The sequence below is a fragment of the Bos mutus genome, chromosome 8, assembly GCF_027580195.1.
Source record: "Bos mutus isolate GX-2022 chromosome 8, NWIPB_WYAK_1.1, whole genome shotgun sequence".
In the NCBI taxonomy this organism is placed as follows: Eukaryota; Metazoa; Chordata; class Mammalia; order Artiodactyla; family Bovidae; genus Bos; species Bos mutus.
Window position 1 is genome coordinate 69,659,570 of NC_091624.1, and position 288,358 is coordinate 69,947,927.

Consider the following 288,358-nt stretch of genomic DNA (forward strand, 5'->3'; position numbering starts at 1 on the left):
AAAAACTTTACTTAGTTTTAAAAATATTCAAGAAGTTTCATCTTGGTGTCAGTTTATCAACTTAGTCTATAATGTCATCAGGGAAACATGGAAAATATCCCAGATCCAATTCTTTGCTTTCAGGTAAATAAGTTATCTGTGAAACCCCTGATATACAAATGTATCTCTTGGCTGTTAATAGCTTTTTGTTTTTGTTTCATTTTTCTTATTGCTCCTGTTGCTGTTTTTGTTGTCGCACAGGCCAGTTAAGCACCACACGTGAGAAGCAGCTTTTGTCTTGTTTTCACTCAGGTTATGTGAGCATGGGATGGTTTATCCCAGGTGTTGATATCAAAAGGATAGCAAAAGGGTTTAAGGCCAGTTCTTTAAAGAAATATGAGGACCCACCTCCCTGTCCCTCTTCCCTCTCTCAGGGCCAGAGTTGAAAACCAGAGGGCGTGTGTTGGCGGGCTACTCCCACCATCACCGACCATCCCCGAGAAAGCAGTGTCAGAAGCACAAAAAGAGCCCACGTACAATGGTTAGTCTTCAAAGGGGCTCATTTGTTATATTGCTCAGAGCCCCACCGAGTTGCTGCAAGCTTATAACCGCCGTTAATTTCAAAGGGAGCTCTGAACTTGCATACGCTCCGCGAGGCACGGCGCGGGATGAGAAACAGCCTGAGTGGCTTGAAGCCATGCTCAGACATTTTTTAATGTTCGTCAATGTCTTTGGCACCATCACTTTCACAGAGAAACCCACTTACCTCCTGCTGCAAAGTGTGAAATAAAGCCATTTTCAAGCCTGGGTATGGGATAGTCTGGAAATTGGGCTAAATCTTAAAACCACATGAAGACTGAAAACAGGATTCACAAGCTGGAGCTCAGCTCCCACTAACCCACTTCCAAGGTCAGGTCACCGTGACACCCTGCTCGGTTAGATACTGTCAGTGCCACCTTTGAAGGGTTAAGGCAGTAAACTGTGGTTGTCTCAGGAGCTACCAAACTAAAGGCCCATCTCCAAGGCATCCCAGGATCACTGGTCCCCAGAATAGGAGAGAAGCATTATTTCAGTTAGTGCTTTGTCAGGACCCAATTGGCACATCCCTGGGGAAATTCAAGTTAGGAACTGGCATTTCTTGCCACAGTGCTCAGCCTCAGGAGGTGCTGTAAGTGTCCCCTTGGTCCAGAATGTTTGTAGGAGACAGATTCAGATCCATCAGAGGTCTTCCCCTGATCACCTGCATAGCGACCAGCTCTTCTCCAGTTGTGTTTCTGGGGCTCCCTAATCACCAAGGCAAGGAGAAAGAGATCCCTTAGGGACTCAGAAATGACCCTGTACACTCCAGGAAACTCTGCGACATGCAATTCTCCAAGGAGCCTCTGGATGAGTCTCCATGAGCAACTTGTTTTGAGAAGGATAAAGGAAAAAAGGTGTCCTTTTTGTTCACTGTTCAATGAATATTCATTAAGTCTTGGACAGTGGATTGGATGCTGTCTTTTAGTAAGAAAGAGAAAGTTATTTATTTGGAAGAAAAGGAGTTAAATAATGAGACATGAGATGTGGTTTTTAGAAATCGGAAGATGCCCTCAATAAGTTTAAAACTGCAACCTCTTCTCTAAAGTTCATAAGAAAGTATTGCTGGGCGTTTATATACTCACATGCTCACTCTTTCATCGCTCCTTTAACCAGTGCTTACTGAGTACCTGCTCCATGTAGGTGCAGTTCCACTTGTTAGGATCAGCAGTGGACAAAGCAGATGAAAGTCCCCTCGGCTTGTGTCCAAGCGGCAAACACATGCTGTTTGTTCAGTCACTAAGTCGTGTCTGGCTCTGCCACCCTATAGACTGCAGCCAACCAGGCTTCCCTAGGATAACAAAATAAGTAAGAAAACTTTTAAGTTCCTGTTCTTCACACAGTGAAAGCTGTTCACTTACACGTAAGATCTGTGGCCTTAAATGAAACCTAAAAGTAATGTTTTTTGACAAAAAAAAAAAAATTCTCTGTGTTTCTGTCTCTCCTCAAGAGGCCTGTGAGTAGATGTAGCCATATATAGACAGATGAGGCACCACGAGTAGTTTCTAGAAATGTATCAAGTCATATCTATCCACAGTGGCATCCCTAAATGTTCCCATCATCAGTGTAAACACCTTTGAGTAATCTGTCTTCACTTACTGCTCTCCTTAAATACTCATGCAATATGCCAGCAGGCTGTCTCCCTTCTTTCTGTTGCATCTTCTTATCACTAAAAGGAGACAGCCACCTCTACCCCTAAAACACAATATACTTGTATATTTTTCCCTCTCATCCTCTTTCCCTTTATCTCTTCTTTTCTTCCTATAGGATCTATGTTGTACCAGACATGGTACATTCCCATAGGCCTCATCTTAACCACACTAAAAAAAAACCACCTAAATTTTAATATGGTTGCTTTTAGAAACACTGAAAAGAACTACATAGAATGGAAAGACGTGAAAGTCAGATTTCTCGTAGAATATATGACTAATGCCACTGCCAGTGGCAACATCTTCCACTTACTGTACCTAAGAGTTTACAAGTCCTTTTTAAAGATATGCCATTGTTGTTGTTCAGTCTCTTAAGTCGTGTCCAGCTCCAACTCTGCAGCCCCATGGACTGTAGCCCGCTAGACTCCTCTGTCCATGGGATTTTCCAATCAAGAATACTGGAGTGGGTTTGCTTTTTCTTCTCCAGGGTATCTCCCCAACCCAGGGATTGAACCCACATCTTCCACTTGACAAGCAGATTCTTTACCACTGAGCCACCTGGGAAGCCCATAACATCATACAGCCCTCTAAACCTTTGCTTCTCAGAGTGTGGTCCCCAGAGCAGGAGCATCAGGATCTCCCAGAAGTGCTAGAAATGTAAAATCCCATGCTCTGCCCCCAATCTACTGTACCAGACTCTGCATTTTACCTAGACCCTCAGAAGCATTTTATACACATGAAAGTTTGAGGATCTCTACTCTAAATAGTCCCTGTGAGGAAATAGAAAATCTCATTGCCTGTTTTACAGGCAAGAAAACAAAACAACGAAAACTAGGGGTTAGAGATGTTTGACTAGTGATTAGGTAACCAAATGTTGCAAGCAAGAGAGTTCCAGAAAAACATCTATTTCTGCTTTATTGACTATGCCAAAGCCTTTGACTGGATCACAATAAACTGTGGAAAATTCTGAAAGAGATGGGAATATCAGACCAACTAACCTTCCTCTTGAGAAACCTGTATGCAATGGAAGCAACAGTTAGAACTGGACATGGAATAACAGACTGGTTCCATATAGGAAAAGGAGTACATCAAGGCTGTATATTATCACCCTGATTCTTTAACTTATATGCAGAGTACATCATGAGAAATGCTGGGCTGGATGAAGCACAGGCTGGAATCAAGACTTCTGGGAGAAATATCAATAACCTCAGATATGCAGATGACACCACCCTTATGGCAGAAAGTGAAAAGGAACTAAAAAGCCTCTTGATGAAAGTGAAAGTTGAGAGTGAAAAAGTTGGCTTAAAGCTCAACATTCAGAAAACGAAGATCATGGCATCCAGTCCCATCACTTCATGGGAAATAGATGGGGAAACAGTGGAAACAGTGTCAGACTTTATTTTTTTGGGCTCCAAAATCACTGCAGATGGTGATTGCAGCCATGAAATTAAAAGACGCTTACTCCTTGGAAGGAAAGTTATGACCAACCTAGAAAGCGTATTAAAAAGCAGAGACATTACTTTGCCAACAAAGGTCCGTCTAGTCAAGGCTATGGTTTTTCCAGTGGTCATGTATGGATGTGAGAGTTGGACTGTGAAGAAAGCTGAGTGCTGAAGAATTGATGCTTTTGAACTGTGGTGTTGGAGAAGACTCTTGGAGTCCCTTGGACTGCAAGGAGATCCAACCAGTCCATCCTAAAGGAGATCAGTCCTGGGTGTTCATTGGAAGGCCTGATGCTGAAGCTGAAACTGCAATACTTTGGCCACCTGATGAGAAGAACTGACTCATTTGAAAAGACCTTGATGCTGGGAAAGATTGAGGGCAGCAGGAGAAGGGGATGACAGAGGATGAAATGGTTGGATGACATCACCAACTCAGTGGACATGAGTTTGGGTGGACTCTGGGAGTTGGTGATGGACAGGGAAGCCTGGCATGCTGCTGTTCATGGGGTTGCAAAGAGTCAGACATGACTGAGCTACTGAACTGAACCAAATGTGGAGTCAAGGACCACTATTCTTTCCATTACACTGCACCCCCTATTCGAAGGATCTGTTGCATACCTCTTTTTGGATCTGCCATCACCCAGCTCAGCATTTCATAGAAGGATCTGCACAATAATTATAGCCTAATATTGTCCCCTGGTGGCAAGTAGGCCAATGCTAATCTGCTTCTTGATGATATATTCCTCATGTAGGATGGTCTTGCTGCTTCTCATCTGAGAATTCTAAGGTTAATGACAAGAAAAAAGTTTCATATTTAGAAATTTCTCCAGTTTTCTCCAGTTCTTCACCAAAGAAGAACATGTTCACTGGGTAACAATTTTTGAGGTTTCTGCTGTGAATTTCCTTTCCCCAGCTGGCTCTTGAGTATTTTATCTGATCATCTTGGAAGAAAGGGGAAAGACAGCCATCACATAGCAAGCACTTCCTGGGTACACAGCTCAGTGCTCTTTATGTGTTATTTCAGAATTATCAGAGAGACCCATGGATTGACTCTGTTGCCCTATTTTACAGAGGCAGAAGGTGAGACTCAAAGGTGACACCCGTGGCAATGCTGGGCATCAAGCCAGATTCTGTCCTACCATGCTGGCCTCTTCCTAGAAGGAAGTCTTGTGTGAATGAGTATGAAAGGCGACCCAAGGTAGGGTCAAGCTCTCATTGTGTGATCAGTCACTCAGTTGTGTCTGACTCTTTGTGACCCCATGCACTGTAGCCCGCCAGGCTCCTCTATCCATGGGATTCTCCAGGCAAGAATACTGGAGTGGGTTGCCATTTCCTTCTCCACAGGCTCTCATTACCTTCTGTCTTTGGTCACCATGGATGAAACAGCAGGTACCCATTTCCTAAACGAGAAAAGTAGTTTCCAAGTTTCCCCTGCTTTTAAGGGTGAAGTTAAGTAACTGGAATGAAATCAAAACAGAGAAGAACCCACTAGAGGGATGCAAGCTAAATATGCAAAACTTCCCCAAAATAACTCAAAAGCCAACACAATAGTGTTGCTGGGGTTGTATACTTGAAAACATCCTTATCATTGGCTAAAATCCAGACATATGATCTAAGCAAGTCCCTCTATATGAGTCAGTTTTAAATTCCTCATGCTTAACAGGGAAGTGGGAAAATGTCACCATATTTTTTAAGAAAAGAATGAATAGATTTCTCAAACTGGTGGGGCTGAAAGGCATCTTCCTGGCTCTCAAACAGACAAATCCCCCCAACAGGAGTCCTCTCTACTCTGTCCCAGCTCAGATACACTAGACTGAAATGTCCTCATCTATTACTTTCTGAGGATCTGCAGACAATCTGCATGGAGGTATCTACTGCTTGGAGGTCTTAAAAAATTCAATCGGATATTCTAACTCCTCGAATTTTAATGTACGCTACAAATGTTTAACTGGCTTGGCATTTAAAGATGTAAACTTTCCAATCTTTTCCTAGAACCATGACACTACAAAAGGGACTGTCATAATTAGGAATAAGACTGTGCAGTGTTCATTAACCAGAAAAGCACTCTATAAACCCAGTGAGGCTCTACTTGTATTCCAAGAAAAGTCAGGAAAATGGTGCCACGAGAGCCCAATAAAGATATGGGGTCAGCTTGTGCTTGCTGGAATTGTCTAGGGTTATGTGAAATGACTTTAAAAAGCAAGGAAGAGCAAATGCTTCTAGCAGAAGAGATCTGAGTAGAGGAAAAATGCTGAAGAATCATGTTAAGCTCAATCTTGTTTAAAGTTTCATCAGATGATTTCAGTCTCGATTGCCTAGATTCATTCAGCATCGCTGCCTTGTGATGGAGCCGCCCTTATTAGCCAAGGATAGTATGGTAACTGGTTGGAGGCTGCTTCTTTCCTGGTTGTAGCATGTGACCAAAAGAAGGCTTTCTGAATTGCAGCTGGGAGTGATACATCCCAGGTGATGCAAAACAGCTAAAGAGTGTGTATAAAACCAGGCACAGGCTAGTCTCAAAGATGATTGCAGGCTTTCCTTTAGTTCTTTAATCTCCACATCCATTTCTGTGCTGTCAGAACCGTCTACTCTGGGGCCTCACTACAGCATCAGTCACAGGAAGAGCCAAGTGTGTTACAAGCCTGTGCGTTTTGATGCCTAAAGAAATGTGGTCACTCACGTCACCAACCAAGCATGTTTTAAGGGTTTCAGCTGTGAGGCAGTCCCATACATGGGAGGAAGACAAGCACATTCTCAAGGAATTTGATTTATTTATGTTTTCTTCATAGATGCTTGTGATGTGTTTTCTTCCTGGAAAATCACCATGGATCGATTGCAGGTTGCAGGCTATCTAGCTGTTATTCTGTCTTTGAGCTGAAATTCTGATCACCCATGTTTCAAAAGCTAATTAAGCTGTGGTGCAGTTGTAACAAAAGGACCCTGGACAGGGTCTGGGCTCCAGTCCGTGCATCTAACCAGCTCTGCTGCTCTAGGCAAATGAGCTCTCCATTGGGATGCTGCTGTTTCGTCCTGCAATAGTAATCACTGTATTTATTAAACACTTTCTCTGAAGTGTTCCCTGGTGGCTCAGACGGTAAAGCATCTGCCTACAATGTGGGAGGCCTGGGTTCAATCCCTGGGTTAGGAAGATCTCCTGGAGAAGGAAATGGCAATCCACTTCAGTATTCTTGCTTGGAATATCCCATGGATGGAGGAGCCTGGTAGGCTACAGTTCAGGGGGTTACAAAGAGTTGGACACAGCTGAGCAACTTCACTTTTCACTTTCTCTGAAGTAGGGGTTATGCCAAGTACTTTAACTGGATGATCTCATTTAAACCTTGCAACCCCCCCAGGAGTAGGCTCTATGGTTACCTCCTTTTTGCAGATGAGGAAACTGAAGCATGGAAAGCTGGATAGCTGGTCCAACGTGACACAAGTGACATATGCAGGTAGCAGGATTTGATCCAGTTTCCTGGGTCTGTGCTCTTAACCCCTCAGCTGCCTAATTTTCTCACGCCTCACTGCCCCAGGCCAGGGAGGTGTTCTAGAAATTCCTGACTCTATTTAGAGATGATTGGCTTAACATATATAGCTCCTGCGTGTTGTTTACTTTTTTACATTTTAAACTGTTTCTTGATTTTTTAATCGAAATCCCCAACCTGAAATGTCTGAATGAGTCTCGGAAAGATCACTTCCTCTAGGATTATGAGTGATTTTCTGCCCTTTATAAATTCCTCTTTTTATAAGTGAAGATAATAATGTCTGGCTTATTAGGTTTTTGTGAGGCTCCAAGCAAAATGGCTAGAGGTGGAAAGCAATGTATGAATAGAATTTGTTCACTAGTATATTTAAATACCAGCTCTTTGGGGAAAGACTTTCCTATATGATATATCTGCTGTGATATGAAACACTGTGCCCTCACAGTTGTGAGATGCTAAAGTGAGGGTCTTGATCATTACTTTGATTGTGGTTTTCAACTAAAAACAGAATTCTTTTTTTTAATTAAAAATTTTTCAACTTTATTTGCATGCTTACTTTTATTTATTTTTTTAATAAATTTATTTATTTTAGTTGGAGGTTAATTACTTTACAATATTGTATTGGTTTTGCCATACATCAACATGAATCCACCACAGGTATACATGTGTTCCCCATCCTGAACCTCCCTCCCTCCTCCCTCCCCGTACCATCCCTCTGGGTCGTCCCAGTGCACCAGCCCCAAGCATGCAGTATCATGCATCGAACCTGGACTGGCGATTTGTTTCATATATGATATTATACATATTTCAATGGCATTCTCCCAAATCGTCCCACGCATGCTTACTTTTAAAACTTTTTTATTCTAATATAGCTGATATACAGTGGTGTCTTAGTTTCGGGTGTAAAGCAAACTGATTCAGTGTTATACATACAGCCTATAAATTTTTTTCAGATTCCTTTCTATTATAAGTTATTATAACATTGAATAAAGTTCCTTGTACTACACAATAGGACCTTCTTGTTTATCTGGTTTTTGTATGGTAGTTTATCTCCGCTGATGTCAAGTTCCTATTTTATCCCTCCGCTGCCTTTCCTCTTTTGGTCACCATAAGTTTTTATGACTGTGTGTCTGATCCTGTTTCTTAATAAGTCCATTTGTTTCAGTTTCTTTAGAGTTCACATGTAAGTGATGTAATATTCATCTTTCTGAACCTGACTTCCTTCACTTTGTGTGGTAATATCTTGGTCCCTCCATGTTGTGCAAATGGCATTATTTTATTCCTTGAAAAAGAAATCTTAAATGCATTCTTATTTACCTTAGCACCATAAATTGATGTAACAGGAAGAACAGTTTAATGGTGATAGTGAAGCAAAGAGAACTAACATCTATTGAGTACCTAAATTTGTTGTAGGCGTTATCTCAGTGAATTTCCATCGAGAAAGATGTGAGAAAACTGAAATACAAAAATGTTAAGTAGCTTCCATAGGACACATGCCTTTTCGTTAAGAACAAGGATTGAAATAGAAATTTAATGTCTCCAGATACCAGGATTTTCACCGTGTCATGTTGAAGGTGAATTCTCTGTAAGCTTTTTGATGCTAAGTCACTCCAGTTGTATCGGACTCTTTGTGGCCCCACAGACTGTAGCCCACCAGGCTCCTTTGTCCATGGGATTTGCCAGGCGAGAATATTGGAGTGGGTTGCCATGCACTCCTCCAGGGGATCTTCGTGACACAGGGATCGTACCCATGTATCTTACGTCTCCTGCATTGGTAGGTGGGTTCTTTACCACTAGTGCCAATAAATTTTTTTTTAATTTATGTATATACTGTTCACTTATCAGTATATTAAAGTACCCATCTTCAGTTCAGTTCAGTTCAGTCGCTCAGTCGTGTCCAACTCTTTGCGACCCCATGAATCGCAGCACGCCAGGCCTCCCTGTCCATCACCAACTCCCGGAGTTCACTCAGACTCACGTCCATCGAGTCAGTGATGCCATCCAGCCATCTCATCCTCTGTCGTCCCTTTCTCCTCTTGCCCCCAATCCCTCCTAGCATCAGGGTCTTTTCCAATGAGTCAACCCTTCGCATGAGGTGGCCAAAGTACTGGAGTTTCAGCTTTAGCACCATTACTTCCAAAGAAATCCCAGGGCTGATCTCCTTCAGAATGGACTGGTTGGATCTCCTTGCAGTCCAAGGGACTCTAAAGAGTCTTCTCCAACACCACAGTTCAAAAGCATCAATTCTTCGGTGCTCAGCTTTCTTCACAGTCCAACTCTCACATCCATACATGACCACTGGAAAAACCATAGCCTCGACTAGATGAACCTTTGTTGGCAAAGTAATGTCTCTGCTTTTCAATATGCTATCTAGGTTGGTCATTACTTTTCTTCCAAGGAGTAAACATCTTTTAATTTCATGGCTGCAATCACCATCTGCAGTGATTTTGGAGCCCAAAAAAATAAAGTCTGACACTGTTTCCACTGTTTCCCCATCTATTTCCCATGAAGTGATGGGACCAGATGCCATGATCTTCGTTTTCTGAATGTTGAGCTTTAAGCCAACTTTTTCACTCTCCTCTTTCACTTTCATCAAGAGGCTTTCTAGTTCCTCTTCACTTTCTGCCATAAGGGTGGTGTCATCTGCATATCTGAGTTTGTTGATATTTCTCCCGGCAATCTTGATTCCAGCTTGTGCTTCTTCCAGCCCAGCGTTTCTCATGATGTACTCTGCATATAAGTTAAATACCCATCTTAGTAGTCAACATTTTCATAATAAATTTCTGCTGATAAACCATTATATCTTAAATCCAATAATCATAAAAGTACACATTGGAAAAGGCCTTAAAATTATGAAGTTCAACTTCTAATCCATTGCTTTTCCAGTGTCTACTTGAATACTTCCTACCACGTGGAACTCACTGTTTCCAATGGCAAACACTTTCATTTTTGAAAGCTTAGGAAGTATTGCCACTAGGCCATCCCCTCAGGCATCTCAAACTGAAGATGTTCACAACTTAATTCATAAAGTAGTTTCATAGTTTTATTTATAGTTATTGGGGATCTGAGCTTACCATAGGAGAGTGGGCCCTAAGGGAGCTTTATCCCATCAATAATTAACTAGAGATTACATTTTAAACATCCATTTACTTTTTCATTACTAAAGCCAAAGAAAAAGGTCAGTAAAAATTGTTACCCTGTCTCCTTGGGATTTTCCAGGATCATCTTGTCAGAGTTTAGTACCTCATTTGGGTAGAAGACAGTTGTATCAGTCAAGGTTTCCAGCAAGAAGCTAGTTGATGATACCTTCAGATGGAACCTGGGACGTGTTAATGAAGGGACCCTTACAAAGGGATGGGCAGGGCTCAGGGGAATCAACAGATTCTGATGAAGCATCCTGGTCAGCAGTAGTAGAGGACCATTAGTACATGTAGACATGAGAGAGTGAGAGGAAGGAGCAGGCCCTTGAACCCAGGAAAGTAGCCATAAAAGATGACCCCTCCCATTACTCACCCCCAAACCAAAACAAAGTGACCTGAGGTGGAGGCAGGCAGGCAATCAGAAACTCAACAGGGAAATAGACACCCTGACCTCACTATCTCTCACCCCCAGAATTCCTGCTGGTATCAATTGGAAGGCAGAAGACAAATGAGCTTACTAATACAGTCTTTGGGGCACAGAGCAAGGCACAGAAGAGTAGAGAGTGGATCTGGAGGCAGATGGAAAAGTCCAGCACAACAATATTCCACGCAACACCGTGTGTTCCCTGAGCCTTGTTTCTCCTTCTTACCTTCATCTTGCCAGCATAGCTTCCCTGATGGCTCAGATGGTAAAGAATCTGCCTGAAACACGAGAGACCTTGGTTCGATCCCTGGGTCGGGAAGATCCCCTGGAGAAGGAAATGGCAACCCACTCCAGTATTCTTGCCTGGAGAATTCAATGGACAGAAGAGCCTGGCGGTCACAGGGGGGGGTCCGCCAGTCTGTGGGGTCACAAAAAGGCAGACACAACTGAGCGACTAACACTTTTTCCTCTTGCCACTTATTGCCACCACGTTCTCTCATTTCCATCTACTAAATCAGCAACAGGATGGACAACTAGTTTCAAAGTAGTCTAAGATCATGGAGGGAAATAATAATGCTATAACTCTACTAGATTTTACCATGAGAAAAGATTAGAGTTTCTCTCTTAGATGGCACCAATTAATTCTAAAAGAAATTGTGTGACCTTTCTTCTATATTTTTGTGTCATAATTAGAAGACCAAACCTGCTAAAAATACATATAAATACATACACATACACACATACTCAGAGGCTATTTAATCTTCACATATCAAATGAACTTTTTTTCCTCTGATTTCCTTCTAAGATTTTAATTGTTCTTTGTTAAAGCCTTTATTAAGCTTTAAACACTGGTAACGCAAGGCCTAAGCTCTGAATTACTAGTCTAATTGCTTTCTCCCTAACTCCAATATGTTCAAAGCTCTGCCTTTTGGGACTTACATCTTAACTAAAGTTTTCTGAGACTAAAGTTTTCTTAGCAAAAAGGTCTCAGAACCAGATCTTCCAATGGGATCTGCTTATATCCTTGAAGATAAGAGGTCTGGTGAATTGAATTCATTTCAGATAAGCCAAAACCACTGGGGAAACAAATGGAAATCCTTTCCTTTGTTGCAAAACTCTCATGATGGAGTTGACACACTTTGAACAACAAATTCAAGGAAATTTTTGCACCCCTATCACTTGGATGATGGTGTGATAATCTCTTTTCAGGTGTGTTGAGCCTGAGATGGGTTTTTTTGCAGACTTATATAAATCACATAGTAAGTAGTCTACCTCGCCATGCGCATACAACACCTTTGGCAATGGAGCACCAATCGAGACCAGTACACCTCGGTGACAAGGATGACAGATTCTTATGCAGCATGAGCAGAATAAGGACAACATTTTGTCTTAAAAGGCAGCTATCAGGTCCCATAATTCCTTAATGTGTGTATATTTTTCCTCTTAATGTTAGTTGTGTGGCTGGTGTGCTAAGAAACACACCTTTTTAATTTATGTATTCAAGTATTTATTCAGTCTCCTCTTTGCAGCAAGTATAGCAATAAGGACATGAGACAGCAAATAAGACATGATCCCTCTTCTTAAAGAACCTGTGGTTTAGTTGGGTGACAATGTCACATCAAAATGAGGGTAGGTTTTGAAAGCAAAATGTTGCCAGAGACTTGGTTCTAATGACATCTTTTCATTTGTTTCATTCTACAGCTCTTACATTGGCAAGGATCCAGGGGACCGTGTGGGAGAAGATATTGGGGTTGTGTATGGGCCACAGGTCATGACTATTGTAATTATCAACTGATCCAGTCTCAGAAATAGACTCATACCCCTGTCATCCCCCAGTCTCATGACACCATGTCTTAAGATTTTGTGTCTGTGTGTGTGTGTGTTAGTCACTCAGTCATGTCTGACTCTTTGCGACCCCATAGTCTGTCCAGAGATTAGCTCTCATTAACTCTTATGTTGAACTGTGACAGTCTCCTAATTCATTGCCTTGTTTATACTCAAAAGTATCTTCCTTTCATTCTCCCTGGATCCATTCTCTAGCTTCCCTGTAATGCTCTTTGTAAAACATGAATCTGGTAGTCCCATTCCCCCTCTTAAATGCCTCACAGTTTCCTGTGTCCACCATGATAAGGCTCATCAGGAGTGCCGTGTGATCTGATTCCTTCAGACTCCAGCAGCTTCCCATGGCTCCTGCACCTATACCTTTCCATGGATTCCACCAGAGTGACTCCTCTGGGATGCTGCATCCATCTTCTGCTTCACACTTCAGTGCCTCATCCCTTTGCACATGGTGTCACTGGGCCTAGGACTTCCCCTTCCTAACTCCACCCCTGTTCTGTAGATCTAGCTCCACTTTTCTCCATCTCTGTCTCCACCTCGCAAGCACCATCATCTACTCCCTGGACAAGTATTGTCCTTTAGTTGCTAAGTGGTGTCTGACTCTTTGTGACCCCATGGACTGTAGCCCTCCAGGCTCTGTCCATGGGATTCTCCAGGCAAGCTTACTGGAGTGGGTTGCCATTTCCTTTTCCAGAGCATCTTCCCAACCCAGGGATCGAACCCGTGCCTCCTACCTTACAGACAGGTTCTTTACCGCTGAGCCACTGGGGACGCCCCCTGGACAAGTATAGTAGCTTCCTAAGTCGTCTCCACTCCATGTCTATTCTTGCCTTCCCCCAGTCCATTCTTGACCTCCGGGATGGAGGTGGCCATCCCTCATCCCCTGTCTGCCCCCTTCCTGTCATCCTTAGGATAAAGAGCAGAATCTTTATCAGAGCCTGTATTTGTTCTTCAGTTTCTCAGTCTTGTCTGACTCTTTGCAACCCCATGGACTGCAGCACAGCAGGCCTCCCTGTCCTTCACCATCTCCTGGAGCTTGCTCAAACTCATGTCCATTGAATCTTGGAGGCCATCCAACCATCTCATCCTCTGTCATCCCCTTCTCCTCTTGCCTTCAATCTTTTCCAGCATCAGGGGCTTTTCCAGTGAGTCAGCTCTTCTCATCAGGTATTGGAGCTTCAGCATTAGTCCTTCCAATGAATATTCAGGACTGATTTCCTTTAGGATTGACTGGTTTGATCTCCTAGCAGTCCAAGAGACTCTCAAGAGTCTTCTCCAACACTGCAGTTCAAAAATATCAGTCCTTCGGCACTCAGCCTTCTTTATGGTCCAGCTGTCACATCCATACATGACTACTGGAAAAGCCATAGCTTTGACTAGATGGACCTTTGTTGGCAAAGTAATGTCTCTGCTTTTTAATATGCTGTCTAGGTTGGTCATAACTTTTCTTCCAAGGAGTAAGCATCTTTTAATTTCACGGCTGCAATCACCATCTGCAGTGATTTTGGAGCCCAAGAAAATAAAGTCTGTCACTGTTTCCACTGTTTCCCCATCTATTTCCCATGAAGTGATGTGACCAGATGCCATGATCTTTGTTTTTTGAATGTTGAGTTTTAAGCCAACATAAATCTGTATAGGGGGCTCTATCAGGCCCCACTTGTCTTTCCAGCTTCGTGACCCACTTAGCAGCTTGCTCCAACTGCAGCACCCTTCTTTCATGCCCTTGAAAGTCCTGTTTCCTTCTGCTATAGGTTTTGCTGATGCTAGGCTCTCTCAGTCTCTTTTTTTGGCTGCACTCCATGGCTCATGGGATCTTAATTCCCCAACCAGGGATTGAACCCGGGCCATAGCAGTAAAGCACTGAGTCCTAACCCAACTCTCCATGCTAGTCTCTCTTGCCTCCTATTTGTTCCACAGATCTCAGCTTAAGGATTACTCTCAGAAGGAGGTCTTCCCTCATTCTGGTCTAGGTCAAGTCTCTTTATTCTGAACTTTCATAGACTGTTCCTTTTCTACCTCAGTTTGCAGGGGGTTGTAAGGAATATCTGCCTGTGCCCCAAGTGGAAGTTCCAGGAAGGATGGATGGTCTCTGCTGTTGCTCATTATTGAACACCCAGCTCAGTACAGTAGCAGCACAAAGAGGCACTCACAGACTTGTAACCAATTAGTCCAAGACTCTGGCTTCATTTGGAAAGTCCTTGTATCACTATCGTCTCTCGGTCCCCTAGCAGCCTTTGTATGTGTTTAGAGCCCACATCTTTGCTCTGTATTATTTTACTTGTCAGTCCCTGGAGGACCTCAGAGTCTAGAAAGAGAAGCAATAGCTTAATTAGCCCTACATCTACTACACTGACACATGGATAGTGAACAATACATTCATCAATAAGTTCTTCTTAATTGAGGTAATATTCATATAACATGGGCTTCCCTGGTGGCTTAGATGATAAAGAATCTGCCTGCAATGCAGGAGACCTGGGTCCAATCCCTGGGTAGGGAAGATCCCCTGGAGAAGGAAATGGCAACCCACTCCAGTATTCTTGCCTGGAGAACTCCATGAACAGAGGAGCCTGGTGGGCTACAGTCCATGGCATTGCAAAGAGCTGGATGTGACTGATCAACTAACACTTTCACTTTTCTTTCACACAACACAGAATGCACCATTTTAACCATTTTTAACTGTATAATGCAGGGATATTTATTACATTCACAGCGCTGTGCGGGCATCATCACTCCCTTGTTTCAGAACATTTTTATCACCTCCAAAAGAAACCTTATACTCATTTAGTAGTCACTTCCTACTCTCCCCTGTCCCCCAGCCCTGGAAACCAAGAATCTGCTTTCTGTAGAGTCTCCTATCTTGGAAAGTTCAAATAAATAGAATGACACAGTATATGGCCTCTTGTGTTTGGCCCCTTTAACTTAGCATATGTTTTCAAGGTTTATCCATGTGATAACATGTATCAGCACTTCATCATTATGGTTAAATAATATCCCATTGTGTGGATATATTGCATTTTCTTTATCCATTCATCTGTTGATAGACATTTGAATTGCTTCTACCTTTTGACTGTTCTGAATAGTGTTACTATAAACTTTCATGTACTAGTTTCTGTTTGAATACCTGCTTTCAGTTCTTTTGGCTATTTGCTTAGGGATGTAATTGCTGGATGAAGTATCTATGATATGATATGATAACTGTATGTTCAGCTGATTGAAGAGCAACCAAAGTGTTTTCCACAGAGGTTGTACCATTTTACATTCCCACTAGCAATGTATGAGGGCTCCAATTATTTTTCCACACCCTCATTTTCTGTTTTGGTTGTTGCATTTTTATTATTTTCTGTTATTTACAATTTTTTAACTATTATCATAGCCATCCTGGTTGGTGTGAAGTGGTATCTTCTTGTGACTTTGATTTTCATTTCCCTAATGGCTAATGATAACATCTTTTCCTGTTCTTCTTGGTCAGTTATATATCTTCTTTGGAGAAACATGTATTCAATTCCTTTGCCTACTTTTTGATTGGGTTGTTTGTCTTTTTGTTGTTGAGTTGTAAGAGTTCTTTATTTATTCAGGATACTAGACCCTTATCAGATATATGATTTGCAAGTATTTTCTCTTGTTCTTCAACTGTCTTTTTACTTTCTTGAGGTGCCTTTGAAGTACAAAGTTTTAAGTTTTGACAAGTTTTAGTTTGTCTCTTTCTTGGTTTTGTTTCTTGTGCTTTTCATATCATTTCTAAAAACCACTGCCAAGTTCAAAGTCATAAGAAATTTAGCCCTATATTATTTTTCCATACAGTTCTTTTGCATTCTGAAATTCTATAATTCCAAATATTATTGACCACCTACTAGATGCAAAGAACCCTTGGAATTTCAGGGGAAACTAGATATTACAGGCCCAAATATCAGAACGGACTTTACTTAAAGACATTATTTCAGTGTTAGGATTGGGTCCTAAAATTTAAGCTTTGGAAGTGCCAAGATGGAATTCAGTTGTAAGTAGACTAACTTATTTAGAATAAAAGCCTTTAAATACATATTCAAAAGAAACTTAAATGACCTCTAATTAAAATACTTAAAGTGAAATTGCAAATGCATAAAGGCTGTTAATATGCTTTTAGAAAAGCTGTGGGGAAAATATGACGAATGCCAAGCAGTACCTGGATTAAAGAACATGCCATTGTTTGTGCAGGGAAAATGTTAACAAGTGCTACCTACAGTTGTGAATGGAGCACAGGGAAAGCCATGCTAGATAAGAGGAAAGGGAAAACTTAATTTTAGTTGAATCCAAAGGAATATAAGCTGAAGACTTGCCCTATACATAGTAAATGCTCAGTAAAGAATTTGTTGGATGTGAAATGAAGTTTCTAGAACAAATGAATACCCTGCCCAGAGTAAGTACCCAATAATATGTTTGTGGAATTCAAAATCAAACTCCAGGGGGGGTGGGGGTGGGGGAAGTGAATTTGATGTGACCTATATGATTGTTACTTCATTAAGAAATGGAATTTCAACATAGATTATTGATAAGGAAGAAGTAACGACATTTCAGAGAGGAGCATTTCTGAAAAGAAACAAAAAGAAGAGGGAAGGAAACTTACAAGCCTACAGGCGCAGTATAGGGGCAAAAAGTATTCAGTAAAAACTGGTTTTTCACATCACAGAGATATAGCAATGTACTATAGGTAAAGGAAAACCCAGCAATTATGTGCCAATAGTCTAGTATTAAGGGCTTCCATGGTGGTTCAGACAGTAAAGAATCTGCCTACAATGCAGGAGACACAGGTTTGATCCCTGGGTCGGGAAGAAGATCCCCAGGAGAAGGGAATGGCTACCCACTCCAGTATTCTTGCCTAGAGAATTCCACGGACAAAGGAGACTGGCAGGCTGAAGTCCATGGGACACAATTGAATGACACCCACACAAACTTATTTAAATAAGTCAGCTTAGAGTAAACATACCTTTTCTCTCTTGTCCTCTTCTTCCCTCCTCTCTGTAAAGCTTTTCTATCTCCCTTTTGTATTCTAAAGAATCTTTTAACAATAGTAAGAAAGTCAAGAAGACAAAGATTGTAAGCAAGGATACCGATGGACTTTGGAGTGGTATTGTTCATTACTAATAGAGCTGATGGTAGTTCTTACACACTTCGTTTTTCTATTTGTTTAATTAAGGCAGAGAGGTCAAACAGAAGCCCTTAAAAATGTTCTCTATCATGACTGTCACGGTGGGTTCAATACTATAGAGGTTTGTCAAAACTCACTGAGTTTTACACTTAAGTGTAAGTTACATCTTCATGAAGCTGACAAGAAGGAAATGTAAATGTCAGCCATAAGTAGGTTAATTGTAGTTCAGGGATAAGTGGGCTACTGACTTCAAGCTGGAGAGAGAGATTTACCAAGCTTGGAGGTCCTGCAAGATAGCTTTCACTGTGAAAAACGAGGGGAGAGAGAGATCTATTAACAAGGATGTTGTGGAGTCTAAGTAGATTGTGCAGTCTCATCCTGGAAACAAAGTCCTATGTTTTAGAGCAAAAATGAGCTTAATAGCAACAACCAGAATGCAAGGGATTTTGAAAATTATGAACGTGGGATCAACATGGTTTATGACAGAAATTATTCTTAGCTTTTAATGACAATAGGATGGCTGCTATCAAAACATTAAAACCCCAGAAACTAACAAGTGCTGGTAAAGATGTGGAGAAGTTGGAAAACTTGTGTACTGCTGGTGGGAATGTAAAATGGTGTCCAAAGAAAAGCAGACTCTTATGGAAAACGGTATTGTGGTTCCTAAAAAAATATTTGTCAATAGAATCACCATATGATCCAGCAATTTCACTGCTAGGTATATATCCACAAGAATTGAAAGCAGGAACTAAAACAGATATTTGCAGACTCATGTTCATAGAATTGTTTGGAAGCCTAAGAGCAGAAGCAACCTGAGTATCAATCTGTGGATGAACAAATAAACAGCATGTGGTATGCACATATGATGGACTATTATCCAGCTTTGAAAGAGAAGGTAATCCTGTTGAATACTTCAACGTGGATGATTCTTGAGGACGCCATGATAAGTGAAATATGCTCTTCACAAAAAGACAAATACTGTGTGTGTGATTCCACCTAAGAAGAGTAGTCCAATTCTTAAGGACCAAAAGTAGAAGGGTGGTTGGCCGGGCCCAGGGGTCAGGGGTGCAGTGGGGTGGCAGTGGGGAAGGGGAGAACCGAACCTGGAGGCAAAAAGTTGGGAGAGACTTCCATGTTCTCAAAGTAGGGAGGATTCAAGCAGATGCTCGCATGGAATTGTAGCCTCGATGTTTCACTGTCTCCTGTGTTGCTCCAATAGCAAAACGAGGGTCTGCATAATCTGAAGCCCCCCTGACAGTTGGAGATGATGTTCAGTGTGGCATTTAGGAGAGAAGGAACAAAATAATGGCAACAGGAGGAAAGAGACGACAGAGAAAATGACTGAGAAGGGAATCAAATTTGCAAAAGTAAAATTAGAAACCATTTCCTGAGTGGGAGAAGGAAATGAGAATTCAGAATTTGTAAAAAGAGAAGGGTGACAAAACAGCTGAGCAAGAAAGGAAGACATTCTAGAGAAAAGTGCTGGGGCCTAGGGGCTCCGGCTAAGCAACTGAGCTGTTGGCTGGTTGATTTTTGGTTCAAAGATCAAAAAACACCTTTTTTTATATAGGTTGCAAATATTTATTGCCTGAGTGGTAGTTGTGATGAAACACCTTGAAAATTACAATATTTGTATGCAGATATTTTGTAAGTAGAAGTCTTCTGATAGAAATAAAAAAGCAGAAAGTCACTATTCGGTCATGTATTCAGGGATACTTTTTAATAAAAAATTCTTACTTATTTTGTGTCAAGAAGAACACCAGGGAATAAAATTATTTTGAAAAGAAGCTACAATTCATACCCATCCCCGCCAAGTGGGCAATAACTAATTGTATATGAATAAACTTTCATATCTAGTTGTTTGAGTAAGTACTTAAGCCTTTCTTAAAATGATTATTCAGGGGAAATTATTCAGTTGGGATTATCCTTACTTTTTATAACATTTTTCTTTCCTGGTATGTGGCTTTTAGCCAGTCCTCTGATTCTTAGAATGCTCCAAAAAAAGATGAATTAAGGAAAAGGAAAGAAATTCAAATAAGTCAATGGGGCTGCTTGGCAGTAGTGAACATGAAACATGTGATTATAAAGAGGATGAAATGAACTAAAATCACGGCGACTGCTTTTTCCCAATAGTACTTGCTATTTCTATACTCCATTTCCATGGAAGAAGGAAAACTGAAATAGTGCAATAAAAATAGCTAATATTCATCAAACTAAGCATATGATGTCCCAGGGCCAGTTCTAAGTGCTTTTATATATTAACTCATCATCTTCACAACAACCCTGTAAGGAAGGTACCCTGTAAGAGTCCACTGTTCAATTTTCAGGAATCTTGTGAGCCTGTTAACAGCTCGAAATCAGCCGAATTATTTCTACCTTAGAAATTGACATGTATTACAAATCAGAGCTTTAGAGGGGAGGGTGAGTATTTAAACATTTTCTAGAATGCCATTACCATTGTCTCTCTTTCACAGCTAGGAAAACTGGGTCCAAAAAAGTTAGGTAAATTTTCTGGTGATGCAACTAGTAGTTGGTAGAGTTAAAAATGCATGCCAGGTAGCACCACTTGGGAGCCCAGGCTTTTAACCATCATACCAAAGTGCTTATGATGGGACTAAAATGTACCAGCTAGATTTACAAAACCTAGGACTCGAATTAGGGATCTTCTATGATCCTCTGTTTAACCATCTGAGTCTCAAGACATTTTCTAATAGAGATGTTACAATCTAAGAATGTTTCACATTTATCTTGGCTATATCCTAAAGGAAGTAGATTATGTGAAAATGCAAAATGTCCGTTGATTAGCCCTTTCCTTTCTTCCTTCCTCCTTCCTTCCCTTCTTTCCTCCTTCCAAAGTTTGTGTCTTTGCAGTTGGGGTGGATTGTTTGCTGACCTCTCAGGACTTCTGGCAGCACTTGAGGAAGAGCACAGCGAATTTTCCCACTACTGGTTCTGCACTGCTTTCCTCATTATCATAGAAAGCAGAGCAGCTGTGCTGACAGTGGGTATCATCAGCAGCATTAATAAATATTTATTGAGCATGCCCTTTGTGCTGAGCTCTGAGGATACAGAGAGGTAGAAGATATGGTCCTTGAGCTTGTCCAACAAGTGGCTCAAGTCACAGGTAGAAATTATTAAAAAGAAAGAAGAGAGTAGCCACAATAGGTGGGTCACGTGGAGAAGCCTTTTGGCTAGAGGGTGGGGAAGGCAGGTGAGAGGGAGGCGGTGGGGGGCGGGTACTGAATGGGCTAGCACGTGGTCTAAAGGAGGCATTAAAGGGAACGTGGGTATTACAAGCAGGGAGAGTGGTTTGAAGGAAGGCACTGGGAAAATTACATGTGTGTGTGGAAGAATAAGTGGTACCTTTTGGCCTAAGGGACAGTTCTATAATAGAAGATGAGGCTGGAAAGGATGGATTTCTGTTTAAGGAAGGGCCTTTGAGGTTGACAGAGGAGCCCAGCCTTCACTTTTTGAACCAAGGTTCTTGAGATGGCTAAAGTGGTGCCATGAATAAGATTAAAGTTAGCCAGGTGTGAAGGAGGGACTGGTGGAGAAAATTACTAGAAACAGATAATAGTAAAACAAAAATCTGTTACGAAAGATTTTCCAACAAGGAAGATTTTTATGGAATAATTAGAATTGTAAGCAAGATACAATTAGAATTACAGATGATGATTTGTTGCTGTTCAGTCACTAAGTCATGTCCGATTCTTTGTGACCCCATGGACTACAGCACGCCAGACTCCTCTGTCCTCTGCTATCTCCAGGAGTTTACTCAAATTCATGTCCATTGAATCAATGATGCTATCTAACCATCTCATCCTCTGCCAACCTCCTTCTTTTGCCCTCAATCTTTCCCAGCATCAGGGTCTTTTCCAATGAGTCAGCTCTTCACATCAGGTGGCCAAAGTATTGGAGCTTCAGCATCAGTCCTTCCAATGAATATTCAGGGTTCATATCCTTTAGGATTGACTGTTTTGATTGCCTTGCAGTTCAAGGGACTCTCAAGAGTCTTCTCCAGCACCACAATTTGAAAACATCAATTCTTCGGTGCTCAGCCTTCTTTATAATCCAATTCTCATATCCCTAGATGACTACAATCATAGCTTTGACTATATGGACCTTTGCCAGAAAAGTGATGTCTCTGCTTTTTAATACGCTGTCTAGGTTTGTCATAGCTTTCCTTCAATAAGAAAGACTAGGAAGAATGATAACTAAATTCTAAGAAATTGGATCTAGCCAGTGGAATTAAGGCTGTTTTCTTTAATCAAATTTTTTTTAATGTGGACATAGTTTAACATTACAGAAAAAATGCACTAAATTTTAAAACATTGAAAGAAAAAGAGGTGCTGAGGTGGGTATTAATTTTAGATAAAATGATGACTTATACTTTACACTTCTAGTAAGAGAAAGGAAAACAGAGCCTGTGGTTTCGGGGTAGCTGGGGATATGGGGTTGAGGTTTGGGGAGCAGTCAGCACTTGACACTCTATTTTGTGAGCCATAGATGCTTCTGGCTGCTTGTGTAGCAGCAGCTGCATTTCCACCGTGACTCCAGCTGAGAACCATGGTTTCAGGTTTTACAAGAACACCCTGGTTTCTGAGCTCTGTTTATTCTGCCTCATCCCTTGGCTCACCCAGTTTACGGGAAAGGGTGACTTCTTACCATTGCTACTCTCAGTCCCTCATTTGACTTCTCAGCTCTTCTGTTACCTGTGTACCAATTTTCCTGAATTAAATTCCTCTGCTTTCCTAGTTGGACCCTGACTGATACAATTCACTTGTGTACCTAAGCATGTGTATATTGGGTCATGATATATAATACATTTCATACTGAGAGTAGTTGTTAAAACAGTTGGAAAGCCACAGTCTAGGAAAATAAATTTGAAAGCATGCCGTGGATAGTGCTGGGCTTATTTCTTCTGTTGGGTTTTGATGGCTATTACTGACCTGAAGAACATGAACTTGGGGACTTTTTTTTTCTTTTAAAAAGAGAAACAGTCTTGTATAGTAGAAGGCATCCTGACTGGGAGTGAGGCGACCAAGAGTCTAATCTCTGTAGGTGTCCATGAGCAGGCCATTCAATCATTGGGTCTAGTATATTGTGCTGACTTTGTGCATGGAACCAGAGGTTCTGAGATTGGCGTGTATTTTTTAAACCAGGGACTACTGTAAGAGGTTTCAGTGTTAGCATGTCGACACCAAACGGTGGTATATAGTTTGTGACAGTTCATGTGACTAGTGATGTTAGCATGTGAAGGCTGTCTGAAGTCGCTTAGTCATATCTGACTCTTTGCAACCCCTGTGGACTATACAGTCCATGGAATGCTCCAGGCCAGAATACTGGAGTGGGTAGCCTTTCCCTTCTTCAGAGGATCTTCCCAACCCAGGGATTGAACCCAGGTCTCCCACATTGCAGGTGGATTCATTACCAGCTGAGCCAGAAGGGAAGCCCAAGAATTCTGGAGTGGGTAGCCTATCCCTTCTCCAGTGAATCTTCCTGACCCAGGAATTGAACTGGGGTCTCCTGTATTGCAGGTGGATTCTTTGCCAACTGAGCTATCAGGGAAGCCCACTTTCAATATACTAACATTAAAAGAAATGAGAAACAGAAAGAGCAGAGAATACATCACCAAATTGGGTGTTTGACGAACATTCAGACTTATACAGCGCTGGGAAGTCCCATGTCACAGCACATCTGGAGTCCCCATTGGGAAAAGGTCCCAAGCAGCATGTCTGCTCTGTGGTTGAGACTTCGTTTGAAAGAATAGTCATTATTTATTAAATGATTAATGTTAATATTTAATTAATTAGTTAATATTAAATGATAATTACTAATGATTATCTAGACTATTAAATTATGTTTTCACTATCTACTTTCCTCAATTGATGAGTAATTATTATGTTAGCATTAGAAATAATAGCTCAGCATTTTAAGCTCTCAGGAAAACAATCAACATTGATAGGGGCCATAGACCTGCAGAATATCAGGTAATGGTGGTTACAGTTATTAATGTCGGTAAATAAAGCACAGCATAAAATGAAGTATCACTTAAAGACAAAAGTCCCCAATAGGTGGATATATTTTTCAAGCAATTTGACAAAATATAGGTAGAGTGTGAAATGTCACTGTCTTTAAGAGTCAGACACATCCCCAAACCCTAAGTATTAAACAAACAAAAAAATGTTATATATTATGATGTTCCTTTTATCAGCAAATCCCTTATTTTCTCCCCTATTTATTTAAGGAAATAAAGAAGTGTATTTAAGGATAGTCTATTATCAAAAGGCCACTAATAGTCAGCAAAATAGTAAAATGCCAGCAGACATCACAATGTCCCTGATAAGATAAACAATTGAATATGCACAATCCCAGACCAAATGTGAGCATTGCCTTTATACCCAGCACTCACTGAAGTCATTGACTGTTCAGTTGACTTTATCTGAAGGGAAGATAAAAGCTTCCTGCCCAGCATTAAACCTTGCCCCATGTAGAATCCAGATGTTCACAACCCCTTCCCCAAACTTTTTATACTTGTTTTATATATTCATCACTTTCAAGCTGATAAAACCATTGAAAACTAAAATAAAACCATATTGTTATGGGATCTATTTTATCCCTACATGTGGAGAGACCAACTTTTTTTCTTTCTCCCCCAAAGCAGATTATTTATCTCAAGTTCTTTAAAGAGTCATCTAAGGTAATTTTAGTGGTGATTTCTGTTTTTATATGTTCCTGGCTTATTTTCTACTCTTCTCTTGAATTTATATAGAACTTCAAGTATAGAAAAGTGACTGAAATAAGACAACAGCAGATTGTGCTTTTGTGTACTGAACTTGAAGTAAGAATCTGGTGGGTGACGTAATTCAAGTCAAGCAGGAAAACGGTTGCACACAAATAAAAAGGCAGTCAATGGTAACTGAAAGGATAAGTCCTGTAGCAGCTGAAGGTGGTCTAAGAGTAAAAGACCGTAATGAACTCTAATAAAACAGTATATGAGGTGGATACAGCATATTCTCCTACCACAGCACTTGGTGGCGGGGCTAGGAGATGAGATACAGTGTCACCTTGGTACAGAAGCACATTATCACTCAGAGAAACACAGTACCCATCAAAGGGCACTGAGGGCAGAGGCCTGCCAAGTGAAAGTTAAAATCTTTGAACAATTTGTGACAATGACAAAATTTCAGATCCTGAATCTATGTTCTGATTCTTAATGTACAACTGTGCAATGTGTCAGATGTGTCAGAGCCTCAAAAACATGTTGAGGATGACATTTGTAAAATCCTGTCTTGTCTAGTCAATATTATAAGATGGAGTATTATTGAGATGATCCTTCAGGATGAAATTATCCTGCCTTTGAACTTTCTAGAGAAATTTTTTGAGTTCTATTAAGTTTTTGTTTGTTTTTTTTTTAAGGGTAGACATGTTTGGACATATGAAACGTGCACACCTATTTTATAAAAGTTATGAAAAAAGATTAATTTATCCAATAAGTATTCTAGATCATTGATACTGCTGGTACCTGTGTATCAGTAATCCTTACCCACTTTGGGAAAGATCCTTTTGAGGAGCTGATGAAATGTATGGACTCCTTCCACAGAAAATACACATTAACATGAACATGGAATTTTGAACACAGCTTCAAGGGATTCTCAAATGTTCTGAAGATCATTTAGATTCCACCTTTCCCCTACCCCATAATGGGTTAGAGACCTGTATTGATGACAAATTACTGGGCAATTTTTACATGAACAGTGCAGATCAGTCTGGGTCTGGAGTTTTACCAAGCTGGCTTAAAAATTCTGACTTCATTCTTTAGTCATCTCCAAGTTGTCTGATCACATTCCTCTTGCTGTTAAAAAAAGGGGTGGGGGGAAGAATAGATAGAGCATGATTTATGTATATGTATTCATAATACATGTATTCAGTATTAATGTCTCAAGTGCATTATAAAACACTAAACAGAAGCTATAACAGCATGAGATTGAGATAATAAAAAAAATTTTTTTAAGTGAAAGTCGCTCAGTCGTGTCCGACTCTTTGCGACCCCATGGACTTCACAGTCCATGGAATTCTCCAGGCCAGAATACTGGAGTGGGTAGCCTTTCCCTTCTCCAGGGGATCTTCCTAGCCCAGGGATCAAATCCAGGCCTCCCACTTTGCGGGTGGGTTCTTTACCAGCTGAACCATAAGGGAAGCCCAGCTTGCTAATCATGAGTCTACCATTGAATTGGTTGTAATATCTCAAGGCAAAATATATGCTTGGGTCAGAATTCATCATTATTGATGGTTTAAAAAAAAAGTGATGGCTAACCTATATTTAAATTTCAAGTAGTCTTGGATAACTGTGAACGCTTTAACCTATTTCTTACCAGATCTAACTGGATTGCGTTGTTCTCACTTCCCAGTGTGGCTGGCGAAGAACCCTCAGAGGTTAAAGTGGCAGATTTGATCTTAACTTTCACCTGTCTTTGCATTATCAGATTTATCTCACTCTTCAATTTCTTTGAAGGGATCTTTTCTTTTAAAAAAATATTTATTTTTAGCTGTACTGTGTCTCTGTTGCTGCACAAGCTTTTCTCTAGTTACCACGGGTGGGGGTACTCTTCGTGGTGGTGCGCAGGCTTCTCACTGCGGTGGCTTCTCTCCTTACAAAGGAAGGGTTCTAGGGCTTGCTGGCGTCAGCAGTTGCAGCTCACGGACCCTGGAGTGCAAGCTCAGTAGTTGTGGCATGTGGACTTAGTTGTTCCGAGGTACGTGGAATCTTCCTGGACCAGGGATACAGGCATTGACAGGTGACTCCCAACCACTGGACCACCAGGGAAGACCTGAAGGAATCTTTTAAAGCCACTTGTTTTTCAAACTGATTGGTTAAAACCAGATAACATAATCTGTGCCTGCGTGCGTGCTAAATTGCTTCAGTTGTGTCTGACTCTGTGACCCTATGGACTACAGCCTGCCAGGCTCCTTTGTACATGGGGATCCTCCAGGCAAGAAAACTGGAGTGCGTTGCCATGCCTTCCTCCAGGGGATCTTCCTAACCCAGGGATTGAACCCGGATCTCTTATGTATCCTGTATTGGCAGCTGAGTGCTTTGCCACTAGCGCCAGCCACCAACATAATCTGTGGAAACTAACTTCAGGCAATGTCAAGTTCTCAAAAGTGAAAGGACCAGACGGAGCACCGCTCTTACCCTCTGCCTTGTGGGCCCTGCTCTTCTGTTAAGTAGTCTTCAGATACATTATTTGACTGGTATGTGGCTGGTTTACTTGGAACCGTGTTAAGTTGCCATGGTAAATGAGTATAATCTTTACAAAGCTCTTTTTTCTTTTTCTCTTTTGGTCTTTACATTTTTTTAATCATTAGAGGAAAAAGGAATAACATTTCTAATGTTCTTCCCAGATTGCTCACTCCACTTTGGAGAAGACTATCTTAGGCAAATTACTTATTGCCTCTCAGTTTCTTTATCTGTAAAATGGGGATAATATCACATATCTCATAGGGTTAAATGGATTAAACGGCATACATAAAGGTCTCTGCACAGACACCAGCAAATGTTTTAAAGGAGAAATAAAAGGGAGCTGCTATTACGATGATTACTACTCTATTACACAACTGCCATGTATGTACTCATGTTATTCCTAGCCTAATTTTAAAACGAAACAAAACCTCCTCTCAATGCTGTTTATATGATAGCAAAAGCCATAGCTTCTCCTCACCTCCCACCTACTCCCACCACCCAAAGCAAAACAAACTCTAAAACACATCAGCCTTTTCAGCTTGGAAAAATAACATATTCTGAACACTTAATAATCTTGTTCACTAACTGAGACCTGCTGAATTCTCTATGTCAGATAATTTTAATATATATCTCTCATCCTTTCATTCAACAGAAAATGTTTAAACAACCTACGATGTCCTAGGCATCCAGCTAATTGTAGCAGTTTCAAAGATGAATGGAACTTGCTCTACACCCTCCAGGCACTAACCATCTACTGGAGGATACCAAACAAATAATTGCATCAAAGTGATAAGTGCTATCATGGTACAGACCGGTTGCTATGGGAGCAGAGGAGGACAAGCGGTTTCCTTTGCCTGGGGAGGGCAGAGAGGGCAAGGAGGGCCCTTGGAAGGTATCTGGGCTGTAACTGAGCTTTGGAGGATGTGCTTGGGGAACCTGCATTTCATTGAGAGTGAACTAATATATCCAGTCTGGCCCCTTAGTTGCCAGGAGGTCAACCAGGCTTCCTGAGCTCACATATTTTCAGGAGGTCAAGAAAGCTAGTAGAGATCTGTCCTTGCACAGCTGTGGCTGACATGCTAAGAGGTCTGAAATTCATCACAGAATGGATTGGGAATAGACAGAGGCTTTTAAACTAGAGGATGGTATGATCACAAAGAGAAGTGGGGTGGTATTTTGGAGGACTGGCTGTGGAGAATCTAAATTTATTGACTGTTGATTAGAAAAAAGGAGAGAAGTGTTTATTTCCGTAGTAAATCCACTTGCTAATTCTGAACTCTTCACTAAATTAAATGTCGTCTGATTCACTTTGTCAAAGTTTAGTTTCCATTACTGTAGATGAAGTCCTCATTCCCTAAATGGTCTTACTTGCTCCTGTTTGAAGCTAGACTACATTTCACCCAGCATGAATAGTTTGCTGGATGAAACTTGAAGCTTCCTGACTTTGTGCATATATATATATAGAGAGAGGGTGTTGTAGCTAGATGTCAATTTTCAAACCCAGTGTCTACTCTATGCAGGATGTCAACCATGGCCGACTTACATAACAAGTGAAAGTAGCCATACAGACAAGAAAAAAATGACATCTCTTCCTTGATGTCAAACTAGAAAGAGAAAAGCAAGTTCAGAGAAGACATTATGACTCATCAAAGTCCAAAAGGAAAAGCTTTGTGTGAACCTAGCATCCTGTACAGCCTCCTGGAGTCCTTCTAGCCACCAACCCTATTTGCTTTTATGTGATTTTCTGCAAAACAAAATAATCCCATCATTTTCCTCCTTAATATCAGTTGTTAAATTTTGCCTTCCTTTGGAGATGAAATTCACGCTATATGTTCTACAATCTTCTTTTCATGCTGAGTGAAAGGTGCTGCCTTTTCATTTCTCCTGAGTGTAGGCCTTATTTTATAAAATTCCTACTTGCTGCAGTGCAAGCTACAAACAAGACAATTCTTCAGAGTAAAGACTTGAAGGGAGAAGGTGGGGCTTTCTTAACAATGTGAAGGGAAAGGGAGATGCAATATCTATATTTAATCTCTGCTCCCAGTGACAGATTATATTTTTCCATCCCCATCATTGTGCATATAATGCATAGATACCAATCCCTCCAAGTACAGCATCAAAATTTTACATGAACTGAAGAATATACACATGTAACAAAAGGAGTGTTGTTTTCTTCTTTACTTTCCATCTGATAAAACACCAGAAGGAATGAATGACCAGTCTCTTCCGCTAGTATCTCACTAAGATGACTGTTCTCTCTTTGAAATTTGGGAGAGCAGGTGAAAATTCTTAAAAGGGATAAAGGGCACTTACTCACAAGGGAATTAAGATGAGGTCATCAATTTCTAAAAATTGGCATATAAGGTTGGCATGCCAGGGAAATGGATCACCGCCCTTGCTTCCAGCCCAAATTACAACCTTATATTACCTAATGTATTAAGCATTACCATTGGGTTAAAGCCCTTTTATAGACAACTAGGTTATCTGGCTATATTATTAGCTGAAATTTATTAGGCAATTGGAAGTTCTACTTTTATTACATTGCTAGTTTTGTTTAAGATTTCTCACCTAGTTAATAGTTATACTGGCATAACCTCAGGCAGAAAAACAAGTTCTTACAATAGATTCTTCAGGGCATAATATATTCTACTTCTTTTATATGTGTTATCTTTTGTTGTCTTGAGTTTCACTTTGGGATAGATAGAAAATTATGAAGCTCAGGTTAACAAGCAAGTAGCAAAGCCTTAGAAAACTACAGGGTACGTGATCCTTGACACTCCCAGCCACCTGAAAATGGTGCCCTTGAGGATTCTTCCTCCACCAGCAATGGATCAGCAGCATAAACAATTCTTGCCATTTAATGATCCCATGCAGCAGGCTGCAGCAGTGTCTGTTCCACAGCTTCATGCCTTCAACTTATCCACTGCACAATTTTAAGCGCCCTAGAACTGTATTTCAGACCCAGTTGCCCAAATAGAGCCAATTTTGCAACAGTAAAATGGTGTTAAAATAGGATTTTACTCTAGGGGGGAGAAATCTTGAACCAAATAGTCACAGCGCACTTTGCATGACTAAACCGTTACATTACAAAATAAGGGCTATGTCATACTTTTAATAACACTACCATATAGGAACAGTTTTAATGTTGAGTCAAGCACCTACATTCATCCGAGTCTAAAATAATAGGCCCCTGATTTAAAATCTCCTAACATTCTTTCACACTTCATAAAACAAAATAAAATTCTCTCAGCAAACGCTGACCTATTCATCCAGCCAAAGTACTGTATTTCAAGGAAAATGGGAAGGAGAGGTCTCAAACCCACCAAGCGCCAGCAGTTTGCTGTCTGCAACCGTAACTGGTCTTAAATGTGGGCTGGGGGCGAAGACTACGAAGATTTATTATCTATCTTAAATCAAAAGCAGATCCCATGCTTTAACTACCCCCTATCTCCCGCCCACCCCCACGAGGTTGTTTTCTCTCTCTTTTTTTTTTTTAGGTATATATCTTACGGGAAGACGATAGGTGAGGGAAGGTTAAAGTGCTGTGTCTGGTCCATAGAGTCAACACAGGGGTTAGGGCGGGTTTGTTTATTTATAAAGCGTTCAGCCTCTCAGCTGTTTTTCCCTCATTGGCATTTGGAAGCTTGCAGTCCTTTAGAAGAGAGACAGATTTGGCAGGAATGTTCTTTGTGCCCTCCTTCCTTTTTACGGGGGAGAAAAGAAACAGATTTATAATTACAGCCTTGGGTGGGGGGCGGGGTGGGGGAGAAAAAGTTTCGGGCAGCACGTCGATGCCTGTTTTTTCTTTTTTTTTTCATGGTCAACACTGTGCTACAAACAGCTTGGGTGCCACTTGGAGGCTTCCCCCCGTCCCCTCCCTTTACCTCCGCAGGCTCGCTCTGGCAGGCAGAGGCACAGTGAAATTCCAGCACCTTCTTCCCATACCCCTAAACTACTACGCGCTATTACTACGGCTGCCCTCCCTTTCACTTAGCCTCCTCCGCTTCCCAGCCTCCCGTGAGGAGGCCGGCAGGGGCCCCGGAAGACTGCCGGGGAAGGATAACGGGCGCCCAACTCCCTCCATCAGGGCTTGGGGCTTTCAGCGTCCTGCGCAGTTTTTCTGCTCCAGGCACAAACACGGCCAGGGAGCCGGCGCCTTGCAGACACACACAGATCCACGCATACTGTAGAGCTGTCTCGATCCACATTCTTGCACACCGCCCCCTCCTCCCTCCCAGAGCTCCGGGAGTCGCCGAGCGGGGCGAGTGACAGGCGCTTCCCGCCAACCCGCGCCCGGGCGGGCAGGGAGGAGCGGCTCGCTGGACCAACTGCGGCGCGTCTTCCGGCGCCCGCGGAGGCGGTGAGGGTGGGACGCGGGGCGGAGCCGGAGTTTAGGAAGAGGAGGGGATGGCTGTCATCAATGAAGTCATATTCATAATCTAGTCCTCTCTCCCTCTGTTTCTGTACTCTGGGTGACTCAGAGAGGGAAGAGATTCAGCCAGCACACTCCTCGCGAGCAAGGTAAATATAACTTACAACTCCTTTCTCCTCTTTCCCCTCCCTCCGGCCTCCGGGCTGCAGCCGCCGCACAAACCCCTCCGGCACCGCGCCGTCTTCGCCGGGGATTATTCATTATTAACCTAATTATTATTTATTGTGCATGCACGGAGACCAAAACAAACAGGCGGGCCAACCGCAGCAGCAACAACAACAAAAAAAGCCCGCCTCCTAACCCCGCGGGCCTCAGGTGGAATGCTCTTAACGACAGCTCCTGGGCGGCAGTGGAAGAAACGCGAAAGTTTCATCCGAAGCTTGCTGTTCTAATAATAATAGTAATAATTACTACTTCGAGGAGGCAAGGGGAGGAAAATCCCAACAAACCACAGCCTTGACCCTAGGTAGGCAATCAGTGATGCGCTGCCAACGAAGGTTGCAAACACACACACACACACACACACACACACACACACGCACTCGGCAAGGTTGCAATCCCCTCATTCCCTTAAAAACGGGTTGGGGGGAGGAGGTGGCAGGAGGACCGGGAAGAGTATGGAAACGCTACGGTTCTACTAGAGCAGTCCTCCCTGGAAGAGTTGGAAGGGGAGCGGGAGGAGAGGGCGAGGAGCCCGGGCTGACGGCTGGGCGCCAACGAAAGCGGCTGCCACCAGCTTCCCCAGGACTTGTTTAAAGGGCTCCGGGTGCGGAGACAAGAGCTGGTCGCGGTGGGAGAAGCCGGAGCTGGCTCGCCGAGGCGGTGGCAGCCACCGCCGCGGGGCCGCTGCGTGCGGGATCGGAGGCATCACCTCCACTTTGCGAGCAGGGATGGGTACGCTGACCCGTAGGCAGGCCTTTAGGCAAAGGGGCTGCCGGGGGTCTGCACCCGGGGCACTGCGGACGACCCTGCCCCTGGTACCTGGTGGCCGCGCGGGCTCGGGTGCTGAAGTTCGGGGTGTCCAGCCCCGGCCACACTGCTGGGAGGGAGGAAAGGAGGAGGAGGTCCTGAAGAAGGAGGTCGGAGGTGCTCATTGGGCTGTTATCCTGCCCTCCGCCTTCTCGGGTTTGTTTTCTTTTGCTCTGCATCTTTCCCTAGCTTGGGCTGCCGGAACCTCGGGCGTGGGTCGCCGGCGATCATCCGGATGCTAGGGGAGCACCCGGGCCCGGGAGAGTCACGGTGGCTGCGGGCCGGGGAGGCCATGATCCGGATAATCCTCTCTGCCTGACTGTCACAAACAGGACCCGCGCACACACTGTGCTGTGGCGTTCGCTGTAGAAGGGAAGGGCTGGCGCGGGGTAGGGGGTGGGGGGCGAATGGGGAGGCTGGTGAGGGCAGGAGGCGGGGAGACCGGGAGGGAGCCTGCCCCCAGAGATGACACGCACCGCTTCCTTCTTGTTCCCTGCTTTCGAGTTTGCTTTATTCCCATCCCAACCTGGCTTACTCCCTCCTCTGCTTCCCCCTCCATCTCGCCGTGTTCCCTCCTCCCGGTTGCGTTGCAAAACACGGCCATGCCATCTGCAAAGGTGTCGCGATGCACTTCCCCAAATAACCAGTCCGGCGCGCCAGCCCGTAGTCACCCTCTGTCTGCGGGCGCACACCAAGTGGGGCGCCCTGGGTGCCCTACACCAGGCCTCGCAGCCTGGGCGCAGTTGCACCGCGCGGGGCGGGGCGCAGCAGTGCGGGCTCCAGGGGGACAACCGCTCCTGGGTCCCGACACTTGGACCGGTTTCCGGCACACGCGGGGAAATTGCCTCCCGCCAGTGTCTGCGCACTCGCCTCCGCCTCCACCGCCTGGATTGCATTATTATTTTTATCCTGGTTGCAGTTTGCAGCCGATCCTGGTGAGCCCGGGGCTGGCCGGACTGCTGGTAGGGGGGGTGGTGGGGGTGGCGGGTGGAGGGAAGTTGGACGTGGATCAGGCAGAAAAAAAAAGTTTGGCAGGGAGACTAAGGAAGGAGGGAGGGTGGGAGGGGGCGGCGAGCTCCCGCAGCTCGCGTCTCGGCGCCCTCGGGGCCGGAGCGAGTGTGTCTGCGCGTGAGTGTGAGTGTGTGTTGTGCGCGCTGGGGCCGGTGCGTCGCGAGCAGCGGCGCGGGCAGCTGCTCCTGCTCGTGCCCTGCCCGGGAGCCGCGGGAGGACAAGGCGAGGTTTGGTGGTGGAGGAGTGGTGGGGGTGGCGTGTGCGTGTGGCTGTGAGTGTGCGCGCGCGAGCAGCGGAGAATCAGGAAGTCACAGCAGCGAAGCGCACACAGACATGTTTGATCGCCGTGACATGACGCGCGCGAGGGAGGAAGCGGCAGCGGCTGCGGGGGCCGGGCCGCTGGCTCCAGCGCCGGCCTAGGGCTTGGGCGGGGAGACCCGCTCCGGCCGCCGGCAGGGCCGCCACAGCAGGCTAGGCGAGCCCCGCGCCTCTTTTTGTTCCGTGTCCCCCAGGTAAGGAGCCTGAGCCGCCGCCGCCCGCCGGGTGCGGAGCTTTCCAGTTCTTTCCCTCCCGGCCCCCTCCGGTCTCCCGGTCAGGCTTTCTTGCAAAGTCAGGCGGGCGGGAGAAGCCGGCTCCCGGCCCTCCGATCGATCGCGTGGAAAACTTTCCAGCAGGAGGCACCGCGAGGGGAAGAAGGCCTTGCTGGCTGCTGTCCCTTGTCAGTTCTTTCTCCTTCGGGTCCGGAGAGTGGAGTCGCTCTGCCCTGGGGCTGTTGCACATTCAAACTTCAGGCCTAAACGTGCCTCCAGCTTTCGCCGGATTTACTCCAGAAATTAAATATTCAAAGTCGTCCGCTTGGTCCTGCCAGGCGTTTGGGTTTTTGAAGAGCAGAAGGCAGGCATGGGAGTCGAGGGGGATGGGGGTGTTGTGCAGAATCCATTCCTTCTTTAATGTCTGCAGCGGGTGTTATGTAATTTTAGTAGCACACGGGTGCAAAGCCCATACTGGGCTTCTCCCCTCCTTTGTTTATATAACTTTTGGGAGAGTTTTGCAAGGTCCACCCCCCCGCCTTCCTTTTTCTTCTTTCCGTTCTCAACCTAATGGAGCTTGGTGCATTTGAAAAAGTAAAGCGACCTGGGTCAGTATATTATTAAGAGGTGCTATCCTTAATCTCCTGGTTATTATGCAGACTGTGTTCCTAACTGTGTGTGATGTCAGAGCATAAGGAAGACATCAAGGATACACGTTTGTCTACTGCACTGAGTGGTTATTTTTAACGTCTCTGTAGCATCAGTAGCAGAGTTAAAATTTCAACTTCCATTTCAAAGGACTTTTTAATTTACACCTGGATGTGCCATGCTTGTTGGAAGAGACTGCTTATAGGCACAGAAAGATTGTTGTTTTCATTACTGAATGGAAGAAAAATTCTGTCTAAGCGTGTTAAGTAAGACTCAGAAACCTCTGAGAACTGTACTGAAACAAAAGCCATGCCCAGCGTTGGTTGTGTGTATATACTTGGCACATTCAAATGTTTCAGTATTATTTTATTTGCAAGACCACTGCTCCGGGCTTGTTTGCCTATGATAGATGTGCTAGGCTTCTAGCTTACCTCTAGCTTCCTGGTGAATTGTTAAGAGGTGTGGCAGGTTTGAATCCAAGTTGGTGAATTGTTATGCAAATAAAACACACTTTTCTCTTTTAGGAATCTAATTGTCCTTTTATTCTTCTAGACATTTTTTTTTATTATTAAAGCTCCCTAACAACTTGAATGTTTGCTGGTGGGAAGAGATTTGGAGATACCATTAGGTACATAAGATATTTATGGATGTGACTTGAAGTAGAAAAGCAAACCTGTATACAGCCTCTCCTCTACCTTGTTAGGGGCATTAAAGAGAAAAGTCAGGTGAATAACATTGTAAAATAAATCAGAGGAGTTTGGGGTATCTGAACCCTTAAAAAATTGGCAGAGGTGAGAGGGTGCCTCCTTCCATGAAGCTTTTTTCTCCTGAGTGACATCAGTTACATCCCAATTCAGGGACTAGCTGCTCTGTGGGGTTTCACAGAAAATATTCACCACCAGAGTGTGTTCAAAGCAGCCTTAGATCTTTTCTTTTGTTCGTTTTTTTTAAGTGGTTTTTGAGCATTTCTCGTCAAGTTTCTTAAAAAGTGCTTTGACCAACACCTGAGGCTTGGAACTGACCAAAAAACCCCCCAAAAAACAAAAATGCCTTTGCCTCTGTTATACTGTTAATGTTTGGATTCTGTTTAAAATATTTCTGGCGCTATAACTAGAAAGGAACACTTTGGCAAAGAAATAATCATTTAAAACTTTTTTCTTTGATGGAGTTTAAGATAACATAAAAGCACATCTCATGCTTTTCTCAGAGATCATTGTGGTACCCTTTATATTCCTGTACTATTTTGACATTTCATTTTAAGGGCTTATTATGTGTTGAAACAAGACCATGAAAGGAAAGACTTTCATATATTATAAAAGTGGTGCCATCCTCCAGTGTTTTCATGTTGAGTTTTGTTTTGTTTTTTTTTCCTTTAGAAGTCTTCCTTTGTAAACAAGGCCTTTGTCAAACTCTCCTAGGTCAGCAGCTTTTTGATACTCCAGAGAAATAATAAATCACTGTTTATGACATCTTGACATGGTGCCATGAGAAATGAATTGTCACAAATATATGCTAAGGAGTGTTTCCCTACACTAGCATACTGAGATTGGTCAGACCTGATTTAGTCACCAAAAGTTTTGATTTTCACTGTTTCTGGTCAGGATGATTTTAGAGAAGTCAGGGACAATTTGTTGCTTAACACAAGTGGCCTTAGAAACTTTATATAAATGAGTCACTTTTCTCTTCTGAGTATTTCTGGTGAACAGATGAAAAAATTTCCCTAATGTGAAAAGCCAGCTTTCGGGAGCTGGTTCTGATTTTTTTCCTGTCCATTTTTTTCTATAAAAGAATGATTGCTCCTTTTTCTTAAACATATTCTGTAGGTGGTTTTGAACAATAGAGGATGCTGAATTTTCTGTCATCTTTGGAAGTGTTTGTTTATGGAATTTTAATCTCTAGCCAGTTAATAAAGTCATGGATCATTCTATGAGTAGTGAAAATAGAAAATACAGGTGGTGGTTAAGTTATTTGGTAGAGTATTTAGAAAGGCCTGGGGTATTTACTTTTTCTACATAGGAAGTCAGGACTATACCAGTGAATATAGAAGTCTTGAAACTTAGTTCTTCCAGAGCCATTATGAAGCATAGCATATTTATTTGCCTAAAAGATATTTATCACCAAGTTAAGTGGGATCTTGCAACCAGGGTTTGGAAAATTTTACAACTTTATTACTGTTTATTTTTACTTTTCCCCTTCATATTAATATAGCCCTTTTCTTTGAAAATGTTTAGATATATTAGAAATTTTAAAGATACAGTCAAAGATACTTGAATACTTATATTTAGCAAAACATATAGCACAGCTGATGAAATTCAGGAGCTACATAGCTGAATTTTTTGACTGTTGGTTATGAACATTATTTAATTTTAATTATGAGAGAAAAAGTCATTAATTCATTCATTTAGAGTGATGCTTTAGATATGAAATACAGGATTTTTGACTGAAATATTAACATAAGTGGTGGCCTTCTGGACTTCATTATACATTATTATGTAACTGAAGCCTACTGTGAATTGTGATGTTTTATTAGATATGAGACTTTCAGAACATTCAGTTATCATCAGGAAATATGCCTGTAGAATTTTATACCTTTAAAAATAACACAATATTCTATGTAGTGTTAGGTGTGTAAGCATCAGTCTTCCACCTATATATCATTTACCTCTCTGTAAGCACTAATATTTTAAAAATGTTTTAGAAACTGACCTAATTTAAATATGGGGTGACCCTTTTGTAGATCAATTAATGAAGTTGATAGAAGTTGAAATAAATTTGAGGTTTCAAAACTATTTAATAAGTCCCCTCTCCTTTTGTCATTTTGTTTAAACTGAATTCAGAATTGGGGATTAAAATTACTTAAAAATAGAAAAAAAAAGCTCTGACCAGAAAGCATTGGGGTATGTTATTTTACAGGTGAACGGAAGTCCAAGGGAAATTCTATATCAGTTTATGTTAGAATTGTGTTTTCTTCTTTAGGATAACTGTATATTTCTTTATCTACTTGAGATTGTATTGTCCAGTGTTTATCATACTACCAGGAGTTAAGTCATTAAGCTTGAAACTTGAATGTCCATGAGGAAAGCTGGGCAAGTAATAACATTGCAAATATTTGCAGTTGTTTGGCAGTTTTCTGTTGCACTGTATTCCTACATGTACTAAAATGCTATTAAGCGAAGTCTATAATTCCATAAAAAATGAATGATCTGCAATTGAGAATTTATGTCTTTTAAAGAACGTGCCTGAACACGTATGCATAGTGAATTGTAAACCACACTGATCGCGTGATACAGGGAGAGATCTGGGTGAGCTCTCTTGAGTCCACAGGGCAGATATTCTTCGCGATGGGGTAAGATTGTGGCCAGAGCAGGCCAGGGGTGAGGGCCCTGGGAGCTGATCATCTGAGATCGGAAGAAAGTCCTGAGATCACAGGCACCGAGCCTAAAAAAAACTGTGAGAAGACCAGTGTACCAGTTTTGACCTACTTGCCCAGAGCAAGAGGTTCCAGTTAGAAGAATTTTCAAAAGATAAAGTTGGAAAAGGTAGAAAGACTTGCTTTCCAGGGGAAAGCATGAATTTTTTATCCAGTATGTGTTGGAGTCTTCTCTCAGAAGTTTGGAGCATTGGAATTCATGAACAAAAAGTAGAGCTATCTAGCAGATTGTGAATGCAAGTCGAGGTTGGAAATTGAAGCCTTTAGAAGGATCTGCGTGATGATGTACATTTTTCTATGATAGCTCACAAAGTGTCTTCATATGGAATATTTTATTTGCTTCATATCAAAATTGAGGTTGTAGCTGGCTGCTGTTACACCAGTTTTGTAAAAGAGAATTTGAAATTCAGGGGTCAAATAAACTACTCTGTGATTTATTTTTTAATAGCATTAATTATTAACACTGTAAATGACCATTATTCATTTTAACTGCAATGAACTTGAAGGGTTTGTGCTTGAATTTTTGTTGCTGCTATGAAAGTCGGGCATATCAAAGCTAGTCTATCACATAACCGTTTCATTCAGCATATAATGGTCAAGTTTTACTGCTCAGTCAGCATACACCATGTCAACCAGAAGAAGTTTTTAAAATATATACGTGTTTAGTGTATAAATAAAATTATCTTAGCTAACAGAGAAGGAAGTGGCTATCATTGATTCTTATCGGCATCCCAGATTAGGTTGCCTTGCAAAGAGGCCTAACAGAACCTAGGAAGGATGGGTGTGTGTATACACAAATTAGATTTCAGGAGTGTCACGCTTTGCTACTAGCTCATTGGTTTGTCTGTTTGGTTTCTGACCAGCTGCCTAGCAGTTTGGGTTGAGCTAAATTTGAGAAGTGATAGTTATCTGTGATTACCTGTGGACACAAGTTAGGGGGTTAGACAGGTGCTGTCTACCGGAGGGCTTTGTTGTTGAGGGGCTTTTAGTACTTTGAGTTTCCTCGTAAACACCCTGCTTAAAATAATCTTTCCTTTGTGAAAACATTGGCTGCCCTCACCGAAGAGATCATCGAATTGCATCACAGGTAGATGCTTCTGAGAAGGCAGCTCATGGTATGTCCAGGGTGGTAGAGTCAAGAGCCCAGCTCTTGTTGAAGCAGCGCCTGGGGCTCATGGGGCTGTAATTAGCCCTTGAAGTTGGTTGTTCTCTCTTGTCCTGCACGGATCTGCCTCGGGGCCCTTGCCAGGTCTGACTCTGGGCAAGGATGGTCCCAGGGCTTTTTATTCCAAGTAAGGGTGGCAGCTCACATCCTAATTTGTCCCCTTGACTCAACGATGAGGAGTTCACAGAAGCCCAGAAAACGCAGCACACTTTTCACCCAACCACTTTTTAAAACCTCCTCAACTTTGAATGGTAAACTGACATTGAATGCAGAAAGCTGTTTTCCGAGCTTCTTTAGAGTTTCGGGCCAGCCACGTAGAATACTCACTCTAAGCCCAGTGTGGTTTTTATCTGTGGCACAAATCATATCATGCACTGTTTAAAGTTGCACGTCTCAGGCCAAGAAGCACGAGGGCTTTGGGGAAATTTCACCACCTATCCAGACAGCCTTGGCCTCTAAAAACGAAACTTCAGGTTGGTTTATTTCTTTTATCTTCCTCGCTATTTTTACCGACTCTCTGCTCACCCATCAAGAACAGCAGCCCTTGTGTTCCAGCTCCAGGGAAGTTGTTACTTCTTGTGGGGGGATTATCAATTCATTTGTAGAGAAAGCTACAGAGGAAACAAGAAATCCTTCAGGGTCGGGGGAGATGGTCTGAATCAGCAAACAGACATAAAAAGAACTCTTATCTTAACTCTCTCCTGAGCCTTATCATTCTCCGTAACAGCCAAAAAACTTTTAAAAGAGTGATTTTTAAGGTAGTGAACTGGGCCTAACTTTTATTTCTAATATTCCACCTTTGGCCCTTGCCCCTATGTCTTTCTGTAAACACAGCAGTGATAAAGGTCTGCTGGAGAGCCCACGTTCCCCCACGCTTCCTTATTGTGTTTGGCGAACAGTTATTTAAGAAGCATTGTCTAGTCAAGGTGGCTCTGTTTCCCCAAACTTTTTCTGTGACTAGAAGACCACAGTTTCTCGTAAACTCATGTTTATTATCTACTTCAAGCCCTCACTGAAACACCACCTTATCCATGAAGCCTCCCTTAATTCCCTTCTCTTGCCTCTGCCCTCTGAGATGTAAGTCTTCTATTCTGCCCGTGACTGCAATGGACACTCCAGCTCAACCCCTTCTGGTCTTGCAGAAGCTTGCATATTTGTTTGTTTGTTTTTTTCTCAATGCTATATATGGATAAGTCTTGTTTCCCCATCAGAATTGCTGAGCCTTGGGGTAAGCCCTCTGGTCATTCTTTTACATCCTTCATGCCTTGTGCCCAGGGAAAGAGTCAGGACATTTGAGAATAGATCAGTAAAACAGATCTTCTGGTTCTTTGATTAAATATCACCATCCTCTTAAGTTCATAACGTTGTCTCTGCCTCATATTCTCTCAGGGGCTTTTCTTCACTTCTCTGTCCCTTCGTACATTAACATACGATCACAGCCACACCCTAATCCCGTTGCGACACCTCCCATTGTTTCCATCTTTGTTTCTGCACCCTGCGCATTTTGCCCAACCTGAGTGACAGCTCTGCATGCTGGTGGACGGCCTGGCTTGCCTGATGTTGCCCTGACTTGGTAATGGGCCCGGAGTCAAGAGATAAAGTCACCCACAGATGTGACTTTGGGCAAGCTCTGTGGTCCCTTTGTGCTTTCCTCTTTTAAACGGGGACATAACAAGATGTATCCTCAAGTCAAGTCACTAAAATGATTCAGCCCATAGGGCTGTGTTGTTAAGTATTACTGCAGGCATAGGGGTCTTTCAGCTGACTGGAGTAAACCGCAAAGGTAGAAGTTTTGTCTCTGGTTGTCTTGGTTGAACTGGTGACCCTTAAAATTCCATGAAGTTGAACTCCTTTTAATATGCAGATGGGTGTGCCCAGGGGCTTTCGGGCTTTCTGCAAAGGGGAGAGGAAGGAGGTTCGGGCAGAGGGAAGATGTCTGCGGTGGTTGGAGTTGTGGGAAGCACCAACGACTTTTATTTTTAAAAGCACACACTCCACGGTTGTAAAGGCAGGGTCAGGACGAAAAAAGACAGGGTGTACTGCTGAAAAATTCTTGGCTAAGAACACAGCGGCCTGGCCCTCAGGGAGTGCTGGTGTGAGGTAGAGGGAAGCGTTGCAGGGAGGATGGAGGCGGGGGTGGGGCTGGCAATGCCAGTGTTCAGTGTTCGGCCCTGTCTGTTTTACCTCCTCACACACACACATCTTCATTATGTTGGCCACGTAATTGTGGAACAGGTCGTTCTTTTTGGTGACTGTGTAAAACTCACCCCCTGCCCCTCCAACACCAGATAAAAATAGATTTTGAGTGTTAACTTTGTGGAGAGACCAAGAGCTCCTGCCCCATCAAGGTGACCAGAGCTGTAGCCTCTCCCCCATCCATCTGCCCCCAACCCCACCATCACCACCCCATCTACCTCACTTCTTCAGTGCTTGGAAGAAAGAAGAAGAGGCTTTGGATTGCTGGGCAGAGGGGGCAGGAGGACGGGTGAGGGAGAAGATGGCTTGACCAGTCCTGGACTTTCAACCTTAACCACGGGGACTTAGTCATGACCTGCACCTCTGCTCAAGACTCGCCCCTCTTTGTAATCTACACCCCCAAGTTGTTTTACGCTATGAGAAAGTCTGATTAGGTCTTGGAGCTGTACAATGAAGTTGCCATCAGAAACGACGAGGAAGGAAAAGGAGGCCAGGACGGCACCCTCATCTCTGAAAGGTGCTCTTTTTGGATGCATCTTTGGGGGATGGTGAGACAGCACGCATCCCAGGTCCTGCTGGGAGGGTCACTGATGAATGCCCCCACACACAAGATTGGAGGAATCAGGAGATGCTGCAAGTCATGGATTGGCAGATGCAGGGAGCCTTAAGATGCTCCAATTCCAAGCTCCGAGGAAACTGAGAAGCCCCAGAAGAAAGGCGCTTTGCCCGGGACCCTGAGGGTTGGTAGTGGCCCTGAGATTGGCAGACAGGAACCCAAAGTCTCTGGGGTCCCAGTCAGAAGCCAGAGAGTCACAGTCAAGTTGCGCAGTAGTCCAGATCCCTTAGCTGGGCGGCATGAGGCACGTTGCTCATTCGTTAGACTGTGCTGTTCCTCTGAGCTAACTTCTTGTGTGTGTGCTCGTCTATGCTATTTCATGGACACATGCATTAAGGGCATGCTTCTAAAGATTCTCGACTTAAGAAAAAGTTTCCCATGCAACATGTTAACATTCCTCTATATGCCCATACTTTCCTACTTCCCGTCTCCTGTGTTTTCCCCTAAGAAGTTTTTGGTAGTTTCCTATAACAAAAAATGAGGAGCGTTTTTATGGGACTGTATACCATTCATTACAACCTTCTATGAGATTCCCAGGTGAAAATCATTATATATGCAGAAAATCATTAGATATTAAAATATAAAACATGAAAAATGGAACTACCAGGCTGACAGCATTTGTATCTTCATTGTTCAAACTTGTGGTATCTTACCATCATAGCCACTGAAGCCAGTTTCAAGGTAAACCATAACAGGAAGTAAGCAATTTCCTTTTATTCACTAAAAAATAAAGGGGTTTATTAGTTTGCTGATATACATGAAAGAACATTTAAACTTGGAGTACCCCTGAATTGACGTCAGCTTCCTAAATTTAAAATGCTGACTGAACGTGTGTGTGTGTGTACGTGTGTGTGTGTGTATGTGAGGGGGTGGAATGCCAAAAAAAAAAAGGTTACTTCTGCCTGCTTTGTTAATCACAAAGAAAAAATAATAACATTTGGCTCTCTAGTGAATTCAAGGCTATAATTCACCATCCAGGCTTCCCTGTTGTTTTAGAAACCACTTGAACTGGGTTCTCTTAGTCCCCTCTTGTATCAGCAAAACAGTTTGAGTGATCCCTTGCTCGAAATCATTCCAAAGCAGCCTTTCATCGCTTCCTGTTTTAGCCCTAATTCATTTATCAGATTGGCCCAGATCCTTGCCTCCGCTGTTAAGATTTCTTTGTTTGAGCATACCTTGAGCACTGATTGGTCTCCTAATTTTTTATTTTTTAATAATTGACTCTATTAATAGTTTGTCCATGCAGTTTTGTCTACAGTTCATTCAGTTTTGTTTTGTTTTTTGTTTTTTTTACTCCACACTGGTTGAATGTGCTGGGGAAACAGGAGCAAGGAAGAGCAAGTCCTTGCCCTCATGGCCCTCACATTCTAGAGATTCCTCGAGAGGTGACGGTAGTTAGCTAAGAATGGAAGTAATGTGTGTGTGTGTGTGTTAGTTTTCCCTCTAACCTGTCATTTCTCTATGGACAGAGCCCTGCTGTGGGTGACCAAGCCCCTATGGTCTAATTTCAACCCTGCTACTTGTCAGTGGACACACAAATCCATTTAGGATTTTGTGAGTTCGGCATCAGAATTTTGTGCATACAGGTGTGTGCCCCAGGTGACATAATAAGTCATCATGACTGTCCTGGGGTCATTCTGGATCATGGAGACATCAGAATTCAGAAAACAGCTTATTTAGTCATTTTGGCTTATATCCAAGAGTCAGTCATACCCACCCCATGAGGCAGTTCCCCACTGGGGATGCCAGGAAATCTTGGCGCATAGGAGATGGTATATTGCTTTGCTGGAGAACCGAAATTTCCACACCCCATCAACATGTGGAAATCGAGGAGTCGTAGATGACTTCTCTTGTGACTCTTGGACCCCACAGAGGGCTGGGATGAATCTCTGGCCTCAACTGTACATGTGATCTTGTATCCATTAACTGGTGGGAGGACCACATCTTAGCCTGTCCCTCCTGTTCATTTCTGCTGCAGTGGAGGTGGCTGGGGTGGGGAGTAATGCTCAGGAAGAGTAACTGCTTGTTGTGCCAGACGCAGAGCTGTGGTTTTACGTGTACTATTGCATTTTAGTCTCCCTGCGTAATTGTATACGTGGATATTTGAAGCCATATTTGTCCAACTCCCATAACCTCTGCTTTTCCCATGATTGGCAATTCCCTTTCATTCTCAATTTATGGAATTGTACTTTTCCCCCCTTTTGACTATCTAGAATTCTCTGAGAAGTTTGAATGCCCATTGACTTATGCAAGTGGTTCTTGGTTGGGTACGTCTTTAGGAATTTTATATTTTAACGGCTTTGCGGGGGGAGGGGGTGGTGGTTAATGACTTGTAAGGTGCCCAAGTAATGGAGAGCATCTGTTGACTTCAGTAATAAATTTCAAGCTTGTTTATAATTCTGCTTATGTGTTAAATTTTAGTTTCTCCAGTGAGTCTTTTTTTTTTTTTTTTTGCATCTTAGATGATTTATATCTTTCTGGAGAATCATTTAGAGTTGTTTTTTTCTTTTAAACAAGTGGTCTTCATAAAGAGGAGGGCAGATGGATATGGATATGGATATCATGCCCTCTGAAGCATCTGGACCAGACAGGGGAGTTCTGTTTGATGTTTGTTACAGAAATGGCACCACCAAATACTAACAACGGTTTTATTCTGATCTTAATATCATGTTTAAAATATCCCTTTCTCTTTTCTTCTTTCCAACTCAGTATCACTGTACCGACTGGCAGAGACAGGAGAAGTAGATGTCCACACCCACAGACCCTGGCGCGATGCCCCACCCGGGGCCTTCGCCAGGGCCGGGACCCTCTCCTGGACCCATTCTTGGGCCCAGTCCGGGACCCGGACCATCCCCCGGTTCCGTCCACAGTATGATGGGGCCAAGTCCGGGGCCTCCTAGTGTCTCACACCCTATGCCGTCGATGGGGTCTGCTGACTTCCCTCAGGAGGGCATGCATCAGATGCACAAGGTGAGTTCGTTCCCCTTCCCAGTCTTGTCTTCCGAGTCATGGATGGCTAATAATCCCTGATAACCAACACCCCCCCGCCCGCTTTTTTTCTACTGTGGTTAACAAGAGAATCAGCTAGGTTTTTTTCTTATCTTGTTCCTTATTAAAAACATACATTCTTAGGCTCTTTTATGGTTATAGATGTTACACCAGTCAGGAAGATTTGATCTTGGCTTTTAAAAAAGTGTTAGCTATAATATGCAGCTTTGACAGATTCTGTGGATTGGGGGTTGCAAGTGTTTTGACTTGGTGAAGAAGTAGGAGTTAAGTCTTACTTTTTCCCCCCAACTACGTCTGTTAAGTAACTTATACCATCTATGAGTAACGTACTGAAAATTATTCTTCCCTGAAAAGATCCCATAGGTCCCAAGGAGGAAAAGGGAAAGTGAGTCTTTTCCTAAAGAATATTTTCAAAAAAGCCTTGACAGAAATAAAACAGTTTCTAGGGAATCCTTGAAAATGCACTTTGCTGTCTGCCTGTGAAGTGGCTTTCTTCTGGTTTTGGAAGAGGGCTCTGATTTTGTGGAGTCCAGGCCCAGTTGTTATTAAGGTTGTAATAATCTGCCATTTGTGAGATTCAGATTGTTGCTGTGGGGATGATCATAACGGTATGACTTTGGTATTATGGTTTTGTAGGAGAAGTGAAAAGGAGAGAATGGCCTTTTGAGAAAGCGAACAAAATCTTCTGTTGCGATTTGTGTTGAAGGGTAGGAGTAGCCATTGTGTGTTACCTGAAGGTTAGGCCTGATGAGATGCGGCCCTTTTACATCTTTTTTGGATGATATCACAAGTAGATAAGGTAGTGAGGATGCTTCTTGATGTTAAATAGGTGAATCGTGGAAGACACTGGTTTGAAACAGAAAGGTTACTGCAAAAAAGTACAAGTCTTTTCTTTAATTGGTAGAACTGGAGGTCAGTTTTAAAGTAAGGTGTTGCAGCCCGGGAAGGGAAGATCCATTTTTCACAAATGTTTGTTATTTGATGGTTTTCAAATAAAAAAATTAATACATGCTTATTTTGAAAAGTAAAACCATACTGATCTAAATAAGTGGTTCACCCCAGGTAATAGCTTATTGTACATACTTTTTTTCCTTAAATTTTAACTAAGACTGTATGATGTATTTTTAAATTAATTAATTAATTTTAATTGGAAAATAATTACAATATTGTGATGGTTTTTGCCATACATCAACATGAGTCAGCTACGGGTATACGTGTGTATCCCCCCTCTGGAACCCGCCTTCTGCCTCCCTCCCCACCCTAGCCCTCTGGGTTGTCCCAGAGCACTGGTTTTGGGTGTCCTGCTTCATGCACCAAACTTGCACTGGTCATCTATTTTATATATGGTAATGTACACATTTTAATGGTATCCCCTCAAATCATCCCACCCTTGCCTTCTCTCGCTGAGTCCAAATGTCTGTTTTTTACATCTGTGTCTCCGCTCTGCACATAGGATTGTCAGTCCCATCTTTCTAGATTCCATGTGTGTGTGTTAATATACAGTATTTGTCTTTTTCTTTCTGACTTAACTTCACTCTGTATAATAGGCTCCAGGTTCATCCACCTTGTTAGAACTGACTCAAATGCGTTTCTTTTTGTAAAAAATATGGAACACTTTATGAATTTGTGTGCCATGCTAATCTTTGTATCATTCCAATTCTAGTATATGTGCTGCTGAAGTGAGCACTGTATATACGCTTTTTGCGCCTACTTTTCTCCAGCTTCAATAAAAATACCATCTAAGCATAGATTTGCATATTCAGGTGATATATTTAATTTTTTTTTCTTTTACCATAATCGAATCATATCATCATTGTTAATTACTTTGAGACTTCTTTTTCATTTAACTATATCATGGATAGCCCTATAATATCTCCAATATCTCTCCCTGCTTTTTTGATTTCTTTAAATACAGGTTTTTAGCTTGTCAGGTATGTAAATAAATGCTTATTTTCCATATCATATTTATTAGGAGACATATTGAATATATAGACATATCAAAGTCATTACATTGTCTTGTGTTCATATTGTATTAATTGGGGGATTATACTATAGACTGGATCTGTCAATTGCAATCCTTAGTACAGGTAGGTGAAATAATTTTGGGAGGGTTTAGGATGCTTTCACCTTTGAAATGAAAGATAAAATTTGAAGGAAATATTTAGCTCACCTTTATTATTATTTAAGCATTGAAAAGTTAAACATACTCATAAGTGTTAGGTCATTGTTATGTTCTTAATTGTTTTTATTTGTAATTATATCTTCTGATCCCTTCTGTTTTGTTCTCTAGCATCTTTGTCACGTTTTCTCCTCTTTTCTACCCCCATCGATGCTCTTTTTTTGTTTTGTTCTCGTTCTGCAAGTTTTGCATTTTCTCATCCTGCTTTTCTTCGGCCCGCAGACCCTCAGATAATTCCCTGGGTGAGGACATGGTGACGTGCCTGGAGTTCACACCTGCTGACCAGATGCTTCACTTTCTGAAAATCTTTTTATAGGCAGCTTTATTCCTTGTCTTTTCTCCTCCGTCTCCCTCTGAGCTTCAGCTTTTTGCTTTTCAACATTGCTGGAAATAAATAAACAAGTGGCCTAAATACATCTGCTGCTTTGCTTTGATTTCCTCTCTATTATTACTGTTTAACAGACTGAGAGACACTCTTTATACCAAATTCTTCCCATTTTTCTTCTGAACATCCTCTTTATGGTAAATTTCTCCTCTTTTCAAGTGTGTGCTTTTGACTCTGCAGAAATTAACTTTCTTTTCTCCAAAACTGCAAACACTCATACTTTCTTGCTCAAAGTCATTTGGTTTCTATAAACTCCTGGAAATATTCCTTTCAGGCTGTTTTGAAAATTGCTATTCCAGTTTGAGGAGGAATAGACTTTTCCTTTCCCCAGCACGTGCTCCGTTGCCCAATTCTGGATTGGATTAGTGTCCATTCAGTGGCTGTTTCTTGTGGGTCTGTTGTGTACAAGGCCTCAAGCCCCCTTTCTAGCCCCTGTGTTCTTCTTTTCCAAACTCTGCCTTTTGCCCTTTTCCTTTCTTCCTCCGTCTGTAGTCCAGCTTCATCTACTTCAGCCTCTTTCCCTTTCGGTACTTACCCCATTCACTGCTCTACCCTGTCTGTTTTTCTTTTCCCAACTGCCATGGAACTTTCTGGTTTCAACTTTTAAACTTTCCATAGGTTCCTTCCCCTCTGATGAAAAAAAAATTACCCAAAAAATAGATCATCACAGACATTTCAAAGAGTTTTTCTTCCTCCATTCTGACTTTGGACTCACTTCAACATACAGCAGGTTTCAGGACTTACTTAAAAGGGTGTAGAAGAATAGCTTATATTTGTCTGCCTTGTCAACAGGACTTCATCTTTATTTGCAGGTTTTGACATAACCAAAAACCTTTCCACTGTTTAAAGCCTTAACTTTTGACTTAACAGGTAGTTTTGCTGATCCTATTGGTGTAGTCTTTTTTATTTATTTTTTTGTCCCCCATCTATGAAATCTATGTAGTATATAGTAATGTATGTAATATAAATGTAAAATTATATGGCTATCATGTGGTTAATAGATGATTGGGCCACAATTTTGAAGACCTTATAGGATGGGCTCTTAAAGCACCGGATAGAAATATTGTGCCTTAAAGAGGTGCCTAACTGATGTCCTATTAATGTTTCAGCCCATGGATGGTATGCACGACAAGGGGGTTGAAGATATCCATTGTGGATCCATGAAAGGCACTGCTATGCGACCACCTCACCCAGGAATGGGCCCTCCTCAGAGTCCGATGGATCAGCACAGCCAAGGTTTGTGTCTGCTACATACCTGCTCTGGGCTCCATATCATAGTCTTTCATCTTTCCTATTGTTATTTTAATTATGACTTGCAAAGAACAGAACTTGTCTAAGGATGGGGTCTGGCAGGTTTCTTTTCCCTGTAGGAATCTCCCCTTACCCACCACCAACACAACTTTATGTTTGATATGGGCAATTTTCTTTACAAAATCCTAGTAGTTTGACTGGCCACCATGTGTTCAAGCACTCTGCAAAGTACACTGTGTACTTTATGCAGAATCTTTGCCTTGATCTTGTAAGATGCATTATATCACTCCAGTTTTATAGGTGGAGAAGCTAAAGCTCAGAAAATTTACTTTGCTTCTATAAGTTTGCATATCCAGTAAGTGACAAGTCCAAAAGGAGGACCCAGGTCTGCCTCCCAACAGCAGCACGGATGGGTGATAGCAGGATGAGCCACCCGTGTCCCTTGAATTGTACACTCCTCCTTCATAAGGTGACTTTTTCTGGCAGTGGAATAACCTGTCATCACTGGTGAATGGCTATCTTAGTCTCTTAGGGCTACGTAACAAATTGCCACAAGCCAGTTGGCTTAAAACAATAGAAACGTATTCTCTCAACGTTCTAGAGGCCAGAAACGAAATCAGGATATGAGCAGGGCTGTGGTCGCTCTGAAGTCTTTAGGGAAGAATCCTTCTTTGCCTCTTCCTAGCTTGTGGTGATCACCAGCACTATTTTGACATTCCTTGGCTTGTAGATCTGTCATTCCAGGCTCTGTCTTGGTTTCCACATGACATTTAACCTCCATGTTTGTTTGTGTGTCCAGACTTCGCTCTTTCTATATGGACACCAGTCACTGGATCAGAATCTACCCTGACCCAGTATGACCTCATCTTAACTCAATTACATCTGCAAAGATCCTATTTCCAAATAGGGTCACAGTCACAGGCACTAGAGGGTATGTCTTCAATATAGCTTCATAGAGGACAGGGTTCCACCCACAGTTCCACCCACAGTAATGGCCAAATCAATATATGGCAGCTTTCTCTTCTCTTGGGTGCTTTTCCCTCTCATTGTTGAGGGCATATTGAAGATAGTGGAAAGTATATGCAAAGATACAATGTAACCTCTTTTCAGAATCACTATATGGGCATTTTAGCATGTCAGAGGCGTGATTAATCCAACACTAATTAACCTAATGTGTTGATATTCTAATTCAAAGGGTATGCTTTATGTGTTGTTGTATATACATTTTTGTAATTTAATGTATATGAGTTTTTTCCTCCATCCTTGATCAGATGTCCATCCACCTGAGGGAAGATTTTTGACTGTCCAGGTGGAGAGACATGTTCACTTTTTTTTTTTTTTTCCACGTGGACCATTTTTAAAGTCTTTATTGAAGATGTTACAGTATTCTTCTGTTTTATGTTTTTGGTGTTTCGGCCATGAGGCGTATGGGATCTTAGCTCCCTGACGAAAAATCAAAACCCTACAATCAAGGTGAAGTCTTAACCACTGGACTGCCAGAGATCTCCCTGTATTTGCTCTTAAATATTAAATATACACACACATATATATATATATATATATATATAAGCAACTCATGGAGGCATAGGAGTACATCTTCACTAATATTCCAGCAGGTTTTTGAAGATCCTAGACTCTGATCTGAAATTTGATGGTAGGCAGATGTAAGTGTGACAAATGACTCGTAAAATCTTGACCATGTTAGAAAAGCAGACTGAATAACTGGGACTTTTTCAGGTACAGAAGAAAAAAATTGAGCCATTCAGGGGTTAGAATGAATTAAGACAATACTTTCAGGTTTATCGTTTAAATTCTGAAGAGCCAAGTGCCTTCACAGAGCTAATGTAGATCTCATTTTTAATACCTGGGAGGTATAGATGAGTTATATTCAGCGATTCTCAAAGCCAGATGCTGGCTCTGTCTGCTCCTGGCTTTGCAGTACTTCTAATAGTGGGGCCCTGGGACAACGCCAAAGGAAAACACTTGAAATGCATGAATCATAAGTGAGGCTCTTTATTTTTATGTATCTTAAAATTTCTTTCATTGCTTGGTTCCTTTCTTGGACTTCTAGAATGATGATATTTCTTGGGATTTCCAACACTTGGCACAATGTCTAGCACATAACTGGATATTTAGTAAATTTTTTTCAGTTAGAGAAGTGAACTTTATGTATTCAAAAAACACTTTTAAATAGATCTTAATTTTTATATAATTTCAATAAGTTATAATTACTTTGAAATGCAGAAGTCTGCATTAAATTAAATGGAATTGGAATTAGAATGTAATATTTTTCTCTAGAAGAGTAAAGTGCCTTATAAGCTGGGGAATTCGTTATTTAAAATATGCTTTTGAATAAGGTAGTATTGGTATAATGCAGTCTTATTCTATATAATGAGCTAAAAAGAATTTAGACTCCATAATAGCATATATCTTTAAAAACTCCATTGTAGGAAGCCGTTTATAAACACACAGGTCCAGAGAGGTGTGGTATTGATCAGAAAACTGCCAGCTTTAACTACCTAGCAACCTATTAGGTTATTTTAAGGTATTGGTTGAGAAGCAAAACCATTTCCTTCAATAAATACTAAATTGTGTACCTTATGGTCCCGATGATAACATTGTTTATTTTTAGTCCACTGGATAGAGAAAGCCTTCAAAGAAAAGTATAATGTTTTGTGTGTGTGTGTATAAAGAGAAAACTCGTGTAAAATTGGCATTTGAAAACTCAAGTTTATTAAAAGGAGAGTGGCTGATTGCCTCTCTCTCTGCAAAAAGATGAAACTGGGGAGATAATGCCCTTGAAGCTGAGGGAAGGAAAACTGCCATTTTTTGACGACTTTTAAATGAGCAAATTAAACCAGATTTCAAAAAGAGCAGATTCTGCATCAACACTGTCATCCTACAGACAAAGGTATATTTACTCTCAGGCAATTTCTTCACCATTTTCTCAACCAGAGATAATTATGCAAATATGTTATTTTGTTTTATCATTTAGATTTTTTTCTGATTTTTCCTGAAGTTTTATGGAATGCTAGTCATGTCAAAAAATAAAAAGAAATCTCTTTCTCTTTAACTGAAACACGGTCACATTTTTAATGTCATACTGTGATAGAATGATTCTATTAGCATGTCCTGTAAATTCTAGGAAACAATTTTTCCCACCCCCCAGTTTTTTTCTTACCACATTTGAGGGAAGATTTTGTTGTATTGATTAATTCTGGAAGATGATTTTTATTTCACTCTTAGTTTCTTTCTTAACAAATTTGAGGTAAAATGAATTATTGTACTTAGTGCAACTAAGTGTCTCATCTTTATAATTTTGCCATGCCAGGAGTCAGAGTTGAAAAGAGCGATCTGATGAGCAGTGTTATGCAATGACACTTAGATTAGACTGTCTAATGTTTTGGTCAGTTGTATTAGGCATCGTGTGATTTATCACGGGTAAGCTATACTTGGTGCCGACCTTAGGAAAGAGGACAGTCCAGAAGGCAGGAGGCGTGACCCATTTTAACACCTGGTTGTATCCCTTCTCCCATGAAATGTCAGTAGCTATAGTAGGAAGTTTTCCCTCCAGTGATGGATGCAGGGTTGGCAGGAGGGTGGTAGGGAGGTGCTTTCATAATGAACAAACTACCATTTTGCACCAGCATTACAATTTGGAGTTGAATTTTAACCTCATTAAGAAGGAAAAACGTTAATGATGAAGTTAAGTGTATGTTATTGATACTGTTTAAAAACGTTTATTGTTATAAATAACATCCTGGGATTTGAATTTCGGCTCGTCTTGCAGGCTGATTGCAGGGGCATTTTCTTAGGCGAACTTCTATGATCAACCCTAATGCCTGCATGATTTTTGTGCTCGATTATAGAGTAGGGATTTCGGGAATGAGAGTTAGCAGTTTTTCCATTTCTCTTCAGGGCAGGATTACTCTGAATGGAGTTCTACATCTCACCAATTGATAGAACAAAACCTACTCTTGTCTTAGGGGATCAGGCTAAATTTGTTTCCCTCTCCAAATGGCAATTTGAGATAAAAGGAACTGTATCCTTTATTTTCTCTAGTCTTTCAAATGATGATGTTGAGTCCCCAGGCAGCATGGGTCAGATATTCGTGAGCCTCTGTAATTCCACATAGATACAGAGAGCAGCTTCAGCTCAAACTTGATTAAGTGTTGAAACACATGGCAGATGCCTAATAAACACCTATGTGATGACCTTTAAAATAATTGTGATGCAGGTGGATTTATTAATGGCAAAGACCTTTAATTTAATATTACATTGTGTCTTAGAATGCCTTTGAGTTGATGAGTTAGCCCTCAGTTGGACGGAAGACAATGTTTTGGGGTACAGCAAACCACTCTGTCCTCTCCTTCCTCTTGGATCTCCCTTCAGCAATGTGCAGTCCTATATTTTTCTAGGGATTCTTTGGCCAGACTCTACAGTTCATCTCTTGAAATAAGTTTCTTGAAAATTTTGTTGCATTTTGACTTTTCTTTCTTACGTATTTTTAAGTTTTCCATTTAAGTCTCTTTATCACCCAAACAGATTACTCTCATTTTTATATTACATTGTAAATGGTTCTGGGCTTCCCAGGTGGCACTAGTGGTAAAGAACCCATCTGCCAGTGCAGGAGATGTAAGAGACATAGGTTTGATCCCTGGGTTGGGAAGATCCCCTGGAGGTGGACATGGCAACCCACTCCAGTATTCTTGCTGGGAAAATCCCATGGACAGAGGAACCTGGCGGGCCCCAGTCCATGGAGTCACAAAGAGTTGGACACACCTGAAGTGACTTAGCTTGAGCACATAAATGGTTCTAGAAGATTTTGGAAGCTTTCAAGCCTTTAACTTATTTTTATATTAATACAACAAAATTAATATTAGACCATGGAAAGAACATATGCCTTGGAATCAGGTGAATCTTGGTTACCAAGATCTAATTGTGACATGGTGTAACGTGCTTACTCTCCTCATTTTAAAAAATGAGGTGACAGCACATATCTTCTGGGAGTGTTGTGAGGATTGTAGAAAAAAATGTATGCTCCATTCTGCTCACATCCCTCTAACTCTTCGTACCATTTCTGCGCTCCCATCATCCTTATATCTACTGGCCAGACCACCATCTTGCTTTTGGTTTATTGGCATCCACCTTACATACACACACACACACACACACACACACACACACACACGGCAAAGTCCCTGGGAACTAATGATCCCTAGAGTCATAACCAGCGACCAGTGATGGAATATAAATACCCCAGCTCCTTCCCTGGTATAATAGGGAGGCAAGTTACGTACTTTATCCCAGAGCTTTTGTGCATGAGATTAATCTTCAGGCATGCACTACAGCAACTGCCTTAACCATACACTCCTTGTTGGCTTCCATCCCTTCCTCATTTTACCTTTCCACACTCCTGTCAGTGTCCCTGCACCTTTCAGATAAATCAGCTGCACTCAGTCTTTCCATCAGGCTTTGTTTCCAGGGAAAACTCGGCTAAAATAGCATGTACAGTGCCTTGCTTAGTGCCTGCAACCATGGAGGCCCTCAATAGCAAATTATTCATAAAGTACATAATAATAAACCAAATAATATCCCTATAAGAGAGTCCTCATTCTGCACTGCAATACAGCAGACAGCTTCAGGTTCTGGTCTCTAGGTTGGAGCTCCTTTTAATGTCTAATACTGTCCCCTGTGCCCTTCCTCTAGGTGTACAACAGCCCCTATTAGTTCACCATCTAGGACACGTGAAAGTGAAAGTGAAAGTCACTCAGTCGTGTCTGACTCTTTGCGACCCCATGGCCTATACAGTCCATGGAATTCTCCAGGCCAGAATACTGGATTGGGTAGCCTTTCTGTTCTCCAGGGGATCTTCCCAATCCAGGTCTCCCACATTGCAGGCGGATTCTTTACCAGCTGAGCCACAAGGAAGCCCAAGAATACTGGAATGGGTAGCCTATCCCTTCTCCAGCAGATCTTTCTGACCTAGCAATTGAACCGGGGTCTCCTACATTGCAGGCAGATTCAGGGAAGCCTCCCGGACACATTGGGCTATCTACTACTTGAAATGTGACCAGTCCCATTGGAGATGTACAGTAACTTAATATGGAAACAAAAATGTAAAATCTCTAATAATTTTTATTCTTTGAAATGATAATATTAGGGGTATGTTGGTTTAAATTATATGTTATTACAATTTTGTCTGTTTCTTTAAATTATATATATATATTTGATATACATAAATTTTAAATTATATATAATCCCATACTTATTAAGTTACATATGCTTTAAATTTCTATCAGTCAATGCTGTTGTGGAAAATCGTCAGGATCTCCAGGAATGTTTCTCTTTCAGGGTCGTGGGGGGCAGCCTGTGACCTCTGCCCTTGTGTTTTATTCCAGGTTACATGTCGCCGCACCCGTCTCCGCTGGGAGCCCCAGAGCACGTGTCCAGCCCTATATCAGGAGGCGGCCCGACCCCACCACAGATGCCACCGAGCCAGCCAGGACCCCTCATCCCAGGCGACCCTCAGGCGATGAACCAACCCAACAGGGGTCCCTCTCCTTTCAGTCCCGTCCAGCTGCATCAGCTCCGAGCCCAGATTTTAGCTTACAAGATGCTGGCCCGGGGCCAGCCCCTCCCCGAAACACTGCAGCTTGCAGTCCAGGGGAAAAGGACGTTGCCTGGCATGCAGCAACAGCCGCCGCCACAGCCCCAACCCCAGCCTCAGCCGCAGCAGCCACAGCCGCAGCAGCAGGCCCTTGTTAACTACAACAGACCATCTGGTAGGTTAATATGCAACCCAGTGAATAATGCGAGGGTCCAGCTCAGAGAAGGATGGCTAAGCACACAGAAGCGCTGGGCTGCTCTCAGCCCAGGACCACCTTCTGCCGCACCTCGCTGGCTCCCTTGTCTGCTTTGCTTAGTTGGTTAAGATTCTTGGTCTCCTCGGCCGTGGGTCCTAGAGGGGTGCTTCTTAAACCTTTGGAGACTCTGGTGAGAGCTGTGGCTCTAAGCAAAAAGCACAGTCCCCTGTGACTTTGCATTCCCTTTCAAGGGCTTCAAGGTTTGTGGGAAGCCCATCCACCCCACCCCCTGCCAGGTTAGCAACCCCTGCACCTGGTGTGTTCCATTGCCAGCAGGCACGTCTTGAATCTCCTCTCCTTTAGCTATTTTGTGTCTGTTGATTTATTTATTTCTATCCTTTTGGTTGTGAAAATACCTTTGAGGAGGCTTGCAAGAAAGCATACCCATGGTAAAGAAATTATCAAGTAGAAAATTCAGAAACAGAGGGAAGTAGAAATCAAAGTTGGGAGATCAGCCATAGGGGTGGGGAGCCCAGGAGCTCTTGTGAAGGCTGCATCTGTGCTTCCAAGGTGACTGGAGCTGCATGGTGGTCAGGAAAGGGGATAGCGTTAGGTGCCTGGTCCTCGCCACTCAGAAGGAAGTTGCTGACCAGTTTCTCAGAGGACACAGAATCTTTTCTAGCATGAGAGTATAAAGTAACTTTCTCAGGCGGGATTATTTTTTAAATTATTATTATTGTAAGGAATACTGCATGATAGAGGCATTAGTAACATTTATTCATAATAGAGTAACAGAATCTACATGGCCTATTTCCTCTAGACACCAGCATCAGAGCTGAGGCTGACGTTCTGAAAGGAGCTGAGATGCGATAGTCTTTGGTAATGGGCTGGTGGTCTGCTTGATCCCACTGAGAATTCAGAGCTCCAAGAAGCTATAGGATGATCTTCCATAAATGTTATTTTCTCTGGGAAGATTTTTGTTAGCCACTGGATAAGCACAAGGTTTATGGTTCTGTTCTACTAGAGCTTTGAATTCCAGAGAATTTGAATCAGGAAATTTGAATTCCAGAGTGCCTCCTTGTCACTCATGCCCTTTCCTGTGAGTGGATCCCTCTCATTTGGGTCAACCCTGACATCTGATCTTTGCTACTGGTTTGGGATTATTGGTCTTCTTCTTAGGTTTTGGGACTTAGACATTGGGAAAGAGTTCAGATGAATTTTTTTTTTTATTACTAGTGTTCTTCCTTCTGAGTTTGTAGATGTTTCTTTCCTGGTAGAGGAAACCCTGAGTTGCCTACTAAAAGGGTAAACTCATCTTGTTAATTGTAGATGGAGCCTTAGGAATGGTTTTCTAAAGAGTACACAAGTACCGTGTCATTTCCAGACTTCTGTGTGTGGGCTGCAATGCTCTGGTAGGTGGAGGATCCCATGGGACCAAACATTAGTGATTGTAAAGGTTGTACAGGGAACCTGTGCATTAGGTGGTAGTTTGAACACTCATTGTGTCTAGAGGCTTTAAAATTGCAAAAACTCTTGCTCTTAGGAACGCCGCCAGAGAGAATCAAAAGTGTCTGTCTGTGTATATGTGTGGTTTGTACCTCCGGAGGGCCTGCTAGCAAACCTTGTGCTCCACGCCCAGTAATAAGCACGGTGCACGTGGGACACATCTGGAGCATGGAGACTCAGGATTCAATGCCAGGGGCCTCATGTTCTGCCCCGCCCTGGCACCCTCATGACCAGAAGGCTCACAACAAGGGAAAGGCTCTGTCCCAAGGTCTGTGCACCAAGTGCAGGCATTGCACGCCTGTGGGTAGGAAGGAAAAGCATCTCAGCTCCTTACTGAGAGCCTTTCATTCATATTCTAGACACAATGTCAACAACATTGGTGACCCTGATATCCCGCGTCTCAGTATACAAGGAGCGTTATTACCTAAAGGAGTTCCCAGTAGAGGCTTAGTGGTCACAGTCGGATAGTTGGTAGCTCAAGAGGAGGGAGCAAAGTCTATGCCTCCTAAAAGGCCCCTGTGGGACCTTGTCACACAGGCACACTTCCTCGAGTACTGCAACTTGTCCTAGGGTAGTCCCTCATCAGGGACCTCAGTGAGGTTTGTTATTTTTAACAATGACCTAGGCACAGCAGGAAAAGATTCCAGGGTATTGTTTAAGAAGGCAGAAAGCTAAATGATTCATTTCATCTAAAGTCACAAGAATGAGACCAGATGATGAAGTAAAGTTTCGAGGATAGAGTTTCAGTTACCTGGATACTTGTACATAGCAAATCCTCCATGTCCTAACCAACACAATCCTGGGTGAATTTTCTGGATCATTTCCGGAAGAGAAGGCTCCATTTTATTATTATTGTTTTCCTTTACCTGATGCCTACATCTTCCCTCGCCAGGCTCCTGGCATTAGGGGGGAAACTTGTTTTATTACTCACTGTCTGTGTCTTTTGTATTTCCAGCCGTTGGGCTTCATTAGAAATGATACTACTTGGGCCGATATGCCAGAGTAGGCAAAGAGACTGTGGACAAAGGAGAAAAGAAGACACTTTCCTCAAATAGAGCAGACCCCTTCCTGCCACCAGGAGGAGGTTACGTTTCTAATCTTGTCCCCCAAATCTCAGATTTCATAGGGAAATGATTACCTTCCTTGAAAATGGCTTTTTGGAGGTTTTTTTTTTTTTTGGCAATGACATTTTGGACAAGTTCAAGTAAGGCCAAAAGAAGTTTTTCTTTATTTAAGAGAATATTACTTTTATTAATTGTTTATCCCTCTCCTTTTTTTAAAAAAAAATAATAAAGCAGCATAATTGCTTATAAATACCCCTGTCAATATTCCAGGGGAAAAAAAATCAATTTAAGTATGTCTACTTTCCTGGTGGTAGCTATGATTTTTCTTTCGTCCCATTTGCTAGTGTCATTCATGTGCGAAGAGAGCTTTTTTGGCTGGGGTGGTCTGCCTCAAACCCATTCCAAAGTTAGAATTCACCAAAAGCAATACCGCCAGGGCCACCACCCGAAAACTGCAGTTTGACCAGAGGAAGTGTGCACTGAACAGATGAGTGACTCTAGTCCTTGCCTGCTGTGGGCTCCTCTCAAATCGAATCCATCATTTTTCTTTTAATTCTGATTCATTTTTCTTTTTGGAGACCAAAGCAGATTTCAAAACAGGAACTGAAAAGGTTTTGGGTTTTTTTTTTTTTTTGCAGTGGGCAGGGAAGCCTTCATGGTAGAAAGCAAGAGTTTTATTGCTGATTTTTTTTAGGGCTTGTCGCTCTCCTGCTTGCCCCTCTCTTTTTTTTTTTTTTTTTCCTTTTGTCATCTAAAATTTCTTAGTATGCTTTGTTTAAGCCTCATTATTACATTTATCTTTTCAACCTCTGGAATCCACTTAAATCCTTGTCTAATGCACAGATAGTCATTTGCATAAACATCCTTCTGTACCGGAAGGTAAAGTGGGAATTCTGTACAGAAATTCTGTACATGTGAGACTTAGGTAATTTAAGAAGTTTATTTACCTGTTTCTTAGATTCAGACATCTAATAAAGACTCCTTCCCTCCCTTAGCTGCAATGGGACGACACCCCTCAAGAGTGTCAGGGCGAATATCTACCTTGACTACTAACGTGAGGACTGACAGGAAGACACATATTTTGTACCGCAGACAGTTCAGCCTAAATTGTTTATATTGGTGAGAGAGTAGGAGATAAGCTAAAGAACGTAATTTGTTTTCCATCTAAAGATACCAAGATATGAGTTTTTATCATTCTGCAGACCATGAGTGTGCTGGTTGTCAAGAGATGCTTTCTGTTGATACAGAACAAACCCATTCAGGCAGCTCAACGCACCTAAAAGACAAGCAGAACCCCTCATGGTTAGGTAGGTGTGTTCTGGGCGTGTCTAATGGCAGGCAGCTGCCTTCAGTCCCCTCGCCTCTGTGAGGAGAATTTTTTGTATAACGTGTTGGCTGGAGGACAGTAAATGAACTTGCAGTGTTTAGTTAGAAAGGAGTTTGCAGTAAATGAACTTGCAGTGTTTAATTAGAAAGGAGTTTGCCTGTAAGTGACTCTGATGAGGAATTAGCAGGAAGCACAGGGCAGGTCGACTTATCTGAGTATCTGTGCTGAATTGTATTAAACGGTGGAAACATTTTCAAGTTTGCTCTTGAAAAGCGTACTTTCAAAGCTTCTAGCGAATACAGTACCAAATTTCCTTGAAAACCTTTCTTTTGCTGTAGAGTTTTTCTGAAAAGCTGAATGATTATATTAGGCTTCTTTACTTTGGTGTCCTTGGTGGCAATAAAAATGACCAGAGCTGAGGGGTGAGCATGCAGCAGCCGTGCTGTCTCACTGAATCCTCACTTCCCCCTTGCAGGGCGGAGGTGCTGTTATTATCTCCATTCTACCCATGAGGAGACTGAGGCACCAGGGGTTAAGTAACTTGCTTAGGCTCCCACGACTGATTGGTATGACTTACCGGTTCTTTTAGAAAGACACAGGGTGCTTTAGACGTACCTGTTTCAGTTCACAGCAAGCTGGAATACTTTTTAGATTGGAGATCTGAATATTTAAGTCTACATTTGGGTCTCTCTCTACCTATGTTTTAACTTTAAGAGTCCTTCAACCAGATAAGAATGTCTCTGTATTTATGGATTAAAGAAGCCTAGCTGTGTGTGGAGAAGGAAATGGCAACCCACTCCAGTGTTCTTCCCTGGAGAATCCTAGGGACGGGGGAGCCTGGTGGGCTGCCGTCTATGGGGTCGCACAGAGTCGGACACGACTGAAGTGACTTAGCAGCAGCTGTGTATATATCAGATCTAGTTTCAAGTCACAGGCTGAAAATGACTAGATTTGGAACCAGAGATATCAGACATGCTCTGGATACCTCCCTTTGATTGTGTGTTTTTAAAAATAGTGACTTGAATATACCTCGAGGAGTTGGCATGACTCTACACAGGTATTTACAAGCCATCATGCTAAAGAAGAAAGCATCCAGAGTAAGTGAAATATGTACACTCTTGCACTATTATGGCTTTCATTGATAACTTATTCAAATTTTGAAAGGAGGAAAAGCACTCTGAAAACTGAATTTAGGGTAATTAGTATGATGTTATCAATAGGACACAGATTTTCTTTTTATTAAAGGTGGTGGTTTTTTAGAGGGCTTCAATGTATTACATTTTTTATTTCGTGTGCTTATTATACCAAGTCTTCAAATATATTTAACTCTACTAGTTTCTTGAGCTTATTAGGGAAATTCGTAGAATCATGCTATTAAAGTAACTGTTAGAAATCTCTATCTCCTCTCTTTTGGCTCAAGGCAACTCAGATTTTTTAAAAAATCTCCCCTGTTTTAAAGACCCTAAGGGAAAAAAATAATCAAAAGTGTCCCTCCATAACTTATTCCAATGGTTAACAACCCTGAGAGTTAATGTTTATAAACCAGTTTCTTCCATATGAATGGAAGGAACTCTAAATCTGAAATATTGTGAAAAGGTTTGCATTATGTAAAAGCCCTCCCATTCAGAAAAAGAATCAGAATGTGTACTTAGCTGAGAAGGATCTCTTTACTATGATAGTACATCTACAGTGCCTAAAACAAACAAACAAAAAAACAGACAAGAAGTGCATTTTTCCCTCCAGAACTTGTCATCAATCCTAGAACAGGGCTATAGATTACCTCAGGAAGTCTCATCCAGCCCTAAGTCTCTGGGAAAGTTTTACCTAATTTCAGAAGGAGGGGATCGAAAGAACACCACCACTACACACACTCATGCTCACAGGCACACACATACTCACACATACTGTAGTTTCCCAGCAGTTTGTTCTAATTCTTCCCATTCCTCTTGTCAGAATGTTTGCTATCCTTGGGTTGTCATTTAAGCCCACTTCTCCCTGGTGTTTGCTGAAAATTGAAATGTGTCTAAGTTTTCATAATGTATATCTTTGTATGGTACATTAATAAATCACTCTGAAGTATGGAGATGATTATTTTTGTTACCATTTAATAATTTTAATATGTCTCTGAACAGATACAGAAAACACTTGGAAGAATGCCTATTGGAGGTTTTAACATCTGCTTGCAGAGATTTTTTTTTTTTTTTTAATTTACTAAACTCCTCTGGTAGCATCACTAATTTTATTTATAACTTTGAAATAAGTAAAAATTCACCTGGAGGAGAGATGGAAAACTTTTAGTTTAAACTCCTAAAGTTAAATGTGGGAAATTGCTTTAAATTAACTAATCAAGTACATTTTAATAAACTTAATGATTACATAGCCCTTTATTCTGATAAGATGAGAAAAATGCTCTCTTGAATCTTAATCTTTGCTAGGTTTTCTTAGGTGGAATGAGCAGATTCTTTATTTCCCCTGCACTGAATGTTTTTAGAAATATTTTCTAACATGTAGTAAGAAATTTAAGTTCCCTAGATGTATCGATAAAGCCTGAAATATACTTTATAGGTCATTAGGGAAAAATGCATGCTTATTTCAGAAAATGCATGCTTATTTCAGTTCACATCAGAGTACTGGCGGGCTGCTGCCTGTATAATGTAGAGCATAGGTTCTACAGCTGGACCATTCCAGATTGGGCAGGAGGGTGTAGTCCGCAGAATGTGATTTTGGGACCACACCCAGATTGCATCTGACCGCTGAATGACTCCCTTGCTTTTTCAGAACCCCAAATACACCTGTAATTATTTTTAAAAACCCACTGCAGACCTCCATTAAAAACTGGCTCTCTATTCCTTAATCAGTTTATTACCTAAGAGTCATTTTAGGGCCATTTCCCTTTGGGATAGATGCCAAATTCTTTTTTTTCTTTTTCCTTTCCTCCTTTCTCTTCTGGCTTTCCTCATCTTCCTCCCTTCCCTCCTGTTTTCTTCTCTTGAGACCTTCCTTTGTCCCCATCCTCAGACCCTCCCCCGCCCCGGGGAGGGGGGGCGGTGGTTGTCGACAGGCAGGCGGGGTGTGGGCACAGGGCACCTTCCCTCCCCAGCTGCGCATGTCACTCTTGTTTCGCAGGCCCGGGGCCAGAGCTGAGCGGCCCGAGCCCCCCGCAGAAGCTGCCGGTGCCTGCGCCCAGCGGCCGGCCCTCACCCGCGCCTCCCGCCGCAGCGCCACCGCCCGCGGCTGCCGTGCCCGGACCCTCCGTACCGCAGCCGGCCCCGGGGCAGCCCTCGCCCATCCTGCAGCTGCAGCAGAAGCAGAGCCGGATCAGCCCTGTCCAGAAACCGCAAGGCCTGGACCCCGTAGAGATTATGCAGGAGCGGGAGTACAGGTAATGCACCTGCCCCACGGGTAAGATGATGTGTGCTTGCAACTACCACCCAGCCTAGAGGGCCTGGTGTCTCCTAGTGTGATGGTCATTCTTTGTGGGACCAGGGAAAGGCCTAAGGGAAACTGCAGAGGCCAAGACTCAGGCTTGAGAGTGATTTTCCAACAAAGTCTCAGAGAAGAGTTTCTTTGCCACTGGAGCCTGGGGCAGGGACCCTCCGGGGCTTCTGGGCCTGATTTTCACTCTTGCAGTCAGAAAACTTTTATCTACTCCGATGACACGCCAAGATCAAAAGCTCAGCCCAGAGTTCTTAAAGATACAAGAAAGTGGTCAGCCCACACTCAGACTGTGCAGTATTTTGTTCTAGTCTGGCAGTGTGTCCTTGAATGTTGACTGTGAGTGGCTCATATGTTGAGTGTGTCTGCTGGCTTGACATCTCCTGATACTAAAGGCCATCCTTCAGAAGTTGTATATAAGGAAATAATGCATTCTTTGATTCAGTTCATGCACTTGTTGGTCAATGGCTTGGTCTCACTTTTGGGGTAGGCCACATTTAAATGTCTTCATATGTGGTCCTTATTTTAACTCTTACTCCAGAAGCTTCATTTGGCACATTTATCTGAATCAGGGATTGACAAACCTTTTCTCTAAAGGGCCTTAGAGCTTCTGTCAGAACTATTCAACTCTACCATTACGGCGTGAATGCAGCCAGGCAATAATGGGCTGGCTGTGTTCCTGTGAAACTTTATTTATGAGAACAAGCTACAGACAGGGTTTGGCCTGCAGACTGTAGTTCAGTTCACTTCAGTTCAGTCGCTCACTCATGTCCGACTCTTTGCAACCCCATGAATCACAGCACGCCGGGCCTCCCTGTCCATCACCATCTCCCGGAATTCACTCAAACTCATGTCCATCAAGTCAGTGATGCCATCCAGCCATCTCATCCTCTGTTGTCTCCTTCTCCTCCTGCCCTCAATCTTTGCCAGCATCAGAGTCTTTTCCCAATAAGTCCACTCTTTGCATGAGGTGGCCAAAGTATTGGAGTTTCAGCTTCAGCATCAGTCCTTCCAATGAACACCCAGGACTGATCTCCTTTAGAATGGACTGGTTGGATCTCCTTGCAGTCCAAGGGACTCTCAAGAGTCTTCTCCAACACCACACAGTTCAAAAGCATCAATTCTTGGGTGCTCAGCTTTCTTCACAGTCCAACTCTCACATACATACATGACCACAGGATAAACCATAGCCTTGACTAGACGGACCTTTGTTGGCAAAATAATGTCTCTATTTTTGAATATGCTATCTAGGTTGGTCATAACTTTCCTTCCAAGGAGTAAGTGTCTTTTAATTTTATGGCTGCAGTCACCATCTGCAGTGATTTTGGAGCCCAAAAAAATAAAGTCTGACACTGTTTCCACTGTTTCCCCATCTATTTCCCATGAAGTGATGGGACCAGATGCCATGATCCTCGTTTTCTGAATGTTGAGCTTTAAGCCAACTTTTTCACTCTCCTCTTTCACTTTCATCAAGAGGCTTTTGAGTTCCTCTTCACTTTCTGCCATAAGCGTGGTGTCATCTGCATATCTGAGGTTATTGATATTTCTCCTGGCAATCTTGATTCCAGCTTGTGCTTCTTCCAGCCCAGCGTTTCTCATGATGTACTCTGCATATAAGTTAAATAAGCAGGGTGACAATATACAGCCTTGACTTACTCCTTTTCCTATTTGGAACCAGTCTGTTGTTCCATGTCCAGTTCTAACTGTTGCTTCCTGACCTGCATATAGGTTTCTCAAGAGGCAGGTCAGGTGGTCTGGTATTTCCATCTCTTGAAGAATTTTCCACAGTTTATTGTAATCCACACAGTCAAAGGCTTTGGCATAGTCAATAAAGCAGAACTAGATGTTTTTCTGGCATTCTCTTGCTTTTTCCATGATCCAGTAGTTAGTAGATTCTAAATGGTTAATTTCAAAAAAAAAAAAAAAAAAAAAAAGAGTCCAGGAAGAACTGAGTCAAGATAAAATGAAGCTAAGATCATGGATTCGGGTGTATGTGTGTGTGAAAGTCACTCAGTCGTGTCTGGCTCTTTGCGACCCCATGGACTATATAGTTCATGGAGTTCTCCAGGCCAGAATCCTAGAGTAGGTAAGCCTTTCCCTTCTCCAGGGGATCTTCCCAACCCAGGGATCAAACCCAGGTCTTCTGTACTGCAGGCGGATTCTGTACCAGCTGAGCCACCAGGGAAGCCCTGGTTTCGAGAGTTAGCCAAAAAGTGTGCCCTGCCGCTAAGTGTCTGTGTTGCCTTCCTCAAGGTACATCTGTTTTCTGTGACTCAGTTTCCCCTTATGTTAAAAGAAGGTATTATGCAATATTATCTTTTATAGGGAGAAGATAAAATTATACCAAGACTTTCAATACATATTAGCTATTATTATTACTTCCCAAGTGTGATTTAACTTAAGACAATTAGGGGTTAAACATTATAGAGAACGTTAGGAAATAATGTCTGTGCTTTCGTGCTATGTTGCTTTAGTTATGTCTGACTCTTTGCAACCCTATGGACTGTAGTCCGCCAGGGTCTTCTGTCCATGGGAATTCTCCAGGCAAGAATACTGGAGTGGGTTGCCATGCCCGCCCCCAGGGGATCTTCCTGACCCTGGCATCTAACAAGAGTCTCTTATGTCTCCAGCATTGGCAGGCAGATTCTTTACCACTGGTGCCACCTGGAAGCCCAAAATAATGTCTTTTGTTGTTCAGTCACTCAGTTGTGTCCTACTCTTTGAGACCCCATGGACTGCAGCACACCAGGCTTCCCTGTCCTTCAGCATCTCCTGGAGCTGGCTCAAACTCATGTTCACTGAGTCAGTGATGCCATCCAACAATCTTGTGCTCTCCCATCCCCTTCTCCTGCCTTCAGTCTTTCCTAGCATCAGGGTCTTTTCTAATGAGTCGGCTCTTTGAATCAAGTGGCCAAAGTATTGGGAGCTTCAACTTCAGCATCAGTCCTCCTAATGAATATTCAAGATTGACTGGTTTGATCTCCTTGCAGTCCAAGGGACTCTCAAGAGTCTTCTCCAACACCACAGTTCAAAAGCATCAATTCTTTGGCGTTCAGCCTTCTTTATGGTCCAGCTCTCACATCCATACATGACTATTGGCAAAACCATGACTTTGACTAGATGGACCTTTGTTGGCAAAGTAATGTCTCTGCTTTTTAATATGCTGTCTAGATTTGTCATAGCTTTTCTTCCAAGGAGCAAGCGTCTTTTAATTTTGTGGCTGCAGTCACCATCTGCAGTGATTTTGGAGCCCAGGAAAAAAATAATGTCTAGAATCCCTTTAAAAACAGTACCTTACTCTTTGTTGTAAAATACATGACTACTTATCTATTATTATATTAAAATACTAATTTATCAGCTTTGAGAGTTACTCTGAAAGAAATCACAATAACTTGCCATTAAATGTGTATAGCTTTTTGGATGAAGAGTATAACTTTATTCTCACTGCCATTATTAATCCTCAATTAAGAGCTTTTATATTGCTGTTTCCAGCTTTTCGTGTATCCCTAGAGAGCTAGATACTCATCATCAATTGATATTTCAGTACTGATAGGCAGATTCTGTTGGGTGAATAATTTCTGTGTGGTATAAAAGTCAAATATCAGCACTGTATACTCATTTGGGGCAGAAAAAATATTCATATTCAGTCCTTTCTTTATGTTGCTATTGAATAAAAAAGCCAAAAGCCATTTTAAAAGACAATAAATGGGATAGTGGGGTATTGTTTAAAATTCTGACTTCCTAAGTGCTAACATTTTTTCCCTACCTTGACCGTACAGAGCTACCAGTCCCTTTGTTGAATCACATAAACCCCTTATAACACAGACACTGTATCTAGAAATGCATCTGGGATTTTTTCCTTCAGTTTAGTTCAGTTGCTCAGTTGTGTCCAACTCTTTGCGACCCCACGGACTGCAGCATGCCAGGCTTCCCTGTCCATCACCAACTCCTGGAGCTTGCTGAAACTCATGTCCATTGAGTCAGTGATGCCATCCAACCATCTCATCCTCTGTTGTCCCCTTCTCCTCCTGCCTTCAGTTTTTCCCAGTATCAGGGTCTTTTCCAGTGAGTCAGTTCTTCACATCAGGTGGCCAAAGTATTGGAGCTTCAGCTTCTGCATCAGTCCTTCCAATGAATATTCAGGACCGATTTCCTTCAGGATTGACTAATTTGATCTTGCTGTCCAAGGGACTCTCAAGAGTCTTCTCCAACACCACAGTTCAAAAGCATTAATTCTTAATATTTTTTTCCTTCTTCAGCCTATATTATGGGGGGTGTGTGTGTGTGCGCAATTATTGAGTCCTAAATTTTCTTTGTCATTTTTACCAGAACTGTATTTGCAGAGTTTTCTTGTAACGAGCTCATTTTAACACTTTTTTGGGAAATTATCTTAAAGGATGGTCTCCCAAAGTACACGGTATTAATAATTACTGTTTAGCCTATTCTAGTATGTGGAAAGGTTTTTGTCCTCCATACCTGTGTCAAGTTAAAAACATGTGTCCATCAGTATCTTCTGAATTACAAGCATTGCAGAAGGTGGTGGAATGGCTAATTGTCATGTTATTATTATTACTTGATAACATGTCTCCTCTTCTGTTAAGCTGCCTGGCTTTTGAAGTGACCAATCTGGCAACCCTAGGTTCAAAAAGCTGGTGGGTGTTTTGGCCTGAAATCTCCCATGGCTGTCTTGAGAAGCTTAGGTTTATACTGGCAGGGTTTTGCAGGGGTATCTTTTATCTTCTTTAGTTACAGAGCAAGAGCTGACTTCTGCCTATATGAAGATAAATTATCCAGTTGCAGAAATTAGTTAAATATATTCCTTAAAAAGGGTTAGATTAAGTCCCTTAGGCCCTTGTAAAAGACAGCTAAAACCCCCCTTTCTCCCTCTTTGAGAGAATCTTACTTACTACCCTTTAGCACTGATAGGAAGAGTCCGGTGTAACTCTCTCTTCTGATTGAGGATTTGAGAAAGGTCTTTTTTTTTTTTTTTTTAAGTCTCTTTTATAATTTTATAAACTTGGTTTGAGCAGAAATCATTTGTCAGAAATTCTTTAACCAGATGTTCATTCCTTTGTTGTAATATCACTTACCTTGTCTATGAAAAATGAAAGAAAATTGTCAGAATCTTAACTTTTTTTTTTTACTGTTAAGTCACTTGGCTGCTTTTCCTGTTCATCATGAAATCAGAATTTTGACAAAATTAACTTTGCTTTTTCAGTAATAGCACATGTAAGTTTCTGCATGTGAACACTCTGCCTCAGATCTATATAAGCTCTTCAGTTAAAAACGTTTTGTTCTCATTTAAATTGGATCCTTTCTTTTAGACCATCTTTTCTTTGTGATGGAACTTTATTGCTTTTCTCTGTAGTGTCAGTACCTTTCTTTTTTTTGGTGTTTTGGCATGCTTTCTTTGCCCCTGTCAATATATTTCACTTCAGTTCTTCCACTTAGAGTTAGAGGGTTGATCAGAAGTGCTCTAGGAATTATAATGTTAGCATGTAAATTCTACAAATGTCACATGAGAAAGAAATATATTTCACACTGAAAGGGATTTATTTGAGAAAAGTATCTTTGAATGATGTGAGCGCTCTTTGGTATCAAGTCAGAACTTAGTATGAAAACAGCATACTAGTCCCCCAGCTTCGGGAAGCCAGCCTAGTGTTTTTTGTACTGCCCTGGCCTCCATTACAACCCTGAAAATTCCTTCTCAAAAATTACCAAGAACCACTTCATCAGCAGAGTTACCAAAAGTCAGTCTCCCTCTCTCTTTCTTTTAAAAAGTGTCACTCAGCTCCTGGAAGGAACAAAATGTACCAGTGTCATTTTCTGTTCAAATAACTCTCCTACAGGAATCATAAACTTCTCCTCTGGACCTGAACAAATATCTGTCGCCTTTAATGGAACTCTTTTTCTTGCCAGAACAGTAACCCCTCTTGATTTACTGTTCAATCTGTATGAAAAACCTGAGTGACCTAATTCTGCTTCAATTTTCTGTACCCGTGAGGACACTAAATGAGTCTCCTGCAGTTATGCAGTATTACATCTGTTGTTGTTTCGGGAAGTTTAGAATCCTGAATCTCTTTATCGGACTACCTGCTGAATCCCATTGATGGGAAGATGAAATTGTCTGGAGAGGAGCATTATTTAAAATGAAGATTTCTATTAACAGCCACCACCACACAAAGATAAAATTCTCTATGTAAAAGAAGCCCCTCCTATCCCTTTACTACTCCCTCTCCCCATGTGCTGAATTGGATGCATATCATTTTACGGAAAGATCGGAATCTACCTTTCCTCTTTTCCTATAGTTTGCACTCTGTACTTCTTGCCTCCCTTCCATAAAAGAAAGAGTCTTTTGTCCTGGAGAATCTGAGATTCACTGACAAATTACTAGGTCCTTTGGAGAAGCCACCATTTCCGGGGCTTCCCTTCCCAGCTTCCCACCGACTCCCACGTCCAGGTGACCCCATGCTCCACCTACCCAACTCCCCACCTTCTCACCTCCCTGCTTCTCCTCTCCACTCTCCAACGTCCACCTCCTGGTCCAGTGTGATTTAATCTCTACACAGTCAGGCCAGTTGTCCTAAGATCATTTATTTAGCCCCAGTTCCACAGTCGTTTAGACGATTAAGGAAAAAGCACCCATTCCTCTAATGCAGCTCCTGACCCACTTTGTCAAAGAGAGTAAGACACAATGCCAAGAGACAGTTTGAATTCTGGGTTATTCTGATGAAAAAGGACTGCAGTAAATATAGAACCAAAGAAGTAGAATAACCATATCGTTGGCCTTTATCTCACCCCGCAACAGTATTTAAATTTCTCTTAGTATGGCCTTTACTCTACACAGGTAGAATTGTTTCAGTTTCCTTTTTTCCCCTTTAAATTATATGTTTGAAAAAACTGTAATAGATTTTTCTCTTAATATCTTAATTGTTAAGATGCATCACCTGTTGCTGTATTTGGGAATTTTTGGCCATGTGCATGTTTAAGAAATTGAATTGGATAAAGGAAGTATATGTTTGTTTCATACAGATAAAAGTTAAAAACCATGATTAGAATCCCATGAGTATCAATAGTAAAAGGAATGTGGAAGAAGGTTGGGAGAGTTTGAACAATTTGATCGAGAGGAAATTGATGAATGTTTATTGTTATTGTTTGAGCCTAATACATTTTTAGTCTGTTGCATGGTAAAACCATTTATAAGTACTATTGTTTATGTTGGTATGCATTGTTGAAATAACACGATAACAATGATGATACTAGTAGTAACACGTGATGATAATAGATCATTCAGTAAATCATAATAACACATATATACCAAGTAAAAGAGGAATCTATCATAATATTATTTTCATGAAAGTGTTCATTGTTCAGTCATATCAGACTCTTTGTAACCCTGTGGACTGAAGCCCACGAGGCTCCTCTGTCCATGCAGTTCTCCAGGAAGAAATACTGGAGTGAGTAGCCAGTCCCTTCTCCACGGGATCTTCTAGACCCAAGGATCGAACCTGGGTTTGCTGCATTGCAGGCAGATCTTTACTGTATGAGCAACCAAGTGAGGTCAGGAAAAAAATGACACATTTCCCTTATTATTATTTTTAAAGTTTTGAGAAATGTATTTTATTCCTCTGTCAAAGCAAACAGCTCTAATTTTTGTTTAAAAAAAAAGCCCTAATTTTGATACTTGGGCTTCCCTGGTGGCACTAGGGGTAAAGAAGCTACCTTCCAATGCAGGAGATGCAGGTTCCCTCCCAGGGTTGGGAAGATCCCCTGGAGGAGGGCATGACAGCCCACTCCAATATTGTTGCCTGGAGAATCCCCATGGGCAGAGGAGCCTGGTGGGCTACAGTCCATACGGTTGCAAAGAGTTGAATATGACTGAAGCGACTTAGCACACACACACACATGCATGCATTCTGATACTTGGGCTATATGAACTATTAAGATATTTTGCAGTGTGCAAGTCACAGAAGGTTTTCTTTTTCATATCAATATATGGCATCATAAAGGTTAATAAAACCATGAAACTAATTTTAAACAGAATGTTTAGTTATCAACTTTTATAGCTGAGTTCCACGAGAGTTTGCAGTTAGAAAGTGTACTTTGATTATCTGTGGTGGTGTTACAGTGGTGCTGGTTTAAAGCCAGTGAGGAGTCTCATCTTGGCTCTCTCCTTTACTGGCTCTGTGAAGTCCACATGTTTCTTAGTATCTCTGAACTTCAGTTTTCTCAATAACATAGTGCTGTTATAGACTTACCTTGTAGATGTATATGTGTGTGTTGGGGAGAGAGAGAGAAAATTAAGTTGTGCTTTAACTACACCTGCAATGCAGGAGACTCCGGTTTGATTCCTGCGTCAGGAAGATCTGCTGCAGAAGGGATAGGCTACCCAGTCCAGTATTCTTGTGTTTCCCTTGTGGCTCAGCTGGTAAAGAATCTGCCTGCAATGTGGGAGACCTGGGTTGGGAAGATCTCCTGGAGAACAGAAAGGCTACCCAATCCAGTATTCTGGCCTGGAGAATTCCAAGGACTGTATAGTCCATGGGGTCACAAAGAGTGAGACACAACTGAGCGACTTTCATTTTCACTTTAAATGCACCTTAGTGCAGTTAGTTTAGTTTAACTTACTACCATTTACTGTTCTTTCTTTGTCAACATCTATTCCAAGTCAGTTTTGCCCCCAAATTTGAGGGAAGGTGATTCAAGGAGATCCAACCAGTCCATCCTAAAGGAGATCAGTCCTGGGTATTCATTGGAAGGACTGATGCTAAAGCTGAAACTCCAATACTTTGACCACCTCCTGCGAAGAGTTGACTCATTGGAAAAGACCCTGATGCTGGGAGGAATTGGGGGCAGGAGGAGAAGGCAACGACAGAGGATGAGATGGCTGGATGGCATCACCGACTCGATGGACATGAGTTTGAGTGAACTCCGGGAGTTGGTGATGGACAGGGAGGCTTGGCGTGCTGTGATTCATGGGGTTGCAAAGAGTTGGACACGACTGAGCGACTGAACTGAACTGAACTGATTATAAAACTTGATTTAAATGGCAGATCATTATTTGTAAGCATAGGACCCAGGTGAACTCTAAAACCAGTTTCTGTGACTTACAGTAACAGTATCGCAAGTAAATTAAGTGGGATGTCTTTTATTTTCTGTTCTGCCTCTATTATGAGGAAGTACCCACAGTTCTGTTTTGTTTTGTTTTTTTTTTTAATGATGGCCAGACTGAGATTGCCTGGCAGTCCTTTTCTAGAAACTCTTAGTTTTCACATGCTGTTTGCTATTTACTGCCGCCCCAAACCAGATTTTTTTTTTTTTTTTTTTTTGATATCTGATTTGCCTTTTCTTTTCTCAAGCAAGTGTTGCTCACAGAGGAAATGGTTGTGGTTGGCAGGGCTCTTTCTCTCTCTCTGAAAGTTTTGGGTTGGCTGATTTCTGTGGCCTCAGCACCTAAAACTGTTCTCGTTTACTCAGCATTAATGCCTGTCATCATCAGCATCTTGGAAGGAAGGGCCAGTGGCCCCACTGCCTTAGGACAGAACTAGAAGTTAGAAAGAGAACTCTGTTGTCTCAGCTCTGCGCTCTGGCTGGGAGCAAGTCAGATTTTTCCTGGCTGTCACTTTCTCTCTCTCTTCAGAGGGAGCCATGGGACTTTGACTTTGCTCCTCCGTGTACCCCAAGCCTTCCTTCCTGGCTGTTAGAGACAGGTTGTGAAGAAGGCCAAAAGTGTTAAGTAATATAGCACCTGTGGGCATTAGTGCAAAGGGAGCTTTTCTCTGCTTAACATCAGATAATCTGTTTGGGTGTCAGAAATTTGCCATCAGTATCTGCAAGGTGTTCTGCCATGAATGTAAACCTGAGACTATTGTCTCTCAGTTAAGACCAGGCTGTAACATCTATTTTCCCCTCCCCCTCCCCCGTTTTATCATCTCCTTTAGACTTCAGGCTCGCATAGCCCATAGGATACAGGAGCTGGAAAATCTGCCTGGCTCTTTGCCACCAGACTTACGAACCAAAGCAACCGTGGAACTGAAAGCACTTCGGTTACTCAATTTCCAACGTCAGGTAATAACTTTTCCCCAGCACATCTGAGGTACAGGAAATGAAATGAATGTAATTGTTCCAGAGTGTGATCTGTGCGTTTCCTTAAGTCTGTTCAATATTATTAAAAAGATATAAATTTAGTGTATCTTTTCTACCAGCAGCACAGAACTGAAAAGTAATGAAGATGAACCGCTTATTATTCTATTTTTCTCTTCTGTACATCAGAGACATTTTTTTCTCTCCCATATTATGGTTTCCAAAGTCTGACTTATGGCATTTTGTTACTGTAGATGAAACCTTGAGAACAGATGGAGTAGCTCATGTTTGTCTTTATGATTTCAAAGGAAAACAGGAAGGTGATAGATCAGAGCTTCTTTGTAAAGAGAAATCTAAAACCCTTAGCTCTGACTATGCAAATTATTTTAACAAATATGAAAGGCCCTTAACTAGTAGCTCATTGTTTATACAAATACATAAAACTATGTTTTGTAACTGCAGATTATTCATCAACACCTACTTTTGCAGCATCTGATCACGTCAGACCCCAACACTGACTCATCAGTGATTTTGTAGCTACTGTTCTTGCTATGGTCTTAGTAGTCACTGATTAATAAAGGCAAGCATAGCGATCTATTTTACAATTGCTAAATCTGTAGGAGACTAGGGGGATGAAGTAGAGCTAACATTCACTTTGGCGAGTTTTGCCTTGCTGATCCCAAGCTACAGGTCCCCTAATTGTCACACAGCCTCATTTAGCCAAAGGGGAAAAGGAATGCTTCCTGGCCAGTCAGATGGGCTTGTTTGGGGAAGGACTCAGGCATGCAAAATGAATTATTAACAAGCAAAAGTAGTTTGGAAGGATTGAATTGCATGACTTGGTCTATTGGAGGATGTGAATAAAATTCCACGGCCAACCCGCTTGCTGTTATCATGTGAACTTGGAAATACGTTTGCCTTGTTGGTTATAATATCACAAGAGGGCATCATGGTGGCTGGCAGCTACTTGGCTATAGGTATGTGAGTAGATTAGAGCTTAATTAAAAAAACAAAAAACTGTGCATTCCGTTTGTTTGTTTCTTGTGGGTAACTTTATAAGCCATTTAATACAATTTTATTAAATGACTATCAATCAACTATAGTTTCAGGAATAAGATTACATTCAAATTAGCTTTGCCATGCTAGATTCTGATTGGTTTCTGATTTTTGCTTCATTTTATTGAAAAACCTGTTATCTATGAAGTTTTCCAATGATATTAACTATAATGGATGCTGATTTCAGATTCAATCAAATAATTATTTCAATGCATGTTTCCAGCCCTTACTCTCTACCACCATATAACATATGATATGAATGAGGTGTTATATTTATGATAATCTGAAAGAAGTCCATGATATAGTAAAAACAAATAAATAAATACCTTTCAAAGACCATTGTTAGGAGTGAGAGGAAGCCAAAACTAGTATTTCCCATTTTTGTATGAGACAGTGAATTAGCATTGTTTGGTATCTACAGCTACTTCATATGAACAGGAAGTAGTTCTGTTCTTTTTGCCCAGCGTCATCAACGTTAATCTTTAAACACAAAGAGAATATTAGCATGGCACTTAAAATGAAGTAAAAAAAAATGTTTAAAGCTTATTAACTAATTAATATCATTAAAATAATTAGAATGAATCGATTTGTTTAAAAACCAAGACATTCTCTACTTATTTACTGGAGACAGTGCTATACTTGGCTTCTTATCTGAATTTTTTGGAAAGGAAACTTTGAGCATCTCTGAACATACCCGATACCCTTGGCATGATGTAGTTCCTTTGTTTATAGAAGGCCAGCTGTGATGGAGAAACTCGGGGAGTCCCTTTTCGGCTCCACCAAACGGAGGGCAGGGGGACAGGGGTGTGACCTCCGTCAGGGGAGATGTTCTAACCACTCCCCTCTCGACAGCTGCGACAGGAGGTGGTGGCCTGCATGCGACGGGACACGACCCTGGAGACGGCCCTCAACTCCAAAGCGTACAAGCGGAGCAAGCGCCAGACCCTGAGGGAAGCCCGCATGACAGAGAAGCTGGAGAAGCAGCAGAAGATCGAGCAGGAGCGGAAGCGAAGGCAGAAGCACCAGGTACTCGGGCCCCGCCATGTGACTGGGCCGAGTCAGAGCCCCTGAGAGATGGGCCCCTGTGGGTGGTGGGGACATCACAGAGAGGATCCTGGCAGCTTAGGAGGTCCGACCACACCGTCTCATAGATGAGAAAGCTTAGGCCCAGCAGAGAGGTGACCTCCCCAAGGACACAGAACAGTCAGTGCAGGATGAGGGCGGAGGGCACTGCTCTCTGAATTCCAATCAAGTGTCATAGTCATAACCCCATGGGAGGCTGCTGAGGAGGTGGGTGCAGGAAGGTTTCCTAGGACAAAATCCTAGGGGAGAGGGAGCTTGGAAAGAAGAGGGCAAGCAGTTATTTTTATAACAAATATAAATATAGTATCCTGGGCTTTTCAAGGGCCCAGTTGGAGGTTTCACAAGGGCAGATATTTTAAAACATTCCTTTCCAGAGATTTGGAAATATTTTGGTGTAGGATTTGATTCTCGTGTCATAATCCTATAAATTTTGTTTTTCACAGCTTAATTTGGTTTTGTTGCAAAGTGCCTTGATTGGTTTTGTTTTGCAAAGTGTTGGACTTTAGTGTAAATAAGGTTATGCGTTTCCCCTTCTTTATTTAAGAACTGGATACAAATGGTGTGTGGCCATTTTAGCTTCCTATAAAACTCATTTTGGGTGACAATTCTAAGGTATTTAAGTGAGAGCACTACTTTCATAACGTGATTCAACTGTTTGTCCTCTCAGTATAATACCTGTTTCCCTGGGCTTTATTCGAGAGTGATTTGCTTTAAATTTCATCATCACCATCTTGAAGGTACCTCTCAATCTCGGATCTTTCCGTTTTCATGTGGCCACACCCTCAGGACCTGGGAGGCTTCTTTTCTACAGGCTGGCACTGAAACAGACTTGGAGAGGTCACCTCTCCCACCACCCCGTAGCCCACACCTCAGCTGTGGAGACCCACCAGGGCGCCCATCCCAAATAGGTTCTAGTTCCCCCTTGCTCTTCAGTACACACTGCGAGTTTTCTTGGACTGGGTTGAAACTTTAACTGGGAACTGGATGTTCAGCCTTCTCTTCTCCCTGCTGTGGATCCTTTAGGAATACCTGAACAGTATTTTGCAACATGCAAAAGACTTTAAGGAGTATCATCGGTCTGTGGCTGGCAAGATCCAGAAGCTTTCCAAAGCAGTGGCCACCTGGCATGCCAACACTGAAAGGGAGCAGAAGAAAGAGACGGAGCGGATTGAGAAGGAGAGAATGCGGAGGCTGATGGTAAGGACCCTGCCTACGGAAATTCAGGAAAATGCTTTGCTCATAGCCATCTGCACTGAGAAACATGCCATGGTACAAGGAGAAAGTAAAAGGTGTTTATCAAGTATACTAATCCATTCCTTTAAACTTCACAGGGATAAGGTAAAAATACCTTCTTTTCCCTAGACAACGCAATGCCAGTAGTCAAGGGCTACCACTGATGAGTACAGTGTTTCCATGTCCTAGGGTGGCACTGGCACTGCCAGTTCGATGATAGCTTCTCATGTGAAGATAGGTTCTCTAGTTTTTAGGAGTTTTGATGACCAGACCTGGAAGGATGGAAGTGGCAGTTCTTTTTAAAGTAGTGCCTCTTTTCTCTTATTCTCTCCTTTTCTTCCATTGCCAAAAGCAGAAAGTCCAGGATATTTCATTGTGATTTCTGCCAAATCTTTAAGATGATCACCCTACCATACAATCATTCCTTGGCATCCACAGATTGGTCCCAGGACCCCACCAGATACCAAAATCCGTGATGCTCAAGTCTCTTATATGAAATGGTGTAGGACAGTGAGCCTTCCGCATCTATAGATGCGGATGCAGAAACCACAGGTATGGAGGGCCTAAATTAAATTGTTTCATGGAATAGAAAAAGAAGAAAACTCCTAAAGTCATCTTTTAAAGCAAGTATAATATCAATACTAAAGCACTGTGAAAAATTCCAGTGAGAAAAAAAGACTAACATTAATGAAAAAATTTTGAATGATATATTAGCAAAGAAAATGCAGTGTGGTATTTAAAAAGTGGTTTAAAAAATAGTGCTTCTTTGAGACTAATGACAGAAGTTGTTTTGAATGAATATCTCATTAAATTGTGTCTTGGAATCTAGGAAGTTTTTTTTTTTTTTTAAGTCTCTGATACTTATGCTTATCTTTTTTTTTTTTTAAATGGTAGAAATGTTTCTTTTACAGTTTAAAAAGTGATTTTTCAGTTAATTTTGAAATACTTCTTTTTTGTTATAGCTGTATTATTGTGGAATGCTATTCATGGGTCATTCCATTTCTACCGTTACTTTTTAATGGATATATAAACCCAGGAGGAATTGGTTTATGTCATAGGCCTACATATTTGCTTTTATTGGCCACTTATTTTTGGAATCAAATCTCAGAGCACACCATGGATTTTAGAAGTGTGTGTGATGTATATTGATAGGAGACCTGCATATTCTTTGTGGGATGTAATGCCTGAGTATTGGATGAAGATAAAATCATTAGGGTCAACCTGTAATTATGTCCCTGAAAAATTTCAAGTGACACAGTCCTGGCTGGTATTACAGTTTGCATTTTTTGGTCTTTAATTTTTCTTTGGATTTCAGAGAGTAAACAACATATTTTAAAATGCTCTGTGTCCAGGTGCTACTAAATCTTGTCATCTTCTGCCTCCTGCTCCGTTTTTGGATGGGAGGGGACTGTCTCAGAGACTGCTAACTAGCTGGGGAGACCATTTTATAGTCATCTGAGCAGTAAGCAATCAAATTTGTCTGATTCAACTGAAGTGAGACTATATTAGAACTTCAGTAACAGATTGGTTTGACACTAATGATTAGGCATTTGCAAATCATTAATTTTTGCAATTAAATGATGGAATATACAGATAACGGAGAAACTGAAGTTTTTTTTTTATCACTCTTTCTTCAAGTGAGATCAACCATAACCAAAAGCAATTAGAGTTATAATAGCATTCGAGGCTCATGTTCATCCACGGGGCCGACAGCAGCCAGGAAGAGCGATGAAGCCGCTGTCGCTCCGGCAAGTGCTGGAGGGACACCCTTGGACTGAAAAACCCAAGCTCCTCTATAATGCAGCTGCCTCCTAAAGATTTTGCTGTGTGTTCCTTTTATCCTGCATCATGTGAAGAAAATATTTTGGAAATGTCCTTTTATTGGGATGTATAAAGATTTCTCTTGAAACAATCCAGAGTCCATCAGAGTTTTTATTCCATTTAACCTCATAACGTTGCTTAATGGGAAGTACTGTGACTGTTTTATGGCTCAGCACTCTCAGGCTTCAGGTGCTAAATGACTTGTTTCCAGTCGCCTGGGTGCACCATGCAGTGCTGATCTGGGACCAGAATCCCCACAACTTGACCTTTGCTGTCAACCGCAGTGTCTGTCATGCTTTGAAGTATCAGAAATTATTTGTTCAAAACCTATTCAGTTCTTCGCCTCTGGAAGTACTTATGGAAATACTTACGAATGAAAAGCTATTACGGAATTTGCTTCAGGACCATTCAGTTCAGAATTACAGGGCAGAGGTGGGGGAAGGGCAGCAGTGAAACGAGTCATCATGTCATCACGAGTTAATTGTGTTGGTTGCTGTTGGTTATATGAGTGAGTTTACTACTTTCTCTGCTTTTGATTATGTTTGACAATTTCCAAAACAAAGTTAAGGGTAAGCTTCAGATGGTAAATCATCAAATTGTAACACTTTTTGTGCAGTTTAAACAAAGAAGAATGGAAAGTTGGCTCGAAGTGCTTGATCACACCACAGAAATTGTGTAGTTACATGTGTTGATCTGGCCCTGAACCCCCGTTCTTGGGAGGTAGGCATCACACCACCCTGTGTTCCCCAGTCCCCGCCAGGGTTCAAGGACTTGGGCGGCTAGAATCATTCAGTTTGCTGCACACACCGCTAAAGTTCAGACCATCAGGAGAAGGATGTGTGGGAAAAGGTGTTGCCCACAAACTTTTATTATGTTCTCGCCACACTCTTCTTTCCTTAATAGGCTGAAGATGAAGAGGGCTATAGAAAACTGATCGATCAAAAGAAAGACAGGCGTTTAGCATACCTCTTGCAGCAGACTGATGAGTATGTGGCCAACCTGACTAACCTGGTTTGGGAGCACAAGCAAGCCCAGGCGGCCAAAGAGAAGAAGAAGAGGAGGAGGAAGAAGAAGGTGAGTACTCTGATGCCTGTGGCTGAGCTGGGGATGTGTGTTTGGGGACCAGTTTTAGGCCTGTCTTGCCCTGTAATGAGTACTCCTTAACTACCCTCATGGAAGACTTAGATGATTTTACCGTAAACACTGCTGACATAGATGGGTTGATGAGGCATATTAGACAACATATTGGAGATGGACAGAATGTATATTCAATTCCTATTTCCACTGTTTGACACAATATTAAAAAACTAAGTACACATAGTCGATAGGAAAGGGGAAAACATGGCCCAAAGAAGGGTTTGCTCAAGTGCAATGCGTAGGCAGGGGACTGCTGAGTTAAGAAACTGGAATGAAAAATGAAAACCAAAATGCCTTGTTCAGATTGAAAGGAGCCAGAGGAAGATGAAAGAGAGAGCTTTGAGATACTTTTAGTAACATATTTCAGCCTGTTTGGACAGACAGCTATTGCCAAGATTGTTCATTCAGTTCAGCTGTCCTAGTGTTACAGTGAGGAAAATGTGCAGGTCAGAGTTTTAGGTCATTACAGAAAACAATAGTATTATGTAAAATAATCTGAATTATCATGAGAAGTGAGGGTAAGATTTACAATCTCTGTTCTGCAGATCGTATATCTCACTTCAAGGGTAACCTGCTTCCCTGTGTGGACCTGTGGATATATTAGATCCTCTTGGAAGCTTAGGTAGTCTGGTAATATAGTTCTTGGTGGCTATTCCATTTTCATGGTCAGTCCTGATTGGTCTGGGTACAGACATCAGCAGGAAGGCTTTAAATTGTGAAGATTGAGGACTGGTAGCATTTAATCATTTTTTTCTGTGCACGGAATAATGGAACAAAATGTTTTTCAAAAAATAATTAATTTCATGGCTCCTGACTTCTCATACCTGTTTCATAATTAAGGAGGAGGAATAAATGATTGAGAAGGTGCCTTCTGCACCTGATTTCTTTAGTATAAGATAGCTCCCCTTATTGTGAAGGTGAACGAGGGATGAGTCAGGGTTTGCATTTCGACATTTCCTTGGTGAGAAATACCAAATTTTCTTGTCAAGGTCGCATTATAGACTTTGCAAAATTCCAGCTCCCAATTTCTAACTTAAAGTTGACACATGGCAACCAGATACAATTCTGTAATATTCCGTAGGTGCATGCTAAGTCACTTCAGTCATGTTCAACTCCTTGAAACCCTATGGACTGGGACCCACTAGCCTCCTCTGTCCTTGGGATTCTCCAGGCAAAAATACTGGAGTGGGTTGCCCTGCCCTCCTCCAGGGGATCTTCCCAACCCAGGGATGGAAGCAGTGTCTCTTATGTCTCCTGCAATTGGCAGACAGGTTCTTTACCACTAGCATTACCTGGGAAGCCTGTGTTCCATAGGTGGACCCATGAAATAGCAGTTTTAGTTTTTCCTAATCCTGAAGTTTATTCTGTGAGGCTGTAACAAAAAGGTCACTGTTAGTGTTTTTAACATCGCAGTTCATATTCTATGTTTGTTTGTGATTGAAAGCTAATGACTCAAATTTGAGCTTCTGGCTTTTAATGAATGGATTGTTGCCATAGTATTGAGGGCTTCCCAGGTGGCTCAGTTGTAAAGAATCTACCTGCCAATGCAGAAGATGTGGATTCAATTCCTGGGTCGGGAAGATCCCCTGGAGAAGGAAATGGCAACCCACTCAAATATTCTTGCCTGGGAAATCCTATGGACAGAGGAGCCTGGTGGGCTACAGTCCACGGGGTTGCAAAAGAGTTGGACACGACTTAGCGACTAAATAGCAAACAGTCACAGTATTAAATTGCTATATCATCATAGGCAAAGAAAGATACGTAATTGAGTAGTAATGATTATGCTTTTGTTTCTGTGTTAATCTTTACAGAGCAGGAACCTGTTGGTATTTTTCATGGTGCTTGCAACTCTGCATCATCTATAGGTTGACTCTCTACTTCCAAACTCTTGCTTTCAGATTTGCTAATAGCACTTATTTTTCCTATTCCATGCAGTTGCTCAGCAAATATTAACCGAACTCTTACTGTGATCTAGGCAGCGTGCTAGATTCTGAGGGAGAGAGTATAGAGGTGAGGAAGATTTCTCCTGCCCTCCTAATTAAACCAAAGAAGGAGACAGGCAGACATTAATCAAACTATGCACCTGAATATATAAGTATAAACTGTAACAAATGCTGTGAGGGAAGGCAGGGAGCCAGACTACGATCTGATTGCTTGGCAAACGAGTCATAGGCACCCCAGTGACTCCGGTCTACCTGGCGTCTCTTTCCAGGCATCTCCCATTGATGAGCTCACGTGATGAAATATGCAGAATTGTTACTGTATTATCAGCCCTTCCCCTCTTGCCTGGCATGCTGTCAGGATGCCTTGCATCTGAGCACGCCCTGCCCTTAGCAGGACCAAGGAGATCAGGCTCAATTTCCTTCCCAGCCATCTTGTTGGGAGACACTGGATAAAGGACAAGAAGACACTGGGATCCTTTCTAGTCTTTCCTGAAAACTGTGTCACTTAAGACTTAGTTCAAAGTGAGTCACCCAATTTCAGATGTACCTTCATTCAAGTGCAAAGAAAATGGATGCTTTCAAAAGCTGATTATTTGACACTTTGGATTATCTGGAGTTCCTCTCCCCTCCATTAGAGTGAATGATTGAGAGTTGTTTGTTCCAGCTTCTCTGTCAGGGAGGGAGGCTGCGTGGGGACGTTTAATTCTATGCTATCCCTTTCAGCATTTCCCGTAGAAGTAATATCACGCTGCACCTATCTACAGGGTTATTTTCTCCCCCTTATTAAGTAAGGCATCCCTAAATCTTTCTTTTGAAAACAGCTTCTTTACCCAGTGAGCTCATAGCACTGAACTAGTGGCAACACTTGAAGGATAAGATCCAGGTCACTCCAAGACCTCTGCCATCAAAGATGAGTATGACAGACCTTGTGATTTAATTGGAAAGGGGCAACTTTGTTACTTTTTGTCATTTTTTAAGAATTACCCCAGTGTAACAGAGAAGGCCTCTTTCTTTCTTGGGGAGTTGATCCTGGTTACTTGGTATTAATGAATAATAAAGCGGGTTTCCTTTAACCTCACATGACCTTGCTTAATTTTTCTCTTCTCATCAATACAGCCACTTCTATGAAGTATACATTTATAAGTCATTCTGAAACTTCTCTCTCTCAACCTGACTTCCATTAATGCTCTTGAAGTGGAAGAAAAAGAAGTAAACTCTGTGTATCTACTCGAGTGTTAGAGGAGGAATCGTTTTTCAAGTATTGAAATAACTAATTATGTGACACCGGCTCCTGTGGTGTCATGCTCATGACAGCCGGCTCACGTGGGACAGCATGAACACAGTGTTAGTGTGTGCTTACCGTGCCCTTGGAGGTCTACTTCCTCTGCCGTGAGAGTTCTGGCCTATCTACTGGAGGGACCCAAGGTTGAAATGGGGGTGTGTACACATAGGAGTGAACATGCTCACTTATGACTTGGATCACTATCTAAATCACATTAATACACTGTCTTTTAAATTCATAACTGCATCAGAAAGCATAGAATACTAATTGTTCTTGTTCCCTGGTAGGATATTTCATTAAGAGATCTGTAACTCAGCTCTTTAGTCTCTTAATCTGTTAGAAGGTGATAGGAAAAGGACCTACAGCCTGCATTTGTTGTAAGGATTGCAGAGGTTATATGCATGCGTGCGCACTCAATTGTGTCTGACTCTGCGACTCCATAGCCTGCTAGGCTCCTCTGTCCAAGGAATTATCCAGGCAGGAATATTGGAGTGGGTTGCTATTTCCTACTCCAAGGCATCTTCCCGACCCAGGGATGAGACCTGAGTCTCCTGCATCTTTTGCACTGGCTTGCGGATTCTCTACTACTGAGCACCTGGGAAGCCCAAGATTATCTAAAGGACTTTGAATGCTCCCAGGGACATAGTAAGTGCTCAGTAAATATTGGTTATCTTATCAGGAAGTTCTGTGGTATAAATGCAGGATAGTGAGTGTCCAAATATGGTTATAGGTTTCTCTGAAAAGGAAATCTTCTTTTTCCACTTATTGCATATTCTCTGTGATGTTGAGAAAATAAATGGCCATTTTTTTCTAGGTGAAGCTCAGTTAGGCATTACTAAGTCAGGTATCTTTTGGGACTATGACAGGCCCCTTGGCGGTTGTGGCCTGCAGTGGGAAATGAGGATGTCTTATTTTGGGCAGACTCTGCTTCCCTTACCTCCCCAGCTCCTACAAAGAGAATTTTCTAATTATTTGGCCTCTGCTCTCTGATGGTTCCTGGTAATAATGAGGCATTTCTTACATAGATTTAGGCTATGTTTTTCCTTGGGCTGTGTTCAGGAGCCCCATGCCAGCCCCCCGCCCCTGAATCTACTGCTGAGAAGTCTGGTCATTTCAGAGGTTCAGCTTCCCCAGCTATTGACTTCAGGCCCAAATTAAAGTATTTAATTCCCTCTTCCCAGATCTTTCACTGGGATGTACACCAGCACAACTACACCCTTGGTGTTTATTGTGACATTTCTTGGAAACTCATGATACTAATGGGAACATACTCAGAGAATGCATGGGGGAGCACTGTGCCAAGTCTCTTCTTCATTGTGGCCTTTGCTTCTCTTTCTTTCCCTCTCATCAAACAGTATTATATACACTGTTATATGTGAATCTCAGATCTCTGATGTTTTGGAGGGGGAACCTTTCTGACACTAGTGTATTGATCAATATAGAGATGAAAAATGTGTTTTTCTTTTAGGTATCAAATAATTAAAAAAAACATCTTGGTATAATGATGAAAACAGCATCAGATGAAAAGCTATAATCTTATTGAGACATTTTATATTCAATTTATTCTCCAGTCCTTCTCAGTTCTTTTATCTCTTTTCCCCAGAGACTATTAGTTTATTGCAGTTTTCCTCCACAAGGAGATTTTTGTAGGTGAAAGAAATATTCTAAGGCAATTTTGGGCATTTGAGTATAGTGACTATTGTAAAGGTAGGTGAATGCAATGACACAATTAATTAGATTTATTTGATAAGTTTAGTGTCAAAATGGGTGAAACCAGAAGTTTGGATCAAAGTCTTGCTTAACTGGATTGACCAGTTACTTGAGTCAAAATGTTGGAGCTGGTTTTCCCTGCAAGGCACGACCTAAGTCATGTGCAATTGCTTGTTAACTTGATATTCTTGGGTATTTTTTATTACCTGTTCACCTATCTTAATGCTCACAGTTCCTCTTAAGTGACAGTAAAAATAACCAAGTGATTCCTGACAATCTTAGGTTTCCCTCAGAGCAGAATGAGTCTTTAAGATGCCAGCACATTTAAATGATATTTCGGTATATTGTAACAACACCTGCTGGGGGATAAACTGTGTTCATTGTATAATATAGTTTGTAAGATATTTGATATAAAACTGTTTCTTTACAAAGTGAGGCTGTTTGTGGCGTGTGTTTTGGTAATCTGCATAAAATACCCATTGAAGCCCATTTTCTTTTCTTTGAATGTTTATTCACTTATTTAGCCAGGCTGGGGTCTTAGTTGCGGCATGTGGAATCCTTAGTTGCGGCATGTGGGATCTAGTTCCCTGACCAGGGATCAAGCCCATGCCCCCTGCATTGGGCACACCAAGTCTTAGCCACTGGACCATCAGGGAAGCCCAAAGCCCATTTTCTTGGGTTCAGCTTCCTCAGGGTTTTCACGTTTGGGGTTTCCTTTCTGTCCTTGCCTTGTCACTGATTGTGTTACACAGCCTAGGAGGATGGGTACCTGAGTACAAAGCTTTGTTCACAAACATTCCTGAAGAGAGTGTTTGAATTCACATTGGCCTTGGAAATCGGGAAGCCCAATTCTTTCATATTGTGTCACATCTGCCTCCGTAATTACATTCCACCCTCCACCCATGAGGGTAGTTAGTTATCAACTTTTTGCAGGTCGGAAGAAGCCAGTACAAAGTTCCTTTAGCCCTGATTAGTGGCTGAACTGAAGTGGATTTTGTTTTTGTTTTAATCAGTGGAGATAAGCTGAGCAGACTCACTGATACAGAACTTCCTCAGGCAGCCACTGCCACAGGAGCATCAGGTTGTTTCACCAGGGGCTCGGAGTCTGTCCAGAGTTAGCTCCAGTGGTAGCACCAGTCACAGTCTGTTTGGAGTTGACCATAAACAAAAGAAAAAAAGAATTTTTTTTTTTTTTGGAGGGGAGGGGAGTAGAGGGTTCAGCACTAGTTTGATGTGAGAATGTGGATTTATGAAAGTATACCCACCAGACATTGTCCCCAAACTGAAGAAATTCAAAGCATGATGGGAGAACTTGACATCTCCTGCCATAGAGCAGACTGCCATCTGGCTTCCGCCTTGTATAATAGCACAGCCGAACTGGGTGTAGATACAGGGCACACACAGGAAGTATCATAGAGCACCAGTTCAGTGAGAGAACTGTGTGTACATTCTTAGCTTTTTTATGATTTGCAAATATATTGGCACCTAATTACAATGGTGATAATTCATTGAGTGTATGCTAAGTGGAAAGCTTTGTTCTTGCTATTTTCATTCATTCCTTCATTCACTATATTTATTTAGTGTCTTTTGAGTGCCAGGACCCCTTGTAAGGTATGGAAATACATGTGTGAACAAAACAGACAGAAATCCCTGACTTTGTAATGTTAGGAAGCAATTTTCAGACAGTGCTGTGTGTTGTATAGACATAAAAAACCCTCAGACTGTCATTGATTCTTTTACATTGTGAAAAATGACACTCGCAATGTATATTACATGTAACCTTGATTATCCGTATTAACATGGTGATCCGGTCCTGCAGCAGCCCAGTGAGGTGGGAACTGCTACTTTCCCAGAGGAGGGAACCAAGATTCAAGAGATTTGCTCAAGATCAAGTGGCTAAGTATTCGTGCACTTAGTGACAAAGCTGGGATTCAAATGCAGTTCACCTAATTCCAGGACCAAGATTCCTAAGTCAAATATTACATTGCCTCTCGGATTTGATACTAGATGGAAATTTAAAAATTAGTTTAGAGGATTTTAAGTAATAGAAAGTCCTGCTGATGAGGCAGTTTAGATAACACCCTGTCTGGTTGATAGCATATTCATAGAAGAGTGTTCTTCATAATAGTTTTGACTTTGTTCTTTTTGGTCCTGCAGACTTTTTAAATGTGCTATTCATTGAAACGGTGATCCATTTCCACTAGCTAGATACTGGAAATTGGCTTATTCATTGTCTCATTTGATATTCTTTGTTTGCCAAATTTGTAGCTAATTTCTGATTTGTATGGAGAGAATGGTGGGCTTAATTGACTTTCTGCAATTAATTGAAAAAGTCGCCTGAATATAGTGCCTGAGAAATCCAAAAATGGACTTTTCAGGGGAGCTGGTAGCAGGGACGGTTCCTTTTCTGGACTTTCTGCCATTGTTCTCCGAATCCATAGCCCAGATATAGGGCCCAGTGCTTTTCCATCATGGTCATTCCTTTTGAGCTTGGAAATATTTTCACTTTGGGGTTGCAGAAATAGAAAATCAAATTCTTGGGAAATCATAACCAAAGGGAGCATTTCATTTGGTAGAAGTGCTACATTTTTTACGCGTTGTGCTTTGGCATACATGTATACGCGTACGTTTTATAAGAAAATTAGCAAAGAACTTCAGAAAGTTCAGACATTTATGGGAACTGCCCTTCTTCAGTACGGACAAAGACTGGATTTTCAACCCTAGACATTTTCTATAAAAGCTATTTTGTCAAGAGACAATTGAGTTATTTTCACAGGAAGCAAAAAATGTATTACACAATCAATGCCTTAAGTAAACAAAGTGGAGTTAATATTGATTCTGTATCATTATGTATATTTTTAATTAACTAAAGGGCCCAGGGGAGGAAAGCTCATTTTCTTAAATGTCTTGATAAAGGAAATGACTGAAGTTGGTTTTTTTTCTCCTCATCGCACTACACAGAATAACTTTAAAATAAGGATTCCGTGAAGGTGGTGTTAAAGATTTCACTTGTCAAAGAGGTTGTTATAAATGTAAGAAATTTCAGACTATGTTGTGTTTATTGCAGATGAGGCTCTATCAGGTATGTACAAAATGTGACATAATCCTAGCTTTTCATTTAAGCGGTCTTTGAGGCACATAGAGGTTAATGGGCTAAGATACTAGAATATTTAAGAAATGGAGGATGACAGAATTTTCCATGAGACCACAGAATCTGCATCAAATTTCCCCATATACCCACTGAGGAAATGCTATTATGAAAGCCAATTAGGTAGAATGAAAAGCATTCAGAGAATACACAGGATTTTGAATGATTTCGTATTTTTATAACCCAAGAGTGATTCAGAGTTCATTCTTGAGGGGACATTTTTTAGAAAACTTGCTAAGGGAATGAGCAAGTTGAACTGATTCAGGATGTGTCTTCCTAGTGCCAAATACAACCACATTTCAGATTGTGACCTTGGTCTTAATGCTGCCACATCTTAAGCTCTTTGCATCCTAGAAGACACAGTCCACCCCTCTCTAATGGGCCAACCCTGAGTCACATCTAGCTTCAGTCACTCCCTGCAAGTTGCCAATAAAATCTACACTCTGTCTCAGAGAGTGAAGAGATACATACATAAAAGGCATGAATTCTTAAGCTCTGTTGGATGATGACAAGTAGTAATGAAATGCTGTTATGTGCCACTGAGTTGCCATGAGGTCCTTCCTGTACCCACCTTCTGGGTTCATACCTAACATTTGACATTGTTTTGCAGAAGGCTGAAGAGAACGCAGAAGGAGGAGAGTCTGCCCTGGGACCAGATGGAGAGGTAAGGGATTTTGCATCCATTTTTACTGTACTCTGCTGAATGAAACCCTGCTATTCTCTGTGTATACTAATTGTATTTTTCACTCCGCTATTCATTTTTTAAGTAAAAAGAGTAGTCCATTAGCATAGTAGACAATTAAAATAGCATAAAAGGAATACACTAAACAGTAATCTTCCATCTCAGACTGCCAATCAACTGATATTAAGTTTCTTGTATACCATTCCAGAAATTTTCTGTGCACATATAAGCATGTGTTTATGAATATACAGAATGTGGAAAAATCTTAAGTGATTCTATAATTACATTTTCCCTGTCAATGATGCAGAAGCATAAAATATGACCCAGTTTCTTTCATTTACTTTGAAATTTCATAACTCCATAAGCCAAACAATTTATGTATTTGGTAGCCTATTTTTTTTTTTTTTAATTTTCTGTAAGCTTACCCTATAGCTTCTATTAGTAGATTCATCAGTATATTTCTAAATTTTATTTCTGTTATTTCTGATATTCTCCTGCATCACCAGAATACAGTGATTGATTTATTGGATTTTTTTTTTTTTTCTCTGAAAACTCAGAGTTCTGTGCCAGTGATTCACACGAGCATGTGTCCTTCAGAGTGGGATGGGAAGGGCATTTGTTTCAAACTGCCTTCTCCTCTCACAGATTCTGACAAATCTGCCTGGAAGATTGGGGTGGGTGGAGGGTTGCCTCTTTCCTTTCCAGAATCACCGTTCACATGAGTCATATTATGAATGTGAACGGCCCAATGGCAGGTAAAAGGTTGAAACCACTATTTTATGCAGAAACCTCTTGAACAATAAATGTTACTTAACCACTGTAATTCATCACAAGGAAAGAAAAGATTGGGATAAATGTCTAATGTGTGAGAAACACTCAGTGGGCTATTATAGGGGAAGAATATTGTATGTTAGGGCACTTAGGAATCGCTCTAATTTGTGAAAGCCCAGCCTTACCAAAGCATGCCTCACGTGGGTCTGTAATTAACAAGCACATAGGGAGAGATTTTAAGGTGTTAGTGTGGTAGCTCTCTTATATTATCCCCTGGGAAAATTAGCTCATACACTTTTTTCTTTTTTTTAAATCATAGCACATGATATGTTCTGTTTGCTATAGTGGGCAGTCTTCATCTTACCTGGTTTGTTTTGAAATAATGTTCTGATTACACTCTGCTGTGTTCACTCAGTGTTTCTGCCAAAGTTCTAATTTCAGCTGTAGCGATTCTCAGTTTTCTCTGAGGTATGACACAAACAGTAAAACAAGCTGTAGTACAACAGGTCAAGATAATGGAATATGATTCTTCCAAGGGAAATGGTAGCAGTTCCTACGTAAGTAGGAAATGTAGGAAACGCTACTTACGGTAGGTGTCCTACTTATCACATGAACATATAGATGACCTTCTACATTAATGAGGAAGAAGCATTGTCTTGAAATGCAAAGTAACAGTGTTCACAACCATTGCTTCAGCACACATAAAAGGACAGAAACTCTGGAGTAAGCCTTCTCTTTTTATTTTTTCAGGTTATTTTTGTGGATAATTGCTAATATGATGTTTCTTTTTCTGACAGTGCTGTGTTGAGGGAGAAGGGGGAGAGAACCAGTTTTGAGGTGGAGGGGGAACATGGTCATTTCCTATTAGATATAGAAGATAACCTACAGCACACTGTTTTTCCATTTTAACTCCAAATAACAATTTAGAAACAACTTTTCGGAATTAGTGAATTGCCTAAATGTGTGAATTTTATCACTTTAAAGGAAATGGATAACTTGAATTCCTCACAGATCAAGCGTTTCCAAACAGACATGTCGCCTGGGGGCCTGCTCCTAGATGCACAGTCACCCTGTAATCATAGCATTCATTTGCATAGGATTACTCCAGTTTTAGACCTTTTTAAACAGTTTGTTCTCTGAAGTAGGTTAAACACAGCCTCTGCAATTTCACTTATTCTCTTAATTTTCTGAGCAAACTACTTTTCATTGAGAGTCCAGTGACGAATTTCAGCTCAAACCTGGTCGATTTGCCAGATTTCTGATGAGCAGAGCCTTTTGCTTTATTGCAGGTCCCCATGGTTGGGCTAGGTATCTGATGGTTTGGTTTTGGATGAAATGACATTGTTTCTGCAGAAGCCACACTGGCCATTAAGAGATGACACAAGTGACAATCCCTCTTTCTTTTTTCCATGATTCTCTCTGAAACCATGAGTTTGTAGTAGTCTTTATCTGGGGGAAGTATCCTGAATATTCACTGAAAGGACTGAGGCTGAACTGAAGCTCCAATACTTTGGCCACCTGATGCGAAGAGCCACTCACTGGAAGAAACCCTGATGCTGGGATAGACTGAGGGCATGAGGAGAAAGGGGAAACAGAGGATGAGACAGTTCGATGGCATCATCAACATAATAGACATGAGTTTGAACATACTCTGGGAGACAGTGAAGGACAGGGAAGCCTGGCATGCTGCAGTCCATGGGATCCCTAAGAGTCGGACATGACTTAGTGACTGAACAACAGCAAATTAATATGTGGGGGTTTAAGGGTTCTTAGTTGAAAATGGCAAGAATCAGCTCTGCTTGATTTAAGTAAGAAGGCAACATGTCACTAGGATATTGCATGGGTCATCAGATCTCCTGAAGGCAATAATCTGGCTGGGACTACCCTGTTATTTCAGTTATGTGTTACTGTGGTGTACTCTACACCAGGTTAGTGAAGACACAGCTGGCCTTGGGAGTAGGCATGGCCAATACCACTGCACTGGCAATGCTGCCACTGTTGTCTGCTCTCGTGCCAGTGTGCCCATTGGCCCTCGCTTTCTTCTAGGTCCTGATTCAGAGCCTTGGTGAATGTGCCCAGTTGCAGAGCTTAGGTCTTGTGCCAACACCTTAGCTGCAAGGAAGGCCAATGTTTTCCATTTCTTTAGTGAAAAGTGACCTCCCACATCCCACCTGGGAGACATCTCACCAGGAGACAAAATTTCTAATCACAGGAAAGGGTTTCAAATGCTGGATAGCCACAAACTGTAGCACAGAGTTGGGAGAATATCATAACACTAAGCAGTGCCGTGTCTTTTCTTCTGTCTAGCCCATAGATGAGAGCAGCCAGATGAGTGACCTCCCCGTCAAAGTGACTCACACAGAAACTGGCAAGGTCCTGTTTGGCCCAGAAGCACCCAAAGCAAGTCAGCTGGACGCCTGGTTGGAAATGAATCCTGGGTATGGCATGAAAGCAGAATTATTGGTGTTCTTTGGCTTTTTAGATTTTTGTGGTCCTTGTAAAATCTGGGAACTGAAACAACCTGACCATTGCTGAACTGAGGTTATTACTTGCATTTGTCATTTGTACATAGAATGGGCCGTATGTATTTGTGTATACACATACACACACATAATAATTTAAAAAGCTAAACTTGCTCTTCCTCCCTGCTCTTTTTCTCGTAGTTACGAAGTTGCCCCTAGATCGGACAGTGAAGAGAGTGATTCTGATTATGAGGAGGAGGTATGTTTGTGTCTCTGTTTGGAGTTCATTGGCTGGAATGTTCTCAGAAAATACCTGGGTCCTTCTGCCTCTTCGTCCGCCACTGTTAGCCAGCGGGTGACTACTGGCCTGGAGGGTTTGCCGGAGCTTCGCTGGTTCATGCCTAGTTTCACAGTGACTTCTCAGGGGCTCGTTCTGGCCAGTGGGGAAACTTGGTGAATTCTCAATTTATTTGAAACCAAGAAAAGAGAAGCTGGCATTAAATTGGAGGTGGTAGAAAGGTCTCTGGAGGAAAATTGGAGATGGATTACTTTGGGAAAAGCAATTCCATGCTTCTAAGTGGTTTACACTGAGGGTTAAGAGCCTAAAAATGCCTGAAGTCCTTTAGTGCTTAGGCCTGTTTGAAGCTGTAAGTATTGAAATTTGGACAAAAAGGGCAACATGTACTTGGTTTAATGAGTTTATTGAGCCTCTTGGTTTGTTGTTTTTTTTTTTTTTTAATGGGATTCTTGTTTTAATTCTTTGGATATAATTGGTATCCACCTTTCTCAGTCTCTTGGAAGGAATACTTACTGTATCTAGAACCTAAAATGGTATACTTTTAATAGAAATGAAAGAATAATCAAGGTATTTCTAGATCAACTTTAAATTGCTTAACAATTACAAATAGAAGAAATAAATGAAGATTTTTATCTCCTTTATTAGAGCATTGCTAGTGTGTAGTCATAAATCTGATGTTTACCAGTTTAGAGGAATCTTGGTTCAAAGAACACCAGAGCAGAGCAGCCTTACCAGTGACAGCTCACCAGAATTTTAAGACTGTTGTTATTTTCTTCTGTTTTGTGGACCTGTGTTTCCTAAATTAATCTACCATGGATTAAAGATGAAAGATAATAAAAGTTATTATTATTTTTTAAAGCGTACTATTAACAAGCAAATACTTTTGGAGGAATGCAATTTTTTTTTATAGGCCACTCTTTCTCTGAGATATTTGAAACTTACAAAATCAATTTTTTAAATATCTCTTGTTTACTCGGATGAATGGGTCCATAAATGATCCTTTGGAAGAATCTTCTCATTGAGTCTGAGAGCCAGGGAGGGACAGAGACGAGGTAAAGAAGGCTGCTCAACCCAAGGATGCCCTCTAAGAGTGACAACTGCAGACAGCTCCAGACAACTGGGACCAGAGTGAACTCTGAGCTGGGGGTCCAGAGACTGGGTCCTCATCTGTGGCCAGTCATGTCCCCTCTTGGGGTTCACCTGGTCATGAAGGAGCTGTACCCACTCCTCATTTTACCCCTTACAGTTCAATGATCTGTGATCATAGATTTAACGTTCAGCATTACGATCATTGTCAGTCCTCATTGTTTCATTCAAAAGTGATGGAAAAGCATCATTCTCTTTAAGCCTACTTTTAAAGGGGATTCTTCTAGGTTATCTGAAAAGATATAGCCTTCAACACCAAGTGGGTAGTAGTGGATATAATGGATATTTAGTAAAGCTTTCCAACGGGCCAGCAGAACCAAGTAGGTGGGGAGGTGATGAATCCTTTGCCATGTTATTGACAGTGTTTATCTACATATCCAGAAATATGAAGTGGCCCCAGAACACACACCCAGAAGACCACATGCCTACAAGCTCCAGTCCCTCCGCCGTGAAGGCGTGTGAGAACATCCAGGGTCCACTGGCATCATCAGAAAGACAATACTAAGATCTCTTCAACTGGCTTTGGAAGAGAAGGGTTTTAGAAGGTGGCTCAGTTATCAAGAGCAGATGTCTACAGCAGCAGTCCCCAACCTTTTTGGCACCAGGGACCAGTTTCGTGGAAGAGTTTTTCCACAGACCATGGGGATACAGGCAATAGGGAGCAGCTGTAAATAGAGATGAAGCTTCACTCAGTTGCCCGCTGCTCACCTCCTGCTGTGCAGCCCTGTTCCTAACAGGCCATGAACTGGTACCCATCCGTGACCCGAGGGTTAGGGACCCCTGATCTGCAAGACTCTCTGATGACCAAATATTGATACAGATCCATCTTTCTGGCATGGTTTTTACGAATTTACTCCCGGGGAGCAAGGGTTCCAGGATCCCTAGAGGGCTCCTTCTGTTCTTTCATTCAGTGGTTTAAACAGCGATAGAGCGGTGGGAATTGCCTAGTGTAGGTTAGGGTTAAATTTATGTCCCCCCTCGGTTGCGTTCACTTCACTTGACAAGTTGAATACTATTCCCTTTCTTTCCACAAAATGCCAATCCTAGGGATTCCCTCTTTATTTTAAAGTGGAGTCTTTGTTCCTTTTCCAGGATGAGGAGGAAGAGTCCAGCAGGCAGGAAACTGAAGAGAAAATACTTCTGGATCCAAACAGCGAGGAGGTTTCGGAGAAGGACGCCAAGCAGATCATCGAGTATGTATCGCTCAGAGTTTCATCTCTTGTACATGCGTTTCATGAGGGTTATCCCCTATGAATTTTCTTTTAGAGAATTTTGTCTTTAAGGATGGAAGCTGACTTTATGCCCAGACTCCCCTTGAAATGCCACCATCAGAGGTCACCAGCGTGTCTCACCGCTCAGCCCCTTCTTTAGTCCTCTTCTCCTTCCTGACTCCCTCACTCCTGGGTTTCTCATGTCATAAGCACTTCCATCCTAGTTGAAATTTGCCCCTCCAACCGGCAGCCTTTCCCACCTCCCGTAATGGCATCAACACTCCTCCAGAAACCCACAAGGGATGTGCCCTTCCCTTCTCTGTCCTCGCTGCTGCAGGTGGTCAGCCCCCGACTCCCCCAGCCCAGTCTCTGAAACACCCCAGAGTCCTTCCCCTCACCTGAGCACCGAGCTCTTTGCCTCACCACACCCATCCTCTACACCGGTGGGCTATACAGCTCTTTGCCTGTATTGCTCTAGTGTTAAAAGAAAAATTGTGGTGAAACAATCTGCAAAAGAGAACATTTTAAAGTGATGAGATTTAAAAAAAAAAAAAACCAGAAATAGACATTCTGATATTTTCTCCTTTTATTCCAGGGCTCTGTGCCCACTTCAGTAATCTTTCCTTTATCCATCTGCCCCCTTCTTCACTGAATGTTTTAGGAGCCCACCCCCACCCCACCTCCATAGGAGGCTTCCATGGTGGCTAAGTGGTAAAGAATCTGCCTGCAATGCAGGAACCACAGGAGATGTAGGTTCGATCCCTAGGTCAGGAAGATCCCTTGGAGGCGGGGAGCATGGCAACACTCCAGTATTCTTGCCTGGAGAATCCCATGGACGGTCCATAGGGTTGCAAGGAGTCCAACAGGAATGAAGCAACTTAGCATGCACACTCGCACGCCCCCTCTGTGGAGTGACACAGTAGTCGGTTAACCTGGTGCAAAAACAGAACACTACCTCTTCTCTTTCCCGTGTCTTTAATGCCACCTTCTGCCCCCTCTAATCTGTCCAAGCTTTGGGCAGTGTTCTGTGGGTAGGATTTATCTTTGATTTTCAAGGGCCTAGGACACTTCACTGGCAAAGTGTGAACTTGCAGGCATACAGTTCATGCTCACAGCAGTCATCTGAAGTCAGGAAGGCCTGTGTGCAAATCCTGATGCCAGCGTCCTTCATGCGACCTGGGAAAATTCATGAAGTCATGAACTTAGTCTGAAGTTCTCCACAGGTGTAAAGTAGGGAAGGTAATAGTAACGTCTGCCTTGCTTGCTTTTTGTGAGGATTTACAGATATGTTTTACCTGCTGGGCATGAAGTAGGTGTGGGGGCTTCCCAGGTGGCGCTAGTGGTTAAGAATCTGCCTGCCAGTGCAGGAGATGCAAGAGACTCAGGTTTTATCCCTATGTCGGGAAGATCCCCTGGAGGAGGGCATGGCAACTCACTCCAGCATTCTTGCCTGGAGAATCCCATGGACAGAGGAGCTGGGTAGGCTGCAGTCTATAGCGTCCCAAAGAGTTGGATATGACTGAGCGTGCACACGTGAAGGAGGTGATAAATGAAGCTCTACTTACTGCAGCTGTTTTTGGCTCTCCATTCATGCACAACTTCCCTGTGCGTGACTCTCCACTTTCTCTGCCCCAGGACAGCTAAGCAAGATGTGGACGATGAGTACAGCATGCAGTACAGTGCCAGAGGCTCCCAGTCCTACTATACCGTGGCCCACGCCATCTCCGAGAGGGTGGAGAAGCAGTCGGCCCTCCTCATTAATGGAACCCTGAAGCATTATCAGGTAACTGATGTGGTAACTGTGTATTCTTGGTAACACAGGGAACTGTATTCTTGGCAAGTTGCAATCTGTTACCTAATTTTGATTGGATATGTTGTGTGCATGCTAATTGCTCAAGAGAGTTGATGATGGCAGGCGTCTGGGGTTAGATTCTTTCTTTTTTCATTTTTGGCCATACTTCATGGCATGCGGGATCCTAGTTCCCCAGGCCAGGGATCAAACCCATGCCCCTCTGCAGTGAAATTGTGGAGTCTTAACCACTGGCCCACCAGGGAAGTCCTCATATCGCTTCTAGTGTAGCAGTTCTCTCTGCTGTGCCTGTAACTCTTGTTTAGAGCGTTCCATTTTACTTTCTTCACTAAGGCGTTCACCCGTTTTCCCTTTTATGGTTTTGGGATGAATTGTTTTCAGAAATCCTGACTTAACCTTTGCAACTATTTTACCCATGGATCTCTTCAGAAGGGAAAACCCAGCCACTTTCTATGAGTACAGGGAACATCTGTGTCCCTTTTTGAAGTAAATGAAGTATATTTCTTCAAAACTTTCGGTGGTAGCTATAGTTTAACATTATGAATTCAGCCACCTAAGAATTGCTGTCTACAACATTTACATGCTTTTTTTGGGGGGGGGACACAGTAAAGGGGTGAGCATCCATGCTTTGATGAAAACTAGGCTGTAAACATGGAGAAGACAATGGCACCCCACTCCAGTACTCTTGCCTGGAATATCCCATGGACGGAGAAGCCTGGTAGGCTGCAGTCCATGGGGTCGCAAAGAGTCGGACACGACTGAGCGACTTCCCTTTCACTTTTCACTTTCCTGCATTGGAGAAGGAAATGGCAACCCACTCGTGTTCTTGCCTGGAGAATCCCAGGGACGGGGGAGCCTGGTGGGCTGCCGTCTATGGGGTCGCACAGAGTCAGACACGACTGAAGTGACTTAGCAGCAGCAGCAGGCTGTAAATATAACGGATGTTTCTTTTGACCTGTCTGTAATGAGGTCAGCACCTGTCTTTTACTCCTTCCGCTTCATAGTATTTTCCAAAGTGTGTTCCTTGCAACATTTGTCCTGTGAGATAGACCCCAAAAAGAATGGGGAAAATGGGTTCTGTGGTTAAATATTAATAAATATGGGAAATACTATCAACTGTAACTTGGATTACTGTATAATTTACTATTCCAAAGTTGGAGATGTATAAGAATGAACAGAGGCCCTTATAATTGATCAGAGGTGTCACCCAGGACTTTCAGAGCCAGTCAGACGTCTGAGCACCCTGGCAGTGACCCCTCTTGGTAGCCCGTGCTGTGCATCAGCAACTCATGACTCTGCAAAAATAAATGTGTCACGCATCCGTATCAGCATCCTACAGTGAAATGAGTTTAGCTTCATATTGCCCAAATTTCTCTGGCCACCAAACTTTCTTTTCGTATATCATATTCCTCTTCATATCCTATAAAATTAGGGTCCTTTGGAATACACTTTGGGAAGTACTAATGTGGTCAAAACTTTATTCAGGTTTTTCCATAACATCTTATGGATATTATGGAAAACTTAAACAAGCTCTTTGACCAACCCAATATACACCTTTGGCCAATAGCTCTCAAACTTTTGGAACTTGAGTCCAGGCTCCACTGAACTCTTAGAACGCAGCACTGTGTTGGTTGCCATTGTGTGGAGGTGAAGAATACAGCTGCTGCTGCCTCAGTACTGCCGTGATTTGTGTTAAAGCACCAGCAGTTTATACCCACTACTGCTTTTGCGTCATCAATGCAAATGTCAATGCAATATAAAAGACAGGTGATGCCTTAGTGTTAATAAGAAAATAATTTTGATCTTGTGATCTCCTCAGAAGAGTCTGGAGACCCTCGAGAGTCCCTGGAGCACAATTTGAGAACCAGTGCTCTGGCTGCAGTGAGGTCAATGTTCTCTCCAAAGACCATGCTAGTTTCATGAAGTTCAAAGCTGTTGTCATCTGATTTGGCCTACCTGATGTAGATAGGAACTTGGAGTTGGTTCTGATGACCTCCTGTATGTCTGTGTATGGAAAGTGCATTCTTTAGATTATTCATAAATAACTTTTAAAGCCGCATTGATTTCCTTCTGCCATCTGAGAACTTTTTAAGTATTCTTCATCACTGTCTTTTCAAACCTATCTCCTCCTCTATGGCCTTCCTCCTCTGCTGGCTGCTGTAAGATTTCCTGAACATGCTTCACTCTGCCCCTCCTCTGTTTTTTTTTTTTTGCTTCATAAAGTTTCTTATTCCTGGACTCTGACTACCCATGTCCACCTGATGAAATCAATTTCTGCTTCTGTTTTACCTGGGATTAAAACAGATGCAAAATTCAGCCCCTTTGCCAATTTTCATTAACAAATAGAGAAAGAAATCCACTCTCATGGAGTGTCTAAATGTGTCTGGCATTTAGCTGACTCCTAAAGGTCGGGTGGTCTCGGGGTCACATTGCAGGCGTGCAGCTCCTCCCACTGAGCACTCTGGGTTCCCACCATTCCTCCTCTGCCCCTCTCTCTTTTGCGCATCCCCTGAGGGCCTCTTTCTGTTCTTCTCATCTCTTGGTATTACTGCTGTTCTGCAAAAACCTTTAGGATGATTCAGAATCTTGCATGGTACAAGGCACCCCAAGAAGCTTATCCAAATACTTCTTCAAACCATTGTAGTTGCTCATCCCAAGAAAAATTCTGGTCTATACAGTTTTATAAATATGACATTCGCACTGCCAACTGCTTCTTGGTGCATGAATGGCCTATTGGCTTCTCTTTGTAAACTTCAGAAGGGAGGCATGCATCTTACATATGTAGATATCCATGTGCTGTAGCTCCTTGCCTGGTCCTTTCACAGAATCACCACTTAATAAATATTGAAAATGGAAGAATCACTTTTCTTGTTTTTACATGAAAGAAATGAAAATTAACGTTTCCCTAAGCGTAACTTTATTAGCAAGCTAAATTGACTGTAGCAATTACACACACACACAGACACACACAGGTGGTGCAGTGGTAAAGAATTTCATGCCAATGTAAGAGACACAAGAAACGCAGGTTTGATCTCTGTGTCGGGTAGATGCCCTGGAGGAGGAAATGGCACCCCACTCCAGTGTTCTTGCCTGGAGAATCCCAGGGACCGGGGAGCCTGGTGGGCTGCCATCTATGGGGTCGCACAGAGTCGGACACGACTGAAGCGACTTAGCAGCAGCAGCAGCAGCAGGCTGTAAACAGATGTTTCTTTTGACCTGTCTGTAATCAGGTCAGTTTCATGGACAATTCATAGACAGAGGAGCCTGGAGACTATAGTGACATGGGGTTGCAAAAAGCTGGACATGACTGAGCACACATGCATATGTATATATATATAGAGAGAGGCAGAGTTAATCCTCTCATTTAAACTAACATCTGTGATAACGGTGGTGGAAGGGAGTTGGTGGTTGGAGAGGAAAGTTGGACAATTTTGTATTTTCACCCACTCTTTCTTGTGTGTAACGTGGGAATCCAAAGCTGTGTCTCTGGTGCTGTGCTTTTGTACTTAACTGTGCTGAAGGTGGTTCCTGGGGTCAGCTGCCTTTGGGGAGCACCTGCATTGCAGAGTTCCCCTGTGAGGCCTGGGAGCTTTCTCCGCCAGCAGATGCCCCTGGCTCCGTGATCACTCTGCTACCTCACTTGAGGGGACCCCACCCCCGAGGGGCTGACAGGCTCTTTATTACCAGGAAGGCTGTTTCTAATGACCTGTGATCTCCATGCCCAACCTGCCTTCTGGCTTGTTTTTCTTTAATTCTCACATTGGCTTTTTGTTCTTGGAGTGGTTAGAATGGATTTTCATTTGGGTTTTCTTCATCTCTAATAATTCTAGAATGCCATATACTGTGAAATGCTAAGTAGGGATGAATGGTAAAGCTGCTTAAAATCCCCCCGGAGCGCTCCAGCCCATCACTTCTAAATCTGATTAGCACTCAGCACCTGCCAAGCAGTGGGGCGATTACAGGCTCACAGTTGAATTTCGTTTTGTGCTGGTGCTTCCCCCACGTTCCTACTGCGGGAAATCCGACGTACAGCACGGAGGAGTTAAGAAGTCGCAGCCCCACTTGAGTTGTATTAGTATTAATTACCTGTGCAGATCTTGGATAATTGAAGCAATTACTCTTCATTTCAGCTCCAGGGCCTGGAATGGATGGTTTCTCTGTATAATAACAATTTGAACGGAATCTTAGCTGATGAAATGGGGCTGGGAAAGACCATACAGACCATTGCACTCATCACTTATCTGATGGAGCACAAACGACTCAATGGCCCCTATCTCATCATTGTTCCCCTTTCGTAAGTAAAGCCATTTATTCTGCAGTTATCTTTCTTTATGTTAGAGTTTGCCCTATTTGTCATCTGTCATTTAAGGCAGAGTTGTAGCCTATAGTGGGATTATCAAGAGCATATAATCTGGATTTAGATGTTTCATTTCCCACCCTGTCTCCCACCCTGGCCTCTTTGATTGGCTACATAAGCACAAAATGAAGTGATTTTTTTCCAGCCTTTTGTGTTGTTGCAGTCTACACAGCCTGCATACCGCACAGTGGGTCTCATTCTTTATCACACCTGAAGTGGCTCATGAAGCTGAAAGTTTTGATATGGGTATTTCATATCACACAAAGCTCTGCACAGAATTTTTTATCTTTTGAACAGCTGATGTGGCCTTCTATAGACAAACTATGGGCTTCCCTGGTGGTTCAGACAGTAAAGAATCTGCCTGCAATGCAGGAGACCGAGTTTCGATCCCTGGGTCGGGAAGATCCCCTGGAGAAGGAAATGGCAACCTACTCCAGTATTCTTGCCTGGGAAATCCCATGAACAGAGGAGCCTCTCGGGCTACAGTCCATGGGGTCGCAAAGAGTCGGGCATGACTAAGCGACTGACACACACATACGTGTCACTGAAGTACTAAAATTCATGGGTTTTGTTTTATAACATTTTTCAGTTAGCCTAAAAAATACTACACATATAACACAGACACACACACAGTCTCAGTGATCATAAAATGAAAAGTTAAAGTAGCAATGAGATATCACTTCACACACGATAAAAAAAAAAAAAAAAAGATTTCCTATTATTTTCTTATGTTTCTAAAAGGCTACATATATTCAAAAAAATGTATATTCTTAGATCTTCCTTTACTGTCCCCTTTAAAGCAGAGTCTAAATCAAAATGCAGACTCTGAACTATGTATTGAACTGCCCTCAGTACTGTGGTTTATCTGCAGTGGCGATGCCGCTTTGTCAGGACAGGTCTTCATCCTGTCCTTTCCATCACATTTCCAGTGCCTTGTCTACTGCGTGGACCTTGCGGGTTTTGAGTGGACATACCCGCAGGAAGGAATTCCTGTTCAAAACTACCCTCCTTGGATGGGAGTGCATCTGACTGTGGTGTGAGGTTGCACACAAGTGCAGCCTGTTCACTGAGGTCCTCTTCTAGATCTCACTGCTCATTATAGACTTGGACCTTGAGAAAAAGTAAAACTTCTGTTTTAGTGTTTCCTTCAAATTTTGCCTAAATGAGAATTCTTCACAGACCTCTTAAATCCATTTTATTTGAACTCATAGTACTTAGACATCCTTTCCATGTTATCTACATCTTGAACATGTATTTTGCTTTTTATCTATATTTTGCATGTTCTGACTCATAGATTACATTGATGGTTTGGGGGATTTTTTTTTTTTTTAAGACGTTTACTATTTTTCCCCCTGCTCCCTCCTGGCAGATTTATTTAGTATTTTCATGTGCTTTTATCATTTTTTTTTCCTGACTCAAATTTCTCTGAATTTATATGGCTGTTTTTAGAGTCCCCAAATCACTCTGGTAATTGCTGTCTTTCAGTATTAAAAATAAGATGCTTTTTTGTCCTCTGTGTTTATGCATTCTTTAATTTTTTTTCCCTCTCATGAGATTTCTTATGAATCCTCAAACTTGTCACGCCTTGTGGCACTTGTTTCTAACTTATCTCGTATTTCCACACCTTTAAAATGAATGTGTAGTTGAGATATTTTATATTCTCTGTCCTCTTTCAAGGTGAGGCCTGAAAGTGAATGAGAACATCTTTTTAACCACAGACTTTTATACAAACATCTCTCTGTATTTTGTTTTGTTCTACAGGACTCTATCTAACTGGACGTATGAATTTGACAAATGGGCTCCTTCTGTGGTGAAAATTTCTTACAAGGTTTGGAATGCTGTATTTATATATAAATGTGGAAAAGCAAAAAATAGACCCTATTTTCTTCGTTCCTTGTGCACATCTGTGAACTGTATTTGGTTGTAAAGTTTTGTCATGTACATCATGTACTAAACAGTGAGAGTTAATCATCCCAAGAAGATTACTGTAATAAACCATAATTACTTTCAGATAGTGAAATGCAGAAGAAAATTGTTAATTATCATATTGCGAGGTTTCTGATGAGAGTAATACAAATGACAAATATCGCATATCCCGCATGCCAGCACCATGCCCACTGTTCCTGCAAAGTTAGGCAATTACCCAGACAGCCGAGTGCCGGCTGGACGCCCCTGTAGAAATGGAGCCTTTCAGCAGAGCAGCGGGTTCTCTGCTACCTTGGGGTCACCATAATTTCCTTTTCTCTCCCTGCCCTCCCTTGGTCTGCAGTGGGAAAGCCTCTCCACAAGAGTCTGAAAAGTACCCAGACGTGGGCAATTTTCCCAAGTACATTCCTCCTGGATAATGGATCTATATATGATAATTGCGTGTACGTGCAGTCCTTGGTCATGTGTCTGGGCTCCATTAAGCCACGAGTGGTGAGAGACAATGCACATCTCCTTCCCTGGGGTAATATAGATCTGTATTTTCTTCCCATTCAGGGCACCCCTGCCATGCGTCGCTCTCTTGTCCCCCAGCTACGGAGTGGCAAATTCAACGTCCTCCTGACTACTTATGAGTACATCATAAAAGACAAGCACATTCTTGCAAAGGTATGTTTAAAAAAATTCTTTTGTCTCGAATTATGGACCATCGCAACTGGAATGTTAAAATATTCCCCAAATTATACTCACTACTATAATTTGCTCATTAGATGACTGCCCTCTCCCTCTCTCTTTGAGTCAGATATATTTTGGTCATGGGTTTTTAATTTTATGTATGCTGTTTTCTGTTGCATGTCAGTGATCCTGGGACTCTTACCTATCCTGTTGTAGTTAATGAGTTTACATCTCTTAAAAGAATTTACCTGGGTTCCTTCTGCAACTCTTTTTCTCTCCAACAGCTCTGAACATCGTGCTTGTGGAAGAAATAATTGTTTTTGTTGCCCTGGGATATTGTCAGCAGCGGAACTTCATGCCTCTTGTGTCTTTGTCTCTCCAGAGATGAGCAGGCATCTCTCCATATGGTCTTCTCCATATGAACGTTTATCCAAGCTGTAGCTTTTGTGCTCTCCCTGTTTTATGTTGATTTCCAGTGAAATAATGGGCTATTCTTGTTTGGATGACTCTGGGTTGTTTCTATGACTATATATTTGGAGTCGGGAAAGAGTTGTTTTCTACCTGCGACCTACATATCTGCTAATTTATAGGTCCTAAACTGTCCGTTAGCCAAAAAATAGAATCTTTTTTTCCATTTATGTCATCTTGCCTCCAAATATATTCATGTAGAACGATGGGAGTAGTTTCTATCATGGAGCGAGTAGGAGAACTTCATTTTTTTTCCTTTGGTAATTTCTTTTACGCTGTGGTGTTTTGAAAGCATTATAATCTGACACTAAGTTATGGCCAGAACTGAACAGAATCACTATTTCTGGGATCTGTTCAATCTCTGCATTAAACCTTTGCCCTGGGAACAGAGAGTTCCCTTCATGGCGTCCTAGGAAATACATGAAGGAAACGTGCTCCCAGGGGAGGTTTAATAATCGAGACGGCACCAGCAACAATGCTGTGAGTTCGTCTTCTTCACACTCTGAGATGGATTTGGCAGTGTCAAAAATGACATGTTTTCAGTATAACTGTGGGAATGTGTGTGTACATTTGAGACCCTTTTAAGAAAATTTGGATCGTGTGTTCTGCATATGCATTTCAAAATTCGCCGGAGACGCCTGGTAACGGATGTACTGCCTTTGTTTCTGGAGAATGAAAATCTGGAAAGAGGTAGTAGTTTTTTTTGAGTGGAAGACCTAATTAGCAGTAGATCCGATAGCAAAATTATAGACCTTCGATTCCTTATTATTTTATAGGCTAAATTAGGCAGGAAGGTGGATTTAGAATATTGATCAGTACATTTTTATCTTCTGGCCTCTTTTATTGGTAAGTTTGGGACAATTGATTGTACAACTTTAATTATTCTTAAGGAATTTTCTTAGTGGAGGTGGGGGAAGGGGGGGAAAAAACCCCAAAACACCTCTGGTAGTTTCTTTTACCTGGACATCCCTTTCTGAGTGATGTTTTATTCCTTTTCCCCTGATTTTCCTGGTGCTTCTACTGAGGAAGGCGAGACTTCATAGAATTCTTTGCTTTTCCTTCCTAAGAGCTTTGCAGTGGGATCCAGGGACATCTGAATGCCAGATGCTCTTCTTGGCCATTGCCACTGTTTTGTGGGGATTGGATAGGCTTTGTGGGTTATTCCTCATTGTTCTCACTTTGAGAAACGTGACCTTGGAGGGGGCTGAAGGATCAGATGTGAGAGGGGAAGGGGACTGTGTGTAGACTTAGAAAGGGAGATCGTGTCATATGGTCATTCTTTATTTTTGAAGTGACAGTCATGCTGGAGGAATATATTGTGTTTAATTCTGAAGTTTTGGCATAAACAGAACAATGCTATTTTAGTACCGCCCTCTCTGCCAGTGAGTCTGTCCTTTCATCTTAGACGTCTTGAAACCGGGGTCCTGGACCTGGCAGGTATGGACCTGGCAGGTCAGGAATCCGTGTGAAGTAAGAGAGTCCAGGTTGCTAGATCTTCTAATGTTTTAAAAGACGCTGCATGTCCAGATTTTTAGGTGAAATATTCCAACTTTGAAATCTTAGCAACTAAGTTCAAATTAGAAAAAAAAGAATAGGAGCCAAGCCCTGAAGGTAGTAGTCAGCCGAGGTAATAGAAAAAGGGCATGAAGCCAGAGATCTTCTGCTATAGGTACTTGCTGACGTCGTCTTGGAGGAATCAGTCATTAACCTCTGCTTCAAGTGGGGAACTATATTCTGTACTCAATGAGCAGTGGTTATGTAGCCTTTAAATCTGGCAGGCTGTCATGACAGAGCACTGATAGAAGAGGTACCGGATGGGAAGACACAGGAGCTAGTCCTGGCCCGATCGTTTCTTTCTGAGCCCTAGTTGCCTTCTTTGTGAAAAGGTACTTAGGGATCGAATTTTGTTATTTCATCCCATCATTGCATGGTGCGTGACATGACCTGTCACGTATAGGAAATAGACTGCTGAGAATCGTTTATGCTGAGGAGTATCATGCCACAGCCTGGACCAAGCATGAGCTCTTTGGTTTTCCACATCACCACTTGCCTCTCGGGGATACTTGTGTTTCCCTCGCTCACCACGTTGGTCCTTCCTCTTGCATTACAGATCCGGTGGAAATACATGATAGTGGACGAAGGCCACCGCATGAAGAATCACCACTGCAAGCTGACACAGGTCCTCAACACGCACTACGTGGCCCCCAGAAGGATCCTCCTGACCGGGACCCCACTGCAGAATAAGCTCCCGGAACTCTGGGCCCTCCTCAACTTCCTCCTCCCCACCATTTTTAAGAGCTGCAGCACATTCGAGCAGTGGTTTAATGCACCGTTTGCCATGACTGGAGAGAGGGTACTGGCCTAACATTTATTTTCCCCGCTGCATGACAAAGAAATGAAATGACAGGACCTAAGGCTGAGACCACAAGGTGGCTTACGGTGTTGTAAAATATCAGGAAGCCAGTCAGTGGGTGGGTGTGCGTTCACTCCAGGGATATTTTTCCATCCTGAGAGAATGGATCCAGTAATGGGTAAGTGATCCTAGGATCTAGGGTGTCCTAATCCCATTGTCTTTCGCCATTGTGGTAGCTAGGCCAGCAGAGGGTGTTCCTGACCAGTGGAATGCTTAAATGCTGTGGACCACAGGGAGGATAGATACAGAGATACTTGTTCAGTCTGTAACCACAGCTCAACCAACCACGTGTAAACCTTGAAAAAAAATATTTTCTTGTTATAAACTTGGGCTTCCCCTTAAACCATTTCCACGTTAAGAGTTTGTGTGTAAAGCCAAACTAGTGTATAGTTATTTTCTGTATGCATCGTTTTCAGATTTTAGTGTGAATCTCAGTTTTGTGCATATATAAATATTCTGCAAACCTTGGAGTAGCTGTTTTCAAATTTCTTATTATTATTCCTTTCTCTGCCTTCTCTTAAAAACTCGTTTATTAGAAACAGGAACCTGTCCTTTTGATTAGTGATTTCTTAAGTATAGGAATGAAAAAGCACTTAAAATGCTTTATGGATATTTGTGTTGGAACCATTTGCCCTTTAATTTTGAGGTATATTATAGGTACCCTTGCCGTTTGTCAGGAATTCATTGGCTTGCCCATTTGAAGAAGGTAACATCAATCAGCTCTGCCCCCTAGAGGTTAGTGGAGGAAGGTGAAAGAGAACGCAGAGCATTTACAAATAGGACTGAACTTGACACAGTCACAGCAGAGCAGAGCAATCAGGTAGAGGGGCTTAGCAACCCACCAGCATAAACTGTATTTATTCTTGTTCTTTGCATGTTCAAGCTCTGTACCGTTCATATGTTTCTGCATCTGAGACAAAGTTAAGAGCCCAACTTACTGCTTCAATTTTAAGTGCTGTGCTTAATCGCTTAGTCGTGTCCGACTCTTTGAGACCCCATGGACTGTAGCCCGCCAGGCTCCTGTGTCCATGAGGATTCTTCAGGCAAGAGTACTGGAGTGGACTGCCATGCTCTCCTCCAGGGGATCTTCCCAATCCAGGAGCCGCACCCAAGTCTCCTGCATTGCAGGCAGATTCTTTACTAGCTGAGCTACCAGGGAAGCCCTCGATTTTAAGTAAGAACACATTAACTGTTACCCTTTCACTCATGTTCAACCTCAGTCTTCAATCAGCCTTTGTCACAATCATATCCCATCCAATTCTGAGCTGTTAACACTCCCAGTCTGAAACTGGTGGCTCTGAACTCTTTTCCATAGAAGCCAGCATTCAGACAAAGACATCTGTTTATAGGCTGTTCTGTTACAGCCTGGTAGGCAGGTGGGAACAGAATTCTGAGGTGTACATGACGGGTATAAACCTGGCCTTAATGCACATAAAATTTCAGACATATATTGAAACCAATAATAAATATAAAGAGTTATTACATGAAATAACCGTAAAAAAAAGGATCAAATTCATCTAAGGTTCTCTTGCAGGTGGACTTAAATGAAGAAGAAACTATATTGATCATCAGACGTCTGCATAAGGTGTTGAGACCCTTCTTACTGAGGAGACTGAAGAAAGAAGTTGAATCTCAGCTTCCGGAAAAGGTATGTTACAAATTCAAAAGTTGTAATTTATTCCCCCTGCCGTTATATTCAAATTACCTGCCCCTGAAATGGTGTTTCTGAAATAGCAGGCTTGTGTTTTAGTTCCAGGTAACTGGAAAATATCTTAAAGGACTTTTTTGTTGTAGTTGTTAGAGAGAAGCTGGAGGGTTTAGTGTAGAGAGAGAATGGAAATTTGAACATTTCATCTTGGTTTCCAAAAGTTTGGGGACAGATATTTGAAAATTACCAAATCACTGTCATTACATTTTAGCTTTAACTTACATTAACTTAACAGTACGTGAATAGACATTCTATTTTAACTTTAGAAATTTTTTTTTTTTAATTTTACTAACCTTGTTGAGTTCACTCTTACAGGCGCCATAAAAGTGTTCTGCTTTGAGCCACATAAGGCTATGAGTTCGGGGCTTGTATCCTTATCAGAAGGCCTAGTAAATGCTTGCCACATTTCCCAGAAATGTGTTCAATGTTGGATGCTTGGGATGTCACTGTTCTGATAGTAAGTGAAAAATAGGGTTCTTATTATAGATACATCATCTAATTAAGATTCTATGAACATCTTAAGCAAATATTTTTCAGATTCTTTTTTGGACACTGATTTTTCAGGGCTTTAGGATGTCTTTTTGAGCCCTTAGCGCCACATTTTTGGACTGGATTTGGGTATTAGTTTAATATGTTTCTCATCATATTTTGGAACCGCTAGAGTTCTAAACACTGGAATTCTGCGTTTCATTTTCTTACAGATAGATTATTTGGCATTGCGCACCGTTTGCCGCATGAGTTAGTTTGATGTAACTTTTCTCTTTAGAGGAGCCAATTCTGAAATGTGTGTTTTGCATCATTGTGTTTTTCTGTGTAATGACTCTCTTTTTTGGACGGATTGGTTCATCCTATTCATTTTTAAGTGGGAGCTGGCAAGATATTGTACAAAGTTGATTACTTTACTAAGAGAGAATTTTGTCCCCTAATCCCCTATCTTTAGTAGTCAGAGAAAAATTAAATATTAACACTGTTCTTATACCACGCTTATCATAGTGAAAACCCAAATGTTTAAGTATTTTATTTTGCTAGTGAATGCATCTTGGGGATTGAATGCTGTCAATATTTCTTTGACTTCTTATGGTCTTCACATCTTTGGATAACCCTCTTTCTGTTCAAGGTGGACCTTGTTACTGAATAAGCTGGGGAATGGGTACAATGGTCATGTAGCTTCCTTTAGTGTTACTGAGATCCAGAACTTACAGAAATGAAACGTTAAAGATTTTAATTTTCCCCATTCTTCCTTTTGTTTCTTTAGAAGCAACAAATACAATAAAAGATAATTATCCGAACTTACTCATTTATTCATCCCATAAAACTTCTAAATCTTGTTTACTGATTTCCAGGACTGGCTAATATAGATAGATTTAAAAAATATTACAAGTTGAAAGTATGCCCTGTTTTTAAGAAGTCCATTTGATTAAAATATACACTTTTGCAGCATAAGGATCATGGGATGATTGGTTATATCACCAAGGAATTCCTTACTTTACTAAAACATTTATTTCATGGCTCTTTTCACAAGAAAACTTCCTGAGTATTGATAAATTTTTTTTAAAAAATTAGATTTTGAAGAGCGTGATTCCTGCATGAAGTACACTTGTACTCTTTAATACCCAAATTTTTATATTTGAGGTATATTAAATACCCATATATATATATATACCTTGTTTGCATTTTGAAAAATTGCATTTTTTTACAAAATGAAGGTTTGTGGCAACCCTGCCTCAAGCAAATCTATTGGCACCATTTTTTCAACAGTATTTGCTAACTTCATGTCCCTGTGTCACAAATTTTGGTAATTTTTGAAATATTTCAAGCTTTTTCATTATTGTTAAATTTGTTATGGGAATCTGTGGTCCATGATCTTTGATGTTACTATTGCAAAAAGGTTGTGACTCACTGAAGGCTCAGAGGATAGCATTTTCCACAATATGAAGTATTTTGGATTAGGGTATGTACAATGTTTTTTTAGACACAGTGCTATTGCACACTTGATAGACTGTAGTGTGTAAACATAACTTATGTGCACTAGGAAACAAAAACGTTTATATGACTCACTTTATTGCACCCTGTGTGTGTTGGCCTGGAACTGAACCTGTGCTATACCCGAGGTGTGTCTGTTTAATCTATGGATAAGCTACCTCTTCTGGAGGTAACCTGGTGGAGTGGAAATCATGGGCTCTGCCTGTCAGAGTGGACCTGGGTCCCCACTGCATTCTCTGTCTCTTGCTAACTGTGTGCTCTTGGCATGTTACTTAAACCAGTGGGTCTCAGTGTTCCCAGCAGTGAGCTAGGAAATAGATAATACATGCTTTATAGAAGAGGATTAAATGGATGCAGTACTCGTAATGCAATGCCTGGCACGTGTTAAGGCTCAGCTGATGACAGCTGCTGCTCCCAGAGTCCTTACTTTCTCTATTGCACCGCTGTTTCTATTACTGACTTTGGTTCTGCTTTCCTGTTCTCATTAAGTTTCTCGGTGTCCTCTGGTCCTGGCATTTTACCATCACCCTTTTAAGGTGATGAACTAATCCCTTAGCATGTGTATGTAGCTATTGTTAATGTGGTTTGGCCAGTGTCCACTCTTTGATCTTTCTACCTTGCTAGGACTTTGATCTGGGGAAAATCTGCCATCTAAGTGTTATCCTTGGGGGTAAGGAGCTTTCTTCTGCCACCATCTGCTTGTAGCCACAAACATGTATGTCTTTCTCAGGCTGTATAAAGAATCTAGAAAGGCGTTGTGGCGGATGGCCGCAAAAGGCTAAATCTTTTATGGAAGCAACGCTCAAATGTTTCCATGAAAAAGAATCAATTATGGAAGTAGATTTCCATTTTACTTTTTAATTTAAATATAATAAAATACACTGTTCTTTGGTATATAGATCTGAATTTTGACAAATGCAGTTATGTTAAAGTGAAGTCACTTAGTCGTGTCTGACTCTTTGCGACTACATGGACTGTAGCCCACCAGGCTCCTCCATCCATGGGATTTTCCAAGCAAGAGTACTGGAGTGGGTTGCCATTTCCTTCTCCAGGTATTGAACCCAGGTCTCCTAGTTACGTTAACTGCATCACAATCAAAATACAGAACAATTCTGTCTCCCCATACCCCCCACCCCCCCAGAATTCCCTAGTGCTGTCACTTTTTAGGCATGCTCTCGCTTTGCCCTCAGCCTCTTAGCACCGATGGTTCATCCTCCATCCTCATAGCTTTTTGTTTTCCAGAATGTTTTAGGAATAGAATCAGACCATATGTCCCATCAGACCTTCTGCCTGTGGTTTTTCATTCAGCATAATGAATTTGAGAAACGTCCAAGGTGTTGGATGTATCAGTAGTTGGTTCATTTTTATTAGTGGATAGTATTCTATTGCATGGATGCACCAGAGTTTGCTTATCAATTTAATTGTAGGACATTTGGGTGGTTTATAGTTTTTGACAGTTATGCTTGTCTGCTGTGAACATTTGTGTATAGGCTTTTGTGTGAGCATAGGTTTTCATTTCACTTTAGGAAGTATGTAGGAGTGGCTTGGTCATATGGTAGATGTGTACATAACTTTGTAAGAAACTTCCGTGTGGTTTCATGCCATAGATTTCAGAACCCAGGACTTTAATAAATTTAATATTATTGTTTGGAAATCTCAATACACAAAGTGATAATGTATCACACACAGTAGTCTGGGTTTCCTATTCTAATAATGCATCCTTTTGGAAGGGAAATTATACATGAGGAATTGTGTTTAGGGAGAAACTATGAATAAAGGTTGAAAGCTTTTCCCGGGTTATATAGGAGGAGGGTCTGGGCCACTGTAACCACCTGATTTGGCTCCTTGAAGGGACCAGTTTGATCATTTACCAACATAATGAGTCTTAGGAGGTAATTGTCATGTCCATGAGGTTGGCACCCCAGTTTTACATATCCTTTGAAAATAATAGTCCCAGTGGCCGTCATAAGCCTAACCTGGTGGGAGAATCATCCTTATTACAGAGTCATATACAGATTTTATTTCCTTCAGCATCAGCCCATTTTGAGGAACTTTCAGATTCATGCTCTAGTCAGGGGCCGTCAAGGTTTTTGGAGATGACTCAGACCCAGCAGCGTTTGAGATGGTGTGATTCTTACAAAGGCTTCCCTCGCCTCATCACTGTCAGTCTGCCCTTTTCTTGATGCATGGCTCTGACGGCTTGCTCTGTGCACTGCACAGCACTTGGGTGGGGGTGGGAGGTGCAGGAACTTTACCAGAAATTGGAGGCATGGCGTGCAGTGTCGCCGAACGATGGCATGACAATGAAAGGCAGCGTCACCCACCCCATCAGGGTGAGGGATCCAGGCATTCAAGCGCTTTAGGACAGGGGTCTCCAGAGCACACATGGGTGTGTGTATGTGTATGTATGTGTGGGGTGCTTACTACTAGTCCACTGGGGTGTGGAAGGAAGATTTTAGAGCTCCTATTTATATTAATTTTTCTCCTAAAAATTAAAAAAAAATATACGGTTTTTTGATTTAACATGCAGACAGACACTGGTACCCATGTGGTATATATGCCTGTGTCACAGAGTCCATCAGGTAACTGGCCTAGACTGTGTCAGTTATCCCGGGGATGGGGAGCGTGAGGGGGAGCACCCCCACCTGGGACATCGGTCATCCATCCACCCTCACAGTTGGGTTCTTTTGCTTTCTGCCTGTTGTGAGCATTGTGGGTTTCCCATATCCAGATAAAAGAATTTTAGGATGATCTCATTTTAACTAAACTGTAACACCCCTGACCTTCAGGATGGATGACAGACTTTTAAAAGATTCTGCCCAGGATCACAGGTTGAAAACAAGAGAAATAATGTACGGGTAGGTGGACAATGGGAAAAGTGCAGACCTGCCACCTCTCCTGTTCCCAGTGTGAATTTTCACCAGCCCCATTATAGAGTGAACAGGGTACATGCGTGTTAAATCACTTCAGTTGTGTCCGACTCTTTGCTACCCTATGGATTGTGGTCTGCCAGGCTCCTCTGTCCATGGGATTGTTCAGGCAAGACCCCTGGAGTGGGTTGCCATTTCCTCCTCAAGGGCATCTTCCCCACCTAGGGATCGAACCCTCATCTCTTGTGTTTCTTGCATTGGCAGGCGAGTTCTTTTACCACTAACGCCACCTGAGAAGCCCATAAGGAAGAAAGGTCCTTGCCATAGGAGAGTCAGTCAGTGAGAAATCCCAGTGGATCAGGGTATAACTGGCTAAAAAATCAGATGTCATCACCTTGGCCCCTTGAAATGTAGATGTAAAACAAGTGCCTAATATTGACCCGTGTCCTAAAACTAACTCGTGTTTTGAGGCATTAATATTAGTTCATGCATATGACTCATAAATAAATATATGGGCATGTATTCAGAAGAGGTACATTAACATGTATTCTTGGTAAGGGATTGCCATTAAAAAAGCTTAATAAACACTTGTTTGTGAGAAATAAAAAGGAAGATTGACTGATAGGTGTAGTGATCAGGGAAGACCTTACTAAGAGCCCTCAGGAAGAGTTAAGATTTAGAAAGGCAGCCCTAAGACTATAGGAAGATACAAAGACAAAACAGCTTGGACTTGTTGGGGAAGTTACGAGGAGCAAACGTAAAATACAGTTGTGAAACTTGGAATGGTGATTTTGATGATGCGTATCACACCAGCGTCTGTGACCCCCTAGTGGTGTGAGGAAGGAGGGTTGAGTGGAGGTCCCCTTTCTACAGGAGCCGTCAGGTCCTAGGGACGAGCTCACTTCTCTGCTGACTTGGCCCCTGTGGGGTTGTCTGGCCTCCCTGTCTGCATGGCATCATCGTGCATGCCTCGTTCCCACGCTTCCTCCCATCCAGCTCTTGGCAGCAGCTAACTGATGAGAAGGAGGTTGAGGGTCCCAGCCCCTCATTTTGGATCTGCCATCTCCTAGTGCACTTAAAGCTTGCCTCAGCCGTGCTTCCCACTTTCAGGAAGGTGTGCACAGGCTGGTTGGCAGTGAGGCCCAAGTGAAGATGAACATCAGGGCAGAACTAGGGAGCCTGAAAGTCCTCTTGGTTATGTTTAGTGTAGAGCTTAAGAAAGTGCAGGCTGGTTTGATCCTAACTGGATCATTGAATAGCTGCATCATTTCAACCCAGGCACCTAACATTTCTGATGCTCAGGTTCCTTATCTGTAAAATGCAAACACCACCGAATTTAACTCTGCCTTACAGCTCTTATATGGTAAAATGGGAGAAGGCACACCAAGCACCTTTGCATAGGGCCTGGTCCATAGAAAGAGCTCAATAATATTAGCCCTCGGTGTCATTTTTATCATTATGCTTGCGAAGTCTGAAGTTGTTTAATATTTTCTTCACCATGATCAAGTTACATGGAGAGTTAACAGCACTTGAGAAAGTCAAAGTACTTTAAAACATGCCACGATCAAGTCTGTAAAACACAAAAGCCATATTAAGTGTATGCTTATTTATTAAAACTTGGAGATGTTCTTCTTCTCTGGCCAAGAAGGTCATTAAAAACTTTATGGCGGGTAACTTGTTTTTCTTTACTTTTCTGCAAAAGAGCTCATCTTTCTCTAATCTGATTTGCTGCATCAAAACAAGTGGCAAAATGCTATTAATTGTGGTTCCAGCTGGCCTGACAGACCCCTTCTAAAGCAACAGTCAGATGAATATTCAACTTCTCTTCATCTGTGACCTCCTCACTCTGGTCCTCAGAGCTGAAAATAACCTGATCACTTTTAATCAGTTTGTTAAACATTAGGCAGCTTGCTGATTTACTTTTAATCACATTCTGCAGATTTCTAGGCATTAATCTGATGTTTATTATGAAAATTACACATTTGTATTCTGGAGATTTTTTTTTCATAAAGAAAAATAATAATAGGAAATAATCAAGGCAGACTGCGTGTATTAGGAGTGTGTGAGAAGTATTGCAGGTGGGTGCGAAAACACCCACACGTGAATTCTCTCTCACAGTTTAAAACCGGATTTTTCCGTTGTTTCAAGTGGAAGCACACAAGGCCTTGCCTCTAAAAAAGATGGTCATAAAGCTGCGTTTAACTGTGGGCTCACTCCTCTGCTTTGCCTACTGTTCCCACAAGTAGTATCCTCTCACCCTTCAAAAGCAGAGGGTAGTTACCTACAGTCAACCTAGGCGCTTAGGGATCTCCGTTCAGGATCAGAATTGAGGGAAGCCAGCCACACAGGATCATTTAAAAAGATATTTTCCAAAAAAAAAAAATCGGAGGATATTGGCTGGGTACTGTTTTTCCTCAAACTGTTCTGTTTGTATGAAACAGGGTATAGTTGGGAAGCAGAGGAAATGCATATATATGTGAAAGTGAAAGTTAGTCCCTCAGTCGTGTCTGACTCTTTGCAACCCCGTGGACTGCGGCCGGCCAGGCTTGTCTACAGAATTCTCCAGGCAAGAATACAGGAGTGGGTTGCCATTTCCTTCTCCAGGGGATCTTCCCAACCCAGGGATCAAACCCAGGTCTCCCACATTGCAGGCAGTCGGACTCTACCGTCTGAGCCAGCAGGGAAGCCATGTATATATATATATATAGACACACTCTGTATTGAATATCAGAGAAGGCAATGGGACCCCACTCCAGTACTCTTGCCTGGAAAATCCCATGGATGGAGGAGCCTGGTAGGCTGCAGTCCATGGCGTCGCTGAGGGTCGGACACGACTGAGCGACTTCACTTTCACTTTTCACTTTCATGCATTGGAGAAGGAAATGGCAACCCACTCCAGTGTTCTTGCCTGGAGAATCACAGGGCGGGGGAACCTGGTGGGCTGCCGTCTATGGGGTCGCACAGAGTCGGACACGACTGAAGCGACTTAGCAGCAGCAGCAGCAGTATTAAATATATATGAACTTGAACAGTCTGCCAGCCTCTCTCTCTCTCAAATGTGGAACAAGTCAAGAAATTTCAGGAAACATGACCCTGGCCTGAGTGACATATCACCTTTTGCATGTCCCTTCCGTATAATGGTACCTTGAGCAGTGATAACTGTGGGCTCCTCCATCATGCCCCCGCTCCCCCAACCTCCATGAATCCAAGAAGCAGAAAGAGATACCTTCATGATTCCAGGAGAGCCACCAGCAGCCATGTCTCAACTGTCTCCTTAGGACAGGCTCCTTCTCTCTCCTGCTCTTAGCCTATGTACTGTTCTTCTTTCGCCAGGTTGAGTATGTGATCAAGTGTGACATGTCAGCTCTGCAGAAGATTCTGTATCGCCACATGCAAGCCAAAGGGATCCTCCTCACAGATGGTTCAGAGAAAGATAAGAAGGTACGTGGTGGAAGGTGATACAACTCAAGGTGCCGTCATATTTCTTCTTAGGGCTGTGCCACTGGACACTCCCAGCAAATATCCCCATGGCTGCTGATTTGTCAAAGCAAATTACAGGGCCTTTTGGGAGCTATTATTGTTGCTGCCAAAGGAAATCCCTTGGCCTTTTACTTGTATTGGAGCAGTTAGAAATGAACACTGTCTTGGTGTTCATATCACCAAAACAGTTAGCTCTGTATGTGTCAGTCTGCACACAATATATCTGCCTAAGGGTAGGCTAGCATTTTAGAAGGTTTTAAAAGCCAGTTTCATCCCTGGGCATCTGTGCCATGCTTCTGTCTTCCCAGAATCCTACCGGATGGACAGTCATTTCTCAAAGCCATCCACTGGACATAATTCCCTCCTCTCAGATAACTCACATGGAAGATGGTCTATCTAATTCAGAAATGGCTGTGTAATAGTAACAGGAGCTTTGGACAGTAGGAAGTATAGGTTACAGAGATGACCTATGGCTCTTTGCTCTTTCTATAGAAACCTACTTTAGGAAAATGGGAAAAAAAGAAATGGGAAATAGCTGATCAATTAATAACGTATATTTTGACTCTCCTCTGCTTGTCCTTAGGGGAAAGGAGGTGCTAAGACACTAATGAACACCATCATGCAGTTGAGAAAGATCTGCAATCACCCGTATATGTTTCAGCACATTGAGGTAAGCCTGCGTTCTCCGTTGTGACCCTGATCCTAATCGGTCAGTTTCTACTAATACTACATTGAAAAACAAAATTATAATAAAAAAATAAAGCAAAGCTAAAACATGTGGAAGTTGAAACTACACGGTCTGGTAGCTTGATAAGCAGAATTAACAGACATGAGGTTTCTGGTTATGGATTCTCATTGGCATCAGACACTTGGGCATCTGGAATTTTATAGGCAGGAGTTTGAAGTGGTGAGAAAATGCTGTACACCAGGGCTCATTATGTGAGTTCGGGTAAGTACTGTGAATTGCCTCATTATAGTAGGTGCTCTGACATGGAGGATAATGACAGATACATCCAGCTTCCTCAGAAGGATGATGTGGAAAAATATTAAAAGAATGGGTTTATATTCATTGAAGGGAAAGATGTTCCTGAGATACTCGCCCTGTGAAAATCACTGACTTTAGACTGTTTCTTAGATTTGTATTTTTCCTCTCTGGCTTCTTCCATGATGGTGTAAATCCAGGTTTTTTTATTCTGATGCTCTGGTCTCTAGGAAGCTATTTTCAGGGGAGAGGACATTTTCTGCCCTGTTTGCTACATGTGAATGAGTTTCCTAAGTTGACAATTTCACCCCAGTAGGAGCCATTGACTTAAGCAGGAAGGGAAAGGAGTCAGAATTGTAGCCTCCACTTTCCAGGGTTCCCTTGGATGTGTGCGGTCCTGGCAGCAGTCACTGCCAGTCTGCTGCTTACTGTCCACTTCAGAGGAGCAGGAGGCATGGGGCAGCACCCTGCAGGCTCCGGATTTTCACTGGTTTATTAACAAGTAAATAAATAGAAGGCTCTAGGGATTTAACTTTCAGAAGCATATTCCTGGGAATGAGACTGAAATGTTCTTGACTTTGAAGATTCTTTTTCTTTTTTTGTCCTTGTTTTTGGTAATCACGCTTGTTAGGTAAGAGCATGTATTGCACCTCTGTCCATATCCTGGAGTCCTGTCCCAACTGTAGGATAAAATTAGAATTAACTCCTGACACTGCTGTTGCTTTAGGGACAGACCTTTTATAGAGTAAAGAGGCCTTAGTTTAAGTAAAATGACAATGCAATGGCAACAACTGTAGTAAAGAAGGAGGGCAAGGTCCCACCAACAAGCCTGCTTAGACACATAGCAGGAGAGTCCTTGGTGCTGTAATGAGTCCACACCCCAGACCACTTTCACCCCTGTAAAACCCGGTGTAAGTCACTTAGCATCTCCAGGCTATAGTATATTTGACTTGTCATCAGATGGTGATAGATGATAGGGCTGGCAAAAGGATAAATGTTTAAACTAAAGAACATACGAAGTGTCTGGTAAACCAGTAATGTGATAAACAGACCATAAGGTATCAATGTATTAGTGGGGGTGGCTTGTTGGGTTGCATGCATGTGTGCTCAGTCGCTTCAGTCGTGTCTGCCTCTTTGTGACCCTATGGACGGTAGCCCACCAGGCTCCTCTGTCCATGGCGATTCTCTAGGCAAGAATAACTGGAGTGGGTTGCCATGCCCTCCTCCAGGGGATCTTCCCAACCCAGGGACTGAACCCACATCTCCTGTGACTCCTGCATTATAGGTGGATTCTTTACCACTGAGCCACCAGTGAAACCCATATTGGGTTGGGGGAGCTGAAAAAAGGTCTAATGGTGAAAATGATTGGGATCATATCAGGTTTACCTGTCACCCACCATCTTATATTTTCTTAAAAACAATTTTTAGATATTCAGCAAAAATATACAGGGTTTGTTATTGTTCAGTTGCTCAGTCGTGTCTGACTCTTTGAGATCCCATGGACTGCAAACCACCAGGCTTCCCTGTCCTTCCCCATCTCCCAGAGCTTGCTCAAACTCGTCCATTGAGTCTGTGATGCCATCGAACTATCTCATCCTCTGTCGTCCCCTTCTCCTCCTGCCCTCAATTTTTCCCAGCATCAGGGTCTTTCCCAATGAGTCAGTTCTTTGTATCAGGTGGCCAAAGTATTGGAGCTTCAGCTTCACATCAGTCCTTACAATGAATATTCAGGATTGGGTAAGGATTTGAGGACTTGAGACTTATGAAAATTAAATGTCAGTCTTACTTCATTTGTCATACCAAAATGCACCTTTGAAACACTCTGGGTCATGTCAGGAAGGGTTGGGGGGCATGCCTTCTACCCTCAAGCTTCTGTTTGGAACACCTGGGAAGTGGGGAAGGGGATCAGAGAAGCTAAGCTTAAGGAACACATCCTCTTTTCCCGGCTTGTTTGCATTTTAAATAGCAGTCCATAGAAAGACAGACTTAGATTTGCAATTTTTTTAGCATGAAAAACTTTCAGGAGGATATTCCTGGAAACAAGACCCACAGTGACTGGCAAGGGTATCACACTTGTGAATCGTGTGCGTTTTGCTTTTGTCTTTGTTTTGTTTGCTTACACATCCTTTGTTCATAGTACCTGATAGTAGAAACCCAGTCTCCCGACTGGGCTCACTGCCTCCCTGGGGATCTTTAAACCAGAGCTCTGAAAACAGAGTTTTTAAAATGCTGCTGATACCTGACCATATCACCACCCACTGATACATACAGATGGAAACAGATGGAACCTCAAAAATCGAGTCAAGACTGGCCACCTGTAGGGAGGAAAGGCATGATTCCTGGAGCCAGGGTAGGGTTTTGGGCTGTGATCCATCAGCGTTCATTTTGCCAGCGGGGCAGCATCCGGAGAGGCCGGGGCCCACCGTAAATGATGAGCGTGTTTGGGAGTGGAGCCCAGCGGGAAAGATCTGGTCCCCTTGGAGGAAAGCTTTGGTGATCCAGGAGGGAAGGGAGGCAGAGAAGGGAGACAGCTGGTGGTTAACTGAAGGTGTGACGTGCTCTCCTCCCCACAGATGGCCTCCCCTTCCATCAAGTAGGGATACGAAAATCACATGGGGAACAGCTATTTATTTCTTCCACAGAATCAGTGAGGGGGAAATATGTAGTTAAGTTTTGTATTTTAAAAGTGGATGCCAGTTACCTGAGGGGTGGTGTACATTTAGGGCCTTATTTATAATGCAGAAAAGCACAGCGTGGAAGGGATGTTATGACTGCACTAAACTAAGATCTAGATACTTAATACATATGTAATCATCATGACTTTTACTGCTGAACATTTCCACAGTATACTGATGTGTGGATATTAATCCTGGTTTGCTTATATTAAGCTCTTGCTCTTACCAAGACTCTAAGCTCCTTGGGGTGTAGGTACTCCCTTTACTTCCTTTTTTTTCTGGATCCCCAGTACCTGCCTACCACAGCCCTGGGCCAGTGAACATTTAATCACTGTTTGATGAGTGAACTAACCCTGTCATCTCAGTATGAGAGTCTGGAGCCTTGCCAAAACTTACAGGATATATTTCTGGCAAAGCTATAGTCTGAATTCAAAGGCTTTGAGTTCCTGGTTCTTTCCATAATGAGTATTTTTTTACTTATTATTTTGTTTAATTGCATTCTAGAAATAGGATGACCTCACTAATAGAATAATTATTATGTCAATAATTACAGATCTGTTTTTAAAAGTCCTTTTTCTTCTCTCTCTTTTAAAGGAATCCTTTGCTGAACACCTGGGCTATTCAAATGGGGTCATCAATGGGTAAATCCTAATTTTTTTTTTTTTTCTTCCAAAAAATGGTTTGTTGGTCCTACCTAAACTTTTCTCTCTAGTGTTTCCTGTCACACAAATACAGTACTGCCAGCCTCCTCAGCAGCCCCTCTCTTCAGCAGAGGGTGCAGAAGTTGTTAACCAGAACGATATCAGCATTCTCTTTTACTTTCTGGCATAAATACTACATGCCTTGAGCAAGTGGCTATTCAGAGGATATAGATCTCCTTTAATAGACTTAACAATGTCCTAGTGTTCTAAAAACATTGTCAGAGCTTCAGAAGGTTGATACTTATAACCAATAGTGCAGCTTGAGCTCAAAGAGAATTTAACATATGAGATCTCAAGTCAGTATTTAACATTAATGTGCATGAGAGGAAGATGTCTCATCTGCTATAAACATGTACAACTTTACAGTCATTTGCTGGAGCATGGTCTGCATAAGAAATATTTTTCATTTGGACCTTGAAGAGACACATGCCTGCGACAAGAACGAAAAAGTACCTTGCATCAATAGAAAGCCTCTGTTTTGCTTGTTTCGGCACCAGGGAGATTTTCTTATTAAGATAAAGGGGTCATTCTTTGATCCCAAGGGCAGGCTGTGTCAGTGGACCAAGAACCAGGAATTGGAAGCCATGCAGGACCATTGCCACCAGGCTCTCCTTCTCTCCGGATGCTGAGTACACTGCTGCTGCTGTCAGGGTGGCCAGACTGTGTACTGAAAACATGGCCTCTGCGGGTGTTTGAAGGACAGTTCTCAGAGCAGGGAATGGATGTTGAGAAGACCTGCCCTTGAAAAATCTACCTGTTCTCTGTGTCATAAAATCACTGCCAGTGTTACATTTCAATGTTATAGGCTAGAATGCATATACACTGGTGAGTTTTCCCAACAGTATCCCCCTACAACTAAGTTTTAATAATGTAATACACCCCTGTTGATAAAACAGGAGAATGGTTTCTTGGGGAGGGAAAAATCTCTACTTTAGCTCACTAATGTTCTCTATCTGATAGCACTCTGCCATCGTATTTTTTTAATGTGAATTTCTATTTTTTATGTGAATCTCCAGGAGTCTATCTCTTCCCCAATCCATTCTTCACAGTGTACATCTTTTAAAAAGATGTCAGCTCTCGTGGCCCCCCTGTATAAAACCCATCAATGGCTTTCCATTTCACTTAAAACTAAAACTAATAGAGCCCTACAGGATCTGTCTAAACCTGCCCCCCACCCTCTTCATCTCTGCTCTCATCTCCCAGTATCCCCCTCCACTCCTCGACTTATGCATAAGCCACACACACCATTTTTTTTTCCATTTTTTAGACTCTCCAGATTCCTTTACTCCTCAGGGCCTTTGCACATACTCTTTCCATTTCCTGGAATCTCTTCCTCTCCACTCCTGAGTCTCCCTTCTTCACCTGGCTGCCTTTTGCTCTTTATGTCAGGTTTTAGGCTACACTGTTATTTCTTCATTGGGGTCACCCTTGATGCTCTAAACCAGGAGCTGGCAAATTATTTTCTGCCAAGGGCCAGATCTCAAAATTTTCACTTTTGCTGTCCCAAAAGTCTCAGTTGCACCAGCTCAACTTTGTCGTTGTAGCTTGAAAGCAGCCATAGGCAAATATAAATGAGCAAGCCTGGCCGTGTTCCAATAAAACTTTATTTACAAAAACAGGCAGCAGTCCAGGGCTGACATTTGCCACACACTGTTCTTATGCAAAGAAGGTATCTGTTTGTCTTTTTAGTACGTATCCTAAGTCGCTAATTGCCCATTTGGAAAGCAGAGATTCCATTTTGCTTATGCACATGCTCAGTAGTGTGCTTAGCACACTGTAGGTGCTCAGTAAGTATTTCAGGGAATTGCAATGCCCTAAATTAGTTGTTTTATGAATTTAATAAGTAGAGGTTTAAGGAAATGACATAATATACGTGTATGTATGTGTAGGAGGGACAGAGAGAAAGAAAGAGAGTTGAGACAGAGAGTGAAACTATAAAGAACATGAGAAGGTTTCCTTTTCTTTCTAGAATCTGTCATCATACCTACAGTATATAATGTACTCTTTATGGGTTTTCTACAAATTTATTCTATTTTTCCATGAAATACTCTCCACTGCTTTGGAGTGGCTATGTACTCATCCATTCATTCATTCTGTAGTTATTCACTGAATGTTTACTATGCACAAGGCACTGAATGTATGACAAGCAAAGCTCTACTGGATCCTTCAAGAAGACAGCAGTAATACTGTCTTCTTGTTTTGCATTTTTGGGTTCAGGGCTGAGCTGTATCGGGCCTCGGGAAAGTTTGAGCTACTTGATCGTATTCTGCCAAAATTGAGAGCGACTAACCACCGCGTGCTGCTTTTCTGCCAGATGACGTCCCTCATGACCATCATGGAGGATTACTTTGCTTTTCGGAACTTCCTTTACCTGCGCCTTGATGGTGAGTGTGTAAGGAATTAGGCTTCACAGCCATGCTATTCAGAGTACAGGGATACTGGCAACTCAGATCCAACCTCAGTCAAAAGCAGGGGTAAAATTGTTTGAAGAATTAGCAGAGTGAGGTCCAGGTTCTCTAGATAGCAGTTTTTATATCCTCCAGCCTAAAATAAGCTGAAATCTTTGAGCAGATGTTTTTCCTACATTCAAGCCAATGCACGTGACTTAAAATCATTTATAAGTACCACAATTAAACTAAACTAAAATTAAAAAACTCTTCTTGCCTTTGGGCTTGTCTATTCTCTATGCACCCCCCCCATATAGAATATTTTGATAAACCTTTAGGTTTTAATGTGAAGGCATATTTTAAAGGGATAAAAGTTATAATTCCCTTCTTCAGTAACAGTGTAATAGTCCACATAAGATTATATCTATCATTAAAACTTCTCTCATTTTCTAAATAGAAGTATATACATGCTACCTTAAAAGACATGGCTTCATTGTTTGCTGGATTTTGTGAACTATGCAGAATATTTGCCTGATTTTTAGAGTGACACCATGTCTTTAAAAAATTAGTCAAAAAATATGAACGGAAGAAAATATGAATTTAGAGATACTTCCTAAATTGCTGTATGATTTGGATGGCAGCCCTAGCATTTCAGAGATTGGGGATACCAAAATGTTCTTACTATGGCAGGGGGTAACATTTTCCAAGAGTGGTGAATAGGAGCTGGTTTACAGCCAGGATAGCATTGAATTCCTGCATGGTGTTTCTAGTACCAATTTTTATCTAATGTAACATTCAAGTTATTGTCAAGTGGAAAATTTAAAGTTTATGTTCCATTAAAAGATGCTTTATTTTCAATCCAACATTTTCTCACCCTCTTGCTATGAACTGGATACAACTGGATATATACCAACTTCGGACCTGCCATATTTTCTCTTACTTGAATTTTTAAGTGAATTCTCTATATGGTATACATATTAGGGCATTGTTAACTCTTAAATTAATTATACCCTCTGACAAACTTGATTTTTTAAAGAACTTCCCTGGTGGTTCAGATGGTAAAGAATGTACCTGTAAAGCAGCATACCAGGTTTGATCCCTGGGTCAGGAAGATCCCCTAAAGAAGGGAATGGCAATCCACTTCAGTACTCTTGCCTGGAGAATTCAATGGACGGAGGAGTCTGGTGGGGTACAGTCCATGCGGTCACAAACAGCTGGACACGACTGAGCTACTAACACAGTTCCCTCTCCTTGAAGTCACTGAAAACAGATTAATGGTTAAGTAAGCATTGATTCTGAATTCATAACACAGGTCTATCAGCCAGTCTGTCTTTAGGCACATCTGCCTTGAGTCTTGTCCTCAGGCTCAACCTGTTCCTTCCTCCCTCTCTTTGAGGGCTAAGTGCAGGCAGCGTTCTTCCTTTGAAAGGCAAGCCCGCCTTCACTGCTGCTCAGGTGAGAGGCCACCAGCTCTGTTTTCCCTCACGGATGTCCTGCAGAACTATTGTTTACTGCTTTGTATCATTTTGACTGGAATCTCAGCTCCCTGGGGACTGTGGCCTTGGAATATTTGAGTCTGGAAAACTGGCAAGAAGTGACTTCCTTGAAACAAATCTTTCTCATGTGTCCTTGCCAGCTTGAGAGAGTATCTTTGTCTGTTGGTTGCTGCCCTTATTTTTTTCAATCATAATAGTCAGAAAAGCTCATGCTTATAGAATGCCTACTATCAGTACATGTGGGATACCAGGCAAAGCACTTCCTGTGCATTATTTATTTAATTTTTCTTAGCAAACAAGGTATAAACACAATCCCCATTTAACAGATGAGAAAACAGAGATTTAGAGAGATAAGTTAACTTGCCGAAGTTTACACATGAGGCAGATGGTGAAACCAAATTGTAACTTTGATATCTCTGATTGCACATTAGTTTAGAATCAGTTTTGGTAATCCAGCAAGATGAATTCTCATCTCTGTAAATGCAGGTTTTCCTAGAGACAATATTTTTAAGAATGATTTTTAACTTATTCAGCAACTTTTAATTAATTGAAAATGACCAGACCATTTCAAGAGAACGAGCCACTCACTGATCCTGCTAGCAAAGAGTAGGTTGGAGGAAAGAAGCAAGCAAGTTCATTAAGTGTTACAGATGGCATTCAGAAGCCTTCATGGACCTCTAGCTGAAAGAAGCAACAGCCATTTGTTTCAGAGTTAGAATTCATGGGCAAACAATCAGCATACACATGGATAAATTAGTACACCCACTTCCAACTGTACCACCCTCCAACCACATCCCCTTAACCCAATTGTTAAAATGACTTTGGATTTTCATTGTTCAATTTGATGTCCCAGATTTTTGGCCTCAGGAAAAAAAATTTGATGACAGATAAGTAGATTTTTTTTCCTGGCAAAGATTATGGTTGCATGGATAGATTTAACTATGATTCCATCATAGTCTTTGTTTTCACTACAAACGATTTTTGAATGAGAGTAAGCAGTAAAGTTAAGTCCCAGAAGACAACATTTTCCAAAAGCATCTGAAACTAAGTTAAAATGAGTAATCATAAAAGCCTAACAGTGTGTTCCTTCTGGAAAATTTGCAATTTTCAACACAATTGCCTTTATTATTAATTGTATTCTTGGTTATGTTCTGCATCAAAGTCTAAAAGAACTTGGACTTGATACACTTTAAATCCTGTGCCCATATACAAGCAGCATTTCTTAGGCTGGAAATAAACCCTGACATGGTAGTTTGAATCTCCTTGAGCAGTATGCCAAAGATTGCTGATGATCAGCAAGTATCTTGGCTCGGGGAACCTTTGACTAATGGAAATAGTAATCCAGAAAATTCTGAACCTTGTCATAAGAAATGCCATAGCTTTGCATGAGAAGTAACTCAATCACATCTTTTCCTGGCCTTATAATTTGTCAGGTTCCATGCTGTGTATACAGTTGGTCCCTCATTCCTCAGTATCAAGTCAGGGACTGGTTCCAGGACCCCCACAAATACTAGAATCCGCAGATGCTCAAGTCCCTGATATAAACGGGTACAATATTTACATATAACCTATGCACATCCTCCCATATACTTTATGTATTTTTATAACATTAAAAAAATTTTTTTTATTAATTTTATTTATTCTTTGCTGTGCTGGGTCTTCGTTGCTCTGCATAGGCTTTCTCTAGTTGCATTGAGTGGGGGCTTCTCTTGTTGCAGAGCACAGGCTCTAGGGCACACAGGCTGAGAAGTTGCAGCATGCAGATTCAGTAGCTGTGGCTCACGGGCTTAGTTAACCCCAGACATGTGGAATCTTCCCAGACCATGGATCAAACCTGTGTCTCCTGCATTGGCAGGTGGATTCTTAACCCCTGGACCACAGGGAAGTCCTTTCATATAATTTAAATCATCTCTAGATTACTTATTATACCTAATACAATATGAATGCTGTGTAAATCATTGCTGGTGCTCAGCTAATTCAAATTATGCTTTGGGGAACTTTATAGTATTTTTTAAAAATTCCAAATACTTTTGATCCACTCTTAGTTGAATCCCGAATGTGCAACCCGAGACTACAAAGAGCTGACTGTACTGTTATCTCTGGGAATGTCTTATTTCCCCATATTGGAAAGATTTTTATTTGCTTGTTTCTGTGGCTATTTGTGACAGAGGGTGAAATGTGAACCAATAATTTTTTAAAAAATCACTGTATCTGGACAGATGATGTAGCAAAAAGGTTTCATGATAGAACGGAACTTGCCTTCCATTGTCATTGTGAGCACACAGTTCACTGTGATCTCAGAATGCTGGTTCTGAACATAAAAGAAAGGACACCATATAAAAGAAAGAAGGACACCACATTTTTGAAACATTGTTCAACAGAACACATTTTGTGTCCTTCCCTGCAAATCTAAATTTTTGCAGTTCATCACTGAAAGGTTTGACCAGGTTTCTCAACTGGAAATCTGATTTAGAAAGTAAAATGAGCTCTAAAGAACATTTCTCCATTGAATGGGGACACCCAAAGGACCTGGTTTCCAATCCCCGTTTGCTATATTCAGAAACTACATCCCCTCCCCCACCACAGGAGAGTACTATTTTTATTAATGTGAAAGACAGATTCCCCTCATATTTGGGAACTTGAACCTCCACAGTAACTCAGTTCCATCAGCTGCAGTCACTTAAATGTTTTAATCCTCTGAAATAAATTGCGGGTATATTTTCATCCTTAAAAAAAGAACTAATAGAAATAATGTAGAAATAATATTTGTATAGCAGGCAGTTAGTGACTATCAAGTAATATGCATACATATTTCCCAACAGCCTAAAGCCTTTTTCAAAACTCTGCAGCTACATTTTTCTGGTAAAATATATTCAGGTGGAATATCATAGGATTTTTTTTTTTCCTTTTCCCCAATGCAGTTCATGAAATGGCCAGGTGAATACACTACAAACACTTTGTGAGTAAGGGACAGATTTGGAATGCAAATCTGGGGACCTTTGTGATGTTGTTGTTCAGTAACTAAGTTGTGTCCGACTCTTTGAAACCCCGTGGACTGTAGCCCACCAGCCTCCTCTATCCTCACCTGTCTCCTGGAGTTTGCTCAAATTCATGTCCGTTAAGTCAGTGATGCCACCCAACCATCTCATCCTCTGTCGCCCCCTTCCCCTGCCCTTGATCTTTCCCAGCATCATGGTCTTTTCCAAGAGTCGGCTCTGCGCATCAGGTGGCCAAAGTATTGAAGTTTCAGCATTAGTGCTTCAAATGAATATTCAGGGTTGATTTCTTTTAGGATTGACTGGTTTGATCTCCTTGCTATACAGGGACTCTCAAGAGTTTTCTCCAACACCACAATTTGAAAGCATCAATTCTTTGGTGCTTAGCCTTCGTTATGGACCAATTCTCACATCCGTATGTGACTACTGGAAAAACCGTAGCTTTGACTATATGCACCTTTGTTGGCAAAGTGGTGTCTCTGCTTCTTAAGACTCTGTCTACATTTGTCATAGCTTTTCTTCCAGGGAGCAAGCGTCTTTTGTTTTTATGGCTACAGTTACCATCCACAGTGATTTTGGAGCCCAAGAAAATAAAATCTGTCACTGTGTCTACTTTTTCTCCTTTGCCTTGAAGTGATGGGACTGGATGCCATGATCAAGTTTTTTGACTATTGAGTGTCAAGCCAGCTTTTCCACTCTCCTTATTCACCCTCATCAAGAGGGCTTTTTAGTTCCTCTTCACTTTCTGGCATAAGAGGTAGTATCATCTGCATATCTGAGGTTATTGATATTTCTACCAGAAATCTTAATTCCAGCTTGTGATTCATCTAGCCCAGCATTTCACATGATGTACTCTGCATAGAAGTTAAATAAGCAGGGTGACAATATACAGCCTTGTACTCCTTTTCCAATTCTGAACCATTCCATTGTTCAATGTATTGTTCTAACTGTTGTTTCTTGGCCCACATACAAGTTGCTCAGGAAACAGGTAAGGAGGTCTGGTATTCTCAGCTCTTGAAGAATTCTCCATAGTTTGTTGCGATCCATACCAAGGCTTTAGCATAGTCAAAGAAGCAGGAGTAGATGTTTTTCTGAAACTCCCTTACTTTCTCCATGATCCAACGAAGGTTGGCAATTTGATCTCTGGTTCCTCTGCCTTTTATAAACCCAGCTGGTACATATGGAAGTTCCTGGCTCACATACTGCTGATGCCTAGCTTGAAGGATTTTGAGCATAACCTTGCTAGCATGTGAAATGAGTGCAGTTGTATCATAGTTTAAACAGTCTTTGGCATTGCTTTTCTTTGGGATTGGAATGAAAACTGACCTTTTCCAGTCCTGTGGCCACTGCTGACTTCCAAATTTGCTGACACGCTGAGTGCAGCACTTTGAGAGTGTCATCTTGTAGCATTTGAAATACCTCAACTGGAATTCCATCACCTCCACTAGCTTTGCTGGTAGTAATGCTTCCTAAGGCCCACTTGACTTCACACTCCAGAATGTCTGGCTGTAGGTGAGTGACCACACCATCGTGGTTATCCCAGTCGTTAAGACTTTTTTTGTATAGTTCTTCTGTGTATTCTTGTCACCTCTTCTTAATCCCTTCTGCTTCTGTTAAGTTCCTTACCATTTCTGTCCTTTATTGTGCTCATCCTTGCATGAAATGTTGCCTTGGTATCTCTGATTTTATTGAAGAGATCTCTGGTCTTTTCTAGTCTATTGTTTTTCTCTATTTCTTTTCATTGTTCACTTAAGAAGGCCTTCCTATCTCTCCTTGCTATTCTCTGGAACTCTGCATTCAGTTGGGTGACTACTCTCCCTTTCTTCCTTGCCTTTCATGTCTTTTGTTTCCTTAGCTATTTGTAAAGCTTCCTCAATCACTTTGCCTTCTTACATTTGTTTTTCTTGGGTATGGTTTTGGTCACCACCTCCTATACAATGCTATGAACCTCCATCCATAGTTCTTCAGGCACTCTGTCTATCAGATCTAATCCTTTTGAATCTATTTGTCACTTACACTGTATAATCATAAGGGATTTGATTTAGGTCATACCTGGATGGCCTAGTGGTTTTCCCTACTTTCTTCAATTTAAGTCTGAATTTTGTAATAAGGCGCTCATGATCTGAGCCACAGTCAGCTCCAGGTCTTGTTTTTGCTGACTGTATAGAACTTCTCCATCTTCAGCTGCAAAGAACATAATCTGATTTTGGTATTGACCATCTGGTTATGTTCATGTGTAGAGCCATCTCTTATATTGTTGGGAAAACGTGTTTGCTATGACCAGTGTTCTCTTGCTAAAACTCTTGTTAGCTTTTGCCTGCTTCATTTTGTACTCCAAAGCCAAAGTTGGCTGTTATCCTGGGTATCTCTTGACTTCCTACTTTTGCATTCCATTTCCCTATGATGAAAAGGACACCTTTTTTTTTTGTATTAGTTCTAGAAGGTCTTGTAGGTCTTCACAGAACCAGTCAACTTCAGCTTCTTTGGCATCAGTGGTTGGGGTGTAGACATGGATTACTGTGATGTTGAATAGTTTGCCTTGGAAATGAACTGAGATCATTCTATTGATTTTTTTAGATTGCCCCCAAGTACTGCATTTTGGTCTAAATCCAAACAAAGCAGCAGGTAATACACCTGGCCATGGCTCACCCCATGATGTTTGATGAGACTCCAAAATACTAAATAAGCAGAGAGTATGAAACCCCAGAATATGTTCTTCATGCCCAAAAGTGGACTCTGTATTCTGGGGTTGCATACTCCCTGCTTATTCACTATTTTGGAGTCTCATCAGACACCATGGGGTGATCCATTGCCAAGTGTATTACCTGCAGCTTTATTTGTCTTTAGTTTATATCCTTTGAACTGAACAGTTCAGAATGTCAGCATGAGAACTGACCCAGAGATTGCTTTTTTTAAAAAATTATTTTGGTTTCAAGTCTTGCTAAAGAGTATAAAAATATTCCATTCACATTTTATGTTTTTACTAGCCAGATCATGCTCAGTAGCCATCCGAATGGCAAAATATAGTAGAAATCAATTTCCTTTTGTTTCCATTCTCTTGGGCATAAACAAGTCCCCACTCTAAAGTCGACTGGCAAAGTAGCTTTAAGCCATTATAATAATCCTTTTAAACGTGTGTGTGTGTGTATATTTTTTAAGTTATTTGGTGTTTTCAAGCATGAAAATAAATCCGGAAAATGTTTTCACTGAGTTTTAGGTTAACGTAAGAATGTTACAAGATTTGTAAGTTTCACAGATTCCCTATCAGAATATTTAAACTCTTTTCAATATTTTGGAACAATGAGGAGTAGATAGAGCATTCCTTCTTGATTAGAGAAAAGTCTCTTACTATCTCTTTCTTTTTTCTAATTGCAAGATGTTCAGTTTTCCTTTCAAAAGTGCAAAAACCTTAGGGGTTTCCTCACCAGTACTAAGAGGAGTCTGAGTCTGTTTCTCAAGGAAGCAGGCCCTTTTGTCTAGCTCTGTGCCATTTTCAGACAGGAGTTAATTGGCAAATTTATTTTTCTCATCTCCTTAGGTACCACCAAGTCTGAAGATCGTGCTGCTTTGCTAAAGAAATTCAATGAACCTGGGTCCCAGTATTTCATTTTCTTGCTGAGCACAAGAGCTGGAGGCCTGGGCTTGAATCTCCAGGCCGCTGATACTGTGGTCATCTTTGACAGCGACTGGAATCCTCATCAGGTGTGCATCTCTCTGCCTTTGGTGCCCTAGCCTCCCTTCTGGAGAAGACTGGGGAGGCTAGCGGTTCCCTCATATGCATTTATGGGGCAGAGCGCATTCCTAAACAAGTGGACCATGTCTCCAAAGGGAAAACAGTCCAACACATTCTTATGTCTACTTTCTTATATCCCTTGAAACATAGATATTGAGACGTCTTACACATGCCTTTGGTGTGCCTTTGAAGAGTTCAAGTTTGCAGGACAAAAACTCAAGGTTCCCCTTCATTTTAAGCCCCTCCATCCCCCATCTCCTGGGATTGCCACTGAGCAAAGTGTATTTGAAAGTGTTAGTTGCTCAGTTGTGTCCAACTCTTTGCGGACACGTGGACTGTAACCCACCAGGCTCCTCTGTCCTTGGAATTCTCCATGCAAGAATACTCGAGTGGGTAGCCATTCCCTTCTCCAGGGAGTCTTCCTGACCCAGGGCTTGAACCTGGGTCTGCAGTGGCAGGCGGATTTTTTACCATCTGAGTCACCTGGTAAAAATGAGTCCTAGAAAGCTGGAAATAATGTCCCCCAAGGTCAAACAATTTGTATATTAGGTTTTTATTCTGTGTGTTTTATTTAAAATCGTCATCAAAAAATATTCTATTCTGTACACCTAAAACATTTTAAATCAACTATACTTCAATTTTTTAAAATGGGAGAGGGAGAGGGTGGGAAGATTTGGGAGAATGGCAATGAAACATGTAAAATATCATGTAGGAAACGAGTTGCCAGTCCAGGTTCAATGCACGATGCTGGATGCTTGGGGCTGGTGCACTAGGACGGCCCAGAGGGATGGTATGGGGAGGGAGGAGGGAGGAGGGTTCGGGATGGGGAACACATGTATACCTGTGGCGGATTCATTTTGATATTTGGCAAAACTAATACAATTATGTAAAGTTTAAAAATAAAAAAAAAATAAAAATAAAAAAAGAAGAAGAAGAAAAAATAAATAAATAAATAAAATGCATAGAATATTCTGTGAGCAGCTACTAAAAAAACAAATAGAATAGGTCCCTTGTGGCAGTTTCGTCTGGGAGGTAGGTAGTATACCTGCCTATAAGATACTCAGTAGAGCAATATTCAGGCTCCCCGGGTGGTGCTAGTGGTAAAGAACCTGCCTGTCAGTGCGGGACACGTAAGAAATGCAGGTTTGATCCCTGGGTCGGGAAAATTCCCTGAAGGAGGGCATGGACACCTACTCAAGTATTCTTGCCTGGAAAATCCCATAGACAGAGGAGCCTGGTGGGCTACAGTTCATAGAGTTGCAAAGAGTTGAAAATGAATGAAGCGACTTAGCACACATGCAGGGTGATATTTTTGAGGATTAGATTCATATTGGAACAAATATGGATTCACAGTAGTAAAGAGAACTGCAGCTCTCACATAGGAAGGTGAATTCTACATCAGCTTAACCTGGACTCCTTCCTGTACAGGTCTCATGGACTATAAATACGCAGAATCATACCATCTCATAGGTTCTTGTGAAGATTGGGTGGAAAAGGCTTACAGAAGTTGTTTTTGTCAGGAAGTGGAGTTCAGATGCATTAGAATTACGAGGGAGCTTTTTAAAAACAGCCATGCCTGCTTGTCATTCCCTGCACCTCACCCTTAATTTTGTAGGGTCTTCCCACTTGTCTAGACTTCCCTATACACAAGCTTCCGGGAGATTCAGACAGACTTCCTCACACATCTGGGGATCCCTGACTTCAAGAATAAAGCAGTGATTCCAAACCTTTGGGTGGCCACCAGCCTTGACCACTGCATGTGCCCACCAGCCATTCTTTCTCGGTGATGACATTAAAGTCGAGTTCCTTTTGAAATTTTCTCACCCTGAAAAGGGTCACAGGTGACCAGCATATAGTGTATTGGTCTTCGGGAGATAGTCTTATATGCCTTGTATATTTTTATATCCCATATTTCTTTCCAAATCACAGGGAGACCCAGGAGAAACCCACAGTTTTCCTCTTGTCGTGGTAAATGTTCCACAAACATTTTTTGAAGGGCTGTTATGCCATGGGCACTGAGCTAGGCTAAGTATCTAGGGAAGGATGTGTGATTCCCCTCCTCCCAGGACGCTTAGTCTGCCTGGCTGTTTACATCACCCTCGTTGCTGCTGCCTAAATATTCAATGAGATACAGTAACCTGGGTGTAGGTGAATGGAGAGTTCACTAGATTTTATCTTCCAGGATAAACACTTCTGTGGCATCTCAGCTGTTCACCCTCATTGGCACAGTGTTTATGCTAAGAATCCAAGGAAATCTAGTTTCCAGAAATGCTAGTATACCATGAGAAAGGATGCTGGGACATCCATGCGTTTCTGTCTCTACCTCTCTGTCACACACACACACACACACACGTTTATGAACAGTAGCTAAAATGGAACCCCAGAATCAAAGTAAGTTACATGCATACCTAACAGTTCACAATGCATGTGAATTGAAACTTGGGCAACAAAACACAGACCCCCACATTTCCTCTGGTCTAATTTATCCCAAATTCCTCGCACTGAGCCATATATTTCTGCAGATATTTATATATCTGCCATAGGTAGATTCATTTCCACCTGATTTGGTTAACTAGAATGACTAGATTTTTTTTCTTTCATGCCTGTTATTTAAACATGGCCATTAGTTTGGGCAGACTTTTATTTTTTTAATTTTCAGAAATCAGTGATCTTAGAGTGATACAGATGAACACTAATTTTTCATTTAAAAGGCAGGAGAACTAACTTTTACTAAACAACAACTCTCCCAGATACTATGAGGCACTTTGCATACCTCATCTCAGGTAATCCTCGGAGTATTTTATATGTAAAGAAACCCAGGAAGCCAGGATTCGCACCCATGTCTAAGTTAGGGTTTAAATCCTGGCTTTGGGTTCTTTCAACCCTGTACACTTGCATAAATGTTACCTCCCCCTCCAAATAAAAGTTGTAGAGTTCTTTTTCCATCTTGGCTTCAGCATGTATTGAAGAAACACTTTTTTCCTGTAATTATTCTTTATTGCATTGAATCAAAATTAAGGCACATTGGTGAAAGGGGGTTTATTTGACATAGGTTGACAGGTTGAAGATTCTGGCCTTAAAATTGCTAATTGGAGGCCATTGCTAAAGTCAAAGATAGAACATATGAATGTGGAATTATCACTAAAACCTTTTGGAGTCACCAGGACTCTCATTTCCAAACTTCTAAGAGAAACACGGGTATTTACTTTATTTTATTTACTTTAACCCGTGGAGCAGGAGCTGTGTTGTTATTACAGAGAGGTCAACAGCACAGTTACTTTGGAGGTCCTTTTCTCAGGCTGTGTTCTTATCTTCAGATATCATCACACCTAAATCAGTGTGATGGGGTTCCAGATCTCTAAGACCGCAGAAATGGTAAATAATCCATTCAGTGATTGTAATACTTATCTCTTTGTCATAATATTGATATTTCCCCCTATTTTTGGCATGGAAGCCCACAGGCTTACCTTGCATAAACTTCAGCCTAGAAATAGTCATTTTTGCTATTTTCCAAACAGATCATGTTAAACATGCCAAAAAAGACCACCACCACCACCTCCACCACCAGCAAAAACGTAATGGCAACAAGCTCCCAAGGGTTCAAGAACTTGTTCCCGTGTTTGTAGATGGTCCGTGCTCTCCACTTCCTCACCTGTCATAATCTGCTGCAAGCTGGACCTTAGTATTTTATGTTTTATCAGCATCTTCTAGGACAGGCTCAAACTATAACCCAGGGGTAAGTCTGGCCAACCACCTGAGTCTGGACCACAATACAAGCAAAGAATGATTCTCACGTTTTTACATATAAAATGTGCAATTGAAAAAGAAAGAAAAATGAGTATCAGCCTTCGGTAGGAACAGTTGCTCAATGTTTGCTCTTGACCCAGGGAGCCTGGAATATTTGCCACTGGGCCTATTCTGGAATCGGTATTCGACCCCTCTTCTGGGAAATAATCGGGGCGGATGGCACAGAACTTCCCAACTCGGCTGCTGCTCAGCCCTTCTGGTGAAGATGTGTGGAGAGAGAGGACCGAACTCAGGGCTTGGAAAGGAAGTGTAGGGTTTCCTCCCTAGTGACTCTATACCTTCGGCTTTTAATGATCTTCCTCACTTTCTCCTCTTTGGAAACTAATCTAATTTGGATGAGTCCCAGCTGTCTTCATAGTTTAGCTCTCCCATTCAGATATCTTCTGAGAAAAAACTTTTGCTCAATTAGTCATTTAATTGTAAAGGGCCAGCAAAGTCAGGTCTCCTGGGCAGGCTTCAGCTTGTTGTGTCTTACAGCTGCATGAGTGACCAGGAAACTCATCTTGTCAGGATGATGGCCTTATAGCTATGGAGTATCAGCTCTGTGCAAAAAAATTTTTCAAGATGCCAGGGATGCAGGATACGGGACAGACCTTTGCCTTAAAAATGTATGTGGGTTTAATGGAGGACACATGGAAACAACTAATTAACATTGGCCCAGAAGCCATTACCTGGACCGAAATAAAAGTAACATGCCAACAAGTTTTTATGTGGCCTTAAAATTAGGTAACTCTGCCTCATAGCTTTATGAAGGTTTTTATTTAAAGATTTCATTAAAACCTTATTTTTTTATTACGAGAGTAATATATAGTCAAAGCAGAAAAAAAATTGCCAAACCACATGAAAATAAAATGAAGAAAATGTAACAACACCTATAATTTTGCTGCTGCTGCTGCTAAGTCGCTTCAGTTGTGTCCGACTCTGTGCGACCCCAGAGACGGCAGCCCACCAGGCTCCCCCGTCCCTGGGATTCTCCAGGCAAGAACACTGGAGTGGGTTGCCATTTCCTTCTCCAATGCATGTAAATATTATTGGCTTCTTAGTATTTGTCCTTTCTCCCTTTTCTTGGTATAGATAAATATATGCACATAGAGCATAACGTACATACTCATATATAACTTGCAGTTTTCACATATTATAGCTTTGTGTCATTAAGTTTTCTGCAGTATAATTTTAATGTACTATCTTGGCACATATGGTAGAAGACTAATTTATTTCACCAATCTGTTACTGTTGAATGTTTACTTAATTCTGCTTTTTAAAAAATAAATAAATAATATATAATGCTGAAAGGTGCATCCTTATTGTAAATCTTTGTGCATATGCATGATTATTCCCTTAGAATGCATTTTCAGAAGTGGAATTTCTAAGTTAAGGACCACAATCAATTTTAACACTTTTGATACACAGTGCCAAATTTCTATCCCCCAAATGTTGACTTGTTTACCACTCGACTAGCTTTCCCTTTCATTCCCCCAAACTAAAGGTTGAGTCTTTGATTATTTGAATTAGATCCCAGAAAATTTGCTACATGGACAATCATTTTATGAACAATGTGTGATATGTGTATAATGTATGAGTGTATAATTCAGCAGTATCTTAATAATCATCTTTAACACCTTCCTTTAACCCTGCAACCAGCTTCCCTGGTGGCTCAGATGGTAAAGAATCTGCCTGCAATGAGGGAAACCTGGGTTTGATTCCTGGGTCAGGAAGATCCCCCAGAGAAGAGAATGGCAACCCATACCAGTGTTCTTGCTAGAACTCCATGGACAGAGGAGCCTAGCAGGCCACACAGTCCATGGGGTTGCAAAGAGTCAGACAGGGCTGAGCCACAAACACTTTCACTTTCACTTTAACCCTGCAATTTAGGGTTGAAAGTGAAAGTGAAGTCGCTCAGTCGTGTCTGACTCTGCGACCCCATGTAGCCTATGAGGGTCCTCTGTCCATGGGATTCTCCAGGCAAGAATACTGGAGTGGGTTGCCATTTCCTTCTCCAGGGGATCTTCCCAACCCAGGGATCGAACCCAGGTCTCCCGCATTGTGGGCGGACGCTTTACCATCTGAGCCACCAGGGAAGATCTCCGAAACTTAGGATTAGTTGTAGTTAATATCGAAGTCACACTTGTGACATCAAATTTATTTATTTATTTTTTAGTTAGGGACAAATTTGGTGAACCTAGGGACACATTAAAAACAAACAACAAGAACAACAACAAAAAACCATCTTGAGACCTGGATTTCAAAACCTGATGTATTTCAGTTGGCTTGGTTAATTTGAACTCAGGTTCCCTCAGCTAGGAATGACCTTGAATTTTTCGAACGAAGGTAGCTTGTATATTTTATAAATGTAAGCAGAATCTTGCATTAGTAAAGGTGGATTAAGTAACGCCTCCCTGGTTTCCTCTCAGGTGGGCGACGCGCCACTAACCCAAATGCATTGGCCCTCAAGCATGTGGTTCTCTCCAACAGGACTTGCAGGCGCAGGACCGCGCTCACCGCATTGGCCAGCAAAACGAGGTCCGCGTACTGAGACTCTGCACGGTCAACAGCGTAGAGGAGAAGATCCTCGCCGCCGCCAAGTACAAGCTGAATGTGGATCAGAAGGTGATCCAGGCGGGCATGTTTGATCAGAAGTCTTCCAGCCATGAGCGGAGGGCCTTCCTGCAGGCCATACTGGAGCACGAAGAGGAAAATGAGGTATGGCAGAAAGGCGAGTCTAGAAGTCAGTGACCTTGAGTCTTGCGAGGGTTAAGAAGGACCTCTTTGTTCTTTAAAGCATTTCCTGGGCTGGTGTTAATTAAATGAATAAATTAGCCGCTATCTTGCCCCTATAAAAATTTCACAGAAAGCCTGTGAAACTTATCCAGACAAGTGTCTTAAAAGCAGCTGCTAGAGGGACCTGAAGGCTTGGCTAGCGGGTGCTTCCCTGGTTTCCGCCAGAGAGATGCTACTTGCACGCTCGATTGTACTGTGAGTGCTGCCCTCTGTAGGGAGGATGCAGAATTGCAGAAAGGCCTCTTGAAAGAAGCTGCTAGATGAGACTAGACAAAACTGAAGGGCTCCTCCTTGCCTTTTCTCTCTCCATCCTTCAGAGACCTTTTTCTCTCTTGCTTTTTGATCAGGGATCACAGAACTTCAATATGTTTGTAGGAGAAGCCCCTGCAGCTATCTTTAGCTCTTTGAGTCATACTTCTACTGGAAAAAGAATGATCTTAACCTCCACTCCAAATTCTCCTATTAAGAGCTGACCAAAGACTGAGAAAATTACTGACAAAAAGAAATCTCTTTTTATTTGCCAACATTGTTCCAAGAATGCATCGATTTTGTTTCTCTCGGGGAATCTTTGGGTAGCTGTGTTTTTTTAGATTGCTAGTCTTAGTCATTCGTTACTACATTTTCATTCCCAAATGGGTTTGAAAGAGTTAAGAGATAGTACGTAATCTATAAGACAATACAAAATACCAGCATCAGTCCTTATCACAAGATTAACTTGGGATGGACAGATTTGGTTTGGTGTGCCCATGTTTATAAATGGAAAAATGGGTTGGTCTTACATATTCATGTGGAATACTATTTTCATTGCATATATTAGATATACAGTTAACCTTTAAACAACACAGTTTGAACTGTGTGGGTCCACTTACATGCAGATGTTTTCCATACTAAATAATACAGCACTACATGCATCTGTAGTTGGTTGAATCTGGGGATGCAGAGGAATCATGGGTCCAAAGGGTCCCCTATAATATATGCATGGACTAGTCACAGTTGTTCAAGGTCAACTATAGTTTGATTTTGCCTTAAGTAGAATGTTTTTTAAATCTTCTATAAATTATAAGCCAGATTCTTTCAAAAACCTCATTTACTTTTTTTTCTGAAATAAGTTGAAATGTGAAGTAGTTCTTGATATTTAAAAGAATCCTGAAATGAATCTTTTTGCAAATTGAAGAGCACTTTTCTGTTATGCCTCTTCACTTGTCAGTCTTATATATTTGATTAGTTATATGTTAGATTTCACTAAAATGATGAAAATGCATATGTACATACATTCACTCATATTTTTAAAATTTTGATCTTAAGTAATTTGCTACATTTGATTCTAGGAATTGAATGTTTGATACAGATTTGATTCTCAAAATTGAATATTTGATACAGATTTAGAATCAGGTTGTCAGGTGATTTATTTTTTATTTTTTACACAGTTGGAAATTAAAAAAATAAAATAATATGCAGAGTTGATATTCAGCTAGGCGTCTCCATGACATTTTTGCTTGTTTTGTTTTATGTAGGCCTTGTGGAAATAACCCCGACCTGTGTTAGCTGGAATCTAGTGTTGCCTGTAACTTTGCAACCTTCTGAGACCTCAGGGAGATGTTGACCTCTCCTAGTCCTCAGGGCCCTTGCAGGACATTTGGTCCTATCCAAAACATCCGTTAAGACATTTAATCTATAAGACATTTGGTCCACACCAAAAGCTCTTTGATATTTGTCCAGAACCACTTGGCAGGGACCAAATATGCTCATGGATGTTGTGGACAGGACCAAAGGTCTGAGGGCCACCAGGTGGAGTCTTCAGTGGAATCTGATTCCAGTTGCTTCTAACTGAGCAGACTTGCTGGGGCTCCACACCCCTTCCAGGCTGTCTGTGTGTCAGACAAATGTTACCATTTTCTGGATAGCACGTGTCCTGATGTGAAGATGTTTGTGGACCCTGATCGCCTGCAGTCAGGGTCTCTGATCCTGAGTATCTGCAGCAGCTATCACCGTGGTTGATGGATCATGGAGCACTCACTAGGCCATAAGGAAACCAAGCAGATGTATTGCCCACTTGCCAGCCAGTGTGTGCTCTGTGAAAGCCAGGCTTCTTGCCAGTTTACAAGAGCATCTTTTCATCTTGGGCTTGGGAGAAGTCCAACCTGACACTATATAGGCTATGAGGGGATAACATGATCCTAGGAATAGGGTGGACAAAGCCGGACATCTTTTCACCAGAGGATATACTAACCAAATTCTTTGTATCTTGCAGTCACAGCCCACTCTAACTAGTCTATTTCTTTGTCAGATGAAATATAATAATGTATTTAGACAAATTGCCTTCCATCAAGAGATGAACTAGCATAAGTTTTTCACAAGTAATTTTATCTTGAGTCATCAGTTTTTACGTTACTGACCTGCATTCATTTCTGACACAGTGCACCAGGCATTGTCTTGGGACAGAGGCATCTCCTTTAAGCTGCTAGGACACTCATACTCTTTCTGGAACAAGTTGCCTCATTTTGAATGTATCAATATGACTTGGGAAACTGGATGTTTGAAGTTCTGGGCTTCCCTTTCTTCCCTCTGCTAATACACTGAAATTCCCCATTTGATTTTTAACAAGCTCACTCAGCATATAATAAAAAGCATTTTGGATTGTAAGCTTTGTAGTATTTACCTAACCTCTGGAATCTTTTAAGTGTGAAATTTATAGAATAACATTTCTAAAAACTTTTAGAACTGTTGGTTTCTGAGGAATTTTCAGATATGTAATGTGCCTTGGTCTAACATATTATAAAATGAAAATGTGAGGCCTTGGTTAATTGCTTTCTCTACCTCATTTAAATTATTTTCATTAAGAAGAGTTTTGTGGGGGGCTTGTTATTGATACCTTTTGAGTTGTCACAACCACAGCTGTAACAGTTGCATAATAGTGCCCACTGAAATACATTGATTAAACATATTTTAAAGGCTATGTATTTGACACATATATCCATGTGATTTTTGTGGTCTTGCTTTGTGTCTTATCACTAAGTTTCACATACTCGTGTTCTTCATAAAGCTTTGAAGATAAGCATTTATATCGCGCATAAGGTTAATGGAATTAAAAGAATTAATGCTAGACCCATTCTCATGGGGATTTCCTTATTTAAATCCTACATCTACTCTGTGGAGTAAATGTCATGCCCATTTTACAGATGAGGTCATTGAGGCAGGGAGACAGTAAGTAACCTGTTTTAAAAGTAAGGAAATCAAGGGACTTCCCTGGTGGGCCAGTGGTTAAAACTCCATACTCCAAATGCAGGGAGCATGGGTTTGATCCCTGGTCAGGGAACTAAGATCCCGCATCCTGTGCTGTATGGCCAAAAAAATAAAATTAAATTAAGGGAATCAAGGTACACCCCCTCCCACCCTCAAAAGAACTGGTATTTCTTAGAGTGTACTGTTTCCTGCCTAAACAGTTTTTGCTCTGGAAAGATGCTTTGAATTGCTTGCAAAATACTTATGGCAAGTGACCCTTCTGTTTTCTTTCTGGCTTGAAATGGGGTCCCATTGGTCTGGAGAATCACCTCTGGAGATTCACCTTAGTCATTGGTACCTCACCCCAGTTGTCCAACCTCTCTCCTGGAAGCCTGCTAACTCATTCTCTTCTGTTCTGTTCTTAATCCCAGGAAGAAGATGAAGTGCCCGACGACGAGACTCTGAACCAAATGATTGCTCGACGAGAGGAGGAATTTGATCTTTTTATGGTAATGTTACAGAAAAGCATGGAAACAAATGCCTCATTCCCTCCCCGCTGCCTTCTGTTAAATGCACGATGTCTGGGGCCTGTGTGCCCTGGCCAAATTTCATTTGTAAAGCCTGAGCCTTTTCCTTCAGTTCAGAGGCTGCAAACTAGCTGGATTTAGCCTGCAGACATATTTTGTTTGGCTCATGCTGTGTTTTTTAAAAATTTGAAGTCTGTTGCCAACACAAAAAAGAATCCTGATTTCTGGCTTCCCTTGAAAATGAGCATGGGCCGTAATACCAGGCCCACCTCTGATGGAAGCATTTGGCTAGGGCTGAGTAGCAGCTGAACCCTCAGGACAGGCAGTGTGGTCCCCAGCTTACCACAGACACACCCCCGCTTCCAGCTCATTTCTAATGCTGGGAGGCATCCTTCAGGGAACCTGCCCTGCTCCTCCAGGCAGAGTTCACAGCTATTCCCTAGCTGTCTCCTTAGGGCTCCAAACAAATATGTTCCCTGGAGGGGGCAGGGGGACAGTAGGAGGACAGGAACTGAGATGACCTCCTTCCTTTTCTTCCTGTTGAAGAGAGCCTCCCTAAGCAACCTTCTAGGTAAGATTCAAGGTGTGCATGCTAAATTGGTTCAGTCATATCCGACTCTTTGCGACCCTGTGGACCTTAGCCCACCAGGCTCCTCTGTCCATGGATTCTCCAGGCAAGAATACTGGAGTGGAAAAAAAAAAAGAATACTGGAGTGGGTTGCCATGCCCTCCTCCAGGGGATCTGCCTGACCCCAGGATCAAACCCATGTCTCTCATCTCCTGTATTGGCAGGCAGGTTCTGGGAAGCAACCTTCTAGGTCTGCATCAAGGTATAGCTTTCCCTTAAAGATCTAAATTGGTTTCCTTTCACTGGTATAACACAGATGCAAAGAACCTTGACATTTGAAAATTTAATGTCCATGATGTTTCAACATTGACTTTCCAGGATACATAATCATCTGTAATCTTGCCAAAACCTGAATTTGATGTATGTCTGCCACAAGGTCAGTAGGGAAGGAAGCAAGGCTCTTGGCTAGTGAGTGAGGCCCTCAGACATCATATTTGATTGTATTCTTAAGGCATTAACTATAGCTATCTTATTTACCTCTGTATCCCCAGTGCTCAGACCAGTTACTGGCACATAATAGATGCTTAATAAATATTTGCAAAATTTCAGGCCTCATGAGGATGTCAGCATAGGTCAGGACCTAAAAAGGCTCCGCTCAATGTGTTTAATCTTTTGATCTTCCTAACATTTAGCCTGTCTGTGGAGTGAGCGAATAAATGCTGGGGAACCCCCAATCAAAGCCCCCAAATTTGAAGCCCCCAGGTCTCAGACAGAGGGGCATGAGGGAAGCATGTGGACAGGGGTGAGTGGATGGTGGTGAAGGGTGAACAAAGGGAGTTGTTTTGTCTCAGGGAGACAGAGCTGAACGTCCCATGTAGTCAGAAATTCCAGCTTTTCAAGAGAAACTAAAAAGTGAGGTTTTTGTATTCACTCTCTGGATTGCAAGATGTTTGCAACTAAATTAGATTTTTTTTATTATACTTTAACACTTCAAGCCAAGTAAAATATGACCCTGGGCCAAATATGACCCACAGAGTTTGCAATTTCCACCTCTTCAGCCTAGACAGTCTGAGAAGGGAGTCCCAGCTGTGTGAAAGCTTACGTTATTTTTGTGACTTTTGTCTTGGGAACAATGATTGTGCTCACACACCATGATTCAAGATAAAGGACAGTTAATTCTTTCTCAGGAAATTTTTAGGTAGCCACAGGACTAGCTCCTACCCTGGGATGCTCACTCTCCCCCTGCCCTATAAAATGAACGATCCTACCCATAGTAAGGCCACTTTGAAGAAAAATGACAGAAAGAAGACTTTACCAGCATGGTCAACACAGGGTGTTCATAAAACCTAAATTTCTTAACTCAGACTGCCGATCACCACCTTTGTAGAGTATTCTCTGTTTGGGGAGATTAGAGATACACTTAGGAAAATGTAGATGACTGGGGAACACCGAGGCAAGAGGCCTTCAGCTTCCTTGGCTGATCACTGATTGGCAATAATTCAGTACCGCTATAGCCTCAGACACTCTTGAGGCCCTTGGAAAGGATAAGCTATCTGCCATTATTCAAATCAGATTAGGCCCAGAGATGGAGGTTTCCATCAGCAGCCGGGAGATAAGGGAAAAGGAGTACTTCTCTTTTCTGCCTTTCTGGCTGGGTATTTGTAAAAATTGAAAGCCTCGGAAAAAAGAAAAAAGATTGGATGTCTGGCCAAGGCTCAGCCTTCTTTTAACTGGGAACAGGTGAAGCTGGCTATGGAAGGCTTTTCTGTGGGCATTTTCATTTTGTCAACATGTGCTGGTTTCTTAAAGGTTGACTTCTCATTTTTGGATAATACAGATTTTTGGTTTGCTTTGCTTTGGTTTGGTTTGCCTTGTGTTGGTTTTTTAAAGTCTTTTAATCAGCCTGCTGCCTTTGGCCAATTCACTATTCATTAGCACCTCCACCAGGGGGCAGGAAATCAAATTGAATCCTTGCCAGTTCAGATTAAAAACTGCAGTGAGAAACAAGAATGGAATGTGAGCTAGATTTGGAATTCAAAATTTTAAACTCTTGATCCACTATTTTTTTTTTTTAAGTTAGCTCTGCCAGGCTCCTCTGTCCATGGGGATTCTCCAGGCAAGAATACTGGAGTGTGTTGCTATGCCCTCCTCCAGGGGATCTTCCCAACTCAGGGATCAAATCCAGGTCTCCCTCATTGCAGGCGGATTCTTTACTGTCTGAGCCACCAGGGAAGACCATATAGTAATACAGACATATTACTTGATTTTTGTATCCTAGGCACTGTAGTTAAATAATATACTTTATGCAGATAATCTCTTTAAAATAAAACCTTTATTTTGAATATTTTTTCTTGTTGTCTCGTTCCAAAACTGACTTCAGAAAGTTATCTCTTATACTGATTACCTATGAATTTTAACTAAAAGAGATTTTTGACAGGCCAAGATTCATGTCTGAAACGTTGTGCCTACATACTAACATTTTAAAAGCTTTAGGAAGCTTTTAAGCTGCTCTGTTCCCTACAGAGGCATTATTATTTCCCCTTAAAAATAATCATACACATTAGCATAAGGTTATTGGGTGTTAAGACAAAACATATTCATGTAATAGCTAAATGATAAATTAATCTTACTTGCATATGAACTTCAGATTTTGTACTTGTCTTCTGTAAGTAGAAATCTTTGGGAAGAGTTACAGTCATAAGAACTTTAATCTTATTAAAAATTTCATCAAAAAATTTTTTTGCATTCTTTCTACAAGAAAAAAAAAGCAGTGCAATTTATTTTCTTTTATATTAGAAGAGAATTATTTTCTCATTTGTGGACTAGTGCATGGCATAACGGAGAAGGCAATGGCACCCCACTCCAGTACTCTTGCCTGGAAAATCCCATGGATGGAGGAGCCTGGTAGGCTGCAGTCCATGGGGTCGCTGAGGGTCGGACACGACTGAGCGACTTAACTTTCACTTTTCACTTTCATGCACTGGAGAAGGAAATGGCAACCCACTCCAGTGTTCTTGCCTGGAGAATCCCAGGGACAGGGGAACCTGGTGGGCTGCCGTCTATGGGATCGCACAGAGTCGGACACGACTGAAGTGATTCAGCAGCAGCAGCATGGCATAAGTCATTGGTATGGGAAATGCTAATCATATAACCAAAAACTGAAGTGGTGATGTTTTGCTGTCTCCGTACAGTGCCTTAACAAAAAATGATTTTTCTTGAATACTATCTAATAACTATTAGGAAATGACCTTGAGAGGCCCCTGTTTAGATTGCACTGTTAACTAAGCATCCTCTGTGTGCTGATTCCAAAGGTTTGTTGGATCCCGTTTCTGATACCAGAGCATTAAGAGGCAGGATTAAGAGCAACCTCTCCAGCTAACTATAGCAGATGACAGAACAGGACGGCCACATTTATCTACCGATGGGACTCCGCCATGCTCCAAGCCCAGCCCATCTTGGGAAGTTAATGATTTCCAAAAATGCTGAAGCCTAGTTTAAGGAACTCTGAACTTTAAATAGATTCTAGAGATCCCGTTTGGACTTGAACAGAAATTTCTTTTATATCCTGTTACCAGTTTTAGCACTTAAGAAAAAATTAATATTGAATTCTCATTTCAGTACAGTAGAGCTGAAGGAAAAGGGAAAAGGTAAATCATTTAATGGTTAATGGTCTGTTTGTTGTAGAAATGGTCTCGCCAGTGATAGACACACATAACGAATGTATACAGCAATTCAGTGGAGGTTTTGCTTTTTTTAACCATCACATTCTTTAGTTATAGGTTAAAGGCAAATACATGGCACTTTATTTACTAGTGCACTGGATTTTTAAAAAGGAAAATAGGACCTGGGGATATAGGCATTTTGAAGACTGTTGAAAGGAAGCCACTTCACTTACATCAGTTGAGATGAGATTTCCTTTGACATCTGTCACTCTGTGGCATAATATTTTCATAAGAGCTAAACTTTTTGAAACTTGAAGAACTGAGGGACATTCCTCTGCCAGAGCCCAGGGTACACTGAAAATTGAAGACATTCACGACTGACTGACTAATAAACCAGTTATGTGCTCACATGTCCAGGTCCAACTGAGGGTGGCTATTTTATAGTGACACTTGATGACTAACTCTTCCTGGTTGTCTGATTAAAAGCATGAGCCCTGTTGAGGTACAGGAAATTTTCTTAATGAACTTTCTATTTTATATTCCTGAAGAATACTTTTACACCAGTGCAGCAATGAGTTGTATCACCAGGGCTCATATTTTTAACTCATTTTTAAAAAATTGAAATAGTTGATTTATAATAATATTATATCAATTTCTGCTGTTATATTTTTAAAATACACCCCCAATTTGAATTTTCTCAGTGTTACTTAAGGGGGAGCTTTTGCACCCACATAAACTAAGAAAAGGAATTTTTTAAGGAGTATTTTTTTAAGTACTTAAATAAATTTCAAAGATGGGTACAGGGGAAGGGAAGAGATTTTGGCCTTAGGGATGAGCTAGAACAAGTCAGAGCACAGAAGCTCCGTGGGGGATGCCGAAGGGGCCCTGAGCCATAGGAGGTGACTTGCAAAGAGACTTACCTGTTGCTAAGTCTACACTGTACAGAATCCCCTTGCCTTTTGGTGAGACTTCTGTTCATCCTTCCAGCGCATGGACATGGACCGGCGGAGAGAGGATGCCCGGAACCCGAAACGCAAGCCCCGCCTGATGGAGGAAGACGAGCTGCCCTCGTGGATTATTAAAGATGACGCTGAGGTGGAACGGCTGACGTGTGAAGAGGAGGAGGAGAAGATCTTTGGGAGGGGGTCTCGCCAGCGGCGGGATGTGGACTACAGTGATGCCCTCACGGAGAAGCAGTGGCTGAGGGTAGGTGTGACTTTCTCGACTTCCTGCTCTGTGGGGCGTTGTTGGCTCGGTGAAATCAGAGGCCTGTGGCTGGACCCGTTTGAGGTGGACTGGTTGCCCCTATGAAGAGAAGGGGCTCTTGAACACAGAAAAGTCATTTTGCTCTTGCAGCGGAGTCATTCTGCAATTCATTGGAAGATAATGAGGAGTTGTTTTGCGAGAGCAGAATTGGTCACTGGAAACATAGGATTATGAGAGCTATGAGACCCGCTAATGTTTTATGACTTGTGATTGCCTGGTCATGCCTCACTTGGAGTTAGAATCAAAATGTGGAAGTGGGCTTTTGAAGTCTTTTTCGTTGTTCCCCCTCATTTTATGTTCTTTAATCAGAGTTTCACTTTTGCAGGTCTTGCTGAGAGAATTCAGGACAGCAGTCTCTTCTGACTACATTGCGGTTTCCTAGACGCACATAACATTAGCACTGGAAGGTGCCTTTGTACTGTCTTGGTTTTGCTGAGGTCCAGAGAGGTTAGGTGACTCTGCAAGGTCGCACAGCTGGCTAGAAACAACAGAATCAGTGAATGCTGATGCATTGGGAGCTTGGTGTTGGCTTGATCTGATCCGTCCCTTGCAGATGCAGCCTGGGCCTGGGACTTGGGTCACTGACGCTTGGAAATGGTATTCTATAGTTTGGATTGTTTTTTGTTTCCCTGCTTTGGAAAATGTCGATTCCTCGTTTTGACTGAGGTCTGTGATCTCAGACTGTTTGAGCACAGAAATATCAAACTGCTCCTAGGAGCCACGTGTGTGAATGCCCAGGTGAGCATGACTGTTCCCTTTGAAGGTTTAGCCGCACTTTCGTTTTTGGGCACAGACTTAGAACCAAGGCAGACAGAACAGGCTGGGATGTGCATTCCAGGCAGGGCCGGTAAATGCGTGCTGGAAATAGTAAGCATGGTTGGGTGAAAACCAAACAAAATAGAAGCTGTTTTTGTGAGTTGTTCATTTTATCAGAAGGGAATGCGGTTCCCAAGCTTTGTAAAACGTGGATTTTAGGACCCAGGCTGTAAGTAGGTAGGTGGGTGGGAGGGCCATGGAGGAAGAGTTTTGAGATTGGATAACACAGGCAGACAGGTCTCGGCCCCACTTGAGAGGTGATTTACTCAGGCTGTCGTATGATGAGAGAGAATGATCTGAATTTTGAAAAGATTGACGTCTGTGGTATCCTGAGAAGAAAGGGACAAGGAAAGCATGGCTTATCTCTATGGGTGAACTGTGACATGTGAAATGTAACTTTTGTGTGGTGGTTTTACTGTCACATCCAGGCATTCCAGTGGCCTCAGAGTATGGTTTTGTGAGTTTCTTTTGTTTCACTGTTGTGAGGTTGTAGTTGCATAATTAAGATCCATTCGCTAATGGGAAGAGTTTTTGCTTAATACTCATTTCTGAGCTAGGGGAAATTCTTTTCCCATTCTCTTTTATGTGAGCAATAAATTAACTACCTGGATATTATTATAGGAAATGAGACAAGAACCTAGGCCAGCATTTTAAAGTCTGTCTTATAAATGTATAATTTCCAGACACTACAAGCAAAATAATCTTGTTTATTGGGCAAGAAGGTAGCTGAATGTATCCTTTTTTAAATAATCAATGGAAAATGCTCTTCAAGTAAATAGCGTTATGAATCCTAGAAAGTTTTCAAGGTTAGAATACCTCATTTTTTCTCTTCTTCAGTTTATACCACTCGCGATGAGCGCTGTGCTGCCACACGGTAGAAACTCCATGAACGCTTCTGAAGATGAAGTGATAAACTTATAAGAAGAAAGTGGAAAGTTACTAATTTACCAGTCATGTTAGGGTAGTATTGTGTATCTTGTAGACTTCCTTTTTTTTTGGTCTAGTGTTTCTTCACTCGGTTCACATTCTTTTGCCAACCGGTCCATTCTGAAGGAGATCAGCCCTGGGATTTCTTTGGAAGGAATGATGCTAAAGCTGAAACTCCAATACTTTGGCCACCTCATGTGAAGAGTTGACTCATTGGAAAAGACTCTGATGCTGGGAGGGATTGGGGGCAGGAGGAGAAGGGGACAACAGAGGATGAGATGGCTGGATGGCATCACTGACTCGATGGACGTGAGTCTCAGTGAACTCTAGGAGTTGGTGATGGACAGGGAGGCCTGGCGTGCTACGATTCATGGGGTCACAAAGAGTCGGACACGACTGAGTGACTGAACTGAACTGAATGAAAGGAACATGTATGTCTAAAAATGGAAAACTAGTTTGTTTTACGAAACTATGCTATGAAATTGATGTTCATAATTTTCACCTTAAGGTGCCTCGCAAGATACCAAGTCACCCAAGAAGGATAAAACCGTTCTCAGGGCAGCTTTATTGTAATATGCCTTTTTGTAATCCCATCTCTTGGAAACTGTGTCTCCATATTCAGCGTGAGTTGATAACTTGCCATTGACCAGGCCGTGCGATTAACGCGGGATGCTGCATGGCCTCGGCGTTCAAACAGATGCTTACCGTCCATCGTTTGTTTACTTGTTCACCAGCGGCCATCCTGTTTAATATCAGCTTATTAAGCTCTTTCTTGATAATAAAATTTTATGCAAGGGGCTCTCGTGGGCCTAATGTGCAGAGATGTTCTCCACTGGCTGATGATTGAACACACTGGGTGAACCTAAGCAACGCAGCCTTGAAAGGGAACTTGGCAAAGACTGTTCTATAAGAAATGCTGTAACAGGGCTAAAATAATTCTCCCTCCTGGAAATGTTGTGCAAAGCCGGCTTGGCAGAGGCATCGGAGATACATAGAGTCCCTGAGTTGGAAGACAGCTCAGTGGAACAGCTCCCTGTCCTACACTTAAATCACATCCTCCACGGCACCTGTGCCAAGAGGCTGACCATCCGTAGAGGAGACACTCTGCCTTTTGTCTGCACAGCCCTTCCAGTGGTCAGCCCCAACTGTTAGTTCTTCTTCCCTTTGAACAGAATCCTCTTTCCTTATAGCTGCTGCTCGCTGGTCCTGATCCTATTCCCTGCGGGTGAACAGAACAATATTTTTTCTGTTTTTAGCATCACCTCCCACTGGACGAAACATTTGAGGACTCAAATGCCGTTAGAATGAACTTCCCTACATTCCTCTTTCTTTGGCACTTCCCTCATCCTCCAGGGCCCAGCTTAATTGCCACCACACCTTTGATCCCTTCACGAGTAAACACTAATCACATTTCTCCTCATACTCTCACTTTTCTTGGCCTATTCTTCCGTAACAGCTCGAACCCAACTTGCTAGTTTTCTTGGTCATTGTTGACATACCTGCCTTCCCGATTGATTAACATGCTGCATCTTGGTTGGACTTCCGTGTGCAAATAGTAAGGCCCATTGATTTCATTGGTTGCCACATGAAATAGCCCAGGATTGATGTGTGAGAATATTGCCCCAGGTAGTGTTCATCTCTGCAGTAGATGGACCTAAACCTGCCCTATTCAGGGGCCTGTCCAAAAGAGTAAGTAGAATTGTATTTCTCAGGTAAAAATTGAAGGTGGGTGTTTCTGGTTGGTAGAAGCAACCGTTCCACCCTGGGCTGTTCAGGGATCGAGGCTGGAGGGACTCTGTCAAGCCTCAGCATCTCCATCCCCTTGAGCCAATCGGGGAACACCACAGAGAGTGGTATGTGCTGAGTTCTAAGGACTCTAAGTGAATAGGCCTCCGTGACTTCCGCTCACATCCCATTAGCTAGAACGCCATCCTGGGACCACGTTAGCTATAAGGGCGGCTGAGAACTGTGGTCTGGCTGTGAGCCCAGGAAGGTAGGATTTTGGTGACAAGATTGCAGTGTCTGCCTCAGAACACTTAGGTTGAATTGAAGTGCTACGGCCATTTTCTTTGAAAATTTTATTATGGTTTCATCACAAACAAATTTTATTTTATAATCATAGTATGCTAAAAATTCCCACAGTGTCCTTTAGACAATCTGTTGAGTTGGAAGATTTAAAAAATTTTTCTGTATTCATGTTATTTTAAGTGAAGAGGATCACAATTTCAAACAAAGCTCAATTTGACTTTTTTTTTTTTAAGGTTTTTAAAGTTGTTTTGAAATTCCTGTCTCCATTGACGAAGCCTTAATTTCTTTGGTGTTAGGCAGTCTCAAGTGAACTTCGTCTTTAGGGGATAGTCAGGTCAACATCCATGCCTCCCGTGGGATGTTTTTCTCCCCTTGTAGGGGTTCCTGGCCATCTTCCTTCCCAAGATGGCATCTGGATAAAGGTAGATGCTGGGGTTTTATCATGACGCCGGGGCAGGTGCCCTGTCCTGTGCGTCTCTACTGGGCTCAGCACAGGACTCCCAGTCTGTCCTGTCGCTGGAGGTCATGACATGCAGCCAGTCCCATCTTCTGGTGTCTGTGATGACATGTGCTGTTAAAGTCTGGGGTCCTACCCAGTCTCCATTGGTCAGCTTTCCTGAAATCTCATGAAGACGCTCTGCTTCTCTGGTCTCTTAGTGCTCTCAGCTCTTTTGCGCTCTAGTTGGGAATCTGAAAGCTCTTAGTTGCTTTCTTCCCAGTGTGCTGGAGCATCCAGGAGAGTCCAGCCCCATTTTGTAAAAAAAAAAAATCACAGTCTCACCACCAGGGAGTTGTCAAGCCTGAAGCTTCTAGAATTTGATAGTTGGGTGAGTCAGGAAGCTCTTTAAAACAAGTGATACAAAAATGCCTTACTTTTGCAATATCTGTCAAAGTATCTGACTATATGAATGCACTGTGAGGGACCTTCCTGGAGCCTTGGGAGGTGCTGGTAAAGTGAGAATCCTAAAGCCCACACTCCATGGCCTTCATAGTAAATCTACCTCTGGGCATCTTTGCTGCCTCATTCCTCTTGTTCCCTGCACTGCCCCCGCAAAATATACCAGGTTTGGGGCCTGAAGAGTGAATATTCCATTCAGCCCTAGCTAGGTGTATTGCCCTAGCTTAGGTGTATTGAACTACCTGGAGTTAGACCCCACAAGTTAAAGGGCTCAGTCCCCAGTAAGACCGGGCTTACTCTGGTGGCCAGCCGCACTGCGGGGATCCCTGGGCCACCTGCACTACTGACCGACTGACTCTAAATTCAGGGGGTTCTCATGACTCTCTCGGGTTCAGTAATTTGCTACAGTGGATCTAGAAAGTACCTCTGGTGGTTACAGCTTTGTTATGAAGGATACAAATTGGGAGGGCCAACCAAATGAAGTAGCACACAGGATGGTCTCAGGGAGGGTACCCAGCTTCCCTGCCCTCACCCCATGGAACCAGACGGCACCCCTCCTGGCACAGCAGTGTACACACCAACCAGCAAGCTCCACAGAGCTTCCGTGTGCAGAGTCATCATTGGAATCTCCTCCCTATGGAGGGAGCTGGCGCAGCGGCTTATACTACAGGTAACAAAGTCCTCAGGGCTCATGTCTTACCTCTCTTCCTCTTAACCCCCTTTTCCTCCTGGGCAAAAGGCTCCCTATCCTGCCTTCCTGTCACATTGCAACTTCCCATACACACATGGCCTGGCCGTGGTGCTCTTCACTGTGGATTCTAGAGCGGTTCTGGGGATCCCTGTTCAGCAGTCTCCCCTCCTAATTGCAAAGAGCCTTCAGAATTGAAGAAACTCCTCTCCAACAGCCTGGTTTAGACTGCTGTCTGCTGGTAGGACCACAAGTCCTGTTGTGGAAGTCAGTGGTGGTGTTTTGTCTTTTTTTGTCTTTGCATATTAACTTTGCCCTAATCCTACTCAAGGCAATAGGTGGCTCCCCTGAACAAGGAATGATCCCTTGAGAAAGTATGGAAGAGAATATTAATGTGGTTTTAAAAGTATTATGTCAATTACCATTTTATAGCTTTCCCATGGAGTACCCACAGTGGTAACAGTGCTCAACTGTATTGTGTGTGTGTGTTTCCACATAACCAATAATTGGCTCATGTTGATAATTTCTTGGAAAAACATCTTTGAGGGCAGGCATTCATAGACCTAAATTGGCAGACGTCGGATGAGCCCGTTGGGCCAGGTGTTTCTAACATGCACGGGCTGTGCTGTTCCTAGTATCATAATCATGACTGAGGCGGGAGCCCCATAAAACTGGGGTGTCTGTAAAGCTTAACAGTGGGCGGAGGGTGAATGATGGAATGCCTGGCTTTCCTATTCTTCCTGTTCCTTTGGTCCTTCTGCCAACTTCAGAATCCTTCCCTTCCTAAACATTTAGTGACATCCCAGAATTTATTTAATTGCCGAGTGAGTGATTTGTGCCCTGCAGCACTTGAGGATAATTGGAATGCAGTCTAAATGATGTGCTCTGTATAATATTTCATTGCCAGCCTGATAGAGGGAAGGAACTTTGGAGTCTGCTTTTGTTTCACAGTGGATCTGATGCCTCGAAACTGTCATTTGAAAAGGTTCCTTACTTGGTGGGGTCTCTTCTTATGGTGTGGTCCTTACATATGAGTGTAAGGATGTTTCTTTTGGTTTTGTAAGCTCCTGGTGATGATATGAGCTCTGTTCCTACAGTGCCCTGCACTGTCGGGCCCCAGACCATGTTATCTAAATAACGGGGCTAAGACTCACATCCTCGGATCTTTCAGTCTCCCAAGAGAGACAGCTAGTTTTAGAAGCCCTAGGATTTCCAGACCTTAAGGAAAGGCAGCACAGAACATCTTTTTCCCCTCAACCAGTCTGTCACCAGAGAAGAGCTTGAGTTTCCCACAATTTTGGTGCCAGAGTGACATCTCGATAGTTAGGTCTGTATGTGTGTTTAGGTGCTAAGTCCTGTCTGACTGTTTTGCAAACCCACGAGCTGTAGCTCTCCAGGCTCCTTCTGTCCATGGGATTTCCCAGACAAAAATACTAGAGAGGGTTGCCATTTCCTACTTCAGGGGATCTTCCTAACCCAGGGGTTGAACCTGTGTCTCCAGCATTGGCAGGTGGATTCTTTACCGCTGAGCCACCAGGGACTGACCACCAAAGGAATTTTTGGTGGGGTCTCCCCTTCCCACAGTGCGCAGTGGAGATAACAGAGTAAGAGACTCCTGAACCATAAAATAGTAGAGGAGATCAGTGAAGTAAAATGTGACACCTCCTAGTGGAGTCTCCCTGTCTGCCTTGAAAGGCTGTGCTATACCAGGGTGCAAGTAAGGAGGAGGTCTGTTAGTCAGCTTTCCGTTATAAGCAGCCTCTGCCAAACCCTCCGTGGGAAAAAGGCAGAGAAATCCACCGAGAGTTAGCCACGAAGATCTGGAAAAAGTACTGAGAAAGTTTAAAGAAGTTGGGATTTTAAATAAGATATTTGAAACTTTGTTGAAAGATATAATGAGAAATAATAAAAAATATTTCCTGGTTTATATGAAGAGAATTTTTCCTCTCTCTCAGGAAATCGTTGAAACAGAATAATGTCTCCTCTGTTGGGGCTGGATTAAGTATGATGTGATACAGCCTGAAATTAGGAGCTGGGGTCTCCTAGGTATAATCACAGCTGAGAACATCAGAGATTCTGTAAGACGTCCTTTTCTCCCCAAAGACTTTATTCTATACTGGCAAGGTTTGGGAGGGTCCTTCATCTAAGGTATTGCTGTTGTTGCTCAGTTGCCAAGTTGTGTCTGACTCTTTGCGACTCCATGGACTGCAGTACGACAGGCTTCCCTGTCCTTCACTGTCTCCTAGAGTTTGCTCAGACTCATGTCCATTGAATCGGTGATGCCATCCAACCACCGCATCCTCTGTCGTCCCCTTCTCCTCCTGCCTTCAGTCTTTCCTAGCACCTGGGTCTTTTCCAGTCGACTTCACATCAGGTGGCCCAAGTATTGAGCTTCAGCCTCAGCAGCGTCTACAGTATGATGTGCGTAATACCTTTAGTATTTTCCCCCCTCTCTTGTTTTGTCACTTTGTATCACCTTCCCTTGCTTTTTGTTTAAAAGACATAAAATTGTATTTTCTTTTTCTTTTCCCAAGTGGCATTTTTTAGCTTTTCAAATTGAATCGTCAGTTTACTGGGGCAAAATGGCTAGCAAGCTGCATTTCCGTTTTTATACACAAGGGAGAGCTAAGACCCTAGCAAATGGATTTGGGTTTTGCCAAATTCAAGGTCCTTCAGCACTTTAGGAGGAAGTACTGAACTAACTAATGGTGATCAGAGTTGTGAATTGTCTGGGGGAAACATGTGATCGTAGTAAATGAATTTTGATAAATTTATGTACTTTTTATTTTATTCTTAAATCAATGGGCTAGATTGTTTTCACAGCGATTGGATCTGATATGTACCCTTTGGTCAAAACTCAATAGGGTTGGTTTAATGGAAGAAAGTGTCCTCAGAGGATCATCTAAAATACTAAATACTAAAGGCTGAGAAGTGACAGAGACTTGTTTCGATTGGTTCTTAAAACTGTGATGCCTGGAAATTCTAGTCTCAAGTTTTAACCTTTTGATATACAGGTTTAGCTCTGAAATCTAACGCAGACATTGAAAGTAACCATGGGAATTGGACCTGGCATACCGATACTAAGGAGCCCACATCAGTTCACATTATCTTAGAGATAATGCTTAGAGATAGATGTTTTAGAAATATGGCTGCTCTTCTGAATCAAGATTTGGTTCTTGTCCCATTCTTTTTTGTTTTTGTTTTTTAAATCCATAAAGCTACGACAATAAATCTTTTTTAAAAATATGTTTATTTTTGACAAAAGATGTATATCCTTAAGGTGTACCATGTAATGTTTTGGGACAGGTATACACTGTGAAATGACTTCATTCTCCCAGTGAGGGCTGGGGAGGGCACAGCTGTTTTAGGAAGTTAGAGATAGAGCAGGGAACTTTACTGACGCAACTGTATCTTTGATCGCTGCCTCTCAAGGGCATATAGGATCATGGTTAAGAGACTAAACCTTGGAATCTGATGAACCAGGCTTTTTTAAATCCCAGCTCCACCTATTTTGCTCTGTGACCTGGGGTGCCTAGTGTAACCTTCCTGTAGCTTTGTTATAGAAATGGGAAAATCATAGCTCCTTCATATAATTTTCTGAAGTTTGCATATGTGTACCATAGAACCTGGCATTTAATGATTACCAAAAAAAAAAAAAAATTAGCTATTAAGGAAAAAGTATTAAATTATTTCAGAGAATACCTAGATGGTAGGAAAAGAAGAAATAAAATAGTTCTGTTGTGTGTCTTGAATCCTACAGAAGAAAGGTAAAAGGAGTGAAGAGGCCCCCGTCCTTACCATTAATGGAATTAAGGAGGGCAACACGATTCCTTACTGAGTATGTTATGGAGCATGTGCACAGGCATACTCACCTCAAGCCAGCCAACCTGTACTCATGCAGCTATAAACTCTCTGGACTCTGATTTTCTACTTAACCCTCCGTGGCTGCAGGAAGGGCCGGGGGCTGGCAGTCAGGAAGCTGGTCTGCATTCCGGCCCTGCTGCCAGCTCAGTGTGTCACCTTGGTTTCTTGATCTGGGTGGAGCTGGATTCTCTTTGCTGTGCTGGGTCCCCCTCCACCTACCTAAAGACAACCTCGGAAATCACATGAAGCCGCTTTCCTTTTCCTTTTTACTGTGCTTTTAGTAATGAGCATCCCCTGCTTTCTGATCAGTGGGTCCATTGGGGGAGGCTGTTAAAAAGCACGTTCCATTCAACGCCCATTTATTGAACGGTGAGCAGGTTGAGCTCCACACGGTGCAAGCATGGGGAAAGTAGTGTTAATTGTTGAGCTAGTGTTCCTCACCGTGCTGGCCTGCCTTATTAGAGCAATTAAGAGCCAGACTTGAGAGATGCTATTAGAGATAATATTGCACACTTAGCCACCTTAAAGAGCTTGTCAAGAGCAGGTCTCCAAGTGTACACAGATGGGAATTAATAGAGATTAGAACAGATTGTGAGATGTTCTGACTTGTAGGGCTTTTAACTGTTGAGGAAATCAGTAGAGTTTAAGAAATATCCATCCTCCTTCACCCTAGACTTTCAGTGTCACATCTCTGGGGGCATTATTTATGATTTCTCCCCTTCCCCCCATCCTCAGACTCTGGAGGATGGAAGGGCAGCTGCTCTTTGGCACATGGTGTGACCTCCAGACATGGTTGGCAACAGCGTTCATCTCTTGGATGCTTCTGGGAGACCCAAGCCTCCCCAACAGCCACCCCTGTGCTCCTCAAGGGTCTCCCCACCCTGCTTGGCCTCCAGTGGAGGAAAAATACAACACAGTGCGTCCCCCATCCACTTTGACAAAAGGAAGAAGGATTGGATCTTGTAGCGTTAGAGGCCAACATCATGAGCTGAAGGAAGCATGTGACACTTGCAGATTGCCGGTGTTTTAGAGAATAGCTCTCCTCTTTGTTCAGGACAGTTCAGGTGGATCCTCAGAGAAGTTGGAGGGCACTTCCCAAAGCAGATTGCAGCTGTGACCACCCCTACCCCCAGCCCCGCTCCCCACATCACCCCTCCAGCAGCCTCCCACTGCATATATAATTGAATCCAGGCACTTTAACATGGTCTCCAAGGCCATGGCCATCCGGCCTCTGCCTGGCCCTAGAATGTCATCTTCTTCTCTTGTTCTCTGGGTGGCCGCCACACTGGCTTGTCTTCCTGGACACTTCCAGCAAGGCTCCTTCCCTAACTACCATGTGGCCAGCTCCTTGCCCTCATGCTCTCTTTCCAGACAGACCCTCCCCGACTGCCCCAGCTTAAAGAGCCAGGCCCTGCCAGCAGCTGTCGCATAACCTGCGTTAATCTTCTTTGCAGCCCTTGCCACCGTCTAAAGGTTATGTCGTTGGCTTCTTCCACTGGTACCAAGCTCCAGGAAAGCCAGGGTCCTCGCCTGTCTAGTCCACAGCCGTATCCCAGCAGTAGGGCAATGCCTTGTGCACAGTAAGCACTCCATGCTATGCTATGCTAAGTCGCTTCAGTCATGTCCGACTCTGTGCGACCCCATAGATGGCAGCCCACTAGGCTCCCCGTCCCTGGGATTCTCCAGGCAAGAACACTGGAGTGGGTTGCCATTTCCTTCTCCTTTGCATGAAAGTGAAAACTGAAAGTGAAGTCGCTCAGTCGTGTCCGACTCCTAGCGACCCCATGGATTGCAGCCTACCAGGCTCCTCCGTCCATGGGATTTTCCAGGCAAGAGTACTGGAGTGGGGTGCCATTGCCTTCTCCATAGATATTGGTAAATAAGTGAATGTACCAGCCAGAGATGAGGGCTCAGAGAGGGTATTTGCTTACACTTCATGTTTTTTTGGTTAAGGCAGTAGAATCCTGTGTTATTTACAAATATGGATCAAGGTAGAAATAACTGACATTCTTTCCCATTAAGTGCATGGTCTGTGTCTTCATGTAAAGATTTCTTACTTAAAAAATTCTAAAGATACGTGCTTTTGACATAAGTGCTCTTGAGCTTTTCAAGATTTTAAAGGCTCTGTTCTAATTTCAGAACACATTGATGAAGAGTATTTAAATATGCATAAAAGTACAACCATCGCTTCAATCCAGCTATTCCTTGGAAATTCTTATAGATTTTACAACAGCTGTCTTCTAGCGTAAGCCCTTATTTCTTTTTAAGCAAAAACCAAATTGACATATCTAATCTAACCTGCGTTAGATTAGACAAACCTTTCTAACCTGCGTTAGATTAGACAAAACTTTCTATTTTGTCTTTTGAAAAGACAAAATAGAAAGTACTAAATTAATTGGATTTTCATTTCTATTTTTGTACAAGAGAGTGTCCAATGGAAAATGGTGATCTTAAGCATAAGGCCACGTACCTTTTAGATGGATGCCTTTCTTACTTTCTGTTAAAGAGTGTTGAATTGTCACAATCATGAGAAATTGTTGACGGGACCGTGAAACTTTCCTGCAGACAAAGCTTGATTCTTGTTTTGCCACTCTTACTGAAACTAATATTTAAGGTCACTGTGCTCATAGTCCATCGTAAAAAGTATATTCCTAATGCACAATGCTGTTTTTTAAAAATATTTTTCCCTTGGACCTTGAATATAGAACATTTTCCAAAGATTATTTTAAATGATGGGCTTCCCAGGTGGTGCAGTGGTGAAGAATCCACCTGCCACTTGCAGGAGGTGCAAGAGAAATGGATTTGATCCCTAGATTGGGAAGATGCCCTGGAAAAGGAAATGGCAACCCACTCCAGTATTCTTGCCTGAAAAGTCCCATGGACAGAGGAGCCTAGCAGGCAGTTCATAGGGTTGCAAAGAGTCGGACACAACTGAGAAACAGCGTGTACACACACACACACACACACACATTTAAAATGATATCCTCAAAACTTCAGCTTTATCACGGCTTCCAGTGGTTCTGTTCTTCTTGCCCAGCTTGCCTCTCCTATTTTAGTGGGATGACAAGCCTGAGGCATCGGGATGTTGGGGCTCCGGTTCCAGATGTGTTGTTGTTTTGTTGTGTGACATCTTAGATAAGTCACCTCACCTCCCTGGCCTGTTTCCTTATCTGCACATTGGAGTCACGAAGTGAGGGATGGGGGTGAGGATAAGAGCCTGGCCCATCTCACCTGCTTGCCTCCTTCCTCGATTTTTGTCTTTGGCAGCCCTAGAATGGACTGTGTGGGTCTGGCTCCAACTGAGACTTAACCCTCAGGAACTAAAACTCAGAGGGGTCAGGGGTGAGGGATTCTTCTCCTTGTTCTTAGCCAGGCTTTCTCTCAGAAGTGCAGGCTGACGAGGCATGTTAGTGGACTCAGTGCGTGATCAGTGTCCAGGACTGCCTGGGTGTTAGTAACTGTTGGAGAGCTGAGCTGAGTCCTGGGTGCTGATATAATATATATATGATGGCCAGGACACTAGCATGGTGGAGCCAGAAGGGAACACTTACCTGCCAAAGGAAGCTACTTTCTCTACTCAGGGAGTTGGGGGCTTCAGCACCTCCATATAGACCAAGACCAAAGACTTTTCTAGCACACTGTCATCAAAAAGAAATAGCCCATCTCATCATTTTTTAAATCCCTTCTACTAAGCGGAGTACGTAACAGCTGCTGCATGGATTTATTTTGTTCATTGAAACATATCAAGTCTCCTTGCCAAATTATCAAGACCAAATCTGTTTGCATTTACTTTAATTTTAAAAAATGCACTAATGTCATGGGATATTATTGGAAGGTCTGGGAAGGATATCGTGGCGTCTAACAGACTACAGTGTCAACATTCCAGGGGAATCCCTGGCATGAACATTTGTTTTGCAAAAGAATTAAGAAACCCAGTGTAGGGGTTTTATTTTATTATGTTACACAAATCTAATGAATGACTATTTATTAGTAGTTTTATAAATTGTGTCTTTTGCATTTCTGTAGTCAGCACCCAGAGCTAGATTTTTTTAAGAAAAGTAACAGTTAAAATAGGGCTTCACAAGTGGTGCTGGTGGTAAAGAACACTCCTGCTAATGCAAGAGATGTAAGAGACGTGGGTTCAATCCCTGGGTCATGAAGATCCCCCAGAGAAGGAAAAAGCAGCCACTCCAGTATTCTTCGCTGGAGAATCCCATGGACAGGGGAGCCTGATGGGCCATAGTCCATAGGGTCGCACAAAGTCAGACGTGACATAGCATGCATGCACGCAATGTTTAAAATAAAATTTATTTGGAGGGATTCTCTCCATCATAAAAGCATAAGGAGAAATATGGAAGAGGGGTAAGAAAATAGAGTCACCTGTAATCTTGTTGACCTTCACATACCCAGGTTGGAAAAGGAGCCAAGTAAAATCACAGACAGGGATTACTGTGGTGCCGTTGCATTCAGATGTATTTTTAACCTGTTATGAGGGTTGGCTCTCCACAGTTTCAGTAAATCCCAACCCATGATGCCCATCAGGCCCCAGCCTGTTGTCAGCTGTATTTGCATGTCCTTCCAATCAGTCTGAAGAACACCCTGTTTTCCTGGGCACCCACTGCTAAAGGACTTTTTGTTTTTAGAGCCATTAAGACACATGTGGGGGCATGCCTCCCCACACTGGAGTAGCAATTTTTGCTTCTTCTCATAAACAGGGCTTTTATTTCTCCATTTCAGGTTTCACAACCTGTTTCCCCTCACTTTCAACTGTGGCTTTTCAGTTTCACAAAGAAAACTGTTAGAACTCAGTAATGAATGAATTCAGTAAGGTGACAGGTTTATTCAGTCAAATCAATAGCATACAAAAATTAAGTGCATTTCTATGCACTGACAACGAATTATCAGAAAGAGGACTATCCCCTTTACAATTGTATCAAAAATAATAAAATACCTAGGAATAAATTTAACCAAAGAGGCGAAAGACCTATATTCTGAAAACTATGTCACTGATGAAATACACTGAAGAAGACACAAGAAATGGAAATCTATTTGGATTGGAAGAATTAATAATGCCAAATGTCCATATTACTCAAAGCAGTAGACAGATTCAGTGCAATCCTTATCAATTCCAAAGACATTTTTCAGAAATACAACAATACTGAAACTTTTATAGAACCACAAAAGTCCTGAATAGCTAAAGTTATCCTGAGAAAGAAGAGCAAATCTGGAGGCATCACGCTCCCCAATTTTGAACTATATCACAAAGCTATAGTAATAAAAATGTTATTTTTGTTGGTGTAAAATGAGTACAATAGATCAGTGAAACAGAATAAAGAACCCAGAAATAAGCCCATGTCCTGTGCTGTGCTTAGTTGCTCAGTCGTGTCTGACTCTGCGACATGGACTGTAGCCCACCAGGCTCCTCTGTCCGTGGGGATTCTCCAGGCAGGAGTACAGGAGTGGGTTGCCATGCCCTCCTCCGGGGGATCTTCCCAACCCAGAGATCGAACCCAGGTCTCCCACATTGCAGGCGGATGCTTTACTATCTGAGCCGAGTGTAGATAGCCAATCAATTTATGACAGCAGTACAAGAATATACAAGGGGGAAAGAAAGTTCTCTTCAGTAAATGGTATTGGGATGACTGGACAGCAAAAGAATAAAATGAGACCATTATTTTTCACTATACATAAAAATTAACTCCAAATGGATCAAGGACTTAAATGTAAGATCTGAAGCATTAAAACTCCTAGAAAAAAAAAAAGCATAGGCAGTAAGCTATTTGTCACATTGGTGACAAATTTTGTATCTGACTCCAAAAGAAAAGGCAACAAAAATAAACAAAGTAAGAAGTTTCTGCACAGCAAAGGAAACCATCAAGAGAATGAAAGGACAGCCTACTGAATCGGAGAGAATATTTGCAAATTATATATCCATCAAGGGTCAGCATCCAATTGAGCCATCTAAATAGGCATTTGTACAAAAAAGGATATGCAGGTGGCCAACAGACAACAGCATGACTCCACATAAAGCAACTGCAAATCAAAACCACAGGGTCAGTTCTACTTCTTAGAATGGCAGTTGTCAAAAAGACAGGAGCTAACGAGTGTTGGTGAGAATTTGGAAAAGAGGAGATCTTCCTGCTGGTGGGAATCTTAACTGGTACAACCACTATGGAAAACAGTATGGAGGTTCCTCAAGAAACTTAAGATAAAACTATGATATGATCCAGCAATTCCACTTCTGGGTATTTATCCAAAGGAAACAGAATCACTATCTTGAAAAGATATATGCACCCCCATGTTTACTGCAGTGTTACTTACAATAGACAAGATACAGGAACAACCTAAGTGTCCATCAATGGGTGAATGGATAAAGGAAATGTGGTATATATATGCAGTGGAATTATATTCACCTCAAAGAAAACAGAAGTGTTGCCATTTTAAGTAACATGGATGGACCTTGAGGGGCTTACACTGAGTGAAATAAGTCAGAGAAAGACATACTATATGATTTCATGTTTATGTGGAATTTAGAAACAAAGCAAATGAACAAACAAAACCAAAATCATAGAGAATACAGTGATGATTGTCAGAGAAGAGGACGGTTAGGGAGTGGGCAGAAATGGGTGAAGGGATCAAGAGATACAAACTTCCAGTTATAAAATAACTAAGTTGTGGCGATAGAATATACAGCATGGTATATTCAGACTATAGTTAGTAATATCACAGAGCACACTTGAAAGTTACCAAAAGAGTAAATCCTAAAAATTCACTTCGAGCGTGATAGATGGTCATGGGGAGGCTTCCCTGGTGACTCAGTGGTAAAGAATCCGCCTGCCAATGTAAGAGACACAGGTTGGATCCCTGAGTCAGGAAGGTCTCCTAGAGAAGGAAATGGCAACTCAATCCAGTATTCTTGCCTGGGAAATTCCATGGACAGAGGAGCCTAGGGGGCTACAGTCTATTGGGTCACAAAAAGTCGGACACAACTGAGCAACTTTTATTAAGATATTAATTTTTACCCGCACTGGGTCTTCATCGCTTCATCCTCTAGCTGCGGAGAGCAGGGGCTACTCTCTAGTTGGGGTGTGAGGGCTTCTCATTGCAGCGGCTTCTCTCGTTGCAGAGCACAGGCTCTGGGCTCTCAGGCTTCAGTCGTTGTAGCTTGCAGGTTCAGTAGTTGTGGCACACGGGCTTAGCTGCCCCAAGGCATGTGGGGTCTTTCCCAATACCAGGGATAGAACCAGTGTCCCTTGCATTGCAAGGCAGATTCTTAGTCACTGGACCATCAGGGAAGCCCAGCATTTCGTATATATGTATTTTAATATGGAATGTTGAATGTATTGCCTTAAAGATTTTGAAAATGCACATCAGTGCAAGTCTGTGGGAGTGTGGGGTTTGGTAAAAGAAAGATATTAAATAAATCACCTCCCAGTTCACAGCCCCTTTGCTCAGTCAGTGTGCGTCCTCCTGGCCTGTTATTTTGGCTGCTTCTTGAAAAGGTTCAGGAGCTCAGGTCAGATCAGCAACAGATGAATCTCTTAATGACCCTGGGAGAGCTCACTGCTTGCAAATATCAAGAAAGCTTCTGGATGGGATGTAAGACACACCTCATGAACGCCGTTAACCCCACCGCTCCTCCAGAAAGGCCTCCTTTGTGGACTTCCTTCTACCCAGATTCCCTGGTGGCTCAGATGGTTAAGAAGCTGCCTGCAATGCAGGAGGCCCCGGTTCAGTCCCTGGGTCAGGAAGATCCCCTAGAGAAGGGAATGGCTACCTACTCCAGTATTCTTGCCTGGAGAATGCCATGGACAGAGGTACAGTCCATGGGGTCTCAAAAGAATCGGACATGACTGAGTGAGTAACACTTCACTTCCTCCCCAGCAGCAGGCTCTGGGTACTTCCTTTACCCTCCTTGTTGCCTGGTTTCTAGTGGGCCAGGCCCCTCCCTTTTTCCTCCTTACCTGTTCACTTGAGTCATCCACATGGTTCTGCCTCTGAGCTAAGTAGGGGTGATTCATCACTAGTCCGGCTTAGAAGGTCCTTTCTGCCAATGGGGTTGAATATCTTATTTAAACCATTTGACTCCCAAAGCTGGATTGAGACAAAAGATTTTATAATTACCAATTAAAATAGAGGCAGTTTAAAGAGGAGGGCTCGAGCAGGGCAAACAAAACCAAAAATCTTCATTTTGCCCCATTTATCTGGCTTAGTATAATTCACTGTATAATCCTGCAGCCTTTCCTTAAACAGTAATCTTTTAAGCCAGACCTTAGAATGCACTTCCTTGGTAAACCCTGTCATTTTGAGAAAGCAGAAGAGTAAACAATAAAGACTTAATTTTATTTCAGTAAGATTTGGGGGTCCCACTGGTTGAGCAAGGCCTCAATCTAAATGCTTTGGAAGGCTATTTTTATTAAAATGACTTTTTTAAAACTTCCAAAAGCAATTTCAGACTGATAGGAGGTTTAGACTTTTTGTTATTTTTTATTAGAATATAGTTGCTTTACAAGGTTGTGTTTCTTGCTGTAACAGCAAAGTGAAGCAGTCATATGTATACATATATCCCTCTTTTCTAAATTTCCTTCTAAATGGCGCTTCCCTGATAGCTCAGTTGGTAAAGAATCTGCCTGCAATGCAGGAGACTCTGGTTCAATTCCTGGGTTGGGAAGATCCACTGGAGAAGGGATAGGCTACCCACTCCAGTATTCTTGGGCTTCCCTTGAGGCTCAGCTGGTAAAGAATCCACCTGCAATGCGGAAAACCTGGCTTCTATCCCTGGGCTGGGAAGATCCTCTGGAGAAGGGAAAGGCTATCCACTCCAGTAATCTGACCTGGAGAATTCCATAGACTGCATAGTCCATGGGGTTGCAAAGAGTCAGACACGACTGAGCAACTTTCACTTCCCAAGTTAGGTCAGCACAGTCAGTTCTCATTATTACCTGTTTTATACATATAGTGTATATATGCCAATCCCAGTCTCCCAATCCATCCTGCCACTCCCTTCACCCCTTGGTAACTGTAAGTTTGTTCTCTACATCTGTGACTCTCTTTCAGCTTTGCAAATAAGTTCATCTCTACCATTTTCCTAGATTCCATGATGTAAGTGATATTATTCAATACTTGTTTTTCTCTTTCTAACTAAACTTCACTCTGTGTGATACCCTCTGGGTCCATCCACAACTCTGCAAATGATACTGGTTTTTTTTTCTTTTTTTCTGGCCGAGTAATATTCCATTGCGTGTATGTACCATGGCTTCTTTATCCACCTCTGTATCAATGGCCATTTAGGTTGCTTCCATGTCAGACATATTTTAAGACAAAGCCAAAGCTCATACCAAGAAGATTGAAATAAATGGTGACTAAAAGTACCTGTAATATAATATACTATGAAAGAACAGGGGAAAGAGCGGTCAAGCATAGTACTATGAATGAAATGGCAGCTTGGCCATTTCTTAAAAGGCAAGCGTGGTTTGGTAGGAAAGAGGGACCAGGAGAAGCAGGTGCCCATCGAAGGGATGCATGAGGAGTCATGGGCATGTGGCACGTGCTACTCTAACCCTGTGTGTTGGGAGCAGAGTTTTTATAGGAATGGGAGTGGAGAAGAAAAACTGAGATGAGGCTCTGCGGGACCAAAGAATTTGGGCTATATTCCTTATTCTCTCCATAGAAAGAATGGGGAGTCTGAACCTTTCTGAAATCTGAGAATGAGTGATCTGTCCCTCCTTTTAGATCAAGAAAAGATAACTGTTTTCATTATAAAGGATGAATATAAAGGGCCCCAGAGAGAGGATGAGGGACACCCCTAAGGGAGGCCATTATACTTGACCCTGTGAAGAGAAGACCAGAACAAGGGAAGGAAACAACTATCGATGAACTATTTTAGAGGTAAACCGTGGTGGCTGACAGGACATAGATTATAATAAGGACAATCGACAATTTTAAAGGTTTCTCTTCCGGATAATTGGGGATGGGAGTAGGGGATGCTGCTGCCCTTCAATGAAATAGAAGGATTCAGAAGAGAAATATTCACTCTGTCGGAAGAAAATGATTTAATTTGGAACTTTTTGGTAGGATATTGGAAATCTTGATTGGTAAGGCCAGGCTGGAGGGAGAATTTTTGAAACTGAGAGCATTGAGGTCATACTTGAAGCCAGGGCCAATTTGGATCTCCATAGAATATTCTACATTCAAAATAGGGGACTGGACACGTCACAGGTACCGGCCATCAGTAGTTAGGGGCTGCTCAGAAAGCATTCGACACACGGAGGCTTGTGAGTCTGTCCAGGCTGCTCAGCAGAAGGCACCCCACGTAGGAGCCTTCGCGGGTGTGTCTCACAGCCCCTCCAGGAAAGCACTTTGGAAGCGCCCCAGAGGCAAGTCCTCCTAGACTCGCTGAGAGACATCTCGCCTGTGGCTGATGAGGACATCAGACGTATTAGTGATGCCTGCTGTGTACTCAGAAGGGGCCACTGACCACACAGTTACACTGACTGCATAGTTACAGCCAGAACAAAAGAGAAGCAGGCCTAAGAAAAACTGGGAGAATCTGTAGTCACAGGAAGGACAATGTGGAGAAAAAGGTAGGAAGTTCCAAAACCGGAGCGTTGAAGGATGGAAAGATTTTAAGTAAGGAGCAGTGGAAGAGAAAGGAAACAAAACAGGTTTAGAGGTGATGAATAGAAACGGGATATAGGAGGCTTTGGGCAGGTTTGGGAAAATGTCAGTGTTTTGGTTGCTAAAGGAATTTATATGGTCAGGAAGGAGATTCATCAGTATTGATGACTCTAGAAGTGGATGCTAACAGGGAGGTGAGAAGTGGCATGAAGACTAGAGGGCGATGCAGGGAAGATACGAGTTTGACACTAGAGTTGGAAACTTTGTACTTGATTAATACAGAAATATCTAAAACAAATGCACTTGAATTCAGTCGCAGTGTTTGGTAAGCTGGTAGATGACCTAAGAGCAGTTTTCACAGGGAACTCTGTCTAGAAGTTGAGTTTGTGTTCAGTTGTCATTCTGTTCCCTGACTTTTCCCTCCCAATGCTAAGCTAGATTCTGTAGGGAAACAGAAAAATAAGGCAAGGTCTCTGTTAGGAAAAAAAAAGAAAGTCTCACAGCTGGAGGAAAGCAGGACAATCATGGATGTAAGGATTTGTGAAAGACACTCCAGAGGGGACCGTGAGAAATCACCAAGTGGGGAAGAAGCGTAGCGTGCTCTGGGGAGCTCCCAGGCTTCATCCTGTTATTCTCGCTGGGTTCGCATGCCAGGAGATCAGGCAGGTCAGAAGGGGGATGACCAGGTCAGGGGCATCCCAACGCTCCAGGCAAGAGACTTGAATTGATTCACTGAGGAAAACTTAAGAATGCAAATAGGGCAATCCCGTGATGAAAGGGGTATGTAAAATCTGACCAATGGGGTGTGGCCCATAATAACATCAGAAATACTCAGAATGGAGCTATTCCATCTTATTGCAGGGGAGAAGACGACTGGATGACAAAAAAGAACAGGCAAGCTAATAGGCCTTTCTTTGTGACCCCTGTCCCAAAAAGAAAAATACAGCAGAAGCCACCTTAACTGAAATAATCAGACCCAGTAGCCAGTCTGTCAATGAAAATATTAGTTAAGAGTAGAAAATGATACACATCTCACTTGTATGTAGATGAAAGCTTCAAGGAAAAAAATAAGATATGTCTGTTTGTCACAGTTTTGAGGGAAGGCTTGGGTTTCCTCTGAGTCTGCTTGATAGAATACAGTAGTCTATCTTGCATAAGTAACACCCATTATGTATCACATAGGATTTCCAGTATTGCTGTTTTTAGAGTGAGAATCTTTGGGTGGGGGGAGAAAAAAAGCTTTAGCTTTATTCCAGTATAATTAACAAAACTATAAGATATAAAGTATACATTGTGATTATTTGATAGATATATACATCATGAAAGGATTCCTCGGTCTAATTAACTAACCCACCCATTAGGGGGAATCCTGACACTAACAAAGCACAGTGAAGGCAAGAAAGAAAGTTAAGTCGCTCAGTCGTGTCTGACTCTTTGCGATCCCGTGGACTGTAGCCCACCAGGCTCCTCTGTCCATGGGATTCTCCAGGCAAGAATACTGGAGTGGGTTGCCATTTCCTTCTCCAGGAGATCTTCCCAACCCAGGGATCGAACCCAGGTCTCCTGCATTGCAGGCAGACGCTTTATCCTCTGAGCCACCAGGGAGTGAAGGCAGGTCCTTTCCAAATTATAGGAGTCTAGCCTTTGCCAACTTCAACAGTACTTTGTTTTTAAGCAACTCATCTTTTATGGAGTCTTTGGTTACGCTCACTGTTTTGTAGAAGTAAGAATCCTATTTCTTTTCATAGCTGTGTGTTTGTGCTGTCACTTCAGCTGTTTTAGACTGTTTGCGACTCTATGGACTCTAGCCCGCCAGGCTCCTCTGTCCATGGGATTCTCCAGGCAAGACTGCTGGAGTAGGTTGCCATGCTGTCCTCCAGGGGATCTTCCTCAACCCAGGGTTCAAAACACGGGTCTCTTAAGTCTCCTGCATTGGCAGGCAGGTTCTTTACCGCCAGTGCCACCTGGGAAGCCCACATTTATGTAGTTCCAGTAACAAGCATAACTAGCATCAAAATGTTGGGTGACACAGCTGAGTGTTGGTACAGAGTGAGGTGGAGAGAGCAGAAGGCCGGTACCGTGAGCAGAGACTTAGGTGGAGGTCCATTAAGAGACTATGCTGGCTGCCTTCAAGTTTACTCAGAGGTGCATCTCGTAAGATTTTCCCTAGATGCTCTGTTTCTAGGATGCATTTTAGGGATTGTCATCTATAATAGAATGCCACTGCCCATGAAAGCCTGTCCCAATGTTTGTCTGCCCCATGCCAATTGCTGACACTGTCTTGGTTGACGGGATCTCCGATTCTGTGTTAATTTCAGCTGGGGATTCCCAGCAAAACTGCTAGTCCTGGCTTAGGGTGCCACAGAGCTATGGAAACCAAGCAAGACCAGAAAAGTGCTAAGTGTGTTTACTAGTAAAACCTGGTCATAGTTCCCTCGGTCTTGTTTGTTTGTGCTTTAAAAGTAGAGATTCATTGTAAAATTTATTGCATTGCAAATTGCACTTGCAACATATGTATATTGCTTAGCTAATAGGAGCTCAAAATTCTGTTTAGAATTTTTTGCTTTATTGACTTAGGATTAAATAAAGCAGGATAGTCAAATTTGGCAAATAATCTTATATATACTTAGGAGTACCATATAGATACAACTTGAGTAAATCTAAATCTAAAATTATTGTACATTTCCCAATTGGCTTCTCAACTTTAACTGGAACCAGATATTCCTCTCCTGACACTCTTAATGTGTGTGTGTGTGTATGCATGTATATATGTATGTGTGTTCATACACGTCCATCTATGTAGCCTAACCAGATGCTTGTGTGCATGGTGTTTATGGAATTTCAGTCTCCTTGGGACCAGCTATTGTTTCTCCTTTGCACAGTAAACTCTTTGCATCTTATGTTTCCTGTTTGTTCATTGTTAATAGTAATAACATCCCAAGTGCATGTGCTACCTCATGACCTCATTCAGCTTCAACTCTCACACCAGTGTGGGTATGCTCTTTCACATTTGTAGTTCAGATTCCGAAGAGAAGTGAACTACCCCAGCCAGTCAGTCTCACTTGGGCTTATGCAGAGACCCTCAGGCCAGGCCCTGCACAAGCCTGAAGACAGGCAATCCCGAGAACAGGGGCCCATTCTCAGACCCACGGGGTGAGACCAGGGCAGGGAGAAGTTGCCTGATCTGGAACGTAGATCCAGGCAGGATGAACTGAGAGCAGGACAGCTCCCCTTACACTCCAGGCATGAAAGATAAAGACTGCCATCACTTATTCAAAGGAATGTTTTATATACATACAAGCAGGTTTTGCTCTGCCCCATTGCAAAAGTTGGCTTAAAGCTCAACATTCAGAAAACAAAGATCATGGCATCCGGTCCCATCACTTCATGGGAAATAGGTGGATGGGGAAACAGTGGCTGACTTTATTTTTGGGGGCTCGAAAATCACTGCAGATGGTGATTGCAGCCATAAAATTAAAAGACGCTTACTCCTTGGAAGGAAAGTTATGACCAACCTAGATAGCATATTAAAAGGAGAGACATTACTTTGCCAACAAAGGTCTGTCTAGTCAAGGCTATGGTTTTTCCAGTGGTCATGTATGGCTGTGAGAATTAGACTGTGAAGAAAGTTGAGCACCAAAGAATTGATGCTTTTGAACTGTGGTGTTGGAGAAGACTCTTGAGAGTCCCTTGGACTGCAAGGAGATCCAACCAGTCCATCCTAAAGGAGATCAGTCCTGGGTGTTCATTGGAAGGCCTGATGCTAAAGCTGAAACTCCAATACTTTGGCCACCTCATGCAAAGAGTTGACTCATTGGAAAAGACCCTGATGTTGGGAGGGATTGGGGGCAGGAGGAGGAGGGGCCAACAGAGGATGAGATGGTTGGATGGCATCACTGACTCAATGGACATGAGTTTGAGTAAACTCCGGGAGTTGGTGATGGATAGGGAGGCCTGGCGTGCTGCGATTCATGGGGTCACAAAGAGTCAGACACGACTGAGCGACTGAACTGAACTGATTGCATTACTTACAAATGTTCATTATCATGATACAGTTAAAAAAATCAGTCCCTCAAATAAGAGATTCCAGTTATCATCTATATTAGTTTGCCAGGGCTACCAAACGAAATAGCACATACCGAGCGGCTTAAACAACAAAAACTGACTTTGTCATTGTTCTGGAGGCAAGACGTCTGAGATCAAGGTATTGGCAGTGTCCTGTGTCTGTGTCCTAATCCTCTCCTCTTAGGAGGACACCACTCATATTGGATTAGCACCCACCCTAATGACCTCAGGATGGTGTGATCACTGACCTAGAGCCAGACATCCTGGAATGTGAAGTCAAGTGGCCTTAGAAAGCATCATTACAAAAAAAGCTAGTGGAGGTGATGGAATTCCAGTTGAGCTATTTCAAATCCTGAAAGATGATGCTGTGAAAGTGCTACATTCAATATGCCAGCAAATTTGGAAAACTCAGCAGTGGCCACAGGACTGGAAAAGGTCAGTTTTCATTCCAATCCCAAAGAAAGGCAATGCCAAAGAATGCTCAAACTACTGTGCAATTGCACTCATCTCACACGCTAGTAAAGTAATGCTCAAAATTCTCCAAGCCAGGCTTCAGCAATACGTGAACCATGAACTTCCACATGTTCAAGCTGGTTTTAGAAAAGGCAGAGGAACCAGAGATCAAATTGCCAACATCCACTGGATCATGGAAAAAAGCAAGAGAGTTCCAGAAAAGCATCTATTTCTGCTTTATTGACCATGCCAAAGCCTTTGCCTGTGCGGATCACAATAAACTGTGGAAAATTCTTCAAGAGATGGGAATACCAGACCACCTAACCTGCCTCTTGAGAAATCTGTATGCAGGTCAGGAAGCAACAATTAGAACTGGACATGAAACAACAGACTGGTTCCAAATAGGAAAAGGAGTACGTCAAGGCTATATATTGTCACCCTGCTTCTTTAACTTCTATGCAGAGTACATCATAGAAATGCTGGACTGGAAGAAACACAAGGTGGAATCAAGATTGCCAGGAGAAATATCAATAACCTCAGATATGCAGATGACACCACTCTTATGGCAGAAAGTGAAGAGGAACCAAAGAGCCTCTTGATGAAAGTGAAAGAGGAGAGTGAAAAAGTTGGCTTAAAGCTCAACTTTCAGAAACGAAGATCATGGCATCCGGTCCCATCACTTCATGGGAAATAGATGGGGAAACAGTGGAAACAGTTTCAGACTTTATTTTTTTGGGCTCCAAAATCACTGCAGATGGTGACTGCAGCCATGAAATTAAAAGATGCTTACTCCTTGGAAGGAAAGTTACGACCAACCTAGATAGCATATTCAAAAGCAGAGACATTACTTTGCCAACAAAGGTCCGTCTAGTCAAGGCTATGGTTTTTCCTGTGGTCATGTATGGATGTGAGAGTTGGACTGTGAAGAAGGCTGAGGGCTGAAGAATTGACGCTTTTGAACTGTGGTGTTGGAGAAGACTCTTGAGAGTCCCTTGGACTGCAAGGAGATCCAAGCAGTCCATTCTGAAGGAGATCAGCCCTGGGATTTCTTTGGAAGGAATGATGCTAAAGCTGAAACTCCAGTACTTTGGCCACCTCATGCGAAGAGTTGACTCATTGGAAAAGACTGTGATGCTGGGAGGGATTGGGGGCAGGAGGAGAAGGGGACGACAGAGGATGAGATGGCTGGATGGCATCACTGACTCGATAGATGTGAGTCTGAGTGAACTCCAGGAGTTGGTGATGGACAGGGAGGCCTGGCGCGCTGTGATTCATGGGGTCCCAAAGAGTCGGACACGACTTAGCGACTAATCTGAACTGAATGACCTCAGGGAGAAGGCAGTGGCACCCCACTCCAGTACTCTTGCCTGGAAAATCCCATGGATGGAGGAGCCTGGTAGGCTGCAGTCCACGGGGTCGCTAGGAGTCGGACATGACTGAACGACTTCACTTTCACTTTTGACTTTCATGCATTGGAGAAGGAAATGGCAACCCACTCCAGTGTTCTTGCCTGAAGAATCCCAGGGACGGCGCAGCCGGGTGGGCTGCTGTCTCTGGGGTCGCACAGAGTCGGACATGACTGAAGTGACTTAGCAGCAGCAGCAGCAATGACCTCAGTTCAGTTCAGTTCAGTTTCAGTTGCTCAGTCGTATCTGACTCTTTGCAACCCCTAGACAGATCTTTCTTGGAGGACCACCTTATCAGGAGGTCCACCTTCACCTTAAATGAAGAAAGACATAGGCTCACACAGGGGCCTTTGGAGTGGACTCTAGATATTCAGCCAGAGAAACTTAGTAAGGCAAACTTAACGACGTAATGAAGAAAACAGTCGTGATGGAAAGGACAAAGATGTCCCAGAGGAAGTGACAGTACCAAGCAGACCAAAAAAACACATTAAAGGAACGTGAGGGGGATTCACAACATTGAAAGGGCAAAGCATAAAATGCTGAAAGCTGATTCTTGGCAATTTGCCAAGGCTTAGAAAAGGGTCTTGATCTGTATCCTAAGCTATTTGATGAAAATAAGAAGGCAAGTGCTATCCAAATGTTCTGGATAGATTTTTTTTTTACCATTTTAATGCCATATTTCTCATGTTTTAAATTAGGGTACTAAATACTCATTTTACTATGTTTTTAATTCCCCTGTACATGCATAACCCACAATGAGTTAATGCTTTGACATGAATTTGTCAGTGTCGTAAAATGACCATAATTTTCCCGTTGATCATCAGAATGACTTTGTTCAGTCTCAGCTTGTATAGTCATTTTTATGTCCCTCACTTCCATGCAAAGCAAGGACTGTGTACGTGTGTGTGTGTCCATCTGTGTGCCATGTATGTAAGCACACATGTGCGTGCGTGCTTCTGTCTTTGCCGAAGTCTTCCCAAGATGTACCGTGCAATGTTCTTGACTGTATTATTCACCTAAGCCTGAGCATAATTTAGCCTCTTCTTGGTGGCTTATATTTCCCAGATAGCTCAGTTGGTAAAGAATCTGCCTGCAATGCAGGAGACCCGGATTTGATCCCTGGGTTGGGAAGATCCCCCGGAGAAAGGAACAGCTTACCCACTCCAGTATTCTGACCTGGAGAATTCCATGGTCCGTATAGTCCATGGGGTTGCAAAGAGTCAGACATGACTGAGCAACTTTCACTTTCACTTTGGTGGCTCAGAGACATCCTTTGTTCTGTGAAGTAGAGTAAGCTCCCAATGTGGGTAGGGCTTATGCAGTCAGACTTCTAGAGTTTACACCACTCAATTTTTTAATTGAAGTATAGTTGATTTACAATCTTACATTAATTTGGGGTGCACAGCATAGTGATTTAGTATGTTTACAGACTGTAGTCCATTAAAAGTTATTACAAGATAACGGCTGCGGTTCCCTGTGCTCTGCAGTGTGTCCTTGTCGTTCACCTACTTTATAGAGTAGTTTGTATCTCTTCATCCAGTACGGTATGCTTCATCTCTGCATGCCTGAGTTTCCTCACCTATAACATGAGGAGGATAACAGGACCTAAGGGGGTTGTTGTGAGGATGAAATGAGCAAATGTGTATAAAGCATGAAGCACCCAGCAGCACGGTGAGCAGCCTGTGAACCACGGCCCCCGCTGTCCGTGGCAATGGCAGCAGTAGCTGAGAAGGATTCACGATGCCATGCGTCTTCAGGTTTATTGAAATTGATGCTCTTTCCTTCCTCTAAGAGATGGCCTCCAATCACCGTGCTCCTGATTTCTCATGTTGCTTTACCTTTGTGGTCTCCTCGCTTGGAACTTGGCTCTTGGTGGCCTTCTTTGCATCTGCCCTAAGCAGAACAAGTGTCCTGTTCTTACCCTTGCCCCCATTTGAATTCCTTTGAATTTGATGCTTTAATCGTGGTGGGTTTACAGACAGAGAACTGGTCTTGTGCTGGTGGCCTGTAAGCTTCACGGACAGCCTGTCACAGGAAAACCCAGAAAAGTATTGATTATTTGACCCCAGGACCTGCACTTCACCATTTGTCGTCATCTCTCAATGAGGTTACACCCCTAATCATTCAGTCTCAGATGCATTAAATTATTCTTTGTAAGCTTTGAAATTATGCCACAATTCTTTCTGCATGTCTTCTTCTTCTTCCTTTTTAATATCCTGAGAACCTCCAAGTACACAGGTGGTCTAGGCCCCCGGAGGAGCTCTGCTATGGAAAGAAGCAGGTGAAGTTTTGTCTGTTAGGAGTTGATAGTGACTGGTGAATGGTCTTGGGGTAAGAGAGCCGACGTGTATTTCTTTAATTCTCCACTGTTGCTCTAAGCTGCTTTCACAGGCTCCCAAGCTCTCTCTTGGGCTCTGTGGTTGATTCCACCAAGGGAGCTGAAGTGTAACACGTGCCTAACAAAGGTGTTAATGCACTGTGTTTATAATGTGGCAGGAGTGATGGGGCCAGAAGTTTGGGGGACCACCCTCCCCTGCATCCAAGTCATTCTCTGAATAGAGCATTATGTTTACTACTGCCACAAAGGTACATAGTTGATCTTGAAGCTTAAATAACTTTTATGGGGTTTCCCTGGTGGCTCAGATGGTTAAGAATCTGCCTGCAATCAGGGAGATGTGGGTTTGATCCCTGGGTTGGGAAGATCCCCTGGAGAAGGGAATGGTTACCCACGCCAGTATTCTTGCCTGGAGAATCCCATGCTTATAATTTTAATAATCCATGTATTTTTTTCCCTCTTCTAATCTCAAATTTCTTTTACCTGAAATAGGTACTAATTTACTCTGTCTCACTGTATAAAGAGTGGCCCCCTTTCCCCACTCCTCTCCAGGTCTCCTTCTGTGGCTTCCTTATGCTATCAGAGGGAAAGAAAGAGCCTTGGATCATTGTTGCGAATGTGATCTAAAATGATCAAACAAGAAACTGAAAAGCTCTCAGTATCAGAAATTGAGTTAAACTGAGGCTCCATCTGCTTTCCCTGAGTGGCCAACATTGTCCATCTCAGTCCCCAACTTAGGGAGAGCAGGGAACTCAGCTGGCCTCTGATTTGCCTCACAGATGAGTGAATTAAGAAATGGGGGTCTATAAAATTGTCATCAGTTAATTGAACCCCAGAGGAAAAAATTTTGTTTTAAAACTGTGCTAAAATTCTTAGCCTTCAGATTAATTTGTTTCATTTCTTGAGTGTTTGAGGCATTTGGTAACAATGGTACAAAGTTTGTGAACAGGTATGTCTTGTGTACGGGAATTTCCTTACATCATGGATGTTTCCTTAATAACACTGAATGAGTGAGTAATTGAAGATTTCTGAAAAGGCTTCTAGTCATTGGCCAGGACAAGACCAAACGTGCTTCTTGTTGAAATATTGTAAAGTTTGAGTTTGGAAGGAAAACTCGCAAGATTTCACAGCATTATGTGCTGAGGTGCAAGGAACATGTATGAACCTGCAGTTGTTGGGGATTTTTCCTTAATGTTGAATTTGTTTTCTTTTACAGGGACTTTTTTTGTTGGGATAAAAAACACATAGCGTAAAATGTATAATTTTAACCACTCTTAAGTGTATACTTCAGTACATTATTGTGTACCTACCACTGTTCTCTGCTCCAGAAATTTTTCATCATCTCAAACTGAAATTCTGTACTCATTAATCAGTCAGTTCTCACACCCCTATCTGTTTGACCCCTGAGGACCACTGCTATCCTTTTTGATGTACATGGAATTGTACAATATTTGTCTTTTTGTGTCTTGCTTATTTTACCTCTGGAAATTTGATTTTATGCATATTGACCTAACAGATGGCTTGGGGCAGGGGTGGTAATTGTTGACCTCAAAAATAAAAGTTATTTTATCAGCAAAAATGAGTTTGTTCAGGAATAGCATAGAATTGTGTTTCAGGACAACCATGCTGTAACAAAAATCATAGACAAGTCCAACAAACAAAGGAGAGGAGTGTTCTTTAATGGATAAAAAGGAAGAAGTTGGGGAGGGTTGTTTGGAGAAAAGGAAGGGTTTGGAGTGATAATGGTTTCTCACAGGCTGGGTTGCTGGGGTAGTGGTTGTCTTATAGGAGATGCAGTGTACAGTTGAGCCTGGGCAGTGCGGGGGTTAGGAGTGCCAGCCCTCTCTGCGGTCAGAAATCTGTGTGTAACTTAGAGTGGGCCCCCACACCTGCAGGTCCTCTGCACCCAACTTGGGATTAAACCAACTGCAGATCATGTAGTGCTGTAGTAGTTCCTACTGGTAAAAATCGGTGTGCAAGTGGACTCACACAGTTCAAACCTGTGTTGTTCAAAGGTCAACCAAATATCTGTTCCAGTCAGGTCCTGTAACTGGTGAATCTGTCCTGTTGATGATTCTTCTCAGGGTCTGAATCTGACAGTTCTTCCTGTGATTGACATGCAGTGGTGCTTTGTGAGAGCTCCCCCTTTTGGCCTCCTGACTCCATTTTCATGAGGCTTCCCTTTATTAATTTTCATATGATAATCAAAAACAATTGTCCAGTTTCTGCCATGGATCTGAAATTCTGTATCCAAAATTGCTATAGTTGTTATGAAACAGAGTGACTGAAATGATTGTGGCATTTTGAGCAAGAGCTCCATGTTCAATTTTTGTTGTTGTTAAATATTTCTATTATAAAAATGTTTCTTATTCATGAAATCTTGAATTTTCTTTAAAATGCCACTTTTTGGTTGTAGTCGCTGCTCCTATTCCCCTGGTTGTCTGGGGGATCATTACTTGTATTATTTGCTTCTAGGTCTTAGCAGGGCTTGAGGGAGGTCTAGTCTCCCTGAATATTGGAATGAAGTTTAGTGGTCAGCAGGAAGCAGTGGAATTGACATGTAATTGGCACCAATCCTCTGTCTTTACTGCTTAGCCCTCAGTTCTGTAACCCTCACCCCTACCTCCAGCAGCATCTGAGGGCCTTCTGGAATCCAATTAGAGTCCTAAGGGAGAAGGACCCCCAGAGAAACAGGGGGTAAAGAGAAGAAACACACAGAGAGAAACCTTGTCAGGGGGCAGATATTTAAATACCAGATATTTGAATTTAGAATACGGAATTTCCTATTTCATCTCCAAAAAGATCATCCATGCATTGTCTAGAATTGCTTTCGAATTCCTCCATTTAGTTTTTCTGAAGATGGTCTGTTCCACTGTGAGGGCTGTGCCACACAGCTCGGTGTGTTTGGAGATGCTGAGTGGAAAAGACAGCCACAGGGAAACGGTGCGCCCAGAGCTGGCTTGTGGCTTTTGTTTGCTCGTCCCTGTTCACCTATTCATAGTCATGGATCCCTTCTGCTGCTGCCTGGCATCGTGGAGTAACATATAACAGCACCTCGCTGTACCCTGGGGTTGAGAAGAGTCAGGATAATGCGCACTTTCTGGACTGTTCATCTTTCACTAAGACGTAGTGTGTGTCGGGATGACAGAGGGGGGCATGGCTGGACCCACGTGTGGCTTATTCCCGGGTCTGCCATGTGCTCTGTAAGCTGCAAACTGTTTGCTTTAAAACAGCTAATCCTGTACTACCGACCGTCTCCACGGACTGTCTCCTCCTGCATTTTATGTTCAGAACCTACACACACAAACACACATACACACACACACACCCCCCAACCTTCTCCTGCATTTTACGATCAGAACCTACTACACACACACATGGATGCACACACACACACACACACACACACACACACACATACCGACTGTCTCCTGCATTTTATGATCAGAACCTGCATACATACAAACACACACACACACACACACACACACACACACCAACCTTATCCTGCATTTTATGATCAGAACCCACACACACACACACACACACACACACACACTGCTTTCTTAACTGATTGAGGAAAAAGCCACTCTGTATCTTATCCTTGAATATCCTGTGTCATCATCATGTATTCTTTAAAAAAATTTTTTTTAAATTGAAAGAGAAAAAGAAAAAAAGGGGGTGGGGAAGAAGGTTGCCATCCAGTGGAAGAAGGAGTAATTCCCAGCTTCATTCAGGAAAAAAAAACGCAGGCTGAAATAAGCTTAACTATTTTAACTTGGCTGGGGATTTTTTATCACCAGAAGGGTTTTTTTCTTTCTTAGCGACTTCGGGAGCCAAATGGGTGCCGTGTGCCTTTAAGGGAAGAAGCGCCTCAGCAAACTTCGCTATAGTTGTGTCTCACCGTTTGGGTAGGGAAGGAAAGCGTTAATTTCTTATTTGTACACTTTTTTTCCCCCGACTTCCTTCCTATTCACTTCATTAAATCTAGAGGCAGTTCAGCATGGGAGCCGTCTGTATGTTGAATTAGGGCTCGCACTCTTGCGCAACACGTCACCAGTCGGAAACTGGGGGTTTGCTTCTGTGATTTATTTCAATATTGTGCTGGTAAAAGGTTTGGAAGGGAATTCTTTGTGGGGTAGTACTTGAGCATTGTGTAGCAAGTTTTGTGTGTGTGTCACTAGCCCCTAGCCCTGAGTAGTGTCAGTGAAGCCAGTTGAATAAATATTTTTTTTTTTTAAGAGGAGAACAATTTTAAATTTTCCATGAATAATTTTACTTTCAGGCTGGAGTAATCTTACTCCACTCTCTTAAGTGCGAGAAGCACTGGGAAATATTTAGTGAATTGATTTCCATTAGAAAAAGACCCTTAGAAATCCCTGAACATAAAGCACTGCATATGGATGTGTTTGGGGTCTTTGGGGAGGAGGGAAAATGTTTTGTAGTTCTCTGCATTCCTGCATAAAACCTTAATTTAAGGGGAATAATGGTCAGTACTTTGTGTGTTTCCTTGTAATTCCAAACCCTAAATTTAATAAGAATCTGCACGTATTAGCAATTGTAATAAAAATGGTCTCCCTGGTTCTTTTTGCAGTTTAATTTGTTTTCGCTTCTTAGCTACTCCCAGATTTAGAGATTGAGAAGTCCAAATATCACAAGCTTATGCTTTGTTCCATTCTTGCAAAATTAAGGGAGGGGTAAGAGGAGAAATATCCTTTCACAACTTCCCCCCTCTCCATTTATCCCCCAGAAAAGAAAAACAATGAAAAATTTTACAGCATGAAACTGAAAGTGAAGTGTCACAGTTGTTTGGGATTTTCTTTAAAGAGAATAATACATTGTATTAAAATACTTAAACTTGAGAACATGCACATTGCTTTAACTTACATGCATTTAATGAAATAATTCTTTTATCAAAAAAAAAATCATCTTAGACTGCTCCAAAACCACGCAGCCTATTTTCTTAAAGCACTAAAATAAGCTTTAAAATACAAAAAAAAGCATACCTGTTTTTTTTTTTAATAAATTTGAATATTAATTTGTTTTCTTATTGGCTTAATTGTTCAAATGTGAGTAAGAATGAGAAACCACCTGAGCTAAAAATCTCTAATTCTGCTGCCTGGAATAATCAGGGGGAAAAAATATGATAAGTAGTTGTCAATATTAAAACAGGCTGAAGGAGGAAGGCTTCGGGCCTTGTAGTAGGTAGAATGAAACAGCAGATTTGAGTCTCCACAATCCTTTCAGTATTAAATTTTCAGTAAAATAAAATTACTTGTATATGAAAACATAGCCTTTCCCCAGCTCTCTTTTTTTTCCTGATCAGCTGATGAAGAGACTAGCAGCTCGCTGCTTTGCTGGCTTGTTAATTTTATCCCCACTAACTGTGATTTCCGATAGCCGGCCTGCTGATAGTGGTAAGGTAAATATCCTTTTTCGTTGCCGTCTTGAAGATTCAGTAGAACTACATCCCAGGCATGTGTAGGTGTGTAACACATCAAAAGCCGGTGTTCTCCGTATTTCTGTGTGTAACTGGGTGCTTGAGGAGAGCAATACCATTAACTGTTGACAGCCTTGCATGCTGTATTTATTATTAGCATGTTCAGCCTCCAAGATTTGCGGGACAAATTTTCTTTTCTTAATCTTCGCTTTAGCTGCAGTGTGTTTAGCTGTATAGTGGGTGTCCTGCTTTTAGTCAAATGAATATTAATGAAATAACGTGGAGCTTTTTTTTTTTCTTCCTTCTTTTTTCTTTTTCCTCATAACTCATCAGACCTTGCCTCCTTCATAGTGGTTATCTGCACACTGTAGGATCGTGATGGAAATTGTCTTTTGATTATTAAGGCCTGGGCTCAGGCTGTCCCTTTAGGATTCTGTCTGTGTGCATGTTGCTTCTCTGGGTTTGCACATTGGAAGATGCATAGAAAGCCTATTTTTTTCTTTCTGAAATCCCACTGGCATTTTTAACATGCCAGGTTGTTTTGTGTTCTGCACCAGGTTTTCTTCACAAAACCTTTCTTTTTCAGAAGGCATTGTACATAAGTGAAAGAAATTATGTCTGAGCTGTAATCACTCTTTATATTGATTGTTATACTCACATGATCATAAATATTAGCCATGTTTGGTGCTGTGGAGAAATGAAGGTAATTGCCTTATGATTAGAGCTCTTTTCAGCTACGAGAAAGGATTGATTAGCATTTGCATACTGGAGGCAATATTGAGAGGCAGGAGGAACAAATAACAACATCAGTTATTTTGTGTGAGAAACCAATCTTGATATGCAATTTAAAGGTCTTTTTAAAAATTTTCTTTTCCATGGTCAAATTTTCTCTTATCTATTGCTGTTTTTTTCTTTGCAGTTTTTCCTTTCCCTTTATTTTCCTTAAGTTTTGAGATTAACCAGGAGGGGGAAAAAAAGTTTAAACTTCTGGGTCTGTCACATGGATCTCTTAGCCCCTTATGAACAGGCTTCTTCTTATACCTGGTTGTTTTTATAGCTATTTTATTGTCTCTCTGCACTAGTGCTGCTGGCTCTGGTTTAAAGCAAGCGTTTGCAGGTAATTGGAAAAAAGTGTTTTTTGTTTGTGAGTGTGTGTGTTCTTTATCGGATGATTTAAGTGCGTTTACCCAGGAATGTGGCTTTGTACTTCCCGTTTCCTTGTTTACTAATTGCTATGTTAGAAGAAAATCTGGATGGAATTTTGACTTACGTTGTGAATCATGAATAAATTGATGTAAAACCTCAAAGAAGAGAAGGTCAAAGCTTATATGAATGTAAGGATGCAATCTTAGGGAAATTTTTTCCTCATTCACCCCTTGTTTCAGTTTACCTTTGACTCTCTACAGAAATAAGACAGTAAAGGTCTTTTTCCTACATCGAGCTGAAATGTCATTTGGTTTTAGTTATCTTCAAACACTTAAATGTATAAATCTCTTCGTATTTGTCACATTCTTTGCTATTAGTGTTTCGGGCCTTCACATATTTTGATCAGGAAATAAGACTTGGGTTAAAGATACATTTATCCAATATGGTGGTTTTCTATTTTTCTTCTTATTTCACTGATTACTGTTAATTTCTACTTTGTTTCATTTTGTTCTAATTATCTAATTTTTTTTTTTCTTTTTAGTATTCTCTTGTCTTGAATTTTTCTCCTTCATTTCCAATTAACAGGCCATTGAAGACGGCAATTTGGAAGAAATGGAAGAGGAAGTCCGGCTTAAGAAGCGAAAAAGACGAAGAAACGTGGATAAAGATCCTGCAAAAGAAGATGTGGAGAAGGCCAAGAAGAGGAGAGGTCGCCCTCCAGCTGAGAAGCTGTCACCAAATCCCCCTAAACTGACGAAGCAGATGAATGCGATCATTGACACGGTGATAAACTACAAAGACAGGTGAGCACTCAGTCCCTCACCTCCGTCGTCTTCACCAAGACCACACGTGCTGCTGCCTGCAGAGCATGATCCATCGCGGTGCACCCTGGGTTCTAGGGCCCTTTCTTCCTCCTGGTTTATGGTTTTTGCTCCAGAGGTATCAGCAAACTTGGATGCAATTTAGAGAGGCTACACTTGATATTTTGTATGATGTTTTACCAGGTATTATGTAAGATATTTGGAAATAGGAGTTTAGATGACAAAATTAAAAAACAAAACAAAACCCTAAGGGATTTCCGAAATACCATCATTTGTATGGAAGGATTGGAAACAGAGTGAAATTATTCCTTTGGCTTGAATTGTTAGAGGGGAAAAAAAAGTCTTAGCACATTTAAGGTGAATATTCATGTTAAGACTTTGTTTTAAACCAAACCGATGCTTCCATCAAAATACCGGTTCTTCTTTCCTTCCAAGGTATTTTGATGGAAGCATCGGTTTGGTTTAAAACAAAGTCTTAACGTGAATATTCACCTTAACTATGCTAAGACTTTTTTTCCCCCTCTAACAACTCAAGCCAAAGGTATAATTTCACTCTTTTCAATCCTTCCATATAAATTTCTGAGCACTTGTTCAAGCCATCTCCTTCTTCCCAATAACCCTACCTAAAGAGGATGGTTTTCCAGCAACTTTATCTCTTTTTCATGGAGCTTTTGAATGTGAACTTTGAGAAATCTGTACCAGACACTATCTCCAGGCCATTTTTAAACAGTAAACAATTATTTGAAAACCAGAGTAAAGATGTTTTGAGATGTCAAGCAGCTGTATGTAGTTGATAAATTAGGCTACATTTTGGTTAGTTGATTTGGTTTCTATTCAGTAATCATGTGATGCAGTTTTAATAGGAAGGTCACATCTCATTTCAGTTGAAAAAACTGATGAGAAAAAACACACTTTATGTCTCTTGGTTTCCTAGTGGCATGAATCAATTTTTAGTTACCAGAAACCTTTGATATTAACTCTGCTGCTCTGTATACCTGGAATTGTTTGCCACAAATAACTTAAGTTGTGCTTTTAGTCCTTCACTGTAACTTTAGCACATGTTTTTGTAGGAGGAAGAAAACCTCATCATAAAGATTAAGTAGAACAAGCAAGAAATTTTCAACCATAGGGTTTTATTAATAGCTCCTTACAGAAAATATAAAGACTTCTCAGAAAACAGTGAAAGGGGAATAGGCGCAACTGTGTGTGAACAGAGTCTGAAGTTCTCGGGCCTCTTTCCCTCCCGGGTGTCTCGGGTTCCCTCCTGCTTACTGTTCTCACTGTTTTCTTTTCTTTTCTTTTTTTTTAAGTCATTTCCTTTGAGAATTCTAAAGTGGCTACAAAGGGCGGCCCCATTACATCACGTCTGGATAAGATGTTCATTGACATGGGGGAGTGACAGTAATCTAGGAAAGGAAGTTTGGCCGTGAGATCATTCTTTGCCCAGGTGAACACGCAGACTTGTCACCCAAGCATAAGTCGTGCTCTCTGTCAAGTCTCTGTCCCTTCTTGGCTATACTGGTAGGTTGGCTGGAGGCAGAAATCGTTTCCAGGAAGTCAGTTTGGACACTTAGACCTTATTTATTAGCTCCTGGCATAGAGAGAAATAAGTAGAGGGTGTCATTCTGCATATACCTCTAACTTTTTGCCTTTGTCTCTGGAGAGAGACACGTCTGTGGCTTTGACCAGGTGTGCCTTGATGTTTAACAGGCATTGTGTTCATGACCTGCTGAGTGAGCCTAGGTCTGCTGGAACACTGAGAAGAGCCAAGGAAGTCCTTGGAGGTTTAGAAAGTCCTTTTATTCCAGGTGATGTCTATCTCTTCCTTTAATGGTATAAAAGAGGTCACCACCCGGTAAACCACATACTGCCAACAGATTGTTTTGTTTTATATTTCTTTTTTTTTTCTTTCTTTTTTAAAGCAAGCACATAAATCTAGCGAGAATTCCTATAAAGCGTCAGGGTTCCCCCACCCCACCAGCATCACCACCTTTTTTGAAACACCTAAAAGTCTGGCAGCAGCACTGTCCCTAGGCTCCTCTAAGGTACCCGTCGGAGCAGAGAATTGGCCGTTGCCCCCCCTCCCCCGTGGGCTGTCCCTCTCTGGATGACCACTGTCCCCACCGGCCGCTATCATCCCTCCAGTGTGGAGTGTCGGTTGTCATTTATCATTGTATTTTTCATTCCTGGCTCATTTCACTCCTTTAGATCACCTGCCAGCTCCGTAACCTTTTGGGTTTGTGATTTGCTGATGCACAGGGCCATAGGCTGACAACTTTTCCAAAAACCACCCCCAAATACAGAGTCATATGAAGGTCTCTCCCTTAAACCTCAGCTAAGCATAGCACAGTAGTTTAAGCTCTGGTCTTGGCTTAACTACCTGCATTCCAATCCGAACTCTACCATTTACTGCCTGTGGGGCAGCTGGGCAACTGACTTAACCTCCCTGACCCTCAGTTTCCTCGTCCACAAAATGGAGTGATTACAGTACCTGCCTCTAGAGGTGTTAGGAGGATTTGATGAGTTAATATAGCTCTTTGAACAGTTTAATTATTAATAATCAGCCTTTCAGACTATTTATAGCAAATCAGGTGGGTGAGCGGAGCTCTGAGCACCATAAAGAAAATGTCCTTGCTCATACGGTTTTCATACTGTAATTTCTAAAACCAGGAACATGCAGTTTCCCTGGGACTGATGATGGAGCATGCCTTTGGTTGTACTACAGAGCGAGGATATTTAAATATTTCAACATGCAGGCATTGAATCATTTGTTTTTTTCCTCTTTCATTGGTTTTATTTATTTTACTTTTCCTTAAAGTACTTATTCTATTAGCACCCACATTTAGGTATGTTCTGGGAAGTACATTCTGCATGTTTCATATGCATTTCGTGTTAGTCATCCTCTAGAAAAAAAGCTTACTCTATGTTTTTTATGTCTCTTACCAAATTTGGCGCTCAAGTAGGAGTCACTCAAATTAGGAGCGCCTTTAATTAGATACATCATATTTTTGGTTTTAGAAAATGCTGCCGAGAAATGTACTTCTCCATGTGTTGAGATTTTTGCACCAGTAAAGTCAGCGACTAATATAGTAATTCAACCTACCTGTGAAAGAAATACCACCTGGACCAACCTCCTTCCCATCACCTCAGTCAAATGTTAGGGCTCTGACAGTCCTGGAGATTAATAGAATATTAAATAAGAACGGGCATCTATATTTAACATATATAAGAATTAATTAGCTCTTAGGAGACAGTCTTCTTTTTTTCCCCCCCAAAGTTCTTGCATGATTTCGGGACAGATGTAGCTTTATATTTTTAAAAAGAACAAGGATAATTTAAGTATCTACTTATTGCTTTTGTTTTCAGTGCCAGACCTAATTTTTTTAGAGAGGTGCTTTTCAAAAATGTGACACCCTGCCCCCCCAGAAAAAAGCCAATAATCCTATGTGACACAAATATGAAATCTCTCTACAGCCGTCTCTACTAGAGGTAGCACTGGTCTATTATTGCCATTCTCATCATCTTATATCTCCAGTAGAAAACTTGATGTGAGGTAGTGTTGGAAGGCTTTGTTTTGATTTATTAAGCGTGCTTCCATAGAAAGCTTTTAAAATTGTACTGTCAGTTAATATGATATGTAACCTAAGGGTCTTTACTTCTTGGAAAAGGGACTTATCCCAGTCTACATCTGTACCCTCTAAAATCGCCCCTGTGAAGAGATGGAGAATAAGATGGTGAAGAATGGGGTCTGGGGGAGCTATTCCCAGTCTAGAGGCATGGCTTATAGTTCCTGAGATAAGGAGGGAGTTTCCCAGAGGGGATTCTTAGTATTGCAGGGGTTTCGGCTCTGTCTGGTCCAGTTTCCCAGCTGTGTCTCCCTGTGTCACCCCCAGCAGACTATCACCTAACCTCGTGTGGACACGCCCAGCCTCAGCTCACTGTGTCAGGAAGCCATTCACGACACCAAAGGACAGCCCTAAACACGACAGGCATTTCCTATATTAAGACAGACTCAGCCCTCTGACTTCTAGCTATTTGTTCTGCTTGGAACTTCAGAGAGTCAGTCTTCTCATTCTGAGAAATAGCCTTTAAAATATGCATAAACATATCAGCCTCAAGCCATTCTCCTTCAAGTTGAAACGCCTCACTTTGCCGTCTGAGTGAAGCCTGGACTTGGGCCACCCTCGTCCCCCTCCTTAGACACAGTTTGCTTCCTTAGTGCCCCATTAAAAACATGGCACCCGGAACTCCAGAAGGACTCCCTTGGCGGCTAGTTGCAGGATGCTCGGTAGCCTTCTTTTTCTGGACACCAAAATTCTGTTACCATCACTCAGGAATGTGTTAACTTTCTCCACCAACCTTGACTCAGAGTTAACTCCCATTGAAAACATGGCTTGCTGAAAAACTCACTCCCCTGCAGCACATACACACATTTCTTTTCTCACATGAATGCTGCCAAGGTTAGCCTTCAGCTAAACCTTTGACTTTTGTCTTTATCCTGTATCTGCTTATTCTTATTCCTGTCTAGTTTCATCTTACTGATTGTTGTCCCATCGTTCTGGTCCATTGATGTAACACTGAGTTTTATGCCCTCTTTTAAAAAAAGACACGTTGGCTTGTTTTCCCAAGTTGTTGCTGTCATCCAGAGGTTTGCTATAAGCTATTGCCGAGAAACTTCTAGAGGGCAAAGGACACGTCCTCTATAACATGCCCCTGAAAAGTCACTTAAGGTTGACGTGCATTTATTAATCAGTAATCTTTAAAGTTGATGGACCATCTGTGAACTTTACATGGCCATGCTGTCATTGTCACCTACACTCATCTCTCCTTCCTCAAGGTTATCAAAAAAAGTTAAACCCAAGATATACTGTGTTTCTGGCCTCCCCAATCCATCAACCTAGAAACCCTGCTGAAAGAATGAAATGAGGTTAGCTTGCCATGGCTTTCTCTCAGAGACCCCCTACCAGTACTTAATGATGTTATTTATCTTCTCTAAATAGCCCTGTGGCATCTGAATAATTTCTCCGAAATTTTGACCCGAGGTCCACATCAAGCACAGCCCTCTCGAGTTTCCCTTCTCCTTTTGAAAGCGGGACATTTGCTTATCTCTAGTCTCCTGATTCTATTCTCTGTGATTTCTTAAACATCATTAGCAGAAGCAATCTACTTACTCTTTCAGGATGTAATTAGTTTGCAACTGGACACTTGAACTCATTTGAAATGGCTTGATAGGCTCTATCGACTCTCCTATGAGTAGCTTTTGTCCGACATTTCTTATGCCTTGCTTTTCAAATCTGAGCATTGTTCACATTCCTGAAGAATCTGGAAACAGGGCATGAGGAGGTTATCGGCACCTCCTCCCCCTCTAGCAGCTGTTTGAAGACTGGCAGGAGCGTTCCTTGAGGAGGGGCCCTGCTGTCTCCAGAGGGTCTGGACTTCAGGTGCAGCCCTGCAAATGGACTTGGGAGCAGTGGGGAGCTGGGAGACACCTGCCTAACCCTGGCACCCAGCGGGGCATCCGGGGGGTGGCCGAAGGGCTCTTTCCTCCTTGATGCCCTTCAGGCTCTTCTCTCTTCCCCAAGGCTAGTCTGTCTTCTTCTTGACCCTCATTTTAATAAACCCTGATGATATCTTTAGGATTGGTGGAAAGCTTCAGCATGTTCTGAATCTTAGCTCTCCCCACATTGTAGAAAATCATTTATTGATCCTGGAAATATTAATTGCATTCCCCCACCTCCTTTCCAGCCTTGAGTGCCAGAGGGTTAAAAAACTCACAGGACTTGCTTCCACTAGCTTGCCGTGCGGTGGGGGAGATGGTTCTGAACAGGCAAGCAGCCAGGGGATTTCTGGGAAGTAGGGGTCATGTGAGCCCCTTACATAAGACTATGATAACATTATCTGGTGTTTATGGTCCCTTTGGGGGCTTCCCAGGTGGTTCAGTGGTAAAGAATCTGCCTGCAGTGCGGGAGACATGGGTTCATTTGCTAGGTCGGGAAGATCCCCTGGAGGAGGAAATGGCAACCCACCCCAATATCCTTGCCTGGAAAATTCCATGGAGGAAGGAGTCTGGAGGGCTACAATCCATGGGTAGCAAAGAGTTGGACATCACTGAGTGAACATGCACACACATGATTCCTTTTAGGGGAAAAAATACACATCATTATCGCTACATTTACCTGGGACAAGAGAGCCAGCATTTTTACCCTGGTACATTATAGTACCTTTGCAAGGACTTGGGAAACCGCAAACCCAAGGACCAAGAGTACTTGTTTAATTCCTGTACACAGACTCCTTTTTGCAAATGGAGAGTCTCTTGTAGCATTTCCCTAATTTTGAGTGAGGCTGGGCTACTGTTTTAAAGGGCCACATATAGTCAAACCACACTCCAGAAGGGATAGACTCTTCCTTTAAAAAGTTGCCTTTTCTTCTTTAAATATTTTCTTTTCAGAGTGCTCTACCTGGAGTACATTTAGGTATTTACGATGTCAAAGGCTTTCCCTCAGGTATCATCCTGAGGCTTCCATCCAAGATGGACTATTCACACCAGTGTTCATACTGTCTTTTAAGATACATTTGTAGGAACATACATTTTTCCCCTGGAGGAGGAAATGGCAATCTACTCCAGTATTCTTGCCTGGGAAATGCCATGGACAAAGGAGCCTGGTGGGCTACAGTCCATGGGGTTGCAAAGAGTTGGACACAGACTGAGCACAGTGTACATTTTTAAAGCCAAATTCATACCATTATTTAATAAGCTTTTTTGTTTTGCTTGTACTTTTTTCCAGTCAGGTTGCTGACCCACATAGGTCTGTCCTTCCACACTCTAACAGAATCATTTGAAATTATTCTGTTGGAATCTCCTCTGTTCAGAGCTTCCCTTCCCCAATGAGCTGTCATCTCGGTCAGTCCCAGGTCCAGGAACCATGCCCACCCTTCTCCAGGGTATCTGCAGCATGTCTTGTGATGTGTCTACCGTGCTATATGTCATTCCCAGGATGTTCTTCACTCTTACATATTCTGACACCACACAGTCTGTTTCAGCTTCTGTATCCCCTTGGTTAAGACCATCACCAACCCAAGATCCCAAATGTGTCATGAAAAGAGCACTCCCAATGCTGTGCCTTATTCCCAACATCCCCTTACATACAGAGTTTCCTCAGCATTTCTCCCAGGCCCTTCACTGCTTCTGTGTCTTCACCCTCTGTCTGCATCAGGCCCTCACCCTCATCACTGGCCGTGTGTGGATGGCCTGCCTTCTCTCAGAGACATGGAATCCCTCTTGTCAGATTAAGAACTCGCAGTAGCTCCTCATCGCCTCACCGATGGTGACCAAACTTCCTACCGTGGGAAAGACAGTCTTCCGTGATCTGGCCCTAGGACCTTCTTGACTTCATTTTCCACCATGCAGCTTTCCCTTGTATGTCACACATTCCAGCTGACTGACTCTGCTTTTCCAGCATGGTCTTGTACTTTGGCTCCTCTCTCCCGGGTTTATCTCTGCCTTGCCTCCCGCTCTCCTGGGGCAGAGTGGGCAGTGTCCCTGAGGACGGACGTGTACGTGGCTGTACATGGGCTCTGTATGCCAAAGGCACCGTCTATGCCTGGAGAAAGACCTAGAGGGGATGGGGGCGGTTTTCCCAGCTGTGTCACACCTCTCAGCTACTTCTCTGAAAAAAGTTAAAGTGTTAGTCACTCAGTCATGTCTGACTCTGCAATCCCATGGACTGTAGCCCACCAGGCTCCTCTGTCCAGGGAATTCTCCAGGCAAGAATACTGGAGTGGGTAGCCATTCCCTTTCTCCAGAGAATCTTCCTGACCCAGGGATCGAACCTGGGTCTCCTGCATTGCAGGCAGATTCTTTACCATCTGAGCTACCAGGGAAGCCTACTTCTCTGCCACCACACAAAGGGACACCAGAAGGGCAGTTTCAAAATCCTCAACTGAAGAGGCTTTCCCTAGAGGCTAGCGCCCTCTCTTGTGTGGTGGTTGTCATTTCCAGTTGAAGATGAGCTGGAGATTAACTCTGTGATCCGACTACCGAGATGGTGCTCAGAAACCGAGTTAGGGTTCAGGGCCCCCTCTGGGTGCTGACCGCTGTAGCAAAGTACAGCATCCTGTCTCATGGGCACAACAGCTGTCTGAGGTAAGTACTCACCCCATTTTACAAATGAGGAGCTAGACTCGGGTAGGCTAAAGCTGCCTTCCTAAGACCACCCCCACACCCACCAAGCAGATGCTACCTGTCTCCCACTGCTTCTAGCACAACTGATGGGAATGTGTAGAGGGAGATGGGACCAGAGTAGCAGGCATTGACTTGTCTGAAAGAGGCAGGAAAAGTCCCCAGTCATCTTGCCAGCGAACCCCTGAGGTGGGCAAGGTAGGTAGGTGATTATACTGAGGCGTGAAGTGTGACATGAACCGCCAGAGGTCACCAGCCTAGGAGGAAGCAGCCGGGCTGGGATGAGGACCCAGGTCTTCTGACTCAAGTGTTCTTTTTACTCTACCACAGGTGTAACGTGGAGAAGGTGCCCAGTAATTCTCAGTTGGAAATAGAAGGAAACAGGTCAGGATCTGTCTTGTATTCCTGTGTCTCTATATACAGGTATCCCTTGGCCCACCACCCGGCCTTCGAAGCAGATCCCTCCAGTGGCCTCCTGATCATCCCTGCTTGTAGTGGGCGATGGAGGCACAGATGTTGCGGCTTCTGTTCGTGCTGTGTTTTCATTTGGGCGTGTCCATCCTGTAAATGCTCTTCTTACAAAGGCATCAGGAGCCGCGCCACCAGCGGGACCCTCCCACCGGACATGGGTTTCTGTCGCTTCCCCTCCTCTTTAAGCGCGGCTTCCGCCTTCCATCCCGCGGGCCTCTTAGCTCTGCGCTGTCTCGGTTCGAAGCTTAATGGAAAGCGCCGGGTGCTGTGCGCGCGTGCTCCCCGCGCTGTCCGACCCTGTGCGGTCACCTGTGCGGAGAGTCTGTCACTAGCTTGGGTTCAGGGCGCGACTTCCAGGCTTACCCGTCTCCTATGGTCTAAGCAGCCTCAGGCAGCCTGTTTAACCTTCGTGTGCTCTGCTTCTGTCGGGTGGAGGAAATGCTTTTCTCTTGGAGACTTTGTGAGAATGACATGATGTCGGTTGGGAGAGAGGGGTGTGCAGCCATGACAAAGGGTGAGGAGTTGCTATTAGTATAGTGAAATAACTTCTTTCCCCCTTTTGGTCAGCCTGTACTTAAAAATATATATACATCGATACAGTATTTTGCCATCATGTTCCACTTTGTCAGTTGCCTCAGAAATGTCCCTTATGGCATTTTTTCCCCCAGTTTGGGGCTAGAAGGAAAAAGAATCCAAGCAGCGTTGCAGAACAGATACCGTCACCGGCTGTGGCACTCCGTTTGTATAGGGAGGTTAAATATCAGGGTGATTCATACCCCCTATATCTGTATGGAGATGAAGCTGTTGGACGAGATTGTCATTTTTTTGATGTTTCTTAGTTAACAGTGATCAATCCTGGAAGCCAGACACACAAACCATACTGGGTACTAAGAGGTGTCAAGAATGGTGTTCTGGTTTTGCCACTATGAGAAAGAACTCGTTCTGGGTTCAAATTTCAGAAGTGAAACAAGAAACCCTTGACTTCTGGGGGCTTGATATGAACCAACACGGCAAATGTTTCCACCATCAGGATGTAGAAAGGAAGCTTTAGGGTCTAAAATGCATAATGCAGGCTCCATGCCTGGTGCAGTGCACAGGAACAGGCAGAAGCTCCTTCACCCCACTGCCCGGCTTCCATCAGTATAGTCATGTGACCATGAAAAGTGGATTAATAACTTTAAAGGGTATTAAGGGCCCCCAGGGTCATGCCTAGGCTTTCTGAGGAGACGACATGACTGTGTATAGTTAGGACCCAGATAAATCTTTTGAAAATACATTTAAACTGCAGCTTCCAGAGGCATAGAAGGGGGTAACGTTTGCTTCCTCGGGACTCTTCCAAGCCTGTCTGGCCCCTTCCTGTCACGTATGCTGCTTCTCCCCAGAAGCCTGAGTTTAAGACATGTTGTTCAGAGCTTGCATTATGATTAATTTTTAAAAATTCTTAAAAAAAATCCCTCCATGTGTTCAAAAGCACTAAGCATTTTCTACATGTCAGTCTCTGTGTAAGTATTGAGAATGGGGCGGGGGAGGGATGAGTAAAATGAAATGCCTTAAAGCATAGTTGGAAAGACTTATATAAGGGAGTAACACCGATCTATCGTCTGAATCAAGTGTACATGCCAGGTGAGAGGGTAGGCACGGCGGAAGCCAAGTCAGTCGGTGGCTTGTGGGGGGAGTGTAAATCCCCCCAAAGTAGCTAGGGGTGTGGTGGGGGAAGCAAGGTGGGGGGAGCGAGGTGAGGAGGCCCATGTATGTGTAGGCAGCCAGGGAGGAGGTGGAGAAAAGCGGGACCCTTTCTAGAGACCATACATCTCTCAGTGTGAGTGGGTGCAAGGGAAGAGGGACATAGCACTGGACAGGGCGGCGGGTGTGGGAGCAAGAGAACGAGTACTCAGAGGTGTGATCACAGGACTTTGGGGCAGCCCAGATGTGAGGTGCAGGAGAACTTTATAAACTCCTGGTTCTCTGTCCTGAGTGGTAAGTGGATCTGGTGAAATGTATATTTACAGAAATAGGGCTGAAAAAGAAGGTGGCCTGTGGTACCCAGCCCCACATACGCCATCCTAGGAAATCTAAACTCTCTCCATGGTTATTAACAGCCCTTAATGTTGTGATTATGTTGTTAGTATTGACTAGCCCTTAAGGACCAGCCAAGAAGCTCTTTTAGACAATATTTATTTTTAGCAACATTGGCACCAGACATTCAGTATTTCTTTAAATGAGGGAGGGAAGCTGTGACCAGACCTCAGGCTCAAGCAGGACCCTTTTCATTTAATTAGATTACAGAGAAATTGCCATGAAATACAAGCATAACCAAGTGGAGATGCTCAGAGAATTTTAGTTCTGGGTGAAGAAGCTTTCTTCCCTTACTCAGTTTGGGTACTGTGGGCTCACAGACAGGGCTGGCAGTCTGTCTTGTATTTTCCCCTGGAAGAGGGCATGGCAACCCACGCCAGTATTCTTGCCTGGAGAATCCCATAGGCAGAGGAGCCTGGCAGGCTACAGTCCATGGGTCCATGGGGTCACAAAGAATTGGATACAACTGAGCGACTGTGCACTCATGTACTAGCAGCGCGAGTGAGGAAATCAGAGCCTCAGGTGATGTTCCCGGCAGTGCTTTTTCTCAAGAGTATGGTCCTCACTAGAGGTTCTAGTCCTGAGGCTTCTTGGAGAATTCCCAGTGTGGTTAAAGCCCCGGAGGTGTTTTGCTACAAAGTAGCCAGTTGAACTTCCTTTAACTCAGCATTTCCCGCCCCCTGTCCAGGGAACACTGTTAATGATCCATTAAGCTCGTTTTCCATAGGGCACACTTATTGGGAAATGAGGGCTCAGAAGTTGCATTTAGTCCTGAGAGAGTCAGCTCAGGGAAATGTGGATACCAGGACTTAATTTTGCCCTCCTTAAACAGTACTGATACTCTCAGATGTGTACTGGGATATGCCGCTCTTTGCCTCCTGGTGACTTGACACTTATTAATGATGCTCAGCCAATTTTAACCATGTACAGCAGGTGGGCAGCCCACAAATAAACTTGGCCCATCCGCTTTCTGAGGCACAGAAGGCCTCCCCGGGGCTCCAAGCTTCAGCCTAGCCCAGGAGCCCAGGGTCTTTGCCTTTCAAAGCTTCAGGACAAGGCAGGGGAAAAAGCCCCAGCTAGAAACAAGGAAACTGACTTTCTTACAGGGCTGATAAGCTGTCTTCAAAACCACTCTCTGTCTTTTGATTTTAAAATGGATCATTCTGAAAGAGGACAGTTATTAGGCATAAATGTTCTTATACACCCATAGGAAAAATATCTGCCTCGTTTCTTTAGAATCACACCTCACGTGTCTTCCTTAAGAATTTCCTAAAACGGCCATTAGAGGAAAAAGCACGCTTGGGGTGCTCGCTGCAACACACGGGCACACCACTTTAACAGAGTGGCATTTGGGATCTGCAGCTCAGGGAGAGAGCCATTGGATTTTGTTTGCCTGCAAAAGCTTTGTGCTTTTTGAGCTTGATCACAATTCAGCCAAAAGCTTTGAAGCATTTTTTTTTTTAACATTACGAAGTTAGAGACCTGGGGAGAGATCAAAGGACAGAATATTCAGTGGAAGGGAAGGTGAGTTCTTACCTTTGGAAAGTAAGGCTTCCTTCGAGTCACTTCTGAGTCTCCAAGATGAGGTGACAAAAGCTGACCAAGGAAGCAGCGTCTCCTTGAGACAGGTGGACAGTTAGAATTCCGTGCCTCCACCTGCTGTGATGAAGCGTTGTGGGAAAGAAAGAGAAGAGGAAACTAGATGGTCCAAGTCAGTATTTCTAAAAAGCCAAGTGACGGATGATAAATCTTCTCAGTCGTCTCCTCAAAATGCTTGTCCAAATACACAATAAATAAATAATACTCCAAACCTCATGTCCTGGTCATCACCTTTGCTTTGCTGTAAGTTCAGTGAGAACTTACTTCATTGTAAGTTCAATGAGGAAATTCTGAAGGAATAGATAGGAACTTTATACAGTAGATTCTGTTAAAATCTACTTTTTTAAAATAAAAAATTTATGGAATTATTGTTCTATTATTCTGTTTATTTGGCTTTATATGGAAGAGTTAAAAGGTGGCGGTGACGAACTGTGCTGTTTACGGTGACATAAACAATACTTGGTCATATGCTCCTCAGACGACGTTTCTCTGGGAAAAATCAAATTAGATTTTTGACTTATAGCATGCTTTCAAAGAAGGTAACCCGGGAAAGTGTTTGAGGTCTACTTTATTTATGGATGACAGTATGGTTCCAAATCATATTAGATTGTAAATCTTCATTTTGTTGAACAAGAGCACATTATTATTAATGTTTATTTATGCTCTGACATTTCTCCTTCTGGTCCTTAGTTCATGCCATTTAAAAAACGTAGTTGAAATGTGTATTGCATTTACAATTTGATATCCTGTTGGTTTTTTTCCATTGAATGTCATACTGAGCATTTTTCCTGTCTTTTAAGGCACATAATTTAAAACTACATAATTTTAGATTCTAGCATTCCCTCACTTGTTTTTTCCCCTAATTGTTTAGCATATTGGCTGCCTTATTTTAAATAATCCTGTGATGAACATCTTTACATGTACATATGATATACATATGTATATATCTTTATCCATATTTCTGCCTAGAGTAGATTACCAATCACAAAACCATACATCAGAGTATGATTGCATTGAAGACTTGTTAGAGCCTTGGTGCTTTTCTTATTGAGCTGAGCGAGCCCTTTAAGTCTCCTAACTTTGGGGCATGTACCTTGCATAAACCTGGGGTAACCTTATTTTGGTTGATAGGCACATTGTATATCTAGTCCTTAAACAACCCTTGGGGTAATTTTCACAGCTATCCATTCCACTACCAAAAGCTAGTCAGCCCACATCCCATTCTGTTTTGGTATTACCTCCTATATGCTTCAAGAAGCTGGGAAGTCAGATTCTCAGGCTTGTTGGGAGTTATCGGTATTGTCCGTCAGTACTCAGTAAGATTCAGATGAGAGGCCTCAGCAGAGAATGCAGAGTGCAAGTGCTCTGACCCCTGCTGTATGACTGGCTCAGGTTTCTGGGGGCTTCCCGGATAAGCAGAGTGCTACTCAGATCTAAGTGTATTTTTAAATGGTATTTACTAAACCCTATAGGAATCTGACCCTATAAAAAGACACATGCTTTCACCTACTGCCCTCCAATGCTGACCCAGTTTTTATGGTTTTCTTCTCAAATGATTTCCTATGTTTGACTCCTTTAGGACTCTAATAATTTTCTGTGAAACCTTTCCAACTACAAGTGGGTGTTCTAAATCAGGATGAAAGTTTCTTATGGAGGCAAGAAAACCATACATTTTTATATTCATTCATTAAATATAAAAAAATATAAACAAAACCTATTTCAGCTTTAGTTGAGATTACTTTTCCAGAAGTATCCATTAGGAATTCTTGTCAGTAGATCAGCTTTGGCAGGTAAAAACACAAATCATGAAGCAGCCAAAAAAGTGTTTTTAAAAGGACCCTTAACCAATATCATTAAACACATACTAGCCAGCATTTTCGGAGAAGGCGATGGCACCCCACTCCAGTACTCTTGCCTGGAAAATCCCATGGACGGAGGAGCCTGGTAGGCTGCAGTCCATGGAATCGCGAAGAGTTGGACACGACTGAGCGACTTCACTTTCATTTTTCACTTTCATGCATTGGAGAGGGAAATGGCAACCCACTCCAGTGTTCTTGCTTGGAGAATCCCAGGGACAGGGGAGCCTGGTGGGCTGCCGTCTCTGGGGTCGCATAGAGTCGGACACGACTGAAGCGACTTAGCAGCAGCAGCAGCAGCATTTTAAAGGAGTAGGTTTCTAAGCTAGTATTACAGCCTTATGCACTCTTCCAGCTTTACCTAAACTGTAATCAGAGGTAGACCTGGTATTTATGTGACATTTATAATGTCTGTAATCATCATTTTAAAGTCACAGTAGAAGAGATGTGAAATTCTTGCCATTCTGTTTGTGGAGGTAATGGGAGAAAAACTGGCTCCCAGATGAAGCACAGCAAAGCAAATCTCGTGTGTGCGTGTGTGTGTGTGTAAGCATGTAAACTCTACATGCAGGACTTGCAAACCGCCATTAGCATAGTGGCATGTAGGGCTTTTCTATCTCATGTACCATGACAGCATAGCCAGGTGTCTCTTTGACCTCTGGAGAGGAAATGTGTTTGCCCACCAGCACCTGCGAACTCTGTTAAATGCAGTGGGTTCCTTTATGTTTGTATTTTAGGTTATTCTACTTCTCCACCCCCTACATCTTATAGGATCACATTTCTTATTCTGTGATAGACTGTTGTATGAAATACGTGAGAAATCAGACCATTTTGGAGGAGGGGGACGGGTATCACTTTTGCCATGGCAAACAGCACACTTGGAAATTATAATTTCTGCTCAAGCCTTAAATGTATAAAATGACATAATGGAAAATGCCTTGGGGGTAGGATAAGAAATGGAACACCTTCTGCAAATCATTGTACAATTAGTCCATTGTTCTGTACTTTAGGGGAAAAAAACTTCCTGGCAGTGAAGAAAAAAAGTATTTGAGAAGGTATATTGAAAAAGCATTTGTTCAGCTTAAGTTTGAGAAAGAAATGCCAAGAATTTAAAACTCTGTCAGGCTGCCTTCTTTTTTTTTTTTTACCTTTTTAAAAAAACCTTTAATTTAGGGGAAAATAAGTTATCATAACAACATTAGCAAGTGGTCCAGCTACCTCGTGCATTCTATAGGTTATATAAAAGCTGAATGTCCTTCAGGACCACCTGACATTTCCTGCCTGGGGTTGAAATGAGAATTATCCCCTCTGATAAGAGATGGGGGAAGGGTTCTGACTGCACGTAAAGTGTTCCCATGCTCTGTGGAGGAGAGAGAAAACCCAACATACATAGAATTAAGTTCTGAGCAGCAAGGTACCAAGAGTTGTTTAATTGAGGAGAACAGTTTCTTGATCCTGGATGGATCATGGAATATTTGAAGGGAGGAAAGGATAGAGAATGTTCTAGCCATGGAGTGAGAGGTGGGAGACTTGGAATTTGTGATAAAGAGGGGATCGGCTGACGTACTTGGGAGTATGCATAGAGAGGCTGTTCTGACCAGAAGAGTCACATTAGCAGGACAGACACGGGGTTTGCAGAGAAGGAGCTGAGGAGGGCTCTGAAAGCCAGACTGAGGGGTTTGAATGGAGATGGTTCTAGTGAAACCACAAGAAGGTTTCCTTAGATGGTGTCCAGGTCTTCCTTCAGCTCTGGTCCTTGGTTCTTCGGAGGTGTTGGGGGTGGGGGGAGGATAAACAAAGTGAGATAGGAATATTAAGCCACATGAGCCTTTGTTTTTGAAACCAAGTAAATTTATGTCATTTTACAGGTATTGGTCCTGAGTTTCAGGACATTCAGCTGTCTCTTTTATTGAGCATAGATAACTCTGGACTTGTCTCCTTCATAGGTTCTAGAATATGTCTTGGGACCAGGACATCAGATCGAGATTGTTTGAGCCATTCTGTCCCTGATGAAAAGAGCTTTACCACACCCTCAGTGCAAACTGCTTCTTTCCTACTTCTCTAGTAGCACAGATGAAATTGAGAGGATGTCCATCACAGGTGTACACAGCAAAGATATACTTGTAATCCGTCAATAGAAAAATGACACCATCTGTTGGCAATGTAGAAAATGACACTGAAGATGTCACTGAGGGTCAGATGTTAAATCCAAAATTACAGAGAGGTCTGACTGTTGCTAGGGTATAAAGAATGCCAATTGTAAACAGAAAAATGAATATCTATAAGTTCCTGTATTGCCTTTCAGATATTCATTAACAGACTGGTGAAATGTTTGTGTATTTAAGTCTCAGAATGGGAGAAAGAAAAACAGACCAGAGATTGTGGCCCTGTGTCAAAGGTGACAGCAAATGAAATGGCTTTTTTCATATTCTATATGGTATAATACATGGTGGTACCGTCACATTTCTCAACCTCAAATGGGAGGTAGGGGTGGCTGAGGGCAAGAGAACACCTTGGTTCTTGCCACAGTAATCTTTAAAATCCAGCTTCCTATCAAAGTCCAGTCTTCTTATACCTCGTGGGTTAGCCCCTGGTTTTAGTATTCATGAGGCCTGTATATGCATTAAAAAATAAAACTAAATACTGACCCAGTATCACAGAAAAACTCACCCATCCCTTTGACAGGATTTTCGGTTAATTTATGCAGGCCCCTTTGCACTTCAGCATTTTCCCCACTGGTTGCTAGGCAACCATTTGAGTTACTGCGCATGCCTTTTTTATGATAACTGTCATTATGATTATTTTTTAATTATACGACTGGGACTATAGATTAAAACAGCATATTGTCACTCATTCTCTGCTGCTGCTTCTAGCATTATCACTCACTCCTAGGATTACCTTCCAAAATTTACATGGCAGTGATTTATTTTTATTTTTTACATGTATTTCTGGCTTCACAAAAGAAGTGGAGATGGCATTGTAAGGGAAGTGAGATTTTTGTGAAAAATGACTATACCATATCTCCCAAGCTGTTATTGATCTAGATAGGCTCAGTCAGAAAATAGGATCCTGAGCCTCAATTATATCTTGTTCCTTTGATTGTGTCTGCTTCTAACATTAAGTAATGTTAAATGCTTATATTGTATTATAGTCTGTTTCTCAAAATTACAAAATGTGCAGATTTGTTGCTATTAAATGTGCTTTCAAATAAAGCTACCATGAATTGAGGGGGTCGGGGGGAGGGTACAGCACTGATCCCAGGCGCATGAGGCAGCCACACTTGCTAAATATGTTTGTTCTTTTCTGCACAAATTACTTCATACACACAAAATGGAGTTAGGCAAGATGAAGGGGTTCCTCCGGCAAATAATAATAAAGGTACGTGTGGTTCACAGTGTGTAAAAATGCTCTCAAAGGAATAAGACTGCAAAGATAAGACAGCCCTAGTTCATACAAAAGCTTTTCATGTGAATTTCCAGAGTATGTTCTCACATACTATTTTCTGAATATACAGTGAATGTGAAAACAAAGGGGTATGGAAAGAAAGTCCATGTATTTATTTTTTTTATAACCAATTCAATTATTATTCATTTAGAAATGGAATTTTTGGTGGAATGGGATATTTTAAATATTTGTATCAAACTGAAGAGATTCACTCTGTGGACTTCCCATACATATATGACAGAAGTGGAGACCTACTGGTATTTTCGTGTGATTTTGAAGTTAGCACCAGGGACTAATCTCTCATAGCGTTAGTCATAGGATTTTCTTTGCTCTAAAGAGCCCCATGTTTCTATGCATGGGATGCCCTTTGCTTTCTTGACATTTTCTGAAAGAGAACACAAGTTTGTCTCAGCAGTGCGTGATCTGTTATGGTTCTGTGTGTTTCCCCCACCCTACAGTTCAGGGCGACAGCTCAGTGAAGTCTTCATTCAGTTACCTTCAAGAAAAGAATTACCAGAATATTATGAATTAATTAGGAAACCGGTGGATTTCAAAAAAATAAAGGTACATCTTTTGTTTACAAACTTTTATTTCTTAAATAAAATAGAGATGTAAATAGGTTGAAAAAATCATAATTATTAGGACCTGACAGTGGTGACCTATCTTACTGCCACTGACACCCACCAGGGCTCAGCACTAAAAAGGTCAGGATGTTCCTTTGCCTTTAGATGTACGTTATTTAATCATCATATTGAGGGTTCATAGTGATTACACTGCATTTTATTTAAGAAGTCTCAGATTGCTCCCATGACCCCAGAGCTCTTACAGGCTCCCGTCACATGCTCCTCACTGCCCCTTGGAAGCAGGGTGGTCTCTGTGGATGGCGCCCCCTGGGGTTGTGTAGCCCCACCTTTCTGGCAGGACTGTCTACTGGGAAGACAAAGGGGAGATCAGGCTTCGTTAACCAAGTATTGATTGTTGTGTTTCTATCTCCACCCTCCCCCACCCCTGCGCCACCACCGCCCCCCCTCCACCCCCGACTCTGTTTTATCCAAAATTTCCATCAGGAAAGAATTCGTAATCATAAGTACCGGAGCCTGGGTGACCTGGAGAAAGACGTCATGCTCCTCTGTCACAATGCTCAGACATTCAACTTGGAGGGATCCCAGGTGAGACACGTTTAACCTTAAACATGCCTGTGTTGTTTTCAGCAAAATATTTTCTATCCTGGCAGAAGAAAAGGAAAAATAAAAGCCTATCTTTCCATGTTACTTACCTATGTAAGTCAATCGAGGCTTTGGCATTTTTAAATTAATGCCAGCTCCTTTGTACCATATCCATGCTAGTTCCTACTTGTGCTTCCCTTTTAAGGCCTGGCTTTTAACCAGAGGAGGAATTTAAGTTAATAACTTAATATAATGCCTAAAAGCTAGAGGTACAATCTTTGCTTTTATAGAAATGGTGTATTTGGTTATATTTACCTTGGGTTTTCTGATTGTAACTTTGCCTCGGGAGCTGAAACTGTTATTTTCTTTTAAAACAAAAATTATATAGCAAAAACAACCATCACCTCTAATTGTTACAAAAATGCTTTTTTATCAGGTCAGCTGCAATTCTCTTTACTTTCTTTCTCTGCAGTTAGTGGGTATGAGTCTAAGTAATTCTATTAAAATAAGTAGGTGGAGGACACTCTCGCTTTAATTACACCTCAATTCCACTCACCTTTTGTAGGAACTCTCCTTTTCCCATCTATGCTCTCATACTCAGGAAGCAGAAAGAACATGAAGGCAGGCCAGCGTGTCTGCCAACCAATGCAGTGTTAAACCACCATCAAATTCCTTAGGCCTCTTTCCTGATCGGGCTTTTTAATCTTCATGTCAGTCCTAGTCACTAAATTGGAGAATGTGGGCCTCCTCAGAATGTGCCTTGAACAGACTATATACCTTTCCAGTTAATGGGACTTAATATTACTGTTATTTTGACCAAAACAACAGGTCTTGAAAGCAAGCCTTTGTCAAAGAAATTGAAGGTGAAAACTAGGACACGGTTAAGTCCGAGGCTCAGTACGGAAGGGTTTCGTGAATGCCTGCTTACGGTTTGTGGGTAGACTGGAGCTTCTTCACAGGACTGTGGCTGCATCGTGATATTCACCCTGACCCACCACCCCCCGTTTGCCACACTGCCTCACCCCTGACCTGGGGTGATAAATGGCCTCTCGACTGGCTTCCCTTCCAGACCCACCGGGATGTTGGTTTATCTTTCTCTAAGCACCTTCTTATTCTGTCCACTGCCCACCAAGCTTTGAGCTTCCCCACGTACTATTAAAATGTAGAATGAATTTAATCATCATAGTCTGCTTTCTGAGGTTATATCCTCACTCCTTGCTGTTCCTCAACCTAAACAGTTCATAGTCCAATAAGACAGGTCCCGTAAACACCCACTTCCCCAGATACACATGCAGTTGTAGGAAAGAATATAAATACAGAGTTGCTTGATAGTAACATCTTGCATAACAGCCATCCCATGTCATAACCAGGAAATTGATGATGGCTCCACTCCAGACACATCTTTGTGATTCTTGCCCCCTCATCTTTTCCTTTGCTCCCCTTTCCTAAAAACCCCTCTTTCTGACCCCTGATAGGATCATCCTCACCTTTAAGATCCAGCTAAACTATAGTGTCTCTGGCGAAATTCTGCCCCAGTGACCCCATCCCAGTGTTTCTTTACCATTTTTAAGTGTACAGCTCAGCAGCATGAAGGGTATTTTCATTGTTGTGCAATAGATCTCCAGAACTTTTTCACCTTGTAAAAGTGAAACTCTGTAATCTTTCCACCAAACACTGTTCTACCTTCTCTTTCTATGAATTTGACTATTCTAGACAGCTCATAAGGGATCACACAGTATTTGTCTGTCTGTGAGTGGCTTATTATTTCACCTAGCATCGTGTCCTCAAAGTTCATCCATGTCGTATAGCATGTAACAGGACTTCTTTCCTTTTTAAGGCTGAGTGATATTCCACCATATGGATACCTCATTTTGTTTATCCATACCTCTATGGATGAAATGTGGTCTGCTTCTACCTCTCGGCTACTGTGAACAGTGCTATTGTAAACAGGGGTGTGTATGCATCTCTTCGGGACTCTGCTTTCAGTTCCTTTGGGTATATATCTGGAATGGGCTTGCTGGATCATATGGTACTTCTGTTCTGTTTTTTGAGGAAAAGGGCCATTTTTGAACTTTAGAGTTCTTTCAGCAACCGCACAGGGCTGTGCTCACATATGTGCATACACTAGAAATAAAGCATTTATTGCAATACTGTTGGCTGGCACAGATAAAGTCAGTAATAAATAATGGTTTTCCATTTTTGTTAGGAGAATTGCACCTTTAAAAAAAAAGTTGCTATACCACAGTACTTGATGGAACAGTTTAAGAAATACAGTTTGATTTATTTTTTCCTTCTAGATTTATTGAGATTTTAGTGACCTAAGGCACTGTGTAAGTTTATAGTGTACAGTATAATTTTACTTACATAAATCATGAAATGATTGCCACAGTAAGTTTAGTGAATATCCATCATCTCATATAGATATAAAATCAAAGAAATAGAAAAAAATATTTTTCTTTGTAATGAGAACTTAGATTTACTTTAACAACATTCATATAAAATGTACAGCAGTATTGATTATATTTACCATATAGTACCTTACATCCCTGTAACTATTTGTCTTATAACTAGATGTTTGTATCTTTTGACTGCTGCTGCTAAGTCGCTTCAGTTGTGTCCGCCTCTGTGCGACCCCATAGATGGCAGCCCACCAGGCTCCCCCGTCCCTGGGATTCTCCAGGCAAGAACACTGGAGTGGGTTGCCATTTCCTTCTCCAATGCAGGAAAGTGAAAAGTGAAAGGGAAGTCGCTCAGTTGTGTCCGGCTCTTGGCGACCCCATGGTCTGCAGCCTACCAGGCTTCTCCGTCCATGGGATTCTCCAGGCAAGAGTACTGGAGTGGGGTGCCATTTGCTTCTCCAATCTTTTGACTACCTTCATCCAATTCTATCTTCCCCTACCCCTGCCTCTGGTAACCACAAATTTGATCTCTTAAGAAATAACATTTTTTTAAACACTAGTCTTGCTGTCAAAAATGAGAGGACATTTTTGCTGTCTGCTAGTCTTGCTGTCAAAAATGAGAAGCCCACCCTTCCCTCTCAAGCATGTGCGCACACACACAGATGCTGAAATTAGTTCAGCTGTATGTGGACTTTTCCAATAAGAATCTCTCTGTAGATCTGAGTTTGGTGTTTTCCTGTTGGGTGTCAGAGGTGTGGGCACAGGGAAGAAAAGAGCACGCTGCATTTGTGAATTTCAGGCCCTCAGATTGGGGATTTTAACGGTTGCTATTTTGACCCCTTAGATCTATGAAGACTCCATCGTCTTACAGTCAGTGTTTAAAAGCGCTCGGCAGAAAATTGCCAAAGAGGAAGAGAGTGAGGATGAAAGCAATGACGAGGAGGAAGAGGAAGATGAAGAAGAGTCGGAGTCAGAGGGTGAGTCCACGTGGTGTCTCCACTTCCTTGGGCCCTGGCCACCTGCGTCGTTTCTCACAGGGCAGATGTGAGAGTCAGGCAGATCTGGATTTAGGCCTTGGTCTTCTGTGGCCTTTCTGGGCAACCCTGGCAGTGGACTTAACCTTGCTGGAGCTCAGCGTCCGCCTGTGTAAAACTGAGCTTCTAGATACACCTCCAACCATGCAAGAGCGTAGCACGTGGCCAGGCTCACAGCACACACTGAATGTTGCCTTTGGAAATCAGTGTAATAGATGTTTTCTACCAGCGCGGCTGCTAATACCACCTTGCTGTTACCCAGCACAGTGGGTCTCTAAACTCGGTGGCTGCTGGGCTCCACCCCTGAGTTTCTGACTCGGTTGCCTGCGGTGGGGTCTGGGAGGCTCGTGTCTCCACTGGGTGCTCAGGGGGTGCATCCAGCACTGCACTTTGAGAATCACCACCTTGACACTCAGACTGTGGTGCATTTTGTCCTTCGTGGATCAGATACTGATCCTGTCTTCTAAGTTTTGATATTTTATTCATCATGGGGTTTTTTTGGCCATGAATTTTGAGCTTTTAAAACATCACATCGACTGGTATTTATCTTGGTTACTGAATCTTGGAGCCCTCTCAAGTTTTTCACCCAAGGCAAGAATCTCCCTAGTCTTAATCTAGTGCCAGCCTGGATGGGTAACCATATTATTTCAAAGGTTAAGGCTGCCTTGAAAACATCTAAAATTTCTTCTTACCTAATTATGTTTTCACCCCATACTTCCTCTCAAAGTAATTACAGTCTTCTAGATAAAACAGTATAGGTATGCTTTAAAATTTTTTTATTAGATACATGCTTAGTACAGACAACTTGGAAAATATTTTTAAGAAAAGAAAATTGGTAAAATTCCATCACCCGATATACATTTAACTCCAGTTGCCTTCCAGTTTTTTTCTACACACAAATATTTATAGAAGAATCACACACTGTTTTGTAGCATGGTTTTTCTATTAGGAACATTTTCCCACAGCAAAGAGGTTTTTATACAGCCATATATACGAACACCCATTAATGAATGTACCAACAGGGAGTAATCTCACTCTGAATAATGCTGTCTGAACATTCTTACCCATAAATCACCGCACACATTTTAAAAACACATCTGATGCCTACGTATTGCCACAGAGAATGGAGCTGACATCTTTGTTAGCAGAGCACTTAAGTGTTTCCCCACACCCGCATCTGCTCTCGGGATTATTCTCTTTAGTGATTCTGCCCCTTAAGTACTAGTTTCACCTTTTTCGGTTTCGTCTGGTTACTCCCTAGTTTTTATATCCTAGTGTTTGATGAGTAAGTCGACATAATTTTTTCTAGCTAAACAGTTCCAAATTTTAGAGCGAGATTGCTAATCTGTTTTCAAATAGCTCCCTTCGTATCCCAGCTATCAGTTGACTTTTTCCCTAACCTCTCCTGAGACTTAGTGTATTAACTTTCTATGGCAACTCTAACAAATGACCGCAAACAAGCCTCAGTACAACTTACACTTACTGTCTCACTTCTGTAGGTCACAAGTTTGCTGGGGGTCTCTCTGGGCCAAAATCGAGGTGTTAGCAGCCTGCGTTCCTTTGTGGGGGTTCCAGGGGAGAATCCATCTCGTGTCTCCTCCTCGTGTTGCATCTCTTTGACCCTCTCTTCTGCCTCCTCTTCATCCACAGTCTTTTTGTTGTTGAGGTATAACGTATATATTAGGTTCAAATATACAGCATAATGATGCCATATTTGTGTATATTTTGAAATGATCACAGTAAATCTCCTTGACATCCATCACCACATAATTAGAAAAAAATTTTTTTTTTCGTGACAGGAACTTTGAAGATGTACTCTTAGCACATTTCAGATATGCAGTACAATATTCATTGTACTCACCCTGCTTACCTTAAACCCCATGACTTATTTATAACTGGAGAGGTATACCTTTTGATTCCCTTCACCCATTTCCCACCCCATCTCTGCGACCACCATATCTGTTTAGTTTTTAATCTCACATATAAGTGAAATTGTACAGTATCTTTTGCTGATTTATTTCATTTAGCATATTGCCCTCGTGGTGCATCCATGCTGTCACAAATGTCCATTTTTAAAACACTTTATTTCATATTGCAGTATAGTTGACTTGCAGTGCTGTGCTAGCTTCAGCTGCACGGAAAAGTGATTCAGTTGTACACAGACGTGCATCCATTCTTTTTCAGATTCTTTCCCCACATAGGTTATTACCCAGTTCTGCTTAATCTACTGCTAGTCTTCTCAGGGGTTCCCTTGTGCCTAAGTTATTTTTGCTGCTGTTAAGGTTTTTTAAGTTTTGACATTCTAATTACAGTATGTGTCAGTGGGCGTCTCTTTGGGTTTTCCCTTATTTAGGAATCCCTGGATCTGGACCAGCTGTGGGTCACTGCACCAGGGGTCGGGTTTGCTGTGAGATTATGTCTCAGCCTCTTCGCTCCTCTTACCTGCCTCATTTGCCCGGTGTGGAGGTGTCCCTCGGCCAGTTTCTGCATCTTTTTCAGAGGCAGTTGTCCCATTTGTAGCTTACATTCAGTGTGTCTGTGGGAGGAGGCGAGTTCAGCCTCTTCCTGTGTCATCATCTTGAACCGGGAGCTCCTCTTCTTCCACTTTGAAGGACCTGTGATTAGACTGAGCCTACCTGGTTGGTCTAGGATAATCTCCCCATCCCAAGGGATTACGGTATGCTCCCTGCTGCAGTGCAAAGTGAATGTATTGACAGGGTCTGAGGATTAGGACAGGGACATCTCTGGGAGGCATCATCATTCTGCCTACCACCCTGGTTAATTAGAACTTGTCACAGGTCTATGTGGTGGTAGCGTAGAGCCTTAGAATGCTGTTTAAAGGGCCCGTCTGCTTAAAGGGCCAGTTTGTTAGCCTAGTAGCCTGTGGCAGCCTTTTAGGTGGGTTTTGTGGAGGAACACAATCCACTGACTCACGACCCTGATGGCTTTCCAGTGCCCACCACTCCTGTAAGTATTTAGATTGTGTTCTTGAGCATGTACTTTCTCGCCTTTGCTGCCCATCTTCTGCCTTTTCCTGACTTTCATGGATTTCCTGTACTCCTGTGTCAGGAAGAACTACGCCTGTATAGGGAAAGGTAGTACACTTTTTCTTTCCAAATTACTTTTTAAATTAAAGGCCTTCACATCTTACACACATTTCCATTAATAGGCAGACCTTCTCATGCCCAGTCTCTTCTTCTTGTCCTAAATGACTCTACCCAAAGCAACGTGTCCCTGCCTTATAGCTCATTAAGCAGCAGACATGTGGGTATGGTAGATGGAAGAAGCCTGGACTAGAAATACTGTTTTGTGCACTAGGATTTGCCAGCTTCTGCCCTATTTGGGATGGGGGGAGGGCATATGTTGTCCCTACCCTTCAGAACAGCTGTGTCTCATCCTTTTTGTCAGCCTACATGTCCATGGAAGACTTAATCTCTGGAAATGTTCAGTGGGTCTCTCCCCCTTCATAGGAGTCTGAAAAGTTCTCATCTCTGAGATTCCCTCCAGAGCTGATTGCCTCCATGACAATTATCTATTTCTAGGGTCTCAAGACACCACCAGACATGATATTCCAACAAAAGGAGTTTGAATGAGAGACATTCATTCTCAGTCACCTCATCATCCATTCCTGAAAATGCTGTTCTAGGGACACCTGTCCCAGAACAATGCTGGAGGACAGATTTTCTGTGTACCTTGGGATGTATACCTGTAATTGTGGTATAATACTTTGACCTCTTTCTTCCAAATGTTTTTATTTCTATCCTCAGAACAGTTCTGTGAAAGTGGAAATGGGTGCCATCTTTCTGTATGTGTGTATACTTGTATTCTTTATATTCTCTGTATACAAAATTATATGGAATTTTATGTCATCTATAGAGATTCATACACACACACAGGGATGAATATATTTGCAAATAGGGATGTATACTACTTTTTCTGGAAATAATCACCAGAAAGAAAACAGTAGGAAGAGAGACTAGAGAAGAGAGAAAAAAGCTTTCAAATTCATTTGTTTGTTTTTACTTTCCATTTTGTACCTTGCTGTGCTGTTAACTTTTTAAGTCAAATGGAGTTATTTAAACAGTAAAATCATTGTTTTTTTTTAAAAAACCCTTTTACACTTACGTACATTTTTTAATGTCAAAGTTCTCTTTTAAAAAATGCCCATACCCCTCCATGCAGTCAGTAAGGCAGCTTTTACCATCCTGGTTATTAGGAAGATCCCTGTTCAGGCATCAAGAGACCTGGAAAATGACCCAGCGCAGCTTCCCTCTGGGACCCCATTCCGTCTAGTTGCATGTTTAGGGTGACTATGTAACTTATCATGCAAACCAAGACACATTTGCAAGTGAAAGAGTGCTAACTATAATTGGATCAGCCACTGGAGAACAGGCATGAGTCAAGGACATTCTGGGCAGTCTGTCATCTGTAGGCTGGGATCATTTTACTACTTGTGAAAAGATTCCCCTGTGATTCCTCATTGCTGTCCGTTTGGTTTCATTGTAGCGAAATCTGTTAAGGTGAAAATCAAGCTCAATAAAAAGGATGAGAAAGGCCGGGACAAAGGAAAAGGCAAGAAAAGGCCAAACCGAGGAAAAGCCAAGCCCGTGGTGAGCGATTTTGACAGCGATGAAGAGCAAGATGAAAATGTAAGTACGGCTGTCTTCGCTGAAGTTGGGAAGCCCTCCCCACTTCTGTTTCCCTCTCGTACGCCCATGCCCCTTCCACCCTCTATGCTTTATTACTCAGAATTGAAAATGTAAAGATTTGGTGAGATTTCATTATTGAGGGTTGTGAACTGAGCTGCGTCATTTATAACAAAGAATTTGGGGCTTTGTTTATTGTCTTCAAAAATGAAAAACTGCTAAATCAAGTTCCCTCTTTCCCTTTATCTTCCCAGTGCCTACTTACAAATGGAGTTTTCTGCATGGCCAGTTAATATTTTATAGCCATACCACCCAGCATACCTAGTATATAGTGGTATACGGAGGAAATAACCATTACATGAGAGGCTGAGAAAAAGTGATAGGATGTCAGAGTTTTGGATCTGAGTTGCTACTTCAGGTGCCATACAAAGAACTCAGATGAATTTTACATACCTAGAGGTGTTATTTTTAAAATTTGAAAAATTCAGGGTGCATTGATGGAGCCAGGTCCTGACATAAGGACCATCTCATATGGTACCATACTTAATGCTTATAATAATCCTAAGATACATGTCAATCTCACCTTACTACAGAAATCAGTGCTTATCTATGTTATGTGTGTTTTACTGCAGGTCATGTAAGTAAACAGCAGAGGCTGATTTCAGACCCAAAGAGGATAGCTCAGTCTGGGGTGCTGCCCTTGACTCTGTGGGCAGCCCAGGTAGCTTCTAATACAGTGCCTTCTGAAGGGCTCTCCATTTCATTCACTTTCCAGAGGACTTCCAAGTTCCCTACCAGCAATCCCCTTCTTTTGCTTTCTGGAAAGTTAATTTTCCATGTTCAAATGTATGCTAGTTTGATTTTCCTTCAACATATTTGCCATTGAGGTCTGTTGAGAAAAGTTTAGCATTCTTATCCCACCCCACCCAGCCTGAACTCTTGACACAAGCATTTTCAAATACATTTAAAATCCTAAAATCAAAGGCACAGTACTTTATTCTCCCTTGCCAATGTGTGCATGCTCAGTCATATCTGACTCTTTGCAACCCCATGGACTGTAGCCTGCTCTCCATGGGATTTTCCAGGCAAGAATACTGCAGCGGGTTGCCACTCCCTCCTCCAAGAGATCATCCTGACCCAGTGACTGAACCCACATCTCTTGCAGTGGTAGGTGGATTCTTTACCACTGCACCACCTGGGAAGCCCATGGATTTTCTAACAATAGTGCTCAAAATAGAAACCACTAGCCATGAGCTTCCCCGGTGGTCCAGCGGTTGGGAGTCTGCCTGCCAATGCAGGAGACACAGATTCAGTCCCTGCTCCGGGAGGACTCTACATGCCATGGTCCAGGTAAGCCCACGTGCTGGGCCCGCACTCTAGAGCCGCAGCTAGAGAAAGCCCTCGCACAGCAACAAAGATCCAGCAGAGCCATAAAGAAACCATAGGCCGTGAACTTTTCATACCCAACTGCAAGAGAGCACAGCTCTGCCACAGACGGCTGGCACTGCTTTGGGGTTTCCAAGTAGGAGCTCCCCTTTTCAGCACAGAGCCTGTTGATGCCTCTTTACTAGCAGGGTTAACTGTTTCCACAATGTCATTTCTTTTCCACATTGCCTCTCCATGGCTTATTGTCTTTCTGTCCTACATTTACTTTTAGGAACAATCTGAAGCCAGTGGGACTGATGATGAGTGATCACTACGGACATTTTTTTCTTGGTAGAATGGAACTCCTTCTTCCCCTCTCTCGTCTCTACCCAGTGAGTTCATTTCTCTTATGGGCACTGGGTCGTTTCTATATCATTATCATCTATAAACTAGCTTTAGAATAGTGCCAGACAAACATATGATATCATGGTGTAAAAAAACACACACGCATACACAAACCTTTGTAACATATTATGACCAAATGGGCCTCAAAGATTAAAACAAACAAAAAAGCTTTTGATGGAAAAAATGTGGGTGGATGGTATATTTCTATGGGTGGGTCTAATTTGGTAACAGTTTGATTGTGCCTGGTTTTATCACCTGTTCAAATGAGAAGATTTTTGTCTTTTTGTAGCACTGATAACCAGGAGAAGCCATTAAAAGCCACTGGTTATTTTATTTTTCATCAGGCAATTTTCAAGGTTTTTATTTGTTTGGTATTGTTTTTTTTTACACTGTGGTACATATAAGCAACTTTAATAGGTGATAAATGTACAGTAGTTAGACTTCACCTACATAGACATTTTTCCATTTTATGCTCTATGATCTGAAAAAAAAAATGCTTTTTGAATTGTATAAGATTTATGTCTACTGTAAACATTGCTTAATTTTTTCGCTCTTGATTTAAAAAAAAGTTTTGTTGAAATCGCTATTGAATATTGCAATCTATATAGTGTAATGGATGGCTTCTTTTGTCAACCTTATCTCCTATGTTACCAACGTGTATCGTCTCCTTCTCCCTAAAGTGTACTTAATCTTTGCTTTCTTTGCACAATGTCTTTGGTTGCAAGTCATAAGCCTGAGGCAAATAAAATTCCAGTAATTTCCAAGAATGTGGTGTTGGTGCTTTCCTAATAAAGATATAACTGAGCTCAACAAACACTGCCTCTGGTTTTTGAGTTCTGGGAGATTAAAACCCTGGTGCCTGAGTAAGCGTCTCCTGCAGAGGGCCAGGCAAGCTCTTTCTACAGTGCAGATGGTAGGAAAAAGAATTCTTCAAGACTAAGAGTATCCCCTAGAATGAACCGGTGTGTTGCAAGGGAGCAGAGTTTATTGCTTGTGTGACTTTAAACTTACATAACAGGACTGATGATGCCATGGACTGAGTCACACTAAGCCCCTGCTCAACCTTTTCTAGTGGTTTAACTTCTATTTACTTACCAGAAAATCCACAGGTACACCTCAGATATACTGCAGGTCCAGTTCTAGATCAACACAGTGAACAGCACAATAGAGTGAGTCCCACGAGTTTTTGGCTTCCCATTGCATGTAAAGTTCAGTTTGCACTATAGTCTTAAGTGTATAACAGCATTGAGTGTGCAATAGCATTATGTCTAAAAAATAACATACATACCTTCTAACCATCATCTGAGGCTTCAGCGAGTCATGGTAGTAATAATCAGATCACAGATCACCACAACACGTATAATAATGAGAAAGCATCAGAACCACTAACACGTGACACAGAAGCATGAAGCAAGCAAACGCTACTGGAAAGTAGTACTAACAGACTTGCTGGAGGCGGGGGTCCCCACAAACCTTCAATTTGCGAAAAACACAGTATCTACAAAGCACAATAAGGCAAAGCGCAGTAAAATGAAGTATGCCTATCTATGGTAATATAGATTTATACCTTGGTATTTAGTAAATCTATATTCATATCAATTTAGAAAGATCAGAAAATTGCTCATTTTCAAAGACTGGTTCAATGAACAGCCCATATACCTTTCTACTAGGGTTCATTAATGACTACTCTATCCCATCCCACCCCCACCCACTTGATTCTTAACCAATGACAAGGACCAGAATGGAAGCATTTTCGCTTGTCTCTAACGCATTAGTTGGTGGAAACTTCATTTCTTAGAAATGTCTAAGGAGAACTATGGGATTCTTACTTTCATAATATGAGGAACTGCTAATGCATCTTTCTTTGAATCTTGAGGGAAATTTGACCCACACAAAACGCAATCCTCCTGCGAAATTCCTGTCTTTCTAAATGTCCACTCAGGTCTGAATTTCCAGTTAGTCTAAGCATTGCAGAATGTGTTGGTTTCCCTTCTTGGCTTGTTTAGTTTGCTGACGACGGTAGGACTGCAGACTCCCAGGAAAGAATAAACCACATTAGTTTTTCTTATTGAGATGATTTGCTATTAAAGGCACTACTGTTCTAAAGCCATCCAAACCATTGTCTTTATGGTTTAGGACGTCTATGGGTGAAGGATGTTCTCTGATTTCTCTCCTGCTGTCTTGCTGTGTTGTTCTCCCTGGCTAAAGTAGAAAGGAAAGGCAGAAGGTGGCTCTTAGAACACTAGTGAGCTGGCAGGGAACGTGATCATGCATGACTAAGAGGCATCTGCACATCCGCCTATTTTTAACCTGGTCACAGCATCCACCTTGTCTGTTTCCAGTAGCTGAGCCCAGGGGTAGGCTTTGTTCTTTCCAAAAGCAAAAGTTTTCCAGGAACAGAAGAAGGAAGCTAAGAGTATCAGGCAATGTACTTGATCTTTTACTAGAATTATTTAATTACAAGAACCCTGGGAAGAAGGCATAGTTCTTATTCCCTTTCTATAAATAAGGATGATGCAAAGGAGAGACTGAAGCTATGGCCAGTGCCCCAAAGCATAATTTGAAAGTTAAGATTTGTTTGCCTCCAAAACCCATCTTCCTTGCAGCTTCCCTAACTCCCCAGTGAGTGAAGCCTGGAACTGATCTTACTGATAAGCTCCAGGTACCCCTTTGTTTGGCAGTTGCTGATATTACCAGGCTTACAAATGAGTCCTGGCTTAGGTGTTTGGTTTCCATGACTGAGAATGGAACTTTCCTCTATCTGGTTTTCTTGGCTCGGCTCCTCCACTACCTTGGTTCTTTCTCTTGGTGACAAGCCACTCCACAAGGGTTAATACCTTGTCCTTTACACCCAGCTGCCATTGGATCCTAAAGGCCCCTGAGATCCCGCTGACGTGGATGGCACTAGGGCCCTCCAGGTGATTCTGGTCATGCTCAAATCAAAGGACCACTGCTAAAGCTATCAGATTCTTAATCCCCATTATTTCATCCTTGGGGAACAGTATGAGGCCACAGTGGTGCTGATCCTGATTTAGATCACTGGTACAGGCATGTACATCCATCACACAATCATCATTCTGGTAAAACCAATATAAATGGGAATAACTGAAAAGTCTGAATATTTTTTCTCTTTCTGACACAGCTTTTCTGTCATATAGGTTACCAGGATGCAAGCTTCAATTGTGCTTAACTTGAACCTCATTCAGACTGATAAACTATAATACTTGGGGGAAATATTTTTGGTCTTCTTAGCAGAAAGCTGGAGACATATTCTCCCCTTACGAATAAATGTAGTTCCCATGAGAATATTATAGTAAGAGTCAATCTCACTCTACAGATACGCTGGAGGAATGGCCTAGTCTATTCCTCTGCTTAAAATTTGCTAAATAAGAGCCACATCAAACCAGATAAAGTAACATTTCTGTCCTTATTCACACATTCTGTCATACAGTACATGAATCGCAGGGTTTCAGTCTCTGTTATACTTGGGGAGAGGTCATCAAACATGAAGCAGCGCAGGGCAAGAACCGACGACTGGTTTGTCTAGAACTGCTAGATCTGTGCCCAGGTGAGCTCTACTCATCACTGGTGTGGTTTAGGACACTGAGCTTATTAACAGAGGGTGGAGTTGACATGTTCCTAGTGACTAAGCCCTTTATGCAAAACAGTATCTGTATTCTGCATCATTTTCAGTAAGAATTTTCCAAAGGGGTTTTCCAAGTTGAAGAAAGCAAGACAACTAAGTCAAGACTATGGAAAAACCAGCATTCCTGTTTATAAACATTGGTTTCTTTTTAAAAATATATATATACTAGAAAGAGGCCTCTGTCATTTTTCAAAGCATATTTTATTGAAGTGTAGTTGATTTACAATGTTGTACTAGTTTCTACTGTACAGCAAAGTGATTCATTCATACACATATATACACACGCTTTTTCATATTTTTCATTATGGTTCATCATAGGATTTTGAATATAGTTCCATGTGCTGTATAGTAGGACTTTGTTATTTATCCATTCAACAGAGGCCTCTTTGTGAACTCAATAACTGCTGTGAAGCAATGCTTACTGTGAGACTATAAACCTTAGAGAGACTGGACTCATAGTGCCCCACCAGAAAAATACGCATTTTAAATTGTCTTGTTAAACCTTTAAATTTCTCCTCCAAGATGATAAAATGGACATACGTCCACCACAACGAGTGAAATACAAAGAAAATTAATTTGGAATTCACCCCTACCAGGCAATCAGCTTTAATAGCTTGATGTGATTACTTCTGCCTGTTCTTCCTCACATTAAAACACACACACAGAGAAACATACACCGTCAAAGGCCAGCTCCCCAGCTATCACCAGTGTAACCTAGTAATAAGATGAAGTGGAACTCACTGCTTACTGTGGTAAGGGAACCCACTGCCTTAATTGAGCTTTGGTAGTTTGAGAAGGAAAGTCAAGGTTGGATTTTCTTGAAATCTGATTTTGGTTAAGACTGGGTAAAAACTGTGATACACAGTTTAGGACTGTGGAAGGAGTAAGGTAAGGATTTTGAGGGGGCAATCTAAGAGTCTTAGGGCATAGCTATCCATTAACTATGTTGCTTTCTCCTGAAGAGCTGACGTGTCTTATAGGAAGCTCATGTAATAGACAATAATTATTTGCCAGGGCAAGGTTTTCCTGAAAAACTTCAATTATGCTAATGATGACAACGGAATTGTAAAGTCATGTTAATATAGATAGTAAGCTGTGCTGGGGTTGAATGTTCAGTTTGTTTCTTAAGTACAGTACTATTCTCTGCAACTTGCCTTATTTTCCTCCACATCAACAGGGATCAAATTCACTTAAAACTTTTTCTGAGAACACTTATTTTCCTTTTTTCTAATAAAATAAATATATGCACATTGTAGAAAATGTGGAAAGTAAGAAAAGTACAAAGGTACAGAAAGTACCAGAAAAAAACACAGAACACTGATACTGTTACCACTCAGAGAGAAGTGTTTAAAACTTCAGAATCTTGTCTAGCATTTAAGGAGCCTGGAAGGCAGCTATCCCTTTAACACAATAAGAAAATAGCTGAGCAAACTGAAATCAACAGCTCTTCTTAGATCCACCAGAGAACTGAAGTTTGTTCAGGGCAAACTGCTGCCCCTCGAGCTGAAGAGACAGACAAGCAGATACAGAGAATCACAACCTCCTGGAGGAGCAGAAGGCCAGCAGCAGGTAACCAGAACCAGGCTTTTGGTTTTTAGTCGCTAAGTCCTGTCCAACTCTTTTGTGACCCCATGGACTGCTGCCTGCTAGGCTCCTCTGTCCATATGATTTTCCAGGCAAGGCTACTGGAGTGGGTTGCCATTTTCTTCTCCAGGGGATCTTCCCAACCGGGGATTGAACCCATGCCTCCTGCACTGGCAGGCGGATTCTTTACCCCTGAGCCACCTGGGAAGCCCCAGTACCAGGACAGGAAAACCTAATCTATAATTAACAAATTGCTGGAGGCCTCAGTTGGACAAGTTTGAGAGTTAAAAATGGCAGGGGTGCCCAGTCTTAGGAGGGTTCCCACACTTTCATGAGATTTACCTCCTGGAACCCTAGCAGCTTCTCAGTAACGACAGGAGAAAAAAAGTCCTCACTTTTTGAGCAGATAGAGTAGAAAAGTAGCCATATGTAAATATATCTTCTTAACAAGGCCCACCCTTAGCAAACTATTTTGCCAACATGGAAGAATAACAATACCCAATTCCAGTACCTTCTTGTCTCTCCTAAGGGCTGGGGGAACCAATCTGAGAAGCACTTGTGAAGGTCACAGCTCCAGGGGCTCACTAAATCATGGCCACCCAATCGTAGGACCGCAGAACAGTTCCTCTGCGCCGAGACCCCACCACTACATCAGTAAGTCTGTAGAGGAACGCAGGTTGCTCTAGTGCCAGCTCCTGCCCTGCAGCAGTCCTGAGGGTAGCTGGGCCTCTGTCCTTTCGTAAATTAAACACCACTGTCTCGAGTCAGCCCTCTCCCCTTTCCCCCACGTCTTGGGTCCTCCTCAAGCTGTGTGCAAGGCTTTTTATTTTTGGAGTGATTTCCCACATTGTTCATTTGTTGATTCTGCATAGCACACAGCCTGTCTCTACAGGATGGACCAGGGCAGGTTTAGGATTTTTATTCAGAATCTGGGAGAGATGAGTGGGGGCATCTGGTATGTAAGCACAGCCAAGGTCTTAGCTGAATATATAACAACCCTGTTCTAAAACTTGTTGGCTGTTTCTCCTTTGAAAATCAGGGATTTCTCAATGACTGACCCTCCTATGGCAAGGACCTTCCCTCCTTCTGGGCCTCCCAGGCGGCGTTAATGGTAAAGAACCTGCCTGCCAGTGCAGGAGACTTGAGACAATGGTTCAATCCCTGCGTTGGGAAGAGCCCCTGGAAAAGGACATGGCAACCCACTCCAGTATTCTTGCCTGGAGAATCCCATGGACAGAAGAATCTGGAGGGCTCCAGGCTATGGGGTCGCAAAGTCAGACATTAATTGAAGCGACTTAGTATGCATGCAATAAGAATGATCCATGCATGACTGAATCACTTTGCTGTTCACCTAAAACTGTCACAACATTATTAATCAGTTATACCCCAATATAAAATACTTTAAAGAAAAAAATAAGTCTCCTGTACAATAACAGGGTCATACTGCTCAATGAATTGTGCATCTCAGGTGTTATTTTTATAGAAGGTCATTACAGAATGCTAAAAGTATCAATTCTCCAGGAAGAGTCTCTCTTAAAAAATTTCACTTACTTCCTTTTCCATTTTCTCCTGTTCATAGATTTATTAAGATATACACACAATAACACTTTCCCATTTTACAAACAGAGTTTTGGCAATTACATCCAGTAATGTAGACAGCTCGTCATGACAGACATTGTCTGTGCCCTGAACGGTTTTCTCACGCCCGTTTCCAGCCAGTTTCTTACCCTGACTGCCAGCCTCAGGGCAGTCATCGATCTGCGCCGTCACTGTCACGTTGCCTCTATTAGAATGTCGTCTAATGGAACACATCATGCAGCCTTTGTGTCTGACTGCTTTCAAGTCCTGTATCATTGAGATTATTCGTGTTGCATATATAGCCTATGACTTTTTATTGCTGAGTACTATTCCATAATATGATTATCCCACAATTTATCCGTTCACTAACTGATGGGCAATTTGAGCTGTTTACACTTCTTGACAAGCTGACTATAAACACGGCTGTACAAATTTTTGTGTGGATATGTTTTCAGTCCTCTTAGTTGAGTGCTGAGGAATGAAACTGGGTTAGGTGGTGAGAATTTAACTTTACAAAAATAATAGCAACTGGTTATCTGTATGAGAAAAAAAACTTCAAACCCTTCATATCATACACAGAAATTAACTCAGAATGAATCTAAATGGAACTGAAATTTTAAACTTAAAATATTATGTTTCTAAAAGAAAAATTTGAAGGAAATCTGTGATCTTGTGTTAGACAAAGATTTCTAAAACAGGGCACAAAAAGCATGAACCATAAAATATTGATGAAATGGATTTCTTTAAAATTAAAAACTGTTGCTCTTTAAAAAACACAGTTAAGAAAATGACAAGGCAACCCATAGAGTAGAAGAAAATACTTTCAAGCAGGTAACTGAAAAAGAACTTGTTCCCAGAATACATATAAAGATCTCTTAAAACTCAGTAAAAAATTAAAAAAAAAAAAAAAAAGGAGGCAAAAGATTTGAAGACACTTCACAAAAGAAATATATGAATGGTCAATAAGCACATGAAAAGATGCTCAATACTCATCATCGTCAAAGAAAAGCAAAATAAAATTACAATGAAATACCACTACACACCCACTAGAATGGCTAAGATTTTTAAAAATTGACAATGGGAAGTGCTGACAAGGATATGAAGCAACTGGAACTCATGCCTTGCTGGTGGGAATGCAAAATGGTCGAATCACTTTGAAACTAATATTTTTTTAAACAAAACTATATGATGTACCCATGTATGTATGTGTCATAATTTAGATAATATTTGCTCTTCTAATGGATATTTGAGTTGATACTTGTTGGGATTATTATGCCATTATAAATAATTCTAGAAAATCATTAAAACCCACTCTATAATTTGTATCTCTTTTTAAAAAAATTAGTAGAGTTACCTTTAAAGTTACTGCAGAAAACTTCCCTTCCAATTACATTGGATTCTAATAAAAGACAAAAACCAAAGGTTTATTTCTCAGTCATATTTATGCTTGTTCAGTAAAACCTTCTGGATACTTATTTTCGTAACACTTTCATCATCTTTTAAAGAAAGACTCTACAATTAAAGGCCTAAATGTGAGACCAGACACTACAAAACTCCTAGAGGAAAAGAAAGGCAGAAAACACTGACATAAATTGTAGCATATCTTTTTCAATCCATCTCCCATAATAATGGAAATAAAAACAAAAATAAACAAATGGGACCTACTTAAAAGCTTTTGCACAGCAAAGGAAACAATAAACAAAACAGAAAAAATGACCCACAGATCAGGAGAAAATATTTGCAAATGATGTGACCAACAAGGGGACTGGTCTCCAAAATTTATAAACAGCTTGTGATGTTATATAAAATATATAAACAACATAACATAAACAACAATGTATAAAATATTAACAACGCACTCAAAAAATGGACAGAAGACCTAAATAGACATTTCTCCAAAGAAGACATACAAATGGCCAAAGGCACGTGAAAAGATGTTCAACACCACTAATTATTACAGAAATGCAAATCAAAACTACAATGAGGTATCACCTCACACTAGCCAGGATAGCTATCACACACACAAAAAATCCACAAACAATAAATGCTGGAGAGGGTATGGAGAGAAGGGAACCCTCCCACACTGTTGGTGGGAATGTAAACTGGTACAGTCACTATGCAGAATAGTATAAAGATTCCTTAAAAAACTACAGAGTTACCATATAACTCTGCAGTCCCACTCCTGGGCCTATATATGGGGTGGGGGGTGGGGGGGAACATGATCTGAAAGGCTACAGCACCCCAGTGCTCATCACAGTACTATTTACAATAGACAAGACATGGAGGCAACCTAAATGTCCATCAACAGAGGAATGGATAAAGAAGACTGGTACATATATACAATGGAATATTACTCAGCCATTTAAAAGGATGAAATAATGCCATTTGCAGCAACGTGGATGGACCTACAGAGTGTGATACTGACTGAAGACAGGAGAAATATTGTATGACTTTCCTTATATATGCAGCATCTAAAAAGAAATGATACAAATATTCTTTCTTATAAAACAGAAACAGGTTCACAGACTTAAGAGAATGAGCTTATGGTTGCTGGGGAAAAGGACAGGGGGAATGAGATAGGGAGTTTGGGATGGACATGTACACACTGCTACATAAAAAATGGATAACTAACAAGGACCTACTGTATGTCACATGGAGCTCTGCTGTTATGTGACAGCCTGGATGGGAGGGGAGTTTGGGGAGAACCGATACATGTGTGTGTATGGCTGAGTCCCTTCGCTGTTCACCTGAAACTATTATAACACTGTTTGTTAACTGGCTATACCCCAATGTAAAATGAAAGGTTTAAAAGAAAAGATCCTAAAAAGTACTTTACCTTGGCTTTTTTTCCCCTCAAGCCCTTAACTTTGTAAGGGAGATTCTGCATTTAAAGCAGATGCTTATGCTCCTTAATTTAGTTGGATATGCAAAAGGCTGCTTCAGAAAATCAAGTACCCATATTTGCTCCTGTCACTGAATTTTGTAAAGAGTCAGGGCTGCTCTGAATGTTCCAAGAAGGCAAAGTTTGGGGACTGCAAGGCCTTGAGAGCTGACAAGAATCTCAACACAAGATTATTCTCTCCTACCAGGCACCTAAAGAATTTTCTCAGCCTGATAGCTCTTGAGGAAGTAGGCTCCTAAAGGTGATACTAGCTCCAAATTGTCTCTCTGTGATGAGGTTATAAGATGTTTACTGAGTTTTAATAGAAAAACCACAGTTTCCTTCTTTTTGAGTAAGTTTGGCATATGCCAAATTATACTGGAATACCTGGAGTCAGTGTGACCCTAAGGGTAAAATCCACCAGAGAGGGACACCATGATAGTAATAAATCAGATTAAAATAATTTCAGAGAATTTATATTTATCCTAGCATTTTAAAGGCTAGTTTATGTGGAGAAACAACAGAACTCAATTTAAGAGTTTTCAATATTATACTGATTCAAGCATGGCTCTTATATATAAATAAATACTACAGACAGTCCCAACTTAGGATGGTTTAACTTAAAATTTTTTCAACTTTATGTTGGTGTGAAGGTGATATGCATTCAGTAAAAACCATATTTCAAATTCCGATCTTTTCCCAGGCTAGCAATACATGGTGTGATTCTCTCATGATGCTGGGCAGTAGCAGTGAGCACAGCTCCCAGATAGCCATGAGATCATGAGAGTAAACACTGATACCCTTAAACCCATTCTGTACTCACATGCATATATGCGTGCTAATGGTGTCTGACTCTTTGTGACCCCATGGATGTAGCCTGCCCAGGCTCCTTTATCCATGGAATTTTCCAGGCAAGAATGCTGGAAGCATTTCCTACTCCAGGGGATATTCCCAATCCAGGGATCGTACTCGCATCTCCTGCATTTGCAGTGGATGCTTTACCACTGTGCCCCCTAGGAATCCCCTGCATGGATTACAGTCTTGTTGTGGTAAAGGGGCTTTTATAACCCAATGAAGCTACGAGCTTGCAGTGCAGGGCCACCCAAGACGGATAAGTCACAGTGAAGAGTTCTGCCAAAAAGTGGTCACTGGAGGAGGAAATGGCAAACCACTCTAGCATTCCTGCTCCAAGAGCCCTATGAACAGTATGAAAAGGCAAAAAGATATGACACTGGAAGATGTCATATCTGCCCCCCCGGTCAGAAAGTATCCAATATGCTACTGGGGAAGAACAAGAGGGCAATTACTACTAGCTCTAGAAAGAATGAAGCGGCTGGGCCAAAGCAGAAATGACGCTCAGCTGTAGATGTGTCTGGTGGTGAAAGTAAAGCCTGGTACTGTAAAGAACAACGTTGCATAGGAACCTGGATTGTTAGGTTCATGAATCAAGGTAAACTGAACGTGGTCAAGTAAGAGATGGAAAGAGTAAACATTGACATCTTAGGAATCTGAACTAAAATGGACCAGAATGGGTGACTTTCATTCAGATGACCATTATATCTACTACTGTGGGCAAGAATTCCTTAAAAGAAAAGGAGTAGCCCTCACAGTCAATAAAAGAGTCTGAAATGCAGTACTTGGGTGCCATCTCAAAAACAACAGAATGATCTTGGTTCGTTTCCAAGGCAAACCATTCAATATCACAGTAATCCAAGTCTATGCCCCCATCCACTAATGCTGAAGAGGCTGAAGTTGACCGGTTCTGTGAGGAACTACAACATCTTCTAAAACTAACATTAAAAAAAGATGTCTTTTTCATTATAGGGGATTGGAATGCAAAAGTAGGAAGTCAAGAGATACCTGGAGTAATACGCAAGTTTGGCCTTGAATTATAAAATGAAGCAGTGCAAAGGATAACAGAGTTTTGTCAAGAGAACACAAGGGTCATAGCAAATACTCTTCTTCTAACAACAAAAGGGATGACTATACACATGGATTTCACCAAATGGTCAAGACCAAAATCAGACTGATTATATGCTTTGTAGCCTAAGATAGAGAAGCTCCATACAGTTGGCAAAAATAAGACTGGGAGCTGACTATGGCTCAGATCATGAGCTCTTTATTGCAAAATTCAGGCTTAAATTGAAGAAAGGGAAAATCACTTGGCTATTCAGGTATTACCTAAATCAAATCCCTTATGATTATGTAGTAGCAGTGATGAATAGATTCAAGGGATTAGATCTGATAGACAAAGTGCCTGAACAACTATGTACAGAGGTTCATAACACTATACAGAAAGCAGTGACCAAAGCCATCCCAAAGAAAAAAAGACACAAGAAGGCAAAGCGGTTGTTTGAGGAGGCCTTCCAAATAGCTGAGAAAAGAAGAGAAGCAAAAGGCAAGGGAGAAAGGGAAAGCAGAGTTCCAGAGAGATAAGAAAGCCTTCTTAAATGAACAATGCAAAGAAATAGAGGAAAGCAATAGAATGGGAAAGACTAGAGATCTCATCAAGAAAATCAGAGATACCAAAGGAACATTTCATGCAAAGATGGGCTCGATAAAGGACAGAAAGTATAAGGACCTAACAGAAGTAGAAGAGATTAAGAAGAGGTGGCAAGAACAGAAGAACTGTACAAAAAAGGTCTTAATGACCCGGATAACCACAATGGTGTGATCATTCACCTAGAGCCAGACATCCTGGAGTGTGAAGTAGGCCTTCAGAAATATTACTATGAACAAAGCTAGTGGAGATGACAGAATTCCAGCTGAGCTATTTAATATCCTAAAAGATGATGCTGTTAAGTGCTGCACTCAATATGCCAGCAAATTTGGAAAATTCAGCAATGGCCACAGAACTAGAAGAGGTCAGTTTTCATTCCAATCCCAAAGAAGGGCAATGACAAAGAATGTGCAAACTAACATAAAATTGTGCTCATTTCACAAGCCAGCAGGATTATGCTCAAAATTCTTCAAGCTATGCTTCAGCAGTATGTAAACCGAGAACTTCCAGATGTTCAAGCTGTGTTTAAAAAAGGCAGAGGAACCAGAGATCAAAATGCCAACATCTGCTGGATCATTGAAAAAGCAAGGGAATTCCAGAAAAATATCTACTGCTGCTTCACTGACTATGCTGAAGTCTTGACTGTGTGGATCACCAGAAACTGTGGGAAAGTCTTAAAGAGATGAGAATACAGACCACATTATCTGTCTCCTGAGAAACCTGTATGTGGGTCAAGAAGCAACAGTTAAAACTGGACATGAAACAACTGAGTGATTCAAAACTGTTCTGCTTATTTAGCTTATATGCAGAGTACATCATGGGAAATGCCAGGCTAGACAAAGCACAAGCTGGAATCAAGATTGCCAGGAGAAACATCAACAGCCTCAGATATGCAGATGATACCATTCTAATGGCAGAAAGTGAAGAGGATCTACAGAACCTTTTCTTTTTTTTAACTTGCTTATTTTCTCCTTTAATACAGTCAGCCCGTGGGGTGTCATTAGGCTAATTTTACAGATATGGAATAGGAGATTCAAACAAGTTATCAAGTCCTCAAGGCCCACTCCTCCTAAGAGGCACAACTGGGGCTTCCCTAAGCATGGCTCCCCTTAGATCTTCCACCTTCTCTGCTCTAGGGCTCCTTGGCTGGATATGAGAGAGAACAATTGCCACTGTTTGGGCTCTGTTCTTGGGCTGAGACCAGACTCCGAGGTTCAACAAGCTCCCTCCAGGGTCTTCTTTTTTTTAAACTCAAGCTTGGCAAGCCTGACCAATGCTTGCATCTGCCAGAGAGCAAGGAAGGGTCTGCCATGTTGGGCTGCAGGCTCTGGTCATTTGAAAGGGGCGGGGCTGTGTCATGTTTTGGTGTGTTCTCCTGTGTTATTGCATGTGCAGCCCTCTGGCTCACGTTCCAGGGCCAAGGTGGGCACGCACTCTGCCTCTTGTTCCCTCTTGGTTTTTTTCCATGACAGCATCAAAGCTGCCCGTGCAGTCAGGCACATCTGTTTCTGCAGCAGAGCACACTGTCACATTGTCATAGGGCAGAAGTGGCGAGAGGAAGGAAGCTGAGGAGGGGGAATGATGGGGTTGAAACATGAGGAGACGAGCCACGTGTGCCTCCGCTCAGGCTGGTCTGAGGCCAGACAGATGGGAGGCCAACTGGAGGATCCAATTCAGAGTTCAGGAAAGGCAGGGTGGGGCCTCCAGGGCAGGAGGCATGGCTGGTGCTGAGGTCTCGGCCTCCCTTCCACGCAGGCCTGAGTTTTGCGTGGTTCTGTGTATTCCTTTCTGCTCATCAGGTCCTCCTGTCCTCTCTCAGCTGTATGCACTTCTGTGTCTGAAGGTGTATTCCTGATGTATCCATGAAGAGAGATGTTCTCCATGTCCACCTACTCCTCCACCATCTTGTTCTCCCAGAATCTCTTGATAAAGGTGAAAGAGGAGAGTGAAAAAGCTGGCTTAAAACTCAACATTCATAAAACCAATATCATGGCATCCAGTCCCATCACTTCATGGCAAATAGAAGAGGAAAAAGTGGAAGCAGTGACAAATTTTATTTTCTTGGGCTCCAAAATCACCATGGACTCCAAAATCACTTCAGCCATGACATTAAAAGATGCTTGATTATTGGAGGGAAAGCTATGACAAACCTAGACAGCATATTAAAAAGCAGAGAAATTACTTTGCCAACAAAGGTCCATATAGTCAAAGCTATGGTTTTTCCAGTAGTCATGTACATATGTGAGAGCTGGACAATATAAAAGGCTGAGCACTGAAGAATTTATGCTTTTTAACTGTGCTGTTGGAGAAGACTCTTGAGAGCCACTTGGACTGCAAGGAGATCAAACCAGTCAATCCTAAAGGAAATCAACCCTGAATAGTCATTGGAAGGACTGTTGCTAAAGCTGAAGCTCCAATACTTTGGCCACCTTATGTGAAGAGCTGACTCACTGGAAAAAGCCCTTATACCCTAGTATAAGATGCTAGGAAAGATGGAAGGCCAAAGGAAAAGACGGTGGCAGAGGACAAGATGGTTAGATAGCACCTCCAATTCAATGAACATGAATTTAAGCAACCTCTGGGAGATAGTGAAGGACAGAGGAGCCTGCCATGCTGTAGTCCATGGGTCGCAAAGTGTCGGACATGACTTAGCAACAGCACACCACCACCTGGGATTCCTGCACCCATGTGATCAGTCTGTTTTCCACCTGCAGTATAGCATCCAATAAATTACATGAGATAGTCAATACTTTATTATAGAATAGGCTTTGTTTTGGACAGTTCTGCCCAACTGTCCAACTGCCCAACTGTCTTATATTAGCTTATATAGGCTAATATAAGAGTTCTGAGCACAAAGTCAAGTGGGCCTTACAAAGCATCACTGTGAACAAAGCTAGTGGAGGTGATGGAATTCCAGTTGAGCTATTTCAAATCCTGAAAGATGATGCTGTGAAGTGCTGCACTCAATATGCCAGCAAATTTGGAAAACTCAGCGGTGGCCACAGGACTGGAAAAGGTCAGTTTTCATTCCAATCCCAAAGAAAGGAAATGCCAAAAAATGCTCAAACTACCGCACAATTGCACTCATCTCACATGCTAGTAAAGTAATGCTCAAAATTTTCCAAGCCAGGCTTCAGCAATACATGAACCATGAACTTCCAGATGTTCAAGCTGGTTTTAGAAAAGGCAGAGGAACCAGAAATCAAATTGCCAACATCCGCTGGATCATGGAAAAAGCAAGAGAGTTCCAGAAAAACATCTATTTCTGCTTTATTGACTATGCCAAAGCCTTTGACTGTGTAGACCACAATAAACTGTGGAAAATTCTGAAAGAGATGGGAATACCAGACCACCTGACCTGCCTCTTGAGAAACCTATATGCAGGTCAGGAAGCAACAGTTAGAACCGGACATGGAACAACAGACTGGTTCCAAATAGGAAAAGGAGTACATTAAGGCTGTATATTGTCACCCTGCTTATTTAACTTCTATGCAGAGTACATAATGAGAAACACTGGGCTGGAAGAAGCACAAGCTGGAATCAAGATTGCCGGGAGAAATATCAATAACTTCAGATACGCAGATGACATCACCCTTATGGCAGAAAGTGAAGAGGAACTAAAAAGCCTCTTGATGAAAGTGAAAGAGAAGAGTGAAAAAGTTGGCTTAAAGCTTAACATTCAGAAAACTAAGATCATGGCATCTGGTCCCATCACTTCATGGCAAATAGATGGGGAAACAGTGGAAACAGTGTCAGACTTTATTTTTGGGGGCTCCAAAATCACCGCAGATGGTGACTGCAGCCATGAAATTAAAAGACGCTTACTCCTTGGAAGGAAAGTTATGGCCAAACTAGATAGCATATTAAAAAGCAGAGACATTACTTTGCCAACAAAGGTCCATCTAGTCAAGGCTATTGTTTTTCCAGTGGTCATGTATGGATGTGAAAGTTGGACTGTGAAGAAGGCTGAGCACCGAAGAACTGATGCTTTTGAACTGTGGTGTTGGAGAAGACTCTTGAGAGTCCCTTGGACTGCAAGGAGATCCAACCAGTCCATCCTAAAGGAGATCAGTCCTGAATGTTCTTTGGAAGGACTGATGCTGAAGCTGAAACTCCAGTACTTTGGCCACCTCATGCGAAGAGTTGGCCCATTGGAAAAGATCCTGATGCTGGGAGGGATTGGGGGCAGGAGGAGAAGGGGATGACAGAGGATGAGATGGTTGGATGGCATCACTGACTTGATGGACGTGAGTCTGAGTGAACTCCAGGAGTTGGTGATGCACAGGGAGGCCTGGAGTGCTGTGATTCATGGGGTCACAAAGAGTCAGACACAAGTGAGCGACTGAACTGAACTGAGGCTAAACTCTGATGTTCAGTAGGGTAGCCTAGTATAATGTGTTTAGGCACAATGTGGCTTCTTTATTTAATAACAGTGTTAGGAAGAGACTGTACCAAATTTGTCTAATTCTGGGCATACTTTCCTTTGGTCTGAATCATCCCACATGTCCCCAAAACCTTCTCCAGACTTCCTAGTAACTATTCTCATTTCCTGAGAATCTGAGTCCTTAATAAGTAGCCTAAAGTAGGGAGACTTTCCTGGAGTCCAAGACCAGTTTCCATTGTTTTCAGTCTACTCCTACTTTTCAGCCTGTAACTCCTTCGACAACTTTCACTTACACAGCTTACTGAGGGAATTCTACGCCAAGCTGTACCCTCAGTGCAAGGGAAAGCATCACGGAGAGTAAACTTCACTACCTGTTTGTATCTCCTGTAGAAGCAGGAACTTCCTGTGCCCACTCCATTTCCCCACTCCTTCCTCCACAGTCAGGGGTCTTATTAAATGGAGACAATCCAGCTTAACACTCTTATAAGTGGTGTCTCACTACCTACTGAGTGCCACACTCATAGGCCTTTTTCATATGGATGAGCAAATAAAAAATACAGCATCTCTTATTTACAGGATGGATAAGAAGCCCAACCTGGCCTAGTTCTAAGTTGGTTCTGTTTATTCCCAAACTAGCAAGCAATCAGTACAAAGGATGTATACAAGATAAAAAGAGTAAATAAATGCAGCAGATAGATACCAACACATGAACACCGCACTCGGTGGCCTTCTTTAGTGGCTGACAGATGTGTATCTAAAGTTACCACCCCTGAGCAGAGTGGCTCCAGGCCCCAAGGTTTTTATAGGCTGTGACAATAACTAGAGATATTCCATGTACATACAAAGTAAACACTAAAATGTTGGATTTTATCAATTCTAAAACTTAATTTTTTCACCTTTAAAAGACACGATCTCTTTTAATTTATGGTGTCATAATTTTGATTGGTGACAATTTTTCTTTCTTAATGATAAATAATAATGCATTTACAATGGATGATGCCTTAGAGTTAATAAGACAGTCTGTGTTTTTTTTTTTCTTCCTTAACATGCATTGTATGCAGCAAAGTGGTATCGACTCTTCCACATCTTGAAGAACATTCATGTCAGTTCCTAAAGAGCTGCTTCATTCTTCCCAACCACTGCGTGTATTCCATTATGTTGTTATCATAACTTAACTATAAGCAGTTCCATACTTATCAAACACTCTGGTGGTTTGCCATCTGTGTTTATTCATTGTAGCCAAAAATGATGAACGCTACAAAAAGGGTGAGAGCCAGATGTTACAGGGAAAACTTAAAGGTTTTGTAAAGGATGTGAAAACAGGTCTGAGACTGAAGTGGGGGATGAGACACGACACAGGTCAAACTGCTCCTAGGATTTTAATCGGGATGCATCATGGGAAAGCCACTCACCATCTTCCATTGGAAGTGTACTTACAATGTGTAAATTCCAAATACTTTAAAAGAAATATCTGCCCTGGAGCTTATTTTACTTGCCCAGAGCTCACTTAGTGATCACAGAAGATTAATGCCCATTTCACTGTCCTGAAAGAACACTGGAAATAGTCATTACTCATTGCCTTCCTCAGGCTGACACAGGGCCCAGGGAAATAGATCTTCAAGAGGAGACATTGAAAGTCTTTAACTATTTGATGATGATTTGGATAAGACTGAGAAACGTGTAGTGGGTTCCTAAATATGCTAAAGAATGCAGACCAGGGTGAACAGAACTAACAAAATGAGGAAAGGGAAATCAAAGTAGTTCCAAGTGTAAGAAATTCTATTTATTCTGCTGTATTCAATCCTGGCGGCCTACAGTTGGACACAACTGAGTGACTAACACTTTCACTTTCTTTTTTTTTCCATTCAATCTTGGAAAGACCAGGATTTTAAAACAGTACCATAACACCAGCATTCCAGTTCAGAATGGAGGCTGCCTCACTACTTAGGTCATCTTCCTCCTTTCCCATTCCAGTCCTCCTTGAATAGTAATGACTGCAACTGCTTGAAATGGCGCACTGCTCTAAGCTTCGAGATAGACAGAGAGACAGAGGATAGATAGATAAGAAAGGCTTATTTAAACATTCACAATAACTTTATGATGTAGGCACTACTATTCTTCTTATTTTACAAATTAGAAAACAAAGGCTTAGAGGGGTGACCTCCCAGGATCACTTATCTAGTAAGCAGTGGAGCTGGGATCCAGTCTCCAGGACAACTGCTTCCAGAGTCCTTGATCGTAACTAGTCAGTCAGTTCAGTTACTCAGTCATGTTCGACTCTTTGCCACCCCATGGACTGCAGCATGCTAGGCTTCCCTGTCCATCACCAACTCCCGGAGCTTGTTCAAACTCATGTCCATCAAGTTGATGATGCCATCTAACCATCTCATCTCCTGTCGTCTTCTCCTGCCTTCAATCTTTCCCAGCATCAGGGTCTTTTCCATTGAGTCAGTTCTTTGCATCAGGTGGCCAAAGTATTGGCATTTCAGCCTCAGCATCAGTCCTTCCAATGAATGAATATTCAGGACTGGTCTCCTTTAGGGTGGACTGGTTGGATCTCCTTGCAGTCCAAGGCACTCTCAAGAGTTTTCTCCAACAGCACAGTTCAAAAGCATCAATTCTTTGGCACTCAGCTTTCTTTATAGTCCAACTCTCACATCCATACATGACTACTGGAAAAACCATAGCTTTGACTAGATGGACCTTTGTTGGCAAAGTAATGTCTCTGCTTTTGAATATGCTATCTAGGTTGGTCATAGCTTTTCTTCCAAGGAGCAAGTGTCTTTTAACTTCATGGCTGCAGGCACCATCTGCAGTGATTTTGGAGTCCCCCAAAATAAAGTCTGTCACTGTTTGCATTGTTTCCCCATCTATTTGCCATGAAGTGATGGGACTGGATGCCATGATCTTAGTTTTCTGAATGTTGAGTTTTAAGCCAAATTTTTCACTCTCTTCTTTCGCTTTCATCAAGAGGCTCTTTAGTTCCTCTTCGCTTTCTGCCATAAGGGTGGTGTCATCTGCATATCTGAGGTTATTGATATTTCTCCCGGCAATCTTGATTCCAGCTTGAGCTTCATCCAGACCGACGTTTCTCATGATGTACTCTGCATATAAGTTAAATAAGCAGGGTGACAATATACAGCCTTGACGTACTCCTTTTCCTATTTGGAACCAGTCTGTTGTTCCATGTCCAGTTCTACTGTTGCTTCTTGACCTGCATACAGATTTCTCAGGAGGCAGGTCAGGTGGTCTGGTATTCCCATCTCTTTCAGAATTTTCCACAGTTTGTTATGGTCCACACATTCAAAGGCTTTGGCATAGTCAACAAAGCAGAAGTAGATGTTTTTCTGGAATTCTCTTGCTTTTTCAATGATCCAACAGATGCTGGCAATTTGATCTCTGGTTCCTCTGCCTTTTCTAAATCCAGCTTGAACATCTGGAAGTTCATGGTTCACATACTGTTGAAGCCTGGCTTGGAGAATTTTAAGCATTACTTTTAAGCTCTTAACTAGTACTCCAACTAGAATCCCAACCTGCCCCTCAGCATCTCTTCTCTGGGCTGGACTATACACTCCTTAAAGGACACAGTCAAAAGGACTGCACATTCATCTTTGGGTGAGCCCTCCTCCTCTGGCTAAGCAATCAAACTGAATAAATATATTAGATGAACTTCCCAGGTGGAGCAATGGTAAAGAATCCACCTGCCAATATAGGAGGTGCGGGTTCAATCCCTAGGTCAGGAAGATCCCCTGAAGTAGGAAATGGCAACCCAACACTCCGGTATTCATGCCTGGAAAATCCCATGGACAGAGGAGCCTGGCAGGCTACCATCCATGGGGTTGTAAAGAGTCAGACATGACTGAGTGTGAACACTGTGTTTAGGAAAAATTTTAAGTAATTAAAATTTGAAAATAGCTAGATTTCTCATTAAAAAGCTGTATGGCAAAAACCAGTACAATATTGTAAAGTAACTAGCCTCCAATTAAAATTAATTAATTAATTTTTTTAAAAGCTAGATTCCAAGCTTCTGGAGAAAAATTTATAAATAAAATCATTATAGGGTTGTATTTCTTTCCGGCAATAAGCAGCAGGAGCCCAATCACACGGGCCCTCTCTGGAAAGGTCGTGGAAGCCCACCTCACTCTGTTATGACGCTGAAGCCCCTGTTGTAACTGAAACAGCAACCTCCAAACCAAGGCCTCCTGGGCTTTTCTCAGTACCTAAGTACACCAAGATCTCTCTTGCCTCTGAGACTTCACACATGTCGTTCTGTCTGGAACATTCTTAGCAACACCACCAGGCCCACCTGGCTCACTCCCTCTTACCCTTCAGGCCTCAGCTGAGATGCCACTCTCTCCCTGCATTGTAAGTGCCTCTTCTGGGTGCTCTCATCGAAGCCTTGCTTATCCTGCCCAAGCTTTCACACATTGTAATTTTCCACCAGCTTACCTGTCTTGCCCATCAACCTATGAGTTTCCCGAGGGAAGGGAACCATTTCTTTCTTATTCACCACTGTATCCATTGTGCCTCGTCCAGTATCAAATGGTACATGGTGCCCATAAATATTTGTTAACCAGATGAGTGAATGAAAACATGAACAGCTAGAAGAGATTTAAAATAATATTGCCCAACCTTCAATTCTCTACTAGATGGCTTCAATGGAATCTTAGCTTTCTTCCCAATTCTAGAGACAGCAACAACAGAAAAGCAAATTCTAAACTTTTTCTTACAACTTCAGTGCGAGAAGAAAAACAAATTCAAACTCCTTAATTATTTAAACTATTCCAGTTGCTCAGGCTTTATTTCACTCTGCTTAATGCACTGAAAGCCAGAAATAATTAAATTAGACACAATAGTACTACAATATCAACTTCCAGATTCCGGCTCAATTTTGGGTATATCCTGTGTATCAGCTGCACTGTACCATCACTTTACTGGTTTAAAACAAACAGAAAATTCTTTCTTCCGATTAAGAGAGTCAATATTGTTTTAAGAGATTCTGTCTGGAACATTCTTACCAACACCACCAGGCCCACCTGGCACAAAAGTTTCCAGAAGAGAAAAGAAAGAGAAGAGGGAGCGAGAGAGATTTTTACTCCATATCGGCACTAGCCAGTGTGGACTGGGCATTCAGGAAATTCACAAAGATATAAACAGTTGAAAATTGTATTCTTAAAGAGCTCATCATCTGGTACAGAAGATAAGTCATTGACACAAGTAAGTGTAATGTAAGATAGGAAGAAGCAAGTGTCATATGACAGATGGAGAATGGCATATGAGAATTTGGAGGGGAAAAGTTCTTTCAGCTTGGGGTGAGAACTGGAAATCATGCACGGTATAGGTCACACTCGACCTGATCTTGCATTAGTATTTAAAATATCTATGCTCTTCAACAAATCACACTTCTTCTCAAGTACATTCAAAAGTACATTTCAACCAAAATGTTTAATATATGAGAAAAGTTAAAGAGAAGAAACGTATGAAGCTGTTAAGAGCAGGATTTTAGACCTAGCTTCACCAGGAGCCAGTCTGTGACCTTCAGAAGCTTCTTAATCTTTCTGGACCTAAGTTTTCTCATCTGTAAATTGAGCTGGCAATAAGTGATCTCTGAAATCCTTTCTGGCTCTAGCATTCAATGAGTGTCTATATTTTAATCCTTTATGCTGATTAGACTTTTGTGGTTAAATGCAATTAGTTTTACTCTGTGCTTCATGATAAATTCAGGCTTTGCAATTCTTCATTATGCACAGAGGCAGTCATGTCTTATTGCTTAGGAGACAAATGAATTGTCAATTTTATATGAAGAAAATGATTAGAGATTATGTGTCTGGAGGGGAAGAGTAACTCTCACATTCAAAAGTGAAATAATAACTTTAGAAGTTCTTAAAAAGACTATTGAAATGTTCTTTGGAGTCAGATAATTAAAGAAGGAAGACTGCATGACTAGGTTCCCAGATGCAGCAGAAATGGGCAATTCATATCATTAAATAGATGCTATTTCATTAGTCCTGACCAGGTAAAGGGAGAGGAAGAAGAACCTGCTGGTATATTTTGTCCAATTTATTAAATCCTTGGAAATGCCATTCAATCTATTGTAAGAAGAGTCTGCTAATTAGCAAGATGAGAATTTGCACCCTTCCTTATTGTTACCAGTAAACATATTTGCTTTAAATCTGAAATCTGTTAGTTGCTCAGTCATGTCCGACTGTGACCCCGTGGACTATAGCTCACCAGGCTCCTCTGTCCACAGAGTTTCCTGGGCAAGAATACTGGAGTGGGTTGCCATTTCTTTCACCATGGGATCTTCCCATCCTGGGGACTGAACCTGGGTCTCCTGTACTGCAGGCAGATTCTTTACCATCTGAGCCACCATGGAAGCCCAATTGCTTTAAAACAATGCTCAAACAGGGTTTCCCTGGTAGCTCAGCTGGTAAAAAATCCACCTGCAATGCAGGTTTGATTCCTGGGTTGGGAAGATCCCCTGGAGAAGGGATAGGCTACCCACTCCAGTATTCTTGGGCTTCCCTGGTGGCTGAGACAGTAAAGAAGCCACCTGCAATGTGGGAGACTTGGGTTTGATCCTTGAATTGGGAAGATCCCCTGGAGGCGGGCATGACAACCCATTTCAGTATTCTTGCCTGGAGAATCCCCATGGACAGAGGAGCCTGATGCGCTACAGTCCATGGGGTTGCTAAGAGTTGGACACAACTGAGCAACTAAGCACAGCATAACACCATGCTCAAACGAGTGAAATTAAACAGCCCAGGAGCAGGTAGATGGAGAATCAATTGGAAAGCCCCTATGCAGTATTACTCACCAGTGATATTTCACTTAGTGTTACTTGCTCAGTCATGTCCAACTCTTTTTGACCCCAAAGACTATAGCCTGCCAGGATCCTCTGTCCATGGAATTCTTCAAGCAAGAATACTGAAGTGGGTTGCCATTCCCTTCTCCAGGGGATTTTCCTGACCCAAGAATTGAACCTGGGTCTCCTGCATTGCAGGCAGATTCTTTACCACCTGAAATAAAGTAAATAAAATAAAATAAATAAAGGGAAGCCCTGGCTATCTACCAAGTGGTACTCACGGACAAAGATGGAGTTACTCCCAGTCTTATCAAAGACTGGCCTCCAAGAAGCCAGTCTATGGGCATAAAAAAACCTCAAATCAATTTGTTATCTTTAACAGTCAGTTGCTTTGCTGAAACCTGAGAACACAGGAAAGATTCCCGAACAGTGGGATGCCTGAAGCAGCACTGAGGTTTCAGTGTCTTTCTTTTGGAGCTATAGTGTAAATAGTCTTTTCTCTGATCCATGGAATGAAAACAAGTCCAAAGCAAGAGGAAGTACTCAGCTTAGGAACACCCCGGGCCTTGGCTCCGTGTTCATCCAAGCCCAGGCACTGGTTTGGCTGCCCCGCAATGGCTTTGGCAGTTGAAGCCACCATGGCCGAGGGAGTAGAGCCCAGCAGTAAACACAGTCTGGGGATTTGCTGAAAAAGGACCAGTACGCTGTAGGACTTGAGTTGTTTAGAACTGACTTTGCCCACAAAGAAAGAAAAGAAAGCTAATGTGGGAAACAGGATCAGAGAGGTCACCCAAGGTCACAGAAAGAGTGAATGACAGACAGTGGCTTCAAATGCATTGTCCCGCCTTCTTACTTGGTTCACTGGATAAACAAGGACAGGGATTTTATTTAACTTGGAAGAGAGAGTGGCATGGTGACATTTGGAGTCACACAGACCTGACTGAATCGCAGTGAGCTGTGTGGGGAAAGGAGGGGATTGCGCTTAAAGTGCCTGGAACCCAGGTGACAGACAACAACATTAGCTTCCTTTTCTTACCACCACCCCAATCTACCTGTCCAGTGGCAAGTCTTACCAAGCGGTTTCCATTTTCACTACAAGGTTCAAGAACAGTCTTTCTTGACAATATAAGAGCACATGTCAAAGACAACCCATATTTACTAAACAGTGATATATTATTTTTTAAGCTTTTCATCCATTTGTAACAAATACTGATTATACCTGCTTACCTGCTTTTAGCTTACTCTGAACTAAACACAGGTCCAAGTGTTGTTCTAGAATTAATCCTCAAAATGAGCATACAGGGCAGAGAGTATTATGCTATTTTTCATGTAAGGACTGTAGTCACGAAGGTTAAACCACTTACCTAAGGTCACTCCGTCAGTGACAGAGCCAGGACTGAAGCAGAGGGTGCAGTGCCAAAGCCCTAGCCTGTTGTTGCTGCCTCTACAAGGCTGCCTCCCAACAGGCACATGTTGTTCTTTATAAGTACACAGAAAGCAGACCGAAGACATTATTAATACCAGCCAGAATCAACAGAAACAAAAACACCTAAGCTCACTTATTATTAACTTTAGAGACTAATTAAAATTTATCCTGGGGAAAGGCTATTTCAGAGTCATTACAAATCCTCAACAAAAGAGTAAATGAATTGGCCTGTAGCTGATGTGTCCCCATTTTCACCAGTTGCTGATGTTTCCACGAATGAGCCTCAAAAGAAACCACAGTTCAGTGAATCACACGTTATCATACATATTGTCATTCATTCAATAAAAATGCTTCCAATGTGAACAGAGTCCTGTGAAAGGCGTGCCAACACATGTAGGGAACGAAAGCAAACAGGAAAATGACTTTGTCCAAAATACTGAGAAATCTGTGATAATTACTATAGCCACTATGATAAACGAAATAAAATATCACTATTTCACTATAATTTTTTATTCAGTTCAGCACACCAAATATTTCCCAATGAAGAAATTGAAGAGGAATGTTATTCTATTTAAGAAAGCAAACTACAAGCACCCTTACACACTTTAGAAGGACCATTTAATTATTATAATAGATATCTTGGTTATTAATAGTTATTCATATTAATATTATGGTTGTTCCCAAGTGTCCATCAAACGATGAATGGAAGAAGATGTAGTGTATACACACACACACACACACACACAATGGAATATTCCGTTCAGTCGCTCGGTCGTGTCCACCTCTTTGTGACCTCGTGCACTGCAGCAGGCCAGGCTTCCCTGTCCATCACCAACTCCTGGAGCTTGCTCAAACTCATGTCCATCGAGTCCGTGATGCCATCCAGCCATCTCATCCTCTGTCATTCTTTTCTCCTCCTGCCTTCAATCTTTCCCAGCATCAGGGTCTTTTCCAATGAGTCCCTTCTTCACATCAGGTGACCAAAGGATTGGAGTTTCAGCTTCAGCATCAGTCCTTTAAATGAATATTCAGGTCTGACTTCCTTTAGACCTGGATGGACTGGTTGGATCTCTTTGCTGTCAAAGGACTCTCAAGAGTCTTCTCCAACACCACAGTTCAAAAGCATCAATTCTTCAGCATTCAGCTTTCTTTATAATCCAACTCTCACATCCATACATGACTACTGGAAAAACCATAGCTTTGACTAGATGGACCTGTGTTGGCAAAGTAATGTCTCTACTTTTGAATATGCTATCTAGGTTGGTCATAGCTTTTCTTCCAAGGAGCAAGCGTCTTTTAATTTCATGGCTACGGTCACCATCTGAGGTGATTTTGGAGCCCAGGAAAATAAAGTCTGTCACTTTTTCCATTGTTTTCCCATCTATTTGCCATGGAGTGATGGGACTAGATGCCATGACCTTAGTTTTCTGAATGTTGAGTTTTAAGCCAACTTTTCACTTTCCTCTTTCACTTTCATCAAGAGGCTCTTTAGTTCCTCTTCACTTTTTGCCATAAGGGTGATGTCATCTGTATATCTGAGGTTATTGATATTTCTCCTGGCTTGGGCTTCATCCAGCCTGGCATTTGGCATGATGTACTCATTTCATATAAGTTAAATAAGCAGGGTGACAATATACAGCCTTGATGTTGGCAATTTGATCTCTGGTTCCTCTGCCTTTTCCAAATCCAGCTTGAACATCTGGAAGTTCACGGTTCACATACTGTTGAAGCCTGGCTTGGAGAATTTTGAGCATTACTTTGCTAGCATGTGAGTGCAATTGTGCAAAAGTTCAAACATTCTTTGGCATTGCCTTTGGGAATGGAATGAAAACTGACCTTTTCCAGTCCTGTGGTCACTGCTGAGCTTTCCAAAATTGCTGGCATATTGAGTGCACCACTTTCACAGCATCATCTTTTAGGATTTGAAACAGCTCAACTGGAATTACATCACCTCCACTAGCTTTGTTCATAGTGATGCTTCTTAAGGCCCACTGGACTTTGCATTCCAGGATGTCTGGCTCTAGGTGAGTGATCACACCATCATGGTTATCTTGGTCATGAAGATCTTTTTTGTATAGTTCTTCTGTGTATTCTTGCCACCTCTTCTTAATATCTTCTGCTTCTATTAGGTCCATACCATTTCTGTCCTTTATTGTGCCCATATTTGCATGAAATATTCCCTTGGTATCTTTAATTTTCTTGAAGAGACCTCTAGTCTTTCCCATTCTATTGTTTTCCTCTATTTCTTTGCATTGTTCACTTAGGAAGGCTTTCTTATCTCTTCCTGCTATTCTTTGGAACTCTGCATTCAAAAGGATATATATTATCCTTTTCTCCTTTGCCTTTAGCTTCTCTTCTTTTCTCAGATATTTGTAAGATCTCCTCCGATAACCATTTTGCCTTTTTTGCATTTCTTTTTCTTTGGGATGGTCGTAATATTCAGTGGAATATTACTCAGCCACTAAAAGAATGATATGTGCCATTTGCAGCAGTGTGAATGGACCTAGAGATTATCATACTAAGCGAAGTTCGAGAAAGACAAATACCGTGGTATCACACAAAATCTAAAAACAAAGTGCAAAAGAATTTATTTATAAAACAGAAAGACTCACAGACATAGAAAAAACATCTATGGTTACCAAAGGGTAAGAGGAGGAGGGCAGGAGGAGAAGGGGATGACAGAGGATGTGATGGTTGGATGGTATCAATGACTCTATGGACATGAGTTTGAGTGAACTCTGGGAGCTGGTGATGGACAGGGAAGCCTGGCGTGCTGCAGTCCACGGGATTGCAAAGAGTCAAATACAACTGAGGGACTGAACTGACTGACTGACTTAAGAGGAGGAAGGGATAAATTGGGAGTATGGGATTAACAGATGCACATTATCAAATATAAAATAAACAACAAAGTTTTTTTTGTATAGCACAGGGAACTATATTCAATATCTTGTAATAAACTACAGTGGAAAAGAATAAAAAAAAGAATATAGATATATACATGTGTATGTATAACCAAATCACCCTGCTATACATCTGAAGCTAACACAATATTGTAAATCAATTATACTTCAATTTTTTTAAAAATGGGAAAAAATATTACAGCTGTCTTGCCAGGCTATCCCTCTTTATCTGGAACTTCTCTTTTACCCCAAACCCCCAGGGGAGGATTAGATGGCCATTCCTCTGTCTATGGCCAATTGGGTCTACACATGGACTCAGCAGAGTCAACTGAATTCTCCTTCCCTTGGGAATTTGATGTAACGACACAGTGGCCATATTTAGGTATTGCTGGTGTTGGGCCAATGATGGAACCAACAGGTGAGAAAACAGAGAATCTAAAGTAGAAGAAAAGAGCAGATGCCCACAGAGGTTCTGGGACAGGTGATCGACCCCAAAGAATTCCTAGCTGCATAATTTCAGTTCCTATGTGACCTGCCTGAGGAAACAGAGACCTCAGACTCATAATTTTAAAAATAATTATATTAATGGCATTGCCTAAAGAAAGTAAGGAACTGTTCTCATATTGTCATGTGGTCAGCAAGGACAAAGGCCCTAAAGATGCTCAGGTAGATGGGAGAACTTAGGTTACTCTGCTTCGATGGGGAAGTCAGGACTTGAGGTGACATCTTAAAAGGGCTATTACAATGTTTGTTATTAAAATAATACAGATCTATCATTCTGTTGCGAGTTTCAGTTTCCTTCTCTACTGACATTGAGGACTTATTATGGATGGGTTGATTTATCTGTCTTGGTTATTAGTCCTTACATGTTCGATAAGAACATCTCTTGTAGCCTTCTGTTACTTATATTGCAACTTTAGTTTGGGTTCTCACAGAATCAGACCTGAGACAAAGATTTGATTGTAAGTGGTTTGGGAGGTGATTCCAAGAAGCACTGACAGGGGAGTGGGAAATCAAAACAAGGAAAAGAAGAAGCCAATACAAGGTGTGTTAACGAGAAGGTGACTTCTGTGGACTGCTGGGGTGCAATCCCACTGGGGAACTAGGAGACGATGCAGAACATGCTTCAGAGTTGTCCAAACAGTGAGAAGCTGAGGTATTTACTTATCCACCAACTCTCATGTGACATTGTTTAAGGCTCCTTTGCGGACAGTGTCAAGTTCTCAACACTCTGTCCTATGTCCAGGGATAACCCTCGGGTAAGCTTACAGTAAGAAGCTATCAGCATGTAAGAACCAGTGAGTGCCAGGGGATATGGGAAGGGTACCCTGAGAGCATCTGCTCTAACTTACAGGGGGTAAGTTAGAGGGAGTTCCTCTTCTTTGCAACCAAGCTGTCTCTTACTAGAAAAGTCCCACCAGGAAAGCTTTTGATAGCAGAATTTAATTCATGGTGTTTCTTTAAAGAAAGAAATCTTCATTTCAAAAAAAATGTACCTTTCATTCAAATTGGCCTCCCCCTTTCAAGCCCCCACTGTCTGAATTAGTGTCATTTTATTGCATTAGTAAAAGTTGATTCTACACATTGTAAAAATTTCAATAAAATGTTATAGGAAGGGAACAGAAATTGGACTTAAATCTAATGGCCCTGACAGTTGCCTTCACTAGCAAAGTCTCCTTGCATTAATTATTTATAGGCTATGACAGTGGTGTGTCGTGAATGAAGATAGCTAGCTGTACAAGTCATCCATCACCCACACTAAGAATTAATGACAACTCAAGACCAGACAGAGACGGCCAAACACGTGATACACAAAGTCTCTTAATATTTACCACAAAAAATAGCAAGAGGGATAGAAGTCAATGAGAAATAAAGTTTATTTTCCTGTACTGAAAAATGGAACTAACTCAAAAGGCCAAGGCTCAAACATCGATAATTTATCATTTTACCTCAGCATTACTCTTGTTACTACAATGCAAGTCGTCATTTAATACTGCTATGTATTATTAAAGTAGCATGTTAACCCAGCTATTGTACCAAGTGATAAATTTGTTTGTAAGTTTACAGAATAATGACATAATTCAAGACCATGCAGAATGAAGAATTACCAGGATGTGGCCCACTATTTGAAATGAAGGGCCCAATACTATGTTTTCTGATTGAATGAATTGAGACATACTACCTTTCAATGGAGAAGGTGATGGCACCCCACTCCAGTACTCTTGCCTGGAAAATCCCATGGACGGAGGAGCCTGCTAGGCTACAGTCCATGGGGCCACTAAGAGTCGGACACGACTGAGCAACTTCACTTTCACTTTTCACTTTCATGCATTGGAGAAGGAAATGGCAACCCACTCCAGTGTTCTTGCCTGGAGAATCCCAGGGACAGAGGAGTCTGGTGGGCTTCCGTCTATGGGGTCGCACAGAGTCAGACACGACTGATGTGACTTAGCAGCAGCAGCAACTACCTTTCAATCTAGGGAATTTCAGTTGTAACAAAGAAAAACAAGGCTAAAAAATGACTCCTTTATAACGTTTTTTTAAACCAATTATATCACACTATTTTAATTCACTCATCTATTCTTGCCTGCAGAATCCCAGGGACGGAGGAGCCTGGTAGGCTACTGTCTATGGGGTCGCACAGAGTCGGACACTGAAGCGACTTAGCAGTAGCAGCAACAGAATTCTCAAGCCTCTGTGGGTTGAAATGGACCTCAGAGTACAGTTGGGAACAGTGGATAAAGTGCTAGGTAGAAATTTAGGTGTTGGAATAAACTCTGCCTCTAATTTTATGTTTCATCTTAGATTATCACTTCCTGTCTCTGTTATATTAATTGAGCTCTATTGATCCTGCCACTTCCGTTATGCCAAGTTGTGTGTCATCAATTCAACCCTTCACATCATTGTCTCTTAGAAGAGTCAGGCATCATATGTTACAGTGACGATCAAGATACAGAAAGGCTGACTGTTCAAATGTTAAGCACTAACTACCAAACCCTTAGGGCTTCCCAGGCCTGGGAAGCCCTAAGGGTAAAGAATCTGCCTGCCAATACAGGAGACGCAGGAGACATGAATTCGACCCCCGGGCCAAGAAGATCCCCTGGCGAAGGAAATGGCAACCTACTCCAGTGTTCTTGCCTGGGAAATCCCATGAACAGAGGAACCTGGCAGGCCACAGTCCATGGGGTTGCAAAAGAGTTGGACATGACTTAGCAACTAAACCACCACCACCACCACCAAACCCTGAAGATAAGGAAGTTCCCTCCAGCTCTTGCTTTGTTGGGTGATGGGCAATGGCCTGCAGTGAGGCTCCCAAGTCAATGGAGGCTGAGGAGTCACCTAGATGGTCTTTTGGCAGGGAGGACTCCAGGAGGGAGAGCTTTCTGGTAGTAGCTTATGCCTCATGTCATGCTAGTTAGCCTCAAGGCTTCAAGTAACGGCTCCCAAACTGGGCAATGGGATGCTCTAGCTAAGTCAGTACATCAATACTTTTTGAATAGCGTGATAGCCAGATTTCTGATAGCCAGAAATCACTATACTCAATCTTTAAGCAGGTTCTCTCTTTTTCTGAAAGCCAAATCTTCAACTCACCTCTGGGACCCTGCAGTGACAGGGGGAATAAGGAATGGGGAAGACCACATCTTGAGACTCTCTTACAAAATTAAAACCTTTATGATGACAGAGTTTGAGACTTAAAGACAGTCAATATTCTCTACGTACCATACTGGAAAATTTTGTCTATGGGCAGAACTGCAGATCTGAAATACACACGCCATAATTTAAAGAAAAATGAGTACAGTTTAGAGCACTTTTAGATTCACAGCAAAATTGAGCAGAAGGTATATAGAAAAGGGTTTGACTTTTGCTTTTAATATTATATCCTAAAATCTTGCTAAAATTGATTATTAGTTCTGCTGCTGCTTCTAGTTTTTCTTAATTTTTTCTACACTACAATTATATCACCTATAATCAAAGATCATTTTATTCCTTCCTTCCCAATCTGTATACCTTTTATTTCCTTCACTTGTCTTCGTGCATTAGCTAGGATTTCCAGTATGATGTTGACAAAGATGGGGACATCAAGTGTTGTTCCTAATCTTAGGGTAAAAGCTTCAATTAAGTGTGAATTATCATACTTACATACGTTCATACAATAATGTACATACATATAATTACTCATACTTCATTAAGTATGATGTAACCTGTAGAGTTTTGGTAGATGCTTTTTATCAAGTTGAGGAAGTTCCCCTCTATTCCTAGTTTGTTGAAACTTTTTATCATGAATGAGTGTTGGATATCATTAAATGATTTTTTTGCATCTATTGAAATGATCATGTGGTTTTTCTTCTTTAGCCTGTTAATGTGATGGACTATATTAACTGACTTTTGAATGCTGAAGCAGCCTTCCACACTCACTGGTTGAGCTGCATGTTGGATTCAATTTGCTAGTATCTTGTTGAGGGTCTATGTATCTGTATTCATAAGATATTGGTTTGTAATTTTCTTTTCTTGTAATGTCTTTGTCTGGTTTTGGTATTGGATAATCCTGTCCTCATACAAAGAGTTAAGAAATATTCTGCTCTGAAAAAGGCTCTAGAGAATTGGCATAATTTCTTCTGTAAATGTTTGGAAGAATTCACCAGGGAATCCATCTGGGCCTGGTACTTTCTGTTTTGGAAGGTTTTTAATTATGAGTTCAATTTCTTTAACAGAAACCTTCAGATCATTTCTAAGTTTAGCAGATTATGTCTTTTAAGGAATTGGTCCATTTCATCCCAGTTATCAAATTTGTGGGCACAGAGTAATTCATAGAGTCTTCTATTATCCTTTTCATGGCCATGGGATCTGTAATGATGCTGCCTCTTTCATTTTTAATATTAGTAATTTGTAATCTCTTCTTAGTCTAAGGGATAATTGATTTATTATATTTCAGAGAACAAGCTTTTGTTTTTTTAGATTTTTCCCTATTAATTTTTTAAAAATTTTATTGATTTATCTAATTTTTATGATTTCTTTTATTCTTACTGGATTTAATTTGATCTGCTTTTCTAATTTCTTAAAGTAGAATTCAGATTATTTAATTTTTAAAAATTTTTATTGAAATAGCTTATTTACAGTGTTCTGTTTCAGGTATACAATAACGTGATCTAGTTATACACACTGCTACTACTGCTAAGTCACTTCAGTCATGTCCGACTCTGTGCGACCCCATAGACGGCAGCCCACCAGGCTCCCTCGTCCCTGGGATTCTCCAGGCAAGAACACTGGAGTGGGTTGCCATTTCCTTCTCCAGTGCATGAAAGTGAAAAGTCAAAGTGAAATCACTCAGTTGTATCCGACTCTTAGCGAGCCCATGGACTGCAGCCTACCAGGCTCTTCCGCCCATGGGATTTTCCAGGCAAGAGTACTGGAGTGGGGTGCCATTGCCTTCTCCAAGTTATACACACACACACACATATATATAAAACTGAAAGAATATATATATATATATTCTTTTTTACATTGTCTTTTTCATTAAAGGTTATTACAAGATATTGAGTATACTTCCCCATGCTATACAGTAAGTCCTTGTTGGTTATATATTTTATATATACTAGTGTGTGTATTTTAATCCCCAAACTCCTAATTTATCCCTCCCATCATCCTTTCCCCTTTGGTACCTATAAGTTGTTTTCTATGAGTCTACTTCTGTTCTGTAAATAAGTTCACTTGTACTGTTTTAGATTCCACATGGTAGTGATATCATATGATATAGATGGGGAAACAGTGGAAACAGTGTCGGACTTTATTTTTTTGGGCTCCAAAATCACTGCAGATGGTGACTGCAGCCATGAAATTAAAAGACCCTTACTCCTTGGAAGGAAAGTTATGACCAACCTAGATAGCATATTGAAAAGCAGAGATATTACTTTCCCAACAAAGGTCTGTCTAGTCAAGGCTATGGTTTCCCAGTGGTCATGTATGGATGTGAGAGTTGGACTGTGAAGAAAGCTCAGCGCCGAAGAATTGATGCTTTTGAACTGTGGTGTTGGGAAGACTCTTGAGAGTCCCTTGGACTGCAAGGAGATCCAACCAGTCCATTCTGAAGGAGATCAGCCCTGGGATTTCTTTGGAAGTAATGGTGCTAAAGCTGAAACTCCAGTACTTTGGCCACCTCATGAGAAGAGCTGACTCATTGGAAAAGACTCTGATGCTGGGAGTGATTGGGGGCAGGAGGAGAAGGGGACGACAGAGGATGAGATGGCTGGATGGCATCACTGACTCGATGGATGTGAGTCTGAATGAACTCTGGGAGTTGGTGATGGACAGGGAGGCCTGGTGTGCTGCGATTCATGGGGTTGCAAAGAGTCGGACACAACTGAGCGACTGAACTGAACTGAAGCCTTTTTTTCTTTATGTAAATCCAAATTTCTAACCTATATAATTTTTTTTTTCTCTAAAGAACTTCTTTTAACATTTTTTACAAGGCATGTATACTTCCTCAATTTTTGCTTGTCAGACAAAAACTACTTATCCTTTATCTTTGAAGGATAATGTCACAGAATACAGAATTCTAGGTGGGTGGTTTTCTTTTCTTAAAATCTCAATATTCCACTCCATCCTCTTCTTGCTTACATGGTTTCTGAGAAGTTGGATGTAATTCTTATCCTTGCCCCTCTACAGGTTAAGGCTTTTCTCCCTCCCTGGCTTGTTTCAGACTTTCCCTTTGATTTTCTGAAATCTGAATATAATCTATTTAGGTATTGGGTGTTTTTTGGATGTTTTCTGTTTTTTATTTATCCTGCTTGATATTCTCTGAATTTTCTGAAACAACGATTTGGTAACTGATATAAATTTGGGCAAGTTCTCAGTCATTACTGCTTCAAATATAGCTTCTGTTCCTTTCTTTCTTTCTTCTTCTGGCATTCCCATTACACATATATTTCACCTTTTAGAATTGTCCCACAGTTTTTAAATACTGTGTTCTCATTTTTTTGCAGTCTCTTTTATCTTTACTTTTCAGGTTTGAAAGTTTATACTGAGATATTCTCACACTGTTTTTCTCTAAAGAACTTCTTTTAACATTTCTTACAAGGCATGTACACCCCCTCAATTTTTGTTTGTCATGATGGTGTGATCACTCACCTAGAACCAGACATCCTGGAATGCGAAGTCAAGTGGGCCTTATGAAGAACGACTATGAACAAAGCCAGTGGAGGCGATGGAATTCCAGTTGAGCTATTTCAAATCCCAAAAGATGATGCTTTTAAAGTGCTGCACTCAATATACCAGCAAATTTTGAAAACTCAGCAGTGGCCACAGGACTGGAAAAGGTCAGTTTTCATTCCAATCCCAAAGAAAGGCAATGCCAAAGAATGCTCAAACTACCACACAATTGCCCTCATCTCACATGTTAGCAAAGTAATGCTCAAAATTCTCCAAGCCAGGCTTCCACAATACATGAACCTCCAGATGTTCAAGCCAGATTTAGAAAAGGCAGAGGAACCAGGAATCAAATTGCTAACATCCACTGGATCATCAAAAAAGCAAGAAAAACATCTATTTCTGCTTTATTGACTATGCCAAAGCCTTTGACTGTATGGATCACAACAAACTGTGGAAAATTCTTTAAGAGATGAGAATACCAGACCACCTGACCTGCCTCCTGAGAAATCTGTATGCAGGTAAAGAAGAAACAATTAGAACGGGACATGGAACAACAGACTGGTTCCAAATTGGGAAATGAGTATGTCAAGGCTGTATATTGTCACCCTTCTTATTTAACTTCTATGCAGAGTACGTCATGTGAAATGCCTGGCTGGATGAAGCCCAAGCTGGAATCAAGTTTGCCGGGAGAAATGTCAATAACTTCAGATATGCAGATGACATCACCCTTATGGCATAAAGCAAAGAAGAACTAAAGAGCCTCTTGATGAAAGTGAAAGAGGAGAGTGAAAAGTTGGCTTAAAACTCAACATTCAGAAAACTAAGATCATGGCATCCAGTCCCATCACTTCATGGCAAATAGATGGGGAAACAATGGAAACAGTGACAGACTTTATTTTGGGGGGCTCCAAAATCACTGCAGATGGTGACTGCAGCCATGAAGTTAAAAGACACTTGCTCCTTGGAAGAAAAGCTATGACCACCAACCTAGTTCAGTTCAGTTCAGTTCAGTCACTCAGTTGTGTCAGACTCTTTGCGACCCCATGAATCGTAGCATGTCAGGCCTCCCTGTCTGACACCAACTCCCGGAGTTCACTCAGACTCATGTCCATCGAGTCAGTGATGCCATCCAGCCATCTCATCCTCTGTCGTCCCCTTCTCCTCCTGCCCCCAATCCCTCCCAGCATCAGAGTCTCTTCCAATGAGTCAACTCTTCGCATGAGGTGGCCAAAGTCCTGGAGTTTCAGCTTCAGCATCATTCCCTCCAAAGAAATACCAGGGCTGATCTCCTTCAGAATGGACTGGTTGGATCTCCTTGCAGTCCAAGGGACTCTCAAGAGTCTTCTCCAACACCACAGTTCAAAAGCATCAATTCTTTGGCCCTCAGCTTTCTTCACAGTCCAACTCTCACATCCATACATGACCACTGGGAAAACCATAGCCTTGACTAGACAGATCTTTGTTGGCAAAGTAATGTCTCTGCTTTTCAATATGTTATCTAGGTTGGTCATAACTTTTCTTCCAAGGAGTAAGCATCTTTTAATTTCATGGCTGCAGTCACCATCTGCAGTGATTTTGGAGCCCCCCAAAAAAAGTCTGACACTGTTTCCACAGTTTCCCCATCTATTTCCCATGAAGTGATGGGTCCAGATGCCATGATCTTCGTTTTCTGAATGTTGAGCTTTAAGCCAACTTTTTCACTCTCCACTTTAACTTTCATCAAGAGGCTTTTTAGTTCCTCTTCAATCTGCATATCTGAGGTTATTGATATTTCTCCTGGCAATCTTGATTCCAGCTTGTGTTTCTTCCAGCCCAGCTTTTCTCATGATGTACTCTGCATAGAAGTTAAATAAGCAGGGTGACAATATACAGCCTTGATGTACTTCTTTTCCTATTTGGAACCAGTCTGTTGTTCCATGTCCAGTTCTAACTGTTGCTTCCTGACCTGCATACAGATTTCTCAAGAGGCAAGTGAGACAGCATATTAAAAAGCACAGACATTACTTTGCCAACAAAGGTCCGTCTAGTCAAGGGTATGGTTTTTCCAGTATTCTTGTACGGATATGAGAGCTGGACTATAAAGAAGGTTCAGTGCCAAAGAATTGATGCTTTTGAACTGTGGTGTGGAGAAGACTCTTGAGAGTCCCCTAGACTGCAAGGAGATCAAAGCAGCCCATCCTAAAGGAAATCAGACCTGCATATTCATTGGAAGGACTGATGTTGAAGCTGAAACTCCAATACTTTGGCCACCTGTTGCAAAGAACTGACTCATTGGAAGAGACCCTGAAGATGGGTAGATTGAAGGCAGGAGGAGAAGGGGATGACAGAGGTTGAGATGGTTGGATGCATCACCAACTTGATGGACATGAGTTTGAGTAAGCTCCTGGAGTTGGTGATGGACAGAGAAGCCTGGCATGCTGCAGTCCATGGAGTCGCAAAGAGTCAGACACGAATGAGCAACTTAACTGACTGATTCTCACACTCAGTGATTTTTTTCTTTAGCCACATCCACTTCACCAATGAGCCCATCAAAGACATCCTTCATTTCTGTTACAGTGTTTTTTCATATCTAGCATTTCTTTATTTTTTCCTTTAGACTTTCCCTCTCTCTGTTTACCTTGTCCAACTGTTTTCACATGCTTCCATCTATTTTACCCATTAGAGACCTAAGCATTTTTGTCATAGTTGTCTTAAATTCTCAGTCTGATAATTCCAACATCCCTGTCATATTTGAATGTGTTTCTGATGCTTTCCCTCTCTCTTCATACTGTTGTTTTTGCCTTTTAGTATAGCTTGCTTGATACTAGACATGATGGACTAAGTAAAAGAAATGCTATAAATAGTCCTTTAGCAATGTGGTGGGGAGATGTAGAGGGAGGGAAAGCAATCAACAGTATTAGATTTGCCTCTCAATATTCTAGTGAGCCTGTGCCTCTGGACTATGAACTTCACAAATGCTTCTCTGTCCCCATCTCCAAACCTTTGGTGGGACAGGATGGCTAGAGTGGGATGAAGTTGGATATTTCCCTCCCCCCAGGTCAGTTAGGCTCTGATTTAACCCCCCCAGAGGCTTAGCATCTTGTTAAGTTTCTCTTGACAGCAGGCCTTCTTAAAAAGAACAGAATGCTCTACCATACTTAAAAATGGTCTCTCCTTCTCCCACCCCGCAAAAAAAAAAAAAAAAAAAGAGATTTTTTCAAGCTCTTAGAGTTTAAGTTCACAAAAGTGTGGAGAGCAGCCTATGATGAAGCCCCACTGGAGCTTTTAACTCTCAGACTTGTCCACACTAAGCCTCCAGAAATTTTTCAACTATACTGCAGATTTTCCTATACCAGCACTGGTTCCTTTGGAGGTGTTTGCTCATAGATTTCTGCTCCTGTATTTGCCCATCAATCTCTCCAATTTGGGGAGCAGCAATTTTCTCTGTGACCACACCTCTCCTACACATTTAAGAAGAGTTGTTGATTTTCCAGTGTATTTGACTTTGTGCTTAAGATGAGTGGTGACTTTCAAGCTCCTTAATATTGCTGGACTAGAAATCTGAAGCCTCCTTCTACTTTTTATTCCTCTACCTGCACAGCTTAGAAATTTGGACTTTGGGAAGGAGAGGCATAGTTAAGGTAGTCTTGTTAGAGAGAGATGAGCTGGCCTCTGCAATATGGTAGGGAACCTGGCTCAAAGCAGAGACAGAAATGCCTAGTAGAGAATCCTATGGTATGGTACCTTAGACCAACCACATCCTGTGTCTAATTTGAAGTCTTCCTTTCCACTCATGATTTAGTCATGATTTACGAATAAAGTGAGATTCCCTGGTAGCTCGGTCCTGCCTTCAATGCAGGACACCCTGGTTCGATTCCTGGATCAGGAATATCTGCTGGAGAAGGGATAGGCTACCCACTCCAGTATTCTTGGGCTTCCCTAGTGGCTCAGCTAGTAAAGAATCTGCCTGCAGATTCGGAAGATATCTGGATTTGAAAGATACCCCAGAGAAGGGAAAGACTACATACTTTAGTATTCTGGCCTGGAGAATTCCATGGACTGCATAGTCCATTGGGTCGCAAAGAGTCGGACACAACTGAGCGACTTTCACTTTCACAAATAAAGTTCAGAAGATTTTCAAAAAACATTACAGACTACTATTTCCTATGTTTTTGGAGAATTAAGAAATGTGGCTAAGGACAGCAAAGGAAACCATAAACAAAATGAAAAGACAATCTACAGAATGGGAGAGAACACTAATATTTGCAAATGATGCAACTGACAAGGAATTAATCTCCAAAATATACAAACAACTCATGCAGCTCAACATCAAAAACACAACCCAATCAATATTCCAGTTCAAGATGACAGAGTAGAAGGACGTTGCGCTCATCTCCTCCAGCGAGAACACCAAAATTACAACTAGCCATTGAACAACAATCTACAGGAGGATGCTGGAACTTACCCAAAAAAGATACCTCATGTCCAAAGACAAAGAAGAAGCCACAGAAAGGCAGTCGAAGGGGTACAATCACAATAAAATCAAATCCCATTCTTGATGGGTGGGTGACCCACAAACTGGAGAAAAATAATACCAAAGAAGTTCTCCCACTGTTGTGAAGGTTCTGAACCCTACATCAGTCTTCCCAGCTTCGGACTGGGAATCCCCAGGGAATCTGACCTTGAAGGCCACTGAGATTTGATTACAAGACTTCCACAGGACTGGGGGAAACAGAGACTCCAGTCTTGGAGGGCATAAACAAAGCCCTGCATGCACCAAGACTCAGAGGAAAGGAGAAGTGACCCCACAGGAGACTGAACCAAAACTACCTCCTACTGTTGGTGGGTCCCCTGTGGGTCAGTGGGGGCTTACCACAGGGGCAGGGGAACTGACAGCAGCAGTCTGGGAAGGTCCTTCTTGGAAGCTCTACAAGGTTGCCATTAACCCAATCATAGAGCCCACAGACCTAGACCTGAGGGCTGGGTAGCCTCAGGACAAAAAACTACCAGGGAGGGAGCACAATCCCACCCATAAGCAGATAACTGGATTACATGTTTACTGAGCAAGGCCCTACTCACAGAGCAAGACCCAGCTTTTCCCATCACCAGATCTTCCCATCAGGAAGCTTATACAAGCCTCTTAGCCTCCTCCATCAGAGGGCAGGCAGAAGAACCAAGAAGCAGCATAGTTCCACAATGACCAAAACAAAAGCCACATTACAGAAAGTTAATCAGCATAAAAAAGCAGAAAGTTATGCTCCAGATGAAGGGACAAGATAAAACCCCAGAATAACAACTAAATAAAGTGGAGATAGGCAACCTTCCACAAAAAGAATTCAGATTCATGATAGTGAAGATGATTCAGAATCTCAGAAAAACAATGGAGGCAAAGATTGAGAAGATGCAAGAAATGTTTTCCAAAGACCTAGAAGAACTAAAGAACAAACAAACAGAGGTAAATAATACACTAGAAGGAATTCAAAGCAGAATAACTGAGACAGAAGAATGCATAAATGACCTAGAGGACAGAATGGCAGAAATCAGACTATAGCAAAAAGAATGAAAAGAAATGAAGGCAGCCTAAAAGATCTCTGTGCTTAGTAGCTCAGTCAGTCATGTACGATTCTTTGTGACCCCACGGATGGCAGCCTGCCAAGCTCCTCCATCCTTGAGGATTCTTCAGCAAGAATACTGGAATGGGTTGCCAGGCCCTCCTCCAGGGTATCTTCCTAACCCAAGGATGGAACCCAGGTCTCTTGCATTGCAGGCAGATTCTTTACTGACTGACCAGAGAAGCCCAAGAATACTGGAGTGGGTAGCCTATCCCTTCTCCAGGGGATCTTCCTGACCTAAGAATTGAACCGGAGTTTCTTGCATTGCAGGGGATTCTTTACCAGCTGAACTACCAGGGAAGCCCCCAAAGACTTTCAGGACAACATTAAACATGCCAACATTCACATTATAGGGGTCCCAGAAGGAGGAGAGAGAAAAGATCTGAGAAAATATTTGAAGAGATAATATCTGGAAAATTCCCTAAAATGGGAAAGGAAATAGTCAACCAAAACCAGGAAGCACAGAGAGTCCCAGAAAGGATAAACCCAAGGAGGAACACAAGATACATAATAATCAAACTAACAAAAACTAAAGACAGGGATAAAATATTAAAAGCAACAAAGGAAAAACAACAAATAACTTACAAGGGAACTTCTAACAGGCTATCAGCTGATTTTTCAATAGAAATTCTACAAGCCAGAAGGGAATGGCATGTTATATTTAAAGTGATGAAAGGGAAGAACCTACAACCAAGAACACTTTACCCACCAAGACGCTCCTTCAGATTCGATGGAGAAATCAAAAGCTTTCCAGACAAGCAAAAATTAAAAAGAATTCAGCACCACCAAACCAGCTTTACAACAAACGCTAAAGGAACTTCTCTAGGCAGGAAACAAGAGAAGGAAAAGACCTCCTGTAGAAAATAAAACCAAAGCAATTAAGAAAACAGTAATAGGAATCAAACATATCCATAATTACCTTAAATGTAAATGGATTAAATGCACCAACCAAAAGACACAGACTTTGGGCAAATGAAAATGTGTATGCATGCACTTGCACGCGCCACATCGCTCTGCCTGACTCCCCATATTGTATGTAATTATTTTATATTGTTAGGTTAATCATGTTCCTATTATGGCTTGCAAATATAATTATCTTTTATTTTTTGACTGGCTATTGATAAAACAGATAAACATCTTTTACTATTGTGATTGTGTAACTGTTACTTTATACCATTGTATCATCATTGGACAACAGAAAAATAATAGAATTCTATATCACCAAAACTACCATTTAATAGAAAAATTTGTAATCACTTTTTAAAATCAAGATGCATATCAGAATTATCTTGGAATTTTTTGAAAAACACAAATGCCCAGGCATTATTTTTTTTTCCACTGGAGCTCCAATGTTTCTAATGAGTAGCCATGTTTAAAAACAACAGGACTTTATGAGGAACTTTTACTTTTATCTAGTTTGTTTTACTTTTTCTAGTTCATATTCAGTGCTCCCATTTCATTTAGTTTATGTTTTCCAATTTCTCCATCTCTTTTTTTTAATACATATTCTTTCTAAAGCCTTTATCAAGCATAGTAAAAAAGCTTTTGTATGCATATAAATAATATGCATAATATATATATTTTAGAAACTTATGAATTTTTGCCTAACTAAAAACATTATGACATTTTGATTCCACTTGTTTGACTCAGTATGAATTGAAGGCTAGATTTCTACTTTAAAAAATAGATATGCAACAAGCAACAAAGGTTTACTGTACAGCACAGAGAACTATAGCCAATATCTTGTAATAACCTATAATGGAAAATAATTTCAAAAATAATATATGTGTATATGTATAACTAAATCACAAAAACAAGAATTCCTTTTGAAATTTAGTAATGTTTATCTTTTTGCCAGTTTTTCTAAATGTCCTATGGAAACCTAATAACATAAGAGATACAAAATTTTAAATATATTTGTGTAAGATATAAGATAAATATAAATTAATATAAATATTAATGACATCATTCATGATGCTCCTATTCTTAGTTTCTGCACTTAATAAAATATTCTCAGAGAAATGTTACTATGTCTCACTATGATTATATATTTTTTCTTTTCCCTTATATTTCTTCTGAGTTTTGCTTTATGTATCTTTATTTCTTTGTTGTTAGGTACCTAAATGGTTTATGATGTCTATCTTCTTTGTGAATTATACATTTTATCATTAAAAATATTCATCTTTGTTTCATTTTAAAATAAATTAATTAATGGAGAACCACACACACAAAGAAACAACCCAATCAAAAAATGGGCAGATGATCTAAGCAGACATTTCTCCAAAGAAGACAAACAGATGGTCAAAAAGCACATGAAGACAGCCTCAACACTGTTAATTATCATTTGTTGTTATCAATTGTTGTCATAACAACAATTATCATATTGTTGTTCAGCCACTAAGTTATATACAACTCTTTGAGACCCCATGAACTGCAACACACCAGGCTTTTCTGTCCATCACTATCTCCCTGAGTTCACTCAAACTCATGTCCATTGAGTCAGTTATACCATCTAACCATCATCCTCTGTTGCTCCCTTCTCCTCTTGCCCTCAATTTTTCCCAGTATTAGGGTCTTTTCCAATTAGTCAGCTCTTTGCATCAAATGGCCAAAGTATTGGGGCTTCAGCATCAGTTCTTCTAATGGATATTCAGGACTGATTTCCTTTAAGATTGATTTGATCTCCTTGCTGTCCAAGGTATTCTCAAGAGTCTTCTCCAGCACCACAGTTCAAAAACATCAATTCTTCAGCACCTCAGCCTTCTTTATAGTCCAACTCTCACATTTATACATGACTACTGGGAAAACCATAGCTCTGACTATCTGGACCTTTGTCAGAAAAGTCTCTGCTTTTTAAAACACTGTCTAGGTTTGACACAACTATTCTTCCAAGGAGCAAGCATCTTTTAGTTTTGTGTATGCAGTCACCATCCGCATTGATTTTGGGGCCCAAGAAAATGAAATCTGACACTGTTTCCACATTTTCCCCATCTATTTGCCATAAAGCAATAGGACTGGAAGCCATGTTCTTATTTTTTTGAATGCTGAATTTTAAGTCAGCTTTTTTCACTCTCCTCTTTCACCTTCATCAAGAGGCTCTTTAGTTTCTCTTCACTTTCTCCCATTAAAGTAGTATCACCTGCATATCTGAGATTGTTGACATTTCTCCAGGCAATCATGATTCCAGCTTGTGATTCAAGCTAATTAGAGACATGCAATTCAAAAGTACAATAAGGTATCACCTCACATTGGTCAAAATGACCATCATCAAAAAGTCTACAAACAATAAATGGTGGAGAGGATGTGGAGAAAAGGGAACCTTCCTACACTCCTGGTGGGAATGTAAATTAGTACAGCCGCTATGGAGAACAGCATGGAGGTTCCTTAAAAAACTAAAAATAGACCTACCATATGATCCAATAATCCCACTCCTGGGCATATATCTGGAGTAGCTATAGTTCAAAAAAATACATGTACCCCTATGTTCATTGCAGCACTATTTACAATAGTTGGGGGGGGCAGGAATAAATTAGGAGGTTGGGATTAACATAACCACACTACTATATATAAACTAGATAATCAACAAGGACCTACTATATAGCACAGAGGACTCTACTCAATAGTCTATAATAACCTATATAGGAAAAGAATATGAAAAAAATAGATATGTGTATAATGAAATCACTTTGCTGTACACCTGAAACTAATACAACAGAGTAAATCAAACATACTCCAATATAAAATAAAAATTTTAGAAGTAAATTAAAAAGAAAATAGAAATACAGATCTGATCATGGCACAACCTACTAAAAGGACCTCAGTGGTAAACCACAGATCTTAAGACAGACATCAAAATTCTTAACACAGGTAATAGGTCCCAGCATAATCTGGCCCCACAGATTTCTTCAGTTTCTTCCCACTGATAATTTCTCTTATTGTCTACATTCCTATCTGATTCGTGTTGTTTGAATTCCTCCTTTATACCATGTTCCCTCCTGCCACAGGGCATTTGCACATGCTGCTCACTCTGTTTGGAGTGTTATCCCTCCGCTCTGCACACAGAACCTCCTGCTCATCCTTGAGACCTCAGTTTAAAACACGCATTCTCAGCACACTTCCCTCGATTCCCCTGATGAGGCGAGACCCCACTTCTGACCCCTGACACATGCTCACAGTACTGGCACACGTCTGTAGCATTTCACAGGGTAGCGATGTTTAACTTCCTACTTATTAATATAGAAGTTATATGTGAATACACTTTGAATAGGGTTTGTTAGGTGGCGCAAGTGGTAAAGAACCCACCTGCCAATACAGGAGACAGAAGAGACACAGGTTCAGTCCCTGGGTTGGAAAGATCCCCTGGAGGATGTCATGGCAACCCACTTCAGCATTCCTGCCTGGAGAACCCCATGGACAGAGGAGCCTGGCAGGCTACAGTCCATGGAGTTGCAAAGAGTCAGACATGACTGAAGCAATTTAGCACACATGCACACTTTGAATAAACCTAATACAAACAGAAAGCCACACTTGAAAAATTCAGCTTCATGGCTTTTCACATGGTGAACAAAGCCATGTGTGTTCAAGGTAAGAAACAACATTTCCAGCATCCCTGAAGCCCCCCTCTGCAGTTACTATACCACTCTCCCCAAGGCAATGACTACTATTTTGATTTATAACACACAAGTGCATTTTTGTTTTTAAACATTCCTACAATTCACATAAAGCATGAGGCCCCCCCGTACTTCCCTTCCCACAATGAATTTGGTATATATCCTCTTATCCTTTTTTTTAAGATACGTATCTACAGGTAATTGATATATAATTTTGTTTTATCACTTCATCTTAATCTCACATCTGTGTAACAGTATCATTTTCTATCTCTGCCACTACACTGTCGTCTCTGCAATGACTGAGTCAGTGGCAGTACCTGGTCCTCATTCTCTCTCCAGCTCCTTGTACATATGCAGCCACAGGGTACACTTCACCCAAATGGTGAATATATGAATAGTTATGCCAGGTGCTAAGGCCACCAAAGTGAACAAGACAAACAGGTCCCCTGCCCCTACTCTCCTCTAGTGTATAGAGTGTAATTGGCCAGAAATCTGTTTTAGAGCCTCCCAGAAGTGATGCTTTAAAGCCACAGGGTCTGTTCTTTCTCCCAGAGTCAGCCCCTACCTCAGAGAGCTCTTCCTTGCTGACGGACACACCTATGGTGGGCCAATTAAGGGGCCTTTGATGGGGGAGCCTGGTGGGCTGCCGTCTCTGGGTTCGCACAGAGTTGGACACGACTGAAGCAACTTAGCAGCAGCCCTGACTTCTATGCTTTTGCTAACTTTCACTGGGCTCAACTGCAACTCCTGGTTCTTGTGAGGATGCCTCTGGTTGGGATCTTCTTTCTGCCTTCATCCCACAAAACTCAACACATCCCCAAGAATTAGCTAGCAAGACAAACATAGTGGAAAGAGCTTTGTTCTTGGGAGTCAGAAAACATGGGTTCAAGTCCTAATGCTTTCACTTGCTGGCTGACTCTCAGCAAACTGCTCCACCTGTCTGGGCCTGTTTGCACATTCATCAAAGGAAAAGGCTGAACTGACAAAAATTCCAGGGCTCCTTTTCTTCTCTAATGTCCTATGATTTTTACCATGGAAGGTACCCGTGCCTGAGAGTACACAGCTCATCCCTCTACAGATAATCCTATATCCCAAGGATGATTTAATGCCCCCAAGGGAGGCTTAGCACTTCTGAAGGGCTGTTCCGTTTCTTCACAGGTCAGTCCCATCCCAGCCCTCCAATTTCATAAATGTACTACAAACAACAACGGAAGGGAAGCAAACAGCTCTTTAGGAGGACTGACAAGGATGGTCAATAGTATCCTTATAAAAATACCAGCAAGTTTGGGCATTTTCTTTAAAAGAAAAAAAATTTTTTTTTTTCTTTAGGAAATTGTCTTTTGAAACACAATGACCTGATTTTTAGGGAGGGACCAACTGCAAAAGCGAGGGGTTTCTTGCCAGGGCAGCAAGTTTTTGACTCCCATTTGATGATGAGAAAAGCAAAACAACATGAATTTTACATCTTTATATGATTAGATCAGGATGGACTGAGATCCCTGGGAACTGAACCCAGTGTCTGGAGACCAGGCTAGACAGTCGGCATGCACTGAGGATCAACACACCAGGAGAACCCCAGATTTCATACTCAGGCTGCTTGGCATGTGGCAACCCGAGGGCCCCCTGTTCTGAGCCATTCCAGCATGTCTGGGGCTGCTCAAGTTCTCAGGGTGAAGAATACTCCATAGGAGTGGCTGGGGCTTAGCCTCAACTCTCCTCACTCCCTGAAACTTGAAGACCCGCCAGGCTTTGCAAACTGAGAACATGGGTCCTCATGAGTACTATGGGCCAACTTTGTTCATCTCTATGTTATTGCCCAATTTCATTCTGAAAGAAGCACTCACGTTAGATATTCCTGGCCTCATTTTACAGGTCAGGAAATTTTAAGTCACTTGCCCAATGTCACAAAACTAGGGCAGAAGAGAAAAAGGTTTCAGCTCATGTCTTAGGATGCTAAGCCTCATGATGTCAATTACAAACAGGAGAGCTACCAGGCACTGCAGCCTCCCTTCCTCCTGACCTCTTAGGAGGAATGTCCAGGACACATGGTAAAGTCTGTCAGTCAGGCTGGACCAGTACCTGTCAGGTTCACTGTTCCTCGGGGCCCCTTATCTATCAGAGTGCAAATGGGGCTGATCAGGTACCCCTGGGGGGCGCCAAATCACCAGGCTCTTGTAGGCTTTGCCCGAGGCAGAAAATCTGTTGCAAAAGCAATTCCTCTGACCTTTCTACAGAACAAAGTAAGAGAGGGAGCCGGAAAGACCAGACATTGAGTGCAGGTGCTCATAAGGAAGAAGCACTTCGAGTTTAGGGGGAAAAAAGTACAGGGAAGAAGGGAGAATGGATTTTGAGGGGGGATGGTTTGTTGTTGTTGTTGTTTTTCCAGAACTCAACACCAAGTCCAGTACATAGTACAGGAGTGTGGTTACCCCAGTAAATCAATGTGTGAATGCACAAACCAATCTCATGGGGAGAAGCTCCTCAGAAGACACGCTCCTTTCCCTCTCATCTTCAATTTGGCTGTCATCTACTAACATACCCAGGCATGCCTTATCCGAAAACATATGCTCAAAATTAATCCTCCTAACACTGCAATCACCTTGAGCTATTCTGTACCATGAAACTTTTGGAACAGAGCAGATTACAACCACTAGTTTGTCATCGGGTTCGCTGGTGGTTCAGATGGTAAAGAATCTGCCTGCAATGCAGGAGACCTGTGTTCGATCTCTGGGTCAGCAAGATCCCCTGGAGGAGGAAATGGTTACCCACTCCAGTATTTTTACCTGGAGAATTCCATGGACACAGGAGCTTGGCCGGCTACAGTCCATGCGGTTGCACTGAGCTATGACTCAAAGAGAACAGGACTGAATATTATTCTTTTACTCCCAGTGTCTGGCACATATTTGATGAAATGAAGGGGCCCTGCCTTGAGAAGAGTCTCTACGTTCTCTAAATGTGCTCCTCTTACTCCAGACAGGAACTAGATCCTGTGCTTTGCAGTCTCCTCTATACTGATGCCTCCATTGCCAAGGTAAAGTCAAGGTAAAGCTCCAGGAACAGGATATGCTTTCTATCCTGTTCCATATAAAGCCTGCTCCTCCACCCATGTTCCCACTTAAACTAATTCAGTTGAACTTGGAGTTGGCAACTGATCCAAGATCAAGATACACGCAAGCTAGGCAATACCTTATGAGGTGGCCTCAACTAAAAAGTTCTGCCCCTCCAAGAACCAAGTGGGCCAATTAAATGTTCCTCTTTCATGCAGTTGAATTTAAAAATGTGGGAAAAAACAGGTAAGAGCAGAAGTAGAAAGATCATGAGAATGAATGGAGATCGTGAATAAGCCAATGTTCTGAGCAATGAGAAGATTAAGAGTTGGAAGTTCTAACAGAGATAAAGGAAGATAAAGACACATCATAGAAGCAGGAGAACACTTGAGAAATCACAGTAGGAAAAGTAGAGCAGCTAAGGAATAGATGAATTTCATTTACGTTAGAAAGTTAGTGTGGAGATCCATGAATCTTAAGTCCCTGAGACCTTAGCACAAGCAGACTTGGATCTGGAATGGATTGTTGCCGGTCACGACTTCGGGGTGGGCCAATCCTTTCCAGGAAAATCTTTAAACTGAAACTTTCAGGGGAAATGTGACTTTCTGGCACACAAATTAAAGGGTTATTCAGATGTATATGATTCCAAAGATCTCTGAAGGAAAAATTAACATTCCAGAGTGCCCAGAATGTTGAAATTGGCCCTTCCAATATCTTTCCATAGGACACAGGGCAAGTCGAACTTCCCCTGCTTTACAGAAGCATGGGAAAGTAACTCACCTATATTCTAAAGACCCAATGAGGGCAGGTGTCGTGAATTCTCAGCACAATATTCTCTTCACTAAACCTTGGTATCAATGCTTCTTGCCATTCCCTACCCAGTTCTTCTCTTTTCCTCATTTATCTGGGAAAGTTCACAGTTTCAAAGATGAGCTCAAGGAGCCCTAAGATCACAGTTATTAGGGAAACGCCAGCAAGAAGTACTGGAAATTCTACTAGGGACTGGACATTGTAGCCCAAGTGTTATTTTGAGCCACTAGGGTACAATGACGATGGTGGATCTGCAGGCACTGCCCCAAAGAAAAAAGCATTTAGTGAGTAATGCCTTCACATATTCTGTGGTTTGTGAACATTAATACCAGAGAAGTTTAAAAACACTGCTGCCCTGGACTTCCCTGGTGGTCCAGTGGTTAAGAGTCCACCTGCCAACGCAGGGAGACACTGGTTCCATCCCTGGTCCAGGAAGATTTCACACGCCTAGGAGCAACTAAGTGTGTGCACCACAACTGCTGAGCCCAAGTGCCTGGAGCACGTGCTCCACGAGAGGAGCCACCGCAGTGAGAAGCCTGCGCACAGCATGAAGACCCAGTGCAGCCAAAAATAAACGAATAAATACATTTTTATTAAGGATACCGAGAAATATCTTTTTAAGAAAAGAACACTGCTGCCCTGCCAGATCACCTCCACCTTGCTCAGACCACCAAAGACGAGAAACCACACATGGTTTGCCTTCTCATACTCTGCAGATCATCTAAGCTCAGTGTGGCCCACATCCTCTTGGAGGAGGTCGCCATTAGATCCACTACAGAGCTGCTGAGCAGACGACCTACAAACTGGAGAACAATTATCCCAAAGAAGTTCTTACACTGTTGCAAAAGTTCTAGGGTCCACAACAGATTTCCCAACCTGGGGATCTGGCAAAGGGAATCAGAACCCCCAGGGAACTTAACTCTGAAGGCCAGTGGGATTTGATTACAGAACTCTCCTAGGACTGGGGAAACAGACTCTTGGAGGGCACAACACTGTGCGCACCAGGACCCAGGAGAAAGGAACAGTGACCCCAGAGGCTGAGCCAGACTTGCCTGTGAGTGTCTGGGGGTCTCCAGCTGAGGTGTGGGTGACAGTGGCCAGCCGCAGGGTCAAGGGCACTGATTACAACAGTTGTGGGAGCCAAGGTGTGCTGGTGTAAGTCCTTTAGGAGGTCAGCATTACTGCCATTATCCCTACCATTATTTGGCCTGAGGCCAAACTACAGGGAGGGAGCACAGCCCCACCCATTAGCAGAACATTGGATTAAAGACTTACTGAACATGCCTTCTTTGTGCCAAAGAATGCTCAAACTACTGCACAACTGCACTCATCTCACACGCTAGTAAAGTAATGCTCAAAATTCTTAAAAGCCAGGCTTCAGCAATCCGTGAGCCGTGAACTTCCAGATGTTCAAGCTGGTTTTAGAAAAGGCAGAGGAACCAGAGATCAAATTGTCAACATCCGCTGGATCATTGAAAACACAAGAGAGTTCCAGAAAAACATCTACTTCTGCTTTATTGACTATGCCAAAGCCTTTGACTGTGTGGATCACAATAAACTGTGGAAAATCCTGAAAGAGATGTGAATACCAGACCACCTGACCTGCCTCTTGACAAACCTGTATGCAGGCCAGGAAGCAACAGTTAGAACTGGACATGGAACAACAGACTGGTTCCAAATAGGAAAAGGAGAACATCAAGGCTGTATATTGTCACCCTGCTTATTTAACTTCTATGCAGAGTACACCATGAGAAATGCTGAGCTGGAAGAAGCACAAGCTGGAATCAAGATTGCTGGGAGAAAAATTAATAACCTCAGATATGCAGATGACACCACCCTTATGGCAGAAAGTGAAGAAGAACTAAAGAGCCTTTTGATGAAAGGGAAAGAGGAGAGTGAAAAAGTTGGCTTAAAGCTCAACATTCAGAAAACGAAGATCATGGCATTGGGTCCCATCACTTCATGGCAAATAGATGGGGAAACAGTGGCTGACTTTATTTTGGGGGGGCTCCAAAATCACTGCAGATGGTGACTGCAGCCATGAAATTAAAAGACATTTACTTCTTGGAAGGAAAGTTATGACCAACCTAGATAGCATATTCAAAAGCAGAGACGTTATTTTGTTGACAAAGGTCTGTCTAGTCAAGGCTATGGTTTTTCCAGCAGTCATGTATGGATGTGAGAGTTGGACTATAAAGAAAGCTGAGCGCCAAAGGATTGATGCTTTTGAATTGTGGTGTCGGAGAAGACTTTTGAGAGACCCTTGGACTGCAAGGAGATCCAACCAGGCTACCCTAAAGGAGATCAGTCCTGAGTGTTCATTGGAATGACTGATGTTGAAGCTGAAACTCCAATACTTTGGCCACTTGATGCGAAGAACTGACTCATTTGAAAAACCCTGAAGCTGGGAAAGATTGAGGGCAGGAGGAGAAGGGGACGACAGATGAGATGGTTGGATGGCATCACTGACTCAATGGACATGAGTGTGGGTGAACTCCAGGAGTTGGTGACGGACAGGGAAGCCTGGCGTGCTGTGGTTCAAGGGGTTGCAAAGAGTCAGACATGACTGAACGACTGAACTGAACTGAGCATGGCCTTGCCCATTAGAGCAAATCACAGTTTTCCCCACAGCCAGTCCTTCCCATTAGGAAGCTTCCACAAGCTTCTTATCTTCATCCATCAGAGGGCAGACAGAATGAAAACCACAATCACAGGAAACTAACCAAACTGATCAGATGAATCACAGTCTTGTCTAACTCAGTGAGTGAAACTGAGTCAAATCCAGAGCAACAATCAATTTTTTCTTAAGAGGTTCTTCTTCCAGAGAACTCTATTTTCTCTCCCAAGACCTGGCAAGGCAAAGGTAGCATGACCTTCATAAGACAGAGATTTGAGATTCCACTCAAAGGAAAAACCTGTTAATTAAAATAAAGTCCAAAATCTTATTACAAGTAGAAAAGACCTTTAGCTAAATGATTCAGATTCAGAGTTGAAGCACAGTACTTTCTTTGCAATATACTGATTGCTGTCACTCTCTGCTGGGTTTATCTGGAGGATGAGATGACCTCCAAAATTCAGGAAGAGCAAAACTCTTCAATTCCAGATCAAATCCAAAGCATGTTGTCCAAGAAAAGAAAACATTCTTCCCACACCCTTAAATCTAGAGACACCAAGTGGTAGCTTCTGGGAGAAGGTATTCTATTAACTTCTAGCCTCCAAAATCTACTATGACCTAGTCTATAATCCAAATATATACAGCATGCTGGACATGTAATTGGAGTTTCAAGAGTCCTAATTTCGTCTTTCAACCAGGTTGCCACTTCTGAAAACATGTAGAAACACCAGGTGTCCCAGTGCTTTGAAATTAGTCTAAAAAACCCAGGGGGAAAAAAAAATCCATATTCTATTTGAAATAGAATCAAAAGAAACTTGGGAGATCACTGATTTTAGGCCCTGCTTTACTATCGAGGATTCAAACTTGGAATGTATTTAGAAACTGTGGAAACTATTCTGGAGAAGGCACCAAAGGAGGTTGGTCCTCGGTCTCACCTCCTGCCAGTTTTGTTCTCCTCGCACCTCTGTAGTGGTCCAGTGAACAGTCTGTGCTAGATTGCCTGCGAGGTCTGAAGCTCCTCCCTGTGGCTAATTATTCAACCCTTGTAAAAACATGTGAGAATAAAATGAGTTAATGTGCTCTGAGTGCTTAAAATAGTGTCTGGCAGATGTAAACTAGTATACATAAGATACATAAACAACTAGGTCCCACTGTATAGCACAGGGGATTAGATTTAATATCCAGTGATAAACTATAATGGAAAGGAATACAAAAAAGAATACATATATGAGTCACTTTGCTATACAGCAGAAATTAATGCAACATTGTAAATCACCTATATTTTAATAAAATTTTAAAAAGTTATAAGACCAATGAATAAATAAAACTGAATAGGGGCTTCCCTGGTGGCTCAGTGGTAAAGAATCTGCCTCCCAACACAGGAGACTCAGGTTTGATCACTGGTCCAGAAAGATCCCATATGCCTCTGAGCAACTAAGCCTGTGCACCACAGCTACTGAGCCTGTGCTCAAGAGCCTGGGAGTCACATCTCCTGAGCCCATGTGCCCTGGAGCCCTTGCTCCACCAACAAGAGAAGCCATGGCAATGAGAAGCCCACACATCGCAACTAGAGGGTAGCCTCTGCTCATAGCAACTAAAGAAAAGTCCATGTAGCAACAAAGATCCAGCACAGTCAAAAATAAATAGATAATTTTTTTTTTTTTTAAGTAAAACAGCAGGGACGGGGGGGACCAGTGTCTGACATATAGTGAGGGGGTCATAAGATGCTAGCTAACATAATTAGTCCCTCAAAGGACTCTTTCTAGGATTATGAGATGATACCTAGCAAAGGTTCAGCACAGTACCTGACACATCTTAATAAATGTGTTCTTACAGTTTTACAGGAAGAGTGAGAGAATAGTGTTCTGGAGCCCAGACCATTTGCTGATCAGGAAATAGTGCTGAAGATTTTTATTTCAAGATGAGGATATTTTAAAGTGTTTTCTCATTTACACAATATCAGACATAGAACAATTACCAAAAACCCTTGAACTTCCTTTCAAGAGTGTGTTTAAGAGATTTCCCCAGAGGTTAAAACTCCATGTTTCCACTGCAGGGGACATGGGTTCAATCCTTGCTCTGGGAACTAAGATCCTGAAAGCTGCATGGCCAAATAAATAAACCAAATGTACCTATATTTTAAAAGTACTTTTAAGAGAATTCCACAGCAGTATCTGGGAACCATACTTCTACTTGGGAGCAGAGAGGAATCCAGACAGGAATTTTGGCCATGTTGGTTAAGAATTACGACTACCTCCTTGGTAAGAAGGACTGAAAGATTCCCATCATACCCCATGTTTTGGCTTTCAGCACTCAATGAATATCATCCTCTTTAGTAAACTCCATAAACTTATCAAGCTAGAGTGAGAGGTCACATGGTTAAGAAGTCTGCCATCATAAAACAGTGAGTTTCCAGTCTCACCTGAGTGCTGCTGCAGTAGGGATCTGGACTAGCTGGGGTCTAGCTCTAGTTCAAATCAAAGCTTTGGAGTTCAGAGTGGCACTGGTATTCTGAGAAGGCTTCTCTTTGGGCTGGCTTCACGGTACGCAGGTCATTCACATCTCACCCTTACAGAGATGGATCTCAGTGGGAAAAAAGATGCTCCTTCCCAAGAGTCCAATAGAATCCCCATAACCTACTCTCACTGGCCCAGCTGGAGGCTTGGCATGGACCACGGCTCTGTGGCCAGGTTGGTGTCAGAAGGCTGACAAATCAGTGTGACCAGGTTGGGTCATCCACCCACCTTGATATCTGGGGCATGGGGTTAGCCCCATCCAAACCACATGAATAGAAAGGGAATGGGGGATACACCACAGGGGAAACCTGGGGACTGTTCAAAATTGAAAGAATTGTGGATACTGGGCAGGTAAAAACCAGTTATCAGTTTTATCTGGCTTTCCTACTACTTGCTGTGTAGGAATTTAGTGAGTCACTTGAACTGACTAGCACATAATTTCTCATCTATAAAATGACAGATTTGGGCTAGAGTGCATAGAAGACTCCTTTGAAGGATTTGTTAAGACAGTTTCTTGGACCCCATCCTCAGAGATTCTGATTCAATAGGTCTGAAATAGGCCCAAGACTTTGCCTTTCTATCAAGTATCTGGTGACGCTGATGCTGGTCTGGGGACCACACTTGGAGTAACATGGGGCTAGATGATGACGCAGTCCCTGGCATCCTGTGAGTGATGGGAAATCTTCCTTCTGAGACTCCCAGCTGGGAATTCTGCTTCTGCCCCCGCTGTGGGAAGCAGCATAAGCTGCACAAAAATACAAGAACAACAGGGGCAAATTCTCAACTTGGCTCCCGTCACTGGGAATACTGACCAAATCGGATATTACTTTAGTAGTCACTCAAGCCAGTGACTACTTTTTCTTGTTTTGTTAGCTGCATCTCAGAGTAGAAGGATGTGTGCTCATCTTCTCCTGGGAGAAAACCAAAATCTCAACTAGCTGCTAAACAACCACTGACAGGAGACTGTTGGAACCCACCAAAAAATGATACCACACATCCAAGGACGAAGGAGAAGCCGCAACAAGATGGTAGTAGGGGCACAATCGCGTTTAAAATCAAATCTCAGACCCGCCAGAGATGCTAGGAGGGAGCAAACAAAACCTTGTGCACACTGGGACCCAGGAGAAAGGAGCACTGACACCACAAGAGACTGAGTCAAACTTGCCTGTGAGTGTCCAGGAGTCTCCCACGAGACCTGGGTTGACACTGGCCTGCCATGGGGTCAGGGGCACTGGCAGTAGCAGTCCTGGGAGGTGCACCATGCAGGCATAAGGCCTTTAGGAGGAGGAGGTCATACCTCTACCATAGTTTGGTCTGAGGCCAAACTACAAGGAGGAAGCACAGCTCCACCCATCAGCAGAAAATTGGATTAAAGATTTACTGAGCATGGCCCTGCCCACCAGACCCAGTTTTCCCCACAGCCAGTCCTTCCCATCAGAAAGCTTCCACAAGCCTCTTATCTTCTTCATCCATCAGAAGGCAGAGAGAATGAAAACCACAATCACAGAAAACTCACCAAAATGATCACATGGATCACAACTTTGTGTAACTCAATGAAACTATGAGCCATGTCATATAGGGCCACCCCAGATGGATAGTAGAGAGTTCTGATAAAACATGATCCACTGGAGAAGGGAATGGCAAACCACTTCAGCATTCTTGCCTTGAGAACCCCAAAACAGTATGAAAAGGCAAAAAGATATGACACTGAAAGATGAACCCCCTCCCTACCCCAGGTCAGTAGGTGTCCAATATGCTACTGGAGAAGAGTGGAGAAATAGCTCCAGAAGGATTGAAGAGCCTGAGCCAAAGTGGAAACGACATCTGGTGTCCTTGATTGCTGGTGAAAGTAAAGTCCAGTGCTGTAAAGAACAGTACTGCATAGGAACCTGGATGTTAGGTCCATGAATCAAGGTAAATCGGACATGGTCAAACAGGAAATGGCAAGAGTGAACATCAACATATTAGGAATAAGTGAACTAAAATGGACCAGAATGGGTGAATTTAATTCAGATGACCATAATATATACTACTGTGGCCATGAATCCCTTAGAAGAAATGGAGTAGCCCTCAGAGTCAACAAGAGTCTAAAAAGCAGTACTTGGGTACAATCTCAAAAATGACAGAATGGTCTCAGTTCATTTCCAAGGCAAATCATTCAATATCACAGGAATCCAAGTCTATGGCCCAACCACTAATGCCAAAGAAGATGAAGTTGACTGATCTATGAAGACCCACAAAACTGTCTATAGCTTACATAAAAGAAAAGATGCTCTTTTTATCACAGGGGACTGGAATGCAAACATAGGAAGTTAAGAGATACCTGGAGTAGCAGGTAAGTTTGGCCCTGGAGTATGAAATGAAGCAGGGCAAAGGCTAACAGAATTTTGCCAAGAGAATGCACTGGTCATAGCAAACACCCCCTTCCAACAACACAAGAGACAACTCTACACATGGACATCACCAGATGGTCAATACTGAAATCAGACTGATTATATTCTTTGCAGCCAAGATGGAGAAGCTCTATAAAGTCAGCAAAAACAAGATTTGGACTTGACTGTGGCTCAGATCATGAACTCCTTAATGTAAAATTTAGGCTTAAATTGGAGAAAGTAGGGAAAACCACTTGGCCATTCTAGTATGACCTAAATCAAATCCCTTATGATTATACAGAAGTGACAAATAGATTCAAGGGATTAGATATGATAGAGTGCCAGAAAAACTATGGACAGAGGTTCATAACATTGTACAGGAGGCGATGACCAAAACCACCCCAAAGAAAAGGCAAAATGGTTGTCTGAGGAGGCCTTACAAATTGCTGAGAAAAGAAGAGGTGAAAGACAAAGAAGAAAAGATAAACCCATCTGAATGCAGAGTTCCAAAGAATAGCAAGGAGAGACAAAAAAGTCTTCCTAACTGAACAACCCAAAGATACAGGGGAAAACAACAGAATGGGAAAGACTGGAGATCTCTTCAAGAAAGTGAGAGATACCAAGGGAACACTTCATGCAAAGATGGGCACCATAAGGACAGAACTGGTATGGACCTAACAGAAGCAAAAGATATTAAGAGGAGGTGGCAAGAATACACAGAAAATCTGTACAGAAAGGTCTTAATGACCCAGATAACCATGATGGTATGATCACTCACCTAGAGCCAGACATCCTGGAATGTGAAGTCAAGTGGGCCTTACGAAGCATTACTATAAACAAAGCTAGTGGAGGTGATGGAATTCGAGTTGAGCTATTTCAAATCCTAAAAGATGATGCTGTTAAAGGGCAGCACTCAATATGTCAGCAAATTTGGAAAACTCAGCAGTGGCCACTGGACTGGAAAAGGTCAGTTTTTATCCCAATCCTAAAGAAGGACAATGGCAATGAATGTTCAAACTACCACACAACTATACTCATTTCACATACTAGCAACATAATGTTCAAAATCCTTCGCACTAGGTTTCAATAATGTGAACCTGGAACTTCTAGATGCTCAAGCTGGATTTAGAAAAGTCAGAGGAACCAGAGATCAAATTTTCAATGTCCACTGGATCACAGAAAAAGCAAGAGAATTCCATATAAACATCTACTTCTGCTTCATTGACTATGCAAAAGCCTTTGACTGTGTGGATCACAACAAACCATGGAAAATTCGTAAGGAAATGGCAATACCATACATCTTACTTGTCTCCTGAGAAACCTGTTTGCAGGACAAGAAGCAACAGAATCAGACAGGGAACAATGGACTGGTTCAAAATTAGGAAAGGAGTATGTCAAGGCTATCAACTGCCATCCTGCTTATTTAACTTATACACAGAGTACATCATGCAAAATGCTGGGCTGGATGTTAAGCTAGAATCAAGATTTCCAGGAGAAATATCAACAACCTCAGGTGAATTACCCTAATTAAGAAAGCAAAGAGAAACTAAAGAGCCTCTTGATGAAGGTGAAAGAGGAGAGTGAAAAAGTTGGCTTAAAATTCAACATTCAAAAAACTAAGATCATGGCATCCAGTCCCATTGCTTCATGGCAAGTAGATGGCAAAAAAAATGGAAACACTGACAGACTTTATTTTCTCGGGCTCCAAAATCACTGCAGACAGTGATTGTAGCCATTAAGTTAAAAGATGCTTGCACCTTGGAAGGAAAACTATGAAAAACCTTGACAGGGAATTATTAAAAAGCAGAGACATCACTTTGCTGACATAGGTTTGTCTAGTCAAAGCTATGGTTTTTCCAGTAGTCATGTACGGATGTGAGAGCTGAACCATAAAGAAGGCTGAGTGCCGAAGATTTGATGCTTTAGAACTGTGGTGCTGGAGGACTCTTGAGAGTCCCTTGGACTGCAAGGAATCAAACTAGTCAATCCTAAAGGAAATCAGTCCTGAATATTCATTGGAATATTCTGATGCTGAGCTGAAGCTCCAACACTTCGACCACCTGGTAAAAAAAATCTGACTCATTGGAAAAGACCCTGATGCTGGGAAAGATTATGGGCAGGAGGAGAAAGGTACGACCGAGGATGAGATGGGTGGATGGCATCACCGACTCAATGGACATGAATTTGAGCAAGCTCCAGGAGATGGTGAAGGATAGAGAAATCTGTCATGCTGCATTCCATGGGGTCACAGGGTCATACGTGACTGAACAATTGAACAACAGTGCCTATAGGTCCCAGCGGTTGGATTGAGTTGGGGGAGCAAGAAAGGGCTCTGTCTCCTCAAATCCAGAGCTCCCTTGGGACATATCTGTTTTTTTGATCTTCACAGTCCTTATTCAAGTTTTCCTGGGGTGGCCCAAAGATATGAAGTTCCATATTCGGAAACTTTCATAAGCTTGGAAGCAGTAGAGGTTTCAAGTTAAGGACACAGATGTTGGTGACAGGCAGACCTGGACTCCAGTATTCACTCATCTGCTCATTAAAGACTGCATGACCTTGGGGAGATTACTTTATCTCTCTATTCCTTAGTTATAAAACTGGGTGTGTGTAGGACCAATATGTAGAGTTGTTGTATGGACTAAAATAAATGAGATTATATTTAAGAATTTAGCACAGTGCCTGGCACATGCGTGCGTGCTAAGTCAAATCAGTTGTGTCTCTTTGTGACCTTATGGATCCGATGAGAGTCCAATAAATGCTAAACTTGAGGCAACCCTTCAAGTTTAAATCCAAGATGCCCCTGTACACTGCACAGCTGAACCCCAATTAACAAGGTTCACTCACATCCACCCATTTCCAATTATCAACATCTTCTTAGTAAGAATATCCTATTCCTCTTTCCCCATAGTTACTTTTTCTCAGGGTATCTGAGTAAAAAGTTCTGGGGTCAAATGTTGTTCGGAAAATGCTGGGTAAAAGAAGGTTTTCTTTTCTATGGGGCTTCTCATAGTCTTTGCTTTGAAAGTTTGCATTGAGAATCTCCAAGAGGGACATTTATATTCAGCAGTTCCCAAACTTATTGGACCACGGAATCCTCATTTCAAGGATCTCTTATTAATACATATTAAATATTCTAGCACTGTACAGGATGCAGGCTGGGAAACTCTGCTCTGGAGCTAAATTCCACCTGAAGTCTCTATACTCTGATGCACAGCTGTGTTCAGAGATGTCTACTGTTACTGTGAAACAACACTGTGAATGTCAAGATAAGTGTCGTGATTTCCACGCATTCTGATGTGTTCACAGTTGAGAGTCAATATTATATTTTAGAAACAATTTAGAAAATCACTTTTCCACCAGAGCAAGTAAACATTTCAATACACAGGTGCTGCAATTGCACACTCTGCTTTTATTTGAGGCCAGGGCATGGTTAGGGACATGGTGAGAATGTCCCTGCACTCAGTGAGAGGAGAGAATGGAAGCCCAGTTCTGAGATTGTGGGAGGAGGTTAGTGGGAGCAAGTAACTCTTCACAGAGGAGTAGGGAGGGCATGAGAGTACCTCCCACTAGTACAGGTAGCAGCTCTCCTAGACTGCCAATACCTGCTGTAAGAACTTGCAACATCCCCAGAAGGTTTTTAGCTCCCTCCATATTATTAGAGTGTCCTAGGTCAATAGCCAACCATAAGTGCTGCTGCTGCTGCTGCTGCTGCTGCTAAGTCGCTTCAGTCGTGTCCGACTCTGCGACCCCATAGACAGCAGCCCACCAGGCTTCCCCGTCCCTGGGATTCTCCAGGCAAGAACACTGGAGTGGGTTGCCATTTCCTTCTCCAGTGCATGAAAGTGAAAAGTCAAAGTGAAGTCGCTCAGTCGTGTCCGACTCTTCACGACCCCATGGACTGCAGCCCACCAGGCTTCTCTGTCCATGGGATTTTCTAGGTAAAAGTACTGGAGTGGGGTGCCATTGCCTTCTCTGAACCATAAGTGCAGTAGAGATTATACCAGATTTATCTAAGTTACAAAAATGTAATAATGATGATTCAATCAGGAGAGGAAGTGGCTGCCCTTTTCTGAATAGCACCTAACTAAACTGCGATCTCTGAAAAAAATGAAACGTGGAGGATACTCAGGACAATGACTCTAATTTGGAGAGTCTTTGAGCTCAATGAAGCTGCCATGTCAGCGCACTCTCCCTGGGGCTGTGTGCGATTTGCTGAACTCTCTGGAAAACATCAAAGAATTAAGACAACTGTGACAACCCACAAGCTTCTTGTTCCATACTTCGTGGGTCTGGCTATTACCCCCAATTAAGACAAGCTGAACTCTAAGGGAGCCCTGAGAGTAAAAAACAGGCCCCTTGTGTGAAATGGCTTCATGGTTAAAAAGTAAAGGCATGGATCTAACTGCCAGCAAGGCTGGGGTTGCCTGCCTCTTCCCACTTCTCCAGGCCCCAGCACTGACCAGGCGCCCTGTCTTGTGTTAGGACAGGGTTTGAAATGCTCCATCACAGCTGAACACAGATCGGGAGACTGCCACTTATATTCACTGAAATGCATTGCTTGCATTTCTGAGAGTGTGGAACAGAAAGATGGTGACTTTTAATTGCAAGAAGTAGTAAGCGTCTTTGAGGCAGCAGGCATACCTCCTGGGAGGCCCTGCCAAGGGAGCCTCCTACAGCAAACTCCACGAAATCCAGGACTGAGGCAACTGACGGAGCTCTTGATTAAACCATTCCCTCAGCTGCCCTCTTCCAGGATCTGGCTGTCCTTTCTCAAGCTCCCATTTCTCAAGCTCCCAGTTGCACTCTAAAGGATCGCAAATGGGAGCCCAGGCTAGGCACACTGATTGGCTCTTCTCCCCTCTGCAGTAGGGCTGCTCTAAACAGACCTGTGCTACACACTGTCCTGAGAATCTCCAGCTCTCTTGTGTTCTGACAGCAGGTTCAGTTTAAAGTCTCATTTCATTTCTCTTTGTCACTAAAAGGAAGTCCTAAAAGCCACTGCCACAAAGCTTCTGAGAGAAAGGGAGGTAAGCACTGAAGAGCAAAGAAATACTGGGACGTTAGAAAGAAGAGTGTCAGTCCTGCTCTGCTGGATTATGGCAGGATTTGCTCGAGATGAACCAGAGGGAAATGGGAATTGGCCATTTCAGATGAGGACTTGACACGGTATAGCTCTTAAAGAATGACACTGATATTAATGACATTGGCTCCACCAATCCATCCACCTAACTGTGCAATACCTATCATTCAGCATTGCTTTCCACCAGGGGCAGGTAATTGCAAGCAGAGATCTAGGGACACAGGAGCCCACAGGTATCTACCCTCAATGGGCTTACATCTGAGTCAAGAACCAGTACTCATCAACACAGTGTTGGCAGACGAAGAGTCAGGAGTGACAAAACTGCTCTTCATCTTAAAATAAGTGATCACTTATTTTAACACTGAGAATGAGTCAGTAATTTGAAAACCAAAAAGATAGTCCTAAACTGCAATCCGTCTATGATGTGCAATACTCAGTGTGCCTAAATATTTATCTACTTCCCAACTGGTTTGCCCAACTCTTTTTCAGGGACAAGACTCCACATGTGGTGAAAACCACCAGCTAAGACTTGTCAGGAAAGCTGTCAGTGTAAACTCAGTGAGGGCAGGGCCAGTGTCTTATTCGTTTTGGGGCTCTAGAGATTAAGGTTGGTGATCAGAACATAAGAGACTAATAATAAATATTTGCTCAATGGCCTTGGATCACAACTTTCCTTTGTCTACATCTTTCTACTTTTACGAAACAGTTCTACATATTTATTCTTCCTAGAAACCTGTGTGGCAAAGCTCTTCAGAAGAGAGATGAAACCAAGGCACAGGTGGGTTAAATGATGTCAGGGTGGCACTTGAGCAGGCTGCCGAGGAGCGGGAGGGGGCGCTTAGGGAAATGGAGAGAAAGTGAGACCTTCTAGGCCTTATATTTCTGTCCCTTAACTTACTTACAAGCCTTTAAATTGGTGCTGATTTGGAGCATCTTAATAAATTGTTTTTTTTTTTTTCAGTTGTAAAGATGAAAATATATGAAGACCACTACAGGTTATGGATGAATAAATGCCCCCTCTAGATTAAAACTCATGCTATGACTTTTTATTAAATTGGTAATACTAAAGCTTATCAGACACCACCATTGAGCATAAAACTCCATCCAAAAAAAAAAAAATTTTGTTAAGAATGAAAAACAGAAATGATCACTGCATAATTAGGAATTATTTACTATAGAGCAGTTTCTTTTGCTAGGAAAGTAAACATTCCCCCTTCTCCTCAGTACTTACTAAGCAGTAGGGGATCATCACATCTGATAGCACCCTGATCAATTAACATTATCCCTTAATTAGTCCCTAAAACTATTAACCACAGAACCAAATGGATCAGCAGCCACAGGGCCTAATTTTGTACCTCACTATTATGCTTACTGAGGCATTTTGCTCTCATAGAGTAAATTAACATTCCTGAATCTCAAATGGTAGCAAGTTATATTTTTGTCATTATAGTTTATGCTCTAAATACAAATTCTTATTCTCTAGTGCATGCATTCTCAACAGAGCCGATATCCCCCCCAAGGTGGCAAAAATTGGTTCTTAGGGTGAGAGGGGTGACAAAATCTTACCTTTTTTAAGTATAAAGCACAGACTTACATACAGTGTACAAACACACATACAATGAATCTGTGGTATTGAAATCCCTGGTAGGGAGGGCAATTAGGAAAAAAGTACACCTTAAAAAGGGCTTCCCTGGTGGTTCAGACGGTAAAGAATCTGACCTCAACGTGGGAGATCTGGGTTCACTCCCTGGGTTGGGAAGATCCCTGCCTGCAACGTAGGAGACCGGGGTTCTATCCCTGGGCTGGGAAGATCCTCTGGAGAAGGGCATGGCAATTCGCTTCAGTATTCTTGCCTGGAGAATCCCCATGGACAGAGGAGCCTGGCAGGCTACACTCCATGGGCTCGCAAAGAGTCAGACAGGACTGAGAGACTAGGCACGGCACAGCGCACCTTAAAAAGGTTCCTTCTGTTGGCAGCAGTGTTGAAAAAAGAAGACTGAGAAACGCTGCTGTATGGTCCTCAAGCCTGGCTGCACAGCGGAACCTCACTGGAGTCTTAGAAGTACTGACACCTGAGCCCTTCCCAGAGTTTCTGATGTAATTGGTCTGGGATGAGACCTGGGCATGGTATAGGTAAAAACTCCCCAGAGGCGTCTGAAGGTGAGTTTGAGGACCATAGCTCTGAACTGCAGGTGATGTTAAGTCCTGCCACTTTCCAACCTAAGCTACTGTGGATGTGACTAAACCACCATGACATCCTTCCCCACAGAGCCCAGGTGTGGCTTTGGAACTTATTCCATATACTTTCCCAAATACTCCAAACATCAACTGCAGTCAACTGAAAGTGACATGTGAAATGAAACCTATTTGCCATCCCTGTTCTAGATGGTTCTCTGGGCTAGAAGAGAATCTACCTAAAATCCTAAGTTTTAGTACCCAGAAATTTCTTACTGCAGTATGTTTATAGATCATGTCTCATATTCCCCTCTATCTTTCTGTGAATTAAATGTAAGAAGAGGAGAGAACTAAAACTGGTGGTGAGTGAGAAGAGAGACATCGTTGAGTACTGAAATGTAGTTGTGCAAACATTTAGCTGTCCCTGGGTAGTGCTGGCTGATATTCTATTTTTGCAATAAAATAAAAGAGGCAAATTGCCTCTTTTGGATGTAAACAGAAAACTCCATCAGAGCAAGGAAGGATCCCCAACAGTCTCATTTTATTGCAGGCCTCTTTCGGAGGGTAGTCCTTCAGCTCTATGCGAGCATTTGTGGTTAATATGTGCATCATTTAGTAGGCATAAACTGAACTGGCATTACCAAGAGCAAGGATTAATCTCAGGTTTTAATGAAGTTAGCTCTTCAAGGGGAAGGTCAGATGAAATATTTTTGAGAATAAGAGTTTCTGACTAGCTCCTTAGATTTAAAACATGATATCTGTAAATATAAACAACAAATGCAAAGAAACTTCAGACACCAGAAAAATTACAATTTTCCCTGAAATTGATGGTTGAATAAAAACATTAACTTGATGTTTTGATCATTTGAATCTGAACTATTCAAATACATGCATAAATATATGTGCATGTGTGTGAGACAGTAATTAGTTTTCAGGAACAAAATGGCCAATAAAGATTTGGAAAGGTGCGTGCCTCATTAGTCATCAGGGAATTACAATAAAAATAAAGCCAGCAGATGGGCAAAAGTTTTTAAAAAGCTGAAAATAGCAAAGTAGGAGAGGATGCAGAATAACAGGATCTCTCATCTAGTGCTGCTGGGAATGCAAAGTTGCTTCAAGGGCTTTGGAAAAATAGTGTAGTGGTACTTAGCAATGACGAAGATATCCATAGCCTGTGCCCCAGCAATTTCACTCCTATTGAGTTCTACCAGAGAAATGTTTTCACATGGCGTTGGGAGGCATAAATAAGGATACTCATAGCAGCAGCATTTGTAACAGTCCCAACCATAAGAATGTGAATATTCATCCAGGATAGAATGTATAAGTAATGGTAGCATATTTACAAATGTACTCCCATATAGCATTAAAACTACTTCTATCCATAATAATGTAGATGACTCTCACAATCATAATGGTGACCAGATAAAAAGACTCCTTTCACATAAATTTCAAAACAGAGAAAATTAAACAATAGCATGCAAGGTGCATATACAGATGATAAAACTATAAAAGGAAGACATGATCATCAAGAATGCCAGCATGTCAGCTCAGTGGTTAAGAAGAAGAGCAAGATGGTCGGAATCATTAAGGAGGGGTACCCAAGTAAGAAAAATGATGGCCTCTGGGCATAGTAGTAATATTCTATTTCTTGACCCAGGTGCTAATCACATATACAGATGCTCACTTTATAATTATTTGTAATACATTTTTATGTGCTTCTCTAGATGTATGTTCTATTTCACCATAAAAAATAATTAGTTTCTCAACTTGCTGTGTTCCATATGACTAGTGTATCAATATATTTAAGTTAAGCAATTAAAAAAGGCTTTTGAAGGGAAAGTGGAACAACCCCAGCATGAAGAGAAGCTCAACAACAGCCTTGAGAGGTACCAGCAACAGGACAGCTCCAGGGATCATGCCCTGAGGGACCCTCTCTACAGGACATGCTCATCAGATAGCTTAGTCAATTTCCTAAGTCCTGGGTCTCCCCTGGAGGTCCCAGTTCCTAAAACAAAGAATAGACTGAGCCTAGTCTTGTGCCCCAATGGTCACATGACCTACCACACCAGAGCCCTGTGGAGCCAAGAAGACAGAGAGGAAGGAGACTGTGCAGATGAAACCAGCTATGCTCACCACAAGCTGGACACTGCCAAAGCAAACAAGCAGAAAACAGCAGATCCAAGAAGGTGTGGGGGCAAGAATCCTAAGCAAAGACAGCATGGATTCATTCCTCTGATGATGATCAACCTGTTCTGAAGATTTCATCCCACACAAGGAAGGTAGGTAGTCTGCTTCATTCTACAAACCACAGGACTCCAGGACTGGAAGGCCTAACTGATGCAGAAATGGTGAACAGTGCTGAAAGATGAGATTCTTCCCATGGACTGTGCCCTGAATCACCACCTACCTTCTCCCTGAGAACTGTGTGTGAGCCAAAGATGGCCATTCTGATCGCCCCTCCTCTTCATCTCTCCTTTATGGTTTTCTTTTTAGGGATCTCAATGGCGGTCAGAATAGCCAGAAAGAGGTAAAAACTGGGTAAGAAATGCCAAGAATCAGTACTCCTGTTTGCTGGGACCTTGAGGTGGAGGACTCATTGGTCATTTATAGGTCCTACAGGGGCTTCATTTCACAGAGTCATTTACAGACTCCTACAAGGGCTTCATTTCACAGAGTAGGGGCAGGAGGGAGGCTTGTAAACTGGGGGAGCCATGAAGGGAAAGAGGTGGGAAATATTACCATGCCAGTAGGCATTCTGCCCACCTCCACTACTTATCCTGCATCAAGCAACCAAGGTAATTTTTAAAAATACAAACTGTGTGTGCTAACATAAGCCTTCCTACAGCCCTACCTGAACACTGAAAAGCTTTAACCAAATGGTGAGAAATTACACAGGGAAACTGCATTTCTGAAGCAGAATGAGTTGCCTCAAATATAGCTATCAATTTGCAAACTGCATCATAATAAAATTTAAATTAAGTATCTTTATTCGTGAGTCTGGATGTGTAAGGATGTGGGTGCCTACATACTTATTTCATACACCAGCCACATTGATCAAAAAACAACTCAAATACATATTTAGTCTTCAGTGAGTACCTATTCCTCTGAAGTCTAGAGTACTTTATAGACATTGGTTGATTAGCATTAATAAAAAGCATCTATCACACCATGCTCCAGAGCTACTACTGTGTCCACTCTAAAAACCACCCATCTGCCTTGCTTTGAGCAAAGCCTCCTTTATTGATGGCTTCTGTGGGTACAGTTGACATCCGCCCTCCCCCATCTGATCTCATTATTTCAGATCCATACATCCTGGCTGGCTTTGCCTCCAGGTCCTCCTGCCACATCAGTGCAATTGTTTCCTTGCTTCCTTTCTGGGAGCCTGGTTTTGTCCCAGCTTGGCTTGGCGTGTGTGTTTCAGGACCAGTATCAAGGCCCCGTGGTGAGGATTTATAGCTCCCGGAGCCCCTCACTGGGTGACCTTCTCCTGTTGGGCCCATTTTTCTTGCAGGCTTTCTCTTGGAGCCCTGAACAGGACTCTCCAAGTTGGGCCCGAGCACTTGGCAGACAAGCCCCTTGATTGTAGTTGGAGACCTCAGGTCACTTCAGGGCGGAGCTCGCCTTTCAGGAATTCAGGAGGCTGGGCCTTGCATTACTATGAGAGGGGAAACGTGCTGGGGAGGAGGCAGGCCTTGATGTATGCCCCACTGGACAAAAGCTGCTAGTGTCAGCTTGATTTGCAAGATCAACATTCATGAGTTCGACTGCTTATAAAGGGGGATTATCTGCAAACTCGGGCCTGAATGGAAGCCATAAATAAGTGATTTCACACCACCAAGCAGGAAGAATATTCCCCCTCCTCAATTATTCCCAACAGCATGTTCAGCCCCTCCCAGGTTCCCACCGCTGGTGAGCCCTTGGTGTGATGTGTTCAAACGATGGAGCTCTTGGAGCCCGGGGCACCAGCCTAGCCTTGAGCTTGTGTAAGGGGACGGGATGGAGCAGAGCAGAGCGTATGAGCAGTGCCTGCTTCACTTCCCAAGATCCAATCCGGGTTTTGCTTGGTGCTGATCCAGAGGCCCATTCCAAGCCTGCTTACTCCAGGCAAGGTTTTCCCTCTCATTCACTGGCTTCAGCCACTCTGCCAGGGCTCAACTCAACACAGATACTCGGTGGAAAACGTGCTCAAATGTGCGTCTGGCATCAAGGCATCAAAGACATCGGGAGGGTCTTTCATCAGCTGCCTGAGGAGGGACGCACTCCCAGCTATCCTCATTTGCAGCCGCGTTTACTCTGAAATGTAAATGTATCTCCTGATGCAAAAAGAAAGGTTGGAAGATGTTTTTTCCCACTCGGCATACCCAATGTCTCATTTTGTCTCGCTCTCATCCATCCTTTGTGTGCGCCTAGCTGTGTTAACCCTATGAGGCTCACATTCTCTTTCTCCCTTACAGTTGTCTTCAGGTTTGTAGTTTGACTTCTTCTTTGGGCCCTCACTAACCCTCCCAGTTCCTGGAGGTAGTTTCATTGTAGGACAGACACAGATGGAGAGCCACAGATTTTGGATGTCACCAGGGCTTTGAGGTGTGGGGAGTGGGGTGAAGGCAAGAGCTGGGTCAGCTCACTATGCCTCCTGAGTACTGAGCAACCTTGTGGTTGTCAAGTTTCTTGGAAGCTCAGCTTAGCTTCGCTGACCCCTAGCCTGGGAGGGATGGACTAGGATGCTGGAGAGCAAAGCAAATGGTTTCAGAGGCATCCCTCTAGGAGGACGGTGCTTGGATGTTTAATACTGAAGAATTACCCAGCAGGCAGCTGAGCAGGTGGGTTTGGAAATGACTCCATTTAAAAAACCTTTCCTCCTTTTTTGGGGAGCCTCCCACTGTTAGGGAAAGAGTCAAACCTTTCAGAGGTTGGAGGGTGGAGGGGGAATAGAATGACTCTGAAAGTGGGCAGGGAAAGGGAGAAAGGAGGGGAAGGAGCTGAGGAGCACCCTCAGAGCAGTTCAGGAGGAGGCTTTGTTCCCAGAGGATGGATTTGTGAGTTAGGAGGGAGAACTAGGCAACAGGGAAAAGTTAGGAAACATCTCTGCCCTGGGTAGAGGGGAAGCCCTGTAAAGGTCATCCAAGGTGTTGGCACTCAAGGTCTGCAGCCTCAAACCATCCCGGAGGATGGGGTCCAGTAAAGGATGTGGGGTGAGGAGTCCATGGGCCTTACGCTGGGCTGAGTGCAGAGCACACTGAGAAAGGTCTGCCTGGTGATCCTAGCTCACTGAGGACACAGCACATACTGACAAGAGAGGGTGGGCTCTGTGTGGAAAGCACAGATGTTTGCTGAATGGATATGCAGTTGCAAAGAAGCCTGCTCAGAGTCCAACAACTGAAGGAAATTGTTCCTGGTTGAGTAATTGAGTCTGGATGGCCGGGAGATCCCCAAATCCCCAGGCATCCTTGATCAGGGAGAAGTCCCACTAGGAGCTCTTTGGGGAATTCCCAACCATGGGTTCCCGAGAAGACTGCTGCCAGTTTATATGCAGCATTTCACAAACATCTCCAGCTGGCCTGCAGATTCTGTTTGATAAAGTTTTCTCCATAAAAGCTTTTTTCTTTAAACAGTCTTTCTGCGCTTTTGAACTTTCATATGCACAAGTTTACTCACGGCTGCATTATCATAATTGCAAACTACTGGAAATGACTTACATATGCAAACATGTATAAATTATGGTGGACACATAATGGAGTACTATGTAGCTGTAAAAAAAAAAATTAAAAAGCACAACTATACAAAATGACAGAGTGTGTTCCAGAGTATATCATTAAGTATCATCTTGCAAGCAAGATGCAAATAAGCATACATATAAGTGCAAAGTGGGCTAACTTCTATGAGTAGAAGAAGGGAAAATGAGAAAAACATACATATCTGTTTATCTTTAAAAATGAAAAAAGCAATATAGGAAAAATAAACCAGAAAAACAGGGTGAAAGGAGGGTACTTCCCTGGTGGTTCAATGATTGAGAATCTACCTGCCAATGCAGGGAACATGAGTTCAGTCCCTGGTTTGAGAGGATCCCACATGCTGCAGAGCAAGTAAGCCTGTGTGCCACAACTACTGAGCCCACAACTACAGAAAGGCCTCACCTGACAGCAAAGACCTAGCGCAGCCATAAATCAACAAATATGTTTTTTAAAAGAGGCAGGTGGGGAAGAAGGTGGAAGAGATATGAAAGGAAGTAACACTTCTCTGTATTAATTTGTGTCAGTTTAATTTGGGAAATATTGTTAGTATTCTGTATATTTTAAAAGTAAAATTAAAAAAAGTATGGGAAAGGAGAAAATATACTAAAAAGCAAATCAAAAACAATGAACCTGATTCTATTCTAAATGAATAATCACACTGAAAAGGAAAAAAAAAAAAAACTAGTCCAAGTAATTTATGAACAAGCATTGGATGACTGTCAGAATTAGGTAGCTAAAGGTTGGAGACAACTGAATTTAATATTCAGTAAATACTAAACTCTTACTAGCATTCCTCACAGAAATGACTGTTTCCAGGGCTGAGGCAGGAAAGGTACATGATGAGTCTAGAACACTTTTTTTCTTAAATTGAAGTGGAAGTCACATAGCATAAAACGAACTATTTTGAAGCATACACTTCTACGGTATTTAGTACATTCCCAAGCTTGGGTGACCACCATGTCTATTCAGTGGGAGCCTGAAACATCTTCTGCTAGGATGTAAGGAAGCGCTCAAAACGTTGCTAACGTGGAAGCAACCTAGGCGTCCATCGGACAGATGAATGAAGAAAAAGGAACACATTTTAGTCAGTTCTAACGAGGTGGATGAACCTAGGGCCTATTATACAGAGTGAAATAAGTCAGAAAGAAAAATATAAATATCGTATATTGACCCATATATATGGAATCTAAAAAGATGGCACTGATTAATTTGTTTTCAGGGCAGCAATGGAGAAACAGACATAGACAACAGACCTAAGGATGGGGGGGGAGGGGAGGAGGGAAGAACATGGAAATTACAATACCATACGCAAAACAGATAGCCAATGGGAATTTGCTGTGCAACTCAGGGAACTCAAACAGGGGCTCTGTGACAGGCTGAAGCATGGGATGGGGAGGGAGATGGGAGGGAGGTTCTGGAGGGAAGGGACATGGCTGATTCTTGTTGCTGTATGACAGAAAACCACAAAATTCTGTAAAGCAATTAGCCTTTAATTAATAGGCAAATAACCAAAGCAATCTTAAGAAAGAAGAATGGAGCTGGAGGAATCAACCTTCCTGACTTCAGATTATACTACAAAGCTACAGTCATCCAGACAGTATGGTATTGGCACAAAAACAGAAATACAGACCAATGGAACAAGATAGAAAGCCCAGAAATAAACCCATGCACCTACAGGTACCTTATTTTTGGCAAAGGAGACAAGAATATACAACAGGGCAAATACAGCCTCTTCAATAAATGGTGCTGGGAAAACTGGACAGCCACATGTAAAAGAATGAAATTAGAACACTTCCTAACATCATACACAAAGATAAACTAAAAATGGATTAAAGACCTAAATGTAAGACAAGAAACTATAAAACTCTTAGATAAAAACATAGGCAGAACACTTGATGACATAAATCAAAGCAAGATCCTCTATGACCCACCTCCAAGAGTAATGGAAATAAAAACAAAAGTAAACAAGTGGGACCTTTTAAACTTAAAAGCTTTTGCATAGCAAAGGAAACTATAAGCAAGGTGAAAAGACAACCCTCAGAATGAGAGAAAATAATAGCAAATGAAACAACTGACAAAGGATTAATTTCCAAAACATTCAAGCAGCTCATACAACTCAATACCAGAAAAGCAAACACCCCAATCAAAAAGTGGGAAAAAGACCTAAACAGACATTTCTCCAAGGAAGACATACAGATGGCTAACAAACACATAAAAAGATGCTCAATATTGCTCATTATTAGAGAAATGCAAATCAAAACCACAATGTGATATCACCTCACACTAGTCAGAATGGCCATCATCAAAGTCTACAAACAATAAATGCTGGAGAGGGTGTGGAGAAAAGGGAACCCTCTTGCACTGTTGGTGGGAATGTAAATTGATACAGCCACTATGGAAGATGGTATGGAGAGTCCTTAAAAAACTAGGAATAAAATCACCATATGGCCCAGCAATCCTACTCCTAGGCATATACCCTGAGGAAATCAAAATTGAAAAAGACCCATGTATCCCATTGTTCATTGCAGCACTATTTACAATAGCTAGAACATGGAAGCAACCTAGATGTCCATCAACAGACGAATGGATGAAGAAATTGTGGTAAATATACACAATGGAATATTACTAAGCCATAAAAAGGAATGCATTTGAGTCAGTTCTAATGAGGTGGATGAACCTAGAGCCTATTATACAGAGTGAAGTCAGAAAGAGATAAATATTGTATACTAATGCATATATATGGAATCTAGAAAGATGGCACCAAAGAATATATTTGCACAGCAGCAATGGAGAAAGAGACATAGAGAACAGACTTATGGACATGGGGAGAGGGGAGGAGAGGGTGAGATGTATGGACAGAGTAACACAGAAACTTATATTACCATATGTAATATAGATAGCCAACGGGAATTTGCTGTATGGCTCAGGAAACTCAAATAGGGGCTCTGTATCAACCTAGAGGCGTGGGATGTAAATTCCAATATCCTGGTTTATCCCTCTCCCTCTTTCCCCCACCCCTGCTAACCATACATTTGTTTCCTACATCTGTGACTCTATTTCTGTTTTGTCAGTAAGTTCATTTGTGTCATTATTTAGATTACACATTTAAGTGAAATTATATGTGGAATCATTATTTAGATTCCACGTATAAGCATTGTCAGAGAAAGATAGAGTCACACAGCAAATTCCCATTGGCTATCTGTTTTGCATATGGTATTGTAAATTTCCATGTTCTTCCCTCCTCCCCTCCCCCCGTGTCTTTAGGTCTGTTGTCTATGTCTGTTTCTCCATTGCTGCCCTGAAAACAAATTAATCAGTGCCATCTTTTTAGATTCCATATATATGGATCAATATACGATATATATATATAAAATAGGTAACTATTAATAACAAGAACCTACTGTATAGCACAGGGAACTCTACTCAACACTCTGTAATGGCCCATATGGAACGAGTCGCCAGTCCAGGTTTGATGCACGATACTGGATGCTTGGGGCTGGTGCACTGGGACGACCCAGAGGGAGGGTATGGGGAGGGAGGAGGGAGGAGGGTTCAGGATGGGGAACACATGTATACCTGTGGTGGATTCATTTCGATATTTGGCAAAACCAATACAGAATTGTAAAGTTTAAAAATAAAATAAAAAAAAAAAATCTAAAAAACAGAGGATATATGTATAACTGATTCACTTTGATGTACACTTTAAACTAACACAACATTGTAAATCAACTATATTCCAATTTTAAAAAGTCACTTCCACTGTATAATCATAAGGGATTTGATTTAGGTCATACCTGAATGGTCTAGTGGTTTTTCCTACTTTCCTCAATTTAAGTCTGAATTTGGCAATAAGGAGTTCATGATCTGAGCCACAGTCAGCTCCTGGTCTTGTTTTTGCTGACTGTATAGAGTTTCTCCATCTTTGGCTGCAAAGAATATAATCAATCTGATTTCGGTGTTGACCATCTGGTGATGTCCATGTGTAGAGTCTTCTCCTGTGTTGTTGGAAGAGGGTGTTTGCTATGACCAGTGCATTCTCTTGGCAAAATTCTATTAGCCTTTGCCCTGCTTCATTCCATATTCCAAGGCCAAATTTGCCAGTTACTCCAGGTGTTTCTTGACTTCCTACTTTTGCATTCCAGTCCCCTATAATGAAAAGGACATCTTTTTGGGTGTTAGTTCTAAAAGGTGTTGTAGGTCTTCATAGAACCATTCAACTTCAGCTTCTTCAGTGTTACTGGTTGGGGCATAGACTTGGAGTACTGTGATATTGAATGGTTTGCCTTGGAAATGAACAGAGATCATTCTGTTGTTTTTGAGATTGCATCCAAGTACTGCATTTCGGACTCTTATGATGACCATAATGGCTACTCCATTTTTTCTAAGGGATTCCTGCCCATAGTATATAAGGGTCATCTGAGTTAAATTCACCCATTCCAGTGCATTTTAGTTCACTGATTCCTAGAATGTCGACATTCACTCTTGCCATCTCCTGTTTGATCACTTCCAGTTTGCCTTGATTCATGGACCTAACATTCGAGTTTCCTATGCAATATTGCTCTTTATAGCATTGGACCTTGCTTCTATCACCAGTCACATCCACAACTGGGTATTGTTTTTGCTTTGGTTCCATCCCATCATTCTTTCTGGAGTTATTTCTCCACTGATCTCCAGCAGCATATTGGGCACCTACTGACCTGGGGAGTTCCTCTTTCAGTGTCCTATCTTTTCGCCTTTTCATACTGTTCATGGGGTTCTCAAGGCAAGAATACTGAAGTGGTTTGCCATTCCCTTCTCCAGTGGACCACATTCTGTCAGACCTCTCCACCATGACCCATCTGTCTTGGGTTGCCCCACGTGGCATGGCTGTTTCATTGAATTAGATAAGGCTGTGGTCCGTGTGATGAAATTGACTAGTTTTCTGTCATAATATCAGATAATCATGATGGTGTGATCACACCTAGAGCCAGACATCCTGGAATGTGAAGTCAAGTGGGCCTTAGAAAGCATCACTATGAACAAAGCTAGTGGAGGTGATGGAATTCCAGTTGAGCTATTTCAAATCCTGGAAGATGACGCTGTGAAAGTGCTGCACTCAATATGCCAGCAAATTTGGAAAACTCAGCAGTGGCCACAGGGCTGGAAAAGGTCAGTTTTCATTCCAATCCCAAAGAAAGGCAATGCCAAAGAATGCTCAAACTACCGTGCAATTGCACTCATCTCACACGCTAGGAAAGTAATGCTCAAAATTCTCCAAGCTAGGTTTCAGCAATATGTGAACCGTGAACTTCCAGATGTTCAAGCTGGTTTTAGAAAAGGCAGAGGAACCAGAGATCAAATGGCCAACATCCGCTGGATCATCAAAAAAGCAAGAGAGTTCCAGAAAAAACATCTATTTCTGCTTTATTGACTATGCCAAAGCCTTTGACTGTGTGGACCACCAGAAACTGTGGAAAATTCTGAAAGAGATGGGAATACCTGACCACCTGACCTGACTCTTGAGAAACTTATATGCAGGTCAGGAAGCAACAGTTAGAATGGGACGCGGAACAACAGACTGGTTCCAAATAGGGAAAGGAGTACATCAAAGCTGTATATTGTCACCCTGCTTATTTAACTTATATGCAGAGTACATCATGAGAAACGCTGGGCTGGAGGAAGCACAAGCTGGAATCAAGATTGCCGGGAGAAATATCAATAACCTCAGATATGCAGATGACACCACCCTTATGGCAGAAAGTGAAGAGGAACTAAAGAGCCTCTTGATGAAAGTGAAAGAGGAGAGTGAAAAAGTTGGCTTAAAGTTCAACATTCAGAAAACTAAGATCATGGCATCTGGTCCATCACTTCATGGCAAATAGATGGGGAAACAGTGGAAACAGTGTCAGACTTTATTTTCGGGGGCTTCAAAATCACTGCAGATGGTGATTGCAGCCATGAAATTAAAAGACGCTTACTCCTTGGAAGGAAAGTTATGACCAACCTAGATAGCATATTAAAAAGCAGAGACATTACTTTGCCAATTTCCATCTAGTCAAGGCTATGGTTTTTCCTGTGGTCATGTATGGATGTGAGAGTTGGACTGTGAAGAAAGCTGAGCACCAAAGAATTGATGGTTTTAACTGTGGTGTTGGAGAAGACTCTTGAGAGTCCCTTGGACTGCAAGGAGATCCAACCAGTCCATTCTAAAGGAGATCAGTCCTGGGTGTTCTTTGGAAGGACTGATGCTGAAGCTGAAACTCCAATACTTTGGCCACCTCCTGCGAAGAGCTGACTCATTGGAAAAGACTCTGATGCTGGGAGGGATTGGGGGCAGGAGGAGAAGGGGACAACAGAGGATGAGATGGCTGGATGGCATCACCAACTCGATGGACATGAGTTTGAGTAAACTCTGTGAGTGGGTGATGGACAGGGTAGCCTGGTGTGCTGCGATTCATGGGGTCGCAAAGAGTCGGACACGGCTGACTGACTGAACTGAATAAGAACATGCCATAAGGAAAGAGGAACTAGATTGGAGAGGCTTTCACTGCCTAAATCTGGGACAATTTGAACATTAAAATAAGGATATAGTAATAAATTGTTATAAAATAAAAGGGGAATCCATGAATCCTTATACTAATAAGCAGATATATAAATAAATGCATCAAAAGGGGTAACCGTTTTTACAGTAGGATATTGGTACTGAATTGCATCCTTAAATGCTGAAGTCCTAACTCCTAATATATGACTGTATATGCAGGCAGTGTCTTAAAGCAGTAATTAAGGTTCAAATAGGTCCTAAGGGTGGAGCTCTAATCCAATAGGACTGATATTCTTATAAGAAGAGAGTCACCAGAGGTGCATTCACATGGTGAACAAGCCATGTGAGAACACCATAAGGAGGTGGCCCTTTGCAAGGCAAAAAAAAAAGAGGCCTTGACAGAAGCCTACCCTTCCAGCACCTTGACGAGGTACTTCCAGCCTCCAAGAACTGTGAAAATATAAATTTCTTTTCTTGAAGCCACCAAGTCTGTAGTATTTTGTAACAGAAGTCCAAACAGATGAATAAAACACCCAGCTTGTAGATGTGGAAGGAGTACTGAACTGGAAAAAAAATTATTTTACTACCTTGCTAATAGACTGTTTAAGGCAAGAATCATCCAGATGCTAAGTGAAATTTTTAGTGAGAAGTAGTCTATTTGCATGGTCATAAAAGGTCTTCCAACAGATTGCCTTTTGGTTGTCAGGGGGAAAAAACTGTAATTATTCAGAGGAGAAATCAGACAGCACTTTGACCAACGATCAACATTTATTTCACCAATGAGGGATAGACGGACCACAAGTGCCTCTGGATGTGATATCTGCTATAGACTCAAAGTCTGTGTCCCCCCACAATTCGTATGTTTAAACCTAATCCCCAATGTGATGTATTAGGAGGTGAGGCCTTTGGGCAGTAATTAGGTCATGAGGGTGAAACGTTCAGAAAAGAGATTAGTGCCCCTGCCCCCAAAAGAGACACAGAGAGCTCCCTTGTCCCTTTCACCATGTGAAGACATGGTGAGTAGATGGATGTCTATGAACCAGAAAGAGGATTTTCATAAAGTACTGAATCTGCTGATGCCTTGATCTTGAGTTTCCAGCCACCAGAACTGTGAGAAGTTTCTATTGTTTATAAGCCACACAATATTCTGTTATGGCAGCTCAAACTGACTAAGACAATACCTTACAGAGGGGACAACACTACACAGATAGCCTGAATCTAATAATAAGGAAAAATCACACTGACCACATTGTGCTCATTGAGGAACATTCCATTTTGAAAAGGAGAACTGTGTTTTTTATTTATTTTTTAAATTTATTTTATTTTTTAACTTTACAATATTGTATTGGTTTTGCCATATATCAACATGAATCCGCCACAGGTATACATGTGTTTCCCATCCTGAACCCTCCTTCCTCCTCCCTCCCCATACCATCCCTCTGGGTCATCCCAGTGCACCAGCCCCAAGCATCCAGTATCCTGCTTCGAACCTGGACTGGTGACTCGTTTTATATATGATATTATACATGTTTCAATGCCATTCTCCCAAATCATCCCACCCTCTCCCTCTCCCACAAGAGTCCAAAAGACTGTTCTATACATCAGTGTCTCTTTTGCTAAAGCATATATATGGAATTTAGAAAGATGTAACAATAACCCTGTATATGAGACAGCAAAAGAACTGTGTTTTTTAAAATGTCAGTGTCATAAAAAAAGAATGACAGACTGAAGAGATATGTCAACTAAATGCAATATATGGTTCTAGACTGGATCCTGTACCAGAAACTGTCCAGGAGTGGCAGACAGCCTCCAAAATGGTCCCCAATAACCCCCTTCTCCTGACATTTGCACCCTTATATAATCTTCTCCTCTGAACGCGGGCTGAACTT

At 42.0% G+C, this 288,358-nt stretch overlaps 1 protein-coding gene across 6 annotated transcripts; it reads left to right on the forward strand.

Annotated features, from left to right (window-relative positions):
- The first annotated feature begins 31,278 nt into the window (after positions 1-31,278).
- On the forward strand, positions 31,279-211,319 carry SMARCA2 (SWI/SNF related BAF chromatin remodeling complex subunit ATPase 2). Of its 6 annotated transcripts, none has more exons than XM_070375823.1 (34): positions 31,279-31,418; positions 44,604-44,864; positions 48,577-48,703; positions 55,120-55,503; positions 62,548-62,803; positions 72,798-72,924; positions 74,848-75,021; positions 76,102-76,275; positions 79,036-79,206; positions 87,963-88,016; positions 91,113-91,243; positions 91,469-91,526; positions 93,804-93,904; positions 95,558-95,705; positions 99,863-100,026; positions 101,851-101,917; positions 102,571-102,681; positions 105,266-105,508; positions 107,103-107,216; positions 115,462-115,569; positions 116,192-116,278; positions 119,860-119,906; positions 122,184-122,350; positions 130,384-130,547; positions 136,858-137,085; positions 140,817-140,894; positions 146,130-146,348; positions 181,677-181,894; positions 190,422-190,475; positions 199,996-200,101; positions 200,605-200,706; positions 203,947-204,079; positions 208,643-208,785; positions 210,440-211,319. In XM_070375823.1, the coding sequence occupies exons 2-34, from the start codon at positions 44,640-44,642 to the stop codon at positions 210,473-210,475; spliced, it is 4,719 nt and encodes a 1,572-aa protein (XP_070231924.1). In that variant the 5' UTR covers positions 31,279-31,418; positions 44,604-44,639; the 3' UTR covers positions 210,476-211,319. The 6 variants fall into 6 exon arrangements, with proteins under 6 accessions (XP_070231924.1, XP_070231925.1, XP_070231927.1 ...); XM_070375824.1 differs by lacking the exon at positions 31,279-31,418 and adding an exon at positions 32,991-33,233; XM_070375822.1 differs by lacking the exon at positions 31,279-31,418 and adding an exon at positions 33,431-33,821.
- The last annotated feature ends 77,039 nt before the right edge of the window (positions 211,320-288,358 follow it).

Coding starts and splice junctions, on each gene's coding strand:
- SMARCA2 (XM_070375823.1), top strand. CDS start 44,640: ATGTCCACACCCACAGACCCTGGCGCGATGCCCCACCCGGGGCCTTCG. Junction 79,207..87,962: donor AGAGGAGGAGGAAGAAGAAG/GTGAGTACTCTG, acceptor ATTGTTTTGCAG/AAGGCTGAAGAGAACGCAGA. Junction 95,706..99,862: donor GAACCCTGAAGCATTATCAG/GTAACTGATGTG, acceptor TCTTCATTTCAG/CTCCAGGGCCTGGAATGGAT.